The 288358-nt window shown below is 38.6% G+C and overlaps 9 protein-coding genes across 16 annotated transcripts; 7 read left to right on the top strand and 2 right to left on the bottom strand.

Annotated features, from left to right (window-relative positions):
• Nucleotides 1-32279: 32279 nt before the first annotated feature.
• On the top strand, nt 32280-45203 carry LOC137047663 (CMP-N-acetylneuraminate-beta-galactosamide-alpha-2,3-sialyltransferase 1-like). Its single transcript, XM_067425477.1, has 7 exons — nt 32280-32546; nt 40121-40415; nt 41531-41724; nt 42002-42181; nt 42269-42314; nt 42583-42702; nt 44724-45203. Exons 2-7 carry the CDS (start codon nt 40149-40151, stop codon nt 44886-44888), a joined length of 972 nt encoding a protein of 323 aa, XP_067281578.1. The 5' UTR covers nt 32280-32546; nt 40121-40148; the 3' UTR covers nt 44889-45203.
• A 17931-nt stretch (nt 45204-63134) lies between these two features.
• Nucleotides 63135-71337, top strand: LOC137047949 (CMP-N-acetylneuraminate-beta-galactosamide-alpha-2,3-sialyltransferase 1-like). Its single transcript, XM_067425886.1, has 6 exons — nt 63135-63380; nt 63815-64008; nt 64287-64466; nt 66466-66511; nt 70541-70660; nt 70735-71337. Exons 1-6 carry the CDS (start codon nt 63135-63137, stop codon nt 70897-70899), a joined length of 951 nt encoding a protein of 316 aa, XP_067281987.1. The 3' UTR covers nt 70900-71337.
• Nucleotides 71338-77273: 5936 nt separating this feature from the next.
• On the bottom strand, nt 77274-94628 carry LOC137047787 (CMP-N-acetylneuraminate-beta-galactosamide-alpha-2,3-sialyltransferase 1-like). Of its 3 annotated transcripts, XM_067425665.1 has the most exons (8): nt 94601-94628; nt 93458-93618; nt 86898-87203; nt 83765-83958; nt 83493-83672; nt 83336-83381; nt 80399-80518; nt 77274-78423 (listed from the first exon to the last, which is right to left on the bottom strand). In XM_067425665.1, the coding sequence occupies exons 3-8, from the start codon at nt 87168-87170 to the stop codon at nt 78259-78261; spliced, it is 978 nt and encodes a 325-aa protein (XP_067281766.1). In that variant the 5' UTR covers nt 87171-87203; nt 93458-93618; nt 94601-94628; the 3' UTR covers nt 77274-78258. The 3 variants fall into 3 exon arrangements, with proteins under 3 accessions (XP_067281766.1, XP_067281765.1, XP_067281764.1); XM_067425664.1 differs by lacking the exons at nt 93458-93618; nt 94601-94628 and adding an exon at nt 92497-92599; XM_067425663.1 differs by lacking the exons at nt 93458-93618; nt 94601-94628 and having other exon boundaries at nt 86898-87324.
• Nucleotides 94629-115062: 20434 nt separating this feature from the next.
• On the top strand, nt 115063-131065 carry st3gal1l (ST3 beta-galactoside alpha-2,3-sialyltransferase 1, like). Of its 2 annotated transcripts, none has more exons than XM_067426397.1 (7): nt 115063-115164; nt 117328-117604; nt 119299-119492; nt 127150-127329; nt 129471-129516; nt 129628-129747; nt 130202-131065. In XM_067426397.1, exons 2-7 carry the CDS (start codon nt 117374-117376, stop codon nt 130367-130369), a joined length of 939 nt encoding a protein of 312 aa, XP_067282498.1. In that variant the 5' UTR covers nt 115063-115164; nt 117328-117373; the 3' UTR covers nt 130370-131065. The 2 variants fall into 2 exon arrangements, with proteins under 2 accessions (XP_067282498.1, XP_067282499.1); XM_067426398.1 differs by having other exon boundaries at nt 115105-115160.
• A 6565-nt stretch (nt 131066-137630) lies between these two features.
• On the bottom strand, nt 137631-169359 carry fbxl20 (F-box and leucine-rich repeat protein 20). 2 transcript variants are annotated; one of them, XM_067425783.1, is made up of 16 exons: nt 169217-169359; nt 169004-169130; nt 157694-157755; nt 157482-157536; nt 153379-153453; nt 153146-153240; nt 150526-150594; nt 150053-150148; nt 149838-149964; nt 147817-147891; nt 147577-147707; nt 147413-147473; nt 147269-147313; nt 142878-142934; nt 142381-142593; nt 137631-141418 (listed from the first exon to the last, which is right to left on the bottom strand). In XM_067425783.1, exons 3-16 carry the CDS (start codon nt 157753-157755, stop codon nt 141311-141313), a joined length of 1269 nt encoding a protein of 422 aa, XP_067281884.1. In that variant the 5' UTR covers nt 169004-169130; nt 169217-169359; the 3' UTR covers nt 137631-141310. The 2 variants fall into 2 exon arrangements, with proteins under 2 accessions (XP_067281884.1, XP_067281883.1); XM_067425782.1 differs by lacking the exons at nt 169004-169130; nt 169217-169359 and adding an exon at nt 166566-166805.
• A 581-nt stretch (nt 169360-169940) lies between these two features.
• Nucleotides 169941-219113, top strand: cdk12 (cyclin dependent kinase 12). Of its 2 annotated transcripts, XM_067426510.1 has the most exons (15): nt 169941-170084; nt 171687-172757; nt 179890-180555; nt 195597-195797; nt 196469-196608; nt 196796-196966; nt 200914-201103; nt 202778-202834; nt 202993-203094; nt 203183-203260; nt 203362-203478; nt 203968-204099; nt 204613-204833; nt 206703-207125; nt 218172-219113. In XM_067426510.1, exons 2-15 carry the CDS (start codon nt 171712-171714, stop codon nt 218426-218428), a joined length of 3801 nt encoding a protein of 1266 aa, XP_067282611.1. In that variant the 5' UTR covers nt 169941-170084; nt 171687-171711; the 3' UTR covers nt 218429-219113. The 2 variants fall into 2 exon arrangements, with proteins under 2 accessions (XP_067282611.1, XP_067282610.1); XM_067426509.1 differs by lacking the exon at nt 169941-170084 and having other exon boundaries at nt 170811-172757.
• A 5797-nt stretch (nt 219114-224910) lies between these two features.
• ppp1r1b (protein phosphatase 1, regulatory (inhibitor) subunit 1B) lies at nt 224911-256153 on the top strand. The gene is made up of 5 exons (XM_067426140.1): nt 224911-225347; nt 247280-247363; nt 250548-250623; nt 253313-253432; nt 254569-256153. The coding sequence occupies exons 1-5, from the start codon at nt 225234-225236 to the stop codon at nt 254739-254741; spliced, it is 567 nt and encodes a 188-aa protein (XP_067282241.1). The 5' UTR covers nt 224911-225233; the 3' UTR covers nt 254742-256153.
• A 2169-nt stretch (nt 256154-258322) lies between these two features.
• On the top strand, nt 258323-273162 carry stard3 (StAR related lipid transfer domain containing 3). 3 transcript variants are annotated; one of them, XM_067425921.1, is made up of 15 exons: nt 258323-258459; nt 259802-260049; nt 260834-260911; nt 261460-261537; nt 262649-262702; nt 262890-263007; nt 263673-263768; nt 263853-263908; nt 266009-266101; nt 266182-266244; nt 267571-267666; nt 269882-269961; nt 270957-271061; nt 271135-271228; nt 271612-273162. In XM_067425921.1, exons 2-15 carry the CDS (start codon nt 259828-259830, stop codon nt 271717-271719), a joined length of 1341 nt encoding a protein of 446 aa, XP_067282022.1. In that variant the 5' UTR covers nt 258323-258459; nt 259802-259827; the 3' UTR covers nt 271720-273162. The 3 variants fall into 3 exon arrangements, with proteins under 3 accessions (XP_067282022.1, XP_067282023.1, XP_067282024.1); XM_067425922.1 differs by lacking the exon at nt 258323-258459 and adding an exon at nt 258471-258582; XM_067425923.1 differs by lacking the exon at nt 258323-258459 and adding an exon at nt 258647-258665.
• A 5887-nt stretch (nt 273163-279049) lies between these two features.
• On the top strand, nt 279050-287925 carry mreg (melanoregulin). The gene is made up of 5 exons (XM_067425737.1): nt 279050-279422; nt 279886-280048; nt 281962-282052; nt 282136-282299; nt 285095-287925. Exons 1-5 carry the CDS (start codon nt 279331-279333, stop codon nt 285296-285298), a joined length of 714 nt encoding a protein of 237 aa, XP_067281838.1. The 5' UTR covers nt 279050-279330; the 3' UTR covers nt 285299-287925.
• Nucleotides 287926-288358: the final 433 nt, after the last annotated feature.

Genomic DNA, 288358 nt, shown 5'->3' with positions numbered 1-288358 from the left:
CCCAATGTATAATGTTCTGGTGTTGAAATATGGCTTATTCATGAAGTTAAACGGTTGCTAGTGTGCTCTAAATGGTTGCTAGGGTGTGGCTAGACAGTTAGCAGGGTTAAACTAATAGACTGGAAATCAAAAAAGCCAAACTCATGTGTCTCTATGATGCTCAGAGTCATTTATATCCCTCATATATTTTCAATGGAAGTCTATCAATGCGACCCAATTCGCATACCATCCATAAATAGTATGAGAAAATAGAATTAGTAGGCTATGTCCCAAATCATAGTATGCTGAAAAGAGTATTCCAACGATCCCCGGATGGTTTACTATTTCCAGTCAGAATTTGAAGTGTGGCTCGACGCACACTCCTAACGGCTGATATTACCCACAACCCATTGCGAGTCGGACGAGGATTTTATCAGAACTACAAACGGGGATAAAGTTTTTTTTTAAAAACTACAAAAATGATGGATGTGAGTCTGACGTCAAGTAGAGAGGTTTAGATAAAGGGGTTTGAGTTATCAATTATCAGTATTTAACCTGACAAAACTATATTTATTCATTGTTATCCACATTATATTTCACCTGCAGCAGCACTGTTGACTTTTTGTTAACTTTGAAATGCAACATTATATTTAAACAAAGTTCAGCAAGATATAGCACACCTCTCCTCAATGACCCGGTCTATTTGACACCTCATGGGTCTATGACAAACAGTGTGAGGGTGGAGCTACATACCGATGTTTTGTCCAGAAGAATAATAGCCTGACGTGGTCAATTCTAGTCAGAATATGAGTCTGATGCTCCATTGGGCTGTGATTATGGGGCGTGTTTCAACTGAACCAGGAAAGACATCAGTTGGACAGACCGACAACCAATCAGAGCAACGGAGCGACGCTTTGTCAAATGTCAACAGAGTTCAACTGCACTGTGTTGCCAAGTCCACGTTTTTTCCCCACGGGTTCTTTTCTATGTCTGCGGGTTGAAGCGACTATTATGTTATATATAGACCCATGAGTGCGAATTTTAGCAGGTAACCTTGTCAAAATAACACACATTTTACCCCCCAAATGCAATTTTTCCCCCGGAGAACCCCCCGAGAAGCTATTGTTTAGGGCTAGTAGTTGGCGGGTTTTGTTGTAAAAACTTGGCAACCCTGTCTGCACGCGCGCTGAAATCAGGCTGGAATACACGATCTTTGCCGGTGCTGTAAAAAAAAATAATGTAATGATACACAGAGTACTTACCCAACATGATCATCATTTCTGAGAGAAATTGTGAAGGTGAATGCATATACAAACAAGCTCTCCGTTTAGGATTCGAAAAAATATAATCCAAGCCCCTTTGATGACGTGATGATTACGTTACTGTTGATCATCTGTCCGTCATCGTCTAAAGCCCGCCCTGATGATTTCATTGGTCCGAACAGTTTCTGTTCGGGGATAATTACTCCTCTATGGAGCAAGGCCAGACCGAACTGCCCGACCTAAAAAAAATGTGGGCGGGGCTAAGTTCGGCTGGCATCCAGGCTAAAGGAATAAGTATGCAAGAGAACAATGGTGAGGCGTTACTTATGGCTCCACATTCTCAAATATAGACATATAAAAAAATAATGTAAACTTATCAAAGATGAACCAAACAAATCATCATTAAAACAATATTACAAAATTGTTTTGCTAGAATATCTATCTGTTCCAAAACCTATAGGACGCAAAATGGAATTTTCATATGCAACAGAAGAACATTTTTATTTCCCCAAAGTACCCATCTGTGAACAGTTCTTGAAAGAATCTTTTTTTTCTTTTGTTAGTCTTTTGTGCAATGAAAATGTTCCATGGATGATAAAAAAAAGTTCTTCATGGAACCAATAAAGAACCTTAATTTTTAAGAGTGATAGTTTGTAGGAGAAACTGATCATAGACGAACTAAAGAAATGAAATAAAAAAAGCTTGTGAAATATTACAAACAAAACATTTTTATCTAAATAGGTCTTGATATTTTGTCCTTTAGCAGTCAGAACAATTAATTTAAAGTGTTGGTAAATTAAAGAACTGGTGATATGGCATTTAACGCAAAAGCAATTAGCCGTCATTTAGCGTGATGTGTGATTATTTCATCAATGTGTGGTGAAATTCCATCGGGAAAAGGTGATCACATAGTTTGGCTCCAGGCTATAAAAAAACTCATTAAACGTGCGCATCTGAAATGGAATCTGTCAAATCAATGTCATGTTATGACAGCAATAGAAAAATCATTACTGGTGATGGTCTGAACGCGATAGAAAGCGCATGTGTGAGCACACAGCTGAAAGACACGCAAATGCAAACGTCTTTATTCTTAAAGTGTGTTTCTACTTTGTATGGTATAAGTGGACACAAGTGGGAGAGAATTTTTCTGCAGATAACAGTATTCTTGTAACGGCAAATAACCAGAGGATGTGATTAAAATCAGACCGCAGGGGCTCCAACAACCTGTCCATGCACAAGGTTAAAGGGATCTCTACAACGGTTCCTGTCACGCACACACTCGCTGCGAGAGTAGGTTGCTGAGAAGGAGTGCAGTAGATATTGATTGGTGATATGGATCATCTCTCTGCACCCCTGCGTGACTCCTGCTTTCTTTCAACACTCAGTCTATCATAACTCAGCATGTCTCCATCAGGATGTTGCTTTCTGTCTGCTGACGACACACAGAACTCTCGATCTCAGCCCTGAGCGTGCAGAGGTTATCCGAGCAGAAGCCCACCTTCCGCTTGGGACCTCCCTGAATGAAGCACACAGCAAAATATTATTTTAATAATCAATACTTTTGTCCTGTTTTTCCAATACAAAAAAATCTAAACATCCCTTAAAACAAGACAACTTTTACTTTTAATATTATTATTATTATTATTATTTTGTTATGGGTCGGTCTACTGCTTACTAAGTACACTGTAAAATATTATTTAGAAAAAAAGTTACCTGGTTGCCTTAACATTTTGAGTTCATTGAAATTAAAATTTTGAGTTAATACAATTAACATTTTTTTTTGAAATTTGACAACCTTTATTAAAATATTATTAAAAGATTTTGTAAGCATATTGGGTAACTGTGTGTGTTTTATTTCTGATGACGCAGTGAAACATGCCAAATAGTGCTATTTTCATGATTTATCACATTTTTTATGTGGTTCAGATACATTGAGTTTCTATTTATTAAACAAATTTCCTTCATTGTATCAACTCAAATTTTTAATTTCAATAAACTCAAAATTTTAAGGCAACAAGGTTACTTACTTTTTAAAGTTAAACCAATAAAATCCAACAAACATTTTTTACAGAGTTCAACTCAAAAAAAAAGAGGCAAATTTTGAACTTTTGCAGTACATTCGACTTAGATGTTTAAGTTATTTCAACTTAAATGATGTTAAACTGACTTTAAAAAATGAGTTACATCTTGTATAACTAATAAAATAAAGTTTTACATTTCTTAACTTATTTTGATGAGTTAAAACAATGTAAAAACCTATGTTGTCATAACTTATTGCAGACTGGACTCTCTATTGATTCTGATAGATGTTGGGGTTAGCATGTTGCTAAAGGCCCTTTCACACTGAGCGAGACGCAATAAAGCAAAGCTGATTCGCAGCTGCACGACGATAGGTGGCGCTGATCGAGAATGTATTTTTTTATACCTGCAATACGCCATTCAACAGTGGCGACAACCCACTAGGGCTGTCCTTTCTTTTAATCTAATTTTAACGGATATCAAATATCAAGCAATGTATTCGAATATCTAAAACATCATACCCCCCAAATAAAAAAAAATTATAATAATTAAAAAACGACACTGCTGGAGATTCAATCACAAATGCATTAACAGTCTGACAGTCATAAACAGGACTCAGGCCACAGCCTGTATTGAAAAATAAATTGTTAACTTAATGTTTGAAACAGCAGGTTATTAACTTAATCGATATGAAGTGCCACTATATGCAATCATCACAGCTTTCAGTTTGTCTACCGCATCAGATGTCGACACCGTCCTCTCCAGCAGCTGGAGTGTGTTTACGGATGCCATAGCAACTCTCAATGGCCACCAGGACTTATACGGTTTTATCAAAGCTATTTATTTGTTGTAAAGTGTAATAATCATCTCAGAAAAAATAAATTCTAATGTCAGGCGCAGTTGAAGTAGTTGATTGTTTGCTTACATGGGTAGGTTTAGGGACAGTGTCATTATGCCAACATTATCTTCATAATGCCAATGGGTTTACGAAATAAAAAGTTTATCCCTCAGAAAAATCTACTTTCCTCGCTTGTCAACATGCTTGGTGCACGTGAGCGCAGCGCACGCTCCTCAGTGGTGAAGGTGAGCGTTGTTTACGTCGTATAAGGACGCACACTCAAAAGTAATCCGGTCAGGTCGTTTACATGGTGAAATGTTTCATTTGATCGATTGATGAAAAGGTTTATCTCAAAACGATTACAATTTCATTCAGTTTGGGCATTTTCATTATGATTGAGGTTTTTATATGGAGCATTTTCATTCAGATTGGACTTTTAAACCGATTACAGTGCTCCATGTCAAAGCACCCGACTGTAAAAAAATTGCGCTACATGGCACTTTAAAAACCGGATAGTTTATTTATAGTTCTATTATGGATATTTCACGTCATGTTTGAATGCATATTCGAATATCGAATAAAAAGTGACAGCCGTACAACCCACTATTCAGCTGATTGGCCTATCGTTTTTTACCCCTGAGAATCACCGCTGCACAACATATAACCGTAAATTAAGGCCCCGTACACATGGAGCTGTGCACGTTTAGCTGTATGCGTCAAAATGTTGGCATTTCATCCAAATGTTTCTGGTTCTCGTTTTTAATCCCTGAGTGGATGAATCTGAAAACGACACCTTCACGTGTTTGTTTGTACAACCAATGCGTATATTTTGTGAAACAATTATGTCATCCCCCCACGTCTCGGCCCCAGTCACACCGCATGAGCAAGCTTCAAGTCTTCTCCGTTTTTAGCTTATATCTGTGGCAGAATGACAGTGCCACATACTGTTCTGGCATGTATACTACATCGTTTTTTGTCTGTTTCAGTGGTTTCGTGTGTACAGAGATATTTCTTGAGATAAATGAAAAACAAGATTGGATAGGGAAAGCTATGGATTCGTGCTGATTTGGCCTAACGTAATTCATTTGGTTCTACACCAGGGTTTGAACGACTTCCCATTTTTTTGAGTCGACTTTTATGTGATGAAAGTTGAGTCGATGTCGACTAGTCACTGATGACGTCATTAATGAACAAATAACCCTGAACCTCGAGCTGAGACACACACACAGGTTTTCTTGTGCCCAGGACAGCTGTGGCATATGACACAGCGCTGCCCATAAGGTTTTTGCTCCTACATAACAGCTAGCCTGGATGCCAGCCGAATTTAGACCCGCCCACAACATTTTTAGGTCGGGCAGTTCGGTCTGCCTTCACTCCATAGGGGAGTAATTATCCCTGAACAGAAACTGTTCGGACCAATGAAATCATCAGGGCGGGCTTTAGACGATGATGGACAGATGATCAACAGTAAGGTAATCATGCACGTCATCAAAGGGGCTTGGATTATATTTTTCCGAATCCTAAACGGAGAGCTTGTTTGTATATGCATTCACCTTCACAATTTCCCTCAGAAAAGATGATCATGTTGGGTAAGTACTCTGTGTATCGTTTACTTATTTTATTTTTTTACAACACCGGCAAAGATCATGTATTCCAGCGCGTGTGCAGACAGGGTTGCCAAGTTTTTACAAAAAAACCCGCCAACTACGAGCCCTAAACAATAGCTTCTCGGGGGGTTCTCCAGGGGGAAAATGGCGTTTGAGGGGTAAAATGTGCGTTATTTTGGCAAGGTTACCTGCTAATTTTCGCACTCATGGGTCTATATATCACATAATAGTCGCTTCAACCCGCGGACATAGAAAACCACCCACGGAGGGAAAACGCGGACTTGGCAACACAGTGTAGTTGAACTATGTTGACATTTGACAATGCGTCGCTTCGTTGCTCTGATTGGTTGTAGGTCTGTCCAACTGATGTCTTTCCTGGTTGGGTTGAAACACGCCCCATAATCACAGCCCAATGGAGCATCAGACTCATATTCTGACTAGAATTGAGTATGACCGCATCAGGCTACATAACAGCGTTTGTATCAGTTCTTTTGTCTTCGGGCTGTTATATTTCTCACAGCTTTCTGCTCGCTCTGAATCAGATACAGATAAAGTAGCACAATAAAGATTACATTTATATGACTGCATTAGTGAGAGAGCGATAGCGTGTGAATTAATTCTACCTGCCAGCGTCTCTCTACTAATAGTGAAGCTGTGAGTTTGAGTTACTAAGAAATATATGCTATAACTTTTCAGTTTATAAGACATTTTAATGATAGTCTAGACAGTGTTGACAATACATTTCTGCACTACTGAATATGTGAGGTGCACGCGATCTTCACGTATGTGTGTGTGTTACAATGGAGCATGCATTCGTTTAGAATGAATTAATTATTTCATTAATTATATCGTTTATTAATTAATAAACGATGATTAACTTACATGTACAATAAGTGTGCATTCTCCGGATCAATTTTGAGCATCCAGATGGTACAATCAAACATGTCTTGTGGAGAGCTCTCTGAGTATGCATTTATTTGTCATTTGTGACTGTTGGAAGCAGAGCGTGTGTGTCAGGAAATGGCTTATCCTGTTGCGTCCTCTATAAGCTAGCGACTAGTTGACGTCAAACTTAAAGAGTCATGGCAGAGCATTAAAGTCGACTATTCGATTAGTCGACTTGTCAGTGCAACCCCTATTCTACACCAGAAAAAATCTATCTATAATGCTTCTGACTTTAATAAGACATAAAGCTCAGCATCAATTACCATTTTCTCTTTTTTTTTCGTCTATGTTTTTATAGTCACTGTGACTTTTATTAAAAAGTATGCTGTTCTCAGACATGATAAAAACTCAACATCCATTCTATTTTCTCTTACGGAATACATAACACTTTCTATGAAGACTATTTATGCTTATAATGAATTATAGCTCCATTTATACTTGTTTATAATTAAAACTTAATAAAAGTGCAAAATAAAGTGTAAGCTAAATTCCTTTGCAATTGCATTGAATTATTTTAGGACATCATGGAAATTCGAGAAAGATGTCCGAATTTGTGCCTGACATACAAATAATATAGTATTACTATATTATTAGTATATTTATTAAGACTACATTTTAAGAACAGTTATAGTGACATTAATATTAATATTATTATTAATAATGAATAATATAAATATTAATAATAATATGAATATAAATGTAACTATAACTGTTCTTAAAATGCAGCCTTAATGGTGCATTTGCTTTTTTAATGTGCAATTGAAAAAATGAACAATTCCTTGTGCCCGGTGCATCTTGAATCCTTTAAGCATATGTATTTAGTAATGTGACTATTTACGTAAAAAACACATACACATGCACACACACACACCGGTTTAACATATCTGGAGCACGTGTGCTTATCACAAAATCAATAATCATTCTATATTTGAATATATTTTAAACAATTTCGACATTGTGTTGCCATATGTTTCGGAAGCATCAGCTTCATCATTGCAATGATATGCAGCAAACTGTGTGTGTGTGTGTGTGTGTATTCTGCACGATGCTGCTTAAAGTTGCAGGTTATAAATGCCAAGGCTTCCCTCACTGACAGATCCCACGCAATGACCTTTAGCCAGACTTACACAACATCTCGAGAGCCTGTTATTCCTCATGTATACACAACCACACATATAGACAGAGGCGGTTTGGATGTTAGAACAGCACTCCGAGTCGCCGAAGACTTCACTGGGCTTAAGCGTCAACTCTAATAGAGGTCGCGGCTTCACTTTGGTGCTGGCAGAAACCTGCAAACTCCATTATTATTGAGGCCTTTCATTGTGGCCATGGTGCACAATGCTGAGAGTGAAAAGGCAGAGAACACTAACCTGCTTATTTGTCCCTGTGTCTTTTCTATCCTCCTAGTCTTGCGAAGCAGGTCTGGACTCCATAGCAGCTTTTATTGGCCAGGGACCGCCCAAGAGATGGCCAGCGCCCTTCCAGAGTCTCATCTCGTTAAGGCTGCTGCACCTGTGTTTTTGAAAAAGGATAGGCGCCACCCTTCCAGATTCTCGTCCCGTCATGGCCGCTGCACATGTGTCTTCGGACAAGATGGTGACCTCCATGCCAGAGCCTTCTGCCAAGACTCTTACCGAGCCTCGTCCTGTCATGGCCGCCACCCCTTCCCGAGTCTCGTCATGGCCGCCGCCCTTCCAGAGTCATTCCGTTATGGCCGCTGCCCTTCCAGAGTCTCATCCCATCATGGCCGCCATGCCAAAACCACCTGCCAAGATTGCTGCCACCATTTCAGAGCCAGAGCCGCCTGGCAGAGTCTGATCCTGAGCCAGAGTCTGTTCCTTAGCCCGAATCGGAGTCTATTCCTAACCCTGAGTCTGTTTGTGAGTCCAAGCCACAGTCTGTTCCTGAGCCAGAATCAGAGTCTGTTCCTAAGCTCAAGCCACAGTCTGTTCCTGAGTCTGAGCCCGAATCGGAGTCTGTTCCTGAGCCTATACCTGCCTTCAAACCCATCCAAGAAGGGGTCCAGTTGGGGTTGGGGGGGTGGCCATATAGTGGTCAAGACTGGCTCTCATAGCCTCTTGAGCCGCCCTTGGGCCCCTGAACTGTCGCATTCGCCCTGGTCATCTGCTCACTCCACACCACCCAGGTAATCTAATCACCTTGGCCCACCTTCCCTCCCCGGATCCCCATGCCACCGGTTTGTGAGCATCTTGAAGCCGCTCCTTCGAGGGGGGGCTATGCCACGTCCACCAGCTGCGAGTGCTCTTGTCTGTTATCTGTGTAATCATGTGCAGCTTTCCCATCACCTCATTGTGCCTATGTATCACTCCCCATATAACCCTGGTCAGTTGTTTGTCTCATTGCAAAGTCTTGTCTTGTCTGTACAGCATATTACTAGGTGCTTCCCGTTTTCCATGTTCCTTGATTTTGATATCTGCCCATGTCCTGGTTTTCCCGTTCCAGTCTCACCCTCTGGATTTGTTTGTTTGATTGGACTGATTTACTGTTCTCTGATTTTTTTTGCCTCTTTAATGGACTTTGAATTTGGGTTGTGCTACCAATAAACTGCATTTTTATCTTTTTTGTTTTGTTTTGCATTGTACAAGCTTACAGGTGTGTTTTTTTCCTCTATAGAAATTGTGTGGAAATCTTAGATTTGTTTTATGGTCGCAGCTTGCATTGTGTGAGAGGAATTACATGCCTGAGCCAAGTACCTTTCAAGTGCCTCCCGACCTGTCAATTCCACGCTAGTCTTTTTATTTTCTTTCTTTTTTTATATCCGAACCTATAGCAGCAACATTTAAATCTTAAGTCTCTGATTAGCACAAATCTCATGATGTACACCAGCTGCTTTGACATGATTATCAGGTTAACTGACTCATTACGTGTGCAATGGCTCGTGACCTCCCAAGTGTCTGAACTTGCAGTGTACGCCCTCCTTAACTGACACTCATAAGATGATGGGTCAGCGTTTAGAAAAATCTGACTATGCAAGTCAATGGAAAAAGTCTGTGAGCATATACCCTGATTCCTCTCCTACTGTCTCTGTACCTCCCCTCTGTTCGATGGGCATCGATTACCCAGAGCCTGACGCCCGAGCCCGGATCGAGGAGTAAGTGGATACAGCTCTTTACCTCCTACAAGCATGCATGCGCCCCTGCAGGGACAGGTCGAGGTAAATGAATAGTGTTCTCGCACGTAGTAGATTTCACTAATGTATCTGCTATTGATAGAGTGAGACAACATGAGTAGCTTCGCCTTTACTTAATACAAAACATTAATCTGGCAGGAGAGTGCCAAGGAGCTCAGGCAGAGGGTGGGACATCTTGGGCAAAGTCGGTAGATTGTAGCAGCTTTCATTTATAAAGGTGATCCAAAAAATACTTTAACATCTATACTACTGTTGTTAATGGTATAGTGAGCTGAGCACTGTGTGGTTGGACACTTGCTTGTGACTAATTTTCTTGCCAAATGCCCATTACATTTTTCAACGACATTGAGTGTACTTGAATGACAACAGAATATGACAAAGAATTGATTTTGTGTTCCTGTAGCTCAACCGCAGCATGGCATTTATAATGCCAAGGTCATGAGCTTGGTTTCCTGCACAGGGACTGATAAAATGTACACCTTGAATGCACTATTAGTCCTTTAAATAAAATAATCCAAATGCATGAATATATAATTTCAGTAAATTATTTTATTTTTTTAGATCTGAAAACTGATTTGTGCTATGCACCTTTTTTTTTTTCAAACAAGTATATGTGTAGACGATGTAAGTGTAGAAATGCAGAAATGTAAATCTAATTTAGTGGTGCAGGGATGATGTCAAACCCTGGAAGAGTCACCTGTGGTTCCCTTAAGATTTTACTTTGGGTTTTTATAATGGGGTTATATTTATTAGTAAAATACAGTCCGTCATTTTAGTGTATAAAAGTATTATTTTAAGTATACTTTAAACGTAACAGTAGCAAAACTTGAGTACACAACTATTTTTTTTTTTTTTTTTTTAAATTGTACTGCAATTACAACAAGACAACTTTAAGCCAAGAACATTATTAAAGACTACATCCGGATAGGATTCAGAATGCTGATCAAATCACAGATGGAGTAGATCAAGTCCATCAACACCCCCAAAGCTTCACAGTTGTTAACCATTCCTGGGTTGACATTTCATTTGGTAACATTAGGCAGTGTTGATATGCTTTGTACTGTTTAATGTTTGATGATCAAGTTGTTCCGAGTTATTTTCATCTTTTATCACTTGTTTCTGCTTCTTCACCTGTGTTTTGATCTGAGGATTCTGTACTCTTTTTTAGAAGATGTGTAATGCCCCCTACAGTATAACAGTGAAAACACGGATAGACTGAAAATTCAATCAATCGCTGGCAAAGAGTAAAGTAGATTTGCAGTAAATTCACTACCAGTGGAATAGCCTACACAAAAATCCAGATACTCAAAATTATGAACACATCTGGTTTCTTTAAAAATCAATATTTTCAAACAATGTAAGTTTATAAGCCAACATGTAAAACTATGTGAAAATGTATTTAATAGGTTACTCAATCAAAAGGGTTAACACTACAATCCGGTGTAACAGTCAGAGCTACATTTGGGACTGTTGCTTATTGCTGGCAGCCACTGAGAGGACGTTGTTCATCGTTTTGCCGTTTTCCACCGCTTCTCTGATGTATATGTTTGAATTGCTGCGGTTGGTTTTGGTTTGAAGGACTCATATTCGCACCTTCAGGTTTGAAGGTTTTGGTTTCATGTTGCTCGCTGCGGCTGCTCTCTCTTCTGGGTGTCGGCTGTTCACTGGTGGTCTCCCTCGGGCTTGAGCTGCATGGTGGCTGAGGTTTGCACCAGGCCAGCGTCATCAGCGTCCGGCATGATGTGATGTTCCGCTTCTTGCCTGCGCCGCTGTTCCGTCTTGCATTACGGCCGTGGAGCAGCTTGGACTTCTGCATCGACACCGGTGTCCACAGAAGTGCCCGGAAAACTTTATCTTCCTCCTGCATGGTGCTGCGGCAATCTCCATCATCTGAATCGTCATGAAGACCCATCATCTGGTCTTCAACTGTCATGCCTCGACGACGTCATCAGGACACTGCCGCTGGGAGAAATGTAAAACATGGAGTGGACCACAGTGTGCTGCAGAGCTTACAGAGACTTCACCATCAGCTCTGTTTCTGTTCACCATCAGCTCTGTTTTCTGTTCACCATCAGCTCTGTTTCTGTTCACCATCAGCTCTGTTTTCTGTTCACCATCAGCTCTGTTTTCTGTTCACCATCAGCTCTGTTTTCTGTTCACCATCAGCTCTGTTTTCTGTTCACCATCAGCTCTGTTTTCTGTTCACCATCAGCTCTGTTTTCTGTTCACCATCAGCTCTGTTTTCTGTTCACCATCAGCTCTGTTTCTGTTCACCATCAGCTCTGTTTTCTGTTCACCATCAGCTCTGTTTCTGTTCACCATCAGCTCTGTTTTCGGTTCACCATCAGCTCTGTTTTCGGTTCACCATCAGCTCTGTTTTCTGTTCACCATCAGCTCTGTTTCTGTTCACCATCAGCTCTGGTTCTGTTCACCATCAGATGTTTTCTGTTCACCATCAGCTCTGTTTCTGTTCACCATCAGCTCTGTTTCTGTTCACCATCAGCTCTGTTTCTGTTCACCATCAGCTCTGGTTTCTGTTCACCATCAGATGTTTTCGGTTCACCATCAGCTCTGTTTTCTGTTCACCATCAGCTCTGTTTCTGTTCACCATCAGCTCTGTTTCTGTTCACCATCAGCTCTGTTTTCTGTTCACCATCAGCTCTGTTTTCTGTTCACCATCAGCTCTGTTTTCTGTTCACCATCAGCTCTGTTTTCTGTTCACCATCAGCTCTGTTTCTGTTCACCATCAGCTCTGTTTCTGTTCACCATCAGCTCTGTTTTCTGTTCACCATCAGCTCTGTTTTCTGTTCACCATCAGCTCTGTTTCTGTTCACCATCAGCTCTGTTTTCTGTTCACCATCAGCTCTGTTTTCTATTCACCATCAGCTCTGTTTTCTGTTCACCATCAGCTCTGTTTTCTGTTCACCATCAGCTCTGTTTCTGTTCACCATCAGTTCTCTTTCTGTTCAAACAGCAAAGTTGACTGACATTAAGGGGAGAAAATAATGGCGAATAATAGTGATCCGTTCCTTTTAACACTTTTGCATTAGTTATTCCATTTGAAATCTTCTCATATACACGAGAACAGGGTTTGGATTAACTCTTACAAAAAAAACTATGAAATATAATAATTGCCTTAGTTTAGTGCAACTGTTTCAGGCTTTCGTCCTGCTAAACAAGCAGGAAAATGCTTTTTTTTTGTACTGGTTGTTTACTGAAGCTATGCTGATTGGCTCATATCTCACCTGTAGCGACAAGACCAGCTTTTAACGAGAATAAAGGGAGCGTTACACACGCACACACACACACACACACACACACACACACATACACACAAAATGGTTCTCACTCAACGGCCAGGAAAATTACTGACCACCACAAAATGGCAATAAAATCAATCTCAAGGTTTCACTCCATTACATTTCAAATTGATCTCTTTTCAGATATTTCTCTCTCCTCACTTTACCTTCCCTCCCGCTTTCACGTCATGTGATATAATGGCCTCACACCAGATTGACAAATAACCAGATAAGAAAAAATGACAGACTTTTAACATTTTCATACTATTCATTATTATGTTTAAATACATATTTTACTAATGTCTACAATAGTATTAACATCATTTAATATTCATCTCACCTTGATAAGCTGCCCACAAATACAAAAATAGAAATGACTAACCTGTTCCTTGGTGAGCTGCATGATTGGGCAAGTTTCTGTTTAGAAGCTATTGTTATTTAAAAATTTTACATCAATTTAGGGGTCGGAAAATATGAATGGGCACCGCTAGATAAGAAAGCATGCTATTACCGTCAATTTATGTGGCAGTTTCAGACTTCTCAAAAATTTCTATAGCATTTTGATCAAAGGAGACTTATTCGGTTACACATGTATAGACAGATGGATTGTATTATCGGAAACTCTCAACAAGATAGAAACTCAAATCTATGCTGAACGGTTTCCTTTTCAATAATGCACGCGTTACCCCTCAGAGATGTCATCAGATTGTGTGCTGGTAGATATCAGGGTCATTTTTTTTTTTTTTTTTTTTTTGCTGTCATGGTATTCTTCCTCCAATATTGTCTGTCTGCAGTAATCAAAGAAGAGAAACATTATGTGAGCGGTTTTGACAAGCGCTGGAGTCGTGTCTTGTTTTGGCGCCACATTCCCTGTGCTTCACTAAGAAGAGACAGTCTTCTTCGTTAGTTTGTTACCTTATTTAGCTGTAATTTGCATTACAGCTGCATTTGTAATTAACAATTTTGCCTCAAAATATTTAAGATCAAAGATGTTTATTTACATACAAATTAACTACCAAACAATCCAGTTTAAATTCAATTCAAGTGACCACCCCCTTTGTCCGTTTGGTTCCAGAAGTATTTCTTTTTCATTGGCTCCTTAGAGATCTTAAAAAATTCAATATACAGGTCTAAGCTACGAAGCAAAGCAACCAAAGATATATCATAAAATTATAAACACTGATCTGAAACAAAAATATATGAATGTCGAGGGGAAAATTAGTGCAGGATATTTAATGAGTTTAAAGGGAGAATTAAATTAAAATACAATACTTTTACAATTATTTTGTAATTTTTTATGTAAGTATAGCAAGTATATAAGTAAGTATATAAAAAAATATTAAAAAATCAGGTCTCCAAACTAAAAAAAATTTTAGGGGCTGATCACCATTTTTTAGTTGGCCAATTTGAATTTCTGTTAATTTAATTTGGCCAACTGAAAAATTTAGATGTGATCAGCCTCTAGAAAATGTTCAGGAGACCTGAATTGTTTTATTTTTTACAGTGTATGAATTGTCACATTTATGACATGATTTCTATTTCAAGGTGACATAATAGTGTTCAACACATGTTTAACAAATAAAAATAAACCATGCTGTTCCTTACTGGCTTCTGGGTTCTTTTTGAGTGGCAAGGCAACCACAAATTCCATTACAGAAATAAGCAGAATATGTGAGGAATCAAAATGGCATATTTCATTGATTCATAGAAAGAAACCTGGAAAGGGCTTGAAAAAGGTTTTTGCATTTAAACACAAACTCCAAAAAGTATTATGGTATTGAGATAGCACTCTTTAAAATGCTATTGTATTGTTTTTAGCTTGATCCATCCAAATATGATGTTCTTTTCGGTGCTGTTTCTGTCAACGACAACCATTGGACGTTTATAGTAAGTAACTTTCTAAACTGATACATGAATACAGCATGGTAATAAGACTTAAGAGTAATTATCTAATTGACAGTTAATGTTTTTTTAGGCAATGTTCTCAAAATTGTCAAAATCAATAAATATAGACCCTTTTGGTGCTAACGAATCCGCAATTTCCAAATACAAGGAAGTTACAAGGCAAGTACTGTATGCAAAGCTTCTTAACACGGTGAAGTATGTGTTGTATATTATAATGTATTATTGTGGCTTAATGATGAATGCACTTACACAAACAAACTTACATTTAATAGATCTTTCCTTAGGATGAAAGGTCTGAAAATTTCAAGATGGGCATGCCACTTAGTTGTGCATCCTACTCAACAGGATTCCACATCCTGTGGTCCATCATTTTTTTGTAAAGTAAAAAAAATGATATGAATTTTACAGTGTTTATTGATAAAACCATTCATGTATGGCAAAACTGCTCACATCATGCAGAGCTTCTTATGGAGGAATAACGAGGAAGGTGTTGTTTTAATCTGCATGGAAATTGCACAAAGGCATTTAAAAGAATCCTTTACATTTTGGAGTGTAATTTATGCTTTAACTCTTTAAAAAATAATAATGCTTGACAAGTCCTTCAACCACAGCAATATTTCTGCTCAAATAAAGCCACAAACTAGGCTTCATAAAAATACACAGCAACGACACAATGTAATTTATTGAATGTAATTGTCATTGGATTCGACTTTCATCAAAACGAATGTAACAAAATGTGGGCGTGGTCTGTGTTGTGAAATGAAACCACATCAAAAACACAACCGACTGTGTTTCTGTGAATACTCACTAAAAACGGACATGTTTACATAATTCTGTGTATTTGACTGTTTAAGGAAACTTAATTTGTAATGTGCGAGCTCTGTGTGTGTGTGTGTGTCGTCGTTGTTATGAGCTCATATCTCTTGTAACTGTTTTTACGAAATGCTATAAAATCGCTTACATGTTCAAATGATTTCCGTTATCCATCCCGAGACGAACGTGAAATGTTGAAGCGGATTATGCAGATTGCTTTAGGGTAGGTGCGATGTCTTTTGAAACAAGAAGCAATTTGCTAATTTTGAGAGATTTTTGCTGCAATTATTTCTCACAAGAAAGTTTTCAAATGACTGATTTGATGTGATAAGCTTTGCTGATTAATTTACTAATAAACATTTGTGGTAATTTCCCACTTTATAAAGTTGCATAATCGTACTCATTCGCGTGCAATATACCCGCACTAATATCAGACCGCGTGGTATCGATTTAATATCGGTACTTCGTTATTAGATTGTGGTACCGTACCGAAGCCAAAATTGTGGTATCAAGCCATCCCTACATCATTGTAACATCAAATTAAAGTCACCATGAAATCTAAATTGACCATTCTTATTTATTTATTTTATGGAATTGCAGTATTTATTATGATTTATCCATGTACATTTTTTTTTTTTTTAAATCCACATGCCACATGTAATCTTTAATCAAAAGAACTACCCCTCCTATTTTTTCTCCTCTCTGATGACGTTTACTGGCGCGAGGGTGGAACAGCCCGTCACTCACATGAGATCCACCAATAGCAAAACACAACTATCCAACTGTCCAATTCATTTTAATTTAACGCAAACTTTAAAGTTTCTGTGAGATACTGCCGGCTAAGTGGCATGAGTAACCCCAGCTCAGGTAAAGACAGAAATCTCCATAATGTATGTTCCCATCAACTCATCTCAAGGAAAGTGTGAACACCTGCATTCAAACAAGACAGCAAACAGATTTACATAGCAATTAAATACAGCTGTTGGAAGTTATGGATAAGAGTCTAGGTCTATATAAGCATTAATTATAAAAACATGTATTTTCACTTTGCATTTAAATGAGAGGCAAAGACAACAGCTGTTGTTTTATGTCATCTTTGTTAAGTGATGTTAAAATTTTCTCATGTCTAATATCACAATAAAAAAGGTCTGAGTCTAATTTATTCTCCTATGTCTATTCCACTATAGCCAACACAAATTTTAGTTGGGAATGTCGAGCCTATACTAACTGTTTTTGCAAAAACTCTTGCCCACTATCGAGGTCTGTCAGTCAGAATGACAGAAAACTGACATTTTATAATAATCGTCTGCCTCTGACATTTTTCGCACATTGTCATATGAGCTCATAAAAATAAGAACAGCAGCAGGACTACATACGCATAAACTGTTGTAACAGGCTGAGTTAAAATGGTGTATCTTTACCCTGTAAATGATGTGTATTCGTCCCTGTTGCTAGAGTCTAGAAAGTACATCTGTGTTTCAAACCCTACACCGGCAGCATCCTATTCAGAACTCTATTGCGTGTCTGCAAAATCTAGTAATTCACCTAAAACATTTAACTCATCATTTTGTTTTGTTTTGACTGCTTTCTATAATCAAATGTAAGTTCTGTCTGTAACTGAATGCTCTTCCGTTTCTAACAGTTTTTTTTTTTTTTTTTTTTTAATACAGATTTCAACAATAGGAAAAAAAATGTATACAGTACTGCTGTAGATGCTGCTGTTTATAATGTTCCTCCATGTTCAAAAGGGTAGTGATTGTGCTACAGGGCAAACTCCATATTTAGGCTTCCAAACTCGATTGGATGATTCCTATTCAATTACAATTTGCAGAAATTATAAACATTCCACGTCATAGGGCATAGGTATTTATGAAATGTACTGAACATTTCTGTATATAACTGAACGGATCATTTTGCATTTGATGGCTCACCAGACGAAAGAATGTTTAGAAGTTTCAGATTCAGTTCCACTGGGAATCAACTCATACATTTTGATCACCAAGCCATGTCCATTTAGGTATTGTGCAAATTGTAGACAGTTGAACAATCTTTTGCACACCCAAAAGTTAAACACGCAATTTACTTAAGGGTGCTTTCACACCTGCCTCATTTAGTTCGGTTGAATCGTTCTAGAGTTCGTTTCCCTCTTTGGTGCGTTTCGTTTGGTCAGGTCTGAAAGCAGCAATCGCACTCGGGTGCGCACCAAAAGCGGACCAAAAAAGCGTACCGAGACCTCCTTGAAGAGGTGGTCTCGGTACGCTTTCAAACGAACTCTGGAGCGGTTTGTTTGTGGTGAGAACGTGATCCGACCTCGAACAGAACCAACTGCAAAAGTACTGATCATTTTTGGACTGAACCAGCTGCCGTAGTTAGCTGTGCTGACATTGTGTGCATGATATTATTACCTGATAGATCGTTGGCAATATTTTCGGAAGATGAGCATGTCAAGAGTTAATAATTAATGCACGCCTCCTCTTGAAGTGACGAGCGATGCGCGCTCGCCGTCTGCAGTGCATTAGAATGTTGTTTTCATGTCGCATCCGCGTTTCATTATAGAAATGTTTTGTTTGCATACTGTGGTAAATACACACAGTGTAGTAGATTATGGCCAGGGACATCGTCTCTCCATAGTGTTATTATAGTTTGCTGGCTTTGCCTCTTCTGTTGGAATTTTCCCACACGTAAATTCTGACCAATCGAAAAGCAGTTTAGGAAATACGCCATGGCCAATGAGTGATGTGGATGTTGTCACGTGCTTGCGTTTTGGTTTCGTTTCAACCATAGACAGTAAAAGAAATGGACCGAGCGATCCCATTGACGTCAACGGCGAAATAATGAAGTCAACCTAGGGGCACTCACTTCCTGATGGCTGAGCGAACTGCGCAGGCTCAGACTGAGCTTGAGGACGTAGATGTGACGTGAGCCTCCTGTCTGACAGCTGTAGGTCTTCTAGTAGTTGTGGAAAGGGAAAGCTGAATCACGTTGTTTAAATATTTTCTCCCGTTGCTTTTGGCTCACTATGGGCTTCTCCCCATTCTTCTCCCTTGACTTTATCAGACTAGTCTCCAGGACATGTCTCCACGTCCCACCGACTGTCTCATAGACAGTAAAAGATTGCCTGCGAGCGTCTCCTCAGGTCTATACGGTAATTTCTCAACTGTGCGACAGGGTCGCGTTGGTTATGACGCAATCGTTAGCCTATTTTTACAAAAACTGCTTCTGCGGGGCGATAGTGTAAGATACAAGGTAACGGAGCATTTTATGCATTGTTGTGTTTCTTTAGAAATAAACAATGGACAAATGGAGTCTTTAAACGCCTCAGATGTAAAGTTATTCACTGTCAAAGTGACTCAAAAATGAATGGGAGTCAATGGGATGCTAACAGGGATGGAAATTAGCACCCGCCACCAGCCAAATGCGGGTGATTTTGAGTTGTGGCGGGTAAACTCGCTTCACCTACCGGCCACCGTGGCGGGTAAATAAAAATAGCATACTGTTTCCCCTCTTTATAAACTGTGTTCAGTGCATGCGAGTGCGGCCGTATGTCCGAATATGACCAGTCGTTTTCGCCGTCATTACCCGGATGTAGTGCCAGAAGACGCGAATAAGAACTCGCGCGCGCTGAGAGAAGATCCGTCACTGTCAACCGGAAGCGCGCACCCGTCTCACAGCGCGCAAATATTGAGTTCTCTTTCAAGTCTTGTGCTTAAACAGACAAACTCACACAAAAAGTATGCCAACATGTTCATCTTGATGAGTAATCTAGCAGACATAGTCTGAATATGCCTTAAGTGAACTTTATACAGTCGTGAAAGATGACGCATATCCCTCTGTTAGGTCTTAAAGGGGAAGTCGCCTTTACTCTGTTTAATGTCAAACAAAAGGACATCACTCACTGCTCTTGATTGAATAGCTTTTGTAAGTTTATTAAGGATTAATCTTTCATTTAAACAGTTAAATATGCAGTTATTTTACATTTGATTACTTTATTCAATTTCTGTACCTTTCTGCAGGCCAGTAGACCTGTACATTATTATTTAATACACACATGAGTGAGGTCAAGTTAAACATTTTACTTTGAATTTTATTTTATACTGTGGGTTGTTGCAATGTGCTAAATAAATATTTGCATAATTTGTAATTGTAACTTTACTAAAAATCAAGGCATTGCAATTGCATTAATTAATATTAAAGTTTCAAATAATAAATCACAGTCATAGCATTAGCCATAAATGCAATGGATTATTGGCTAAATTTCTTTTAGTGCTTCGGTTTCAGCCAATAATTTTTATTTTGGTGCATCCCTACTGACAATGTTCTGCTATCTATGTCGTCAACACGCTTCAGGAGATGCCAAAACTAGTAGTTTCATTGTTGGTACTAAAAACCTAAAACTGGAAGCCATAAAAGACCACAAATCATCCAAATGCCACATCCAGGTAAAAAAAAAAAAAAAAAAAGAGCACAGAGAGCCCTACTCATTTAATGAAATGTATATCAGTTCATGGTTTGTGTGTGTATTAGAGTGAAAGAAAAAAAAATCAGTATTTCATTGAGATTTGAGATTAAATAAACAGCTTAAGTAGTGTAGAGCTTGTAGTATTAATTTTCACGTGCAGTTACACATTGTCGGTTATAAACGAGAAAGTGGCTGGTTAAAACATTGAGTGGCTGGTAGATTTTGAAATCCACCAGCCACTGTGGCCGGTGGACAAAAAAGTTAATTTCCATCCCTGGATGCTAACAGCAGGTGATGGCTTGGTTAGCAATGGCAGCCTCTAGGGGTGGAACGCTTTCCGAGCGCTAGATTACCCCCTTGGTTTCCACTGGTTCGGACCAAAGCAAAAGGAACCAAAATAGCTGAAAAATGCAACAATGTATAATTGTTTGCCCTTGGTTCAGACCAAATGAACCGAACTAGAGATGTGAAAGCACCCTAAATCAACAAGAAATTCAGATCTGAGGTGGAAAAGTTCTGGTGAGAAAAAAGTGCCTCTCACCGCAGTGAAGGTGAAATGCTCCGCAGACTGATGCTGCTCTCTATAGGCACTGAATGGCATAGGCAGAGTTTCACTTCTGTGCTGATTGGAAAAGAACAGCTGCGGGGTGGGATTTATTATTTAATAAATAATATTAATAATAATGAAAGGAATTAAATAATTAAACTATTAAACTGAATTTAAGAAAATAAATTAGAATGGTAACATTTTAATTGTATTTATGAAGTTATCAATTTAAACTATTTTATCTTAAAAAGTGCACACATACACTCTTATTCGCATTTCCAATATGTCGAAAATACAGGCGTGTATTATGGATTCATCTGCTTTTCTATACATAGTATGCATTATTAGTATGGTGTTTATTGATTTTGGTCTTTTAATATCAATTTTTACTACATTAAACTACGTTAACTGTTTTATAGAATGTACCCAATGGGGCAGAACTCTTTCAGGTTTCATAAAAATATCTTCATTTGTGTTCAGAGGAATGACAATCTTGTAGGTTTGAAACGACATGAAGGTGTGTAGCCTACATGACGACAGTATGTACCTTTTGGGGGGAATTATACTTTATAAATTCAATTAGGCTAAGCAGTCTTGCTATCTCTTTAGTGAATAATTTTTATATCGGTATATCTCAATATTACGATGTATCGTTACACCCTAGTAGGCTAGTTTCCCACCTCTACACAATCTCATGGGAAAACCTTCTCTGATGATAAATTGTTAATCATCTGCAGCCCTGAACCTTTTTACACTCGCTCTAACTACATGCTGCATACACTTAGGATAAGCAGAGCTCAGAGAACTACATATGCAAATATACATTTTTAAGCAATGCCTTACCCAAAGAAGTTCCTTATATTCAAGAATAGAACTTGAACTCTGACTGATGTGAACGTTATGAGACACCAAACACTGTGCTTTAGTGTCGTGCTGCTCTCATGAAGGAGAAAGCGGGGGCTGCCATCTAGTGGATTTACAACGACGTTGTTCTCTGTTAGGACCATGATCAGACAGAGGAAGAAAAAACATTTAAAAAGAGAAAAAGATCAGGACCTAATTGATCAGAAATACAGAAATAGCTTTCATATATACAAATATTACAACAAATATAAATAAATAAGTTAAGAAGAATAAATATTTAGTCAAGAAGACCATGTTTTCTTGAACTAATCAGCATAGAATGATTTAGGAAAGATTATTGGACATTGAAAAGTATATTTTAAAACAAAAAAATTGAATATTTCACAATATTATCACACTTCCCATTTCAGATTTAGATTTAGAAGGGTGCTCGTGAGTGCCTCCTTGCGGCAGATACAGTACCCGTATGCACCCTCGATCAGACAGTCAAAGCAGCATTACGTGACGAAAGTGCACAGAGGACACGGGAGACGATTTATGAAAGGAGGTGAAAGGACGTAACTAGGTCACATGATAACAACAATATGATGGATGTAGTATGTCCGGATTACATTCATACTACACACACTCATACTAGAACATACTTTTTTTAACGGTTGTAAAGTTCATTCAAAGTACATCACATAGTGAGAAGGGTATTCCTGCACAACCGGAGGCTGCAGTTTCGGGACCCTAGTTCTAAGACCGCAGTTCTAGGACCCTAGTTTTTTGTGACAGCATCACCTACCGAATTGGATCACCAAAAATTCATACACATTTTCAAAATGTATGAAATTTATCATATTTTCATACATTGATAATTTCCAATGCTACATCTTGAGTTAATGGGAAATGTGTAAATGTTACTGATATATAATTTTAGCTCGCTTATAGGGAAACAAAAGTCTCACTTTACCCCACTATCCCCTACCTGTAGGTTTAGGGGTAAGCGACTAACCTCAACTTTCAGTCCCAAAAATGGAGGTAACAGGGTATCTAAGTAACCATAGCAACTAACTCTCTGGGTTAGTTTGCTTAAGAGGTGATTTATTCATAATTTATTCACACAGCATCAATGCCCTGAGACCTCTGTAGCCCCTTTCCCCACCTTGTGCAGGACAAAGGTTGTTGGACAGGGACACTTTCAGCATTCGGATTCAGAGTTTGCCTAATGGAACCATTAGCCCTAGCATCAATCTGTGTCCATCAAATGTGTTTTTTAGGAGCATCATGTCAAGTTTGACACCAAAAATAATTGTTCACGTCTTGATGGTCTGATGCAACAAGCTTAAAAGTGTCATATTTAAATGGTCACAAATATGTAAGAGCTTTGAGCGGAGGGCAACCTCGTCATTGAAAAATGACACTAATTTCAGTCTGTTGCTCACACAAAGCTTTTGCATAACTTCAGAACACTTGAGGTGCATTCCAAATCATGTACTTGGATGAAGTCAGAGAATTTGCTTGCGTGTATATTTTATATGCAACTTACATTCATTGTTTTGTGTATTGTGTATTTCTTTATGCATGTGTCTTGTGACTTAATGTTCTCTCAAACAAGTAATGACGTTAAAAAAAGTTAGATGAACGTCCAACCAAACCGTTCCAAAAAACAATATAAATAAAAACATTGTGCTAGCATTTTGAGAACTTTTTTTAAAGACCAGATAACTTTGAACAAACTATTAACATTACTGGAAGAAAATGTGCATAACTTTGAGAGAACTTTGTCAGAACATTGTGTTGGACTAATATTCTGCGTTCATCTGTTTTCCTGTACAAAATATGCATCTTAAAGGGGGGGGGGGGTGAAACACTCAGTTTCAGTCAATCTCACGTCAATCTTGAGTGCCTTTAGAGTAGTATTGCATCCATCATATCTCCAAAAAAGTCTTTAGTGTTATTATATTTATAAAAGAAATATGGGCTGTACCGAGTCTTTCCGGAAAAAACCGAGCGCCTGGAGGCGTATCGAGTGGGCGGAGCTAAAGAATGAGACTGAAATAAATTGAACAGGAGAAACAGCAGCAGCAGGACGTCCGTCTCTGTGGTATGTAAGTTATAGTATTTAGTGGCCTGTCAACATTTGTGTGTCTTTACTCGCAGTTTATGAGGACATGATTCGGTTTATGGACTATTGTATGCGACTAAACCTTAGCAGTAGCAAGCAAAAGGGTTTTGCATGTCAGACTAGTGTAACATTATACAGAGAACAACAATAGAGTCCTTTAGCGCATTTGAATGACGAAGCACGCGATCGTGTCGTTTACTGATGTTTACTCACGCGACGATAGCCAACAGCAGAGACATTTGAAGCAGTTTTACTCACCAACTGCTTACAAAGCAGGACCGAACCTTTATCGCTGGGACCGCTCTGTCAAAAACACACTTCTTTGGTATGATTTGCTGAAGTCCTGTAACAGCAGTGACCGTGGAAATCCGCGATGTTGTGAAGCTTCCCGTCATTTCTGCGTTCAAATCGGTTCAAATGCAGCGCCGCCTTCCCGGAATGCTGTGCTGAAGCGTTGAAGTCACTTGATGTCACCCATAGGAATAAAGTGGAGTGCGGCGTGACAGAAGTGTTCACGGACGACTGGATCTGCAGATGAGCGAGTGTTTACGGGCGTGCATTTCCTCTCGCTCTAGTCACGCGCACGTGCACCCTACCGGGAGAAGAGCCCGTACGGCTCATACAAGGACCTTCCGGTCTATTAACGTCAAGTGGACCCATACTCGAAAAAAACTCTCCGAAACTTGTGAGAAACCGGAAGGAGTATTTTTGACACAGAAATACTCCATCAAACGTCCAACATTAGTTTTTGAAACTTTGTCTATGTTTAGGATGGGAATCCAAGTCTTTAACAGTGTAAAAAGCTCAGTATGCATGAAACAGCATTTCACCCCCCCTTTAAATAAAGTGTGTATTGAGTTTGGTCTTTAATTATCTCCATCTTACTGCATTAATAATAGGCTTGTTTGAGATGGGCCTCTCCTCACCTGAAATAAAGGCGAGACTAGGCGGCTGCAATGAGGGGAGGAGTGGAAAAAGTGCAGGCAAGCCGGACAGTTCTCTCTTCTCGTAGTAGATCAGACACCTGCGAGATCAGTTGCGGATATCGCGGGATTCACACTCGTGCGCTCTGTTGCTGATAACCTGGATGTCATTTAAGTTCTGTTGTTTTTATATGAAAATAAATATTATGAACAAGACATCCAAAGTTTATTTCCATTGGAAAGACCTGTTTATCAAGCATTTTTACTTTAATTACACACGTTTTTATATGTTTTTATTAATATGACAACAATCACATAACCCACAGAAAGATCGCACTGTCCGAGAGTTTGAGAATAGGCCTATTCACACATAATTTATACACATAAAAACATGATATCAGAGTTTTAAAATCAAATATTTTAAAAAAGAACCTTACATCACGGTTGTTTAAACCAATGAGAATTAAGCTGTGTCGTCAGCAAGTCGTTTCCCATCATGCTTTTGCTCAGCGCAGTCGGTGGAGAGCAACTGTGCTCGACTGCAGAATCCGACACATCCGCCTCGCCATCGTGAGAGATTTTTGACATACGTCAGCATGACATCAGAGCAAGGCAGACCGCCCTCGGACACATTTCTAACCAGCATGCATCTCGCGCTGATCACCGGTGATCGGTTCTGCGCAGATTTTGCTCATCTCAAACTATCTCAAGCCTATTTTTGGGTGAACTAACCCTTTGACGGTATCACCCCAATGACGGCAACTTGTACCTTAAAAGGTACTTTTCCTTTTTTTTTTCTTTTTTTTTTTGACTGTGTATCGCACATTTCAAAGTAAAATAACTGTCTGTAGCATTGTTTTTCTGAGAAACGGGTATATGAATGAGTATTTTTCCTAAATATCTGCAAACATTATGGTATTTTTATGCTTTAGTTCGGTCAAAAACTTACATACAGCACTTTTAAGGATACCACCCCAGTGATGGCCACTTACACCTTAAAAGTTACATTTTTGTACTCCTTTTGTACTGTCAAATGACACCTGTTTAACTTGCACATTCATGTGGACATCAGTAGCTTTTATCAGTTAAGTGGTTGCATATCAGAAATTAAACCAACTGCCATGGTTGCATTCCTGTATTGATACACTAAAGATCTATTCAAGGGCTCACACCTCATTCCATTATGTGCAATCATCAGGAAGTTTGAAATCAGATACAACCACCAGGTTTTCTTGACACAAAACTATGTGACACTTGCCGCATTACTCTTCCTCCAAAAACTAAAACAATGTGGAAAGATCTGAATAGTCATTGACACTGTGTTTTAATCTTTTTTCTTTTGAAATCAAATTTTATTATTTCCAATGAGGTAATGAAATGCTGTTTCATGCATACTGAGCTTTTTACACTGTTAAAGACTTGGATTCCCATCCTAAACATAGACAAATTTCAAACACTAAGTTGGACGTTTGATGGAGTATTTCTTTGTCAAAAATACTCCTTCTGGTTTCTCACAAGTTTCTGAGAGTTTTTTTATGAGTATGGGTCGGCTTGACGTTAATAAAAGCGGAAGGTCCTTGTATGGGCCGTACGGGCTCTTCACCCGGTAGGGTCCGCACGCGCGTGACTGAGGCAAAAGAGTAAATGCACGCCCATAAACACTGCTCTCAAGGTGCAGATTCACTTGTCCGTGCAACACTTCTGTCACGCCGCGCTCCACTTTATTCCTATGGGTGACGTCGAGCGACTTCAACGCTTCAGAACAGCATTCCGGGAAGGCAGCGCTGCATTTGAACCGATTTGAACGCAGAAATGATGGGAAGCGTCACATCACGCTTCAGTCATGTCGCAATAGTGGATCTCCACAGTCTCTGCTGTCACAGGACTTCACCAAATCAACAAGAAGTGTGTTTTTGACGGAACGGTCCCAGCGATAAAAGTTCACGGTCGTGCTTTGGAAGCAGGCGTTGAGTAAAACTGCTTCAAATGTCTATGTTGGCTATCGTCGGGTAAGTAAACATCAGTAAACAACACGATCGTGTATAACGTTAGTTAATTTATCAATGGAGCATGCGATGTATGGTGTGTGTTTAAATACATTTGTTTAGCTGACCAATATAGGTGTCAGTTTGTTTATTGTAAAACCACCCAAACTTAAACCTAGCATTCTCACAAAGCGTGCTTCGTCATTCAAATGCGCTAACGGTTACTCCATTGTTGTTCTATGTATAACGTTACACAAGTCTGATGTGCAAAACCGTTTTGCTTGCGATTCCAAATTTTTAGTCGCATACAGTAGTCCATAAACCGAATCATGTCCTCATAAACTGCGAGTAAAGACACACAAATGTTGACAGGCCACTAAATACAGTCCATACCACAGAGACGGACGTCCTGCTGTTGCTGTTTCTCCTGTTCAATTTATTTCAGCCTCCGGATCTGATTCTGGATCATATCTGTATTAGTTGAATCTGATTGATAGCCATGGTTTATTAGAGTAACGTTTTCTTTTCCACTCTTGAGGATGTCAGCTTTCAGCAATCTCTCGTGCAGTAGCTGCGCGCTCGTCATTGTTTAGCTCCGCTCGTTTTTTTCCGGAAAGACTCGGTACAGCCCATCTTTCTTTTATAAATATAATAAAACTAAAGACTTTTCGGAGATATGAAGGATGCAATACTACTCTATAGGTACTCAAGATTGACGTGAGACTGACTGAAACTGAGTCCTGTCATACTGTGAATTGAAACAAAAATATATCCCTTGTATTTTATTCCATTGTTACTGAGAAACAGCTGATTGAAGGTTTGCAAATATATGAATCGCAGCTGATTTTCGCCAAGGAATTGTTCAGGCTTTCATTCACATGGCGTGAACAATATAGAGCAACACCAAGAAAGTAAGGCTGGAGAATGAGTACAGCCAAATCTCAGCCGGGACACAGTGGCATCCATTATCCAGAATCTTGGAAACCAAACGGTAGGATATTGTTTAAGGGCTTCTCCAACTGCAAAGTGTAACTACTTTTATTACAGTGACTGTATGCCTCTGGTCTCTAATATGTAACTGTGTTTTGTCTATCTAAAGATTCAATATCTACCTCATCAGGAGGCAGAGGAAAGCTCCTAAATGAAGAACAGAAACTTGCTATAGTCAACATGGTGATTGCTGATAAGGAAATAAAACTGAAGGGCATTCTATAAAGCTACTCTGAGATGGGTCATTTACAGTTTTTTACAATTGATATGACAATTTTGTCAATACAATACAAATTTCCTAAACTCTTAACGCACTAACACACCTGCAACACACAATTGGCAAAACGTTTAATTTCATGCTCAAAATCACACATTGTAAACTAAACTCCATCATTAATTTACAAAATACAATCATACACAAAACAATCCAAACATGTCTCAAAATCAAATATCTTTTCAAAACACTAACATGTTCTCTTCCAACAGCGACATTTAGTCAATCATAACACAATGTCATAAAAAACACTAACATAGAATTACAGAAACTGCATTATTTTATGTTTCAGGTCTGTCCTTATACAATAGACATTATATTTGATTGATCATAGATTATGTGTCTTTTGAATCCTCTCCACATTTTGGTTTTGTTGGGTTTAGTAAACTGCATGAATTTTGTTTCTTTTGCTGCAGAAATTCAATACAAAAAATAAATGATCTCAGCTTTATAGAATGCCCTTCAGTTTTAATTCCTTATCAGCAATCACCATGTTGACTATAGCAAGTTCCTTAATCTCCTGCCGGATGGCAGCATTACAGACTCACAGGTCAAGATGTGTGTTGTGTCGTGCAGAATCCAACTCTCCTGCCATATCTAGATTTAAAATAAATCATGAGGATTCGCCACCATGGGCCACATGATCATAAACTATTAAATTACTTGAGGTGACCATTGCATGTTCCTTTCGCAAATGGAAGGGCCCTTGGTGAAGAGATTCAGTTGTTCACTTTGATCAAATTCACCTTACAAGCTGTAATTACAAGCTCTAAGAGGACATGAAAGCAGGGGAGTTTTTGAGCCAAAATTCCAAACCCGGAGCCCTCCCTGGGACAGCATGCAAAATATGGATAATCTTTACTCAATTTAATTTGACATAAGTGTAAACTCGTGAATACAGTGTGTGTGTGTGTGTGTGTGTGTGTGTGTGTGTGTGTGTGTGTGTGTGTGTGTGTGTGTGTGTGTGTGTGTGTGTGTGTGTGTGTGTGTGTGTGTGTGTGTGTGTGTGTGTGTGTGTGTGTGTGTGTTAAACTGTAATGAAAATAATGTCAATGCAAAAAAACAAAACAAGGATCAGCTTATGGATCTACAAAAGAGTTGTATATTAAAGTCATGTTCCAAGTTCTTCTGTCTTCGTGAGTTGTTATCACCACTGGTGCGTGACAGATCATCGGACCAAACAAAGAAGTAAAGCTACGTTTAGCGTTTGTAGGAGTTCATTTTTTCCGTTTTTGTGTTCAGTGTTTTGTTTTCCAATTTCACCCCTGCGTGCACCATGGACCATCCAGCGGTCAGGCTCATGTGCCTTGAGCAGGGAGAAAGCTCCCTCGAGAGACGTTTAGAACTATATTTGGATCTCGCCCATCAGACCACCTTGCCAGACTACTGCCTGTGCTCGTTCCTGTTTGTGGGTCTCAACGCCGCCACACGGGCACATTTGTCTGGGGAGGGTCCTCGAGGAAGCTTTTCATCATATGTGGAGTGGGTGCTGGCATCCTGCAACTCACCGTTCACCGTCGTGGATGCTGCCAGCCCCACTCCTGATCCAGGACCCAGCCCAGTACCACCTCTCTGTGAGGAATGGCAGGATGTGCCCACCGCAGATGGAGAGAAGACATCAGCAGCGACGTCAGAGCCCGCACCGGAAGAAGCGAGGGAGCCGGACATCTCACCCAAGCCGGAGGGGAACCCGTCTGACCAGGTGTGTGAGCTGACTGACCCTTCCATCGCCGAGGGAGTCCTCGTGGAGTTCGAGGGAATGGAGAAGAGTCCCGCCCACCCTCCCGCCACTGAAAGTGATGCCGAATTCACGTGCTATTGGAAATCTGATAATTCCCACCTCTGAAGTCGTGATTACGAGCTCATCCCATTCAAATTTTGAAATGGGAGGCCATTCATGTGCAATGTTTACCTAGGAAAGTCTGTTTACGATAATTCCTAAAGCATGTGAATGCAGCATGAGTACTGCCAGAACATTATGGACAGTTTGTGTTTGTGGTGGAGAGACCAATTTCTTGTGCCCCCTCATCTCATCAAAATCTGAATCTTCTTCATCAGTCTTGTTAACCCCACCAATCCTCCCTCTCCCACACCTCTCCAAACTGCCATAAACAACCAAAGTCCTGTCACCAGTCTCTGTGTTCTTCAGTCTCCACTTCAGCCCTCAGCCACTTCTACAGTCCAGTCATCGCTTCCTCCCATCAGTCCCTCAGCTTCACCTCAGCCTCCTCTCAGTGGCGCGGCTACCCCTTGGACCCGCTGGGAGTCATAGATCCCTGGATATCAGAAGCCCGTGGCTCAGCTTCCAGCCTCTGAGTGCTCCACCTCGACCTGTCACCCTGGCTCCTGTGCCTTCACTCCTTCCTCTCTCGGCTCCAGCAAGGACCATCAGCCGTTAGGCATTGCAGGGCTCCCTCGGTAAATCGGCTCCACCTGGGTCAGACATCGCCATGCCTCCACTGCGGACTTGCGAACGGTTCGCTGCTCTCCGGCCCTCCACCCCCTTAAGCCTCGGCAAACTCTGCCTTCCCTCAGGCTTCGCCTCTGCCCTCAATCGCTCCCGCTCCACCTCTGTCCTCCGGATCCCTGCTTCTACCTCACGGGGTAGTCGTTGAGACTCCGTCGCGGCTGCCGAGGTCTTCGGTCATGCTCCACCCCATCGGTCCTCAGTGAATCGGTCAATGATTCGGGTCGCCAATGTCAGGTGATTTCAGCAGTTCTGAAGCACCAAACTGCTGAAATCACGTGACATTGTCGACCCGAACCATTGATCGATTCACTGATTCATTAACCGTTTGATTCTTTTTGGAGGCACATGGAGGAGAAGACAATGCTGAATAAAATCGTAGTTTTTGATATTTTTGGACCAAAATGTATTTTCGATGCTTCAAGAGATTCTAATCAACCAACTGATGTCACATATGGACTACTCTGATGATGTTTTTATTAGCTTTCTGGACATGGACAGTGAAGTGGGCATTGACTGTGGAATGACATGTGGAACGACATTAGGGTGAGTCATTAATGACATTTTGGGGTAAACTAATCCTTTAATGTTTTATTCGTTGAAATGATGATCGCGCTCCACACACACACTCGTTATGATACAGACGACTCTTGAGCATGACACGATCGGTCACGAGACACACGAGAGCCAATGGCATTTTACAATCAAAGCTGACGTAATGACACAATTGGTCACGTGACATACAACAGCCAAACCTGACCTGACGTTTCTTCCGGCGGCAATAATTGAAATGTATTAATATTCGCCGGATGGACTCTGTGTTTCTGATCGTTTTTGGGGATTTTCTTCACACAAATCATTCGTTTAGCCTCGAAACACTTGGAATATTTGTAGTTCCTGAATAAATTGTGCCTGCCGTACCTTAGTATCTGCCTGTTATATTCTGTTTTTTATAATACACAAATGTGTAGGTTTAGGGAAGGGATTGAGTTATGTGTTCAAAACGTGTCAGAATAAAAAGAAAAATAAATGTTATGCTGACTGAATCAGACTGAGGAATATAAGGTGTTGGAACAGGGAATTGGTGTGTGGACCACGGATGCTGACTGTCATTGACTTACATCACTTCTGTGAACCCATCACGGAATTTTCGGCGACTCCGTGAAACTACCACGGATTTTTGAGTTAAGGGTCCGTGTTCATTTCAGGGAAATCTGTGAGATCAGGTTGGTTGATATGCGACCGCTTAAGGAGAGAGGCAGTTTGTGCCATCTATCAAGGTTGTTTTATATTTGTTTCAAGCGAAGGGGATGGATTATGGAATCCACTGTCGCTGTAATATCCTAATGAGTGATTTATAATCAAGTTATTAATCAGTTCTTTTCCTTGTAAAATGTTTAATGATTTGAATGACTTCTTATGAGCTTATAAGATGTAATTGGTTATAGAATTATATGTAATGTGATCTCTCCATGTTAAAACTCTTCTAGCTGACTGAGACAGTCTAGCGCCATGACCACTTAGTTAATGTATTTACTTTACTTTTCTATATTAAAGCACTAGAGAATAATGATGAATATTGTCTGAACCTCTCACTTAGAGAAAGAACATGCTATCGGTTTGTTTTGGGAATGTTTTCTGTTTAGAGCAAGAGCTCGACCAACTCCAACCTTGAAGAAGCTGTGTATCTGTGTTTGCTAATATTCTGTGTTCCAGATCGGTGGGGTGAACAAACGGCACCTTGGGGAGATGGAATGACTTGTTTTTCTGGACAAGCTGTCGCTTAGACCTGGAAGGTCACGACATGCCCAAAACCTAAAAATAGTGTCTGGCTGTCAGCCTTATAATAACTGGAGATATGCTCCTGCATATCAGTCCTTGTGTAGAAAATGTCTGTGTTTATCTATTTCTTAGCCAATCAGAGTAATTAAATCTAAAGTAATGACGTAGATGGTAACATTGTTTTGGAAAACGGTGTGTGCAGTGTGTTGAAGCTGAATTCTCCTGATGAAACTGCAAACTTCTATTAATTTAACGTCGGACTACAGGTCTTCATGCATCATATCTGGTCCATAGGTCTTTAACTGTAAGATCCTCTACGCAAGAGAGGTACGTGATTGAGATTAAACAGGCTGTTTATATCAGATAAAAAGGTATTTGAGTGTTTATGTTATGCGCTTAAATGGATACCATAGTTTCTGACCTCAACATCCCAGTCTAAATTAGTAATCTCAGACTTTGAACAATTTAATAAGACTGTACTGATGGGATGCAAAATGATGGGTTTGTAATACAGTTGCAAGAAAAAGTATGTGAACCAGTCAGAATCTGTGCAAATATGAATAATTGTAATAAAATAAGAGAGATCATATAAAATACATGTTATTTTTTATTTGGTACGGTTCTTAAGATATTGTACATAAATATTTAGTTCACAAGACCAAAAAATTGCAGATTTTTTTTTTAAATGGCCCTGTTCAAAAGTGTATGAACCATTGATTCTTAATACCAAATTTTGTCCTGAGCAGATAAACTGCTCAATGTTCTTCAGAAAAATCCTTCAGGTTCTGCAAATTCTTCCATTTTCAACATCTGAAAATAGCATCTTTTATATTTGAACCCTCTCCAGAAGTGACTGTATGATTTTGAGATCCATCTTTTCATACTGAGGACAATTGAGGGACTCAAACATAGCTATTAAAAAACGTTCAAACAGTCACAGACACTCCAGAAGGAAAACCAACACATTATGAGGTCCGGGCGAAGACTTTTGAATTTGATTAAGATATCCATATATTTTTTATTTTGTTTGTATATATATATATATATATATATATATATATATATATATATATATATATATATATATATATATATATATATATATATATATATATATACATACATACATACATACATACATACATACATACATACATACATGTATAAATATATAATATATAATATATATTCATATATTCATTTAGGACTGCCCTTCAACAGAAGATATATTTCCCAAAAGATAAATTTGATCTTCGAAATTCAAAAAGTTTTCACCCCCAGCCTCTTAATGCACCGTTTCCTTCTGGAGCTTCAGTGAAGGTTAGAACCTTTTTTAATAGTTGTGTCTGAGTCCCACAATTGCCCTCGGTGTGAAAAGATTGATCTCAAAATCATACAGTCACTGCTGGAACAAGTTTTTTTTTTTTGCACAAAAAAAAACCTAAATAAAAAAAAAATCTAAAGAATGCGCAGGCCCTGGAGGATTCTTACTAAAGAACATTGAGCAGTTTAACTTGTCAGTACAAACACGAGACTTGAAAACAACCATTATAAAACAAGAAAAACTAGCCATGGATCATCCAGGTAACAACACATGAGAATCTATGGTTCATAAACTTTTGAACACAGTCATTTTAATAAATTAAGCTGTTTTTTGTTGTTGTTGTTGTTGTTTTGTCTTGGTGAACTAAATATAAACATATATGCCTGTTAAATATATTATTCAGGACAGTACTAAATTAAACATAACATGCATTTTGTATGATCTCTCTTATTTTATTAAAATTATTCACATTTTCACAGATTCTGCAAGCGGTTCACTTTTTTTTTTTTTTTTTGCAGCAATATATAAAATAATGTTATCTGCATATTATTTTATGATGTGTGAATCTATTCCAGAAATATTATGAGACTGCCTGTGGCTCAAAAGAAATATAAAGAGACAGGCATTCTTGATGAGTACCTCTCTGCAAGCAAAATAGCCTTGGTTAAAATGTTTATATTGGTTACATCTGAGGCTACACACTGTAAAAATGTATATGCTCAATAAGTTATGACATGTGTTTTACATGGTTGTAACTAATCTAAGCATATAAGCAGCCTCCTACCTCCTTCACACTGTAAAAAATTTTTTTTTTTTTTTTTTTTGGTTTAACTTAAAAAAGTAAGTAACCTGGTTGCCTTAAATTTTTGAGTTTATTGAAATTAAAAATTGAGTTGATACAATAAAAGGAAATTTGTTTAATAAATGGAAACTCAAAATATTATTTTATCTGAACCACATAAAAAATTGATAAATCATAAAAATAGCACTATTTGGCATGTTTCACTGTGTCATCAGAAATAAAACACACACAGTTACCCAATATGCTTACAAAATCTTTTAATAATATTTTAATAAAGGTTGTCGAATCTTAAAAAATGTTCATTGTATTAACTCATAATTTTAATTTCAATGAACTCAAAATTTTAAGGCAACCATGTAACTTTTTTTCGAAATATCTTTTTACAGTGTAGACATCAGTCGTTTTGCCTCCCTCCACCTCCCTAACTCCTCCTACTTACATTCATGGTTACCTTTTGCTTCTTCCTAGCACTAGTAGTCTCTGGGGGGTAAATCTAAGCTGGAGTAGAAGCAGCTTCCTCGAGCCCCTCCACCACGGACAGCAAGCCAAATACGCTTAAACCTTATCAGCTAAAGATTGTATGGGTAAACAAACTCGTGAAAGTCAGTTTAGCATAATTTAAGTTGAAATAACTAAAACATCCAAGTTGATTGTACTTAAAAATTTCAGGCTGTGACTTTTTTTTACAGTGCAGAGGATTTATACATTATTTTAAACCAGTTGGTAAAATGTGTTTTAAAACCAAAAAGAGGAGAAGAGAAATTCCATCACCTTGTCGAATGCTTTTTCTGCATCTAGCGATGCAGAGGTTTCTTTTCTGCCATGAAGTTATTAAAAAAAAGAAATTCAATTTTCTAACCTTCTTGTATTTTCTGAAGGATGCCTCCCTTTAATAAATTCAGTCTGGTCACTGTGTATTAAACACATGATTACGGTGGTTTCTAGTCTGGCATACAGTGCAATTGATTATAATCTAAGATACTTGCTAGTTTTATTTCCGTATAATTTTGTTTTTTGTTTTTGTTTTTTATTTAAATAAGGTGTGTTCAGTTTTCCAAAATATCATTAATTTATTTTTTTTGTTCTCAGAAGGTGCTTTATAATTGATAGAAGTTGCCCCTCGAGAGGCTAAAAGGTCTAATCTCTTCACCTCACCCTATAGGTTCTTTTGATAACTACTCATTCGTTTTGTATGCGCAGTAAGATTTTTTTTCTCCCATTTTCTTTTCTTTTCAGTCTGCCATTATGTACATGCTGAGATCCTCTGTTGTATTAGTTTCAATAAAGGATGTGCAATCTCCTTTAAAGAGATTAATAAACTCATTGTCTTATAAAATCACTCATTCCTCTATGGGTTCAAACAATAAAACTAACCTTGTTGAGTCTATAACAAGGATTAGTTTTGTGTCAATAAATGAATAGAGTAGACACCATCACTTCTGCTAGAGCCCCCTCTGCGATGCACCTCTATCTCTAAAGTGGAACCTGTTCGTTGAGTATTACTCTTCTCGCCGGGAAGACCACCAAAGTTTTTCGATTAATATCGTGCTTTCATTTCTGCAAGATGGGCTGGAGCGAATGCTGTCTCCCTCCACCCTCAAAGTGTACGTCGCAGCAATAGTGATGCAGTAGAAGGTAAATCCTTAGGGAAGCACAACTTAATCGCCAGGTTCCTTAAAGGTGCGAGGAGACTAAATTATCCTAGGTTAACCTCATTACCCTCTTGAGACTTAGCCCTGGTGCTCAGAGCACTTCAGGGTCCTTCCTTTGAGCCTTTGAAGTCTGTAGAGTTAAACATCCTGTCCAAGAAGACATTGCTCCTGACTGCATTGGCCCCAATCAAAAGGATAGGGGACCTGCATGCACTTTCAGTCAACGAATCATGCCTAGAATTCAGGCTGGCCAACTCTCACGTTGTCCTGAGACCTGGATATGTGCCCAAGGTTCCCACCACTCCCTTCTGGGACCAGGTACTGAACCTGCAAGCGCTGCCTTCAGAGGCTCTTCGTGCCTACGTTGAGCGAACGCAAAGCTTTCGGACCTCAGAGCAACTCTTAGTCTGTTACGGAGGCCAGCAGAAGGGAAAGGATGTCTCCAAGCAGAGGTTAGCCCACTGGATAGTGGATGCTAACGTCTTTGCTTACCAGTCCCAAGACGTACCTTGCCCATTTGGGTTACAAGGAGTGTAGCTTGCTCCTGGGTGCTGGCTTAAGGTGCTTTGCTGATATACATATGAAGGGCTGCGGGCTGGGTTACACCTAATATGTTTGCTAGATTACATAGCCTCTGTGTAGAGCCGGTATCTTCCCGCATCCTCGCCTCCAGTGGCAAGCGCTAAGTGTCCATTCTAGTGTCAGCTCACAACCCTGTGAGCTTCTCCTTTCCCTCTTCAGTGTCAAGCGTTGCGGCCGTCTGACACCAGGCCTGCACCCGTATGCTCGTGGAATGTGTGTGTAGGCTTGGTTCCATATGTAGCGGTTCCCTAACGGCAACCCCATATGTGTATTCTCCACGGGACCAGCTACCATACTCGGCTAGCCCCTTGTCTTTCCCTTGACAGAGCTCACTCTATCATCTCTGGCGGTGTTCTTCCCCCCCCTGGAACCAGGTTGGATCCATCCCAGAGACTGCCATTATTCGTTAGGTTAGTCATAATGTGTATTCACCACCTCTCCTTCCACTGAAGGATGTTGCTTCACAGCGTACCATCTTCCTGAGACAGGCTCGCGTTCCCAGCATAATCCAGTAGACATACTGACTGGGTCTGGCAGGAGCAGCAGTGACTAACCTTCCCTGCTGGGAGCCCTGACTCCCACTCCAACATAGGAGTGGTCCAGTGAGCTCAAGCAGAGCGCTGGAAGGGCCAGCATCCCTGGTGTATTGGTAGGGTTCCCAATTCATCGGTCAGTTCTAACGTATGTTGAACACCCTCATTCCCTGAAGGAGGAAACGGAGATGTACGTCCTGTTGCCAGCTGCTGTGCTTCAGCTGAAGGCCAAAACACTAGTCTCGGCTCCTTAGTTGAAAAAGCGATATGCGGAACTTCCGCTTCCGTATTAATACCCATGCTGCGGGCGGAGCAGGGACCGCATGCCAATGTTTATTGGCTCATTTGGAAACACTCAAAGTAGATTGGTCTCCAAAAATAGATCCCATTTCGACGGTAAGTTCCGATGTGTCTCCGTTCCCTCCTTCAGGGAATGAGGGTTACATATACATTAACAAGGCGTTGTTTCTCACGTGTGTTTGGATGTGAAACTTATTTTGCGCACCAGACAGATTTGTTTGCGATTCTTCCTATTGTAAAATCATCCAGTATGAGTGAACTCTGCATAAGGTGTTTTGATTAGGGACACATTTTTAATACTAAGGACAGAACTGAATACCTGCCAGCAGGCACAGACGTTGTCAGGGAGCATGCTGTTATTGAGAGAGAGCAGTGGTGGGACATTCGGTCTGAAGCGTTCGATAAACCACTCGTCGTCACTTGCAGCCAAACACCGCCCCATACAGGCACAGGGTTTCACATGAAACAACCGCTCCACCATACTATTGTTCATCAAATGTTTGAATTGATCATAAGGAACCAAGCGGCAACCTCCCGCAGTCTCTCTTGAAGCCAATACGGAAGTAATGTAAACCAAGTAATGCTACCAAAGCATTGTGTAACCAATTCACAAGGTGGCATTTATTGAATTAACTAGTTTCCACAACTAAAAATGTGAGATTACATGCCATTAAATACCAATGTCAGTTAATTAAGAAATCAGACATTCAAAAAATAGAACTGGATTTCATGTTTGATATCCTGATAAACCAGCTGAGTTAAGCAACTGAACAAAAAAAAGCCTAACTATCTTTTCGTTTCATGAACCTATAATGTTCTGCAGTGTTCTGGATGGTGGTTTCAACTCACGTTTGGGTCAGATATGAACAAACCATTTAAGGTTTATTTAAACCATTTTAAAAATATATATTGTTTTTTATTATTTTTATTTCTTACAGTATAACAGTATAACGGGGCAGAATGTAATACAGATGACTCCGTTTTTAGTCGAGGATGAATAAAGGTTTGGCTGTTTAACAGATTATCTCATTACAACCGCGAATCGTATGCAACAGACAGCAAAAAGAGGGACTAAAGGTTTTTTTAATTGTTGCGTTTAAGAAAAGAATAACCTTGAAAAGTTTTACATTTACTCACTTTCTTGCCTTTAAAAAAAATTGTCAGGATTGTGTAGTCTAAGTGGGTTTACAAATGTGAACTTGAAGAGCGACAGGTTAGGCTACTCTTGTGACACAAACAGGTCAAAAAATAAAAAAATAAAATAAATAAATATATATATATATATATATATATATATATATATATATATATATATATATATATATATATATATATATATATATATATATATATATATATATATATATATATATATATATTCACTTTATATGAAAAACTAAGTATTTTGATTCCCATCATTATCATCTTAAAATAATTCACGTGTCCACAAATTACCTGGCTGTTATCCTATTTTAAAATAGAGGAGGCTGCCAGATAAATAAAGTACTTTAATTTGGATTTTATAATAACGTCACTTTCTGCAGTTTCACAAAAACAAAAACAATATATATATATAATAATTCGCAAATCTTGTTCTAAATGCCCATTTTTGAGCTTGACAGCTTGGCGTCACACATTTTCACCCCCTCCCTTCCCCCTATTGTGTAACTATAGATTATGCATACCTAATGCAAACGTTTGAAAACAGAAACATTTTACCTCAAAATAGTTTTAAAGCCCTTATCAATTCTCTTCAGCACAGTTTCTCTATCTTCTGTTTGGGCTACATTTGTAAAATTATTTATACCATGCAAGAAGCATGCATGTCTTTTTTATTTCTGATACCTAATATTTCTAATATCCTTGGTAACGGTGCAATTTTGCATGTATGATCAGGTAAAACCAGTCCCACTAGTTGGACAAACATGAAATGCTTTGGTTTGGGGAGACGTGATTCTTTGAGCACTAGATGCTTTGAGGATTCGGGTGACAAGAAATGATTTATCGCTGAGTATTGCAGTTGCTCTAAATGTATCTATACAGGCCTTAATAAATGAGTTACTTACTATAAGATAAACGAGATCCCTGTCAGCCTGACCATATCAGTTTGGTAAGTTGTGCCTTTTATATACCCTACTGCGTTAACTGAATTGCCTTATACTAGTCAGTTTGTCACTTAAAATCGATCAGTGTGATTAACTTATTGTTTTTGACTCTGAAATGTAACGTTTATATATGTAACGGACTGAATTAAACAATAATTCTGATATAGACAATAACCCCCCATTTCTAAACGCTGTTTTAAATCCTATCTGTTTTTATGTTTTCAATATCTAACCTAAATTAAATGTGATATCTCTGAAACAATTTAATTTAATTTAATTAACCATCCGTTTCATAACTGAGGCTATAAAATAATGAAGTAAAATCTTATTTACATCAAAACAATTTAGTCCGTTTAATTATTTTTTGAGAAAAATATGTATTTTTAAATTGGTGATTTTTCTTTTTCTTTCTTATTATATACCACGAAAGAAGTGTCGAAGTTACATTGCAATTTTTCTATTACGAACTATTGAGTGAGAATTCATGAAGAAAGGACCTTGAGAAGTTATAGCCTACATGATTATGATAATGACATTTTAACACTGCCATTTAAAACTATGCCACTATAATGTTAATCATGTATACTTTTTCTGTCTTTTTAGTAACAATACTTTATTCGTCCAGCAAAAGATGAGACCCTTCAACAGACTGATGCATCGCTACATCTTGCCTTTAAGCTTTATGACCATCTTTCTACTGTACACTCAAAACGCCCCAATGGACGACACCACAGACTCATTTGATGATTTGATCTTCGAACCTTCATGCTCCTGCAAAACTTGTATCATGGGATTTATGGACGACGACTGGTTCATTTATCATTACAACCCCACCATTCCAGCTCTGCTCAACAGAAAAAACAGTGTGCTACGTGGAGACGCGTACAGATGGTGGAGGGTAAGGTATTTCAACATAAAGGCGAGGTCCTATCCTGTGTGTGTGTGTGTGTGTGTGTGTGTGTGTGTGTGTGTGTGTGTGTGTGTGTGTGTGTGCATGTTTTTGTGATGACACAAATGTGTATAATGACATGGGTATGACACATGTATTACGAGGAAATATGAGGACTTTGGCCATGTCCCCACTTTTCAAAATGCTTATAAATCATACAGCATGAGGTTTTTTTAGACAGTACAAATGCAGAATGTTTCCTGTGATATGGGGATAGAAAATACGGATTGTACAGTATATGTGTGCGTGTGTGTGTGTGCGTGTGCGTGCGCGCGCAACCGGTTCCTTCATGTATTTAAAATTGTAAAACATGATAGCCCCCTTAAGTGATACATTTCTTATATTATTATTAAGACAAGTTTTGGATTTTGAACTCAGGTTAAGTTTTCTCAACTTAAAGTAATTCATGACTATTGTTGAAAATGTTATCTTCAAGTTTAGTTTACTCTTACGTTCAAACAACTGGAAATATTTTATGCCAGCAGTTTTCGATTTAGTAACTTAATTATTTGATTCATTTTATTAAATAATTTCTGCATATAGAATACAACGGGACTAAAGGAACACCTTAAGAAAAATGTGCTTTTCAATTGCCTACTCCTAATGTATGATAAACAGAATAATATATAGGCTATGTTTGTATTAAACATTTATGGAGCAAAAGATTTTGTGTGAAAATAAATCATAAAACTGGTTTATTTTATTTAAAAATCTTAAAAATGTATGGGGTGTCATTTTACTCACCAGGTAAAAGGCTCACAAGCTTGGTGTAAAAGGCACACAGTACTGATACAAATACTTTCACTAAAATAATATGTTCACTAAAGTAGGGATTGTTTTTTCAAAGTTTGAACTATTTTCTGCTGATTTCGATGAAGAAAGGAATTCATTTTTGATGTGAAAGTGAAAGTGCCCTTTTCACCTCAGTGCCCCTGCGAACACGATTTATTTTAATGTTAAAATTAAATCATAATAGCCTACTTGTCTTTATGATCTTTGCATGACAGGTTGAACACGATTGTTGTCTTGATGTTAATTTTTAATCTTTTTAAATATTTGTGCAGGGTCTACAACCATCAAAGTTCAGAGTCAACTACACAGAGGTGGTGGACCAGCTGTTTTCTCTCTTCCCCGATGAAGAACACTACGCAGACGCTGGTCCAGATCGCTGCAGAACCTGTGCGGTGGTGGGAAACTCTGGGAACCTCCTGAAATCCAACTACGGTCAACTAATAGACAGCCATGACTTTGTCATAAGGTATTAGATTATTATGCGCTTTCCTATAGCTCAAACAGTAGAGCATGGCGCTAGCAACGCCAAGGTCATGGGTTTGATTCCCAGGGAAAGCAAGAATTGACAAAATGTGTACCTTGAATTGAATGTAAGTCGCTTTGGATAAAAGCGTCTGCCAAACGCATAAATGTAGATGTATATTACACAGAATACACCTGATAAATGTTCTCTACAGCAGTGGTTCTCTATCCTAATTCGTGGTATATCTTTAGGTAGCACCTGTTATCTGTTTTTCTCTCAGGATAAATAAAGGCCCAACAAAAGGTTATGAGAAGGATGTGGGATCTAAGACAACTCACCGGATTCTGTATCCTGAGAGCGCTGTGGACTTGGAGGAAAACACCCATCTGGTGCTTTTTCCCTTTAAGATTCGTGACATGCAGTGGCTCATAAGCACCTTCACCACTAAACACATCACACGGTGGGCACTGTTTAATGAAAACGTTAAATAATTATGAAAGCAAGTAAATGAAGAGTTAATGTATATCTTTATCGTATTGTTCCTCAGCACCTACACACGAGTCAAATCTTCAATCAATGCAAACATGAACAAGGTGAGTGTCTATGTCACTAAATCAATTGAAATGAAACTCATTATTTAAAGCCCTATAAAAGCATATATATATATATATATATATATATATATATATATATATATATATATATATATATATATATATATATATATATATATATATATATATATATATATATATATATATATACTGTATACAGTGAGGAAAATAAGTATTTGAACTCCCTGCTATTTTGCAAGTTCATCATAAAATCATAAATGTTTCATAAATGTTTTGTTTTCTGTAGGTGATGATCCTCCACCCTGCTTTCATAAAATACACTTATGAGAAATGGCTGCAGAAAAATGGCAAATATCCTTCTACTGGCTTCATTACAGTAGTATTTGCTTTGCACGTCTGTGATCAGGTAAAACTCTTTGGATTTTTCACATGATATCAAAAAAAAAATGTATTTATATTTTTTAAATCGATTTTGCAGCACTAAATAAAACAGTATGCATAACTTATTCAATCAAAGAAATAACTCATTGAACAAACTCAATTTAGCTGAGGACAGGATTTCAGTCCAATAAATATGTGTATAGCCTCAACTCAAAAAAACATAATCCGTGTAACGAAATGTAATTAAGTTGGTCCAACTCAATTAGTTTAAAGGTGCACTATGCAGCTTTTGTCCACTGGAGGGCGCCTATGCAAAACAAATGCGTAGTTTGATGCCGCAAAGTGGGAGCGCAGTATCTTGGGAGATGTGGTCTTCACATCACAGCCGGTGAAAAATAGGACTCGGGCAGAAATCACGTTCATGTATGCGGTTATTAACGTTACTGTAGTCTAAAGCAGAGCAGGACCGAGTGTTATGGACCTGAGCACGGCTGCTGGAGCGATTGTTAAACAAATACCCGCCTTGCGAATACCGGGACTTTTATTATGACGGGACGGGACTCATTTGCCGGGCGCCTGCACAGATCCGCTCTTCCGGTTATGATTTTGAGGTAATGCTGCTCTGTTTATCATATTAGATACATTTAAGTGGGTTCAAAACGATGTTATGACGTTACTCCGTGCGTTCACTTGTTCACACTGCTAAGAGTAAAGCGCTCCTGCCAAATAAAAGCCGAAACCGAGGGTAGCGCAGATATGACGCAATTGACAGGCGACTCCCTCAAATGCAATGCTGCAACGTCCCTGTCCTTAGTTAAAATAGCAATTTTCTCACAATTTACAAATAGTTGGATACATCTGGGATATTGTAGGTACTCAACTGAACAAAATATATAACACTGGCCTAGTGGTTTTTGGATATTTTACTGCAAAAATACTACATAGTTCACCTTTAAATGGAATTTATACATTTATAACAATTACTCTGTCAAAATTAAATTAAAACATTTAATTGGAAAATCAAATAAAAGCAGTGTAATTCATCATTATACACAATGTATATGATGAACCAATAAGAAAAGGCTGGTATCAGTCCTGACACCAGTTTTGAGCATTAAGTGCCCAAATACAGGCGTCACTAATGGTCACCACAAAACTGTGCATAATTCTGCATAATGTTCAAAAACATTACAAAAACTCCTCTAAATGCCCAACATAACTGAGCATAAAGCACTAACATAAACTATAACAACATCAAAAACACATAAAATAAAATTGTATCCCTAAATTTACTCTCCTAATGCAGTCCTTTGCCAAGCATGCTGAGAACTACAGATCCACTGCACAGTTAGTAATGTCAAAACAAAAATTATTAACGCAGTTTTAACACAAATGAATTAAGTACACTTCACTTTTAAATATATATATGGTTGATTGAACACAATTAAATTAAGCTGTAACAAAATGTAAAAAAATCATGGTACTTTAGCTCATTTTTATTCATTAAACTGAACAAGGGGCATCAAGAGTGTTGATTATATTTATTTAAGTCATAAATGTATGCTGCTTTAATTGTGACATCACTTACTTGACATTACCTCCCCACTTTATTTCCACAATTAAATAGACTTTAGGCAATTTATTTTCACTTTTCAAATATTTTCTTAATTTTTATTTAAAATAAAGTCTATACTCCTAGGCTGGATCAACACCTTAATCGATCATGAAATAACATTTTCAGAGTATGTCAAGTTTAGACCTACACAAGGGTTAAGGGCTATAATAACTGCTTTTTATCCCAACCTTCATATTCAGAAGACTAAAGGTCCTTTTTTTTTTTTGCATTAAGCTTTTTATCTTATGTATACATTATGTTTTTTGTTGTTGTTTTTTTAAGAAAAAAGAAAGTACTGAATGCCCTACCAAGAAATGTATGTGGAAATTTAGCGTTTATGATATTTGAATAGCTTTTAACACAGCTTAAATATTGCTGCCATCTAGAACATCCTGAAATTGCAAAACTCCTGACAGCTCTGTCTTTTACAGGTGAATGTCTTTGGCTTTGGAGCTTCAAGTAATGGAACCTGGCATCATTACTTTGATAAAACCCACACTAACTATAAAGTCGGCCCACATAAAGGAGACATCGAAAACAAAACTATGCATCTACTTCAGCACAGAAACAAGATTTCAATATACAAAGGGAACTGATGAAGAAAGCAGTTCCCACATTTAATGAAGGAACTTGAATCGCTACACAAATTCTTTTAAAAATGAATAGCAGATACATTACAGTGCCTCTGATGTTTTGGGAGCTGTGCAAATGCTGTAGAATGTCCTATCTTTTCTCTATTTATGTCCTACTCTTTTCTCTATTTATAATGCCTTACTGTACACATGTTGTATATGTACTAAAGTACCAATATATATGACATCTGGGGTGTTAAAGTTTAAATGGATTTCAATCTTGTGTTTTAAATAAATAAATAAATGTATTGTAAAATTAAATAAAAAATGTGCACTTTATTTTTGTTCTGTTCCGTTGTTTAAAGCCCCACTTGGCTACTTTTGCTCTCGGGGTCCCCCTACAGTTTGGAAAAAATAATGTCCTCAACTACTGTCGTAAGATCTGTAATCCTACAACAGGGGATGCCATCGCGCGTGCATTTGTTGACATGACAACCCTGATAGCCCTGAACTAGTGATGCGTGGGTCGTCTCATAACCCGCAGACCCCGTATGTCTATTTAATGGTCGCGGGTGCGCGGCGTGTTGTAAAAATATATACAGTGGTGCGGTGCGGGCCAAATAACTTCATAAAAGCGTCCCGCGGGTCGGTGCAGCACTTCTGGCGGCACGTGTGAAATGTCTTCATCCCAGGTAACGTTACAGTCAGTGGCTTATGTTTCAGCATGTCATATGAATATAATTTCATGGGTTTAGTTTTTTTCAAACGCCAAATAATCACGATGCTCACGTTTACAAGCCAGCGTCATTATAGTAGTCTATTGGTTACCGTTTTACAGAATCTATATGATACTTCAGTTCAATGTTTGAGTGGTAGGTAATCACCGTAACAAGCAGGACAGCATCGGTTGGGCACGCCTCCTTCAGCTTACGCCGACGAGCAAACCCTGGTCACATTTTGATCCTCGTCCTGCCTTTAATCCCATCATTTTTTCATTTCCTCTTATTGCTTTCCTCCAACAAAACCTTTTCTTTCTTATTTGTCTGTGCTGCTTCGGACATGACTATATTATCCGGGCTCGCACGTCCGAATGTAAGGAAGTGTGTGTGTTGGTGGAAGTGACGTATATGCCGTAAAGCAGTCGAATTTTGTAGTTCTTTTCTTTTTCTCGGGTTACTACCCGAAACCCGAAGTTTAAAAGTACGATTAAAAACGATACAGACCCCGTCAGGCTATGGCAGACGTGTCATTCAACCTATTGTAAGTCGATTTATCATCACAAGAGTCTTAAAAAATATATTATGAAGGTTGAAAAGTTACCTAGTGCTGCTTTAATATTAACGGTAATTTTCTACTTCATATTATTACATTGGGAAGATTCACATTAAATGACTGAACTGCTCTCAGATCAGTGACCCTTAAATATTTCTCATTAACATTCATAAAATGCAATCTAGCGTTTAAGGTGAACTGTCTTGCTGTTAAAAGACAAAACTGCATGCATTTTGTGGAAGAACACTGGTTCGGTTGCAATGTGCAAGAATATGTTTATCCTATACATAAAACACCTTATGAAAATTAACCATGGTTTTACTACAAATAAAACCAAAAAACATGTTTATTATTAAACCATGCAAATGAACAATGGTTTTAATAGCTACTCTAACCATAGTTTAACCATGGTATAACCTATAAACTTAGGTTACTACAATAAAATCATGGTTAACTTTCGTAAGTCATTCACTACTAGGTTTAAGGATCTCAAGCTGACAAGCTGAAGACGTGTCAGTGGTCATAATGTTATGCCTGATCTGTGTATATATATATATGTGTATGATATTCATCTTCAGAACACAAATGAAGATATTTTTGTTGAAAGCTGATGGCTGAGAAAGGCTTCAGAAAGGCCTCCATTGGCATTCAGTATATTTCCACTGACCAACTCACAAGACCCATAAAGGCACTAAAGACATCGATACAAAGTCCATCTCACTACAGTGGCTGTACAAAAAAAATCAAAATAACGACTTTATCCGCTAAGTTATTGTCTTTCGTGTAGGTCTCGGACGTGAACTCACGTGATAGCGGCGCTCCTCCTCTTTCGGGTCATGTATTGAACGTCAGATCTGCGTCATATTCTCGCGCATTCGTCGAGTTCACGTCAATAACTTGGTGGATAAAGACGTTATTTAGATTTTTGTGCGCACAATTACTATTTTCAGTGCATTGTAACATTATTGTACAGCCACTGTAGTGAGATGGACTTTGTATCGATGTCTTTAGTGCCTTTATGGGTCTTGTGAGTGGGTCAGTGGAAATATACTGAATGCCAATGGAGGCCTTTCTGAAGCCTTTCTCAGCCATCAGCTTTCAACAAAAATATCTTCATTTGTGTTCTGAAGATGAACAAAGGTCTTACAGGTGTCCAACGACATGAGGGTGAGTAATTAATGAAATAATTTTCATTTTTGGGTGAACTAACCCTTTAAAGTCCGCTGGCGCTCTGTCTGCGCAGCGTTGCATGAAGCCGAACAAGCCTTTTAATTCAGGCGAGGCAAAGCGCATCTCAAACATAACGCACATGACAGTATAACATGACGGGATAAGGGAATCACATGGCTAATATTTTGGAATTTGAAACTTTAAAATTTTTGGGATGTCCAGTGAGGTCAATCATTAAGTACAATTCTTTTTATGGGGGAAAAAACAAAAACAGAATTTTTTTTACACGCTCACAGCTGTCACTTTACTTAAAGGAAGTGTATATAAGATTGTGGCACTTTCAAATGACTGTAGAGCGAGAGTGTATCCCCTCTCCCCCTCCCCCTGACTCGTGGTTGGATCCAGCAGGAACATTTGTAGATCTGCTGCCGTGGTAACTGAGTAGTTAAGGCAACCGGGATGCCCAAACACTACTGACTGTCAACATCAACATCAGTTGAGGGCTGAACAATAACTTTTAAATGACAATATCCTGGCCGGTCTACTGTTATCAGTGTTAGAAGTATTTGAAAATAATATGATTTCTTAATGTCTAGTGAAATATCAGGGCCATTTTATGATTAATTGAAATACATTTATTACATACAGTTCCTTTAAAGGGATAGGTCACCCAAAAATAAAAATTAGCCCACAATTTACTCACCCTCAAGCCATCCTAAGTGTATAAGACATTCTTCTTTTAGATGATTACGAATTATATTAATGTCCTGGCTAATCCAAGCTTAATAATGGCAGTAAATGGCAGCCGTGTATCCATCCATTATAAAAGTGCTCCACACAGCTCCAGGGGTTAATAAAGGCCTTCTGAAGCAAATCAATGGGTTTAAGTAAGAAAAATATCAATATTTAAAGAGTCATAAAATGCAATTTTTTTGTACAAATTAATATGATTCTTTAGTGTCTAAATGAAAACTTTCTAAATTCTCATTAGTACTGTAAGAAAACATTCATGGTTGATTATTGTAATGTCACTTTGATCTATCTTTATGTGCTTACTGATGCGTACGTTAGTGTAACAAGTTCTAGGTAAGGAAGGAAGAGGACAAGGGGTCGGCGTGACTGCTGACGCTTTCTCTTTATTATTCAATAAACTCAAAATAAATGTACACATCAACGTGTATCTTTCTCAGTCTCAGATCACTTCCGGGTTCTGGTCTCACTTCCGTTTCCGGGTTACTCAAGGTCACGTGGGTGTCGCGTCAGCAGTCCCTCTCTCTCTCCCATGCTTCCGATTCCACAGGCGTTTTATCCTCTCCCCACGCCCATTACTGGAACAAGATACAGGTGTTATCAATCTGCGTCCAACCCACTCACTTACCGCTCGTCCCGCGGCTCTCTCTCCCGCGGCAGACCTCGCTAAACCACGCCCCCCTTGCCACAGTTAGTTCATTGACAGATGAACTATCTAACAGATGAACTGTTATAGCAAATGCCAATGAAAAAAAAAAATTCTGTTAATGTCAGTTTGTCATGATGCGTAATGTTATCTAAGCATTGTAACCAGAGGTGGACAAAGTACACAACTCTATTACTTGAGTAAAAGTAAAAGTACTGGACAAATATTGCTCCGTTACAAGTGAAAGTTGTAAAAAGTAAAAGTAAAAAAAGTAAAAAGAACAGAAGTATTTGTTTTCAAAAGTACTTAAGTATCAAAGTAAATTTCTTTTTTTATGCCAATGCATTATTTTATTATTGTTGTATAAATGCACAGTGTCATCATGGTTTAAGCCAGTCAGTGATGCTCCATCTGACGTACTAGCATACGACTAACTTAAAATCATTTAAAAACTTTTATATAAGTTACAAAGCTCTTTATAAAGCTGCTGTCACTTTAAGGCCGAATGCACGGATCCTGTCACGTACACACAAAGGAAATGGTGCGAGGACTCAAGTGCAGAAAAGGATATATTTATTTATAACAAATAAAACATAAACACAAAACAAACACCCACGAGGGGGCAAAACACATAATAGAACATAAACTAAAACTCAAAACATACCAACAGAAGTCACTGGGGGAACGGGAGACGCAGACATTACACAAGGATCCAACACAGACTGACAAACACAAGGAGCTTATAAAGGGAAGAAATCAAGAGGGAACAGGTGGGAGAAATCAACACTAATCAGATAACAAGGGGGAGGGATCAGACAATGACAGGAGCACATGCAAGACATGACAAAACCCACATGTGCACACAAGACAGGACAGGCATGTGACATTACCCCCTCCTTAAGGAGCGGCTACCAGACGCTCCACTAGGGACGGGCGGGACAGACCAGGGCGGGACGGGAGGGACAGACCAGGGCGGGACGGGAGGGACAGACCAGGGCGGGACGGGAGGGACAGACCAGGGCGGGACGGGAGGGACAGACCAGGGGGGCACGGGAGGGACAGACCAGGGGGGCACGGGAGGGACAGACCAGGGGGGCACGGGAGGGACAGACCAGGGGGGCACGGGAGGGAAAGACCAGGGGGGCACGGGAGGGAAAGACCAGGGGGGCACGGGAGGGACAGACCAGGGCGGCACGGGAGGGACAGACCAGGGGGGCACGGGAGGGACAGACCAGGGCGGCACGGGAGGGACAGACCAGGGAAACATGGGGAAAACAAAAAGTTCAGGAGGCCATGGTGGCACACAAAGTTCGAATGACCAGGGCGGCCCGCCGAAGTCGGGAGGCCCACCCAGTTCAGGTGGCCGGGGCGGCCCGCAGAGTTCAGGCGGCCAGGGCGGCATGGGTAGAGCAGGGCGCCAGGGAGGCGCGGTGAGAGCAGGACTCCTGGGTGGTGCGGTCAGTGCAGGGAGCGCCAGGGAGGTGCGGTGAGAGCAGGACGCCTCAGCGGCGCACGGAGAGCAGGACGCCTCAGCGGCGCACGGAGAGCAGGACGCCTCAGCGGCGCACGGAGAGCAGGACGCCTCAGCGGCGCACGGAGAGCAGGACGCCTCAGCGGCGCACGGAGAGCAGGACGCCTCAGCGGCGCACGGAGAGCAGGACGCCTCAGCGGCGCACGGAGAGCAGGACGCCTCAGCGGCGCAGGGAGAGCAGGACTGCTCAGGGGCGCAGGGAGAGCTGGGCGCCTTAGGGGCGCAGGGAGAGCAGGGCGCCTCAGGGGCGCAGGGAGAGCAGGGCGCCTCAGCGGCGCAGGGAGAGAAGGGCGCCTCAGCGGCGCAGGGAGAGCAGGGCGCCTCAGCGGCGCAGGCAGGGCGTTGGGGAAACTTCTCCAGTCCAGCAGTATCCACCGGCACTGGGACCACCGGAATACGATCTGCTGGCATTGGGACCACCGGAACACGATCTGCCGGAACTGGGACCACCGGAACACGATCCACCGGCACAGGGACCACCGGAACACGATCCACCGGAACTGAGACCACCGGCACACGATCCACCGGAACTGGGACCACCGGAACTGCCTCCGGGGCTTCGGATAAAGCCCTGTGCTCCTTCCACGCATGCAGGACTGCCACCACAAAGCATCCCATCACAGCCCTCCAGGCCGTTTCCGGACTCGGGACCACCGGAACGGAGTCCACCGGCACAGGGACCACCGGAACACGATCCACCAGCACAGGGACCACCGGAACACGATCCACCGGCACACGATCCACCGGCACAGGGACCACCGGAACACGATCCACCGGCACAGGGACCACCGGAACACGATCCACCGGCACAGGGACCACCGGAACACGATCCACCGGCACAGGGACCACCGGAGCACGATCCACCGGCACAGGGACCACCGGAGCACGATCCACCGGCACAGGGACCACCGGAACATGATCCACCGGCACAGGGACCACCGGCGCACGATCCACCGGAACTGGGACCACCGGAGTGGTGGATGACACCCTGTGCTTTTCCCAAGCATGCAGGACTGCCACCACAAACCCTCCCATTACGGCCCTCCAGGCCATGTCTGGACTCGGGATTCCCGGACTCGGGACCCCCGGAACTGGCACCGAGGGAGAACTTCTCTGCTGAGTCCTCATAGTATGGTTGGATCCTTCTGTCACGAGGCAGCCAGGGCAGTGCGGGTATATTTATTTATAACAAATAAAACATAAACACAAAACAAACACCCACGAGGGGGCAAAACACATAATAGAACATAAACTAAAACTCAAAACATACCAACAGAAGTCACTGGGGGAACGGGAGACGCAGACATTACACAAGGATCCAACACAGACTGACAAACACAAGGAGCTTATAAAGGGAAGAAATCAAGAGGGAACAGGTGGGAGAAATCAACACTAATCAGATAACAAGGGGGAGGGATCAGACAATGACAGGAGCACATGCAAGACATGACAAAACCCACATGTGCACACAAGACAGGACAGGCATGTGACAGGATCCAATACACTGATACACTTCTGATATTCTCCCAACTTTACTCTTCTCTTTCTCCCAGACGTTTATATTTTTAATATTTGATAAGACATGCACGAAGTGTATGCCAACTAAACTAATCTTGATTTTTTTTTTTTTTTTTTACTGAAACATACTTTCAAAGTATGGCTATGGGTGCACACACTTGTGCCTAAGAACAGTCTTCTTCCATTTTGCTATGAACTGATCAGTGTTCAAAAAAAGTTGGGGAAATGTATATGACTATAAGAGTGATTTCTGATTGCTGTCTACAACAACAACAAAAAAAACCTTTTAAAGAAGGAAAAAATCATCCTCTGACTTTCAGAGCTGCAACAGAAATGACTTTCGACTTAGATAGAAATGTAGTGGAGTAAAAACTCTGATATTTGTCTTTCAAATGTAGTGAAGTAAAAGTCATAAGTTTCCAGAAAAAAAATAATACTCCAGTAAAGTACAGATACTCAAAAAGTGTACTTAAGTACAATACTCAAGTAAATGTACTTGGTTACTGTCCACCTCTGATTGTAATAACTTACAACATGATTTTTTTGACAGTACCAGACACTGTTAAAAACCATCTACATAATTAAGCTTAGTGTAGTGTTACCAGGTCCATGCGGGATTATGAACGTCTCGATTTGAGACAGGAAAACATATAAGGAGATTAAAAAAAAACACTGGATGGATTTTTATCATTATGGGATGGTGGTGTACAGGCAATGCCAACACACATTTCCATACAATCCGCTTGTAAAAGTGCATGTACGATTATATGACCCCTTTAACATATTATAAAGTAAAATATCGAACTTCTGATGGAAAGCCTTTCATATTCAGCTTATGAAAAAAGTGTAACTGGCACAAAGATGATGTTGGACATAGCGTAAGCATTTGAAGTGTGAGAAGCATTACACTTTCTTCGAACGTTCAATATGGCAGAAGTGTCAGGGTTCTCCTCTAACAGTTCTGTCAGTCTTGTCTTTGTTTAATGTGTCTTTGCTGTGCTTGAACACATGGCTTTGAATTGGTTTGCGTTGGCCATGTGCTCCTCTGTTCTTGCCTTCTTGTTTCCAATTAATCCACACCCTCTTGTTAAGTCCATTAGTCTTCATGTATCTGTGTGTGCTCTCCTGTTCTTTGTCTGATTGTGCTCACCCTTTCCACATGTTCTCTGCTCCTTGTTTGTCTGAGTGTGTTCACCTGTTCCTCAAGTTTTCTGCTCCCTTTATAATGTGCTCTTTGCCTCATGTGTTGCTGGTTATACGTTGTGGCTACTTGTGCTGTTATTCTAGTATTTCTAACTGTGCGTCCATACCGGCGAGAGCGTCAAAATCCGCTCTGGCCACCCTGCCAACGACACTGTAGAAAGCTTTGTGGACGCGCTGACGCTTTGACATAGATCGAATGCTTGGTCTTTTTTTTAACTGTATTTAAAGGGGCCACAAAGCAAACAAGTATGTTGATCGGCAAGACTGACCACAAGTAGGGTATAAGTTAACCTCATGAAATCGTTTAAATGTGAAAGTAAGAATGAATTGCATTCCCACTGAAAAACGAGCGGAATGCAATAGGGAGAACCCGCACAGAAACGATTAACTTCTCTTACATTTTGCTTAGTGTTAGGGGTTAACAGCTTATGACCCAGGACCAGTAGTGAAGAAATGAAGACAGAGTCAGGATTGCAATTAATTAAAAGAAAAATTTACTTAAGAATAGTTTGCAGTTTCAAAAGCAGAAGCCAGCTTCAAGTCTCACAAGGAGTTCGTAGGCCGCGCTCCCTCTCTCACCGTCTCGTTGCCTCGCCCTATCGTACATACAATTGTCCCAACAGTTATACCATTTTCAAGGTCTTATCCACGTCATTACTGCGATGTGGATGGTTCTGATTGGCTCAGAGACAATGCACAGTCATGGTAAATTTCCACTCATGTCAGTTAATCTGATGCACGTTTCCACTGACGTGTCACTTGTTGACGCTTTCACCCTAGAATTAGGCCCGTAGTGACCTTCCAGATCTGGAGCAGGCGCCCATTGTACACCATTCTGATCTGTAACATAGAATATTGCGCACATACACAGATACACAGTCTCTCCAAGGTTGGAGCTGATTAAGCTCCAGTTCTAACTAGTTCTTACCAAAACATACTGATAACATGTGCTTTCATTTAGTGAGAGGAACACACAATAGTACAGGCAATATTCATCTTGACTTTTTAGTGTTTCAGTAAAAGGAAATATAAAAGGAATAAAACATATATTAAATTAAATGAAAGACAAATCCATATTTCATATCTGGAAGCCGGGCTAAGTGAGCAAACGCTGTTACTGCACTCCTGACATGTTAGGGGTGTGTGATACCTCAAATCCAAACACATGACCTTGTTGCCAGTGTTTAGTGACACATCACACAACTCTAGGTCAGACCCTCAGTCACTCCTCAGAGACCAAATACACACTTTAGAAAACAAGAAACTAAAACAAAATCATAACTGGATAGAATCATTATAATAATATAGGATAAATATTGATTAAAGTTTTGATTATGAAGTTAATTAGGATATAAATATATACAGGTATATTGAAGCGACAGTGGATTTCAGAATCCCCCCTTCATTAGGAACTAATGTGGTCAGAACCAAAGTTTACAGGCCTGCGTTCTCTGTATTTATCTAAAGCAGAGAACTTCTACATTCCAAATGGTTATTACACAATATTACACAAACCCATCGATTCACTTCAGAAGGCTTTTATTAACCCTCTGGAGCCATGTGGATTACTTTTATAATGGATGGATGCACTTTTTTTCAGGTTCAAATTTTGGGCTGCCATATACTGCGATTATAATGGTTGGATTAGGCAGGACATTTTTCAATAAAACTGATTGTATTCACCCGAAAGAAGAATGTCATATACACCTTGGCTTGAGGGCAAGTGAATTATTGTATATTTTTTATTTTTGGGTGAACTATCCCTTTAAGAAAAGTAACTCTTACAAGTGAGCCAGCTACATAGAATGAAGTGTGGTGAATGGTGAGTTAGGGTGATTGGGACAATGTTTGCCATTGAGATGACTTTGAAAAAGTGTCCCAATTAACCTGATTTCACAGAAAATGCATAAAATGAGTGAAAAACGTAAAGAGAAGGCAATGAGTGAGTGGATAGTGCAGAATAAGCCTACATTAAAAGTTCAAAAAGAACATTTACTTGATTGTCTCAAAACAACTTTTGCACATTAGCACCCCATCCCTACCCATGGGGTTAATTTTCACTCAAAGCTGACTTCAAAAGTTGTACCGCCCTGTATTAAATAAACAAAGGTTTCACGATCCACTTATCTCAATAACACAAGGCTTGGGCTCTAATAAACAGATTTACACAGGCCTTATAAAACATGTAAACAGCTATGACCTATGAAACAGCAATGCAAATGAAATAACTCAGGAGCAAAGGTCAGTTAAGAGGAACTTTAGGTGGGGTTCTCTCCAGCCATCCTGGGCTCAGACACAGGAGACGGGACAGCAGAACAGGTCTCTCCGTTCAGCAGGTATGTTCAAATTCAACAACAAATGTTTATGATAAAGTGAATCTCTATAGCACAAAGAGCTCAGATATCATGTAAAGGTGTGACAACTGCATTCCACAAGTGGAATTCATTCATCTTGGATTTACACTCCATGTATTTTGTAGGCTACAAACACAAAAATGTTAATTTACAGGTTCAGCTGATTTTTATTTAGCAAAAACAAGGAAAGAAAAAAAGAGATAGCTTCAGGGCACATATGTTTTGTGTCTTGTTGGGCTCGATTCCTCTTATTGATTCCTTTGTTTGCATTTTAATATGAATGTTAACCATTCAAGAAGATCCGGCGGTATTGAAGTACTTTTACTTTGCAAGTAATTTTGTTTTTGAAGTATATGTACTTCATCAGTGTTCTTCTTTGGAAAACTTTTGCTTCACAACATTCCAAAAAATAATATTGTACTTTTTACTGGAATACATTTCATATTGAATACCATTTAATACTTAATTACATTAAAAATGTGGTACTGTCACGGTTCATGGATTCCCTGTCTCACTCTTGGGTGCGTGTTGAATGTAGGTGAGGGCGGAGCCTGGGATTGGCTCATCACGCACCTGTGGCTGATCACCTGCACCAGCTGCAACTCATCACCTTCACCCTATTTAGTCTCTCTGTTTCTCTCTTGTCTTTGTCAGAGCGTTGTTGGATGTTTCCCCTTGTGTCTTTGGTTGGTTGTCGTTTCCCCCTTCCGTGAAACGCTGGATCCCTTCCCGGATTACCTGTACCGACCTCCCGAGTCACAGCTGCTCACAGCCTGCCCGTGTCGCCAACAGAGCCTCTCTCACTGCTCTGTCTTATCCGGACTTCTTCACTGTTCTGAGTTTTGACTTCTGTGACACTATCCGTCAAATAAACTGAATTACTTGCTTTTGAATCCTGCCTCTGTGAATCCGTTACAGAACGCTCTGACCAACCATGGATTCAGCGAGTATCAACGCCCTACTGACCAGCAGCAACGAGAGACTGGACCACCAGGAGGCTAACTTAACTGCCACAGGACAGGCAGTACACACCTTGGTGGCACGGGTGGCCGAGCTGACCCAACAGATGCAACAACTCGTCGGTCCCACTGTGCCCGACCCACCGCCGATTCCCCACACACCATCTGCATCGCGGCAACCGGAACCACGTCTGCCTACCCCTGAGAATTATGCCGGTGAGAGCAATTATTGCAGAGCCTTCCTTACCAAGTGTTCCTTGTTTTTCGCTCTTCAACCGCAGACTTTCAACACAGAGAGATCCAAGGTGGCATTCGTCCTCACCCTGCTCTCCGGACGAGCCGCACTTTGGGGAACGGCGGTGTGGGAGAACCAACATCCTTGCTGCTCCTCGTTCCAGACGCTGGCGGCAGAGATGAGAAGGGTGTTTGACCGAGCGGTGACCGGAAGAGAAGCGGCACGTCAACTCGCAGAGCTCCGCCAAGGTAACCGCTCGGTCTCGGACTATTCCATCGAGTTCCGCACCCTGGCCGCCGAGTGCAAGTGGAACGAGGAGGCACAGTGGGACATGTTCCTGCATGGGCTGGCTGACCGCATCCAGAAGGAGATATTCGCCATCGACCTTCCGGAGAAGATTGACGGTCTCATTGATCTTGCTTTGAGGGTGGACGCTCGTCTGAGTCGGCTGAGGTCCAGGATGGAGCCTCAGCATGGGAGTGTCGAATGCCCTCAGGCCAGCGCTACGGATGCGGTCAGCTACACCTTCGACCCGGAGCCCATGCAGGTGGGTCGAGCTCGGCTCTCCCGGGAGGAGAAGGCGAGACGGAGATCCTGTGGTCTTTGCCTGTACTGCGGCGGGAACGGACACCTGCTAGACTCCTGCCCGGTAAAAGACCACGCCCGGCGGTAAAAGGAAGGCTACTGTCGGGCGGGATCTCCGTGGAAAAGACCTCATCCTCCACTCTCCTCCCGGTGAGATTGCTGTGGGCAGCTCAGGATTATTCCAGCCTCGCCCTCCTCGACTCGGGAGCGGAAGGTAACTTCATTGACTCTGCCCTTGCTCACAAACTTAACATACCCACCATTGCACTCAAGAACACCATCTCTGTCAACGCACTCAACGGACAAGTTCTCCCTGACATTTCATTCACCACTGAACCACTTACACTGATCACTTCCGGCAACCACACCGAACGCATTTCATTTTTCATCCTGGACTCCCCTTTGGCTCCCGTTGTCCTCGGTCACCCTTGGCTGGAGTTACACAATCCAAGGGTTGACTGGGGACAAAACTCTGTGTCTGCGTGGAGTGATAAATGTTATGAGTCTTGTTTGGTGTCTGCTTGTTCGTCTGTTTCTCGTTCTGTTTTTCAGAGTGAGACGGTGAATCTGTCTAACGTGCCTCCGGAGTACCTCGACCTGAAGGAAGTGTTCAGTAAGTCCCGAGCTGCTTCTCTCCCTCCGCATCGTCCCTATGACTGTGCTATAGATTTACTCCCAGGTAAGTCTCCGCCTAAGGGCAAACTATACTCTCTTTCTATTCCAGAGAGGGAGGCCATGGAGAAATATATTTCTGATTCTCTAGCCTCCAAATTCATCCGCCCTTCCTCTTCTCCAGCGGGGGCGGGGTTCTTCTTCGTGGGGAAGAAGGATGGTTCTCTGCGACCTTGCATTGATTACCGAGGGCTGAATAACATCACGGTAAAGAATACCTATCCTTTGCCGTTGATGTCTTCAGCTTTCGAGAGGTTACAGGGAGCATCCGTCTTCACGAAGTTGGACTTACGTAACGCTTATCATTTGGTTCGCATCAGGGAGGGGGATGAATGGAAAACCGCATTTAACACCCCCAGGGGGCATTTTGAATACTTGGTCATGCCTTTCGGCCTTTCCAACTCCCCAGCGGTTTTCCAGGCACTCGTCAATGATGTGTTGAGAGACATGGTCGACCAATTCATATATGTCTACCTGGATGACATTTTGATTTTTTCTTCGTCTCTCCAGGAACATGTTCGACACGTCAGACGAGTGCTTCAGAGGTTGCTAGAGAATGGGCTTTTTGTCAAGGCGGAGAAATGCGCTTTTCATGCACAGTCTGTTCCTTTTTTAGGGTACATCGTGTCATCGGAGGGAATGCGCATGGATCCCGACAAGGTTAAGGCTGTGATGGATTGGCCAAGTCCAGATTCCCGTAAGGCCCTACAGAGGTTTCTGGGGTTCGCCAATTTCTATCGGCGTTTTATTCGCAATTTCAGCCAACTAGCCGCACCTCTGACTGCCTTGACCTCTCCCCGAACGACGTTCAGGTGGTCCGATACAGCCGAGGCTGTATTCGCCAAACTGAAAAGCCGCTTTGTTTCGGCTCCCATCTTAGTCGCCCCTGATTCCACACGTCAGTTCGTGGTAGAGGTCGACGCGTCAGAGGTGGGGGTAGGAGCGGTTCTTTCACAGCGCTCTCCCTCAGATGACAAGATGCACCCGTGCGCGTTTTTCTCCCATCGTCTTTCTCCTGCCGAACGCAATTATGACATTGGTAACAGAGAGTTGTTGGCCGTCAAGTTAGCGTTGGAGGAGTGGCGTCATTGGCTTGAAGGGTCGGGGGTACCTTTTATTGTATGGACGGATCATAAGAACCTTGAATATATTAGATCTGCTAAAAGACTCAACTCCAGGCAGGCTCGGTGGGCACTTTTTTTCGGACGTTTTGACTTTGTTCTCTCGTACCGCCCCGGGTCTAAAAACATCAAACCCGACTCTTTATCTCGTATTTTTGATGCTTCCGAACGCCCGGTTACTCCCGAGTGTATTTTGCCAGAGAAGATAGTTATCTCTACACTCACATGGGAGATCGAATCGAAGGTCAAAGTGGCCTTAGAAGGGGTAACGCCCCCGCCCGGCGGCCCACCGAGTTGTTTATTCGTTCCGGAGGGGTTAAGATCCGAGGTCCTCAAATGGGGTCACTGCTCCAACATTGCCTGTCATCCAGGGGTAAACCGCACTTGCAGTTTAATAAAGCAACGATTTTGGTGGCCACTTATGGCTCGCGACATTCGCAGTTTCGTTTTGGCTTGCTCGGTCTGTGCGGTTGGTAAGACATCTAACCAACCTCCCCAGGGGTTACTTCAGCCGCTGTCTGTTCCTTCGAGACCCTGGTCCCACATCGCTCTAGATTTTGTTACCGCCCTCCCGCCCTCCCAGGGCAAGACGGTCGTTTTGACCGTCGTGGACCGATTCTCGAAGGCAGCACATTTCATTCCCTTGCCCAAATTACCCTCAGCCAAGGAGACAGCGGTATCTGTAGTAGATCACGTCTTTCGGTTACATGGCCTCCCGATGGACGTGGTCTCCGACAGAGGTTCCCAATTTGTGTCCAAATTTTGGCAGGAGTTTTGTAAATTACTAGGAGCCACGGTTAGTCTGTCTTCGGGTTATCACCCCCAAAGCAACGGTCAGACCGAGAGAGCCAATCAGGATCTGGAGAGAGTGTTGCGATGTTTGGTATCCAAGAATCCTTCATCCTGGAGCCAGCAACTCTCTATGGTTGAGTACGCTCATAACTCGTTACCAGTGTCATCTACGGGCCTTTCGCCATTTGAGTGTAGTGTAGGTTACCAGCCACCTATTTTTCCTAGTCTGGATTCCGAGGTCGCGGTCCCCTCTGTTCACGCCTTTATCCAGAGGTGTCATCGCACATGGACCAGAGCCCGTGAGACTCTGCTCCAGGTGGGAGCGCGCACCAAGGCTAAAGCCGATCGCCACCGGTCTAAGCCTCCCGTTTACGTCGTCGGTCAAAAAGTGTGGCTTTCTACCAAGAACATTCCTCTCCGCTCCGTATCTAATAAACTTGCTCCCAAATTTATCGGCCCGTTCACTGTCACCAAGATCATTAGTCCGGTGACAGTCCGCCTCAAACTCCCTCCGGCGTACAGGAGGATTCATCCCGCCTTCCATGTATCCAAAATCAAACCTGTTTTTCACTCCCACCTTAATCCGCCAGTCCCGGTTCCCCCACCGCCGCGACTCGTAGATGGGGAACCAACTTATTCGGTTAATCGCATTCTGGATTCTAGACGGAGGGGACGCGGTTTCCAGTACTTGGTGGACTGGGAAGGTTACGGTCCGGAGGAGAGAAGTTGGGTTCCTGCTAGGGACATTCTGGATCACTCCCTTATTGATGATTACAATCAACAGGTAAGGTCGGCTGGGAGCGTCAGGGGACGCTCCTAGGGGGAGGGGTACTGTCACGGTTCATGGATTCCCTGTCTCACTCTTGGGTGCGTGTTGAATGTAGGTGAGGGCGGAGCCTGGGATTGGCTCATCACGCACCTGTGGCTGATCACCTGCACCAGCTGCAACTCATCACCTTCACCCTATTTAGTCTCTCTGTTTCTCTCTTGTCTTTGTCAGAGCGTTGTTGGATGTTTCCCCTTGTGTCTTTGGTTGGTTGTCGTTTCCCCCTTCCGTGAAACGCTGGATCCCTTCCCGGATTACCTGTACCGACCTCCCGAGTCACAGCTGCTCACAGCCTGCCCGTGTCGCCAACAGAGCCTCTCTCACTGCTCTGTCTTATCCGGACTTCTTCACTGTTCTGAGTTTTGACTTCTGTGACACTATCCGTCAAATAAACTGAATTACTTGCTTTTGAATCCTGCCTCTGTGAATCCGTTACAGGTACTTTATACTTTTACTCAAGTAAAAGTAATTCGAAATTTTACTTGAGTAAGTTTTACAAGTAAAAAAGTACTAAATGTTTTATGTAATTAGGTATAAAGGTAAGAAAACAACAGCTTTTATTTATAAAATGTAGTACAGTAAAATTATGAGATTATATATTATGCTTATGCTTATATATTATGCTTATCCACTGCTGTCTGCCTCTGGTGATTTTAAAGCTCCAGTCTGTAACTTTTTTTTTTGGTAAAACATTTTTGAACATACATTTTTGAGAAAGTACACATCAAGCCAGTTTTCAAAACTATCCCCATAACTTAGCCCCATTAACAACGGTAAAATTGAAATAATCTGTTATAATTTGAGTGGTATGGTGGATTGCCGTGGGAAATTCAAGCATATCTTTGCCTCATTACATCACGTCTGTATATGTAAAGAAAGGGTCCGGCTAGTAGAAGTAACTAGGGGTGTCAAAATTAATCATTTCTTTGATGCATCACGATGCAGACTAGGACAATTCAGTATCAGTTTAGTAGTAGAACATAAGGGATTATAATGTTACTGACATCCCGTATAATGGTATTTGTCATGTATGTGCTTTGTCGCGTTAGCATGCAATGGCAGAGGGAGGCGAGATGCGACATCCAGGCACATCTCAGTTTTAGAGTTCATAGTCGACAAAACGTTGCAATTAAATGGTATTCAATATTAAATGTATTGCAGTAAAAAGTACAAAATTATGTTTTGGAATGTTTTGGAACACTGATAAGGTACATATACATTCTTCAACTCTCGGCGACCAGTAAAAAGTGCAGAGCGTTCAGCGCTTGAGCGCGAAATACTCGCTCAGCTCCTCGGTGCGCTCCAGGCATTTCTAAAAACGTGGCACTCCCATTGAAAACAATTGAAAACGTCAGCCAGCTGCTTGAAAAACGCTTTGGTGGACACACGGCCTTAGGATACAGTTTGGATTGGCGGTATGGTTCTGTTCTGAGCAAGAACTCCCTGCGCATTTATGCAGCCTAGAATGGATAAGATGAGGGAGAGCAGCGATAAACGCCCTTAGGAACAGAACCAATATAATGTATTGCAGATATCATTAATGTCGATATTTAAATGTACAAAATACCTTAGGAATTTAGTCTGATTCACGCAGAATCAGAATACCAAATCCTGAATAAAAGAGAGGAGGAGCTGGGGATGGAGGAGGGTAAATCTTGGAACATACTCTGCAAGAACAAAGAAATGTGTTCGTTTTCTTGAGGTGGCAAGAACAAACCAAAAAATGTTTCTGTCCAGTGCATTCCATACCTCACGAGAAAAGCAGGTACCGATCATCTGTCTCTCCGCATTAACCACTCCCACTTTAAATGTCTGACCAATCACACAATAGTTCTCGGACACCTGCAAGGAAAAAAGTTTCCAGAGAACTCCCAAACCAGGGCTGCGAGAACAACATGACGCCATTTTGTTCTCCCAGCCCTGGGAGTGAGAACTTTTTTCTCTGTTCTTGCGGTGTATGTTGCAGCCTTAAATGAGCTCTGGTGAAACACGACAGCTGCTTATAGTACTGAAGGAGCTTATATATGTATGCTGTGATAGACATTGTATTCCTATAGGTAGACGTGGTCAGCTGACAGTCAGCTGATGCGAGTTTGACTAATGTGACTGAACCGACGCTACGCTTGATTTCTTTGGTGACATTGTTGATTTTGTGTTTAAAGAAACAAATTGACATCGCTGCCGGCGGCTCCCGTATCCCGAACGAAGCTCATCATTGACTCTTTTGCTCTTGGTTTTGTGTGCACACGCTCATCCAGGAGAAGTGCCTATACAAAGAATTCTGCCCTTTACGACATACAAGGCCACACGCTGAAAAAAACGTTCCCACACTTGTTCACGCTACGTTCATTTTTGTTTACAGTGTATGGTTGGAACCAAATGCATATTTGTATTGATGATTGTAATTTGATTATTTTATATACAATTGTTAATATTTGTGTTTTGAAAATGTTTTTACTGATGTTGTTGACTCAAAAATGTATTTCCTTTTTTTTTTCGGGCAAGTTAAATTAATTTTGGGCTACCAAAATCTGAAGAGAGTCGAAGGGCTACCATGGATTTTGCGAGCCCTTCTATGTCATGCAACCCACAAAAATACTTTTTTTTTTCTCCAGCAGGGGAGTAGTGGAGCAAATATGAGGGTGTTAAGGCATTATAGGGGTTTAAATATGACAGCTGTCATATGTGTGATCATAATCTGCATGCTCCTGGTGTTCCAAACCCCCGTGGATGAGGTCTCAGAAGGCATATGTGCGTGTCAAGACTGTGTCAGAGAGCAGACTCACAGTGTTTGGTTCAATGAACTTTATGATCTCTCTATTCAACCACTGCTCACTCGGGAAAATTACAAGCTCACTGGAGATATTTACAAATATTGGAAGGTATGGATCTTGTTTTTCCTTAAGCCTTGAGCAGTGATGAAACTGTAACATGGCATTGACCCTTTTCCAAAAACTAGTGAGATGCTATGTAGGCAGCATTTAAGTGAATTTATGAATTTATTTCCATAAATTGGGCAGTATGATTATGTTGCCTTTTTATTGCTCTTATTATTGCATAGGATGTCCCACAATGCATTATAATGAGTTCAAAGATAGAAAACCATGGAAAATGTTGGACTAATCGTTAGTCAGTAAGTTTTACCCAATATTTGTATGTGATATGCATTTTTAGTCTCATGAGGATCATGTCAAGTTTCTCATGCACTTCAGCTCACTGAGTTTTGGATCAGAAGTTCAAAGTATGTCTACATTTGTTGATTTACAAGTTTTTCAACCTCAAAATGCTAAAGCCTCTCTTTTTCATGACATTCCAGGGTCTTCAGAAATTTAAGAATGAAAGCAACTACACAGTAGTGGCGGAGAAGATGTTTTCTCTCTTCCCAGATAAAACACGATACTTAGATGCTAGTCCGAAACGCTGCAGGACTTGTGCTGTGGTTGGAAACTCCGGAAACCTTAAAGGATCCCATTATGGGCATCGCATAGATCTTCATGACTTTGTCATTAGGTAAAGAATGAGCTATAACATAACATGTCCAACCGGTTTTGTGAGACTCCTCACCACTTGGTTTCCAAAACATGAAGAAAAAAACATGTGTTTTGGTTCAGAGATACTATTAGCCATATACGTTTGGCTTGGCAGTCTACTGTCATTTCCCCCCAAATCTTCTCTTCATAAGTTAACACAAAAAAACACACACACCATTAAATTTGGTTTACAATATAGGCATTTTTCACATGATGATCTTTCACGTTTCTTGACCCAGTCATGCTTTGTTAAGCCAGGATAAATATGGGCCCGACAAAAGGTTATGAGAAGGATGTAGGTTCTAAGACCACTCACCGGTTTATCTATCCCGAGAGCGCTGTAGATGTGGGCAACTCCACTTACCTGGTGCTTTCCCCATTCAAGATTCTGGACATGGAGTGGCTCATCAGTGTCTTCACCACTAAAAACATCACACGGTGAGAAACAGATAATTGAGCAATCTTTCTCAATCTCAAATGGTTGATCTACTCTCTTACAAATAAAGGTTCCTTGTTGGCATCTACGGTTCCATGAAGAACATTCATGGAATCTTTCTATTTCACAGTAGTTTATTAGAAAAGGGTTTATCAGATCATTAAAATGTTCATCACCCTAACAAATTTAAGAACTGTTTACTGAAAGGTTCTTTTAGGTACTCTAAATTGTTCTTTATTATTGCTACAAAAGCCTTTAAAACCTTTATTTTTAGGAGAGTAATTGAGTTCTTCTTGTGTTGATACCCTAAAAGTATAAAAGGGTTAGTTCACGCTCACCCTCAAGCCATCCTAGGTGTATATGACTTTCTTCTTTCAGCCAAACAAAATCTGAGTTATTAAAAAATATATATATATATATATATCCTTGCTCTTCCAAATGGACTGCATTTATAAATGGACTGCATTTATATAGCGCTTTTATCCAAAGCGCTTTACATTTTTGCCTCACATTCACCCATTCATACACCGACGGCGATGTCAGCCATGTAAGGCGCCATCCAGCTCGTCATGAGCAGTTGGGGTTAGGTGTCTTGCTCACGGACACTTCGACACTTGGTCAGGTGGAACCGGGGATTGAACCACCAACCTTCTGGTTTGTAGACAACCTACATCAGGGCTATTCAAATCTTACCCTGGAGGGCCAATGCACTGCAGAGTTTAGCTCCAACCCTGATCAAACACACCCACCTGTGATTTTCTAATGATCCTGGAGACATTGATTAGCATGTTCAGGTGTGCTTGATTAAGGTTGGAGCTAAACTCTGCACTGCATTGGCCCTCCAGGGTAAGATTTGAATAGCCCTGACCTACATGAACCACTGAGCCACTGCCGCCCCAAGTTCTTCCAAGTTACAAGTTTCTTCCAGAGAGATTTTGAAGCCCAAAGCCTCGCTTTCGGCTAACAGCTGTTTGTGCATTCACAAAAGAGTTGCGTTCCGCCATTTGGCATAGCGTAAGTTTAGGCGCGAGTAGATGCCTCGCGCAAGTACAAACAAACTAAAGCTCCTACTATATTTCTCTTTAAAAATTCTCGTTCTAGACTGGTGTTTTGGTCACTCTTTCGCTCTGGAACTACAGCTGTCACTGGAAACCAGTGATTATAGTTTAAAAGTTATTAATATGGATGTTTTTCTTACAAAAATGCATTGCTTCTCTTCAGAAGGCCTTTATTAACCCCCTGGAGGTGTATAGATCATTTTTTATGACGGATGTATGCGATTTTGTGCTTCAAAATCTCCCAAAATTAAACCAGAATATTTTTTTGAATATAACTATTTTGTTTGGCTGAAAAAGAAAGCACCTAGGATGGCTTGAGGTTGAGTTAAATTATGGGATTATTTTCATTTTGGGTGAACTAACCCTTGAAGTATGACATGTTCTTGGATCTACAAACTTGCTGGTCCTGGAACAACATTTCTGCCAACTAATCATATTTTAGTGTTTGGCTTCGGGTTGTGTTTGGGACTTGACTGACATTTAATCAATCTTTGTTTCCCACTGATGCTAGTTAAAATTGGCATATATATATATGTATGCACCACCAATGAAGTGTGTTTGGGGCGGGATTACATGCTAACTGGGATAACTGAGGTCTACAATTCATCTTTAGCATTCCCATTCATCTCTATGGCAGTGGCTTGACCGGTGTGGGAACCCCCCGGAATGCTAACAGATAGCTTTCTTCAGGTATTATAAACCTCTTTGATTTGAACAACGGACGTTTTTGGACCTTGTTTGAAAAATTGCTAAATTGCGTATTGTAAGGCTGCTATTGCTGCAGAAATGACAAATTTAGAGTTATGAGTTGGAGATAAGGTTAGAACTACGTTTATTAGATATGTTGTACCAGGACAGCAAAAGACAAATCCATATTTTTTTTCATATGGTACCTTATTATTTTGTATATGTCGTCAATTTGCCCTTTTCTTCTCTTTAATAGCACTTACAAAAAAGTAAGGCCGAGCATAAATGCCAACAGACATAAGGTAAGTGTTGGTTTAACATTTGTTGCATGCTTAGAGGCTCAGATTATTGGTGTCGTTTATGTCAAACATTTGCAAATACAAGCCAAACCTATTTTTGTTGTCAGTGATATAAGTCGCTGTAGAATCTGAAGGGTGTCTATTTGTCATCTAAATAAAGGAGACAGTACATGGGAGACTAATTAGTTGCGTTAAATAACTTTTGGATTATGGGGAGCAAAGCATGTTCCACATTTTTACCAAACTGGTTTAGATGAAACAATATGTGTAAATGGTGAAACTCGAATGACTAGTGCTGTATAAATAACGTTGTGTTGTGACAGTTATGAAAAATTTATGAAAAATAAGTATACTTGAAGTTAATTGTATTAAGTATACTTAAGTTCAATTATATGTTTAAGTATATTTTATGTAGTAAGTAATATCAATGTACTTAAATATACATGTATGTGTATTTCAGTGCTACTTGGTACTAAATTGGGCCACTTTTTAGAGTATAAAAGTATACTTTTATAGTATACAAACTGAAATCAGATCCAAATTCGTCAGTCAGTTCCGACGTACGTCTCCGTTCCCTCCTTCAGGGAACGAGGGTTCCATACGTAACTGAGACGTTTTCTATTTATATATTATTTTTGCTCTTTAGGTATACTACTACTACTATACTTTTTTATGCTTGACCTTTAACCTCTTCCCATTTCCCATTTTAAAAAACATTTTAGTTTACCTTTGTATAACCCTTTTTATCAACACTTGAATGTGCGTACGCTTATTTTATTTTTTAAACCAACATTTTATGCGAAAGGCTGAGATATCGAATGTTTGTCAAAAACTACGTCCGGATGGGATTCAGAATGATGATCAAAACACAGATGCAGTAGATCGAGTCCATCGACACCCCCAAACCATCACAGTCATTAACCCTTCCTGGGTCGACATTTCTTTGGTAACATTTGGCTGTTTTGAAGATGTGCTGTTTAATGTTTGATTGCGTTTTTTAAAATTTGCCTATGCAATGCTTCTATCACTTGTTTCTGCTTTGTCTTCACCTGTGTTTTGATCCAGAGATTCTGTCATTTTTTTGGGAAAATGCTTAATAGCGCCCCAAAACTGAATAATAGTAAAAACATGGAAATTCCATCAATGGTGGGGGTAAAGTAAAGTAGATTTTAAGTAAATTCCTATGCACGATACCAGTGGACAATAGCCTGACCTACAACCAATCAGAGCAACGGAGCAATTGTGACTTGGATGATTATGTTACTGTTGATCATCTGTTCATCATAGTATGAACTCAAATGTTGTGGGCGGGGCTAAATTCAGCTGGCATCCAGGTTAAGTGGACAAGGCTTGTAACGTCAAATACAATGTAAAACAGTAAACCATGTTACCTTTCTGAATGAATAATTAAATCCCAAAATATATTACATTTGTTATTTTACCTCACTTGAGAAGGCACTATGAACCAATGATTATTTTTAAACTAATCAAAAGGCACTCACTTTGCAAAGAATGACACTACATGATTTAAATGTTCACACTTAATACAAGTATGAAGCATGCAATCAAGTACTGATCATTTTTTGGGATATTCAATCATTGTTTTAAATGGAGCATGAAAAGGAACATTGAATTGAACAATGTCTGGCTATTGTTGATGATCAAAAATGCAGAAAAACATTTAACATAAACACATCTTCAGGCTTTAACAATGGAATGTATTCATGTGGCAGACTGGGGGGGGGTTGTGGGAGTGATGTATCTTCTTCACCTTTGTGCTGAGTCATAATAATCATCTGTGTTTTATGATGGTTTTAGGGCAGAGAAGCTGTGAAGTAACATTCTATAGGCCTATAACATTTAGTTCTGGGGCTGGTTTCACAAAACATTCTTAACAATCTTTACTATCATTTTCTTATTTATGATGTTTTGTTAACAAATTTCGGGAGGAGCACATTCAGATAATTAAATCTAATTAAACAAGTGGAGCACGTCAGATAACATTACTTAAAGGGTTAGTTCACCCTAAAATGAAATTGATGTCATTAATGACTCACCCTAATGTCGTTCCTCACCCGTAAGACCTCCGCTCATCTTCAGAACACAGTTTAAGATATTTTATATTTTAGTCCCAGAGCATATGCAGTCAATGCCCACTTTACTGTCAATGTCCAGAAAGGGAATAAAAACATCATCAGAGTAGTCCATATGTGACATCAGTTAGTTCATTAGAATCTCTTGAAGCATCAAAAATACATTTTGGTCCAAAAATAACAAAAACTACGACTTTATTCAGCATTGTCTTCTCTTCCGCGTTCCTCCAAAAAGATTCAAACGGTTCATGAATCAGTGAATCGATCAATGATTCGGGTCGCCAATGTCACGTGATTTCAGCAGTTCGGGTCGCTTCAAACTGCCAAACTACTAAAATCACGTGACATTGGCGACCCGAATCATTGATCGATTCACTGATTCTACAGCCTATACATTTTCCATTGTCTTTAAAAAATGGCAACTGAAATAATAAACTCAGTGCAATGTAGTATTGTCAAAAATATAGATTTTTTTGATACATATCAATACTGAAAATATCTGAAACAAATTTTCCGCCAAATAGATACGACACTAGCTGCACTTTTTTGCTCTTTCAGTAATGTTGACAGTGAGCTTGCAAACACACCTACCTCCCCTCACGCACTGCTTTCATTTGCTCCGGATGAATATTGTTGGTGTTACAGATTATTATTTGGTCAAACTCAAAGTGTGTGCACATAAAGTCATTTAGCACAGGGGTTTTCAAAACCATTCCTGGAGCCTCCCCAGCACTGCACATTTTGGATATCTCCCTTATTGGACACACCCAGCTCAGCTCATGGAGTACTAAACTAATCAGCTGATGAGTTAATACACCTGTGTTAAATAAGACACTAATAAGGGAGACATCCAAAATGTGCAGTGCTGGGGAGGCTCCAGGAATGATTTGAAAACCCCTGATTTAGTACAAAATATAATTCTTAATAGCTGCTTATTGCACTTAAACAGTCAAACACAGACAAATGAATGTTGTCAAGTATTCACGTAAAAACAGTCAGTTATGTTTAAGTCACCATAAAGCACAAGGACAAATGAATGAATGAAACTATTTAGTTTTGGTTATTATTTTATTTTATGAGATGTCAACTTGTCACTTGTCTGTTCACTCCATTTCAGAACAAAGTGTGCAAGCGGTGTGGAGATTTGCATCTTTATTTTTATCATCTGATTTGATCTGAACAGAATTCTTGAGTGACATTCCACAAAGTTTAACATAAAAGCAGTATGGTATTTACAGACAGTAGCTTGTTGAGTATAATGGTAGTGAATGAAGTACAAGGTGTTTTTTCTTAAACCGTCTATTCTAGTTCATCATTAAAATATATTTTTACATTCATCTTGACTGATGAGGCAGGATAGCTCCAACACACACACACACGTTGTGTTTCCATGTTTTATGGGGACTTTCCATAGGCGTAATGGTTTTTAAACTGTACAAACTGTATTTTATATCCCCCTAAACTGTCCCTACCCCATCACAGGAAACATTTAGCATTTTTACATTTTCAAATAAACATAATTTAGTATAATTTATAAGATGTTTTCCCCTTATCGGGACCAAAAAATGTCCCCACAAGGACAAGGATTTTGGATATTGCCTTTGCCTATATTTGTGGGGACATTTTGTCCCCATAACGTAGGGTTTACCAGACCACACACACACCACCCTGTGTGTGCATCATATTTGTTTTATCTGAGGAAGGAAAATGGCTACAAACCAAGCACAAATGAACAGCGCCTATTATTTCATTTTATGAGATGCCAACTTTATATAGGTCCACTTGTCTGTTCTGTCCATTTCAGATCAAAGTATGTGAGCGGTGTGAATTTCCAAAATCGCTGTATTGTATTAAATTGAACCAAAAAGTGATTGAAACGACAGTATACACTTCCTATAGTCAGTGTACATGTGGTGATTAATGTGTGTTGTTCTGGTAGGTGATGATTCTACATCCTGCTTTTATTAAATATGTCCATGAGATATGGTTGCTGAAAAGAGGCAAATATCCATCCACTGGCTTCCTCGCAATTATATTTGCCCTCCACATCTGTGACAAGGTAAATCCCCCTCGCTTTCATTTATCTTGACATTTCATTATTGTATGGATGTTTTAGCCACCTGTTTTGTCCAGGTTTCTACATTTGGGTTTGGTGCCGACCAGTATGGAAACTGGTACCACTACTTTGAGAAAACCTCACAAAAACTCCGTACCGGCGCTCATAGTGGCAGCTTTGAGTTCGACACGATGATGCAACTGTACTTGGAAAACAAAATTCAAGTGTTCAGAGGGAAATGACGGGTATTCAAATGTGTTGCTCAAAGCTTTTGCAAATGTGTGAAGCTATGACGTAACACACAACATGTTATCCAGCGATATCATAGTATTTAGTAATAAAGGCTATGCCAATTAGCATTGAAGTATAAATATACTTTATTATCATTAGATTTTATTTTACAGTTTTTCTCGGTTGTTTACACAAATTTGTTATTTGTGTGTAAACATTTGAGAAAACTTGTTTTCAATTTTGCTATAAATTCCGGTTTAGCTGTAGTTAGTTAGCTGTTTTTTTTTAATGGCACTGTAAAAGCAGCTTGCTCAAGTTAAAAGTGGCTCAACTTACGTCTCATTATTATGTGTCATAGTGTAAATTTCCATGTTCTACGTTTCGGTTCTTCACTGAGCGAGTCATATGACAGCGGTTAATCGCCTCAGATAACTTCATGAGTGTGACGATCCATATATTTTATTGCAGTTTAAGAAAATGTTTTTTGACCAATAGTTTTAGTATTAGTTTCATTTTTCGTTTACAAAAAACCTTGAGATAAACCATATATTTTCATAGTCATGTGTTTATTGGTCATGTTTAATCAATCAAAGTGTTTCAATCTACAGCGATAGTGGTCTCGCGTAGCCAGACCTTCAGACTGACGGATGTTTGACTGACATGTATCACAACCAGTCACAGTTCGTTTTGTTCTGTGTCAGGTTTAGGGGCGTGAAAATGTAAAGTTGATATCCCTGCAATAACAGACCGGTGTGCCTCTTTAAATTATTCATTCATGAACATTGTGCAAGTTTACTGTATGGAGCCGCGAACCTCACATACTTTTGAAAATCCAGCATTTATTTGATTCTGGTAAGCGCTCAATGTCACAGTTGTAAACACAACGGCGTTCTTCTTCCAGGAGTGAGTTTAGAGTCTCTGCATTTATTTTCAATGCGGGCCGTTGAAGAACGCAACACACTCGGACATCCTGTAGAATTCAACCAAATAAATGACGACTTTGAAAATCAAAGAAAATAAAAAAGGAAGTGTTTCTAGATGATAAGTGTGCCATATGTATCAGACGTTCAGCGAACTGAACTGCACTGACATGCTGTACATAAAATAATCACGGCCTTTGCCAAATCGCTTGCAGTTTAATTACAAATAACCGTGCAGCCCGATTACAAAGTGACGTCATACCTGCACGCTGCACCACTCATATTAGTCATTATGAAAGCACATACACTGTAAAAAATGATTTAAAAAATGAGTTACCTGGTTGCCTTAAAATTTTGAGTTCATTGAAATTAAAAATTTGAGTTAATACAATGAACATTTTTGAGAATCGACAAACTTTATTCAAATATTATTAAAAGATTTTGTAAGCATATTGGGTAAATGTGTGTGTTTTATTTGTGATGAAGCAGTGAAACATGCAAATTACAAACTCATTTCCTTCATTGCATCAACTCTATTTTTTTTATTTCAATAAACTCAAAATTTTAAAGGTCCTGTTCCTGGCGATTCCATCTTTCAAACTTTAGTTAGTGTGTAATGTTGCTGTTAGAGCATAAATAATACCTGTAAAATTATAAAGCTCAAAGTTCAATGCCAAGCGAGATATTTTATTTAACAGAAGTTCCCTTTCAAAGCCTACAGCGAACGGCCGGTTTGGACTACACTCCTGCACTTCCTTAAGAAATGACGTCACTAGAACCGTTTGTTGACTAACCCTCCGCCCACAAGAACACGCAAAATAGGGGGCGTGGTCTTGTTGCTCTCCCACGTGGAGAAGAGCGCGCATTCAGCGCTTGCATCTCCCCGTTATGGTAAGAGGCGGGACCTTTCCGGCCAAAGTGCGCTAAGCTGCTGTCCAATCACAACACGGGGAGCGCTGGCCCAATCAGAACTCGTTACGTGTTTCTGAAGGAGGGACTTCATAGAACAAGGAAATCATCAGGCCGTTTTTAGGACAGAGAAAACAGCGCTGTACAGATAAGTAAATTGTGTGAAAAATACTGTGTTTTTTTACACGCGAAACATGAACTCATGTTATATTGCACACTGTAAACATAACCAAAGCTTCGAAAACACGCGAAGAACGGGACCTTTAAGGCAACCAGGTTACTTACTTTTTTAAGTTAAAACAACAATATTTTTTACAGTATACCTCACTGTCATACCATCACAACCTCTGAATGTTTAATTAAAATGTTTAGTCCTTTTGTGTAGTTTTAGGGTTAAAACATTTGGTTTGCTTAATATTTTTTTTAAGAAAAACGTACTGTTGCTGTGGCGATTAGATAAATCTGTAACACTATACAATACGGCTCCACTAATATGCATTAAATGCCTAACTAATGCACAGATAATCATGAATTAATGTATGCCTCGTGAAGAACTAAACCATTTATGAATGATTACTGCATCAGCAATTAATTAACATTATCTGTGCATATAGCACACCCGTAGTGTAAAGTGTTTCTGACCATTCTTGTTCACAAAGCATGCAAGCCTAAGGACATTTTAATAAAACATCTTGAAACTGCTTTTGGTTGCTTCTACCGAAATAGCAATGAACTGATTTAGAAGATTTGAGCATTGTCTATTGTCTATATTGAAGACCTGTTAAGATGTATTCATCGCTGTAAATCATGCATGTCTTGATGGATCTTTATGAATGTACAGCTCAACAATGTCCCGAGATGTGATTAATATGTTCATGAAAACTGTGCCAAATTATGGTTTATGGTTATAGCTTGTGTTCTACAGATTGTATGTAAAGTCAAGATGTTAAGAACAATCTGCATTTTATTTTTTTAGAAACTGGAATGATGGGAATTATTTATATAATTATAAATTATTTTTTTTTACATTTGTCACTTTTAATAAACATTTTTGTTTTAGCAATGTTTGTTCAGTGTTTATATGAGTCTCTGAAAATTACAGTTTTTAAAAAATGCAAATGCCTGATGTATCATATTTGATATCACAAAAAAAGTATAATCAAGTAAATTGAATACAATGAACAACAATTAAAAATACATTCTTACATTCCTCATAAAAAATTTGAAATGTGTATCAAATATGATACAGTAGGCTATTGTTCTGTTTTTTTTATTATTTGTATAGAAGCAATTATATGTATTATATACACAAGCTTAGCCCATGAGAGCCAAAGTCTGTTTACTACATGGCTTCGTGGGGAGGTAGGTCTCTTTAATGATGCACACCCAGGCGAGAGATAGCACGTGTCTCCTCCAACTGAGGCATCTCAACATACCCATGCGATTTCGCGCCCGCGATAGTCAAAAATGTCGACTTTGAGGGCACAAAAACACGTGATGTAATATGGTTTCCTTCATTACTATGCCACTGGACAGAAACCTAACCTCAAGCTCACTGTGTTTGGGCAACCTGATCTCACAGAATTCCGTGAAATGAACACGGACCTTTAACTCAAAAATCTGTGGTAGTTTCACGGAATCGCCGAAAATTCGAGAATTCCGTGATGTGTCCATGGAAGTGATGTAAGTCAATGACAGTCAGCATCCGTGGTCCACACACGGATTCCCAACACACATTTAATTATTTGTATTTGTAAAAGTAGACATGATTTTATGAATATTTATAGCCTACTTTTATATTATGGAGCAACTAACTCCACTCCTACCCTAAACCTACCCACTGTCAACAACATAAAACGCATAACGGGCAAATAAATGTACAGTCACAGTTATTTATTGACAAAAACGGACTAGAAACAGTACGTTTCAACTACATACGATATCTTCATGATGATCGCGCTCCACACACACACTCATTATGATACAGACGACTCTTGAGCATGACGCGATCGGTCACGAGACACACGAGAGCCAATGGCATTTTACAATCAGCTGACGTAATGACGCAATTGGTCACGAGACATACAACAGCCAATCCTGTCAAACCTGACCTGACGTTTCTTCCGGCGGCAATATTTGAAATGTATTAATATTTGGCGGATGGACTCGACGACGTTACTGAACGTTTTTGTGGATTTTCTTCACACAAATCAATTGTTTGGCCTCGGAACACTTGGAATATTTGTCGTTTCTGAATAAATTGTGCCTGTCGTACCTTAGTATCTGCCGGTTATATCCTGTTTTTTATAATACACAAATGTGTAGGTTGAGGGAAGGGATGGAGTTAAGTGTTCAAAACATGTCTGAATAAAAAGAAAAGAAAAGTAAATAAAATGATGCTGACTGAATCAGACTGACGAATGTAAGGTGTTGGAACAGGGAATCCGTGTGTGGACCACGGATGCTGACTGTCATTGACTTACATCACTTCTGTGAACCCATCACAGAATATTCGGCGATTCCGTGAAACTACCACAGCTTTTTGAGTTAAGGGCCCGTGTTCATTTCACGGAAATCTGTGAGATCAGGTTGGTTTGGGGATCTCTCATTCACAGTGCCAGTCAAACTGTACCCTGGCCACCGGGCGAACACCCACCTCGATAAATTCTGCGTCATTGGAAAATAAAACAACAGCACGTCATATCACACGTGTCATTAAATAGCCAAAAGGGAAAATTCATAAGTGAAAAAGTTAGGACACCCTCACTGTAGGAATAGGAATTAAGGAATTTAAAGGAATTACCCCCTTCCATACGAATTAATAGAGTAAGTAATGGTCAGGCACAATGCCAAGGAGGAATTAAACATCAGCAAATGATCTTAGAGAAGCGATTGTTGCTGCCATCAATCCGTGAAGGGTTACAATTACTATATCTGCATTCTGTGGCTTGAGAAAGGGGAGATGAGAGAAGGGCAGGGCAGTCACACTCTTTCTGTGAGATCTTCTCTCCAGGTTAGTGAGTTTTATTGCTTTATTGCAGGGCGTTGGATCTCAGCTTTTACCTTAGCAGTTAAACCCCATTCTTACACTTGTAACCCTTCACGGATTGATGGTAGCAACAATCGCTTCTAAACTCAAAGTTCGAATCAGTGTTCTAAACTGCAGATCATGGTAACACACACTTCAGATTGTTTTTGTTTTTTTGTGTGTGTGTTTTTTTTTTTTTTACTTATTAGAGGTGAAGAACGCCACACAGCGACTTTTCAGCATTGCACCAAGCAAACATTATAATCATCACAATCATAATCATTACAATGAGTAAAGTTTTAGACCCCATAGACTGGGCTTCTCGTCTTAACCGCATTATCACCTCGGGTGTGCAATATTCATTTAATAATTCAATGGCCCATCGTCAATTATTCCTTAGGTGATATTGAAGAACAGTTGTCATTAAACCAGCTATCAGCTTACATCTCTCACATGAACACATGGTTAGTGCCAAAGTTTGAAGAATAGGTTATAATTCAGCCTCAATTGTAAATCACTCTGATCCTCAGAGGAAACATATTGCACATGGTATTTCTGTTTAAACAGAATTTCGTTCATCTCGTGATACTTAAACAAGGTAGCCTAGAAATCTAGACGCACCCTAGCGGCAGCAAATCTAATCTGCCCGCGAGTGTCGTCTAGCAACTCTCAATACTCTTCTGAGCTGTAAACGCCAAACTCTGGTCAGGCCAATCACATCGTGTATAGAGTTGGTGGGGGGGACCATAATGACGACGGCCGAGTTGCGTTTGCGTGCTTCTAGTAAACACAGAAACTGGCGAACGGCGGTCTTTCGAATCAGCTTTGACCGCGACTCTGGAAGACTTGGAGTTAAGCTTTTCTCTGAGAAAAGAACAAAGAACGGCACTGAAGTCATTCTTAAGAAGGGAAGATGTGTTCGAGTTTTGCCGACCGGATACGGTGAATGTTTAATCTATCAACGAGCTCCGCTTCACCTCCGTTGCTCTGGTTGGTTGTAGCGCTATCCTATCGCGTGCAGAGGGAGTTAAAGACAACCGTTTATCCGCCCCTCAGATTGAGCTGTCAATGGTGAGTTTCCAGCCCATCTTGATGTGGCTCTGGATTGTCAGGCTATAAAGAAGGCCCACTGAGAGTAAATTGTGCTGTCAGGTGGTAAGCAGGTAACACATTGCACATTTAAGTGGTGACTCAAGATAAATATTTTAAATCAGATAAAAATGTATGGTTAACATTTACAGAAGAACATTCGACATATGCCAGGGCGAGAATGTTCCGCATAGCCAACGAGATATAGGCCTAGTATCTTTGCCTAAGCTTTGTTTTAGGGCTTTATTGACCATCATATCAGCAATGAATGGGCCATTACACCTTTATTTTTTATAAGCAAGGGAAAAAAAACCATAGGGCAGTTATAGAGACAATTAAAATAGTTTGCTTGAGGAGTTTCCCCAGATGTCAAAAATCTGGAATATTTGTGTGTTTATAACAGTTGGAATACTGAACAATGGCACATAGGCGAAAAACACACAGATAAGGGTCGTTTAATTCTGTTACCGTGGCAGTTTTACCCAAGAGAGTGCACATTTGTCATAATTTCACTCTAATAAAACACTTCTACATGTAAGATTCAACAAAGCAATCACACCAATGATATTATAAAAAGTCAATCCTAGTCTTGAACGTTTTGTATTCACCTATATCTACATTTAAACAATGCAATCAAAGCATATCGGCGTAGACACGCAACTGATGGAGGCATTCCAAATCCCTCCTAATGCTGTGTAATGAAGGTTCAGAATACACGTGTGGAAGACAGAAAAGAATGTGTCACGGATCCTTTATGTTTAAAAGGCAGTATGACACAAATGGGCTTCAGGGGCAGCCTGACAAAAAAGATTATAGAGTACGAATAGAAGCTAGACGTAAGCACATACGTGGCAGTCATGGTAGCTATAGGCACATACAATGTCATTTAATACTTAGAAAGACAATGCAAAAGGTTGTGTCCATGGATATAGTTACATATAGTATCATAATATACCATTTTTCCAGGTTTAGCATCTACAGATGCGTGACTACCATAACTGTTTCTTGTATAGTTAATACATATTACTCCAGTGTGAATAAATAAACTATTTACTTACTTAAGATTACAATAATGTTTCGTGTGAAATCTAAAAAATGATGCAACAACAATACCCTATGTTACAGAAACGCATAGCTTCACAGAATCATATTAAAGGACATATACATAAAACCCATTCAATACCCATTTTTAATACATGTTTTTACCTTCGGGTGTAATATGTTGTATTTATATTTATTTGTCTCTAATTGAGGACAATATGTTCTTGCCAGGCCATTGATAAGACACTTTTTCTTAATTGATATGTCTGGTTAAATACATACAGGTCATTTAAAAATAAATACATTTTCACATAAATAATTCTCCAGGCTTTTTTGAATCGGTTCTTTTACCAAAGATGTCATACTGAGGGAAAAGGTCATCATTACCAGCCTTTATGCAGAGAAATCTTGTTCATCAGCAGAAGCTCATTTATGGTTTTATTTTCATAATCTCCACCGTGACTGCCTCTGCTGAAGTGAATCAAGCTTCGGTCAAAATAGTGATGCCAGTGCCCGTCACTTTTAGCTCCAAACCCGAAAACACTGACCTGTGTGAGAGATTGGAAAATTGGGACATCAGGGTTTGCAAAGCACTTTATCTAAACAAAAGTTAAAAATGAAACGAGTTTGTGCAAGTGCAGTAATAAAGGGCTGATAAGAAAACAATCGCTAACCATGACATATCCGGCTCCATAAAACCATTCACATCCTTGCTGCAGTTATCTCACTGATGACAATGAAGAGCGAATAATTATGCTTTGGGACTGTGGTGTGGCAAGCAGCGGGGCGAGGGACCGCGAGAGCGGGCCGGTGATTAATGTCAACGAGTGCCAGCTGCGTGGCACACCGGTCTCGTCTCGCGGCCATGTGACGGGAGCATATAAGGAGGAGCAAGAGCTGCGGAAGACGAGAGAGGACCAGGCCTGGAATTTTATGTTATGTTTTGTTTATGTGTTTGTGGGCAGTCGTCCGTGAGGGGCTGCCCACGTTTTATTTTGTGTGTGTTTGCGGGCAGTCGTCCGTGAGGGGCTGTCCGCGGTTTTACTTTCGTTTTGTTTATTTTATTTTGAGTTAATAAATGTTTGTGAAACGTTCGCCGGTTCCCGCCTCCTTCCTTCCCATGAACGAACTTCTCTACAGGGACCATTTCAGGGTATGTCTACCTGGATTTGGCCTACCCAAATTGAAAAGCTGAATAGGCTGAATACACAATTTCGGTGTCGTTTTACAGGAAACCCTTTAAAGTAAGCCACTGCTAAAAGTGATAATGCAAGATTTATTCAAATAGATCTGAATGGAGGAATATTACCCTTTTTATGCAATTTCCATCAATCTATTAAGGTCAGAGCTCCTTCAGACATTTAAAATGTATTAAATGTCTGTGAAGACATTTTTAAAGTGTGTCAGATTGTGGCCAAAACTGGTACTGCAATCACTTTCTGACTGTTGGGGGTCGCACACCGGACGCGGAGCTCGGCGGCGCGCCACGTATTTAAAATTCGAGCACATTGTTTTCAATGAGTGTGCGCACACCGGTGGCGGCATTCGGCGCCTGTCCGCGGCGACTCAGGAAGTTGTTCTAAATCCTGCCGCGCCACAGAGCGCCATTTAAAGGCTTTATATTAAAAGTATATTATCGTTAAGGTATACTGATTTCAACCTTTGCTACAAGACACATTTGTTTTACATTCTGAGTTCAACAGCTTGAATAAAGTCTAAAAATATTTTGGGGAAATGTATAATAAACGTAGCCTTTTAAAATGTGCGCGTCCTGTGTGCGATACCTGAGACGCTGCGTGGCGCGCCGCCGAGCTCCGCGTCCGGTGTGCGACCCCCTTGTAGCGCGGTGTGTCCCCTCTCCCCCTCCCCCTGACTCGAGGTTGCCAGATAGTCTGCAGGATTCCAGCAGGAACGTTTCAGCTTCAGCTGTAGTAACTAAAGCAGATCTGGCAACCCGGATGCCCAAACACTACTGACTTTGTGATAGGTCGATAGGTGGAGGGCGGAGCTTCAGGCCAAAACACAACATGTCAACATCAACATCAGTTGAGGGCTGAACAACAACTTTTAAATGACAATATCCTGGCCGGTCTACTGTTGTCAGTGATATGAGTATTTGGAATTAACATGATTTCTCAATGTCTAGTGACATATCAGGGCCATTTTATGATTAATGCACTTTATGGCGTATTATTTGCACCATTCCACGACGATTTCACACTTGTACTATTGATACGCATTACCATAAGATTGTGTTGATATCATCATAGGATTATCTAGCAATATTGATTAATCGCAGAATTGCTGTATTGTGACATTATCAGTATCGTGAGCCATGTATCGTGTATCATATCGCATCGTGGGGTACCTTGTGATTCCCACCCCTACAAATAACTGCAGCCTCCCGCCTCTAAATGAAATGTAAAAGCAAAACGACATTGGTCCTTTTATGTGTCAATCAGATGGTGCGCTATTCCAATAGACAAACGTTGGAGGAATACAAATAATAGATAAAACTCTTACCTGATCACAGATGTGCAGGGCGAATATCAATGTAATGAAGCCAGTAGAAGGATATTTGCCATGTTTCTGCAGCCAGCTCTCATAGATGTATTTTATGAATGCAGGATGGATGATCATCACCTTAAAGAACAAGCGAAATAATAATTAGTGAAGGTTACTTTGGAAATGCTGTAATAAGTAATGTGACCATTTCAATTACTTTATTCAAGTAATGTAACGGATTACATTGGATTACTTTTTTCAATTTCTAACAAATGTTTCTATTGCTCAAAAGGTTCTTTCTAGTGAAATGTGGTTCTTTAGATTTTAAAAAGGTTTTTCACACTACAAGCCCATTGGGACCAAGGACGATAACTATAAACCAACCTGATCTCACAGATTTCCCTGAAATGAACACGGACCCTTAACTCAAAAATCCGTGGTAGTTTCACGGAATCGGTGAAAATTCCGTGATGGGTTCACAGAAGTGATGTAAGTCAATGACAGTCAGCATCCGTGGTCCACACACGGATTCCCTGTTCCAACACCTTATATTCCTCAGTCTGATTCAGTCAGCATAATTTTATTTACTTTTCTTTTCTTTTTATTCTGACACGTTTTGAACAGGTAACTCCATCCCTTCCCTCAACCTACACATTTGTGTATTATAAAAAACAGGATATAACCGGCAGATACTAAGGTACGACAGGTACAATTTATTCAGAAACGACAAATATTCCAATTTTTCCGAGGCCAAACGAATGATTTGTGTGAAGAAAATCCACAAAAACGTTCAGTAACGTTGTCGAGTCCATCCGCCAAATATTAATACATTTCAAATATTGCCGCCAGAAGAAACGTCAGGTCAGGTTTGACAGGATTGGCTGTCGTGTGTCACGTGACCAATTGCGTCATTACGTCAGCTGATTGTAAAATGCCATTGGCTCTCGTGTGTCTCGTGACCGATCGCGTCATGCTCAAGAGTCGTCTGTATCATAACGAGTGTGTGTGTGGAGCGCGATCATCATTTCAACGATTAAAACATTAAGATCAACTACATGAAGATATCGTATGACTTCAGAAGACTTGGAATGCAACATGAGTTAATACTTCTATACTGTTTCTGGTCCGTTTTTGTCAATAAATAACTGTGACTGTACATTTATTTGCCTGTTATGTGTTTTATGTTGTTGACAGTGGGTAGGTTTAGGGTAGGAGTGGAGTTAGTTGCTCCGAAATATAAAAGTAGGCTATAAATATTCATAAAATCATGTCTACTTTTACAAATACAAATAATTAAATGTGTGTTGGGAATCCGTGTGTGGACCACGGATGCTGACTGTCATTGACTTACATAGGCATCACTTCTGTGGACACATCACAGAATTTTCGGCGATTCCATGAAACTACCACAGATTTTTGTTGAGTTAAGTGTTGTTCTGTGAAACCAGGTTGGTATAAACGATAAAGATCTTATTGTTCTAAATAGAAAAGAATAGCAGAGCACACCACAGCTAGCAATAACTGCACAAAGAAACAATATCGCTGGAATCACATTCAGAACACTTTTTTCTAGCTGATGAACCATAAAACCATTTGACAGCCTGCTTTAAAGAGTCAAGCATTTAAAGCTGCAGAAGACAGAACGGCAGTGCAAAATTGTCCATTGGTGTGGATGCTAATATAGTTATCTTAATAGGTGTTAACGGGCCTTAAAGGAACTGTAAGAAATGTATTTCAATTAATCATAAAATGGCCCTGATATGTCACTGGACATTAAGAAATCATGTTATTTTCAAATACTTCTAACACTGATAACAGTAGACTGGCCAGGATATTGTCATTTAAAAGTTATTGTTCAACCCTCAACTGATGTTGACATGTTGTGTTTTGGCCTGAAGCTCTGCCCTCCACCTATCAACCAATCACAAAGTCAGTAGTGTTTGGGCATCTGGGTTGCCAGATCTGCTCTAGTTTCCACAGCTGCAGCTACAAACGCTCCTGCTGATCCTGCAGACTATCTGGCAACCTCGAGTCAGGGGAGGGGAAGAGAGATACACCTGCAGTACCAGTTTTGGCCACAATCTTACATACACTTCTTTTAAAGGTGCACTATGGAAATTTCCGTCCACTGGAGGGCGCCTATTCAAAACAAATGCGTAGTTTAATGACGCAAAGTGGGAGCGCAGTATCTTGGGAGATGTGGTCTTCTCATCACAGCTGGTGGAAAATAGGACTCGGGCAGAAATCACGTTCATGCATAACGTTACTGTAGTGTGAAGCAGAGCAGGACCGAGTGTTGTGGAGCTGAGCACAGCTGCTGGAGCGATTGTTAAACAAATACCCGCCTCGCGAATACCGGGACTTTTTTTATGACGGGACGGGACACAATCGCCGGGCGCCTGCACAGATCCGCTCTTCCGGTTATGATTTTGAGGTAATGCTGCTCTGTTTATCATATTAGATACATTTAAGTGTGTTTAAAACGATGTTATGACTTTACTCCGTGCGTTCACTTGTTCACACTGCTAAGAGTAAAGCGCTCCTGCCAAATAAAAGCCGAAACCGAGGGTAACGCAGATCTGACGCAATTGACAGGCGACTCCCTCAAACGCAATGCTGAAACGTCCCAGTCCTTAGTTAAAATAGCAATTTTCTCACAATTTACAAATAGTTGGAAACATCTGGGATATTGTAGGTACTCAACTGAACAAAATATATAACACCGGCCTAGTGGTTTTTGGATATTTTACTGCAAAAATACTACATAGTGCACCCTAAAGAAAAAAAAAACTAAAATGGTTCTTCTGTAGCATCGCTGCAAAACCCCTTTTTTGGAACATTTATTCTTAAAGTGTGAGGTGATTCTGACTTAATCATATTTTAATGACATTTGTTCAGAAAAAAGAAACCGTCTAAGTCAAAAGTTCTCTACTGATTGATAGATATGATTCTCACCTTTTCTCTGTCTGCATTTACTGTAGATCTCACGTTAATATAAGTGCTGAGGAACACAATGATTCATTACATTAAAGATAACTGCCAGAAAATGTGAAAGATGCTTGTCTGAAGCTTTTTAATAATTCTGTGAGCGTGTATTGAGGAAATAATGTACTGTGAGATGTGTCTAGTGGTGAAGACACTGATGAGCCAGCGCAGGTCTTTAATCTTAAAGGGCAGAAGCACCAGATGGGTGGAGTTCTCCAAATCTACAGCGCTCTCGGGATACAGAATCCGGTGAGTGGTCTTAGATCCCACATCCTTTTCAAAACCTTTTATCGGAGCCTTATTTATCCTGAAGTGGGAGAATGAAGATGCGTTTTCAACAGTCATTTTTAGTAGTATGCATTGTCAAGACTCAAGACTTTAAACTAGAAAATAACACACCTTATGACAAAGTCATGGCTGTCTATTAGTTGACCATAGTTGGATCTCAGGAGGTTCCCAGAGTTTCCCACCACCGCACAGGTTCTGCAGCGATCTGGACCAGCGTCTGAGTAGTGTTCTTCATCGGGGAAGAGAGAAAACAATGTGTCCACCACCTCTGTGTAGTTGGCTTCAGATGATTCATACTGTAGACCCTATACAAATGTTAAGACATTTTCACACATGTTCCTTGAGGTTCAATTAAAGTGTTTTGCACAACAACAACAAAAAAATATGCAGTGAGCTATGAAGCTTGCAGGATGTTTTAATGATACAAAGACCTCTTATATTTTAACAGATCCAAGTCATTGTTAAGAAAAGTTTATTTCTCATGTCAAAACCCCTTTAAAATAAAACAAAGACAATGATAACATAAGTCGCATTAAATTTGCACATTTTTTATTTCCTTTTACCTTTAAAGACAAATAGACATATCTTTGAGTTATATTTTATAAAGAATAATAAATGCACTTTTTTTAGAAAGGTGACAAATGAAGTGTTCATTTTATCTACTTTAATATTTTATTGATTAAAAGATCTATTGTGTCATAGTGTTGAACAACACACATTCACACACACACACACACACACACACACACACACACACACACACACACACAGGGATATTAGATAGGCATAATGGTTTTTATTCCGTACAAACCATATTTTCTATCCGCCTAAACTGCCCCTGCCCCTAAACCTACCCATCACAGGAAACATTCTGCATTTTTACTTTCTCCAAAAAAACTCATCCTTTATGATTTATAAGCATTTTAAAAAATGGGGACATGGCCAATGTCCTCATATTTCACCCTCTCCTTGTAACCATGTCACATTTGTGTCCTCATATTTCATGAAAACATGCCCACACGCACAATAACAGACAATTGTTGGTCTGTGCTGCCACCCTGTGTTAAACACTCAGAACTTCCGCTTCTGGGAAATCCTTGCACTGGTATCCATGAACTGATGAAAGAGTTGAGATATTTTATTAAGAACATCTCTTCCAATAGGTTAAAGTATAGGTTGCCGTTTGGGTTTCCTCAGGCCACTACGCAGCGCTGGGTAGTTTAGTCACACATTTGTAGTCTGTTACTGATTCCAGATTTCATGGCAAAAATTGAACTTGGTAATGTAATCTTATCACATTGATTTGAATAGGATAATATTGTAGCATATTGATATGAAAATACAAAAAGATTTATATATTCCATTAATCATCATCAACTGCATTAAATATTACATTATGCAGGTTTTTGTGATTTTAATGAACAGCTATTAAGTAATTAAATCATAAATAATAATAATAATAATTATTATTATTATTATTATTATTATTATTATTATTATTATTATAAATACAACCAATACATTTTAAGTTAAAAGCAACTAAATAAAGCATTTACTAAAAATATATATAAAAATTAAAATAACTAAAAAATCCATTAAAATAAAATTATGTGACCATGAACCGATTACAGAGAACATTGAACTTTTTTATTATAATTGGCTTAGTTTTATTATTGTAAGTAAATACATTAGGGCAAAGTGGTTCAGTTGACAATGTTTGCACGTAAATATGAATATGAAATGTAATGTTTTTTCAAGACAAAAGCCTTGCAGAGACTCGCTTAGTGATAATTTAAATAATAACGAATGTGTCTTTAAATCAGTGATGAAATGCTGTGCGGTCTCAGATTTCAGTGATTTTAGGCTCGTGAGAATAAATGATTTATGAATAATGAATTTTTTTGTGTATAGGGCACTTTTTATTATTTGTTGAAAATTGATGATGGAACAAATGTAAGATGCAAGAGTTTATTATTAATACAAATATGATACAGAGATGGATCTGAACCTCTTGCACAAGCTTTTAAAATTCATTTAACGCTATTTAAATGATTCAAATGCCAGTCCCGAGACTTTACTGTTGACTGGTGTCATGACTCTGTCTCAAGTTTTGGGACACCTGCTTTTACGTGCACATGAACTTTAATGCCATCCCATTCTTAATCTGTTGAATATGGAGTTCTGGGCGGCTTTCCACAAGGTTTAGGAGTGTGTTTATGGGATTTTGTGATCATAGAAGCGCATTTGTGAGGTCAGGCACTGATGTTGGACGAGAAGGTCTGGCTCCAAGTCTCTACTCTAATTCATCCCAAAGGCATTGTAATCGGGTTGAGGTCAGGACTCTGTGGAGGCCAGTCAAGGTCCAAACTCCTCATCCATGTCTTTATGGACCTTGGTTTGTGCACTGTTGCAGTCATGTTGGAACAGGAAGGGGCAATCCCCAAACTGTCCCCACAAAGTTGGGAGCAAAAAAATGTCAAAAATGTCTTGGTATACTGAAGCATTAAGAGTTCCTTTCACTGGAACTAAGGAACCAAGCCCAATCCCTGAAAAACAACCCCACACCATAACCCCTTCTCCACCTAACTTTACACTTGGCACAATGCAGTCAGGCAAGTACGGTTCTCCTGGCAACCGCCAAACCCAGACTCTTCCATCAGATTTCTTAGACAGAGAAGCGTGATTCGTCACTCCAGAAACTTTACGGAAACTTATTCCATGAAGCTTTCTACGCACTGTTCTTGCGCTAATCTGAAAGCCACACGAATATATATCATCACTAACAGTTGCGTGTGGAATATTTAGTAGTGAGGAAATTTCACTAATGGACTAAACGCACAGAAGGCAACAGTACAATGCTTGAATTCTCAAGCTCTTGAGAGCGACCCATTCTTTCACAAATGTTTGTAGAAGTGTCTGCATGGCTAGGTGTTCGATTTTATACACCTGTGGTCATAGAACACCTGAATATTTTTTCTCATTATAAATTACTTTTTAAACATTTCCTTATCAATAGTCTAAAACTACATTTACATTTAATCATTTAGACTAGACTGCATTGTATTATGGATTGTGTTGATGTATATATACACCTCTTATCTTTGATTAAATTGATTATCTGAACGTAGTTCTCCAGAAATGTGTTAATAAAACAAACATTTTAAACATTTCATATTAACCATGATCAAACCAACCCCAGCCCCTTTATTTTGGGACCTCCAGAAAGAAGTCACGTGTCACGTACCGTCCACCATCTGTAGACGTCTGTCTGTAACTCACTGTTTCTCCTGTTCAGCAGAGGTGGGACTGTGGGGTTGAACCGCATGAAGAACCAGCCAGCATCTTTCAGATCCGTGACACATTTATCACAAGCGCAGAGACCTCCTTTGGTGGAGTCATCAGATGTCTTGAGAAAAGTATACATCACCACGTTTTGGAAATACATTAAAAGAACGAAGACGCTAAAAGTGAAGAGCGCTGTGATGTACGAATATCTCCGTGTAGTGAAGAGAAGCATATTTTCAGCTGGTAGAAGAGGGTTTAAAATCAGCTGAGAAGAGAAAAATACATAAGTGTGCAATTTATTATTAGGCATACATTCTTAAAGATTACATAAACTAGGAAACAATATAGGCTACTCATTCAAACTGTCAGTCCACATCCAATTTTTATGCTATTTTATCAGATTGGAATTTCATGTGATGTTTGTCTGTCCACACTGTGTATTGTACTGTAACTGTTCAGATCCAATGTGTGTCCATGCTAGCCTAGAAATCTAAATGCTCCCTAACAGAACCAATTTAATTTGCAGCCAGGGTCGTCTAGCAACTCTCCGTTGCCTTACAAGCTTGATAAACCAAACTCTGATCAGGCCAATCACATCGGGTATAGAGTCGGTGGGTGGGGCATAACATAAAGACGGCAGTTTGTGACTTGAAAACAAATAAGCTGGCGCGCGGCGGTCTTTCGAATCAGCTTTGACTCTGGCAACTCTGGAAGACTTGGAGTTAAGCTTTTCTCTGAGAAAAGAAAAAAGAACGGCACTGAAGTCATTCTTAAAAAGGGAAGATGTGTTCAGAGTTTTGCCGACCGGATACGGCGAAAGTTTAATCTGTCAGCTAGCTCCGCTTGACATTGCTCTGGTTGGTTGTAGCGCTATCCTATCGCGTGCAGAGGGAGTTTGAAAGACAACCGTTTATCCGCCCCTCGGATTGAGCTGTCTATGGTGAGTTTCCAGACCAAACATCTTGATGTGGGTCTGGCTTGTCAGGCAAAGTTTTTACTCCACTACATTCCTATCAAGGTCCTTAAACCAAAAGTCGTTTTTTGTAGCTTTGCAAGTCAGTGGATGATTTTTCTCTTCTTTAAAAGGTGTTTGGGTTTTGGCAGAAAGCATATCAGGAATCACTCTTGTAGGGTCACGTGACGTTCAATGATTTCCCAGCATTTTTTGAATACTGATTTATAGTTTATATTAAAATGGAAGACAACAGGTGTCAAAATGTTCATTTTGTCGAGTATTCAAAGAAACAAAGTTGATTATGTCTTAAGTGAATGTAAACAGTTGGGAGAATATCAGATGTGTATCAGTGTATAGAATCTGTGCATTCGGCCTTAAATTGACAGCAGCTTTGTAAAGAGCATTGTAACTATACAAGTATTAAAATTAGTCGTATGCTAGTTTGTCAGATGGAGCATCACTGACTGGCTTAAAGGGTTACTTCAGCGATTAGCAAATGGCCTTGTATCAGTAGAAACCCTGGAGTATATTCAAATGATTGTGCTTTCCCCCCTCATATCCCCCTGAGATAAGTGATTATTGCATTTTATTTCTGGAAAAAATCCTCCTATGATGCAAATTGACGATATTTGCATCATAGGAGGAATGTTTGGCCAAAGGCTAAAGACTACAGCCAGCAGAGGGAGCCATTTCCGCATGTTTTGAACACGCACATGGGGGATGGAGATCACACTCGCAGCTCAGCTCAGCTACAGGCACTCATTTAAACAGAGCTATGGTGAGCAATGTAAGTCTTTTAACTTCTCAAATTAATTTCTATGAAAGTTAAGCTTGCAAAGGCATGAACTGAAATTCGCCAGACTGAACTCGCGTTGTGAATGTATGCCGCGAGTGTAGTCGCGATTACTTCAGCGCATCAGCTCAGCGAGAGCTCATCAGCTCATTTATCTGACTCCTGCAGTCAGTGCTCAGTGCTGTGATACTCACACAGTGACTCACTCATTATATTGAACAGACACGTTCAGTTTTTAATTGTAGTGTCTTCTCCAACTCAGTCACAGTAATCTAGTAGTGGTGGCTTTGGGAATGACCTCACAGGGCAGCAAAGCATTCTGGGAATTGTAGTCTTTCATCCCCATGAGACAAAAATACATTTTCTGTCTTTTCTCAGTCTAGAAGGCACCAAATTCAAAAATAATTTCACATTTCTACTGCATTGATGACCCAGTTTAAATACAGATTCATCTTCCCAGCGCTGAAGTACCCCTTTAAACTATGATGGCATAGTTTGCATTTATACAAAAATAATAAAATAATGCGTTGACATAAAAAAGGAAATTTACATTTGATACATAAGTACTTTTGAAAACAAATAGGCCTACTTCTGTACTTTTACTTAAGTAAAAATTTGTTTTTACAACTTTCACTTGTAACAGAGTAATAGGTAACGCTTTAGATTACGGCCCGGAAAGTACTGCATAATTAAAGTGAATTTACAGCATAACTTTCTGTAATTATAGTGTAACTATAAAGTAAGTATATGGGAACAATATGTAATATTGGGGGAATAAAGGGGTAACTATCAGGAAAATTTATAAATTATTTATACTGTAAGTATTTTTTAATTAAGGGGTAATTATACTGTAAGTATTTTTTAATTAAGGGGTAATTATACTGTAAGTATTCTTTAATTAAGGGGTAATTATACTGTAAGTATTTTTTAATTAAGGGGTAATAATACTGTAAGTATTCTTTAATTAAGGGGTAATTATACTGTAAGTATTCTTTAATTAAGGGGTAATAATACTGTAAGTATTCTTTAATTAAGGGGTAATTATACTGTAAGTATTCTTTAATTAAGGGGTAATAATACTGTAAGTATTTTTTTATTAAGGGGTAATTATACTGTAAGTATTTTTTAATTAAGGGGTAATTATACTGTAAGTATTTTTTAATTAATGGGTAATTATACTGTAAGTATTCTTTAATTAAGGGGTAATAATACTGTAAGTATTTTTTAATTAAGGGGTAATAATACTGTAAGTATTTTTTAATTAAGGGGTAATTATACTGTAAGTATTTTTTAATTAAGGGGTAATTATACTGTAAGTATTTTTTAATTAAGGGGTAATAATACTGTAAGTATTCTTTAATTAAGGGGTAATTATACTGTAAGTATTTTTTAATTAAGGGGTAATTATACTGTAAGTATTTTTTAATTAAGGGGTAATAATACTGTAAGTATTCTTTAATTAAGGGGTAATTATACTGTAAGTATTTTTTAATTAAGGGGTAATTATCCGTGTAATTACGGGGTACGTATGAATGTGCGGGCTGTAAATTAAAGTGGCTCTTGTTCTCTTGCTTGGCTTCATCCTCCTCTTGTTCCTCTTCTTTTTCTTCCTTGCCACAGATTAATTTTAAGAAGGATCCCACATGTCTAGCTAGTATTCTGTAACTGTTACACTGAAAATACAGTGCTCGCAGAAATATCCTCACCGTTTACTCGTCTTTTACCCTCATGCAATCCGAGATGTAACAGCCAACGACTTTATTTCCTCAGATGAACATAGATAAATAAATAATCTCTGCAAATTAAAAGTCATTTGGGTTTCTAAGAGTTAAGGCATCAAACAGCACATACAGCAATAACTACAGTAATCCATACGATCCCAATGGATAAGTGTTTGTAAGAAAAATAACAATATATCGCATCCGACCAGCAGTTATCTGCGTGTGCATGCGAGGGTTGATTTCACGCTTGACGTAACTTGAAGGGTCAAGCGTGACGTGCGCGTGCCGAAAAACTCTGGTCATGTGGATGTCTGATGCTGTCGTTTTTTTATGCTCACAACAGTATACAAACAATAACATAATATATAACATAATAATAAAATAGCAATTAGAAACAAACAAGAATAAAATACAAGATATGTTCATTCTCGCATGTGTTTCAGATGAAACGTGCATGAGAACGTCATGAAAGCTTGAAGCGTCTCATGCACGCGCTGGTAACAGGCAAGCTTTCATGACGTTCTCATGCACGTTTCATCTGAAACACACGTGAGAACCATAGACTGTATTATAGACTATACACATACGTTTGTATGACTGTCCCTAAAACTAAGTCTAAACCCTCAAACAGCCCATTAAGGGGTCACAGAAAGTGAAAACCAGCCAAATAGTCCTCATATTACTCACTTTGACATTACTCAACTCAGACTGGTCCTCACAAAGATAACTATACAAGTACACACACACACACTAGCCTGACAAGCCAGACCCACATCAAGATGTTTGGTCTGGAAACTCACCATAGACAGCTCAATCTGAGGGGCGGATAAACGGTTGTCTTTCAAACTCCCTCTGCATGCGATAGGATAGCGCTACAACCAACCAGAGCAACGAAGGTGAAACAGAGCTAGTTGATAAATTAAACATTCGCCGTATCCGGTCGGCAAAACTCCGAACACATCTTCCCTTTATAAGAATGACTTCAGTGCCGATCTTTGTTCTTTTCTCAGAGAAAAGCTTAACTCCAAGTCTTCCAGAGTCGTGGTCAAAGCTGATTCGAATGACCGCCGTTCACCAGTTTCTGTGTTTACTAGAAGCACACAAACGCAACTCCGTCACTATGTTAAGCCCTGCCCACCGACTCTATACACGATGTGATTGGCCCGACCAGAGTTTGGTGTTTACAGCTCAGAAGTGAATTGAGAGTTGCTAGACGACAATCGGCAGATTAGACACACACACACACATAATACACACATAATATATAATTGTAGTATTCTTACGTTTTGCCACAAACCAATCACATGCCAGCGGCTATGCATGCTGTGTTCTTATTGGTTCTAATTGCATTTTATGTAAAGTAGCCACAGAGAGTAGTTGTGTGTTTGCTGCCAGAGAGTTAACGCATGTCATGGACGTGAAACAAGTTTAATAAAACCTCATTATAAACGTACATTCTGCGTGCATCCAGAGACTCCTTGTACACTTCATCAGTCATAAACACAACAATAATATATTTTATATTGTAAACTATACTGTACTTTTAAACTATATTCTATACCCATCACACAAAAATGTGATTTTTTATTTTAACATAAAAATATTTTAATATTTTCAAAAAAACGAATTCTGTGTGATTTATAAGTTTGTTTCCTCACAGGGACCTCAATTTAGTTCCCCACGGTGACACAAGTCCCAATGAGTCAGTGTGCATTCAGGTTGAACACACACACACACAGACAGAGAGAGAGAGAGAGAGAGAGAGAGAGAGAGAGAGAGAGAGAGAGAGAGAGAGAGAGAGAGAGAGAGAGAGAGAGAGAGAGAGAGAGAGAGAGAGAGAGAGAGAGAGAGAGAGAGAGAGAGAGAGAGAGAGAGAGAGAGAGAGAGAGAGAGAGAGAGAGAGAGAGAGAGAGAGAGAGAGAGAGAGAGAGAGAGAGAGAGAGAGAGAGAGATAATTGTATTACATGGGAAAACTGCATTATAACTGAAGAGTCATTTTGCCGTGTGTATCAAAGGGAAGCAGCTAATACTATCTAATTCTAATACTAACTAATACTAGCTAATTAAAAAATAAATAATGTTAACCTACCTGATATCTGAAGAAAAAAATGTATCTGGAACAATAGCAGCAAACCTGAAGAATGGGTGTCAGATCTGTGAAACTAGTGTTAGGTGATCAGGTTAAATATTAGAGATGACTAAGGAGGAGGGTTTTCTTTTCTACACACCTCCTGATCATTACAGCACTGTTTGCATTCCCATAGCTCTGATATTTCACATCCAGAGTCAAATGCAGTCACTGTTCCCACCGAAGAATTTGAGTGGAAGCATTCTGGGAATTGTAGTCTTTCATCTCCATGAGACAAAAATACATTTTCTGTCTTTTCTCAGTCTAGAAGGAACCAAATTCAAAAATTATTTCACATTTCTACTACATTAATGACCCAGTTTAAATACAGATTCATCTTCCCAGCGTTGAAGTACCCCTTTAAAGAATGTTTTTAGCCTATTAAGAGTTTACTGCCGAGTGCTTGAAATTTATAAGAGAAAAAAAAAACTATCCAGTTTGTCCATTATCCTATAAACAGAGGCAAAACAGCCCAATGAAACATGTATGCCATCTGAAGTGTGAATGTAAAAGAACATTTGGATGTTTCATGTGAAATCAAAATCAGTTTCAACAATGGAAAAAAGTAAAAAATCTAATTTAACGATACTTTACAGAAATGCATAACTTCACAGAATCGTAAAAAGGACATACACATAAGTGTTTGGTGAATCTACATTACTCGATATTAATACATGTTTTCAACTTCTGGTGCTTCAGGTTATATTTTTATCTCTTTTGAACATTTTAATTAATTTTCTGTGTAAAGTGCGTGGAATTACTGTGTATGAAATGTGCTGTATTAATAAGCATGCCTTGCCTGGTTATGTACAGGTAATAATAAATAAATATTCACATAAATAATTCTGTTTTGAAAATGCAGGCTTTTTTGAATCGGTTCTTTTACCAAAGATGTCATACTGAAGAAAAAGGTCATCATTACCAGCCTTTATGCAGAGAAATCTTGTTCATCAGCAGAAGCTCATTTATGGTTTTATTTTCATAATCTCCACCGTGACTGCCTCTGCTGAAGTGAATCAAGCTTCGGTCAAAATAGTGATGCCAGTGCCCGTCACTTTTAGCTCCAAACCCGAAAACACTGATCTGTGTGAGAGATTGGAAAATTGGGACATCAGGGTTTGCAAAGCACATTGTTTGCAAAGTTCAGTGTTTGCAAAGTACAAGTATACTTTATCAAAAACCAATATGTGTGCTTGTGCAGTGGCTAAAACAGGGCTGATAAGTAAACAGTATCACCAACCAGAACATGTCTGGCTCCACAGAAATACAGTTCCCACTGATAACAATCAGGACAAGTTCGATGGAACTTAGTTTTTATCTGCATATTTACTTACAAATTAAACATTCCTTTTAACCACAAACGATAACAGAATCATCTCAGATAACACGTCTACTGTACAACAAGCACACGATTTTCATTGACCATCTGTTGGATTTTCTGAATATTTATTTGCACTATTATTCAAAAGTCTGGATTGAGTAAGATATGAATACTTTTATTTAGCGAGGATGCATTAAATTGATCAAGTGAAAGTTAAGACATTTATAATATCTTTTCAAATAAATCTTTTCTTATTTTTATTTATATGTAACGTGCCATGATGGGTTTTATATTAGCCCGCATCTGTAAAACCTAAACCTAAAACTCTTACCTGATCACAGATGTGCAGGGCGAATATCAATGTAATGAAAAATTACATTTTAAAGTGAACTATCCCTTTAAAGGTAAAATAGTTCACTCTGCAATCCTCTGTCTATAATAACAGAATTGACTAATTTGCGTCCGTGAGGTAATATAATTAATGAATTACTTTCGCGAGCATTATCCTCTGAGCGACTCCGTGTCCCATGGAGGAACGAATATTGAAGATAAGAGTTTCTAAGAGAAATCAATTATCTAAATTGAATCACAACTAAAATTATGATCAGCTGTTAAGTTACAAACGTAACAGATTGAACGAAGTCACATAGAATTGGAGTCAGATCAAAATTATTAATGGAGTCAGATTTAAAATTAGATATGAATAAATTAAGTGCTTTCAACAGAAATGCTGAAAAGTCTTACAGACAGAAGTCCTTCGACCAGGCCGTTAGATTCCGTCCTCGGGCTAAAGGATGGACCTCATAAAGTGCTGACCCGGACCTCCGTGATCTCCAGGATGCGATGCGAGTGTCTTTTCAGCAAATATTGGGATTGCAACAAGTAGCCTAAGAGGCTTGATTTTCTTCAGCTGTTATGGTAATTTCACTCTTATTTGCCTTTTAGAAATATTTGGAGTAGGCCTATACTGAATATTGTATAAATTTGATCAGGGCTTGAGAATTAGACAACCAAGTTACTTATCAGGGACCTTAAAGCACCAGCGTAGAGTAGAAATGATATCCCTTGCTTTAAATTTCTCCTTGCGTGGCTACACATGAAGAGAGAACTTTTAAACTGGAATAACATCATCCAAATTTTATTGTTGATACTCAAAAGTGGCCTGTAAATGAAAATCTAATTTCTGAGGAAATATGTCCAGTTACATTTGTTTATTTTCTTTGATGCAACCAAGTTGCAACACAATAAAAGAACAAACGGTCATGTTAACTACGACGAGCTGAAACGTATCAACGGAAGTATCTCACTAGAATCCTTTGTGTGTATGGGAAGGTGGACAAAATTGGTTCAGGTCTGATATCACAATTCTACATTATAAAATATGATTCTATGTACCATATATAATATGAATATGCTGATGAGCTCTCGTGATGAGAGCTGAGGTAATCGCCACTACACTCGCGGCATACATTCACAACGCGAGTTCAGTCTGTCACGTTTCAGTTCATGCCTTTTCAAGCTTAACTTTCATAGAAATTAATTTGAGAAGTTAAAAGACTTACATTGCTCACCATAGCTCTGTTTAAATGAGTGCCTGTAGCTGAGCTGTGAGTGTGATCTCCATCCCCCATGCTCAGGTTCAAAACATGCGGAAATGGCTCTCTCTGCTGGCTGTAGTCTTTAGCCTTTGGCGAAACAATTTTTCCAGAAATAAAATGCAATAATCACTTATCTCAGGGGGATATGAGGGGGGAAAGCACAATCATTTGAATATACTCCAGGGTTTCTACTGATACAAGGCCATTTGCTGAAGTACCCCTTTAATAGCACAGTTGCTAGAATCAAATGACATAAGTCAATTTTAAGACGATTACAAAACTGTCAACAGGTAACCATCATCATCTGATGTCAGTTTGTTTAAGGTTCTTTTGCTACTGCAAATGTGTTTTACAAACACACTTTCACTGCAGCCAAAAACAGGCAAATGTACAATAAGAGTAAAGAGCTCAACTAATAAATTGTCACATGCCTGTCCTGTCTTGTGTGCACATGTGGGTTTTGTCAGTATGGCCTTTGTGCTTCTGTCATTGTCTGATCCCTCCCCCTTGTTATCTAATTAGTGTTGATTTCTCCCACCTGTTCCCTCTTGATTTCTTCCCCTTATAAGCTCCTTGTGTTTGTCAGTCTGTGTTGGATCCTTGTGTAATGTCTGCGTCTCCCGTCCTCCCCGTGATTCTGTTGGTTTGTTTAAGTTTATATTTTATTATTCTATTATGTGTTTTTCCCCCTCGTGGGTTTTGTTTTGAGTTTATGTTTTATTTGTTATAAATAAATATATACATTTTCTGCACTTAAGTCCTCGCACCATTTTCCCTTGTCTGTCACGTCACAGACAAGGGAAAATGGTGCGAGGACTTAAGTGCAGAAAATGTATATATTTATTTATAACAAATAAAACATAAACTCAAAACAAAACCCACGAGGGGGAAAAACACATAATAGAATAATAAAATATAAACTTAAACAAACCAACAGAATCACGGGGAGGACGGGAGACGCAGACATTACACAAGGATCCAACACAGACTGACAAACACAAGGAGCTTATAAGGGGAAGAAATCAAGAGGGAACAGGTGGGAGAAATCAACACTAATTAGATAACAAGGGGGAGGGATCAGACAATGACAGAAGCACAAAGGCCATACTGACAAAACCCACATGTGCACACAAGACAGGACAGGCATGTGACATAAATACTGATCACCGTGTTGGTGACTTTTCAAATGAAACACATAAGAGTTCAACCTCTTTTAATTCTCAATAAGAGCTTTTGTAGACATCTGACAATAATAAAGTCAGTCTGGTTAGTAATGTGTGAAGCTGGTAATGCTGTTTGTGGAGTTGTTTAATTCTCTGATGAGATCTTCAGAGATTGAATGTCTTCTTTTATCTTCAGTTGATTTCATCTGTGGCTGTGTCCCCCAATGTCCCTTGTCAGACTGTACGAACATGATCCCCGATGTAAGCCATGTCATACTGTAAGATCTCAGTTGTCATTAATGTCAGACTGCATGATAGTGAAGGCGCGCTAAAAACGGACGCGCACAAGAAAACTTGTCTGGAGTTTTATATCATCAATGAATGACGTGTTCGGTAACAGTGAGCTGCATTACACGCGGGACTGAAATGCTGGCTATAAAGAAATCTCTAGCTCTCGTTTTGGTCATAGTTTGTCTTGAAAAACGGAGATATTTGACTGTCGTCGTAGGAGAAGTCACACTGCAGGATTGTGTGCCAAATCTTCTGACACTGCCAGAATTTCGTCTGGGGTAAAATTTGATCGCAGCGCTCATTAATCGGCTGTCGGTGAACATGTCAAACTTACGACCAAAGACGTCAGATTTTAGCCTAGGATCAGAGGAATCTTTTAGGATTTGCTAAATTTGTCTCAGACGGCCAAATCGTGGCCAGAATCGCACAGTGTGCACCCGGCTTAAGGCTGAGATGACTCCATATTTATTATACACAGATTTTTTGACTCAGATAAGGTCCAGTTCTGGTTTATTTCTTCGCTCTTGGCTGACATGTGGCATTGCTATGGCCTGCTTGTGGCCCAGATCTGGCAAACAGGCCATCATTTATCGCAGCATGTGGGCCAGCTCCATATGCCACATGTGCCAGATGTGGGCTGGATCTGGGCCGACACAATGTTGCTATGTGGGTTGCTGCCTACGCCACAGCGGATGACACGTTTCAGCCGTTTTTTGTACTTTTGTCTGGCCCAACCAGACATTAATGGGTGGAGTTAGTGTAAGCAGCTTCTTCCAACAAGGCAGTCTATTTGCACTAAGTGTAAAAACACACTCCATTAAAGGCAACCATCCACATGTTTCCGATGCTGGGTTCTTTCTGAAGTCTGTATAGAGAGGCAAACCTGTTTAAACTGGATGCGTCAAAGCAAACGTTCTTTCACTTTTCCATTTGTCCTGTTGTCAGGTAGACTTAATGCACTCATTCATAGTGCACAGAGTGCGTCAGAAACGAAATGTGCATCTGTATACTGTATCCAGTATAGACTGCGTCTGTAGACCTTTCAAATGTACAAAACATTTTATGTGTTATTTAAATTAAGCACAAGTAAGGTTATTTTAACGCTCTATTTAATTTAATTTAATTTAATTGTCACTTATATCTGATGTGGGCAAATGTCAGCCATTACAGTAAGTGACCAAACTCCAGTGGGTGGGGCCCATGGTGTGGCGTTGATGTCTTGCTCTGGAGGCAGCCATATGCAAATGTATTTGCCCATGTGGCATCCCATATCCCACATCAAAACGTGCTTGATTAGATAAGTACTTTGTTTATAATGTGTTTGAAACTTATATTTGATCACCAGAATGACATATTTAAATGTTTGAACTTGTGAAATTTTGCAGTAGCCTAATTCTAGGTCACAAAGCAACTAATGAAGGATCAAGTGACTAGCTGTTGTTCAGGCAAATCTGTGAGTCTTTCTTGCATTGAAGCTCGATGCTCTTTGGATTATTCTGAAACTATTCCAGACAGAGCATGATCGTCATGTTTTTTTTTTAGCTCTAGCACAGAGGTCATAAAGATGCTGGAGAAGATAAGACTGGAGTGTGTCTGTGACCACAAGAGGGCAGTGTAAGCTTAGTGATAGCCTACATTAAAAAAGTCGTTTGTTGTCAAAGGTTTTTTTTTTTTTTTTACATATGGGGATTTTGGGTAGGATATCTCTTTTTATCACTCATACATAACAATAAATTAAAGTAACAATTATTGTATAAAATTGGCCAAATTATGTACAGTACAAACATACCCCTCTGTAAAACCTTCAGAATATAGATAGGAATAACATTGTAAAGTTTGGTGTAATTGCTGCCGAAGTGGACATTTTTTTTACTCATTTTGAGAAAAATATATTGCGTGTTTATTGCGTACCTAAATGTGTGTTTGTCAAATGGTAGACATTTTAACTTGGAAATAAATGTCAAAGACTTTATAACAGTGTTAAATTTGATTTTCCGTGTATATTAGCAGCATGTATATTTCCTTGTCCGCTGTAGAGTAATGCAGGGAGTCTTGTCGAGTCTTGTGAGAGGTTGTTAAACCAGCCTATCAGAATTTAGCCTCTCATCTCTGATTGGCTTGAGCAATATAGTAACCCCATACCATGCAGAACATCCCTTCTCTCCTCATTGAAGAAAAAACACGTTCAACATGCAGGCATGTGACGCTATAAATGCATGTAATGATAGTTAGTAGACGTATACATTTACAAACAATGTACTGAGATAGAGAGGGAACAGGTTGATAAGGCAGGTGCCTAATTTAATTGTAAAAAAAATTATAACGTATTTATCATTACAGGCTATTATAAAAACACAAGTATACTAATAATAGGTAGGTATGGTTCGAATTTATTTTATTATAAATATGTGGCTTAAAGTCTCTGGAGCGATTCTGGTCAGGAAAGGGAGAGCAAACACTTTATTACAGTTTATTGGAGTTGATTTTCTGGAGTGAAAACAGATGCTTCATATTTAGTGATGAATAATTAACTCCATAAAATTCATCAGTAAAGTTTTGGCCATCATTCAGACAAGGTCTGCTAGAACAGGCTTGCACTAATAGTGAATAAAAGCAAGATGACAACATAATTTCTAACCGTAATTAAACTAAAATATAATATCTCCTATGTTCTATGTACCATATATATATATATATATATATATATATATATATATATATATATATATATATATATATATATATATATATATATATATATATATATATATATATATATATATATATATATATATATAGCCATCTTTGCAGTTCCCACAAACACCTGTATAGCGATAAATGAATCAAAATTACCATTCAGAAATGTCCTGTTGCATGTAACCTTTTCTTGAGTCTCTCCATCTGTGTCCAACTCCAGTTCGAATATATAAGGCTGAACACCGTTACTGAGAGTTTCTGACATTCAGAAAATACAGGACCAGGAAATTCAATCCAGTCATTTTATGGAAATTTCAATGTGTAATTCAAAGATAAAACATCTGTAAAAAATAATTACATCTTGTAATAAGAGGCATGATACTGTAAAAAAAAAAAAAATAATAATAATAATTACTGGTAATTTTCTGCCAGGACATTATCCAGTAATTATATGGAAATTTATTTTAACCTTAAAACACAACCTAATGCGATGCGTAAATCAAAATACAGGTAAAAAATCTGTTTATTGTTTGTTTTTATTATATATATAAAAATCTTCACATTTTTATATAAAAAACACTTACTGAAAAGCCCAAATTGACAAATGGAAGAAAAAAGATTTTTGCTGAGATTTAGTTTCATATCAAAAGTAACCTGCTCTGTCTAGCCTGATGGTGTCAGGACGTATGCAGATGCGAGACACACGTTGGCAGACACACCTTTGACTGAACAGAAGTCCTTTTTGTGACTCATTCTGTTCTCTAGTCAGCGTCAGCTGGCACAATGTTCCGATGTTTGAGCAATCTTGAGATCAGATTGAAATCATCACCATCATCATCATCATTACAGAGTATATCTGTCAGCATCTATTTATAGAAACATACTGGAGTGACACACAAAGAGACTGAATGATCCAGGATTGAGCAATCTTACATGTCAATACACCTGTCCACTTTTATATATTTAATTCATTATAACAGACTTTTATTTTGTATTTCTACTTTCCTATTCCCCCTTGTAGCATTCCAATTCCCATACTATCTGTACTAAAATAGTACTCGAAAATAAAATGAGTTTGCCCCAAATCGTAGTATGTATGAGTATTCCAAAGATACCCGTATGTCTACTATTTCTGGTTCAAATTAGTGCAGATTCGTGCATGCTGCGTCCCAATTCGCCTACTTATACCACAACCTAAAAGTATGTACTCTTTATGTGAGTGTGCAGCAGAAGAGTAGGCTAGGTTAGCTTTGAGACATACTACTTAGTTATCTTTAACAGACTCTGTTGCTTATGCCACATTCCTGGCAACCCGTATTTTTCCAAACTTACCCATGAAAGTGCACTGGAACGTCAGTCAAACCCGTGACTTCACACCCGTGATCTTGTACTAGATCACTGTAGGCTGCTCCCAGTTATGCGCTCTGACGTCACAGCCCGCGAAACAACAATGGCAGCCCCTATGGATGCTCTGTTTATGAAAGTTGTACATTCAAAACCAAATGGTTTATTAAGGTATTGCTCTAATGTTATTAATCAGCAAATGTAATGCATTATTCACAGCTTCAGTCCATTGAGTGCAAGAATAAATAAATACCAAATACATTTCCAAATATACAAATAACGTAAAATAAAAGGTATAACAGCTTCTCTTGCCTTATGCGCCAGTGTTTTCTCCGTTTCCCTCATAGCAAAGATTAAGAACCTTACGATATAAATTATTGTAAATAAGCATAAGCCTGGTACAGTCCGCCATGCTTAATTCCTGGTGCTCAGGCAGTTTGGCGTGACTTTGACTGGAAAACTACAAAGTCAGGAGTCGTGGTTTGAAGTTGTAACTTACGGGCTCAAAAACCTGCCTGGAACGCAGCATTGGTTATCCCGTCGCTGTTTAAACTGCCCTGTCAATCTTGTCACAGTTAAAATCTCCACATTCAATTCAATTTATTTTCCTACCATAATAGAGATAAAAGTAGTATCACGTTAATCTGCCAGTTGTGGGTCTTTAACGTAGAGACTCTGCTCATGTGTTTTCAATTTAGATATAAGGATGCATTTAGAAGTTAAAGGCCCACTGAAATGCTTTGGAACGCGCCACATTATTCAATGTGTTGACGTGATTTCCCCTGAAATGGCTCCAGCTGTTTAGCAGCACCTCCCCTTTTTTGAAACAGCCAATAGCATTTTGTTAATACACAGTTTGACTAGAGCCTTTCTGTTTGGTAAAGCCAGTTTCCTCTTCCACTGTTTACCATCATAATCTCCTCCATATCACTTTGAAATGCAGCATTCTGTGCAGAATTCAAATAGATTCAAATGTTTGTTGTCTGCGCCGACTCGCGCATAAGATCCGCGCTGTACTCTCGTGTCTGTAGTCTAACTTTAGACCAGAGCCGTTGGTGTGTGCACGGTGTGTGAAACTAATGTGAAAACAGACTTAATTTACCTCAACTGAAAGCATATTTACACTGAATCGTTTCCTATCACATATACACACTCACCTAAAGGATTATTAGGAACACCATACTAATACTGTGTTTGACCCCCTTTCGCCTTCAGAACTGCCTTAATTCTGCCTGGCATTGATTTAATAAGGTGCTGAAAGCATTCTTTAGAAATGTCGGCCCATATTGATAGGATAGCATCTTGCAGTTGATGGAGATTTGTGGGATGCACATCCAGGGGCACGAAGCTCCAGTTCCACCACATCCCAAAGATGCTCTATTGGGTTGAGATCTGGTGACTGTGGGGGTCATTTTAGTACAGTGACTCATTGTCATGTTCAAGAAACCAAATTATTTGAGCTTTGTGACATGGTGCATTATCCTGCTGGAAGCAGTCATCAGAGGATGGGTACATGGTGGTCATAAAGGGATGGACATGGTCAGAAACAATGCTCAGGTAAGCTGGCATTTAAACGATGCCCAATTGGCACTAAGGGGCCTAAAGTGTGCCAAGAAAACATCCCCCACACCATTACACCACCACCACCAGCCTGCACAGTGGCAGTGGTAACAAGGCATGATGTAACAAGCACTTAATCTTACCATAAAAAAAATACTCTTCCTCCTCTATTTTTCTTTTCTTCTTCCCTTTTTCTGTTTTTTGCTACTCTGAGTAGTATACAAATCTTGGGCACTTTTTGCGTTTCTTTGCCTCTTCTTGACAGATCGCTTCCTGTACTCCTGAGTTGTAAGTCACTTTGGATAAAAGCATCTGCTAAATGCATAAATGTTAATGTAAAATGTAAATGATGGATCCATGTTCTCAATTTGTTTACGCCAAATTCTGACTCTACCATCTGAAACAGAAATCGAGACTCATCAGGCCAGGCAACATTTTCCCAGTCTTCAACTGTCCAATTTTGGTGAGCTCGTGCAAATTGTAGCCTCTTTTTCCTATTTGTAGTGGAGATGAGTGGTACCCGGTGGGGTCTTCTGCTGTAGCCCATCCGCCTCAAGGTTGTGCGTGTTGTGGCTTCACAAATGGTTTGCTGCATACCTCGGTATAACGAGTGGTTATTTCAGTCAAAGTTGCTCTTCTATCAGCTCGAATCATAATTGCATTAATGAGAAACTGAACAGGTGTTCCTAATAATCGTTTAAGTGGGTGTATAGTGTGCTGTGTGCCTTTCACTATGTAGAAATTAGTAAATGTGTGTAAAACTGACCAATTTCAGCCATAATTCAGCAGTGTAGGGGGGCGGGCTTTAGATTCTAGAAAGCATTTTGATTGGACAGAAGATTTGATGATAAGGTAAAGGCTGTGATGATGTTATCAAAACCTGTAATTCGTTTAAACGGAAGTGAGAGACTGTAAGTTTGGAATGCTTATATCTCCTAAATGCAATTTTTTTTCATTGTTTTGGAACAGCTTATTCATAACTTTAAGGCTAACATAGTCAAACTAAAAGCTAACAAACTTCAATTTTGATTTCAGTGGGCCTTTAATGGACAAAAGTATTACTACAAATGTTTACAGTGGTGTAACAGATGAAATAATGTAGATAATATTAAATCAATATATTTTCATTACATTAGATACTGATAATTATTCACTAAATCTCCTTTATCTAAACCTCTCTACTTATCTGCTGGACTCGCACATCCATCATTACAGCCATCAGACTGTGCATGGATCTGCACTTTAGATTTGAAAATAGTAGACCATCCTGTAATACTGATGTATTTTATGGCATAGAATAAAACGTAAAACTATGTAACTAAGTGACAGAGCTGTCAGTTAAAGATGACGAAATACAATATCCCAAAGCTTGCCTTTTCTGCTACATAATAAAACGTGTGTAATTTTTCTTCACAAAAAGTGTACATAATTTTACAATGTAGTATAAGAAGGTGAATTGGGAAGCGGCACCTGTTTCCTTTGTTTCCATTGCTGCTTTATTTTATTACCCCTGTTTATTTTGTATAGTTACCATGACAATTCATTACTCACACCTGTTCCTTGTAAGACTCGTAAACCTGTGTATAAATACCCGTGTTTCACGGGTGTAAAATTCTAGATTCTAGTCAGAATATGAGTCTGATAATGCTCCATTGGGCTGTGATTGTGGGGTGTTTTAACCGAACCAGGAAAGAAAATGCCTTTGTACTCTGGATAGGTTTACAACCAATCATAGCAATAGAGTAAGTGACTTTGTTGAGCGACGCATAGTAGTAGCTCGGATCATTTTACAGACTCGGATCTTTTAATCTCGTTCAGTAAAAGGAACAAATCTTTTATTTAAGTCATTTTGTTAATTTCAGAAGAATATAATTTAAATGTTACATGTTAAATTGCCCAATAGATCTAATAATTATGCAAAGGTTGATCACATTAAAGATTAGTTTAAAAAGAATGAAGCATTCATGAATGACACATCACTAACGCATAGTTGTCAACAGAACTCAACTGAACACACGCTGGAAGAGGTCATCACTTTTGAGAGAAATAGTAAAGGTGAATGCATATACGAACAAGTTCTCCATTTATGATTAGAACGAATTCAACCAAAGCGCTCTTTGGTGACGTGTGACGTGGATGATTACGCTACTTTTGATCATTTGTCCATCATCGTATAAAAACGAAAATGAGCTTTTAAATGCAAGTTTTTGAAAATAATGCCATTAACTTCTCTGTGTAAACAGTGACATTGCCAACTACTGGCCTGGCAGCATAATACAGCGATTTTAGTCATTTTAATTTTGACAACGTTGGCATCTGTGCACAAAAACAAAAGAAAAACAAAAGAAAAACAGTTTTTAGTACATCATTGTCATGTAAACGTACCCTAAGTATTTGTTTGTCTGTCGTTGTCTTTAAACCCCACCCCATTATAAAGTTGTTGCATGTCTTTTTTTCCATGTGAATTATTTCTCGTCTTCCTTATTGGGTTAATGGATTTGTGATTGTCATTGTCATTCGCTGGAGCAGAACGGCGTCTACGCGTTCGTGGTGTTCTGTTCAACCTGTCCTGCAAAAAAAATATGACTATAGGTCGTTTTCAAGCACCTTATTACGACCTATATTTACATTTTAAAGTAATGTGCCCTCTAGCTGGCGTAAAAATAATGACAGTGCCGTGTTACGTCTGACGTATGGACTGACGTATGACTGACGTTAGTTGCCAACCAAAATGCATGTTCATTTTAATGCAATGTCTGGACTTATTACCACCATTTGTCATATTTGTTCCATCTGTTCCATTTACGTGTTCTCCGAATGTTAAAGAGGAGCCTAGCCTAGCCTAGCCTCTGAAGGAAGTGACTTGGAAGGATCAGTCCTTCCAAGGAAGCATCCTTGACAATGAGAAACACCTAGTGTGTCCTCAGAGACTCTTGTCGCCATTCTTTCCCCTTAACTGTTGTCAAGGCAACACTCCACAGAGGGGCGGGGCGAGCAAAGCTCCTTATCATTTAAAGCGGTATGCACTGAAATGGCTTGGTGAAAACAGAGCTGTTTTTGACCAGGTAAAATTAGTGTTTTCTTACAATACTACTAATGAGAATTTTTTTTATTAAAGTATATTACAAAGTTTTCATTTAGACACTAAAGAATCATATTAACTTGTACAACAATGGCATTATATGACCCCTTTTAAGCTGCAGTAAGTAACCTTTGTAAAAATATATTTTCTACATATTAGTTAAACCTGTCATGTCCTGACAGTTGGATATGAGACAGATAATTTGTGAAAAAATCAAGCTCCTCTGGCTCCTCCCAGTGGTCCTGCTGCCATTTGCAGAAATACACCGCTCCCGGTAAGAAACAACCAATCAGAGCCAGGAGGAGGGTCTTAGCAGTCAAGCTCGTGTGGGCTGATCACAACCCCTCTAACGCCTGTGCTTAGAGCCACGCTTTTCCTCTTCTCTGCATCCCTTGTGACATCTGTGAGAAATAACGTTATTTATAACGAGAAATTATGTTATTTATACATTAAATGGGACATAAGACATAAATATCGATGTATTTCACATTACCAATATTCAAATCAAATACATGAGTTGCAAAATGTTTTTGCAAGTTAGGCCAGATTGCATTGAGTATTTTATTTACTTGATTGAACATTATATTTGAGGACATTTGAGGTTTGAGAGAAAGGGATAAATCAGTGGAGGAAATGATGCTTCCGAAATTTACATCAAATGTTCTGCTGTCTCCCTACAAATGACTCTTTGTAAGGGGTTACAAAACCTGTTTAGTCACACTACAGTTCTTTTGATTTTATCTGACTGATATTAATGTGCATCCCGGTGCTGTGTGTGCAGTGTACACATACCGTTGATGATGGTTACTGCACATGTGACTCACATTTGACAATGAAACACGTCATAAAGTTTAAATAGAGAAAATATATGAGGACACTTTAATCCTCCAAACGTCATTCTAAGTAAATGTGGAATGTCTATCAAACAATAAAATACGTCTATTGCTTATGTGTAACAATGAACTCCACCAAAGAAACAACATACAGTGTTTCATGATAAGGCAACAGATAAAAATACCTTTTATTACTATTTATTTTCCATGTACACACCAATAACATCTAAGGAAAGTGATTATCTTCAGAAATATAGAAACTTTTATAGATACTTTAAAGATATAGGGCCCTACTTTAACAATCTGAGCATATGGTCCGAAACAAATCTAATTTTGCTAGTTTAATGACGGTAAAAACAGCCAAGTGCATGGTCTAAAAGTGTTGTGCCCAGTCTCTTAATGAGTCATGGATGTGTTTTGGGCATAACATGCAATAAATCAGAGTCTCATATCCCATTCCATTCAATTAGGCGGATTCGTTATTTATTGTGTGCTGCTGCACGTTCCTGTGTGTGTAATAAGCAGTGTACGCACCTTGAGCACCCACTTCTAGGCACATAAATAACACACACACAAAAAATACGCCATTGACTTTAGGCTAGGTTTTAAGTTGGTTAATGGCGCAGTAGTTTTCCATTGCCTTAAAATAGCAACCCGCCAAAAATGCACCTGAACACACCTTATTTTCAGACCAGCCCATTGGTGAACTGATGTGAGCAAATGCTTTTAAACAACGTAGCACTGGACGTGAAAATGATAACTGCGTTGGACTAAAACTAGCAAAAAACAGTTGTCGTTTCTGGCATCGCATTGCACCGTGTGTATGATAGAGCCATACTCGCTCTCTCTGTCCTGTCATGTGTAAACTATAGGCAAAAGCCTTTAGATTATTAAATCAACTTCAAAACCACCCTGGTAAAGATGTTTTGATGAATAGCATATAACAAACCAGAATAATTAAAAACTTGATCAATATGGAAATTCAAGCTGCTGAGGACCAACTGTGTTCATAAAACAAACTAAAGCAAAGCGTTGTGTAATTTATATGTGGATGATTGATTTTAATCTATTATAAAAATAAACTGAACCTGTGACTGAGTTTAATCTTTCCAATCAAATGAACTTAAACGGCCTCTTAATCTGTGAAAAAACATGTGCTCCACCAAACATTTAAACATGAGAAACATCTGATATAATATGAATATTCTTCATTAGAGGAACAGGAACTTTCTGGGAACAAATGATTTGCAACTGAATGCAACAAAAAAAAATCTGAAAGTTGTTTGTTCTCTTCCGTTTGGCAACATAAAGAAAACCAATACTTATACAAAATTCACATGAAAGATATGAAACCTGTGATTGTGGATTCTCTTCCTTGTTTTATGATGGCTAAATTCACATGAGTAATCTGAAACTTCTCAGCACCTTTTATGGGGGAGAGAAAAATAGTTGTTTGTTTCAGTTAATCAGCACATTTTTAAGGAGTAACAGATACAGTTGCACTAATATAAAACTAAAATAAACGTATGAGTTTTCCAGTGTTGCTCCATTGACCTTGTACATGACGTTGCTGCATTTTTGTGCTCTGACAAAAGTGAAGTGAACGCACATGCATGACGTCATAAACACAATTTCCCAACTCTTATGCTGCCTTCACGTGCTTTCGGAATTATCGTAAATACGAGTTTTTTCGAGGTAAAAATTGCACATGAACGCTATCTGATGTCGTGTTTTACCACTGGGAAGTTCGGAAATAATTTTGATATCCAAGTTCCCGAGATGGGCGTGGCATAACTGTTAAAAATTATGGATGAGATAAATTTTATTTTTCTAATTTTAATAGTTTTTTTCCTGCAAAAATGTCATTGTCTTGTCTTGCCGTTAAAGTACATTACATAAATGAATAATCATTTGAAGCATATTGTGTATTTTATACACATCGAAAATCACATGTAGCTAGTTGACCATCATTCCAGAAGGAGCAAGCTGACTATCTAGATAGTGTGATAAAAGTAGCTAAACAATAGGGTTTATGTTAGCATGACAAGCCAGACCCACATCAAGATGTTTGGTCTGGAAACTCACCATAGACAGCTCAATCTGAGGGGCGGATAAACGGTTGTCTTTCAAACTCCCTCTGCACGCGATAGGATAGCGCTACACCAACCAGAGCAACGAAGGTGAAACAGAGCTTGTTGATAGATTAAACATTCGCCGTATCTGATCAGCAAAACTCTGAACACATCTTCCCTTTATAAGAATGACTTCAGTGCCGTTCTTTGTTCTTTTCTCAGAGAAAAGCTTAACTCCAAGTCTTCCAGAGTCGCGGTCAAGGCTGATTCGAAAGACCGCCGTTCGCCAGTTTCTGTGTTTACTAGAAGCACACAAACGCAACTCGGCCGTCATCATTATGGCCCCGCCCACCAACTCTATACACGATGTGATTGGTCCGGCAAGAGTTTGGGGAATACAGCTCAGAAGGGTATTGAGAGTTGCTAGACGACACTTGCGGGCAGATTAAATTTGCTGCCGCTAGGGTGCGTCTAGATTTCTAGGCTAGGTTTATGTAGCTTATGGCTGAAAACTATTGCCATTTTAGTCTTTAAGCAGCCTTACCTTGTCTACATTATGCCTTTATTGTGAATGAATGATTATAAGCAATATGCTTTCGTGTTGTGCTGCTATGTTTGCCAGTAATTCTATGATTTTCTGGGACCGGGAAATGACTGAAATGGTTATAGTGTTAAAATAAAATTTTCCCAAGACACACCAAAGTATGAACCTGACGTCCTCCATTCTTTCCGACAACAAAGCACCTGAACACAACAAGCTCGTAATCACGACTTCTGAAGTGGAATGTAGGAAGCTTCCGATAGCACATGAAGGCAGCATTAAATATAAACTTTCCAGGAAGACTGGAACGCACCATAACATATGAGCTCATGAAACTTGTTTGTACAGTCAGTGATTTTGCCAAGTAAGACATGTCAGTGGGTCAGCAATCCTGGAACGACATTCCTACCCCTATCCATAAGTAAGCCTAAACTTGACATCAACTTATCTCTCAAATCTGATTGTTTGACTGGAATGTTGTTCCATGATCAACAAAGGTGTTAATCCAGGAACATCTTGTATTTGGTGAAAATACCTCCACCCAACATCTGTTGGTGTCAACAGATGTTCTAGATGGTGTTCTGGGACTATATTATTACTAACTACAAAATTACAGCTCTTGATTCTACTTGGTATTTTGCTCTCATGATAAATAACAATTAATAACATCCATACTTTAACCATGCATGGCTCCTCACTACCTTGGAGGCATCCTGGTCTGTAGCAACACACATTGTTATATGTATTAAGACTATAGCTTATACACATTTATAAACTATAAATAAAATGCAGAAATGGGTGCTCTTCTCTCAAGTAATATGATAGTCTTAAAGCTGGTACTTGACTCACTCTGGCCCTGGTCAGGAAGCAGACAGACTGGCTAAACCAACCGCCTGCTAGCTGTCTCACGTCCTTTTCACCTATATCGTCATGTCTGTTCCCTGAACACGGAAATCAAACTCCTAAAACCATATAAGGGTAAACAACGTAATTGATGTTCGACAAATAAAGAACAGATATAATACAGATGAACATGATAAAGCTTGGTTTGTTGAATATTAGATCCTTGTATCTACAAAAGCACTTTTTGTAAAATATATCATCGTCATAGCCTAAATGTGCTGTTATATATATAAAAATATCACAGGAGGAGAATAATGACAAGCGAGAAAAAGAGAAAGACTGAGAAAAGAGTGAAAACTTAAACATCACACAGAAAGAAAAAAATATCAAAGAAGCCGCTGAAATTTGTATATACAGTATAAAAGATTATCCTGTAAGTTTCAGAGCTGAAAACGTCCTTGTTAGTCAAAGAAATGCTTTAATAGATATCAGGCCTAGAAAACGATTGTGTGCTTCATCCTTACTGTTACATATCTGTGTCTCTATTGTGTTGTGCTCTACTTCCTGTGTTCATTTGTCACATGTTTCTTTGTCTAGTTTCCCGCCACATGTCTGTTACCATAGTTACCTTCCTTAGTCTAGTTCTGTTCAGCTGGTTTTGTTTAGTTATCGTCATCGTTAGTCAGTCATCTGTGTGTGTATTTAAGTTTCTCTTGTACATGCTTTCTTTGTCTGATCACTGTTATACTACCTGTTAGACTAGAGGTGAGTTTATCTGTTATTTCCAGAAGTTCTTCTTGTAATTCTGAAAGTTTTATCAGTAAACTTCCTGTCTCTGTCTTCCTGCCAGAGCCAACTGTAACAGATGATCGGACCAAAACCAAACAAGATGGCAGAGGAATTCCTCCTCTCCCTCCGGCAGGGTGGTCGCCCGCTGGAGTGGTATGTGGTAGTGATGCAAAGTCTGATTCATTTCCCGCGAAACCGGTTCTTCTCAGACAGTTCGGCTCAATGACCCGGTTCAAAAAACTGATTCATAGGTTCCTGACATCATCATGCAATGATGTCACATGCGTTTCTTTTATGCTTTTTAATACATTTCTCTGTGTGATGGTATATAAAGGGAACATTCAAATAAAGTAATAATCTGTATAAATGCATATTGAAACAATCAAGTAGTTATTTGCGTGAGTGCATTTTCTGATTTTTGCCTTTCATTCACTTAAAGGGATAGTTCACTTTGAAATTAAAGTTTGATATGTTTTAGCTTACCTCATAGGCATCCGAGATGTAGGAGTATTTGTTTCCCCAGTAGTTTCAATTTTGATCATTTTAGGTCAAACCGTAAATACTTACGATGGGGGATTGTTTCATTTGGACTTCTCTGTGTATGCTCTTTGAGGTGGTGACCATAGACCTCCATTATGTGAGAAACAGACAAGAACGGTTTGACCTAAAATGATCAAAATTTTAACTACTGGGGAAACAAATACTCCCGTGTGGGGAGTATAAATGCCCATGAGGTAAGCTAAAACATATCAAAATTTTATTTCAAAGTGAACTATCGCTTTAATGGTGTTTGTGTTGTGTTCAGATAATTAATTCATCCTTAACGTCGGATTCAACTGAAAACTGCGCAACTACAGTACACATTACAGGCACTGATCAACAACCGTGGATATGTTACATGTCTTAAGTAGCTATATAGAAAGATATAGTCTTATAAACTTATACATTTTGCTTTACAATAATCTGCATGCATAATAAATTACAGTAAAATGTATGGTTTGTGCATGTTTTATTACAATTTTAATTAATAAGTCATCATAAGCATATTTCCAGTAGTCTACGTGCCTCAGACTTGCATTGTCAACTCAATCCGCCTCGCCTTTGAAATCCTCTGCAAACTTCGACAGATTTTTGAACCGCCTCAATTGGTTCTTTTTCAGTCGGACGTGCTACTTCGGCTTTTGTGTCTTGCGTCATCAACACGGAACTAAAGTTTGATTGTGAACCGGCTTGACTTGTAACTTGCTGAGAACCGGCTCAAAAGAACGATTCGTTCAAGAACCTAACATCACTAGTATGTGGAGGAATTTCTGGAGTATTCCGACCTGGTGAGCTGGAAAGATCCAATGGTCAATGCTTGTTTCCGGGATAGACGTACCACATTCAAGGCTCATTCTGTCTGCAAATCCAGTCTCTTGTTTACAAACGAAGCCGTGATCAGAAATGAAGGAACAAACGTGCAACGTCTTCCCCACGTGAGCTGGATATAAAATAAAGTGAAACTCCTTGCATTCATAATATTGGAAACCAAATGAAGCTTATGCTGGATGTTTATTGCTTAGAAGTTCGATTCGTTTAGCTCTACGAAGGCCTCTATCATTTCAGACCTAAGTCGGTGGGCGGGGCTACAGAATCAGACATTGTTCATTTTATGTTGAGGCGACGTTTTACCACACACTGCCATCAAGGGTTGGCACATTCTGCGATCTCTCGTTTGCCTGGCGTCAATAAAAGCTTTGTCTAACTTGACTAACAAGGAAGTTTTCAGCTCTGAAATGTACAGGATATTCTTATATTACCATGACCTTTTATATATATATATACAGTCCCTGACAAAAGTCTTGTCGCTTGTGTACAAATTGACCTAGAGTGCCGCTGAAATATATTTCTAATCAAGATTTTTTTACAAGAAATGGCTCATTTTAATCCCAACAGCTTTTGTGATAATGTTTCAGTGAAAAACTAAACTTTTAAAAAGTATTCTAATATTCACAGCTTGGTAAAGCCCATTGAGTAAATTTTTGCAAAGACATAAGTGTTGTCACCTTGTCATATGAGCTTCCCCTGTGGTTAATATTGGATCAGTTAGGTCTCAAATGTGTATAAAAAGAACCCCAGTACACTAGACCTTCACATCAACTGCAACTAGACCTCTGCAAACATGCCTAAGATTCACACTGAGACTAAAGTTTTGATTATCAAGAGGCTGAAGACCAGATCCACTGCTGATGTGGCAGACACCTTCAATGTGTCTCAGCTTCAAATACAGAGGATAAAAAAAAAGATTTGAAGAGACTGGAGACATTTTTGACAAGCCCAGGTCAGGCAGACCCGCAAGACAACTGCTCGAGAAGACCGTTTGTTGGCTCGAAAATCCAAGGCCAGCCCATTTTCCCCTGCAGCAGAGCTCCACGAGACCTGGTCACCTGAAGTCCCTGTGTCAACCAGAACAGTTTGTCGGATTCTGTCTCGAAATGGCCTCCATGGTCAAATCAGTGCCCAGAAGCCAGCACTAAACAAAAGACAATTGAAAAACCATGTGGCATTTGCCAAGGCCCACAGCCTGCTAAAAGGATGGACGCAGGAAAAGTGGCAGAAGGTGGATTTTTCAGATGAATCTTCTGTTGAATTACACCACAGTCGCCGCAAATATTGCAGGAGACCTACTGGTGCCCGAATGGATCCGAGATTCACCCAGAAAACAGTGAAGTTTGGTGGCGGAAAAATCATGGTCTGGGGTTACATCCAGTATGGGGGTGTGCGAGAGATCTGCAGGGTGGAAGGCAACATCAATAGTCTAAAATACCAAGAAATCTTAGCTACCTCTTATTCCCAACCATAAAAGAGGCCAAATTCTGCAGCAGGACGGTGCTCCATCGCATACTTCCATCTCCACATCAAAGTTCCTCAAGGCGAAGAAGATCAAGATGCTCCAGGATTGGCCAGCCCAGTCACCAGACATGAACATCATTGAGCATATGTGGGGTAGGATGAAAGAGGACGCATGGAAGACGAAACCAAAGAATATTGATGAACTCTGGGAGGCATGCAAGACTGCTTTCTTAACTATTCCTGATGACTTCATCAATAAATTGTATGAATCCTTGCCAAACCGCATGGATGCAGTCCATCAAGCTCATGGAAGTCATACAAGATATTAAATTTGGATCTCACAGCACCACAACTTAATTTGCTGACATATTTTTGTATTTGCAGTAAATTTGTTCAATTTCTGTATAGGCGACAAAACTTTTGTCTTGCCAAAATTTGACCTTTCTGTCTTAATTAAATGATAAATATTTTTTCTGTGAAAATTATTTATTTCAGTGCATTAAACATCATTTGGGAGGGTTTTAGCTTTTTATATGAGCTATTTCTAACACCAATGAATTAATTAAAAGTCAGGTTAATATCAGGTATTTCTAGAAAATAGATAAGCGACAAGACTTTTGTCAGGGACTGTATATCAGAAGCTCAAGGGAAAGTTGATTACTTGTTGTTAAAGTACAAATCCAAAACAAAACAAAAATTCCTGGTAGATGTACCTATAAGCTTGTCGAAACACACAGGTCGCTGGGATAGTTCTTGACAGCTGAAGCTCAGATCATCTGCATCATTGATCATGCTCAAATGACCAAGCGTGCCACACACATCCTGAACAATGATGCCAAAGCGTCTCGATTTCCACCAGGTGGTTGGTCCCAGTAGCTCATAAACCTGCCCCCTCCATGTATTCTAATGGGATCAAATCAAATTACACTTTAAAAATGTTTTTTCTCTGAGCGAAGTTGTCACTTGAGGCACCAACAGTATGGAGTTAATATGGTCAATATGGAGTTAATATTTAGTAGATGTCCTTGAACATTCTTTCTAGCATTCGTGTATGAATAATTTATTACAGTTGATCCTTCAAATAGCATTATAAAATCATTTTTGTTTGTTAATCCATTGTTTGAGTCATAATTTGTTAAATATCCTTGAACATTCTTTATAGCATTTTTGTATGTGGAATTTGTCATTTAAGTCATAATTACAACACTCAATCTTGCCTAGGGTAACCAAAAAGCAAAAGCCAACCCTGCATTTTTATGTATGAATTGTAAGCACACATTCTGTTTGTGCTGCAAAGATAACAGCTATGACCATTGCAAAGAGTTTTAATCACATTTTAAACACACTGGCTTGAAAGAACTCCAAGATATAGACAGACATGTCAAAATTGTTTCCTCTGTCTGATCAATAAGGAAAGTGATAAGGAAGATTTCAACTGATGAGAGATTCCTCAGAAGAAGAAAAAAAGAAAAAGAAAAACCTAGGCTATGTCATGTGCCATTAGAGTAGCAGGCACGTAACCAGGGGGTGGAGTCACACAAGCCTCACCCATACAGCTAAACCGAAATGACCTACTCCACACACAACTTCAGCACTTACCATCTAACAAACCAACATTTCACAAAGCACCTGGTTGAGAAGTCTGTGGAATACACCAAAGTAGGTAGGCTACGTCACTTTTGATATTCTAAGGAGATGTTTTATGAATGAATTGTGCATGAGTGAATTTCAAAAGTCACAGGACACTAACGGTTAAGTTACCTATGTATTCACTTGCTACAAACCTGCTTCCTTACAAAAAAGTAGCCTATCTTTAGCCTACCATTTTACAGTAAGCAAGTTATAGTTTTAGGCTATGTGGATGCTTTGAAAAATGACCATACTTGCACGGTACAGCCTTTTGTGTGTGTGTGTGTGTGTGTGTGTAGCCTATATTTATGTTTACACTGTAAAATCTGGCGAAATACAATATTTATTTTTTGTACAGCCATATTTTAATAGGATGAACAGTTGAAGGAATCCAACCTCGTTATATTTAATAAATCGGCTTCTTCTTAAGCCCTATAACGGTAATTTCTCATGTGGAAGTCCGTAAAAAAAAGTGTATGCCACCTCAGGGATAAAACACTTGCATTCGGATGGGGATTTATTTACGGTGGAGGAGCGAGTTTTAATTGTGATCGGGAACATGATGCTCACATGATCAATAACATTATTGTTTGCTGTAAATATAATGTAATATGCTTGGTAGGCTATAATAAGAATAAATACATATTTAATTTAATAGGAAAATAATTTACTAGGCTAATTGTAATTTATTCAAATCTGTTTAAAATAGGAAGATAGGCCTACGCACATTATAGTTAAAATGGTTTTCTGTCTTGTATTTTATCTCAAAATAAAGGATGTAATTTTATTCCGCATGGAAATTCAGCCTGTTAATTTACATGAGGTAAACTGTTATATATAGACTAAATGTAATAACGGCCCATTTCCAATGTGCTTTTCTGCTTTTTATTTTTTGAGTGGTGATGAAATGTATTGCTCTTGTAAATACTTAGCATTTCAATAATACAAGTCTAGATGTTTAAAATAAAATAATGAATGATCTTCAAAACTCGGAGATTCGAGGGGGGTGGCAGTTTCAGTTAAAACTGAAACTTTTTTGGGGGGGGGTGAAAAGGATTTCTATAAAAAGTATTTTCTATAATAAAAATTGCATGATATAAAGTCATAATTGAGTTATAATGTCAGATTTATAACATTGCATGTTTTGAGACGTCCCACTGATTTTCCCGAGACAGTCTCGTTTTTCAGCTCCATTAGTGTCCTGACTGTCCTGACTATTATGGAAGAAAAAAAATCATATTTTGTCCCGTATTTCATGTATACTAAAACTTCTTGGGATCAAAGGAAATAGTATGGTCTTCTGTTAAAATGACCAACTTTACAACAGAAAAAAAAAAATACATATTTACAGCCTGTTACAAATTATACTGCTAATTTTGCCCTTCATAGCAACTGTGAGGGGGGTGAATTTTGTAAATGAATGTAATTTAAATGCATTCATTTACATTATATAAAGCCTTAAAGTTATGCATAATTAAGGGCATGGCCACTTGATTGATTGCTGTTTGTCTGCTGTCTGTTAGTAGTCACCTCACCTCAGCTCCGCCCACGTCCCGCATCTTTGCCCATTTTTTGTTATCTGGGAGTGACGATGATGATGTGCTACCAAGATGGCAACAGCAAGGGTTTCAATGTCTGGATAATGCGTTTGCGTGTGGATGAACGGTCAAACAGCATAGAAAAACCTGCATTTTAGAAAATACTTGTGTTCGTGTGGACAGGGTCTAAAAAACAAAACACAGCATACATGTTATAATATGATTGCAGAAAAAAAACCATAAAAAATATTTTTTATTGAACATTGATGGAGCAACAGATTTTCATAAATCATAAAAGTGGTTTGTTTTGTTTAAAAATCGTATGAATGTTTTGAGGTGGCAAGGGGGGCCTTTTGCCCCACACCAGGGTAGAAGGCTCACCAGCATGGGGCAAAAGGCAAATACTTTAGCAAAGTAATATTTTTTAAATAATATACAAGTTCATACTTGTTCAGAACAATACCTTTAGCAAAGTTTGTACATTTTTCTGTTTACAGCGGCAAACCGTACAAATATTTACTTTTTACTTTTGTGGACAGCTGCCAGGTGTTTGGTTAATGCCGAAATATGACTTGTTTGGCTATCCATATGGTACTCCTTTGGCCTCGTTGTATGCGTCTCTTTTATAATTAAATCTAAATCTCTCTTTCCTTCTGCAGGTCTATTATACTTCTGTAAGAAGTGGCGAATCCTCAAACATCACTGATGCGTCATCAGCGCTACATCACTGCGCTCCTGACCTCCACGGCCATCACGTTCCTGTACTTTCAAAGCTCATTAATGATTTTGAAGAACAGTTCTTACACTTTTTCCTCGGAGCGAGCTCTATGCGGTTCGGTGTCTAATTGGTCCAGTGAACATTACAAACACACCGCTCCTCTTCTCCTCAACAGCACCAACAGCGTTCTACATGCTAATGTCTCCAGGTGGTGGATGGTAAGTTTGCTTCAAAATAAATAAGCATTTACTTAGTATATGCATTCATGCTAAATTAAGATTTTGGTATTGTTTTATGTTTTTGAAAGAAGTCTCTTATGCTTAAAATTATGAAAATACAGTAAAACAGTAATATTTTGGAATATTTGAAATAACTGTTTTCTATGTGAATATATTTTAATATGTAATTTATTCCTGTACAAACTTTGCTTAATATTTTTGTAATGATAATTATTCAGTTTAATGCTTTGTTGCTTAATAAAAGTATTTAGGCCTTCTTTTAAATCTTACTGACCCCCAACGTTTTTAGAATATGTGTATGCAATTCCTCCATTATTATATGTGTATTAATTGTAAATATTGATTAGGAATGGATTGATATGCATAAAAAACAACCCAATGTTTGACATTAAAATACAAATTCACTTCCTATTTTGGTCGATTAGATAACAAGTAGATGAGGGAGACACTTTCCCATTTACACTCGGTGTTTCTTTTGTCCACTTTCGACCACTTCTGTCCTCATTTGTTCGAGGAGCATTGACGGGCTATCTTAAATAGTGAAATAACATTCCTTTCTTGATGTGCATTGTTCACTCTCTTGACTTGATATTTGAAGAAAAAAATACAATCGCGGAAGTTTTGATCATGCTTTCTGCCATGTACTTGGCGTGTGTGTGTTAGTGATGCACGGTTTGTGCTTATATCCACCGATCGGGTGGGCCAAGTAATAAAAAAATAACATTCCAATTAATCGCGGGCGGATGAGCGATAAATCATTGTGTTTGTTTGATAAAGACGTTTTGCGAGCCCTGTGGGCAATTCGTTCCGTTTGCCGCTTTTCCCACGCGCTTTCAAAACAATTCATACATGTACTGACTGAAGCTCATCAAATATGCAAATCTTATCCAATCCTAGTCGAGGGCGTTTAATTCCAAGTCTCCAGTGCGGCATGCCCAAAACGGAGCGTTCAGGAGAGAGCCTCAAAACCAGTGGAGAAAATAGCCTATTATTCATTATAATGTTTTCTTAAATGTTAAAACCACACGAACATCATATGTTGACCTCAGGCAACAGAATAAATAAATAAAAAAGGCAGTTCATGACACCTTTAATGATATTCTACAGCCCTCCCACACGTTGACGTGATTGGACACAAGGTAGTTAGAGACGTCAGACACATCAGTGATTTTAAACCGTGTTTTTGAGACTTTGTTTCACTTGAGTCTTTGTTTCACTTGACTTTTTAGGAGAAAATACTCATCAGTGCTTTTGACACTGCACATGGTTTGTCTAAAAGCCCATTACATTTACATTTAATCATTTAGCAGACGCTTTTATCCAAAGCGACTTACAAAAAAGGGGAGAGCAATAGAAGCAACGAAACAAACAAGGCCAACAACCTGTAAGAGCTGTAAGAAGTCTCAATTAATTAGCACAGTACACGCGTGTTTTTTATTTATTTTTTAGTTTTTTTATAGCCATCTACAATAGCCACCTACAACAAAAACTCACGTACGCAAAATACAGAACACTGGATTTTGATAGCCATAGCACTAAAACACCACATAGACATTACAATCTTGATTTTCACCACAGGGGCTCTTTAAAATAGTATACTCCTATAAACACTTTTACAAGAGTAAATAATAGTTAATTCTTGTCCTAACTGGTTGTTAAATAATGTCACACAGGGGCTTCAAGAGGAATCAAATGTCCGCATCTACACAGATGTGGTGGACACATTGTTTTCTCTCTTCCCCGATGAAGAACACTACGCAGACGCTGGTCCAGATCGCTGCAGAACCTGTGCGGTGGTGGGAAACTCTGGGAACCTCCTGAAATCCAACTATGGGCCTCTCATAGATTTCCATGACTTTGTCTTAAGGTATTAGATTAGATAATGTCAGGCTGAAGATTCTTTATCAGCATTGATGATTCCATGAAGAGCCTTTTACATCCAGGAACCTTTCCATTGCACTAAAGGTTCCCTTTCGGGGAACTCGAGCTGCGTCGAAACGCTGTGAGAACGCCTCTGCGTTAATGCGTCGTGAAGCGCCTGTAGAACCATTCCATCGGAAAAAAGATCGATCGTCGGCGTGATGACGTCATCGACCGGAAGCTATAAAACGTCCGTGAAAACAAACAGGAACTAGCTTCTGTGCCTTCAGTAAGCGATCTGTGTGAACCTGTCTGTCTATTTGGTGTTTTTGTCTGTCTATTTATCAGAGATTTTCCACCCTTTGTTAAATATTTCATATATTAACAGAAAAGAGAAAATAAAATAGATAGAAATGGCGAGTGAAAGCAGCAATTTCAGAAAGTGTGTTCCTCCCTGCCCACGCTACATCACGGGCGGGGATACACATCTTCTCTGTGTTGCATGCTTGGGAGCGCAGCATGCCCAGGCAGCCCTCGAGGGGGCTGCTTGCGAGCACTGTGAGCGTATGCCACTGAGAACGCTGCGCTCCCGCCGGGCACTCTTCGAGGAGGGTGCCTCGGCTCGTGTTCCCCGCGGCTCTGGTCCCGCTGCTGCCGAGGCAGAGCGGAGGCTGCAGTCGTGGGGTTCACAATTGGATGTTGCGGAGGGGTTTGAGACGGGCGCTGCCTTATCTCTGCCCTCACCCGCTCCATCCAGCGGTTCTTCTCGGGGCTTGGAAGCACGCATTGCGGTTTCTTCCCCCCCGAGAGAGCCGCCGGTGCTCCAACTATCCAGCTCCGAGGAGGTGGACGTTGAGAGCATCGCGACTGAAGATTCGCCACTTCAGTCCCCTGCGAGTGATGAGCTCGTTGAGGTTCTAACGCGAGCCGTGGCCAGGTTAAATATTGACTGGCCCGTAGAAAGATCTGAGGCAGGAAAGAGACGATCTAGTAAATTAGATGAAAGATTCCTGCCCGCTCGCGCTTCAGAACCTCAGCGGCGGGGCCTGCCATTCTTCCATGATTTGCACACCGAGGTGGCAACATCATGGAGGAGACCGGCATCATACCGTGTGTTCAGCCCTCAGACTTCGGTCTATAGCAACATCATGGGGCTGAAGCACTACGGTTATGGGGCGATGCCAAAGGTAGAAGAGACGCTCGCGAGCCATCTCTCGCCTTCCTCGGCATCGTCCCTAAAGGCCCCGACTTTGCCCACCAGACCATTGAAAACAACGTCGGCACTGGTGGGCAAAGCGTACTCGGCGGCAGGTCAGGCTGCTGCATGCCTACACACAATGGCGATAATGCAGGCGTATCAGGCTGACCTGCTCAGGGATCTAGATGGGCGCGATGAAGTGGGGGGTGACGTCATAAATGAGCTCAGAACAGCAGCCGATCTAACTCTCCGGGCCACCAAAGAGACGGCCAGATGTGTTGGCCGCTCGATGGCAGCATTGGTGGCTACGGAGAGACATTTATGGCTCAACCCCACCGAAATCAAAGAGAGGGAGAAGAGCTTTCTGCTCGACGCGCCGCTGTCTCCTGGTGGCCTCTTCGGTGACGCAGTACACACTGTCACCGAGAGGTTCCAGGAGTCAAAGAAACAAGCTGCGGCGCTAAAGCAGTTTCTCCCTCTCCGCGTCCAGGTCCCTGGGGCTGCCGCTGACATCAGGCAGCCCAAGCCGAGTACGAGCTCAGCTCACAGGTCACAGCAAAAGCAGAGCGTCGCCACTCGAGCTCCCCCTCAGCGCGGGGACGAGGGGCGGCGCTCTCAGACGAGGCCTTCGAGGGGCAGGGCTGATCTGCGGACAGTCCTGATCGCCAAGAAGGCCTCGTCGAAGCGTTCCTGACGCCAGAAGCGTCAGGACGCTGAGGGTGGTTCCCCCCGTAGGGAAACGGTGCTTACCCCTGCCTACGGTACCCGTTTCCCTACGGCACCCTCGGGGGGCCGCGCTGCCAACCCCGCCGCAATGCCGGGGCGCAGTCGGTCTCCGCGGGCCACCCGAGGGTGGTCCGCACCCCCTTCGGGGGGTCCCCGAGCAGTCAAGTCAGTTGTTCCCTGCCGGTTCGCCGCTTCAGGGCACTGCGCTTGTTGCTCAAAATACACCAGAGGCCAGCCTCGAGAGGCTGGTTCCCTTAGTAGATTTTCTAGACGAGTGGAAACGTCTATCAAATATATCTCGTTGGGTCCTGCAGATAATAGAAAGGGGGTACGCCATTCAATTCAGAAGTCGGCCACCTCCTTTCTGCGGTGTCCTACCTACAGAGGTGGGCCCGGAGCAGGCTCTGGTAATGGCACAGGAAGTAGAGACACTCCTGCAAAAAGGGGCTATAGAGAGGGTTCCCCCTCCCAGCAGGGAGTCTGGCTTTTACAGCCGTTACTTCAACCTGCCGAAGAAGGATGGGGGCTTACGCCCGATATTAGATCTGCGACTATTGAATCGCTCGGTGGCCAAGCTCAAATTCAAGATGCTTACACTCAGACAGATTGTAGCGCAGGTCAGATCGGAGGATTGGTTTGTCACCATAGACCTCAAAGATGCGTATTTTCATGTCTCCATCCTTCCACATCACAGGAAGTTCCTGAGGTTTGCCTTCGGGGGAGAGGCATACCAATATCGTGTACTTCCCTTCGGTCTAGCACTGTCACCCCGCACGTTCACCAAGTGTGTGGATGCAGCTCTGGCGCCGCTGCGTCTTCAGGGCATCCGCATACTGAACTATATCGACGACTGGCTGATTCTAGCGAATACAGAGCAGATGGCGGTTCAGCATCGAGATGCTGTTCTCGCCCATATGTCGAAGCTGGGGTTGAGGCTGAACGCCAAGAAGAGTGTGCTTTCTCCGGCTCAGAGAACCACTTTTCTAGGTGTGAACTGGGACTCGATAATTATGCGGGCGCAATTATCGCCAACACGCATAGCGTCGATCCTGGCAGCCGCCAAAGAACAGAAGCTAGGCCGAGCCGTCACTGTGAAACAGTTCCAGAAACTGTTAGGTCTCATGGCAGCAGCGTCCAACGTGATACCTTTTGGCCTACTGTACATGAGGCCACTGCAGTGGTGGCTCAAAACACAAGGGTTCTCCCCGAGGGGAAATCCGCTCCGCACGATCAAAGTCACGCGGCGATGCCTACGTGCTCTGGTCATGTGGAAAAACCCGGGGTTTTTATCTCAGGGTCCCGTGTTGGGGGCTCATGTTCGTCGCGTAACGCTAACGACAGACGCCTCTCTCATGGGCTGGGGGGCGACCATGAGTGGTCGCTCATCCCAGGGTCTATGGCAGGAACATCAGCGGCACTGGCACATAAATCGGCTAGAGATGCTCGCAGTGTTTCTTGCATTGAAACAGTTCCTGCCCGACCTCAGGGGCCACCACGTACTAGTCAGAACAGACAACACGTCCGTGGTGGCCTATATAAATCACCAGGGGGGTCTGAGGTCTCGTCCGTTGGACAAATTGGCACATCGGATCCTCCTGTGGGCCCAAGGGAAATTGCTGTCAATCAGGGCAGTATATATCCCGGGGGCCCTAAACCAGGAAGCAGACAGCCTGTCGAGACAGGGGCCGAGGCCCGGGGAATGGAGACTCCACCCAGAGGTGGTGGAGCTCCTATGGAAGGTTTATGGGAAAGCAGAGATAGACCTGTTCGCTTCGGCGGAGAACTCTCACTGCCCGCGGTGGTTTTCTCTGACCCATCCGGCCCCGCTGGGGCTGGATGCCATGGTACAGGAGTGGCCGAGGCTGCCTCTGTACGCCTTCCCCCCGATTGTCCTGCTTCCAGGAGTTCTGGAGAGGGTACGCCGGGACGGGGCCCAGGTACTTCTAGTGGCCCCGAACTGGCCGACCCGAGTATGGTTTTCGGACCTGATATCTCTCCTGGAAGGCTCTCCGATGGAGATTCCGACCAGGAGGGATCTACTCTCTCAGGCGGGCGGGAGATTCCTGCACCCACGCCCAGAGATGTGGAAACTGTGGGCCTGGCCTCTGAGGGGGCTAGGCTCATAGAGGAGGGTCTCTCGGCCGAGGTCGTAGAGACCATCCTTCACTCCAGAGCTCCGTCCACGAGGAAGCTGTACGCTTTGAAATGGAGACTTTTCTCAGCTTGGTGCAGAGAACGCCAGTGGGATCCAGTTAACTGCCCGGTTGGTACAGTGCTGGAGTTCCTGCAGGAGAGGTTCTCTGCAGGGTTGACCCCCTCCACACTTAAGGTGTACGTGGCGGCCTTGGGTGCTGTCCACGTCCCTTGCAGTGGAGTGTCTTTGGGAAGACACCCTCTAATTACACGCTTCCTTCGTGGCACATTAAGGTTGAGGCCAGTTATGCACTCGAGGGTCCCGGCATGGGGCTTGGCCATTGTTTTGAGGGGCTTGTCCGGACCTCCGTTCGAACCTCTGGAGGAGGTTTCGGATAAGTTCCTCACCCTGAAAACTATCTTCCTTTTGGCCATTTCATCTCTTAGAAGGATAGGAGATATTCAGTCCCTGTCAGTAGGGCCCTCATGTCTAGAGTTCGCGCCTGGGATGGTGAAAGCATTTCTGCATCCCAGGCCGGGTTATGTCCCCAAGGTTCCTACGAGCCCACGGGGCCCCATCACTCTACAAGCCTTCTGTCCTCCTCCATTCTTGACGTCAGACCAGGAAAGATTAAATCTGCTGTGTCCGGTGAGGGCACTGGATACTTATGTCCACAGAGCTGCCCTGTGGAGAAAAACTGAACAATTGTTTGTTTGCTTCGGACCCCCTAAGAAGGGGGCTCCTGTATCCAAGCAGAGGATGAGCAAGTGGGTGGTCGAGGCCATTTCACTTGCTTATGAAGCTACCGGGCAGCCATCTCCTTTGGCTGTCCGGGCACATTCAACCAGGGGTATGGCTGCTTCTAAAGCACTTTTGTCGGGGGCTTCCCTCCATGATATATGTAACGCGGCCGGATGGTCGTCTCCTTCTACCTTCGTCAGGTTCTACGAACTAGACCTGGCATCTACAGTAGGGGCACAGGTTCTCTCGTAACCGTGTGCGCTTCGGCTTCACACATACGAGACACTTGGTCCTATGGCGATGTGGGTATAAGCGTTCTCACAGCGTTTCGACGCAGCTCGAGTTCCCCGAAAGGGAACGTCTCAGGTTACGTATGTAACCCTAGTTCCCTGAGGGAACGAGACGCTGCGTCGCTCTGCCATACTCCCGGCGTGTCCGTGATCACTTACTTCAGGCTTTATCAGAAGTTAGTTCCTGTTTGTTTTCACGGACGTTTTATAGCTTCCGGTCGATGACGTCATCACGCCGACGATCGATCTTTTTTCCGATGGAATGGTTCTACAGGCGCTTCACGACGCATTAACGCAGAGGCGTTCTCACAGCGTTTCGACGCAGCGTCTCGTTCCCTCAGGGAACTAGGGTTACATACGTAACCTGAGACGTTCTTTATAGTGGAAAATGTTAGATTATTTAAATGTTCTTCTTCAGAAAGTTTTTTGAATTTTAATAATCTAAAAAGCCTGTTTCAACTACAAAGAATCTTTTATCCAATGAAAAGGTTCTATGGATGTTTCCTCATGGAACAATAGATGGATATTAAAGGGTTAGTTCACCCAAAAATGAAAATTATTTCATGAATTGTTCACCCTCACGTCATTGGACACCTGTAAGACCTTCGTTCATCTTCGGAACACAAATGAAGGTATTCTGGAGAAAGGCTCCAGAAAGGCCTCCATTGGCATTCAGTATATTCCCACTCACGTCCATCTCACTACAGTGGCTGTACAATAATTTGATGAAGCGACAAGAAAAGTTTTTTTGCGAAAAAAAATCTAAATAATGACTTTATCCGCCAAGATATTGTCTTTCGTGTAGGTCTCAGACGTGAACTCACGTGATAGCGGCGCTCCTCCTCTTCCGGGTCATGTATTGAACGGTGGAGCTGCGTCATATTCTCGCGCATGCGTTGAGTTCACATCAATAACTTGGTGGATAAAGTCATTATTTAGATTTTTGTGCGCACAATAACTATTTTTGTCGCATTGTAGAATTATTGTACAGCCACTGTAGTGAGATGGACTTTGTATCAGGGCCGTACCCAGGATTTTCTAAATACCGAGGTCCAAATATGAATTTTGGAGGGTTTGAAAAAAAAAAAACATTTCTCTCCTTTACATATGCATTTTAAGACATAAGAAAATCAAAGAATCAGCTAACTGTAGCTTTAAAACCATCTCAGTGTGCAGTATAAATTATTTTAATAAGACAACATATTTTTATAAATGAGAATCTGGTTAAATGTTGCAAAAAAATTAGACTCCAAATTAGAAAATCAGAAAATCTGTTTTGTTGTAAAATTGAGCCAAAGACGACACATGTGTGACTCCGTCTTTGAAAACCTAGCTAAAGTTAATTTTTGTGATTTACATTATGTAAAGAACATTATTTGAACTTATAACCTTGATATATTTAATGTTGAATGAGTAAGATCATGTCAAAGATAGAAATCAATGTGAAAATATAACCAATGAGTGAAATCAAAATGTGATGCTCCTATTCAATATTAGATGATGAGACTTTAGCCTGGATTTCACAGACAAGAATCACATTATGTGTAGCAATTAGAAATATATTGTAGGCTAATGCTTTTTCTATTCTGAGCACAGTGGGCTACCTGCTCTTTCTGTCTCATCGCCATCATCTTCTCTCTTACTTTTTTCCCCAGTCTCCTTCTCTTGCCCTGTATCTTTTCTCTTTTCAAAGCTGAACTTTGTTTGAAGGAGTCTTTTCATTTTTGTCTGTATAGGTAAAAGTTGTAAATGTAAATTTACTGAAGGCTTCCAAGAAAACGTTATTAGTTTGCATCCCTGATTATTAAGCGCTCTTGCGGTGTTGTGATGTCAATCATCAGTCGTTGTTCGAAGCGCCGGTTGGAGGTTGTGGCATTTGTCCCGCCTCTCCTCCACTGTGATTGGACATTGATGTTCACCCACAGTTGAACTGTTGGGTGCTCAACGCGTAAAAATGGACAAAACCTGCCAGCTGTTGGCGCTATTGAAAAGTGTGGCGCATCCATTGGAAACAATTGAAAACATACGCCGGGCGAGGCGAGAACACCTGTTTGTACATGCCGCCTTAATAGGCTATTATTTTGCAACCTCTATTATGTACACCTCGGAGAATCACCGAGGTCCGGACCTCGGGGACCTCAATGGTGGGTACAGCCCTGCTTTGTATCGATGTTTTTAGTGCCTTTATGGGTCTTGTGAGTGGGTCAGTGGAAATATACTGAATGCCAATGGAGGCCTTTCTGAAGCCTTTCTCAGCCATCAGCTTTCAACAAAAATATCTTCATTTGTGTTCTGAAGATGAACGAAGGTCTTACGGGTGTCCAACGACATGAGGGTGAGTAATTAATGAATTCACTTTTGGGTGAACTAACCCTTTAAGAGTGCACAAAAACAAAAAAAATGGAATCTTTACAATTAAGAGTGAATAATGAAGCTTTCGACCATCAGAATCGATGGAACGGATGGTGGTTGTTGTATGATTCCAGAGATGAAAAAAAGACTTTCAAAAGATGCCTTAAAGGCTTTTCATTACAATATTATGAACACCTCAATCTCTTCTGTGTTTTTCTCTCAGGATAAATAAAGGCCCAACAAAAGGTTACGAGAAGGATGTGGGATCTAAGACAACTCACCGGATTCTGTATCCTGAGAGCGCTGTGGACTTGGAGGAACACACCCATCTGGTGCTTCTGCCCTTTAAGGTTCTGGACATGCAGTGGCTCATAAGCACCTTCACCACTAAACACATCACATGGTAAGAACTAAACCAGAGATGGTCTTATGATTAAGAGAGACCAGAGTCAGAGGTACTTGATACTTGAGTCACATGAGCCTTGATAACAATCACATAACAGCCTTGACGTCATTGAATTTCTTTCCGAGATGTGCGACAGTCAATGGGCAAATTTCAATCGCATTTTTGCGGCATTCAGGGGCACTTTGAGAAGGGGACACTATTTGACTATTTGTCGTGGCAGAGCAAGTTGACTAGTCTGTGCAACCCTTAGCTAGTATGCTGTTCTGAATTCAGCAATTAAAAGTTAAAAAGAACTGAATAAGCCGTTTCTAACTGTTCTAAATTAGAACCGACTCATTCTCTAAGTTTTCTGCGCTTATCCTCAGCTCATTCGATTCTTTTTTTTCTTTTTTTTGTTAGTCCCAAACCAGTTCTTTGGTTTAATAACACATCTGGATGCTTATTGCCTCGTTCTGGCCTATATTAGTGCTTATTGAAGGGTGAAGAAATACCAATATCAATATAGTAGCATATGTCAATATAGTAGCATTAATATCTTAAATGTTTTTGTTCTGCTCTTTTTAATATCATGAGACATCACCTTTGCTAAGGACACTGTAAAATACAGGTTTTGTCAGAAAACCTTTTTTAAGTAAAACTAAACTATCTTTTACAGAGTTATCATGTTGTATAGAACAATCTGACCTTTTTATAAGTTGACATAACGATCAAATTCAAACCTTTCAGCAGTAGTTTCAGCCATACACTGATCAGGCATAACATTATGACCTAATATTGTGTTGGTCCTCCTTTTGCTGCCAAAACAGACCTGACCTTTGAGACATGGACTCCTCTAGAGCCCTGAAGGTGTGCTGTGGTATCTGGCATCAAGATGTTAGCTGAAGATCTTTTAGGTCTTTTAAGTTGTGAGGTGTGGCCTCCGTGGATCGGACTTGTTTGTTCAGCACATCCCACAGATGCTCGATTGGATTGAGATCTGGGGAATCTGGAGGCCAAGTCAACACCTCAAACTTTGTTGTGCTCCTCAAACCATTCCTGAACCATTTTTGCTTTGTGTCAGGAGCATTATCCTGCTGAAAGAGGCCACAGACACCAGGGAATACCGTTTCCATTAAAGGGTGAACATGGTCTGAAACAATGTTTAGATAGGTGGTGCGTGTCAAAGTAACATCCACATGGATGGCAGGACCCAAGGTTTCCCAGAAGAACATTGCCCAAAGCATCACACTGCCTCCTCCAGCTTGCCTTCTTCCCATAGTGCATCCTGATGCCATGTGTTCCCTAGCTAAGCGGCGCACACACACCTGGCCATCCACGTGATGTAAAAGAAAACATGATTCATCAGACCAGACCACCTTCTTCCATTGCTCAGTGGTCCCGTTTTGATGCGCACGTGCCCACTGTTGGTGCTTTTAGTGGTGGACAGTGGTCAGCATGGGCATCCTGACTGGTCTGTGGCTCTACTGCCCCATACACAACAAACTGTGATGCACTGTGTATTCTGACACCTTTCTATCAGAACCAGCATTAACTTATCGAGCAATTTGAGCTACAGTTGCTCATCTTTTTGATCCAGCCTTCGTTCTCCATGTGCATCAATGAGCCTTGGCCGGCCATGACCCTGTCGTCGGTTCTCCACTGTTCCTTCCTTGGAGCACTTTTGATAGATACTGACCACTGCAGACCGGGAACACGCCACAAGAGCTGCAGTTTTGAAGATGCTCTGACCCAGTCATCTAGCCATCACAATTTGGCCCTTGTTAAACTCAAATCCTTACACTTGCCCATTTTTCCTGAGGACAAAATGTTCACTTGCTGCCTAATATATCCCATCTACTAACAGGTGCGGCCATGAAGAGATAATCAGTTATTCACACCACCTGTCATAATGTTATGCCACATCAGTAAATGTTAAACTGGTTGTGTTCATACTTTGAAAAATACAAAAGTTACATAAACATAAAATCGATACTGTGAAAGTAAATGTTACTTTACTAAGAACTTAGACTTAGACTAGAAAGCAAATACTTAAATGCATTTTGTCCATCTGTATTTAATAAAGCTAAGGACACTGACATTTAATTTTTTTTTTTTAAAGTTTTACCTGAATTTTGACCAAAATGTATTTGTTTTCTCAGGACATACGCACAAGTTCCATCTACAATCAAAGCAAATAAGGACAAGGTGAATAACACACTTTTTATTAGCATTACTTGAATGAAACCTGTTGCAGAATCAAGACTTCATAAATGCACGTTTCATAAGTGTCCTGTTTTATTTCTGTCATTGTTTTAGGTGATGATCCTCCACCCTGAATTCATAAAATACGTGCATGATATCTGGGCGGAAGGTCATGGCAGATATCCATCCACTGGTTTCATAACGCTGATATTCGCTCTTCACATCTGTGACAAGGTAGAACACCCGTTCTGTCTCAAGTGGTGTGTGGCGCAGCTCCAGCGTGGCATTGTTAATCATAAATGAGCCCAGTGCGATATTTAAACATAAGCAAAGGGCCTTTCAGAAAAGTGTTGAAGTACTGAACCACGACATTAGTGGTTAGCATTGTGTGTGCGCTCAATGGGTCTGAAAGTACAACTGTGATATAAAGTTTTAAATGAAATTCACAATTTTATTGTTGTGAGATTTAAAGTTGCATTGTGCAAATTAAAAAGAAAAATATGAGTTGTTATTATGTGAAATAAATTTTCATTGTAAGATATTTAAAATTACAAATGATGCAACTGGCTTCCATATTTTTGCACAATAAAAATAGAAAAAAAGTATTTTATTTGGTTTATTTTAACATATTGTTACAGCTTTACAATGACAGAGAAGCTATTGACGCTCGTAACTCTTTCTCTTACAGGTGAATGTATTTGGGTTCGGAGCTACGAGTGACAGAAAATGGCATCATTATTTTGATGAAACAAAGTTAGCACTTGAAAGCATCGGTCATGGTGCAGACTTTGAACATAAAACAATCAATTGGCTCCAACAGGAAAGCAAGATTAGGATGTACAGGGGATGGACATGAAGCAGGTTCTTGGAGAAACACTACCTTTGTACTGCACAATATCGCATTGCAACAGCAAATATTGAATTTTGCAGATTTGTGCAGCAAAGACTTTCTGTTCAGATTCATCTCAAGAGGTGCAAGAGATGAACTTTTCTAAAGTGTTTAAGCAGCACCAACTGAAACTGTGGCATTAGCCGATTAAACTATGCCTTTAGTGCCACATTTTTATTTTATTTAATTGTGTGCATACGTTTTTACATCGTAGATATTATATTTAAAAAAACATGCATTAATTTAATTCAAGTATTATTATTTCGTGTAAGTACGTAGTACTTAAAGACAATAAATATAAAGTGTGACCCATTTTCTGGGAAATTGACCCACAAATGTCTTAAATTGACTTGAAGTAGCAGGTCTCCACACTAACATTTGAGACCAGTAGCACCAGTGCCGGTTCTACAGGTGGCACCAGCACCTGATTTAGCGCTTCTATGGTGTTATACTGAACTGACCAACAGCTTCAGTGATTATAAAAGGAGCGCTGTTTACTTGCTTTAATTCAGTTGCAATTTAAAGTCTTTCATGAGATGATGTGACTACATAAAGTGTAATATTTTGAAACAAACTTATTTCTTGATGAATTGATATTTTATAATACTGATCTCATAATGTCTTAATGTATATTAAATAAGCAAAATGTGTAAAGAATAAATAAATTAAACCAATGCTTTTGACTGTCTTGGTTTGCATAAATCCACTTGGGGTTCAGAGTATTTCATTTTTCCGACATTAATTTCACACGTCTAGTACAATTATGTTGTACTAGACGTGTGTTGATTTATATAGGTGGTCCCCCCCACCCCCACCCCACACACACACACACACACCTCCTTGAGCTAGGCATAGGATGGGAGGTCGAAGGGCCAGCCTGCTGGACCTGGCGAGGAATAAACTGCCGGAACGCCTCAGAGTGATACTTCACCACCTGAAACCTGTCGACGACTCTACTAACAGCATCACCAAACAGGCCAGGCAGCGAAACTAGGGTGGAAATGCTTTCTCCTTTCGTTAATCCCCGAACGATTGAGCCACAGACGCCTCTGTAGCCACCAAAGAACGGCCAATGGCACGGGAGAGATAAAACTGTGACCCTTTGTTTTTTCCCCAGTCCAGGGCTTACTCCCGCGCTGACATCAAGTTCTTCAAGATCAGGTAGGCCTGTAACACCATGAGAAAGATAGCCCACAATCGTCTCATCTACTCGAGGCATCGACTTATGCCTATGCTATTCGACTACTCACAGTAGTCGAATAATCCAACGTTGCCGGATTATGAACACAGGCAGAGCCTCATGATCGAAGTCAACCGCCTCGGCAGATGTGGGACCCAAACCACAGGGTGCAGACAAAATTCAGTTTTTCATATCAAAGAGGGCGAAGTGGGAGCAGAGCATCCTCACAGCAAAACGTTCACAGTTGATCGAGTGTGCTCCGCAACGAGACAAAGAACACAACTACATTCGACACCACGACGCGCTGTGTGAGCAAACAGTAAATGCGTTTCCTTCAGTTATTCAAGTTATCTCGGATGAGACTATGGTTAGATCGGAAACATTTTTAAAGTGGTATGATTAAGTGAGAGAATCAATATTAGTTTTGTTTAGTAGGCTAACTGAAAAATAGATTTTGTGTGTGTGTGGGGGGGGGGGGGGGGAGATAGATTTTGTATAGAATAATAGATTTTGTTCCCCGCACAAAATCTATTCTTGTCGCTTCATAAAATGATTGTAGAGCCGCTGTAGTGAGATGGGCTTTGTAACGGCGTCTTTAGTGCCTTTATGGGTCTTGAGAGAGGAAATGACATTGGTGTCAATGAAGGCCTTTCTGAGCCATCGGATTTCAACAAACATATCTTCATTTGTGTTCTGAAGATGAACGGAGGTCTTTTGGGGGTGTCGAACGACATTAGGGTAGTTAATGATAGTTTTCATTTTTGGGTGAACTAACCCTTTAATATTGCTAATTCAACTCTGTAGCCTACTAATAATGTTCAATATGGAGTATTTTCTTTAATGATTTCATTTCACACAAAATGTGATGCTCCAACTGTATTGTGGAAAAATATTCTCGGGAACATCGTCACATACTGATGGCAAGTGTCCGTGCAAACAGACAAACAGTTCTTGTCATAAAGACTCATCGTAGCTGCTACTCTCATTTACATAAAAAAAAAAATGACATGCTTGTGAATGTTGTGATAAAATCTGTATATTTCCATCTAGGTGAAGGTCATCTAAAAATAAAGATTACAAATGAATGTGTAACCCCTCCTGTTTGAACCGCCCACTCCAAATGGGACTCGAACCCGGGGCCACTGGCATGAGTGTGAGACGCTCTAACAAGGAGGCCAAAGGCTGCAACCCATAACGTCAGTCACAAGACCCCGTCTCTTGAGGTCAGAGGAGTGAGGTTTACTTGTACAGTGACTACTAGCAGGCCTCCGTTACAAATGTCAATATTTACATATTTTTCTTTCTTTTTTTTGAGTGTTTTGGCTAAGCCAAATGGTAGCATTTCAAGTAAAGTCACAAAAGTAATGTAAGTCATTCTTTTCACTAGAGCAAATGTTAAATGCCAATAAAAGAATATTTCTTTTCATGCTTACTAAATTGCAATGCATTGTTCTTCTGTTGTTCTAATGCAGAGCAGGATCAGATAAGCATTTGACCCTTGTATATATTATGCTGTAATATGAGACGTGTGCTTTTGGTATTGGGCTTAAAATTACTGAAAGAATAGGTAAATGCCTGTTTTATTATGTGAACAATGTGCCTTTTGAGATTACCGAGTAGATATCACCCATGTGTGTAAACTACATTTGTAGAACAGACAAGGAACTGCAGTGCCATGCAAAACATGTGTCTTTGATGAATATAAAAGAACAGCACTTATCTGAAATGGAAATAATGTTAATACAGTCACTTTTAATCAATTTAAAGGGATAGTTCACCCAAAAATGAATGTGATGTTTATCTGCCTACCCCCAAGGCATCCAACATGAAGGTGTGTTTGTTTCTTCAGTAGAAATGAAGATTTTTAACTCCAACCGTTAACAGCTGGTGTGATCATATATATATATATATATATATATATATATATATATATATATATATATATATATATATATAGAACCCTTATTAGAAAACTTGATGAGACTCGTCGGGATATGAGGTAAAAAAAATAACATAAATACTGTTCCGAGCAGTTCGTGTCTTAAGAAATCAATGTGTCGTCAGGAGCAGCAGGGTTTTTGTGCACGTTGCCCAAGCATGTTTTTTTGTTTGAATGTTTTGCTCTCATAGAGTTGTTACCCATTCACATACATTATGACTGGCACACAGCAACGGTTAGATAAAAATCTCCATTTGTGTTTTTAATGAAGAAACAAACACGCCTACATGCTGGATGCACTGAGGGTAAGCAGATAAATATCTAATTTTCCTTTTTGGGTGAACTATCGCTTCAATGCTTCCTTGTTGAATAAAAGTATTCACTTCCTTAAATCCCACTGACCCCTTTTTGAACACATACTTACTAATATTGTGTTGGTCCTCCTTTTGCTGCCAAAACAGCCCTGCTCTGTCGAGGCATGGACTCCTCTAAAGCCCTGAAGGTTTGCTGTGGTATCTGGCACCAAGATGTTAGCAGCAGATCCTGTAAGTCCTGTAAGTTGTGAGGTGGGGCCTCCATGGATCGGACTTTGTTCAACACATTCCACAGATGCTCGATTGGATTGAGATCTGGGGAATCTGGAGGCCACGTCAACACCTCAAACTTATTGTTGTGCTCCTCAAACCATTCCTGAAGCATTTTTGCTTTGTGTCAGGAGAATTATCCTGCTGAAAGAAGCCACAGACACCAGGGAATACCGTTTCCATGAAAGGGTGAACATGGTCTGAAACAATGTTTAGATAGGTGGTGTGTGTCAAAGTAACATCCACATGGATGGCAGGACCCAAGGTTTCCCAGCAGAACATTGCCCAAAGCATCACACTGCCTCCACCGGCTCGCCTTCTTCCCATAGTGTATCCTGGTGCCATGTGTTCCCCAGCTAAGCGACGCATACACACCTGGCCATCCACGTGATGTAAAAGAAAACGTTGAAAAATGAAAAGAAAAATGAGAAAAATAATCTTAGTATCAGGGCCCCTAAAAGTGAATAAGAGAAAAACCACATGCATGGTCCCTAAATTGAGCTGATGGCAAGAACAATAATTAAAGAATAGGCATACTGTAATTATATTGTATGTGCAATGTATATGCTTATGTTTACAGTCAATCTTCGCTAATATATTATTCTTTTATTCCAAAAATGGACACAAAAGCAACACAATCCCTTAAAAAACGTGAAAAAGAGAAAAACCGCACGGTCCCTAAAATGAGCGTGAATAAGAAACCAAAGACGCGGAAGCGTCGCGTCTTTTAAGGTGGACCGGATAGCGTCAATGAATAAGAAGCTGGATTCAGCCTCGTTGGGAACTGTATGTCCACATGTTCAGTAATGTTCACGTTCAAAAGCAATACAGTAAAAACCAAATTATTTTTTTCCTTTACTATTTACTACAGGAGGTACAGTAGAAACACTATGATAGAACAGAAACAGATTTACATGGTGTGCGTTTCTGTTTCCAAAAACATCACTCCTCAAACTTCTTCTTTCACTTTAAGTGTCAATGTTATAGAAAAAAAAACCCGGTCACTGAGTCTAATTCCTAGACTGGAATCAGCTGCGTGTCAATTATTCAATTATTTCTTTATTATCAGCTGATATATTGTTTTTTTTTAACTGGTATCGTTGCAGAAGCAGAGGTTTTTATACCTATACTTATCTAAGGTTTGGAATATTGTTTTTGCTATTGTGGGATGTTGTGTGCTGCTAACATTCGTAAATGCTACAAAAATGCTATAGCTTGTCTGTTAGGAAAATGTAAGCATTGTGGAAATGTGTTCACTCACTACATATTGTGTGAAAACGACATGAAATAATGTGTGAATGGTATGGCCACAAAAAGACCGATGCTGTGCTAATTGTGTTTAGAGTTTTGAAAATGTGACAACTGATTGGACAAACGCTTGTTAGCGACTGAAAAAAACTGTAAAAGTACAAATGCAGACACGTCAGTTCTCACACACACTGCTTATGAGTCGGGTCAAAATAGTTCATTGTCTTAACTGTATCATATAAATTGCCATGACATAACATTGCTAGTCTGCATGAGCATTTTTATGAGATTCGGGAACTGGTCTCTTTCAAGAACAGTTTTTACTGCCCTCTGCTGGAGCAGACAGTCATTACTAGAGTAACAATTCAAATTTACATCCATATGCAACCGTCCTGTTGTTTGTTTGGTGGATGTGTTTATTTTAGTCATTATTTTTCATAGTGGAATAATACATTAATTAGTGAGTATTGTTAGATATATTTGCACTATTTATCGTCTCTGAACCTCCACGTCAATAACAGCAACCCGCTGTTGAAAAGTTGATGGACAAACAGAAGTACAACCAACCAATAACAGAAAAGAACACAGCTCTTAATAATATATAGTTATATATTTATTCATACTGCCATATCCATTTATATTGGTTAATTGTAAAAAAGAAACAAAAGTACAGTCTTTGTGAAGGTTTCAATCCCCAAGGACCAAAATCTAACATCCACGTCGCCTTCATTTGACCCCCAGATTGTAAATGTGTCAGTGTATCCCAAGATCAGAGCCCAAAAACTCCACAAGATATACACACTCATTGATAGCAAGGTAACGGTTGATTGAGAGGGTTTCTGTGTGTGTGTGTGTGTGTGTGTGTGTGTGTGTGTGTGTGTGTGTGTGTGTGTGGAAAGAGAAACAGACAGAGGTTGTTAGCCATCCACAATGAGGTAAAATCCAACAAAACAGGAACAAGGGGCAGAATATTTTTCGAACATAATGTGAAAACTGCATTTATGACTTAAAAATAAAGAAATGAATAAAGTCGGATAAAGTTTGTGGCCTTTCCAGTATAGTAAACTAGTTTCTAGTAAGTCAACTCGATGTTTGCAATACTACTTAAAAATGACAATACTTGTATTATGGAGTTAGATACAAGCACATCCGTTATAATGTGTCATAGTGCAACTGTTTATTTTCTCAATGAACTGTTGATCTTATAAAGGACAAATGTAGAGAAGAGACACAGACATTAAACACACCACTGTATTGTCCAAATACACTGGCATTTTGGCGAGAGGTTTCAGAAAAGGAGAATAAAACTTGCCTGTTTTAGTAACATACTGAACGATTTTTACAAGCTTCCCCAACGGCGTTCCTGAAAGCAGAACTTGACGACGTCTCATGTGAAAGAAACGTCACACTTCACAGCCAAATCAAGAAAGCAATTCTAGTACCATTTAGATATTTTGTATTGTGACATTTTCATATTAATGAACCAGTTAATTTTATATATAAATAATGTTCAACAGTGGGTATACATGCATTTTATAATATATAGTATGTTCTATGTATATTTATATTAGTGCTGTCAAACTATTAATCGTGATTAATCGTATCCACAATTAAAGTTTGTTTACATATGTGTGTACTGTGTATAATTATTATGTATATAAATACACACACATATATTTAAGAAATATGTGCAGGTATACATTTATATAATTTATTTTATTTTTATTTTTTTTCTTAAATATATATACATGCATGTGTATACTGTATGTATGTTTGTATGTTTATATATATATATATATATATATATATATATATATATATATATATATATATATATATATATATATATATATATATATATATATTATATATATATATATATATATATATATATAATTTTTATTTTTTATTTATATGTATATATTATTATGTATATATAAATGCACATTCATTCATGTATATACTTTGTAAAACTGTTAATATATATGTGTGTGTGTGTGCGCATGCGTGCGTGCGTGTGTGTATGTATGTATATATATATATATATATTTAAGAAAATTGTGCTATATATATATATATATATATATATAACAATTTTCTTAAATATATACATGAATGAATGTGCATTTATATATACGTAACAATTATACTGTACACACATTTTTTACACACTTTTGGATGCAACAAATAATAATGATTAATTGTTTGACAGCACCTAGTATATATGTGTGTGTGTGTGTATATATATATATATATATATATATATATATACACACACACACACACACACACACACACACAAACCCACGTGTAAATGTACACACACACATATATGTATGCTTAAATGGAAATAATGTAACAATGTCACACTTGAAATATCGTAAAAGTCTTACAACAAGCTTCATTTCTCTATGAAAGTTATATTATTTTTTGATGTTCAAACATGACTTAGTCGTGTTTTGGACAGATTCCATCAATTATATAGTCAATGTAGCATTGACATAATACTTTTCACTTACACTCTAAAAAATGTTGGGTTGTTTTAACCCAATATTGGGTCAAATATGGACTAACCCAGTGATTGGGTTATTTTAATCCTGCGGTTGGGTTAAATATTTGATTAAGACAACCCAATCACTGAGTTAAAACAACCCAATTGCTGGGTTAGTCCATATTTGACCCAACATTGGGTTGTGTTTTACCCTGAATTCTTTAGAGTGTAGAATGGCAGGGGGAAGCCGCTTCATTTCTCTAGGATGGCTCAGATAACGTTTCATGTACATACGTTCAGCTCTAGCGTGCCTAAAAAAAGCAGAGGAGCATGTCCGACGGCAGTGTAACAAACTACAGATGCAGTCCATTAGTATTTGTCTCTAGAAAGAGTGTTGTTGAGTCTTGCTGATTGTCTCAAACCGGCTCAAATTGCACTCCTATCATCAGACATACTGTGAACTACACTGAAAAACAGTTATGATAACTCACATATGCATAAAATGTAAAGAATCTACAAATGCTACAAAAGAGATCTCAGAATGGTTAGTGTTTCCCTAATACACACAACTCACAATGCTCTCATTCACGGCTGAGAATGATCGTCTCCGGGTCCAAATACACACATATCTCTGATTGCAAACGGAGGACGAGTTTTAAACTCAAAATTAAACTAAGACACACACACACAAAAAAACACATCACCAAAAAAAGACAAAGCACCTGAAACATCTATAAGTCTCATACTATCACAACATTAAGAAAACCTACTTCAAAATACAGCTTTTTATTGCATATATGATTCTGATCAGCTGAAATACTTTTCTCTAAAGAGTGACAGAAATCAAATGTGTTCAGTGTGTTAATCCCAGCCGTGGCCCTTTCTGTCTAAAGTGTAGAAGTGTGAGCACTTGAGTACGTTTTGGAACAACTCAATGGAAATTCCATTAAAAGTGGTTTATTGTGATCGTTTTCATCAAGTATCATTATCTGGAACATAATGAAGATGTTATGCCACAAAAAAGGCATAAGAAAAACACCACAGCCATATTCTTTCCCTATCAAAATATTCTACATATATAGCAACTCAATTTCAATAAGGTCATAATCTAACGCTTACCTATAGAAATTCACAAAAAGAAAAACAGACGCTAACATTTTCACAAGTGGCCTCACGTGACTCAAAACAGAGCCTAAACTGAAAAGACCACAATCCTGACGGAAACAAGTACAAACAAACCAAACATTCTAAAACAAACGCTTCTGATTGTGTTCATAACCGGAGTACATGAGCTCAGGAAGCTCTGTCTGTGTGCGTGTGCGTGCGTGTGTGTGTGTGTATGTGTGTGTGTGCTTGTTTTTCTATCAGGACAAAAATGTGTATAATGACATGGGTATGACATAGGTATTACAAGGAGAGGGTGAAATATGAGGACATTGGCCATGTCCCCATTTTTCAAAATGCTTATAACGTACAGCATTCAGAATGAGGTTTTTTGGAGAAAGTAAAAATGCTGAATGGTTCCTGTGATGGGTAGGTTTAGGGGCAGGGGCAGTGTAGGGGGATAGAAAATATGGTTTGTACAGTATAAAAAACATTACGCCTATGGGATGTCCCCACAATTCACAAAAGCAAATGTGTGTGCGTGTGTGTGTGTGTGTGTGTGTGTTTGCTTTATAAGCCAGCGGATGACTGCTTGTGAAGAACATGGTGACGTTGATTTATTCCCTGAACAGTGGCGATGTCAGGCCTCATTCATGAAACTCAAGAACACGTTCATTACTGTGGAAATTGTTGGTAAAAATGAAATGTGCAATTTCTTCAGCTGTGAGGAGTTTTCAAAAATATGATCTAAACATAAACCACTTAAATATTGGTCAATCATGTGAGTGTCAGTGACGATGCTGGAGACAACATATAATAATATATAATAATAAAATGCTAGCAAATATGTATCTTTTTATATAAAATATATATACACAGTATATATATATATATATATATATACGCACAGTGCATGTTATCAGTTTATTGTGTGTGTGTGTGTTTGAGAAAGTTTGTGTATTTGTGAGAGGTTTGTATGAGTTTGTGCGCGTTCATGCGTGTGTGCGTATGTGTGTTTGAGAGTTTGTGTGTGTTCGTGTGTGTGTGCGCATGTTTGAGAGAGTTCGTGTATGTGTTCATGTGTGTGTGCGTATGCGTGTTTTTGTGTTTGCATGCGTGTCTGTGTGTGTGTCTATCTATGTTTGTGTGCATGTGTGAGTGAGAGAGTGTGTGCTTATGCGTGTTTGAGTGAATTTGCGTGTGTGTGTATTGTGAGTGTGTTTGTGTAATACAGCGCATGTGTATGTAAGTGCGTGTGTAAGTGCATAAGTGCGTGTTCATGTTTGTAGTCCAGGTATAAATCAAACTAAATTATATCTTTTGAAACTATAAAAATGCATTAAAACATGTCTATGGAACACAACATAGGAGAGTGTGTGTGTGTGTGTGTGTGTGTGTGTGTGTGTGTGTGTGTGTGTGTGTGTGTGTGTGTGTGTGTGTGTGTATTTTTTCTGTATCAAGATAATTTCCACCACATATCAAAGTATGTCTTTGTTATGTATTATTTGGTTTATTTAAATAAATAAATGAATGAGAATGTGAAAAGTGTGTTTATTTTCTTAAGGACCACAGCCCAAAGTGAAGTAATGGATTCATGAGAGAAATTCGTTCTGCTCGTTTCATGAATGAAGCCCACCGCCGTTCTCTCCATCATCACTTCAGTGCTGCATGCGAGACCCTCGCCCATCCGCCGAATACAGTGCGCATTTTCCCACTTGCCTCATTTACGTACAGCCTAAATCTGCCCCTGGATCTCGATTGTAACTCCGACACCTTTTGAACAGGACTCCAGGTAAAGACATATAAAAAAGCAAGACTTGGAGAAGATAGAAGAAGATAATCATGCTTAAAAAATATTCAGTCTCTGCTCAAGTTTAACAAAGCCACTGAGAGCAACACAAACAGATAGAAAGAGAGTGTGTATGTAAATGTGAGAGATGTGTTTGAATGTGTGTCCTTTGGGGCTCACAGGTTAAAGACCACCATTCCTGTGTGTTTGGGGGCAAGAAAGATGAGCTGGTTACCTTGTGATCGTCTCCTGCTTCTACCATGATCTCGAATCAAATCGAGGTGGTCCATCCAGTAACAAATGGTCATATATTTTTCCTAAAGGCCCCATTGTTCTCTTCTCCAAATAGTTTGCAATGAACAAAGTAGCACATTTCCCCAATTCGTCCACTTTAATTACCCTATAAGAGTCTTGTGTAAAGCCATTGAATGGACTGTAGTGTTGATTAAAGCTCATGACTGGGTATGGAGTACTGTATGTCTCTCGGTCACTGCCGTCCGCTCTGACCGGCGACCCACCAGCGCGCTCTTGGTGAATCAGGGGGTGAGAGGTCGATGCTCAGTCCGCTTTACATCATAGAAGGATACAGCAGCGGCAGAATCTCTGGCGGCTCCCACCCACCGATGGAGGCGGAGTCACGGGTGCAAAGTAGGCGTGAACTTTAATGTTGGGCAAGTGAGTCTAAAGAGGAAGATGAAGAAAAAAGGACATAAAAAAGGAAACTCGCCAACATATGATAATGCTTCTGCCCTATCATACTGATTACTCACAAAAACACAATATTATAAATAAACATGTACACGAGCAGTGTAAACCGATGCATATCGCCATCCATACATGCATTTTGAGATGACCAGCACAGGTTGATGTGTTGTGCTCCCTCTTATGTTCAATCCAAACTCTACAGACGCCCTTTTCAATGCTGTTCTGTTGTCTAATATGTAAGAAACTAATATATACCTAATGTATATATAATAAACTAATACTTTTATACAGCTAGAATGGATTAAAAAAGTGCGAGTAAAAGACATTTGTAATCATATAAATTAATCACAAATCATAAATTGTCTGCCAAATGTATACATTTAATGGTAAAAATAAATACATACATACATACATAAAATGTATTTATATGATTTTTTTACCATTAAATGTATGCATTTGGCAGACAATTTATCCAAAGCAACTTTTTTTTTACTTTTATTCAGTAAGGATGCCTTAAATTGATTGAAACTGACAGTAAAGAAATTTAACTAAAGATTTTTTCTAGTGAAAATAAATGCTGTTCTAGTCAATTCCATTCAAAGAATCTTGGAAAAAAATAATGGTTTACACAAAAAAACATTAAGCAGCATTGGAATAATATTTCCACAATATTACAGTTTTTCTTGTATTTTTCATCTAATAAATGCAGCATAAGAGACTTGAAAATGAAAAAAATAAATAAATAAAAAATAAAAAACAGTAAATGGAAACTAATTTCAGATTTTGTGATGCATCAAATAGTCTATGTAAGAGCAAATCAGAGCAACTATTTACGAAGAAAAAAAAGAAAAGAAAAAAAAAAAATATATATATATATATATATATATATATATATATATATATATATATATATATATATATATATATATAGGGCTTACCCTCAAGCGTTTGATGCCAGCGCGGGTGATCTGTTGACAATCATACAGCTCGATGCGGTCCAGGCTGTGACAGGTTTTCAGATGCTCTAATGAAGCGTCTGTAATGAGCGGGCAGTTGTCGAGCTCGATCACCTCCAGTCGGTCATGAGCACAGGGTCCGCTGCCCAGCTGCCTGATGCCATCATCAGTAATCAGCTCACAATGAGACAAACTCTAAAATATGAATGAGAACATGAGGGTTTTCTGATCGAAATACATAAACAACGCCATAACACCAAAGATATGTTGCAGAAATGATTAGTATTAATGACATATTCTGATTTATTGCAAAAATCATATATATAGAAATGCCCTAAAAAGTGCATTGTGCAGATTGCAGATTTTTTTTTTTGATATTTTTTTTTTTTTTGATAAATCCCACCAAAGTAACACATTAAATTGACACCACTCAAATGTATGTTTTTTTTTTATTGTACATTTTGGTTCATAACCCTTACCAGAACCTGGAGTCGAGGGCAGTGTATAGAAAGCTGGATGAGTGTTCCATCTGTAATCTATAGAGAAAGTGTTAACATTATAACGAGGCTTTTTATATACATTTCATAGAGTGGTTATAGAGCACTTTACATGCATTAATAAATAAATACAATTATAAATATTCATGCTAACGACATTCATTGATAATCAACAAAACAGGAAATTACATTAGGAACAATATTGTATTTTGTTTCAGAGAAGACAAATAATTGAAATCACAGTCAATGGGTTCTAGGGGGTCCTCTAGTGATAATAAATACTCGTTACAACAAAACAAAAAACTCAAGTTACAAACAATGTTTATAAAGACTAAAATGTATAATTAGAGGATACATTCAGGCTTACAAGTTAACATTTAAAAAAAAAGCCTACTCTGTTCTGATTGGTCAAATGGGCCAGTCTCTTGTGATTAGTTCACCGCTTGCACCAGGTTAAATATATCTGAATTTCAGCTCTGGATCTTCCTCAGCACTTGATACAGAGTGGCTGCATCAGAAATCGAATACTTTCCTCTACTATAAAGTATGTGAAACACAGTATGTGACAAAACAAGTAAGTCCAAATTCACAGTACTCATAAAAGAGTAAGAAGTAAAAAGTACCCGGATGACCTACTTCTTCAAGCGAGATTCTGAACTTGCATATGATGCACACTTTACTATCCCATACTAACAATGTAGTATGTAGTTCACAGGAGAAGAATTATGACGGGCAGTGAAGCAATATTGTTTTGAATAGACTCGAAAATTACATTGGGATTAGTTCATTGGCATGGCTCAAATCATACTTTTCTGACCGTTACCTATTTGTATTTGTATTTGTATATATATATAACTGATGTCTGCTCTGACAAGTCTTAATTGTCAGTTAGAAACCTGAGTGAGCTCTTTGATATCAATTTGTACATCTGTAAAACCACATTTTTCCATCTTAAAATTATATCTAAATGAGGGCATATGCTCTCAATGACAAATGCAAAAAATGTTAATTCATGAGCTCAAGGCTAGATTATTGTAATGCTCTACTGGGTGGTTGCCCTGCTCGCTTAATAAACAAACTCCAGCTGGTCCAAAACGCAGCAGCTCAGGTTCTTACTAGAACCAGGAAGTAAGACTATATTAGTCCAGTTCTGTCAACACAACATTGGCTCCCTATGAAACATCACATACATTTTAAAATATTGCTAATTACTTAAAAGCATTAAATGTTTTAGCTCCTCAGTACTTGAGTAAGCTCATAACGTATTATAGTCCACGTCTATTTCAATCTCAAAACTCTGGCCAGTTGATAATATCTAGAATATCAAAATCAACTGCAGGTGATAAATCCTTTTTGTATTTAGCACCAAAACTCTGGAACAGTCCTCCTAGCCTTGTTTAGGAAGCAGACACCGTCAGTTTAAATCTAGACTAACACATTATCAATTTATATTATTCAAATTAGTAAATTGATTGTCAGGCTGCATAAATTGGGTCAACCGGAACCAGGAACCTAACAATACCCTATAACACCCGATGTACTTGTTACATCGTAAGAAGAATGGCATCTACACTAATATCAGTCCGTCTCGTCCTTATCCCGAGGTTACCGTAGTCAGCAGGATCCGGTCCGTATCCAGATCAGATAATGGACCTGCACCGAGACACGACCAAAACGCAGCCCTGAATGTCAGCAGAGACCGCGTCTACTAGAGGCTTCATCGACATGACAGCCATCGGCACAGATCCTCAGCAAAGACCACAAGAACCAGACAGGTCCTATGGCCAGCTTCGGCTTCATACCGGCATGATGAATCCGATCTTAAAGCAAAAGGAACTGGATGAATATTTGAATGCTACCTATCCCGATCTGAATTCTGACTTGATGCAGCCTGAATCATAATCACACCATGTTCATTCGCTGAGAAGAGGAGAACCGGCCCCCCTGACTGTGCCTGGTTTCTCCCAAGGTTTTTTTTTTCTCCATTCTGTCAGCTGACGGAGTTTGGGTTCCTTGCCACTGTTGCCTCTGGCTTGCTTAGTTGGGGACACTTAATATTCATTAATATTATTGATCTGACTGCACTGATGCTGTAGTATGAGAACTGAAATGAGCGGGATGACAACTTTTTGCAGAACTGCTATATAGATGAAAAAGTCATTTAATAATTAATGACCTTTACAAATGCAACTGAATCAACATTAAACTGACTTCAGCTGAACAACAGCCGAAATGCATCATTTTCCTATCATCACTGTTAAGCTGCTTTGAAACGATCTGTACTGTATAAAGCACTATATAAACATGTATATTTATATAGTACCTATAAATACATGACTTGACACAAACAATAATGATGGCTTGAGTCCTCATGATTTGGAAGTGCACGCAAAATTAATTCTCTCTCACATATGAAAACTCTTCCAAATTTTTCCAGGCCTCAGCTACAACTACTACAGTGTTTGGGGGTGGGTCAAAGCAGACGTCATCAGGCAGCCAATGAAAACCATAGGCTGGCATTATGCAAATGACATTAACTCATGCACTTTGATATTTGAAACTTTTCAGTATTTTTACATTCACATACAGCTATACTGCACACTACATTAAAGGCAATATCCAAAAAAGCATAATAGGGCAACTTTTAACAGTCTCCATATCAATTTCACAGATTTGTTTCAGAATTATCATCAGAAAAAAGGGATTGATTACTTCAGTGGACAATAAAAGAAGAACAGATTTTGATTTGAGGGTTTTATCAAATGTCATTTTCTTAATGTAGAATTAAAGGGTTAGTTCAGCCAAAAAGGAAATTGATGTCATTAATGACTCACCCTAATGTCGTTCCACAACCGTGAGACCTCCGTTCATCTTCAGACACAGTTTAAGATGTTTTATATTTAGTTCGAGAGTGTACCTAAGTGTATGCACACTATACTGTCCATGTCCAGAAAGGGAATAAAAACATCATCAGAGTAGTCCATATGTGACATCAGTGGGTTAATTCGAATCTCTTGAAGCAATCGAAAATATATTTTGGTCCAAAAATAACAAAAACTTTATAACTTAAACTGTAACTTTAAAAACTGAAAGTAACTTTAAACTGAATGCTTTATTCAGCATTGTCTTCTCTTCCTTGTTTGTGTTCAATCCTCAAATAAAGATTCAAACAGTTGTGAATCAGCATATTGATTCATGATTCGCGTGTCAAACTGCTGAAATCACGAGACATTGGCGATCCGAATCATTGATCGATTCACTGATTCTTAACCGCTTGAATCTTTATTTGAGGATTGAACACAAACAGGGAAGAGAAGACAATGCTGAATAAAGTCGTAGTTTTTGTTATTTTTGGACCATAATGTATTTTCGATGCTTCAAGAGATTCTAATTAACTGACTGATGTCACATATGGACTACTCTGATGATGTCCCTTTCTGGACATTGACAGTAAAGTGGGCATTGACTGCATATGCTCTGGGACTAAAATATAGAATATCTTAAACTGTTCTGAAGATGAACGGAGGTCTTACGGGTGTGGAACGACATTAGGGTGAGTCATTAATGACATAAATTTCATTTTTGGGTGAACTAACCCTTTAATAACATGTAAAGGGGACCTATTATGCCCCTTTTACAAGATCTAATGAGTCTCAAGTGTCCCCAGAATGTGTTTGTGAAATTTCAGCTTAAAATACCCTCCAGATCATTAATTATAGCATGTTGTAAATGTCCATGTTTGAGTAGTAGGAAAAACATGCATGTATCTTTAAATGCAAATGAGTTGCTGCTCTCCGCCCAGCTTTTATGAATAGGGCAGAGCCTGTAGAGCTTGTGCCTCATATAATCTGCCAAAAACTAAAACATCTATTCGATTTTGATAATCATCTCTATCGCGATTACACTTCCGTGACATTGTAATTCTTCATAATCATGATTTATTATCTGCATGCGTATTAAAGCCATATCAGTAAACTTCTGGTTTAGATCAGAATTTCTGAGCGCACACACCTGAAGCACACGCACAGAAAGCAAAATCTGGATGTCTGGCAGCACGTCCAGTGAGTATAAAGACAAGTTCTCTTTCACATCTTATTACGCTTAAACTGTCGAATACACACAATGAAATTTCAAACAAAGTTCACATAAACAGAGTCGGTTATGTCTGTGAACGTAAAAAGAATAGAAAGGAATCACATTTGTAAATTACATCTGTGTATTAAAGAAAAATCAACGTGATATAAAGGACCTACTGTACATTTATGTTCAAACCACGTAAAAGGGAATTTTGCATAATAGGTCCCCTTTAATTGCGGTATAACAATATTTTAACATTTTGTTAATATGTTCATGCCAAACCCATTCTGACTCACCTGTACACACTCTTCTAAATCCATCTTTTCTAGTTCATGACAATTCTGTAACATAAGAGGAAATGATGCATTTGATTTGTGTTGTTAGGAGATCTGGAGGTTCAGCACGGATGGAGGTTTGTGTTTGTCGGACTGTTTACTCACCCGTGCCAGCGAGGTGAAGCCTACATCTGTAAGCTGAGAGCAGCGAGCCACTTCTAATATTCTGCAGAGACAAAAAGATCAATGGTTCGAAGTTTAAAAGAGGAAAAAAATTGGGTAATGGCTTATTGCATGCACATGCATCAGTGGGTATGTGTGTTATGTACCTGAGACGAGGGCAGTTTTGGCCCAAGGCATTGAGAATAGCATCTGTGATGTTTGCACAGCCAGACACACACAAAGACTGCAGCCGATGGCACCCGCGACAGATGGTTATAAGACCTTCATCTGTGATCTGCTGCTCGATTCACACACAGAGACATACCTAGATGAGGAGCCCATCCGCTGGACATATTCACACACATCCAGTGTATGAGAGAATGAGAATAAGAATGTGTGCGTCTTACTGAACACGTCTGCAAATTGAGTGTGACCAGCTCTGGACAATGTGCTCCAATATGCTTAAGTGCTTCATCTTCCAACTATAAAAAGAGAAAACATAAAAGTGAGATAGATAATATGCTACTAAATGATTGGTTGGATTTATAGAGACAGTACACCAAAACAGTTTTTTACTTTCATCATCATTTACTCATCCTCATATTTTAAGTCAAACCCATATATTTTTAAAAGGAATATAATAGAATATAATAGTTTAAGTTTTTTTAATTTATTTTATTTTAATATTTTCAGTTAATGGTAATTTTAGTTTAAATCATTTAGCTTTTAATAATTTTGATACATCCTTTTGTTCTTTTTATTCGTTTTTTAAATATTTGTTTGCATACAGCATCCAGTTTTAGTTTAAGCAATTTTTGTACTTCACCTTTAGTTATTTTAGTTAGTTGCCAAGACAAAAGGTTTAATTTGTTAATATTAGTTAAAGGTGCACTATGTAGTATTTTTGCAGTAAAATATCCAAAAACCACTAGGCCGGTGTTATATATTTTGTTCAGTTGAGTACCTACAATATCCCAGATGTTTCCAACTATTTGTAAATTGTGAGAAAATTGCTATTTTAACTAAGGACCGGGACGTTTCAGCATTGCGTTTGAGTGAGTCGTCTGTCAATCGTGTCATATCTGCGTTACCCTCAGTTTTATTCTGCAGAAGCGCTTTTCTCTTAGCAGTGTGAACATGTCACAACAGCGCCAAGCGAACGCACAGAGTAACGTCATAACATCATTTTAAACACACTTAAATGTATCTTATATGATAAACAGAGCTGCTTCACCTTATAATCATGACCGGAAAAGGCGGAAGTGCGTGCGCCCGGCGACTGTGTCCCGTCCTGTCATAATAAAAGTCCCGGTGCTCGCGAGCCGTGTGTTTGTGTAACAGTCGCTCCAGCGGCCTTGCTCAGCTCCACAACACTCGGTCCTGCTCTGCTTTACACTACAGTAACGGTAATAACCGCATCCATGAACATGATTTCTGCCCGTGTCTTATTTTCGACCGGCTGTGAGGTGAAGACCACATCTCCCAAGATGCTACGCTCACACTTGGCGTCATCAAACTACACCTTTGTTTTGAATAGGCGTCCTCCAGTGGACGGAAAGTTGCATAGTGCACCTTTAACATGACAGGCTTGACAGGGTTTATCAATTTTAGTTAATGATAATTTCAATATTTACTAATGTGTTGTTAAAATCAAAAGATGATTATTTTTAATATGAGTTAATGCACTATGAATAGAAGGAGTGGTTCCGTGGTTTTTTTCAAGACTTGGTTGTGTTTATGGGGAGCAGTATAACATGTCTTAATATATATTTTTTGTTAAAATGCTGTATGTTTATTCCACACCGCTGTCTCCACTATCCCTTGAATGGCTCGTTTGCTTCCTGCTTCTATGAAGCCCATCCCTCTGAAAAACGCAATGGTCATAGATTGGTTAGATGGCCAAATGTAGTTTCCTGTATTTTTATTGGCTGAAAAGCCAAGCACAGGTTGCTGGAAACGCCACGCCCCTTACCATTACGGGCAGAAGTCACATCTGCGGTGACTAACAACGTTTTATGATGTCACCAACCCGAGAAGCTCGTTGTAGTACAAAGGCAATAAACTGCTATAACTTTAAAAGACAATATCTCCGTTTGCATTGAACTTTCAGCGCCGTAACTTTGCAGATACTGTTTATGCTCAAGCAGCAACATTACACACTAACTAAAGTTAAAAAAGTCAAATCGCATGCAACCACCCGAATGAAAAATTAATTTTTACTAACATAATCAAATAAATAGCTCATTATTAATTAATGAAAGCTAATGCGTTAACTAAAGTTAACAAAAGACTTTATTGTAAAGTGCTACTGTTATACTTTATATTAGCTTTATTTCAATTCAAAATGCTTCAAGTGGGTTTTAATAACACAGCAAAAGGGGAAGAACAGTAAAGAGGGCGGGAAGAGGATGTGAAAGTCCAGAATCACCTGTGTGCAGCCCTTGAGGAACAGGCCTTTGAGTCCTGGACAACATCTCACAAGCGCTTGTATGCCATCTTTGGTCACCTGATCACACCACGAGATGTTCAACTGCTCTAGCAAAGGACAGCCCTCGCTAAAATGTCACGGAGAGAAAGTTATTTAGCCCTAGAGAAGCATTCTGCATAGCCAGCAAGTACAGTTAATAACCTGCGACCTCTGACCTCAGAGCTTTGAGGGACAGGTTCGTGATTGAGGTGCAGGAGGCAAGATCCAAGTGCTTCAGTTTGGGACAAAATTTACTCAAGCTGTTACAGGTGCTGCGGAAATAAAGACAGAAGTTTTCACTTTTCAGACAGACAGACAGACAGACAGAAAGACAGAAAGACAGAAAGACAGAAAGACAGACAGACAGACAGACAGACAGACAGACAGACAGACAGACAGACAGACAGACAGACAGACAGACAGACAGAAAGAAAGAAAGAAAGAAAGAAAGAAAGAAAGAAAGAAAGAAAGAAAGAAAGAAAGACAGAAAGAAAGAAAGAAAGAAAGAAAGAAAGAAAGAAAGAAAGAAAGAAAGAAAGAAAGAAAGAAAGAAAGAAAGAAAGAAAGAAAGAAAGAAAGAAAGAAAGAAAGAAAGAAAGAAAGAAAGAAAGAAACACAGACACACACACACACAGACCTCTTCACTCACCTGTCAGTGATCTTGGTGCAGCCATTGAGGCTGAGCAGCTCAATATTTCTGCAGTTCTGGGCAAACGTTCTACGAGACAAATTACACATTATTAAACTTTAAACAATGCTTGAATTTCCCTCCAAGTCGCAACAATGTCTTTAGTCCAAATTGAATGTCCGTTAGAATGGAAAGCATAACTAAATTCCTGTATGAATATTAAAGCGGCTATCTTTCTTGACAGGTCTTAAAGTCAACATGAATTGGCATGAATGTTGCGATAGTCTTTTCTTCCTTATTGTGACGTATTTCTGAGGGAAACGGCTTCTCATACTAGAAAACATAAAGGTAAAAACACCAGTAAACACGTCATCAGAGAACAGACACCGCTGAAAGAAGTTCTTTTGATTAAAGATTACATGGTTACATGATAAATTTATGCAGAAACCTCTGCAGAAACAGAGAATCATGTTTTTTGTTTTAAAATAGAGATTGCAATTCTTCCACCATTCTGAATAGACAACTAAACAAAATAACATGTAATGTATTAGAGGTTTTGACAAAATTTTAATTGCTGCAGTCCATTTAAACATTTTTATTTTTATTAATTTGAATTAAAGCTGCAGTCCAGAAGTTTTGCCTCTTTGTCGCCATCTCTGTTTGAAACCTGCCATTGCAGTTATTTGTGGAATTATCATCTTTACATTGGTTGCATGCAATGTTTTGATGAGTATGCGAGGCTGTCATTCATTCACGCACGTGGATACTGTACTTCAGAATCACAGATTACACATCTCGTAGGGTGACTTCAGGTTGAATGGGACACTTTTCCCCAGTCATCTCAATGGCAAAAAGTGTTAGCCTAGAAATCTAGACGCACCCTAGCGGCAGCAAATCTAATCAGCCCGCGAGTGTCGTCTAGCAACTCTCAATACCCTTCTGAGCTGTAAACGCCAAGCTCTTGACGGGCCAATCACATCGTGTATAGAGTCGATGGGCGGGGCTTAACATAATGACGGCAGAGTTGCGCTTGCGTGCTTTGGCGAACGGCGGTCATTCGAATCAGCTTTGACCGCGACTCTGGAAGACTTGGAGTTTTTCTCTTAGAAAAGAACAAAAAACGGCACTGAAGTCATTCTTAAGAAGGGAAGATGTGTTCGGAGTTTTGCCGACCGGATATGAGGAATGTTTAATCTATCAACGAGCTCTGTTTCACCTTCGTTGCTCTGGTTGGTTGTAGCGCTATCCTATCGCGTGCAGAGGGAGTTTGAAAGACAACCGTTTATCCGCCCCTCAGATTGAGCTGTCAATGGTGAGTTTCCAGACCAAACATCTTGATGTGGGTCTGGCTTGTCAGGCTAAAAAAGTGTCCCAGTCAACCTGAATTCACCCTATATCCAGTATGACCAAAACAAGAAATTTCACACAAAACAAGTAATCTGAACAAGTAAAATGTCTGCCACTTTTGTTCTGACCAACTGAGAAAAAAAGCATTACAATAAACTGCACTACCAATGGGGATTATATCTAATGATCCCATAGCTCACATCACTTCATACCATGTTCTCTTAATGTTAACAACATCAGCATTGTGTGACTATGTGTATTTAGTGTGTATTAGAGATTTAGATTTCTGTACAGTCAAAACTTTTGCTTTTGACTACAGGGTGAATCTCGTCTGGACTTTTTTGGATTACAATCCACCATCAAAATGAGAAGTTTAATTATTCCAGTGGCTGTCATAAAAGGCTGATAAATGATCCGCCACCTGCAGCATCCTCACATGTGACACTAATACTAGACGGACTCCTTTATGTATACAGACATGCTTGAATTCTTGCGGAAATCCACCATACCACTCGAATTATAACATTATTACCAGCTTACCGTTGCGAATCAGGCTAAGGTAAGGATAGTTTTAAACACTGGCTGGTTATGTAAAGAACTTGCTCAAATTTATTTTGAATCATTTTTAACCAAAAACAAAAAAAAGTTACGTCTGCAGCTTAAAATCAGTTTGAATTAATCATTCAATGACTAATTCAAGTCAATGTCTTGTTTCACTACTGGATGAATAAGCACTTTTGAATATATATATATATATATAATATATATATATATATATATATATATATATATATATATATATATATATATATATATATATATATATATATATATATATATATATATATATATATATATATATATATATATATTTATATATATATATATATATATATGAATATATATATATATATAATAAAATTATCAAACACAGTCTTCACTGCATAAATTATATAGTAAGTTGAATATAGATGAACCCTTTTAAAACTACAGTGTATTTTCTCTTTGTCTTTTGTTCCTTGATTATACTTAATGACAGATAGCAGCTGGTTTATTAGGCTGCTGTCACTTTAAGACCTGCTGTACATGACATGGATTTGATCTCATTTTCTCACAACTTCACGTTTATTTAAGACTTAATTTAACTTATTTAAGACCGTGTTTGCAAGAATACTCAACAAAATTGGCATTTTGGAATAATTTTTGTTTGTTTTGGCACTGTCTGAAATGGCTTTCTGTGCGCACAAGTTGTGTGTCTCACAGAGACACGACATTCACACACCCTCTTTCTTACCTGAGTGCACTATCTCCGACTCCGAGACATCCTCTTAGACTCAACTTCCTTAGGAAGCCTCCACACCGCTTTGAGATGTTCTCCACCACACGACCCTGTACATGAAGAGATTTTTATGATTTGTTATACACATCATATATATCATAACATCTGAAATTCATTGCATTTTAATAGGTAAAAGAAAATGTTGACTTGTCCAGTCTTGTTTGAAAAAACAACAACTGTCTACTGACCTCAATGTCTCTCTGGAAGTCAAAGAGGTCAATGCGCTGCCAGTTACTGCCATCCAGGGCTAACAGGTTCCATGACTGAGACAAAGAGAACAAGTGAGAAAAAGAAAGTATTCCACTATCAATAGATATTCTCTAAAAGTGATTTATTCTAGAAGAGCTCCTTCCTATGGAGCCCCGCACATGACATATGAACAAAAATATGCAGCAGTGGTCAAAGGGATGTCTGGAAGAGATATCTGTTTTTAATGACTCGACAAGTTCAATGAAATCATCAAAATATAATATTTTATATTTTTTGCCAAAAAAAGGCAAACTACAGATACAGATTTTATTTTAATATGCAAAAAAAAAAGTTGTTCATTGTGTTATCACAAATAAAACAATTAGCTTTGAGCTAAACTACAAAATATGCTTACAAAATCTTTAACACATTTTTTATGTCAAATTTCCGAGGCCGGAAATCACTTTTAGCCACTGCTGTATATATAGTGGCCAAGAATGAAGAATCCATTCCCTCATTTTAGTAAATCATGATCACATTGAAACAAATGAACTAATTATTGCAATGTGGCTGTTATTTAGTAAAACAAGGAAATTAATTCGTAAAAACCAAGCGGCAACCTCCCGTGATCTCTTGAAGCCAATACGTAAGTAATGTAAGCTGCAATTCATTGACTGACCACTAGGGACAGGCTCCAGAAGGGAGCAGAATCTCATTGAGCCCCATGTTAAAGGTGCCCTAGAATGAGTTGAAACAATATGTTAAATTGTTCTCCGATATCTACATAGAGGGTATGTGGCTTATTTATGGGCAAAAATTGTCCAGATACAGTTTGACAGGTCCATTTACAACCCTATAAATTGTCCCTAGGATGTAATGCTCTGTTTTTGCCTTATTTGGAAGAGTCACGAATATTAATGTTGAGCTCTGCTCTGATTGGCTTATTTCAGCAGCTCACAGCACACAGCAGTTCAGTTGTTCAGCGAAGCGGCTCGTGAGTCCTGACCGTCCTGACAGAACACAGACCGACTGAATGACACTTAAAGCAGAACATCTCAAATGGAGATTGATAAAATGCAGCTTACTTGTTTATTGGTGTTTTCAGATCATCAGCGTGCGAGAGAGAGCTTGTGTGCATATGATCGCCAGATTATACATGTTTAGGTAAAACACCGGATAGTATACGTGTTCTTTTCACAGAAAAGCTCTGTTTGGGGGATTTAAATTACTGAAATCTGGCAACCGCACAAACGCTCTTCATTCGCTCAGACAAAACCAAAACCACTTTAGACTCGTCTTTTTTCGTCAACGATATTGCATGTTTATATAACGTTAGTCACGATGTAGGCTACGCAGTGACTGTGATGTACTCTGAAATACAAGCATGCAAAAACATCATACTTCAGTTCTCAGAAATATAAATATATATATATTTTTACTAAATGAATAGCCTTGTCAAATGACTATCGTTTTAACTTATATGGTGGAAAAGGTGACGTTTGCTGGAAGGATCGAGTGAATGATCTCTAAGCAACGAATCTGTTGTATTTTATAATACAAAATTATATTGACCTTTGTCATTAGACACACTATTTAGTTTTGTATGGTACTTGTTGTATCCTATTGTTACTGTGCTAGAATCTTGTGTTATCTAGACAATGCTGTCTCTCTAAGAAACTTTCAGTTTAATCAGAAATTGTTTAAACAGTCAATAAGTGGATACACACTTCAGACACACAAACAGTCATGAAGGCTAATTTTGACCTTCATGACAACTTTGAGGGGGGTGAATTTTTTTTTATAACTCATTGTTTTCGTTATATAAAGCCTTAAAGTTCTGAATGATTAAGGGCATGGCCACTTTGAGTGACAGGTGGATAGCCATTTATCTGCTGTCTATAGTCATTACGTCACCTAAGCTCTGCCCACGTCCTGCCTTTTTGCCCATTTTCTGTTATCTGGGAGTGAAACGCGACGACGCGCTCGCAAGATGGCAACACCTAGCTCGCCTCTACTTTAAAGGGTTAGTCCACCCAAAAATGTAATTGATGTCATTAATGACTCTAATGACCCTAATGTCGTTCCACACCTGTAAGACCTCCGTTCATCTTCAGAACACAGTCTAAGATATTTTATATTTTAGTCCCAGAGCATATGCAGTTCTATGCACACTGTACTGTCCATGTCCAGAAAGCTAATAAAAACATCATCAGAGTAGTCCATCTGTGACACCAGTTGGTTGATTAGAATCTCTTGAAGAATCGAAAATACATTTTGGTCCAAAAAAATAAAAAACTATGACTTTATTCAGCATTGTCTTCACTTCAGTGTTCCTCAAAAAAGATTTAAACGGTTCATGAATCAGTGAATCGATCAAATATTCGGATCGCCAATGTCACATGATTTCAGCAGTTCGGATCGCATATCAAACTGCCATGGCAATCTGAATATTGATAGGATAGCATCCTGCAGTTGATGGAGATTTGTGGGATGCACATCCAGGGCACGAAGCTCCCGTTCCACCACATCCCAAAGCTGCTCTATTGGGCTGTGCAAAATATCTCCACTTTGGTCTCACCTGTCTAAAGGATTTTGTTCCTGAAGTCTTAAGGTTTGTTCAGATGCAACTTTGCAAACCTAAGCCGTAAGAAGAAGCAGCTTTCTCCTGGCAAACCTTCCAAAACACGCCATACATTTTCTAATTGTATTGCTATGAACTGAGGCCTATAGAATCCGAGGAATAGTTCTTTGGTGTGTTTTTTTAATTTCTCTGAGCATTGCGTGGTCTGACCTTGGGGGTGAATTTGCTGGGATGTCTACTCCTGGGAGGATTGCCAGCTGTTTTGAATGTTTTCCACTTGTGAATTATCATCCTTACTGTAGAATGATAGATTCAAATGGTTTGAAAATGGCTTTATAACCCTTCTTAGATTGATGACAGCTACAATTGCTTCTCTAAGATAATTTGCTGATATCTTTCCTCCTTGGCATTGTGTCAACACGCAACTGAATGCTCCAGAACAGCAAACTGCCAAAACCTCTGCTTTTAAATTTAATAAATAAATTGTTACATTTATATAGTGCTTTTCTAGGCACTCAAAGCGCTTTACATATAGAAGGGGGGAATCTCCTCAACCACCACCAATGTGCAGCATCCACTTGGATGATGTGACGGCAGCCATATTGCGCCAGAACGCTCACCACAAACCAGCTGATTGGTGGAGAGGAGACCGAGTGATGAAGCCAATCATTATATGGGGATTATTAGGAGGCCATGATGGACAGGGGCCAATGGGCAAATTTGGCCAGGTTGCCAGGGTTACACCCCTACTCTTTTAATGAAGGACATCCTTGGATTTTTAATGACCACAGAGAGTCAGGACCTCGGTTTAACGTCTCATCCGAAAGACGGTGCTCTTTGACAGTACAGTGTCCCCATCACTATACTGGGGTGTTAGGACCCACACAGACCACAGGGTGAGCACCCCCTGCTGGCCTCACAAACACCTCTACCAGCAGCATTATGGTTTTCCCAGTTGGTCTCCCATCCAGGTACTGACCAGGCTCAGCCCTGCTTAGCTTCAGTGGGAAACCAGTCTTGGGCTACAGGGTGATATGGCTGCTGCTGCATTTTAGTCAAAGATCAATTAATTAAAGACATTTCAATAGCGTCTGACTGCTACTTGCCCTCTCAAATCCTGTGGAATTACCCAGTAAGGGTGTGCTTAGTTTCTCAAACATGGCTTTTCTATTTTGGCCTAGTTTTTGTTAAATAAATAATGACACAGTGTAATATGTCATTTGTTGTTGTTCATCTGAGGTTGTATTTACCTCATTTTAAGGCCTGCCAAAGACCAAATGATTTTTTTTATTATGTACTGATACATAAAACCATTTAATTCAAAAGGGTGTCCTTTGTTTATACACTTGACTGTATGCACTGTATATATTTATCTTTTCCCAAAAGTCACCACACCATCTCTGTAACTATAGCGATTGCAAGAAACATATAATCCACACAAATAAAATGTTTGTAGGGCTCATGAAATGAAGAAATGTCAAAATAGACACTTAATGTGCCACAAGACAAGATCACACTTACTCGTGAGACTTGTGCGCAGCGGCAAAGTGTGACTACATCCAGAAACGAGAAGATTCTGTGGGGGGGAAAAAAAGAACATCACAACCATTAGCAAACATCATTCACAAATAGAGCATCAAAGATAAGGAAAGATGAAGAAGATAATATCAATACAACTTCCAATACAAATGAAGCAGGAAGAAAAAGAAGTACTGAATGGGTTTCACACCAACCGTAACAGCAGTTCCTTCGGCAGCTTCTTGTTGATAACGGCTTCATCGTTATTGGAGAACATCTGAGAAGAAAAAGACATTCATTTATAAAACTGAGCATCTTGTGAGTTCAAAGGTCAACAGTGTTTACAGTGTCTTGCAGCAAATCACACACTTTAACAATAAAACAAGGAGACAATAATTATGTATCTAAGTATAAGCGAAGCTAACATTAGATTTGGATGTTGCTGGATGCCTTCCTGCCTTCAAATGTGTCGACCGAAGGCAGCATTTTCCAGGTTTCGGACGCAGCCAGAGTGTCATTTGTTGTGTGAATAACATTAATGACAGGCATCACAGCAGCTGGTTTATTAGGCTGCTGTCACTTTAAGATATATTTTGCTGCCAAACATGATGAGGATCTAATTTTCTCACAAATTGAACTCATTTAAGAATACTGGACAAAACGAAAATTTTAGCATAATTGTGTTTTATTGTTTGGTCAAACGCAAAAGAGAACTCGATTCTGTCGCGTGGTCTGTGCAAATGATACTGGCGTGCATCTTTCTGTGTGTGTCACATAGACAGGACATTCACACACTGTGTTCTCTTTTGTTTTGCTGCACTTGAATAGTTTAAAAGCATCTGCATGAATAAGAGCTTGATCATATAATGTTAGCCAAAGGATGACATAAAAATGGATGCTGTGTTAATTGAGTTAAATATTTTTAATGCGTTTAACTGAAGCAAAAAAACAGCATTCTTTAACATGCTAATTTTGACAGTGCTACCGCGTACACTTTGTATAATGTCAAATTTGTCTGTGCACACAGAAAGCTGCCTGCGGAACAAACAGAAGCACATCTTCAGGTTTAACAGGCAACAGTAGACTGCATTTTACGACACTCTCTTATTTGGCTGATTTGGTCTTTGAAAAAGGTCAGGCTTTTAGGGAGGAATGAAAGCGGAACGCTATGAAGGAAAGGAATTTCCTTCAATGACTGAAAATCCCTTTTAATAGTTTTAGTTATGAGATGACAAAAATCTATGACCATACATTTCCCCTTTGAATATACCTTATACGGTTAGTTAAGGTTTCTTGCTCGCTCTCTCGCTCTCTCTCTCGCTCTCTCTCTCTCTCTCTCTCTCTCTCTCTCTCTCTCTCTCTCTCTCTCTCTCTCTCTCTCTCTCTCTCTCTCTCTCTCTCTCTCTCTCTCTCTCTCTCCCCTTTAGAGTTGTAACAATCTCTTGCAAAGTTTGTTTGGCTTCCTCAATCCCACACAATGTCTTCACACATTCTCCTTTCTAGCTCATGGTAACTAACAGCAGGAGGAATCTCTGCAGTCCCTGTTTATCTAGACATAATATTGTCACTGCACTCACAAGTCTGTAAAAATAGGACCATGTTAACATAAAGGAATTTTCTGTATTGATTTTTCACAGGGGTTTCACACATATTTTACGCATCACATTGCTTTGTGTTGTAGGGAGGGAAATGTCCGTAAACTTATGTCCTGGCACAAAATGATCAGTACCATTTTTAAGGACCTTTTTAGGAATTACACTTACAAATCCTGATTTGAGCTTTTAATGTAATTTTTAGGGTTATTTTTTCAGTTTTGGGGTGGTTTTTGCTTTACCAGCTCCTTGGTGAGATGTAAAAACCCCAGTGTTTGTTTGGGTTTGTTTGTTGAGTGTAGGCAATTCACTGCACCGGGTTTCCTTCATTCTGTCACTCGCAGAATATATTTTAACATTGATGAAACAAACTAAATTATTCTGAAAAACAGAAATTGCATCCCAAATTCTACTTTTTTGCAGTTAAAATATTGCACTATGCACTTTGTGCCAGACATACTACATGACATGAACACCAGAGGAGTCTAATCTTGGTTTCATCAAACCACAAAACCTTTTTTCCATGTGGTAACAAGAGAAACAGATTGTCTTGCTGAATAATTCAGACCAGACCGGATGTTCCTCTTTTTTGGAGAAGTGACGTCCTCACATCCAAGAATAGTGGACTGCACATAAATACTTCTGTGTGCATTGGACAGTCGGACAATCCTTCGCAAAAACATGAAAACACTGATTTTTTTTTGGTAACCCTGTCTTGATCTGAACAAGAATTTGATCCTGGCAGTCTTGATGCACTAATAAACAAAGAAAACCAAAAGGAAAACCAGTGTCCAATCCCATAAAAATCACCTTGGGTAATCACAGCTGATGGCAAAAAAATGATTCATACCACTGTTGGTAGGAAGCCATATTAAAATCATTTTGAGACTACTCAATTGGGCAACTTTAAAATTACTTCATTCCTTGATGTTGAAGTTATGTGAACAAATTATGTTTGTTTCACTTAATTGAATCATGTGGAACTGATTTACATGATTAAATCATGTAAATCCAACACAATCCTTTTTTTCAGTGTAGGGTCTTTATAAAAAATAAGTCTAAAATTGGAGCAGAAAGTCTTGTATTCAATATTGTGGCATTAAATTAGGGCCCTAAGAAATTGCAGAATGCATTCATAAAAATGGTATTTACTGTATCATGCAGAATGTCACGGAATTTGTCAAACTTAGAATGTATAAATCAAAAGTAGGTCAGTACACTTAAAGGGATAGTTCACACAAAAATTAAAATTCTGTCATCATTTACTCACCCTAATGTTGTTCCCGACCCGTAAGGCTTTCATTCATCATATAAAGTAATTGGGTCTCTTCAGAAAACTTGGAATGAACCCCTTGGTTCATATGAAATAGTTTTATGATCTCTTTATTAACTTTTTGAGGTGTCAAAATGGTAGTTGCATAGACTGTCAATGGAGGGACAGAAATCTCTCAATTTCATTAAAAAATATTGTAATTTGTGTTCCGAAGATGACTGAAAGTCATTTAAATTAATCCAACCATTAAAGCACAGTCCAAAATTTTTTTAATAAAAAATGTAATGAAACATTTCATAGGGCCCTAGATTTAATTGCAAAATGAACTTGTATGCACTGCAAAAAAAATGAGGTTCTTCCTCAGGATTTTTGTTTTCCAGTACAAAATCTAAACTTCCTTAAATCAAGATACATTTACTTGACAGGCAAAATGAAGAAATTAAGTCTTGCTTTCTGAGAAATGTAACAAAATTAAGTCAGTTATGCTTAAAACAAGAACAAATATCTGTCATTGTGACATACTTCTGAATTAAGCTGATTTTTATGAACTCACTGGCAGATATTTGTTCTTGTTTTAATCATAAAATCACTTTCATAAGATAACAAGATTCCTTATCTCTAACTTTAAACTATTTTTTGTAAAATGAATTAAAAAGTTATGGATCTGTTGGATTAGACATTTATATTGCTTAGACATTTATGATTTAGAGAACATATTGGTGTGTTATGTTCCCTTCAATTTATTCCTTAAATGTTCTTTAATTGGTCCTAAAAATGTCTTAAATTTATCTTCATAACACCTGCAGAGACCCCGCATTCAAATAAAAAGTTATTATTTACTTAGTTAATTATTTGCTCTTTTTCTTCTTAAAGAAAGTTAAAATGTTTTTTCAATACAATAAAAAAGAATGAGTACTATTGTAAACATGACCAATAAACACCATAAAAGTACACAGTGTGACTAAAATCTCATTTGCGCTTGCACATTCAATCCTGGCACCTCAAGAAACATTGTGTCAGTGTTTCAGAATATAGTGCAAAGGTCCATTCACATCAAGGGTGATCATAACTATAACGATAACTGAAGTTACGAGAATATGAAAATCCTCAGAACCTGGAGGAAAGGAATCACTCTCAGAACAAACCAAAACATTCACAGCCAATCAGAGTCCATCTGGCATTAAAGAGATCAAGCATTTAAAGCAGCACTTGGCAACTTTTGCTCTCGGGGTCCCCCTACAGTTTGGAAAAAATAATGTCCTCAACTACTGTCGTAAGATCTGTCATCCTACAACAAGGGATGCCATCGCGCGTGCATTTGTTGACATGACAACCCTGATAGCCCTGAACTAGTAATGCGTGGGTCGTCTCATAACCCGCGGACCCCGTATGTCTATTTAATGGTCGCGGTTTGCGGGGCGGGTTGTAAAAATATATACAGTGGTGCGGGGCGGGCCAAATAACTTCATAAAAGCGGCCCGCGGGTTGGTTCAGCACTAACAGTTGCCCTGAACACTGCAGGAGGAGCTCGCATGCAGGTGTTCTTCTGGTGTCGCGTGTGAAATGTCTTCATCCCAGGTACAGTCAGTGGCATATGTTTCAGCATGTCATATGAATATAATTTCATGGGTTTTATTTTTTTCAAACGCCAAATAATCACGATGCTCACGTTTACAAGCCAGCGTCATTATAGTAGTCTATTGGTTACCGTTTTACAGAATCTATATGATACTTCAGTTCAATGTTTGAGTGGTAGGTAATCACCGTAACAAGCAGGACAGCATCGTTCGGGCACGCCTCCTTCAGCTCATGCCAACGAGCAAACGCTGGTCACATGTTGATCCTCATCCTGCCTTTAATCCCATCACTTTTTCGTTTCCTCTTATTGCTTTCCTCCAACAAAACCTTTTCTTTCTTATTTGTCTGTGATGCTTCGGACATGACTATATTATCCGACGAACAAAGTTGGGCTCGCACGTCCGAATTTAAGGAAGTGTGGGTGCAAGTGACATATATGCCGTAAAGCTGTCGAATTTTGTAGTTCTTTTTGTTCTCGGGTTACTACCCGAAACCCGAAGTTTAAAAGTACGATTAAAAACGATACACACCTCATCAAGCTATGGCAGACGTGTCGTTCAACCTATTGTAAGAGTCTTGAAAATATATTATGAAGGTTGAAAAGTTACCTAGTGCTGCTTTAATGTGACACAACAACTGCGCCTGCTTGTAATAAACAGAATGTTATTGTCCATTGGTGTGGACACCAATATAATGAGAATATAACACTCTAACCAGTTCATTATAAAGGAATCGATTGACACATTCTGCTAAACATCTCCAATTGTGTCGCACAGAAAGAAAGTCATATGACGCCTTTCCTTTTTGGGTGAACTGTCTTTAAAGCATCGACTCAGCAGAGACAAACAAACAATATGTGAGATAGCTTACAGCTATTCTTCATGAACTCTCAGTGGTGTTGTTCCTCATTGTTTTCACCCATCCATTCTCTACAGGGCGACTTTCCATTTGTTTGTTTGTTTGTTTAAGGATGTGTCATGTGATGCTGAGAGCAGACTGTTACAAACCAGGAATGATTGATCACCTGTTTCCATCTCATCAGGAAACACTCTATATCGTCGAATGACTTTTCTCATGACCAGATCCCTTTTTCTAAATGTCTCCTGTAATTGTTTTTATATGGGTGAATCTCACAAAGACGTGTGTGGGTCTTAAGCAAAGAAAGAGAGAAGAAAATAGTGTTGTTAAATCGATTAATCGCATCCAAAATAAACTTTTTTGTTTTGTTTTGTTTTTTACACAGTGTGTGTGTGTGTACCGTGTATAATTATGTATATTTGAATACACACACACATGCATGTATATATTTTGGAAAAAATGTAGATGGATAGATTAGATGGATGGATGGAACGAACGACAGACAGACAGACAGATAGAGCTCTTATGATCATCAAGCCTGCATTTATTTAATCAAAAATACAGGGGAAAAAACAGTAATATTGTGAAATATTATTACAATTTAAAATAATTGTTTTCTATTTTAATATACTTTAAAATCTAATGTATTCATGTTACGGAAAGCTGAATATTATAACAAAACATTTCTATTTTAAATAAATGCTGTTCTTTTGTAACTTTTTTTATTCATCAAAAATCCTGAAAATTATCATAGGTTACAAAAAATGTTACGCAGGACAACAGTTTCCAAAATTGATAATACGATTATACATCATCATATCAGAATGATTTCTGAAGGATCATGTGACACTGGAGTATAGGCTGTTAAAAACTCAGCTTTGCAACAAAATAAAAAAATATGTGTGTGTGTGTGTGTGTGTGTGTGTGTGTGTGTGTGTGTGTGTGTGTGTGTGTGTGTGTGTGTGTGTGTGTGTGTGTGTGTGTGTGTGTGTGTGAGCCTGTTTATGTGCTTTATGAGGACACAAATTTGTATAACTACATGGGTATTACACTGGTATTACACTATAAATGTGGTTTATAAGGACATATAAAATGTCTTCATAATTCAAAAAGCTTAAAAACATACTAAATTATGTTTTTTTGAGAAAGTAAAAATGCAGAATGTTTCCTGTGATGGGTAGGTTTAGGGGCAGGGGCAGTGTAGGGGGATAGAAAATATGGTTTGTACAGTATAAAAACCATTACGCCTATGGAGAGTCCCTGTAAACCACATAGACCAACGTGTGTGTGTGTGTGTGTGTGTGTGTGTGTGTGTGTAGGTGTATTAAAATAGAAAACCATTAATTTAAATTGTAATAATATTTCACAATATTAAAATGTTTTCTGTATTTCTGATTACATAAACTAACTACAACATAAATTATTAATATTTCATTGATTCTCTATTGTTTTTGCATGTCTTCCTAATTTCTATGCATGACAGCTTCGACAATGCGTCGCACAATTTGACTTTTCATTGCGCTATCACAAAAAAGCACAATCTGCACAAAGCTTTCAAAATCTTCCATCGATATGACTGCACTCATTTCAATATACAGTAAACCGCTACTGACTTCAACACCTGCACGACAATCCTTGTTATATCACATGTAATACATGTAATGCAACAGTTTCTTGCTCTCTGAATCGCCGGCTATATATTCTGTTGACACATAAACAACCCCATTTCCACAGTAACATTTAGGTCAGCACTGACGGAGTAGCCAGGTTACTACTGGAACAATAGTGAAATTGTAATATGGCTGTGCTCTTTTTTTTTTTTACTGTTTTGCCAAATGCAACTAAACATGGACGTATGTAAAGGCACAATGGCAAAAACACACACAAACAAAATCAGTCCATCGGCTGATGCCACATTCCTGTTTTCTGACTATATTCTTACAATCAAGCAGTCAAGCATAATATGAGCTGTCAGTTATTTGTAAAGATAACTCATGCTGCTGCCTCCAAAACAATGTCCATAATCACTCTGATTCTAAAAAAAGAAACAGGCTTAAGCTGGCAACAATGCATTGCTTCTTAAATACTGATTACATTCAAGCCTTTGCGATAGAAATACTAGATTATGCCTTTACAAACATGCACCACGGTTGTCTGGTCACAGTTTACACTTAAATGGTGTGGTGCTGTAAAGCCATACACATAATGAAGTATTGGAGGTCTTTCAAAACATTATTATGCATGACTTTTTGGGCATTTTTAGTTAGAATAATAAGTAATGCATGAATTATTGCATTACAAAGGAATACTTAACTAATGTTTATTTTATCATTTACATTACTTTCGCTATAGAAGAGATAGTTGGTGTATTGCCACTTTCACATCAGCCATTTATGTTAGCATAAAATACATGAAAATGGCATACAAAAGGTGATTTGGGTGTAATGTAACACCCTGGATGGTTAATTGGATGGTTAAATGATGCTGGGTTGTTTCAACCCAAATTTGGGTCATAACGTTAACAAAGTTTAACAAATGTACTGCTCATGATTTAGTTAATGCATTAAACAATTGTGGAATAAATTAACCTTAATTAAAAAATGAACAAACCCAACTGTTGAGATAAAATGTTAAAATATGAAAAAATAACCCTATATATATATATATATATATATATATATATATATATATATATATATATATATATATATATATAAAACCATATTTAACCTAGTTAAAAAATAATTTAAAAAAAATGTGTAGATAGGGAAGTAATTGTGGTAATGTGGTAGTCAATTTTGGTTTGGAATGTCTTATTAGGGTAGATCAACATTGTTTGTGGTATTATATAACAAAATAATCTTTAATAACCTACAATGTTTCACTTTGACATTGCCCAGAGCGTATGTGTGTGATCTTTAAGAGCAACTTTAGACATAGACATAACTTTAGATCTCCGACAAAAAGCACATCAATGCCATGTGTCTCAACGTTACGACTATGTTTCAAATCCTAGTGAGCTCCCTATCTAGACAGCATCACAGGCGCCCAAAACTACAACACGCGCCTATGAAGACCCAAAAATGAAGTCTAGGTAGTCAACTTACTAAGTTTTGAAATACACCCGATGTAAACACAGTTATAACTTGTTTAAACACGGCTGATCTTGCATCTTCATTGGGAACAACTAACTAAATGTTTGCGTAACCCGGCCCAACTGTTTTCTGTGGTGATGAGTAGGGATGCGATGTGTTTTTACGCGTAAAGGCCCGTGTATATATCCAGCTTTTGTTTTGGAAGGCTGTTTTTCCCCCACTTCAGCCTGTGGGCCTACCAACCATTATCCGTCTCCTATAATCTCAGCTAACCAGTTTAATTCATAAAAACCATCGAAGCGTAGATCACAACCTACTGTTGCTTCGCGTAAATAAGCGAGAAATATTAAAGCACCTTTTGTGACACATTAAGCTTTGAACAATGGATGTGTTTATACTATTCGACACAAAGTACAGTTTACAAGACTGATATAAAAGATATATAGCGACTTTAAAGGTGCATAATGATGGATTTGATGCTGTCCTCGGTCACCATACATTAATGAATTTGTTTTATAGACTGACAAGTGATTAGAAGAGCTAAACTCATATGATTGCGGAAGCTCGGCCTCTTCTACTGCAACAACACTTATAATCCTCCATTATAAAAGGCGTTTAGGAATAAAAACACAAGACTATTTAGTATTTACATCGACATGTCAATATGGAAATAAACATTGTGGCTACTCGCCTCAAAGCGACTCCGAGAGACGCCGTTCACCTCCTTCCCCATCCCGAACACTGTAAAGTCGGTAAACCAGGGAGGAAAAGCGCGTCCGGTTATTAAAAGGACGCAGATGTGTCGGTACCGCTGGTTTCCGTCGAGCTCATGCCGTGTTTTCACTTCATTTCGTCGCGTTTGTATATGGCGAAGATGCAGAAGAGCCCCAGTGGTTGAAGTATGAACAAATCAAGCTTATCTCCTGTTGTGTTGCGGATCACCCCCTCCCCTTTACCGTGACTAGATCTCAGTCGGTTTCCCCATCTGTAAACTATACTATTTATTTATTGTTCATAAATATTGCATTTGTGTCTGTCCATGAGAATCTGTCAGACTGCATTAATATTTAATACTTTAAAGCTAATTATGTGGTAGTAATAGCCTAAGTAATTGCCTGTGGTCATTGCTCTTGGTCTTAAAGGTCGAATATAACTACTTTAATATATAATATTACTAGTTTGTTGGTTGTCACACTGCCAAACTGGCAATATTATCAATTTTGTAAAATATATGTGAGCTACATTTCAGATTAATGTATTATTTATAGTCCATAGAAAGTTAGTTTGTTTGACGTTTTGAGGAAATGAACCAAATTATGCGGATAGTGTGTGAAAACTACTTGGGAAAAGTGCAATAGTTTGTCGTAATTTTGTATGGAAAGTGTTGGCTACAGACTTTAAATCATTTGTTTTCATGTTATTGTTATGCTCGTTTCCGGGTTTGGTGCGTCAGCGTCTCTTTCAGTGGTTTTAGCCAATGAAAACTCACAGATGGTCTTCGTCATTTGACGTAATCGTGGTGGTAACACGAGGCAGCGTTTTCTCAAAACAAATAAAACACCACAGGTTGAGCACTACGGTTTAAGGGAAATAAATACATTTAAAATAGCTCTAGATTTATTATTATATTAAGAATTATCTTTCCCCACTCCTACCATTTAGTTATTTCTCAGAACTGTAAATAACTATATATAGTCAAATAGAATGCTCTATTACAGAGGTTTTCAAACTTTATGATGCCAAGACCCCCACTTTTCTCTCTCTCTCTCTCTCTCTCTCTCTCTCTCTCTCTCTCTCTCTCTCTCTCTCTCTCTCTCTCTCTCTCTCTCTCTCTCTCTCTCTCTCTCTCTCTCTCTCTCATGAAAAAAACATTAAAATTGTTAGATACAATAACTAAAATTGTTTAGTTAAATTGACTAAACACATTTTTGTATGTATAAACCTGAAGAAGAACATTTTCAATAAAATAAAATAAAATAAAAAATAAAAATATATATAAGCAACTTTCATAAAAAGCATATGTCAGCAGCTTCAGCAGTCAGTCCTGCGTTAAGACTGTCTTTCAACCCTAGTGACCCCAGGAGACTAATGTGAGAAAAACAAAGCAAACATATAACATTATGGAAAGTATGTATTATGTTCACAGTTTAAGATTTAAACATCTTCAAATAGCCTAACAAACAAGCATTAGGCTATCATTGTTAAACACAATTAATCAAAGTGTATACACAAAAAGATACAGTCACACACACACACACACACACACAACCACACACACACACACACACACACACACACACACACACACACACACACACACACACACACACACACACACACACACACACACACACACACACACACACACACACACACACACACACACAGACACACACACACGTCTGGTTTAATACTCTCCATATACATAAGGGTTTTTATACTGTACAGACTGTATATTCTATACCCTTACACTAGCCATACCTCTAAACCTACCCATCACACAAAATTTTCTGCATCCTGTATGATTTATGATTCTGCTTCCTGCTTCTATGAAGCCCATCCCTCTGAAAAACACAAGGGTCTTAGATTGGTTAGATGGCCAAATGTAGTTTCCTGTATTTTTATTGGCTGAAGTGCCAAGCACATGTTGCTGGAAACGCCACGCCCCTTACCATTACGGGCAGAAGTCACATCTGCGGTGACTAACAACGTTTTATGATGTCACCAACCCGAGAAGCTCGTTGTAGTACAAAGGCAATAAACTGCCATAACTTTAAAAGACAATATCTCCGTTTGCATTGAACTTTCAGCGCCGTAACTTTGCAGATACTGATTATGCTCAAGCAGCAACATTACACACTAACTAAAGTTAAAAAAGTGAAATCGCATGCAACCACCCCAATGAAAAATGTACTTTTAACTAACATTATCACATAAATAGCTCATTATTAATTAATGAAAGCTAATGCTTTAAATAAAGTTAACAAAAGACTTTATTGTAAAGTGCTACTGTTATACTTTATATTAGCTTTATTTCAATTCAAAATGCTTCAAGTGGGTTTTAATAACACAGCAAAAGGGGAAGAACAGTAAAGAGGGCGGGAAGAGGATGTGAAAGTCCAGAATCACCTGTGTGCAGCCCTTGAGGAACAGGCCTTTGAGTCCTGGACAACATCTCACAAGCGCTTGTATGCCATCTTTGGTCACCTGATCACACCACGAGATGTTCAACTGCTCTAGCAAAGGACAGCCCTCGCTAAAATGTCACGGAGAGAGTTATTTAGCCCTAGAGAAGCATTCTGCATATCCAGCAAGTACAGTTAATAACCTGCGACCTCTGACCTCAGAGCTTTGAGGGACAGGTTCGTGATTGAGGTGCAGGAGGCAAGATCCAAGTGCTTCAGTTTGGGACAAAATTTACTCAAGCTGTTACAGGTGCTGCGGAAATAAAGACAGAAGTTTTCACTTTTCACACACACACACACACACACACACACACACACACACACACACACACACACACACACACACACACACACAGGGTTTCCGTGTTTTAGGGGGTAATCAGAGACATAATAATTTGCATACCATATATTCCATCCCCTTACATTATTAATAATAATAATAATATTAATAATAATAATACATTTTATTTATAAAGCACTTCCAATTTTAAAGAAAATCTCAAAGTGCCAAAAAACCTACATTAAACCTACCCATCACAGAAACATATCAGCATTTTTACATTTTCAAAAAACATTCTCTTTTCCTTTCGGGGACTAAATAAATCCCACAAGGCCAAAGATGTCTGGAATATCGCGCCATCCTTATACACTCACAGACAGACAGACACACTCTAACATTATAGCCTAATTACTTACAAATAATATAAGCCTATGTAATATGTATAATAGACAATGTAATATGCATTCCAATATATGAAGTGATCTTTATCACATCATATTTGCTTTATAATTCCATCAGCCTTTAAAACATTCTAAAAATCACTAAAGACATTTCTCAACCCAGAATGAGCTCTGTTGGAGACGTGGACGCGCACTTGACGTCATCTATGCGCGACGTTAACAAATGAAAATACCGAGCTTTTTGGAAAATATACGGATATCTACAGCTAATTATTCAACAATTATTCAACTACAAAACCGCAACTTCAAACTCGGCATATATGCGCCGTTGGTGAATGCTTAAGGTGAACTTATACTGCACTTAATGTATTTGTTACACAAGGCAAATATAATCATAATATAGTTGTTGCAAAAATACATGTATTACGCAACATATATTGTAAATAATTTAGTTATTTATATGATCAGTTGACTGTTTTATATGAACATTTTATATACTGTTATTGCCATTTAAATTACTTCATACGTTATATATATATATATATATATATATATATATATATATATATATATATATATATATATATATATATATATATATATATATATATATAATTTGCACAAACATTAAAAGGGGCCTTGCTTATACGTTGGTTTGGAAATTATTTAACAGGTTTGTTTGGAAATTAGGTTTAACGTGCTTGTTTACGAAGGGATAGTCGGTAACTTTACACGTTACTATAAAATAATAGTGTCGTTAATGTATTGCTGTTTTGTTTTATATATTATTATTCAAATGATTAAATTAATGTATAGAAATATAATACACATTTAAAATTAAGGAATCAAAAAGTGAGCAAAGTCCAGCTCAAGCGACGCGCGATTGAAGGCGGGATAGTTCCCTCTTTTCATTGGATGTCGCCCAGTTACCATGAAGATTGACAGCGATCTTGTTCTACAGAAGCAGGTTTTTTATTTATTTTACCTTTATTTATCCAGGTAAACTGTTTGAGGACCACATTTACAAACATGACCTGGCCAAGAGTCATGACGTGTTTACCTACCAAATAAAGTATTTCTGTGAAAGTGCGTTATTAAGGCCAAAATTCACAATACATTGTTCTGAAAATGGTGTAGCCTATGGTATTTCCTTTTCCGTGGGGATGGGCTTAAACCGCGCATGCGCAGATGAGGCTTTGCATAATTTTGGCTTTAATGGATGAAGTGAATTCTCTCTGAATTAAGGGCCGTGGAGGGTTTTATATCCACGAACATCGCCCAATTTCTAGGTCTGGTCTCTTCCCAGAGCCGCTTAAGTGAACTGGAATCAATTTTAACACATAAATATGTGATCATTTGCGATGAATATGAAACTACAGAGAGTTTACACTGAACATTAAAGCGAATATGTGAACAAGAAGCAAGCGGGTCAAGTTTTATTTTCAGTTATGTGGGACAATATCCCTACACAGCGAGCTTTACTGCTTCAAAGCTCAGAAACCGTGTGCAAGGAGAGCTAAACATCTGTTTAGGCTTTGATATCGAACAAGGATAAACAATCTAAAACAAGGACATCCTGTATTTTTCTTCTTTCTTTTTTGTCTTTTCGAGGGACGCTAGCTTAGCTAAAGCTAGCCCAGAGGCGCGAGCGCAATGCGCTGCTTGAGGCACCCTGGAAACCACCAGTGATGCCATCGTGAAAGACATATCGTTTAAAAAAAACGGTTTTTGTTGTTGTTGTTGGATTTATACTCTTGGATTGGATATATTTTGACGAGATTCAAAGACGCCACGGGACCGGGGATGAGTTGTGGATAACCTATGCGCACTAAATCGCGTGCGCATCTTTGTTTTGCTTGGCTCCGACACTTTCGTCTGGCAAGATTTCACACTTTTACCCAATACTGAGCGATTTCTTCTGTTCATGTGCTGTCTTGACCACATAGGTCCGCGTCTCCGGAGGACAGAGGTATGCCTGGATCAGACCGCCTGCATGGGACCAAGAGGAAGGCTGAATCGCTGTATCATCAACAGCTGCAGGCGGCCGCCAAGGACGGTCAGCCTTTGCACGCGGGGCCCGGTCGGCTTCCCACCAAGTCGACGAGCTCGTCCACTTCTTCCAAGCACAAGCGAAACAAGTCCAAACACGAGGCCGAAACCGGCTCCGTGTGCGCTGCCGCCGCGCCTCCAGCAGTGGGCGCCATCAAGCCTCTGGTGGAGTACGACGACATCAGCTCCGACTCGGACACGTTCCTGGACTCCCCTGCCACCGGGAAACCGGCGCAGAGCGGAGACGCCGAACGCCTAGAGCTGTCGGACTACGGCGAGGCGGGGGGTGCCAAAGAGAACCGGACTCATAAACACAAGCGCTCCCGGAAGAAGTCCAAAGACCCCAATCGGGTCAGGGAGTCTGTGGAGGGGCCAGAAAGCGGAAAGAAAAGCAGTAAGGACCGGGACAGAGTGAGCAAAGAGGTCCGTAAGAAGGCCAAGGAGAAGTCTAGCTCAGCCGCGTGCCTTGCTTCCACGTCCAGTCGCTCAGGTGAGCCCGTTAGTAAGCGGTCCGGCGACTCTCTCTCATCCGGTGCGGTGCAGTCGGCTGTCAGTCTTGGGAGCAGCGCCTCCTCCGCCTCCTCCTCCATCAGCAAGGAAAGCGGCCGCTCGTCAAAGTCTCGTAAAGACAAGCGGAGGAGCGAGGAGTATGAGGAGGACCGCAGACATCGCAAAGCCGCAAAGAGCCACAAGTCGAGCCCTAAAGGAAAGGGCCAGTCCAGGAGAAGTGGAGCGGACAGTCCTTCCACTGCGGAACACGATAACAGCTATTCCTCCAGGCGCAGGGCTGCGAGTCCGAGTCCGTACAGGGAGCCGCCCAGGCGGAGTAGACAGAGGTCTGAGAGCCCCTATGGAAGGAGGAGGTCTTCAAGTACCGAGAAGGATGGGAGTCCGTATGTAAGCAGAAAACACTCACCTGGAAGTCCCTACGGCAACCGACGCTCATCCAGCAACAGCCCAGTGTCCAGGTGAGTGACCACACTAAAAAACGCTTTTCAATTCATAGATCTGACATGTGCATCGGTGACTACAGACACGTATGTTATTGCCTTGGAAACATCTAACTCACTGAGGTTAATTTTATTTAAAAAAGGATGTTCCTGTTTAGATTTAATGCATGTGCTAAAATCACTTGTTTGCAAAAGCAAAGGTGACCTGGTGTCCAAGTAATAATAATAATATTCATATTATATTAATAGGTTGACAGGTAAGTTAGTTCTGTATACATTGTGCTAAAAGATTACCACAATTATTTTTATAAAACATTTTTCTGTTTTGTTTTTATCTTTAAAGACAAAACTATTTTGCATGTGTAACTGTTCCAATGTTTTCGCCTGACTATTAGCATACTAAGTATGCATGGATAATACCTTAAACAGTAATATTTATAAGGTATCAGCACATTTCACTTAGTAATTGTGATTTTATAGCAGCAGGACATTTTATTTTTGGGATATCAGGGATGTGTGTGTGTGTATATATATATATATATATATATATATATATATATATATATATAACATTTTATTTTTTCAGTCCTAATTTTTTTTATTTGGAAACACATCTTTATATGAAAACTCCTGTGCATTTTTGTGAACTTTACGGTGTTTAAAGTTGCATAGTTGAGTGAGTGAAGATGATAAATGCTGTTGCTCATTACTCTGAGATCTCACTCTAATGTCTAAATGCCGTAATTCCTGTGTTACAGGTCTATGTTTAGCTGGGCTTCCCCTTGCAGGCTTTAATTTACTGATTTCCACTATCAATGAAGCACAGAACTGCACCTACTCTTTGTCAGGTCTGGGTTCTGTGCATTGTGCATGATGGAACATATGTTTTTTTTAAAGTGTAAATATGGCCACATGTGAACAGCTCAAGCTCATTTCGATACTCATACATTTGGTTCTTATCGTCTTTTTTTTCTGTTACATAATTAAAATGTTTACAGTTAGGATTGGGTTACTGTAACTGTGTGTTGTTGTTTTTTAATGGTATCATTGTCTGCTTCTCATTCAGGTGAGCAGCTTATTAAAATTATGCGCTTAAAGCATATTTTTCCAAGGGCAACATTTGTAGCGCCACATCATAGCACAACAAGAAATGCAAAAAGTGACAGCATAATATTAACTAAAAGCTGTTGTTGTGCGTGAGCTGTTTCTTTGTTCAAAAAAGCGAATTGTTTACTAGGGATGTGTATCTCTAAATCTGGTAAAATGTTACACGTTGGAAAATACATTCATGAAAAACAAGTAAATATGCAGGCCCTTCTCAAAAAATTAGCATATGTGATAAAAGTTCATTATTTTCCATAATGTAATGATAAAAATTAAACTTTCATATATTTTAGATTCATTGCACACCAACTGAAATATTTCAGGTCTTTTATTGTTTTCTCAAAAAAGTTGCATATTTCATCCAACCAATAAAAGAAAAGTGTTTTTAATACAAAAAAAGTCAACCTTCAAATAATTATGTTCAGTTATGCACTCAATACTTGGTCGGGAATCCTTTTGCAGAAATGACTGCTTCAGTGCGGCGTGGCATGGAGGCGATCAGGCTGTGGCACTGCTGAGGTGTTATGGAGGCCCAGGATGCTTCAATAGCGGCCTTAAGCTCATCCAGAGTGTTGGGTCTTGCGTCTCTTTTCTCTTCACAATATCCCACAGATTCTCTATGGGGTTCAGGTCAGGAGAGTTGGCAGGTCAATTGAGCACAGTAATACCATAGTCAGGAAACCATTTACCAGTGGTTTTGGCACTGTGAGCAGGTGTCAGGTCGTGCTGAAAAACGAAATCTTCATCTCCATAAAGCTTTTCAGCAGATGGAAGCATGATGTGCTCCAAAATCTCCTGATAGCTGCATTGACCCTGCCCTTGATAAAACACAGTGGACCAACACCAGCAGCTGACATGGCACCCCAGACCATCACTGACTGTGGGTACTTGACACTGGACTTCAGGCATTTTGGCATTTCCTTCTCCCCAGTCTTCCTCCAGACTCGGGTACCTTGATTTCCGAATGACATGCAAAATTTGCTTTCATCCGAAAAAAGTACTTTGGACCACTGAGCAACAGTCCAGTGCTGCTTCTCTGTAGCCCAAAAGTGTTTTGAGCTGGGGAATGCGGCACCTGTAGGGCCCTATAATTTCCGCGATCACGGAATCGCGGAATTGGCATATTAACGCGGAATCTGCATATTTCCCCGGAATTTTACATATTTGTAATGAAATTCTGTTTTGTGTGGGAGGAGAACGTATGTCTGAGGAAAGTGCAGACCGGGGGAAGCATATCTTCGCGACACAACCCCTCCCGTCATTTCAGCTCGCCCTTCAAAACAATGACAGTATGGCGAAGTTGGTCTCCTCGGCTCTGCTTTCGGCAGCGAAAAAGTTAAACTCGACGCTAACGGCGGTTTCACACTGCACGCGCAGGCAGCGCAGAAGCTTTGCGTATGGAGAGCGGGAGCCGCGCGCTCGTTGTGCTCAGGCAGCATTGGTCGCGCACGCAGCTGAACCGCGGCTCGTGTATTGCACAGACAGACAAATATTGTCCATTCTGTCAGATTTTCCGGTGTTCTGCTCGACCCCTGTCATCTCGTGCTTTGATTTATAACAGGCACATTAGGCAGCAATGCATATCTGCTGCAAATGCGACCGTTTTCCCCTCTGTTCCAAACATATGCATTTAACATGCTGTATATGGGTAGTTTACATTATAAAAGTAACCTTAAAGTTAAGATAAGCATCTAGTTTATATAATCTTTCGTGTATTTTTATTTTTCACAGCTCTGGATATCATAATGGTGATTGTTAAACAGAAACACACAGAACATTTCACTACATGATTTCATGGTGAAATGTTATTTTTTCATGTTAATTTTCAGCTTTAAATGTTTTACTTAATAGTACTGTATGTAAAAGATGATTCTGATGATTTTTTTTTTAGTTCTTTATTTTTTTTACTTGAAAGAAAAAGCTAATGGAGCACTTTCATTTTAACTCATATAAACTAATATAATGTATTTTACCAGAAAGTTCAAAGCTAATAACCATTGATACTTGAAGTGCAGTGTTATGTTGCATCATATTTGTCCTAAAAAGTAAATGTGATATTTGTTACCTCAAAAATGTAAGGTCATTCCTGTTTTTTGTTTTATGTTCTATTATATTAACATTAAAAGCACACTCTTTTTTCACCAAAATAACAGTAAAGGGTAAAAAAAACTGAATTGCCAAATATTTTAACAGAAAAATGGAATTTGCAAAAATTAAAACGGAATTTGGGAAAAAATAAAACGGAATTTGGGAAAAAATAAAACGGGTTTTATAATGCCCTACACCTGTAGCCCATTTCCTGCACACGCCTGTGCACGGTGGCTCTGGATGTTTCTACTCCAGACTATGCTAATTTTTTGAGATAGGAATTTTGGGTTTTCATGAGCTGTATGCCAAAATCATCAGTATTAAAACAATAAAAGACCTGAAATATTTCAGTTGGTGTGCAAAGAAGCTAAAATATATGAAAGTTTAATTTTTATCATTACATTATGGAAAATAATGAACTTTTATCACATATGCTAATTTTTTGAGAAGGACCTGTATATACAGAAATAGGGCTTATATACTAAGAAATTAAGACATTTATTTTAAATGTAAAGCACAGCTTTTTAATGCAGCAACATATTATAGATAAGACAGAACAAGAACGGCTATTAATAATCTTTAATTGCACAAAATTATTATAATAAAAAAAAGGCTCCAACACAGAGCGGAACAAAGCGTGTATGCGTGTGCAGTATGATGCGCTTGAAGCAACATGGAGTCGCAGCGCTCCGTCCGTATTGAAAAGTTCAAAACACAAAAGGAAGATATATTGACACGTAGTAGTTAATCTATCCATGCAATATTTTATTGAAACTTTTCTTTTAACAGTTTAACATTTCAGTTACTGTGTGTGAAGAAAAATACAATCTTTAGTCCAGTGTTGTGATCTAAGACACCCGATAGGAAGTAAAAAATTAAGTAATTTTATGCAAAACCATAGACCATTATCTTCAGATCAAGCATAATAACAGGAACATTAAATCATCTTGGAGAAAGTTTCATGGTGTTAACTGTCGTAACTGAATGTGACCCGCAGTGTGAAAGCTGAATGGAGAATGACTGACAGCCACGGAGAGAAGAGTTCACGTGAACTGGAATTCAATTGAAATGTTCACCCGTTCCTCACATTAAACTATGGAATGGCTTCAGAACACTTAATATAGTGCACAAGGCATTGATTATCCTTTCTAATGTTTTTTGCCTTTTGTGGCACTGGGGCTTAACAACACCAAATGTTATATGCACAGTATGGAATTTGAATCAGTCCTGTCTGACCGATACCCGATCTGGCAAATAATGTTGGATCGGAGCCGATCCTGTTTAAAGATTGAACGTTTTCTTGAGGTAAATGTAAGTTAAGTGAAATTGTGTATAGCCTAACAGCAGTTTTATTGACAGCTTTCCTCGGTTGAAACTAGGGCTGCAACAAACAATTATTTTGATAATCGATTAACCTAACTATTCTTAGAATGATTAATCGACTAATCATCGATTATTTCTATCGCCATTGCAGACTAATCGGTAAGTTGAGCGATTATTAAATTAGTTAAAACATTAACTAATTTAATAGCTTTTTGAAATGGTTGTTTTAATGAACTTTGAGCCAACTAAACAGATCATTCTCTTTAAGTTCTCAGATTTCTGTCTAACTCAAATCACACACAAATGCTTTCTACACATTGTTTAAATATTTAGTTCTCTTCCAGTTTAAAAAAAAAAAAATCAGCTGCAATTCCTCTGATGAAAAGGGATCAATAATAGGTGCTGCTTAAACAGGAAATTTACTTCAGGACACAAAGAATGGTAAAATTATTACAAGTATAAAAATTACAATCTTTTTTACATGACAATTGAGCTGACAGATTCTCATTCACCTTTTTAATTAACAGTATGAAACAGTAACTGACATGAATGATCCTATCTCCTTTTGTTAGTCGTCATGCATATAGAACAAAATACAGGCAAGTGATAAGACTATAATAAGTTAACGTAACTAATAGTGTTACAATAAGGACACCTAAGCTCTATCAAGCTTCATTCTATCCAAAATAAATCGCGTTACTGTAATTATTATTTATACTTTAATCATTATTAATGTTATTACTATTAGTAAAATTGCCTTCTCTAGAGATTTTCCGCTAATCAGTTAGCTTCAGCTGGAGAACTCTCCTCCTACCGGCTCCTTTTGTGCTGGGATGTTTCATCTTTAAGTGCTTCAACATGAATGTCTTGCTCCTGTTAAAAGCAAGTTGCCCCTTGCATGTATTTAACACGATAACATTCTTGGTTCTATGTTTTGTGAAACTTTGTGTCAGAGTTCATTCATGAAGTTGTGTGAACACACAACATCAGTGTACATCCTTTTTTTAAGGCTTCTCCTTCGTTTTATATTTATTTGATTTATTAAAAAAACACAATAAGATGTGCTGCACTGGTGGAAACAACACGAGACCAGGGTTATAGAGTCCGCGCCAGGAGCAGAGCGCCTTTCTTCAGCAGCTGCTAGAGTTATGCCTTTTTACAACTGGTTCCTTCGTTCGTTTTCTCTGACCAGGTATCTATCTGATTGCGAAATGACCAGGAGTAGGCCTACATGCCTTCCGAGATTCTTTCGAGATGTATTTAATTCCGATCACTTAAACAAACCAATTCAGAAGGTGGTCTGATAGCATTTCAGACAAAACCGTACAAGTGTAAATTTATCTGGTTGTTTAAACCACGTGTAAATTTTACTCCTGGCAAATGGTTAAAAAATAAATGTGTGAGAGCGTGTAATGGGCTATTTGTTGTAGTCCAAAAGATATGATGTTTTTTAAATTATTTTTTTTAGCTTGTTTCGTTTTGTGAGCACCGTTGAGAGCTGTATCAGCCTGCCTCAGCTCGTCAAAAATGTCTTTTTACTGTGGAGGCAATATTATAGTCGGCTAAATTAACTAACATTGTGATGCTTGAAGTGTTATATCTATGAATTTTATTATAGGCAAGACAAGTCCAGAGGTGATTTGAGAGGCTAAATTGTTGGCAGCTGGTCACTTGGTCGTCACTTAAAAAAAGTAAAACTTCAATTTAACAAAAAAAAAAATTGCTCACAACATTTTTCTAAATTAACTTAACAAAGAAACTAAATCGTCTCTAACTACTTTGACATTAAAAACAAAACTGAACTATTTTAATGGCTGCAACAATGTAAGCCCAAAAAAAAAAAAACACGGGTTCCAGTCGGATTCGAGCCGAGATTATTGATAAGCTGTTAGACAAACCGCACTACGAAAAACATTAAACAAGGCTTCAGATAGCACTGATGCCTGGTGAATATAGAGACGCATCGCTAATGCGGCCAGCCTGGGGAAGCGACTTTCATTTGCTTACCTCCACCAGAGCGTGTACTACTGCTGTATTGTAATGTCGCGTAGCTTATTTTGCACGTAACTTCGTCACCCTTTCTGTCGAAATAGTCCCACACAGTTTGCTTCTTTCCCATTGCTTCATTTTACGAAATGTCCGTGTCGGCACGTGTGGTTCGTTGCATGTGTCTATGGGCCCGGGAGTAAAAAAACAAAACGCCTTTAAACCGTTTAACTGATAGTGTTAATCGGTCACAATTCTTAATATCAGTTAACGGTTAAACGGTCAATATGAGCATCCCTATTCTTGTCACATATCACTAGGGTTGGGCACTGTTCACATTTTAACCGGTAACAATACCTAAAATTCGGTACCTTTTTTCGGCACTTTAGGGATGTTTACCTTAAAAAAAAAAAAAAAAACTGGAAGTCATTTATAGAAGTGTTATTGCCTTGGTGCTGTCTGCCATTGAAAAGGATCTGTTGCTACTTCCGTTTTAACCCTCTGTCATACTGGTTAAGGGTCATGTTTTCAACGTGCATTTTTCCTTTTTGGACAAAGTTTGCATTTACTGCCTGTCGTCATGAAGTTGATTTTTAACAAGCTTGCATGTCTGATTTTTAAAAACATTTCTCTTGTTTCTCCTCCCCAGACCTTCTCTGCGTTCCCGGAGCCGTTCTCCTCACTACTCCTCCTCTCGCCGATCCTCTTCCCGTTCTCGCACTAAGAAACATTCTTTATATTCGGGAGGGGCGGGCGGAGGTTCCTCCCACAGCGGTCACCCAGGCAGCCGCTCCCCTTCGTCTTCACGTTTGCCGATCACGTCCAGCCTTGGAGCCGAGCTGACGCGACGAAAGAAAGAGCGCCAGGCGGCCGCCGCCAAGAACTCGCCCTCCCTCCGCCTGAACACGTCTAATGTGGCAAATGCACCGGTGAAAAACACTGAGCCGCCACTAGAGACGGCCCCGCCCCCTGAGCCTCAAAGACCACCCTCCCCACCTCCGAACACTGTTACGGTGGAGGAGCCCGCTGCGGTTCCTCCACCACCTCTCCCGTTAACCAGTCCTCCTCCGCTGCCCCTCTCATCTCCTCCGCCTCTCCCGGCGAACTCTCCTCCTCCTCTTCCTCTCTCATCCCCTCCGCCTCTTCCTCTCAACAGCCCTCCGCCAGCTCCTCCACCCTCAGCGCCTGTGACGCCCATTTCTCGCACGAAAAGCCCCTCACAGAAATCTACACAAAGTCCCGCACACGTGATGAAGACATCCACGCTTCCACCTCTTCCCCTGCCGCCGGTTCTTCTAGGAGACTGCAGGGATAGGTGAGTCCTGCAAATGCAGACACATTGCGAGTGCTCTTGCATTGCTCTATTGCAGAGATGCCCAAACTAGGGCCCGCGGGCCAAAGTTGGCCCGTAGTAACCTTTGATTTGGCCCACCGTACCGTCCGAGGAGGGAGAGAGAGAGAGCCTACATTTTGAAATGATAAACGCTCAAACATCATAATAAGCATGCATGTTTATTTTCCGTCAGTGAAACAACTCACTGCAGCCTGTAAAACAATTAAACAATTATCAGTAAATAATGGTAACCCAAAGAATATAACAAAATCAAATATTAGTTAAAAAAAAAAAGATTTGTAGATAGATTCCTAGCCTTTTCCCCCGTAAATTTGCGTCCTATGCCGGCCTGTGATTTGAGATGAATGTGGGACACGAGCTGGATAGACACCTTTTCTAATATCTTTGTCTTCATGTTTTCTCCTGATGTTGCAAAGCAACACTTGTTGTAAAAGGGCTGAAGAGTGAATTTTATCTTCCACAAGGCCAAGACATTTAGGCTATGTTTGATTATGCACCGCTAGAGAAAGCGAAAGTAAAACCGCTGGGTGCACGTGAACTGCGCTATTCAAATAAACTTGACGCGCCTCAAGTCTAATAACAAGCACAAACATAAAATGTAATAAAATAAAATTTGTCAAAAGGTATTCGTCCTACAGTCTTTACCATAGATGTGAATGGGTATAATATACTTAATTATACGCAAACGAAAGGAAGAAGCGTTAATAATTTCCTGTGAAAATGAGTGCGACGCGAATGAAGATTTGAGAAAAGAAACCAGATGTCCATCAAATCGGGTGACCAGATCGCAAAACAGAATTAAAAAGCTGGCAGATCTTAAATTGGGCTCAGCCCACCTCTCTCATCCAGGGCTGCAATGTTACATCTGCGAATTTATTTCCTTTTTAAACAAAGTTTTGTGCTTTACTCCTGTGGTAATATTCACGTAAAACAGCATTCACATACCAAACACTGGGTTAATGACGAAAATAGAGCTTTAAGTAGTAAATAGTTTTTATGTAAAGAGATAAATTAAAATAAAAAGTGCACAACTCTTCTTAAGTGGAAGGAAGCTACCTTTTTTCCCCCATCACGTGGAACCTAGTGCGGGTGAGTCCTTATTTGGGTTACTAAAATAATGAAATTATAGTTTTTAAGTAGAAAATAGTATTTATGTAAAGAGATATAATTTACTATAGCTACTCTGTATTTTATCTTTTTATAAAAATAAAAACAAACGACGATATCATCGTTCATCCCGATGTTTTACTGTAAACATCGTCAACTGCCAGTTTAGGGGATATCGCCCAACCCTATTTGCTAACAGTCTGTTCCTTTTTTAAAAGAGTACAATATCCGTCAACATTATGAATCTGGATCATTGTGTATTTGACATAGAACCATATTTTACATTGAACACTTGGGGATTGTTGCCCATTTAATTGGTCATTAAAATGCAACACTTTACAAATAAAACTGCATTAGTTAATCAGATTAAATTTGTTTTATATTTATTGTAAACATTATGAAATGAATAAACCCATAGCAACTTTAATGTAGGCCTAATACAGTTTGATTTATGATTTTTTTTTTTTATTACTTTCGGCCCACGTCTCTCAATCAAGTTTGATTTTTGGCCCTTCATAGGAAAAAGTTTGGGCACCCCTGCTCTATTGTTAACAAACCTCAGCACTCAAGAGGGTGGTAGACGAGCTGGTCTTTGTTAATTGGGTAAATGAAACATGAAAACTTTTAAAATTGCCAGGAAATAAAAATTCACCCCATTTAAGTCCACTTTATTGAGAATATATTCGTTTTGTCCTTGATATTTAATCAAACTATCATAACTCAATGTTGAGTTGAAATGACAGAATTCTTTCTGGTGATGTACGCCGGATTTCTCCAATCATTTAGTCTAGAGGTTGGGCAATATAAATATATATATATATATTTTTTTTTTAAATATGTATATTATATAGCTATTTAAGTTATTAAAAAGAATATTTAAATTAATATTTCGTTATATGAAAACAGTTTCACCAACATTTTTAAATACTTAGTCGTCATAGGATGATTGGGGGGATTTTTATGGGAGACATCTGCATAGAAAATAACAACAACAGATTGCAAGCATAGACAAATAAAATATAACAAAGATACGAATGAAATAAGCTTTGTTTTTCGGGTTAATCTAACAGTATTCAGGTACATAAATTGAATAATTAAATGTAAAATAACACTGTTTTTACTGTATTAATGAAATATAATTGATACAGTAAAATAACACTGTTTTTACTGTATTAATGAAATATAATTGATACAGTAAAATAACACTGTTTTTACTGTATTAATGAAATATAATTGATACAATTTATCTTTAAAGCTACAAAAGTGATTTTCTCTCTTGTTGTTTGATTAACATGGGGACACAAACAGCTGTGGGATATGTTAGGCTGTTCACTTCACTTTACGATGAATGCACAGATCCAATATAGTGATACGCATCTGTTTTACCAGGATACTTGCCGTGATGGGCATTTTGACTTAATTTTACGTGCAAGTTTCTGTTGAAGCTCAAACGAAAACAGCGCTCAAGTTCCAGATTCCTTGCGCTTGATGCTTAAACTGACTGAACTTCAAAGCACATGCAAATTAAAAGCTTTCTCTCTATGATGGTTAAACTTTTCAGTTAATACGTAAATCAAGTGTTCTGATCCGGGAAGCAGCTGGCCGTAGGGATCAACTATGTTACTGATACTTGACATATACGTGATATCGTTGCTAAAAGGATATACCGTGCAGGCCTAGTTTATTTAACATCTAAGACATACTATGGAAATTGAATCAAATGTGAAGCCCATATGAAGACCATCCCTCCGAAAAATGCAATGGTCTTAGATTAGTTAGATAGCCAAATGTAGTTTCCTGTATTTTTATTGGCTGAAGTGCCAAGCACAGGTTGTCCGTAAAACCCCACGCCCCTTACCATTACAAGCAGAAGTCACATCTGCGGTGACTAGCGAGGGTAATTAATATGATTATCCTTTTGCTTGACTATATTATCAAACAGCTTATAATGTTTTGCTAATGTTACACAAACCATGTTCCCGTTTGCCATCTTACACCTGCCGTCTAAAAATCATCATCCTTAGAAATGCTTTGAACATTGTTACATTTTTGTGATGGTGAGAAAGTGAGCGTTTTGACCAAAGTCTTATTTCACAATGAGATTTTATTTCTTGCTAGCTATATATTAGGCCTGTCACTTTTTATTCGATATTCGAATATGCATTCGAACATGACGTGAAATATCCGTAATCGAACTATAAATAAACTCCATGCCATGTAGCAAATTCCTTTACAGTCGGGTATGTTTTAGGGCTGGGCGATAAATCGATTTTATGGATTAATTTGAGCATATCGAAAATATAGCAATTTTCTCACAATTTACAAATAGTTGGAAACATCTGGGATATTGTAGGTACTCAACTGAACAAAATATATAACACCGGCTTAGTGGTTTTCGGATATTTTACTGCAAAAATACTACATAGTGCACCTTTTATAGGGCTGCACTTTTTCCAGTTTTTTTATTAACCGTTAACCGAGGCCCTTAGTGGTTAAAACTCTGTTAACCATAGTGTGCGTCAGAGTTATTATTTTTAGTTTATTAATACGCCATCTCCGTAGTGAACGCGCCTATAGAGAGAAATGCACATCATGGATTACCTAATCAGAGAGTAGCCTATTTCTTTTCGTTTTAAATTGTTAAAAGACATTTCAAGCTTTCTTAAGATATATTTCATGTCTGTGAGGCGTACGCTGAGTTTCGTTAAATTAGGATGAGATGCGCTCCAGTTCACGAAGCAATGCAAGTGGCCGCGAGGGCGCCTGCATGACTAGGGCATGTAGTAAAATATGCAGCCGAGAATGATTCACACAGCGTTTGACTCGCGCGGCTGAGCCTCTCCCGGCAGAGAGTTCAAGCATCTGTGGACTCGTTCCTTCAGCTCTGGCCATCTTGCTTTCAGTCCGCTATTAGCTTTTTTTGTTTTCTTCATTACAGTTAAAGTAACCTCTGCTTTTCGCTAGTCCCTCACAAGTTTCTGACTTCAAACTTTTTTTTTTTCTGCTCCGTTATGCACAGCACGCGCGGCTCCCGCTCTGCTTCTGCCCTAATGCGACTTATAGTCCAGTGCGACTTTTATGTTATTTTCCTTTTTATAACGCATATTTTGACTGATGTGACTTATACTCCGGAGCGACTTATAGCCTGAAAAATGCGGTAAGCACTGCATTGCAATACTTGCATTTTGCCCCGTCACTCTCAATTTTAAAGTGCTCCCACGCTGTGCTTTTCTTTGCCCGCTTCATGTTAGAAACTAATCTGGTCATGACTTCTGCTTGTGGATATTACAAATGTCTGGGAGCGCTCTGGCGGTCTCTAGTGGTGCAAAAATATATTACAACTAAATTCAAAGCACGTCATTGACGCCACTTAACCGAGCAAAATGTTTCACTCGGTTTACGCAATTTTTAACGGCTAATCGGTTAACCATGGACACCCCTAGTTGTTAATAAAAGTTAATTTTATCTGCATATCAATTCATAAACCTTTGATATGTATACTGTATATTGCAAAAGATATGGTGCCCATTTATACTGTGGAATAGTCGGGGGTTATTCAGATTCACAAGTTTTGCACCCCAGGTAGGCACTCTACCAAGCCGCAAATATTTAATTTTACCTAAACAAAATAAAGTTAAAACTTGTTTTGAACAATTTCTGTGTCATCTGCAGATTGATTTTAAGTAGTAGGGGTAAAAAAATTGTTTTAAATCGTAAATCGAAAATGCTCCATATAAACACCTCAATCGTAATAAAAATGCACAAACTGAATGAAATTGTAATCGTTTTGAGATGGGTGGGATAAACCTTTTCATGAATCGATCAAACGAAAAATGTCACCATGTAAATGACCGGATTACTTTTGTGTGCATCCTTATATGATTCCTTATATATATATATATATATATATATATATATATATATATATATATATATGTGTGCATCCTTATATATGCCGCGCTCGCAACAAGCTATAATGTTGACAAGAGGGGAAAGTACATTTTTCGGAGGGATAAACTTTTTATTTCGTAAGAAGCTATGAAGATAATGTTGCATAATGACACTGTCCTAAACCTACCTATGTAAGCAAACAATCAACTACTTCAACTGCGCCTGACATTCGAATACATTTTTTCTGAGATGATTATTACACTTTACAACAAATAAATAGCTTGGTGGCCGTTGAGAGTTTTTTAAAAAAATATGCATTTATACTATGTATACAAATATAATTATATATTTATAATGACAATAATAATTGTGTATGTGCAGTTCTATATTTTAAACAATTCCGATAAATCTAATATATGTAGCAAGGCATTCGGTTACTTTTAAAGGTCAAACAGACGGCTGTCAGTGTATTTTATTGGACTTTAATTTTGCCAGCTTTTTTCTGCATTTCGTAACGTTTAACACCAGATTTTGTTGAGATTTGGCATGGGGCACTAGCCTGACAAGCCAGACCCACATCAAGATGTTTGGTCTGGAAACTCACCATAGACAGGGCTCAATCCGAGGGGCGGGATAAACGGTTGTCTTTCAAACTCCCTCTGCTCGCGATAGGATAGCGCTACAACCAACCGGAGCAACGACGGTGAAGGGGAGCTCGCTGACTGATTAAACATTCGCCGTATCCGGTCGGCAAAACTCCGAACACAACTTCCCTTTTTAAGAATGACTTCAGTGCCGTTCTTTGTTTTTTTCTCAGAGGAAAGCTTAACTCCAAGTCTTCCGGATGCGCGGGCAGAGCTGATTCGAAAGACCGCCGCCGTTCGCCAGTTTCTGTGTTACTAGAAGCACGCAAACGCAACTTGGCCGTCGTCATTATGGCCCCGCCCGCCGACTCTATACACGATGTGATTGGGCCGTCCAGATTCTGAGGAATACAGCTCAGATAGGAATTGAGAGTTGCTAGACCACACTTGCGGGCAAATTAAATTTGCTGCCGCTAGGGTGCGTCTAGATTTCTAGGCTAATGGGGCACTGCACTGACAGATGACAGTTGCTCGCCCCCCTCTTTCTCCCCCTGCCTCGCTCTGACACACCCACCCCCTCCCCTTTTCTCACCGGCATCCGCGCCCATTTAAGTAGCATTTTTCAAAAAGATTACGAGATGGATTTGAGCTGAAAGAGGGGGTTTCATGACCCTTTAACTGCATGTTAAATAAATTCAAGTGTAATTAGAAACAAAACAAAATGGAATGATCAAATCAATCAAAAATTGGTTTTCTCTATGGGGCTAGTGGCGGGTTCAGAGAAATCTCCCATCGGAAGATGAGCAAGGTGAGGGAGGATTTTGACTGCTGCCTTCTGTCATTTCAAAGTATTATTTATTTTTATATATATATATATATATATATATATATATATATATATATATATATATATATATATATATATATATATATATATATATATATATATATATAATATAATTTTACCTATAGGCTTGTTATACTTCTGGTTATGAGGAACAAACCGGAATGAAATTTTATATTGGATTAAAGGAGAAACATTTTGAATGAAACTTACCAGGCATTTGAACAGTTGCTATATCGGCATCCTAACACGTCATCTTCATGTATTGTTGTCAGTATTTTGTTGTCAAGACTTTCTTGAAGTTTTGCTGCCTGTCATGTGTACTGGTACTTTTCATATACAAGAAGTGAGTTCAAACCTGGACAAAGTTGTTGCCATGGTTATGAACTATACCTTAACATGCTGACTTTTGTGGACTTATTATTATTAAAAAAATTTAATTAAAAGTAGGCTATTAGGTTTGAACTAGGGCTGTCAATCGATTAAAATATTTAATCGGGATTAGTCGCATGATTGTCATGAGTTAACTTGTGATTAATCACAATTTAATCGCACATTTTTATATGTTGTAAATGTATCTTAAATTAAGTTTGAATTAAGTTTTTAATACTCTAACATGGGTATGGACAAATATGCATTCTTTAGGCAAATGTATGTTTATTATTAGTGAAATCATACTTATTCAATAATAATCAATAATACAGCATGAAGACTAGACATGCAACAAAGGTCATACAACTTGTTCAGACTTGTTAAGCCTAAGCTTAAAAATTCAGAATAAGCAGTGATTCATCTCAGTTTAAGAATATAAATAAAGTGAGTTTTTACACTGGCTGTTTAGTTCAGAACAGGGCACAGTTCGTATGAAAAATTGGTAATGGTAAAGCTGTCATGCTGACCTGTGAGCGCACCAGAAACCACACCATAACTGGAAGAGGTTGTAACAAGTAGGAATATAGTGTGGCCCCTTTAAGAGATGTTCCTTCCCTATTGAAATGCCGGTATTTTGTGTGTGTGTGTGCGCGCCGAACTGTGCCCATTTCACACGAACGGTGTGAGAAACACTGGCTTGGGAGCGCACTTGTTCAGAACAGTAATCGCACTCGGACTGCAGAGAATGTGCTCAGTGTAAACACGCACTTTTCTTTCGACCTAGAGTCTAATAAAAGTTAAACAGAAAATATAGTAGCTTGTATGTAATAACTGCTCTTGGTTTAGAATAGTGATATTAATGTTAACCATTTGCTTTCCCTATTAATATTTTCTGCTGCATCCTTTACGTCTATGGCTGATATCAGTTTCTCTAACTACGCGCTGCCACGGCTCAAACAAAAAATGTGCTGTTGTGATAATCGCGCGTTAATTAATTTAGTGGCGTTAAAATTAATTTGAGTTAATGCGTTATTACCACGTTAACTTTGGCAGCCCTAGTTTGAACATATTGGCTCTTGATTCAGTTTACCTTAGTCCTTGCTTTGATCACGTGAGGTGCTGTTTTGGCCTGTTCCTCAGGTTTTGCATCACGTAGAATATATATATATATATATATATATATATATATATATATATATATATATATATATATATATATATATATATATATATATATATATATATATATATATATATATATATATATAGTTTTTACTTAAAGTGTGTCTGTGTTATCTTTAAAATGAATGACAGTTGCTTTGGACACTTAGCTATAGTAAACTTTAGAGCTGTTACTGCTGATTATTTGGGTAATCGAGTATTCAGGCGATTAATCGAGTTGTTATATATATACAGTATAAAAAAATGAGGCAATAAAGTATCAAAAGCAAGTAATTAAATGGTTTAAAAGTGCCCTAGAATGATTTGAAACTATGTTAAATTGTTCTCCTATATCTACATAGAGGGCATGTGGCTTATTTAAGGCCCTAAATTGTCCAGATACAGTTTGACAGGTCCATTTACAACCCTATAAATTGTCCCTAGAATGTAATGATCTGTTTTTGCCTTATTTGGAAGAGTCATGAATATTAATGTTGAGCTCTGCTCTGATTGGCTTATTTCAGCAGCTCACAGCACACAGCAGTTCAGTTGTTCAGCGAAGCGGCTTGTTGAGTCCTGACCGTCCTGACAGAACACTGACCGACTAAATGACACTTTAAGCAGAACATCTCAAATGGAGATTGATAAAATGCAGCTAACTTGTTTATTGGTGTTTTCAGATCACCCGCGCGCAAGAGAGAGCTTGTGTGCATATGATCGCCAGATTATGCATGTTTAGGTAAAACACCGGATAGTATACGTGTTCTTTTCACAGAGAAGCTCTGATTGGGGGATTTAAATTGAAATTACTGCAATCTGGCAAACTCTTCATTCCCTCAGACAATTTCAGTGATGACTCGTCTTTTTTCGTCAACGATACTGCATGTTTATATAACGTTAGTCACGATGTAGGCTACGCAGTGACTGTGATGTACTCTGAAATACAAGCATGCAAAAACATCATACGCAAGTTCTCAAAAAAAAAAAAAAAAAAAAAAATATATATATATATATATATATATATATTACAAAATGAATAGCCTTGTCAAATGACTATCATTTTAACTTATATGGTGGAAAAGGTGACGTTTGCTGGAAGGATCGAGTGAATGATCTGTAAGCAACATATCTACAGTTGTATTTTGTAATATAAAATAATATTAACCTTTGTCATTAGACACACTATTTAGTTTCGTATGGTACTTGTTGTATCCTATTGTTACTGTGCTAGAATCTTGCGTTATCTAGACGAGGCTGTCTCTCTAAGAAACTTTCAATTTAATAAGAAATTGCTTAAACAGCAAATAAGTGGATAAATAACTACTTACTGCTTGCAGAAATACAGTTGTAATTGCCACTTTCTTCAGTTTAAGACGCTGAGCGAAGCTTGCTTGAAATGGGCCGAACAAACGAGCGATCTTGAATTAAATTGTTTTGATATCCGATTATAAACACCAGCCATGACTGTTGACATTTATCTGTGGGAAGGGTATGAAAAGTCCTCACGTCCCCTGCACAGCCTGGAACATGACATTTGTGTCCATGAGAGCTGCCATTTTTGCTATCCTCGAGTGTCACTTGTTTACTTGCAGTCCCGATGATTCAGCTCGGTCAGTTCCACCTGACAATGAATATGTTTGGACAGATGCAAATATTGGGGGTGTACATATTAATGATCCCCAACGATTGTGTCACAGTTGGCGTTATGTTGACAATCATTTATTTTTCTGTGGTGTTTTTCATGCACGAGGTTTACATATGAAGTAGGAGGCAATGGTGTTTGAGACTCACAGTATGTGATGTCGAGGTACTGAACTCTTATTATTTCACTATGGCAAGGTTAATTCAATTTTTCATTCTAGGGCACCTTTAATAGAACATTACTGTTAAAATACATAATAATCTGCAGAAGGCACCAATGGCCTGGTGTTTACAGCAGATCAAATCATTTTATTCACAGGTTCACTTGATCTTTAATATTTGGCCACTTCTTTACGATACAAATGCTACAGCCACTGTCATTTCTAAAGCAAGAATATGTGGACATAAAAACATGCAAAGTCAGAGCGAGGGTTTAAACTTTTACTTTGAAATTTAGAAACATTACTGTATTCTCCTGTGTTGGCGTAGGTTTATAAATGATTTACCTTACACATCTGATGAAATGGCACACATTATGTTCCCAGATGAGCCCATACCCTCAGCATATGCAGAGACGGAGTTTGAGACACTACACACACATTTAAATGATAACAGTTTATGTAGAGCAGCATTTACTGAGAGCGGTTCCGCTCTGAGGTGCGTGTAACCTACACGCGTGTAAATATATATTAAACCCACAGGGATGATTTGCAGCCATAGTTTGTGAATTAGCAATTCCTCTATGCCATATAATGGTTTTTAAAGGGTTAGTTCACCCAAAAATTAAAATTATTTAATGAATTACTCACCCTCATGTCGTTCGACACCCGTAAGACATTCGTTCACCTTCGGAATACAAATGAAGATATTTTTGTTGAAAGCTGATGGCTGAGAAAGGCTTCAGAAAGGCCTCCATTGGCATTCAGTATATTTCCACTGACCCACTCACAAGACCCATAAAGGCACTAAAGACATCGATACAAAGTCCATCTCACTACAGTGGCTGTACAATAATTTTTCAATGCGACAAACTTATTGTGCACACAAAAATCAAAATAACGACTTTATCCACCAAGTTAATGTGAAGTCGACGCATGCGCGAGAATATGCGCAGCTCCACCGTTCAAATACATGACCCGGAAGAGCGCCGCTATCACGTGAGAGACTGCACGGAAGACAATAACTTGGCAGATAAAGTCATTATTTTGTTTTGTTTTTGCGCACAAAAACTATTCTCGTCGCTTCGTAAAATTATTATACAGCCACTGTAGTGAGATGGACTTTGTATCGATGTCTTTAGTGCCTTTATGGGTCTTGTGAGTGGGTCAGTAGGAATGTACTGAATGCCAATGGAGGCCTTTCTGAAGCCTTTCTCAGCCATCAGCTTTCAACAAAAATATCTTCATTTGTGTTCCGAAGATGAACGAAGGTCTTACGGGTGTCCAACGACGTGAGGGTGAGTAATTAATGAAATCATTTTCATTTTTGTGTGAACTAACCCTTTAAATGATCTTAATACATTTTGCAGTCTTAGAAAACGGTCTAATAATATGGTTCATAGATTCTCGTCCATGGAATGCACCATATCCTGTATTTTTCTGTTTTTTGGATATTTTAAAGTTGAGTACTCGTATTTAATCGCAGAATAATGACAGCCCTATGGCCTGTTGCACAAAGCTGGTTTCAGTTGCTACCCAAGTAAGTTTCAAACTCAGTTTTTTCGGGCTCTAGAAGGAGGATTGGTTTTTATCAGTGTTCACCACCATGGTAACTTACACTACACGGCTAACCGGCTCTGGAGTAGGTTTTATTCTGGGTTAGAGATCACAAACTCAGACTGGACCAATCAGCTGCAAGTAAAACCCACACCCCTGTATCTCCCGTTCCAAATTAAAGCGGTCTTCTGGCAACTTTTGGTGCTAATTATTTATTATATTTATATTTTATGAATTATAATTACTTTTAATTCATATGATATTCTCAATTAATTATATTATTTGACAAGTAGCCATATATACCTATAATTATTAGGCATATTTCTTTGATTCACATCATGCATTGATATAGTCAGATATTCCTTAAAGGGGGGGTGAAATGCTGTTTCATGCATACTGAGCTTTTTACACTGTTAAAGACTTGGATTCCCATCCTAAACATAGTCAAAGTTTCAAAAACTAATGTTGGACGTTTGATGGAGTATTTCTGTGTCAAAAATACTCCTTCCGGTTTCTCACAAGTTTCGGAGAGTTTTTGTAGAGTTTGGGTCTACTTGACGTTAATAGATCGGAAGGTCCTTGTATGGGCCGTACGGGCTCTTCTCCCGGTAGGGTGCGCGCGCGCGTCACTAGCGCGAGAGAGGAAATGCACGCTGTAAACAGTAAACTGCTCTCAGCTGCAGATACAGTCGTCCGTGAACACTAATGTCGGTTGTAGTCCGCGCCGCGCTCCACTTCGTTCCTCCACTTTGACATTAAGGCGACTTCAACGCTTCAGCACAGCATTCCGGGAAGGCAGCGCTGCATTTGAACCGATTTGAACGCAGAAATGCTTCAGTCGCATCGCAAAGTGGATCTCCACACTCTAAGAAGTGTGTTTTTGACGGAGCCGTCCCAGCGATAAAGGTTCGGTCCACCTTTGGAAGCAGCCGGTAAGTAAAAGTGCTTCAAATGTCTCTGCTGTTGCTTATCGTCGCGTATGTAAACATCAGTAAACGACACGATCGCGTGCTTCGTCATTCAAATGCACTAACGGACTTCATTGCTGTTCTATGTAACTTTTAACGTTACACTACTCTGACGTGCAAAACCGTTTTGCTTGCTACTAAGGTTTGGTCGCATACAATAGTCCATAAACCGAATCATGTCATGTTGACTGGCCTCTAAATACAGTACATACCACAGAGACGGACGTCCTGCTGTTGCTGTTTCTATTTCAGCCTCCGAATTAGATTCTGGATCATATCAATTAGCTGAGATAGCGATGGGTTTCTCCACGCTTGAGGACGTCACCGCTTTGCGCATATGTCATTCTTTAGCTCCGCCCACCCGATACGCCTCCAGGCGCTCGTTTTTTTCCGGAAAGACTCGGTACAGCCCATATTTCTTTTACAAATATAATAAAACGAAAGACTTTTCGGAGATATGAAGGATGCAATACTATTCTTTAGGTACTCAAGATTGACATGAGATTGACTGAAACTGAGTGTTTCACCCCCCCTTTAAGCTGCTTTCTCAAACTGTCACTGCAGCAGCAGTGCAGTGTATATTCCTGCCTTGTAAACGCGTTTAATTGCATGATCATTTTCTTTATTCATCTTGCGAGAAGGGACTCAAACGGACACTGTGATTGGCTGTTTGCCGCACGTGTCACACTTTCAGGTGCATGCACTTCAGAGTTAATGGCAAACTCTGCATTAATCCTGAATTGACAGAGAACGTTTATGCCAAGCTTTGAGAGAATGTTGAACTTGATCAGGTTGGATATATCTGGATTTGTCAACTCTAAACCTACTCTGAAGCTTAGAGTTGGTTCAGCTAGCTTCATGCAACAGGCATCTAGTAAACTTTTTTGTTGTCTCCATGTGTGCTCTCATTCACATGATCCAAGTATGCTTGGCCATTTATGTCTTTTTCCCAGATGCACGTGGGCATGTTTGTGCTGTAGAGAGTGTAAGCTGAGAACAAACTGTTATTTTCTGCCGGTGTCTGTTTACACTGAATGCCAATAGCTTTGTTGACAGGTTGTTGTCGCCAAACACACCCACCATTGCACATCCCAGCAAGCATAGCTTATTACTTCTATTTAAATGGGGTGAATATAATTTAGCAGAATATGCCTATTGTAAAAAAAAAAAAAGCTGTAGTTATTGCTTTTTATTTTTGTTCTACTGTAGTATTATCTGCCTACTATTATTATAAGTATTATTATTATACATAGCTATAGGCAATATGGCCAAAAATATCACTTTTTTTCCACATCATTCAATATCAATATTAATTTACCATTAGTGGGGAAGGAAATGCTTTCCCCATATTTGTTAGACCTTTTTGAATGAAGGTAAACTTGTTTGTTCACAATTAAACTGCACAGAGAAGCTACCTAATAATTTAGGCCCCCATGAAATCCATTTTATTTTCCCCTAAATTTTGTATTCTCCATTTAAATTTGGCAATTTTAGCAACTTCAACTTTTAAAATGTAATAAAATGAAATTGTTACAATTAATTTACAACAAAACATGGATTTTTTTCATGTAGCATTTTAGAATGCAAAAATCATTAGTTATACATTTTAGGGATGCACAATATTGGATTTTTGCTAATTTTGAGCCTATTGGAGTCAAAAAATTAAAACTCCTAACGCTTGTATATGTTGTACGCCTTATAAATGTGGTTATATAGATCATATGCAAGATCCAAATTTTGGTCAAAAGTTGTGGAAAAATATGTAGTTACTGTGTTTTACAGAAATATTTAACAAAATATCAATTTTAGTAGTTTGAATGTATTTTCTGACATTTACTACTATAGTGTTATTCCACATTTATCTCTTACTTACAGTTACTGGGTACAGCCCTTACATTTTAAACATTTTGAGGTCTTTTCTTATAAAAATGATCTAAATAATCTATAGTTTTCCCCCTTAGAAATGAATGGTAACTATTAGGGGTGGGCAACATGACCAAAATCTTGTCACAAAATTATTTTTGTCATCAGTTATACATTTTGATATTATTTAAATTTCATAATTCTTGTCTACAATGTCAATGTCACAAAAAACTAATAAGAATAAAAATGTCAGTGAAGTGATAAAATAATAATAAAGAAATAGATCTACCTGAAATAAGAAATACTAGCCTACATAAATTGTATAAAGTAAAATGTATAAGAAAAACACTGCATATCTTCACAGTGTAAATAAAGTGCATTTATTCTTATTAAAATGAGACCATGGTGATTCATGTGATGTTTTGTTTGATTTACATTAATGACACACATGATTGCAGGTTTATTAGGCTGCTGTCACTAAGTCCGAATGCACGGTTCCAATATAGTCTATTACACGTGTGTTTTCTTTTTTTTTAACTGTTTACATTCACTTAAGACTGCGTTTACAAAGGATACTTGCAAAGATGGGCATTTTGGCACTAACTGTATTTAACCGTTCAAGTCTAATAAGGTGGCAAAAAGAGCTCTGTCCTTATGAAAGCAAATGTTTGAGCGCTGTGTGAACAGCACTCTGAGAAAATCTCTTAGACCGCACACACATATAGAGAAATCCCTCCTCTTTCGCTGCTTATCGCTTTTCATCAGTTTAATGACGCTTGTTTTAAACAACAGACAAATGTGATTTGTTTTGGCTGGTGTTTTATTTCTTCTTATTTTTTTGTTCCTCTTTTTTCAGTCCAAAGAAGAGCAGTCTTTCGCATAGGTCATCACGAAAGTACAGGGAGAAGGAGAAAGAAATGGAAAAAGAAGTCAGGACACGCCTTCTCAGTGAGTTGCCCCTCCCTCCGGTTCTTTCTGGAGGAGACCCCTCCCCTCCACAGTCCCCTGCTCGAGTTTCCCCACCGCTTCTGCCGTCAAGCTTCAAGAAGAGACCAAAGTAAGTGTCGCTGTTCATCATTCATTCAGGCCATTTCTCAGGACTATCGGGTGAAATTATTGTTCAGATACTCTACATTACACAATTTTGGGGCCTGTATGATTTTGATGTTGTCTTATGCTCATGAAGGCAGCAACAAAATATTAGTAACAAAATATTTATATAGTGAAATACAATTTAATGTATTTTAAAATTAAATTATTCTGAATTATTCTGAAACAAATCTGAATTTTTAGCATCATTCCTCCAGTCTTCAGTGTCACATGATCCTTCATAAATCAGTCTAACATGATGATTTGCTGCTCAAGAAGCATATATATATATATATATATATATATATATATATATATATATATATATATATATATATATATATATATATATATATATATATATATATATATATATATATATATATATATATATATATATATATAGGTAATTTTTGTACCAGGAACACAAAAGGTGTTACTGAGTTTATAACAAAGCACAAAGGATTAATGCAATCTTGCTGAATAAAGTATTAATGTCTTTTAAAAAAAGAAAAGAAATTGTGGTTAACAACTCCATAAGGTATGACTGCAATCATGGATGCTTGAATTCTTCATTAGGTTTTGGTAAATAGCGGGATGAGGGAAGGTTTTTCTCAAGTGTCTGTGAAATGCGTGCAGGATTTGCTGTCCGAGATATGGAGAGAGGAAGCAGACTCAAACTGACTGGGGAAAGCGCTGTGTGGATAAGTTTGATATCATCGGCATCATTGGAGAAGGAACCTACGGTCAGGTGTACAAAGCAAAAGACAAAGACACAGGTGTGTTGTTTATCTGTAGCTCTGCTTATCTCGGCCCTCCCAGTAATTACACCAATACTTTTTTCCATGACACAAATGCTTGTCTTTATTTTCAACGGGAATGCCTAAATCAACTCTCACTTTCTGTCACGGTGTTTGAAAAGAGAAGATGTGCTGACAGCCTGCTGTTATGTTTTGTTTTCTAAAGGAGAGCTGGTGGCATTGAAGAAGGTGCGATTAGATAATGAAAAGGAGGGTTTCCCCATCACTGCCATCAGAGAGATCAAGATCCTGAGACAACTCAACCATCGCAGCGTGGTCAACATGAAAGAGATCGTCACTGATAAACAAGACGCACTTGACTTCAAAAAGGACAAAGGTTTGTTTATATGCATTTAGATGTTTGCACATTTTGCACGTTCAGGCCTTCAGTTTTGCGACATGGGACATGTTTCATAATAAGCCATTCTCTTCCTCTTACAATTTGTGGCACAAAGGACCTGTTTACTCCTGATTTAAGATGCGCTTTGGTCGATTGGATCACAAGTAGATGATGGCACCTGGTTTACACCTGGTGTTTTAATCCGTCTCTGTCGACTTTCAGCCACTTACCTCCTGATAGCTTTTCAATCTAATGGACAAAATAAACTTGCACAATTTACATATGAACATGCCCGGAGATGATAAATAAACATACGGAGAGCAACAGCTTTCGTTTCTGCTCTGACAGCCGCAATACCACGCCGAACGCTGTGAGTGTGTTAGAATCAGGAATGGCGAGAGAACATTGTGCTTGGTACCTTTCTTGTCTTTAAACCAAAATTGCAGCTTCAGCCGACAAAGTTTAAATCCCGTTTGGCTAGCGTGCTTCCCATAATTTTTAGGCGGTCTTTTGTGGCTGTTTGAGCACTTTCGGCCTCATGAGTGTTTACACTACAAAAGCAATTCAATCTAATGTGTTTCCGACTACGTCTAGAACCGGGTGGCCGCAGAGCCTTAAAAAGTGTCCGAAGGTCTTAAATACAGATTCGGTAGGTCTTAAATATTTTTGGTCACATTATTGCTACAATTTCTCAAGTCTGATGGACTCAATGTCTGTTTACGATCATTGGACACACCGAAGATTTTTTCCCACGATAGTTACTGCATTATCAGAATACAGGTCAAACTACAGCTAGCCTTCCTGGCTAGTTTAAAATAGGTAAATGCAAGTTTACTGAAAAATGGCTCTCAAATAAAGAGTTCACATGCAGTGCACAATGGGCATAAAGGTGGTGTAATCGCACATCAACGGCTTTTTTGAAGGGGCAAGTGAAAGAGAATTTGACTTGCCTGACTATAGTACTTGCCTGAATAGCCTGATTAAAACTTGCCAGAAAATAACCAGTGAAGCATCGAAACTCGAGAATGATTCCGATTGTGATTTTGTTACATTCAGTGTAAACAACAATTGATAATGGATAGTGTTCTGCTAACGCTGTTGAGGCTCACGCTGCCTGCCTTTTTGTGAGACTTTTAGTGGAGAAATCAAAAGGAATGAGCGTAACAACACACATAAAGGCCCTCATTTATCAATCTTGTGTAGAAACAGGTGTATATGTAAGATTATGCTTACACTCCTCTCATTGCCTGATTTATGAAGCTGTGCGCACCTCTGCAATCCAGGTGTACGCAATACATGCTCTTGATAAATGCCGCGGCTGAAAACGATCGTCATTAGAATAACACGCTCTTATATATTCAAGTCTCCGACGCGCTCATTTTACGCCATGGACACACGTAAGACGGCAAAGAAGTGAAACTTCTCCTACGTGGAGATCGAGACATCACCAGGGAAGTGGAAAAAAACTAAATTGTTTTGTTTGGGAGTTTAAAGAGTGGGATTAAAGGCACCCACAAAAACTAAATATCGACCCAAATTACGAGAGCTGTTAATAGTGTGGGGGTTGAGAAGCACAATCCAGCAGTTTAAAGCTGTTTGGATGAGAAATGACCTATCACAATGCATTATTTTACAGCACGTGTTTTGAAACTATTAGTATTTAATTTCGTATCACGGCACATGTATTGGGGTGTACAAGATGATGATGTGATGTGGAGTACCATTCATTCACATTAATAATTGCATAACAATTTGTAAGATTCTTCTTATTATTATGATTTTTATTATTAATGACGCTTATTGTTATTTAGAAGAAGAATGTTGTTATTATTTATTTTATTATTATTTAAAAGAAGAAGAATGTCATTTTTATTATTTTGTCAGTCTGAATTATTTTCAGTCCCAGTCTGTGTGCAGCTGCCGGGCGCACAGGCTCGCAACTGGAGGAATACACATGCCCAAAAAATATAATGCTGTGGTATAGTCACACAAATTAAACATTGAAGTCCATGTTGCACAAAAATAAGCACTGAAGTTTATAATTACTTTGCTTCTTTTTTTTACAGTGGGTCATAAAATAGCATATCTTTGTCAAGTGTGTTTTGTGGTGTTAGGAATTGTTTTTCTGCGCATTTTCGCACTAACTCAAAACGTGCGTACACCACCTCCTGAGCTGCCGTAGGATTTGGACCAACGTCCATATTGATAAATCTCAAAGTCACCGTGGTTTTGGGTGTACGCAAGGTGAACGCTGGAAATTTGGTGTATGCACTTCTGATAAATGAATGCCAAAGAAACTCGCAGAGAAAACATAATGAGGTAAACATTCGAAATTATAGTTAAAAGGTTAGTTCACCCAAAAATTAAAATTCTGTCATTAATTACTCACCCTCATATCGTTCAACACCCGTAAGACCTCCTTTCATCTTCGGAATACAAATTAAGGTGTTTTTGTTGAAATCCGATGGCTCAGAAAGGCCTTCATTGACACCAATGTCATTTCCTCTCTCAAGACCCATAAAGGCACTAAAGACGTCGTTACAAAGCCCATCTCACTACAGCGGCTCTACAATCAAAAGTCACGCCAAAGTCACGTGATTTCAGCGGTTTGGCAGTTTGACAAGTGATCCGAATCATGAATCGATTCACTGATTCATAACGGTTTGAAGCTTTATTTTGAAATCGGCCCACGTAACTCGTTATATAGTTGTTTTTTTTGCGCACAAAAGCTATTCTCGTCGCTTCATAAAATTATTGTAGAATCACTGTAGTGAGATGGGCTTTGTAACGACATCTTTAGTGCCTTTATGGGTCTTGAGACATGAAATGACATTGGTGTCATAGAGGCTTTTCTGAGCCATCGGATTTATCAGAAATATCTTTATTATAAATATCTGAAGATGAATGGAGGTCCTTATGGGTGTCACACGACATGAGGGTGAGTAATTAATAACAGAATTTTTTATTTTTGGGTGAACTAACCCTTTAAGTAACATAACGAGGGAGGAGGCATTTTGCTGAATTGCTCACAATTGCAAATGTTATATTTGATTTTAGTTCAGTAAACAAGTAGCTACTACCATTTTAGACACAATATTGACTCTTTGGTTCGATTTCACCAACGAAAATAGTTCCAAAAAAAGATCACAGCAGAACTAATGTGTAGCTCAAAACACACAGGTTTTTTACTGAATGATTCCACGTTTTTAAATTCAACCGATGACACACTCATTAAGTGAATTACTGCCACCTACCTAGTCCTGTCTTACTGGCAAAGTTCTGGTGAGATCACTGCAGGTTAGGTATTGTTGGTTTATAATCTTATACAGGGTTTTTCCTGCATATAGATTTACGAGACGGCCGCCTTCGTCTGTCGACAAAACTCAGACAGGCAGAAAATAGCTCAGATTAAGCCTGTCGTGATAATCAGAAATGTATCATCACATGATCCTTCAGGAATCACTCTTATATTTTGATTTGCTGGTACAAAGTCATCGAAAGCCATTCCATAGCTGAATTACCGCTCTCTCTTTTTGATCGTACATGTGTTTGCATCCCTGTATGTAAAAGTCGAAGGGTAAAAGAACACTGATCTTGGTGATGCAGTGCTTTTGTGGGGATTTTTGAGTATGCGATATTGTCTACTGATATGAAGAGTATTTAATAGACATTTAATTTAATGCTAAATCACTGAAGTAACCCTTTTAACCCTAAAATCTTAAATTTTACTTTGTTAATAACTGTAGACACCCTGATAGAAGTGGTTGAAAGTCGACAAGCTCAACTTTATAGACCCCGTTTGCACCTTTAATTATTGTAGAACAAAACCAGGTGTAAAAGGGCCAATTAATTTTTATATAGGTGATAGGAAACATCTGTTCAGACTTCCCAGAAACCTCCTTATCATTTTCTAAGCCTTTAACCTGTGTATTGTTGTGCATTAGGTGCGTTTTACCTGGTGTTTGAGTACATGGACCATGACCTGATGGGGCTGCTGGAATCAGGACTGGTGTCTTTCTCCCATGAGCATGTGCAGAGTTTCATGCGTCAGCTGATGGAGGGATTAGATTATTGCCACAAGAAGAACTTTCTACACAGAGACATCAAGTGTTCCAATATCCTGCTAAACAACAGGTACTAGCCTATGTTTTTAAGCATGGCATGAAGACGGTCTGCCAACATTGTCGGAGTGATTTACATGTTCTTTATTCAGTTACGCTGCTGTTCAAAAGTTTGGTGTTGGTACGATAAAAAAAAAAAAAAAAAAAAAATATTTATTTAGTCAGGATGCATTAAATTGGTCAAAAGTGACAGTTACAACATAATATCTCAAAAGATTATTATTTATTTATAATAAAAGTTTGAACAGTAATATGCATGATATGAGTTTTGCATCAATTTTGCTTTCTTACCTAACCTTGCACTTTGAAATAAATTCACAAGTAGTGAATCTCCTTCAATTAAATGGACTCCACAAGAGCCCTGGAGGTGTGCTGTGGTGTCTGGCACCAAGATGTTAGCAGCAGATTCTTTAAGTCCTGTAAGTTCTGAATCGTGGTTCGTCAGTTCACCACTGTTCCTTCCTTGGAGCACTTTTGATAGATACTGACCACTGCAGACCGGGAACACCCCACAAGAGCTGCAGTTTTGGAGATGCTCTGACCCAATCGTCTAGCCTTCGCAATTTGGCCCTTTTCAAACTAGCTCAAATCCTTACACTTGCCCATTTTTCCTGCTTCTAACTAGGGGTTGAGCATCTTCAGATTTTTTTAAAGTCAACATTTACGTGATAAAAGTCGAGTCAAATAGTCGCTGATGACGTCATTAATGAACAAATAACCCTGAACCTCGAGCTGAGACACACACACACACACAGGTTTTCTTGTGCACAGGACAGCTGTGGCATATGACACAGCGCTGCCCATAAGGTTATTGCTCCTACATAACAGCGTTTGTTTATCAGTCCTTTTGTTATTGAGTGTTTATATTTCTAACAGATTTCTCCAGTAAAGATTAGGCTACATTTTTATGAATGCAGTAGTAAGAGTGTGTGTGTGTGTGTGTGTGTGTGTGTGTGTGTGTGTGTGTGTGTGTGTGTGTGTGTGTGTGTGTGTGTGTGTGTGTGTGTGTGTGTGTGTGTGTGTGAATTAATTCTACCAGTCAGCATCACTCTATTAATAGTGAAGCTGTGTGTTTGTTTAACAAGAAATATATAATAGAATTTTTCATTTTAATAAGCTATTTTATTGATAAATCACAGTATTCTGCGCTACCGAGTGATTCTCTGTGGGGCGCGCACGTGATGTGTGAGCTATGTGTGCGCGTTACAATGTATGCAGTATGCATTAGTTTAGATTAACTTCTGTGTATAATAAGCTGTTTAAAACTTGCACCTGATCAATTTGAGCATCCAGATGGCATAATCAAACTTGTTTTGTGGGGAGCTCTCTGAGTATGCATTTATTTGTTATTTTAATTGTTGAAAACAGAGCGTGCGTGTCAGGAAATGGCATATCCTGTTGTGTCCTCTATAAGCCAGCGACTGTCGACGTCAAGCTTAAAGCGTCCTGGCAGAGCATTAAAGTCGATTAGTCTGTGCAACCCATACTTCTAACACATCAACTTTGAGGACAAAATGTTCACGTGCTGCCTAATACATCCCACCCACTAACAGGTGCTGTGATGAAGAGATAATCAGTTATTCACTTCACCTGTAATAATGTTATATTTCATAATGTTATGCCTGATCAGTGTATATTGTACAAGTTTTAGGGGTTTTAGAAATTGCATCCATTTTTTTCCCCACAGTGGTCAGATCAAGCTTGCAGATTTTGGTTTGGCTCGTCTCTATAACTCTGAGGAAAGGTAAGTGTGTGTTAGGGGTTTCTTCCATCTCTTACTGCAGGCTGTGCTAAACAGCTTTAAGTTCAGCTCTAAAGTTTCATGTGATTTCAAAATCAGTAAATATATGATTGATACTGAATAGCTCTGGTGAATAATTCTAACTTCATGGTCATTCCCAGTCGGCCATACACTAATAAGGTGATCACTCTGTGGTACCGCCCACCTGAGTTGCTACTGGGGGAGGAGAGATACTCGCCTGCTATTGATGTCTGGAGTTGCGGGTAAGACGTCTCGTCTGTTTTCCATCTCACCACATTTACACACCATCTGCTGTTAATGTTATAATGTTGTTTTTGTTGTTGTGTATAGGTGTATTTTGGGAGAACTCTTCACTAAGAAGCCAATTTTCCAGGCCAACCAAGAGCTTCTACAGCTTGAGCTGATCAGGTATGATGCTTGCAATCTCTGAATGTGTGTGTGTGTGTAGCTCTAATGCTGAAGGAGGGGAAATGCGGTTACACACCAGTGTTGTCTTTTGTCTTGGTCAGTCGTTTGTGTGGTAGTCCGTGTCCTGCTGCTTGGCCAGATGTAATTAAGCTGCCGTACTTCAATACCATGAGACCCAAGAAACAGTACAGACGACGCTTACGAGAGGAATTCTCCTTGTAAGTTCAACCTGCACTTCCATTTATTCTCTGACGGTTATTAATGTTTCTAAAAGAAGTCTCCCTTTCTCACCAAGACTGCATTTATTTGATCAAAAATATGGTAAAAATGTGATCAAAGCTGAATTTTCAGCATCATTACTCCAATTTTGAAAAAAAAAATTGTTTTTGTTTTTTAATGAATTAAAAGTTCAAATGAAAATAAAATAAATTAAATCAAGAATTTATTTGAAATGGTAAACGCATTCATGTTACAAAAAATACTTTATGAATCAATTTTATGAATTTTTGCTAAATAAAAGTATAATTTCTTTAATTTCTAAAAGTATAAAATCTCAATGAAAATGACTAAACGCTGTATTCTTGCCAAGTTGGCGATATCACTTCGTAAAGAAAGACTATGCACCGATAGACTTAAACGTGTCATCGTTTTTGCTGTTGTAATTTTTACACGGTACTTAAATTTATAAACCAAATGTCTTTTTATAGTTTGCCCTCCTCTGCTCTTGAACTGCTGGACCACATGTTGACGTTGGACCCTTCGAGACGCTGCACGGCCGAACAGGCCCTAGCCAGCCAGTTTCTGTATGATGTGGAGCCCAACAAGATGCCGCCACCTGAGTCAGTGCACACACAAACGCCCATCTTCTGTGATTTAAATGTTACTTTGTGAAAGGGATAGTTCACCCAAAAATGAAAATTGTCATAAATTCAAACAGGTTTTTGAACAACTTGAGGGTGAGTAAATACATTTTTCTGCTGAACATAACGATATTTTAAAGAATGAACAGAACAGTTGATGGCCACCATTGACTTCCATAGTATTTTTTTTCCTTACTATGGAAGTCGGTGCTACCCCACAACATCCAAAAAAAGTAAATGATGACAGAATTGTAATTTTTTGTGTGAACTATCCCTTTAATGACACTTTGTTTATGGAACAAAATGCAGTGTCCATAATGTAAGTAAGGTCACAGACGCCACCAAAAGAGCTGAGCTTTGTTTTAATACTGTTGCAATTAAATGTTGGCTATTTAATATATAATGTGTCTTATCTGTGTAAAAATGATTGTATGAAAGTTTGTACTTAAACATTCGTAACAGTGTTTGGTAATTTTCTGGCCTTTCTTTTAGTTTGCCTCATTGGCAAGACTGTCATGAGCTCTGGAGCAAGAAGCGGCGGAGACAGAGGCAAAGCGGAGTGTCTGAGGATATCCCTGTTGCCAAAGTTCCCAGAAAGGAACCAGCTGGAGCTTCAGGAGGGGAGAACAGCCGCCCGCCACCGAGCCCACCCCCACCTCCGCCCCCTTCTGCACATCCTGCACCGGCAAACATCACAGCCAATGAGCTGGAAGGTGGGCCATGAGTTGACAGGAATTTTTTGAGTTCTCTTCAGCTGAAAATTACAGGCAGGTAGTTAGAGGAGCTAAACTACTCAGGTAGGTAGATCTCTAGGAGTGGGACAGTGACCGGGTTTAAACTTCGATCAGACACATGGTCATACAAGTTAGGCATTTTCTAAGGTGAATACGGCTTAACAGAGGAATTTGCCCTCATTGCATATTTCAGGGGTTTTCAGTCCTGTACTTGGGGATCAATCAGTTGTAGAGGTGTAACAGATCACAGTTGATCCGTATGGACCACGACCCATGGTTCGCCACGGTTTTTATTGCAATTTTTTTTTTTACTTGCGAATTAATCTTAATTGTTTAGCGATCGCAAAGTAAAAGACAGTTTTTCTGCCAGCAGTCATGTGTTCTCGTGAACAGGGCTTGGTAATCAGTCTACAATGGCTATCGGAGGAGCAGAAGAAGCGGTCCAGTGATCGTTCCCGCACTATTTTTTGCTGCGCTGGACACGCTGAATTAAAGTGACAGCGCATTGTCCGCATTAAAACAAACGTGTATCGGTGCGAAAATCTAGTAATTCAGGGGTGGAAAAAACTTTATTTAACTTTAAATAACTTTATAAAAAGTTATTTATGACCTGCAGGATTTCTTATGAAAAGATTTTTTAAAAACGATAGAAAAGACGAGAGTTGGCTGTTTTTGTCTATTGTAAATTCGAATTTAAAATTTGTTTGTTATTTTAACATAGTCTTGCCATTGTTTAAATGTAGGCTAGTGCGTTTAAACATGATATCTGTAAAAGAGTGTATAGGCCTACAAAGAGAATCGCAATGCTGACAAGCCATGTTTAGTAACAACTTTTGGATTATAAAAAGAAAACATGTTGTGTGAAACGGGCATGAGAGGTCTTCACTCTCTCTCTCTGCTGAGAATGTGGACATCCTAATCTTTAAAAAAAAAAAAATAAGTTCAGTTGTTTTTCACGTTACACTTTAACAACTGAGTACAAATAGATCTCTTCAGTTGGTTATTTATTCAATTTTTTGTTAAAACCAAAACCATATAAGTTATTTTATCAACACCAATAGTTCCTTGTTAACCTATTAACTATAGGTTATGTTAACACCAAAAGTTTTCATGTAATAAATGGAAAGCAAATAAAAATGGTCCCCCTGTTTTTCTAGGTCTGAAAAATGATCCAATCCATGACTTGTGATCCGTAATGTGATCCGAACCGTGAGTTTTGTGATCCGTTACACCACTAATCATTTGGGTACATGGAGCTCTCACCCCATGAGCTTATTATCTGAATAATAAAGACGACATACAAAATGTGTCCCAGGACTAGGACTAAAAACCTGGTCAACAAATTGTCAATAAATGCTTTTCAGTTTAAGGTTTCTTGAACAAGAATAGTCAATGAAATCTCACTAACATACTTGGTTACTTTACCCATTTTTTAATAAAAGCCTCTTTGCAAAGTTGGCAGTAGATGGACCCTTTTCACAGACTAAAGACTCGCCTTAAGTTATTAACATGGTAAATTTGACTACATATGTTTATAAATCATCAGCTTTTCCTTTGCTATTTGGGCAAATGGGAAAGCAAAAAATATATATTTTTTGTGGTTTCCCTTCACAACTATAGAAGTTTGACGACTTCTGTTTCTGAGAACCTGGAAGTGTGAAAAGTGTCCATTTGTGATTGGTTTAATATCCTTTTCTGGTGTTTTTGGCATAATGCTCTCTCTCCAGCTTCCTCGTTGCTTCAAACCTGGGCAGGCCAAGTTGCTGAATACCGCGATATGTAAATGGAAGGCGAAGAACATTCTGTTTTCAATAAATGGCAATCAAATGTAACTGTTTCTATGCACAGGTTTGGGAGCCGCAACGGAGCAGTTGAACCAGACTGAGCTGGCGGTGCTGCTGAACCTGCTCCAGGGCCAAACAGACAATCTAACCATCCCGCAGATGGCGGAGTATCTCCGCAACAGCTCCTCTGAAGCCTCCACGTCAGTGCTCTCCAGCACGCCTGCCGCCCCCTCCACCCCTGAACCGGACGCCGCGCAGCAGCTCGAGCTGCTTAGCCAGCTCTCCACCCTAATCCAGTCCTCTAGTGTCCCGCAGCCGTCAGAAGTCCCGCAGGAAGACCAGACCGGCCTGCTCGCGCTCCTCTTAGAGCAGCTGATAAAGGCCCCGGCAACAGGGGCGGAGCGGGCGGACGAAAGCAACGGGGTCCGGTCAGACGAGGGCGCGTCGCGAGGCGGCTCCGCTTCTGTCATGGGCGGCGATCGCGAGGGCAAGTGTTAGTTAAGTTTATGGGGATGGGGCCTGAGTAGTCGAATGCTGTGATTGGCCACAGCTAAAAAGACGTGGTATGGAATGTCTCAATAGCGTGCTGGTTATGTGGGACCCACCCGCATCAAAGAAACGCTACGCTTTTCTTGCAGAGATGTCTTTTTTTGTTGTTGTTGTTGTTGTTGTTTTCTTTCTCAAATCTTACATTTAATTAGTTGGAAGACTGCAAGCTAACGAATAGAGAAATAAATTGTCATGCATTTTTGAAAATCCAGATGTTTATTTTCTGTTTTCGTGAACTTCCTCTCAGTTTTACAGTCTTGCAGTATTTAGCTTTATTTTCATAGCAACAAAACCCCCAGAGCGCTGTCTGCGTGTCGTTCATTCACACCGAGCCGGCGCCCAGCAGACTTTTTGTGTGCGAAAACATGCTCACAGACAGAATGTAGGAGTTCTTCATCTATTGACACACACACCGCAAGTCCTTGAGAGATGGTTACAGTGTTTGCGTTAAAGTCTGTCACTTTTAAATCCAGATAAAACAGTCCTGAAATAAAGAGCCGTTTTGGACACATCTCTACTTATGTGTCTCTGTTCTAGTACCCTCAGAAAACAACACTTAACTGGAGTAAGCGAAGTAACATTTCCGACCGCTGGCTTGCACACACCATTGTGCCTCTCATACTGAATTGGTTTAACACAGTCGATCTTAAAATCCTGTCAAGAACTTGCCTGTCATATTTCACCCTAAAATTGAACATTTATATTTTGCATAAAGAAAATATGTACTTTGGGTTGTGATGTTATTCTCATGACAATTCCGAGCATATCCCATTCATTTTTAATTACTGTAATAAAAAAAAAAATGCATAACGTTAATGCAAATATATAATACAAATTATAATAAAATAAAAATATTTAATTAGTAATAACAAGTATAATAAAACAAAATATACAATACAAATGTATACAATAAAATTACGTCTTACAATTTATAAAAATGACATGTTTTTTTAATTAATGATTTATTCTATATATATATATATATATAGTATGTTTGTGCTAACAAATCGATTGATTGCATCTAACATGAAAGTTTTACACTGTGTGTGTATATTTATATAACGTGTGTGTGTGTATTTATAAACACACACACCCACACTTACATTGGATGTGATTAATCGCGATTAATTGATTTGACAGCATTAAAATATAAACCCAGCTCATGTATGTATATTGAGAAAAATGTACATGACAAAAAACTGAAACATCTTGATGTGTTATGGTAATGAGAGACAGGAAATGTGGTTAATTGATTTTTTTTAATATGAATTGAATTCAGTTTTATTTGAATTTATGATGATCTCGTCACAGGCAATACATCTTGCCGGTCTTTTTTTTCATGCAAAATATAACGAAATCCTTTGTTGATTGTTTGGGTGAAATTACGAAACATATTCTTGGCACATTTTCTAAGATGCATCCCTTTATCTGTGACCGACACTGGTTCTCATCTAAGAGAGAGGTTTCCTTTGCCGATGTAATCCGGCTTAATGAAGTCTAGTAAAGATCGGCTGACCTTGTCCTGCCACATGAAACCCTCCACAGCTCACTCGCTTTTTGTCTTCACTCAGTTCCTCATTGGTCGATTTCTTTTCTCTCTGCCCTTCTTCCTCTATCACATGGTCTTTGGGTTTTAATCTGTGAATACACAGGAGTACACACTGTAATAAAAGCCTTATTGTGAGATGAGTGTCAAATAAATTATAGCTATACTGCATATTTTGTCCTCACCCTATCAATCCTGTTTTCTTTAATGGAGAAAGAGCATTGTTTTGGGAGTTTTTATTTTTTGTATCAGATCAGATCTCCAGAAAATTGGTGCATTGATGAAAGTCTCCAAACCATTATAGTTAGTGTGTGTGTATGTGAATGTAATGCTCACTGGTGCAGAGGGAACGTGTAGTTATGACAGTTTGTAGAAGAATAATAGTAGGCTCAATTTTACTACATGTAAAATGCACAGCCATTTTTATTAAACGCTTTTTTTTCTGATAGAGTAAAAGGGCATTTTGCATTAACTAATCCACATCCACAAGCCCATATGCTACTAGAGAATCTAACGTCATGCATCTATAGTTTTAAACTCTCTTATCATGATTTCATAGAACGTTTCACCTCTCGCCTTGGCCGAACATATCGATTTCAGGTGGCTGGGATTTGGGTAATTCTCAAGGACTGGGTAGAAACAATTGCTGCTTTTAAGTTAATAAAAAAAGTTTGATGAGATTAACAGCACAGTCAGATTTACAGTGAACCATACTGCAGGTGTGGTTGTTGAATTTTGATGACACTGACATTGCTCAAGTTTAATAGTTTTTTAATATTATATTTTTGTCATAGACAGTGAATAGCCTTATTAAAAAACATCACGCATATATAGTGATGGCCCCTTTATCTTTTAGATTAACAACTAAAAAAGTGTCAGCACCATCTACAGTCCATCAATTCTGACTTAAAATGTACTTTTGCATTTTCTTTTACCCTGGATCTTTAAAGTCGTCATCATTTACTCACCCTCACATTGTTCCAAACCTGTACGAGTTTCATTCTTCTGTTGAACACAAAAGAAGATATCTTGAAGAATGTTGATAAGAATGGCGGCACCCATTGACTTTCATAGTATTTTTTCCCTATTGAAGTTAGTGGCTAACATCAATTGTCTGGTTACCAATATTCCTCTGCACATCATCTTTTGTGTTCAACAGAAGAATGAAACTCATACAGGTTTGGAACAATGTGAGGGTGAGTAAATGACAGAATTTTTGGGTGAACCGTCCCATTAAGTCAAAGAAACCTAAATTAGCAAACTCGAAAATTCAAATAGAATTATACAATTTGAATTTCCCACTTTGCTTAAAACTGTACGAGACGTTTGTTAGATCAGAATCTTATTTAACATTTTAAATATATGGATTATAATAAGACACTTAATACAATAGCGGTTTCAGAACCAGAATATGAAAGAACTTTGAAAATTTAAGAATGAGACGTGTAGATGTCCCATAAACAAATCCACAAAGAAAAACAAAAGAAATATGCAATCTGACCATACGTTTCAGACAGTGCTGCAAATGAAGTCCCCCCATTTCTGTGAATGTACTATCATCGTCATCATTATTAGAGATATTTGAATTAAAAGATAATTATTTGTATTTCATTTTTTTGGCAGATTATCTGAAATTTGCAGTGTATTTTGTAAAATTCGTTTAATCAACAAAAACTTCTCGAGTGACTGCACCCAGTTCCTGTAGGTCGATGCGTTCATTTAAAATCAGTGTGGAGGAGGTTTATCCCACACCTCCTGAAGAACTGCCTCAATTTCAAGCATGGATTGGTTTTAGCATGACTTCTCTATTAGCCCCGAGACAGTCCAAGCGTTTAGCCGTACAGACGTGGGTGTTTGCTCATCGTCCAAACTGGTTCAGCTGGAGGTCACTAAAGAGGACTATTTTCTGAAGCAGATCAGAGCTCGACTTTACTCCAGGAATGATAAATCATGAATGCCTTACTGACTAAAAGAAGCAAATGACATCTATTTATTAACGGACACACACACACCACACTCCCTGTATTAGGTTTGGCTTTGCAACTGAAGCATTAGAATTATTGTCCAGTGAAGTTACATTATATAAATCTAGCAATGCTGTATTCATCTTTGAATAGCAAAATAGTAGTAATTATGAGATCTGTCGTGAATTCATTCATTCATCATAATATTGTTTTGTGTATTTCTTTTGTCTTTTGTCATCTTGCTGTATTAGCAGTTTAAACTAGCCATCTACGCAACTATTTGAGACCATCAAATCTATGCTAATTTTAGTATTAATATTACTAATTATATACTTTTTGAGATAAAAATATTTTATGTATATATATATTGTATATTTTTAAATTTGACCACTTTAAAAAAAAAAAATCACGTTTTTAACAGATTTCATCAAATAAAAGAGGAAATAAAGCTGATATTTGCTTGTGAGTGAAGAATGATTCCTCCATGCAGAATCATATTTTAATATGTGCGTTGAATAATGCACCAGAATTAGATTTTTATAAGTACAGCCATGGCCCAAAGGATTGGCAGTAACACATTTAGTTTTTCAATGTTTGCTGCTTCAGTATCTGTATATAGTTTTTCACGTTTCTGTTATATACACCCTTAAAAAATAAAGGTGCCAGGAAGAACCAAAAATTGGTTTTCACAGTGATGCCAGGCATAGAAAAAACATTTTTGGTTCTCCAAAGAACTGTTTTGTGAAAGTTTCTTTAAAGAACCATTTTTTTCTAAGCATTTTATAGTCTAAAGAACCTTTTTGCACTACAAAGAACTTTTTTGTGAATGGAACGGTTCTTTGGATATTAAAGGTTCTGCATTGAACCATACACCCTGCCAAAGCATTTAAGAACCTTTATTTTTAAGAATAAAGAATAAGCATATTTTAAATTGGCCAAAACAATCAAAATATGCAAAGAATGAATATTTACAGTGTTGGCCCTTCTTCGTAACCTCTGCAGTTGGCTCTGACATGCTGGATGTCGGCTTCTGGGCCAAATCCTGACCGATTGTGATCTATTCTTGCAAAGTGTCCGCTCGCCTTCTGAGGACTGGCCACAGGTTCTCTATGGGATTAAGATCCGGAGAGTTACCTGCCACAGATCCTAAATTTCAATGAAATGATCTCAGAGCCACTTCATTATAACTCTTGTCTTGTGGTTCTCCATAATGCTGGAAAATGCACAGATCATCACCAAATTGCTCCGGGATTGTTAATCTTGAGAGTTGATCTTGCGGGACGTTTTGATGCCATTCTCTACCCTGACCATGTTTTTGGGGCAGAAATGTGAGAGCCCACTCCTTTGGATGGAAATCAACCCCACACATGAATGGGCTCAGGATGCTTCACTGTTGTCATGACATGGGACTAATGGTAGCGTTCACCTTTTGTTCTACCAACAATTGATTTTCTCGATGTCCCAAACAGTCAAAAGCTGGGCTTCTTCAGAGAAAATACCTATGCAGTCTTCTTCTGTCCAATCCTTGTACTTACTGCAGAATTTCAGTCTGTCCTTGCTATCTTTCTTGTGGAGAAGTGGCTTATTTACTTCCCTTCTTGACATTCCCATTAGTTGTCCAAAAGATTCACTTACACCTGCTGCCAGTATTGGCAGGAGGAGACGGTCCTGGCACTTGCTAGACACTCTGGAACGTTCTGAAGCTTCCTTCACTGCAGCTGAACTTCTCTACTTGAAGTTCTTGACCCAGAAAAGTTTTACTTTAGGTGCAATATTCTTTGCAGATATTTCCTTGCATGCAAGGCTATTTTGATGCAAATCGTTGATTGCTGCACATCTTTCTTTGGAGGCAACCATTGCTAACACAAGAACCTGATAGCACTTCTTCCCTCCTTTTTAGCAATTAGTCTGCTCTTATGATTGAGGAGTGAATTTACCTGACTACTTGTTCATACTTTCCCATGGGCTGATGATGTGATTAGTGAAATGCTGTTAGCTGAGCAAAAAACTGTGAAATGTGGGTTTTTATGATTTAAAAAAAAAAATTGGGGGGTGGGAGCCAGAGAAGCTATTTGCAATTATTAAAAATAGGGCTGTGTTATTAACATGTTAACACATTTGTTTAACGTGTTAAATCTATTTAGAGCAATTAACGCAGCATCCCTTTTTTCCTGTTATCCTTTAGCTAGCGTTACATATGATCACGCTCTTATTGATGCAAATGCTTTTAAAGCATTCAAGCGTGACAAGACACAAACTCTGTGACTCTCCCACACGACTCATGCACGCACAAGCCGCTTCAGACAGCACGTCAGCGCCACATTGAGTTCTCTTCTGTGCCTTGAATGCACAAAATTCTCAAAATGCCCCTTTTTGAGTATCTTCGTAAGCAAAGTTTTCAATTAATTAAATTAAGAATTAAAGGGATAGTTCACCCAAAAAGGACAATTAGCCCATGATGTACTCACCCTCAATATATCCTAGGTGTATATGACATTCTTCTTCTGGCTAATCCAAGCTTTATAATGGCAGCCCAAAATTTGAAGCCCAGAAACGTGCATCCATCCATTATAAAAGTGCTCCACACAGCTTCATCGTAATTATTTTAACTATACAAAGTAAAATATCTAGCTTTCACCAGAACACCTTCCATGTTCAAATTAAGAAAAAAGTGTGACTGGTGCAATGTATAATGTTGGAAGTAGCCTGAGCGCTTTGAACTGCAGGAGGTGTTACACTTTCTTTGTAAGTTAAATACAGGAAGCTAGATAGTCAAATACACCTAGGGTGGCTTGAAGGTGATTAAATCATGGGGTAATTTTAGTTTTTGGGTAAACTATAATTTAAATGATTGTAAAGCGTTATGAAAACGGGATGTGTGTCAGATCTGCGAAGTCTTAAAGCGAAAGCAGCCTAATAAACCCGCTGCTCTCTGTCACTAATGTTAATTAAAGAACAAAAGAGAAAATCACTCACTGCTCGTGACTGAATAACTGTTGTTTTAATACAAATAAATCTGTATTTAATTTATAATTTATGCAATGTTTTAACTACAGTGGGCAAAAAAGTATTTAGTCAGCCACCAGTTGTGCAAGTTCTCCCACTTAAAAAGAGGAGAGGCCTGTAATTTTCATCATAGTTATGGAATGAGAAAAGATAATCCAGAAAATCACAGTCTGATTTAAAAAAAAAAAAAAAAATTATTATTTGCAAATTATAGTGGAAAATAAGTATTTGGTCAATAACAAAAGTTAATCTCAATACTTCGTTATATACCCTTTGTTGGCATTGACAGAGGTCAAACGTTTTCTGTAAGTCTCCACAAGGTTTTTACACACTGTTGCTTGTAGTTTGGCCCATTCCTCCATATAGATCTCTAGAGCAGTGATGTTTTGGGGCTGTTGCTGGGCAACACAGATTTTCAGCTCCCTCCAAAGGTTTTCTATGGGGTTGAGATCTTAGACTGGCTAGGCCACTCCAGGACCTTGAAATGCTTCTTACGAAGCCACTCCTTTGTTGCCCGGGCTGTGTGTTTGGGATCATTGTCATGCTGAAAGACCAAGCCATGTTTCATCTTCAATGCCCTTGCTGAAGAAAGGGGGTTTTTACTAAAAAATATCTCACGATACATGGCCCCATTCATTCTTTCTCTTACACGGATCAGTCGTCCTGGTCTCTTTGATGAAAAACAGCCCCAAAATATGATGTTTCCACCCCAAACTTCACAGTAGATATGGTGCAACCCAGCATTCTTTCTCCTCCTAACACGAAAAGTTGGGTTTTTACAAAAGATTATATTTTGGTTTAATCTGACCATATGACATTCTCCCAGTCCTCTTCTGGATCATCCAAATGCTCTCTAGCAAACTTCAGACGGGTCACGGACATGTACTGGCTTAAGAGGGGGACACATCTGGCACTGCAGGATTTGAGTCTATGGTGTGGTACTGATGGGAGCCTTTGTTACTTTGGTCCCAGCTCTCTGCAGGTCATTCACATCGTGTGGTTCTGGTATTTTTGCTCACCGTTCTTTTGATCATTTTGACCCCACGGAGTGAGATCTTGCGTGGAGCCCCAGATCGAGGGAGATTATCAGTGCTCTTGTGTGTCTTCCATTTTCTAATAATTGCTCCCACAGTTGGTTTCTTCACACCAAGCTGCTTACCTATTTCAGATTCAGTCTTCCCAACCTGGTGCAGGTCTACAGGTCTTTTGTTTCTGGTGTCCTTTGACAGCTCTTTGGTCTTGGCCATAGTGGAGTTTGGAGTCTGACTGTTTGAGGTTGTGGACAGGTGTCTGTTATACTGATAACAAGTTCAAACAGCTGCCATTAATACAGGAATGAGGGGAGGACAGAGGAGCCTCTTAAAGAAGAAGTTACAGGTCTGTGAGAGCCAGAAATGTAGCTTTTTTTTTAGGTGACCAAATTCTTATTTTTCATTATATTTTGCAAATAAATTCTTTAAAATTCAGACAATGTGCTTTTCATAGTTAAAGTGTACCTATGATGAAAATTGCAGGCCTCTCTCCTTTTTAAGTGAGAGAACTTGCACAATTGGAGGCTGACTTAATACTTTTTTGCCCCACTGTATTCATTTTGTTTCGTTCCTGTTTGATCAAATATTTTCCACATTCATTTGGAGATTGAATGTGAAATTACAATATTAAAAAATATATGATTATATATTAATTACAGAGATATTTTTTTGCATCGATTGACAGACTTTTTTTTGTTTTGTTTTTTGCATCTGATCGCCATGCAACAATCTAGAAACCATGTGAATCAAAACCACAACTGAAGCAGCAAACTTTGTTAAATGAAATGTCACTGCCAATACTTTGTCACATCAGTATATTTTATTCCTTTTAAAAATTAATAGTAAATCACATAGTTGGCACATGGGCATCGGAAGCAAAAACATGGGTGGGTCCCCCCAAAATTGTTACTAGAGTAGATGAAATTAACATTGTGCAAATAGCACTAAACCTCTGGTTTGGCCAGACAACATTGCAAAAGTGACCAAATCATTTACAGCAAACATAGTGTAGGGGTAAGACGCATGGTAGGAAGTTTTGACGGAAATTGACCCGAGGTTCGAATCTTCCTTTTGCCGAACTCGCTTTACTCCCTTTTCCCAACACATATCACAGTGGAAAGGTATTTGTTTTCAATAAAAAATAAGAAAACATTCGAAAAGTAGAAATAAAGCATCTAACAGGTTTAATAATAAAATGTTTATTGGTTAGGGGTCAGTGAACAGAATTATAGACGTTAAAAGTGAGTGGGTCCAATTTCAATGATCTTAAAAAGTGGGAAGGTCTTGTCCCACCCATATACAATGATTCCGACGCCCATGGCTTATCAATCAAATGGTGTGATTAGGCTTAAGCAATCTTCAATTTCAAGTTAAGTTTAATTAACACTCTTGAATAGTTCAAAGTCTAAAGTTCTACTCAATATTAGACCAGTGGTTTTCAACCTGTAGGCTACAACTGATTTAAACATAGATGCATGGATAGCAACAGGTCTGCTGAAAAGGACAAATACAAATGTTTCTTTATCTAAAAGTAAGGATAAATCTTCAAAAATGCCAGGTATTAAAAGACTAAAAATAAAGCTAAATGAAGAAAATACAGTAGCGACTACCTAGCTATAGTCTTCACGTGTGGGAGAACAAGCAGCTACCGCTCTTTGTTTCTCAAATTAAGCTCTACATTTAGTTTATTTTATCATTACTTTACATGTTTGGTTGTGTGGGCCGCGCTTTGAAAAAGGTTGGGAATCACTGTATTAGAGGTTAATTTTGAAATGTAAAAAAATGTATGTAATCACCTTAAATTTGAGTCATACTAACTTTGGACCCTATCATACAACCGGCGCAACACAATGGAAAGTGTTTTTTTGCTAGTTTAGCCCCACGCAGTTATTTTCACACCCAGTGTCGCGTTGTTTGAATAGCACAGGCACTCGCGTCCATCCGTTCACTAAAAACGACTGTGCCATTTGTGCCAACAAAAACCTGGTCTAAAGTCAATAGCGCAGTATTTTTTGTTTCGCTGTATTTTTTTGTGGTTTAAAAAAAAAAAAACTTCCTCCTTTAGTTTTCTCTTTTCCCTCCCTATTCTAAATCTTTGTATTTAGGGCTTTGTATTGTATTTTTGCGTTTCTTCGCCTCTTCATGACAGATCGCTTCCTGTACTCCTCAGTTGTAAGTCGCTTGGGGTAAAAGCGTCTGCTAAATGCGTAAATGTAAATGTGTTATTTAAGTAGGGGGTTAGTAATATGCTCCTATAGGCGGGTACACAACACGCATACACTCCACTTATTACACACACAGTGACGCGCAGCAGCACACAAAATATGTTAAGTATAAAAAATAAAAGGATTCCTCTCTGGAGATGTGTTAAGTCTTTCTGCTCACAAATTTCGGCATGTAAATTGCGAATCCACTATGGCGCGCTCACAACTGGCTTTTAAAGGGAATGGGAGATGACACTCTGATTGGTTTATTGCACGTTATGCCTAAAACATACCCATGACTCATATAGAGGCCGGGTACAACCCTTTTGGACAATACGCCTGGTGCAATTTTTTCGTTATAAAACTAGCAACAGTGGATTCAGACACGCCCTGCGCCATCTGCTGAGATCATTAAAATAGAGCCCTTAAACGGGTAGTTCACCCAAAAATATAAAATACTCACCCTAATGTTGTTCCACACCCGTAAGCCCTCTGTTCATCTTCGGAACACAATTTTCTGTGAGAGCTTTTCTGTTCCTTCAATGAAAGTATATGCACAATATACTGTCCATGTCCAGAAAGCTAATAAAAACATCATTAAAGTAGTCCATATGTGACATCAGTTGGTTCATTAGAATCTCTTGAAGCATCGAAAATACATTTTGGTCCAAAAATAATAATAACTATGACTTTATTCAGCATTGTCTTCTCTTCCCTGTTTGATCGTGTGTCAAACTGCTGAAATCACGTGACATTGGCGATCCGAATCGTGAATCAATTCACTGATTCATAACCGCTTGAATCTTTATTTGAGGATTGAATACAAACATGGAAGAGAAGACAATGCTGAATAAAGTCGTAGTTTTTGTTATTTTTGGACCAAAATGTATTTTTGATGCTTCAAGAGATTCTAATGAACTAACTGATGTCACATATGGACTACTCTGATGATGTTTTTATTCCCTTTCTGGACATGCACAGTATAGTGTGCATACACTTGGATACACTCTCGGACTAAATATAAAATATCTTAAACTGTGTTCAGAAGATGAACGGAGGTCTTACGGGTGAGGAACGACATTAGGGTGACAAATTAAACATTTTGGTGAACTAACCCTTTGCTTAATAGTATTATTAATATTGATGTACTTAAAGCTGTAGCTTACGTGTCTGTGCTTGAAATACTGAATTCTGAGACTGACCATAAAACTGACTTTTCTAACTTTTTTTCAGATGCTGCAAAACACACTCACGGTGTTACTTCAGACGTAGCGGCGACCCTTCTCCAGCTGATCTCCCAGCAGACCTCGGACAGCAGACGTCCTCCTGCAGACCTGCGTCCCTCCTCTCCCCTGAGCGCGACCCCACCGCCCGCTTCCTCCTACGCCTCCTCGCCCGCCGCGGGCCTGGCAACCGCTGCTACGGAAACTCAGTTCACCCAGGACCAAGACCTGCGGTACACCCTGGGAGGAGCCGCCGGCCCTTCCTGAACCCTTGCTCTGAACTTTATCTTTTGGTTGTTGTCCTTTTTTTTCTTCTTAATGTGCTTTACCCGTTAAACTTCCGTTTATTACTCATTAATGTATTTTTTCTTCCGTTAAAGGAACAAGTGAATGTTAAAGGAACTAATCTTGAATGCGAATGGATGATGTTCATCCCTCCCAGCGATGCACAGCATAATTTCACAGGGCCGTCTTTTCTGCGTCTCTGACTGCAACAGTCTGTGAGTTTTAGCCATGTGTGATTTCCTTTAGGGCTGCGTAAGTGTCTAAATCAAGCTACTTTCTCTGAAAGACATTTCTTCCTTTAGTGCTGATATGACGCAAGGGCCTGATCCGGCTTGTGCTACTTTGTCCTTTCTGATTCAGTACAAAGGCAGAAGGAGAACTTGAAGTAATTTGCGGTACTTGAGTGAGGCCTTTGTTTTCAACTCTTCATATAAGCGCATATAAGCTGTGCAAAAGACGTGTTTTTATTTAGATTCTCAGTGGGGGTCCTTATCCAAATATTGTTGTCAGGACCACATGGTTGAGCAAAGTTAATTTAATTCAAAGGCATCTTCAGGAAAACACTGAACTGAATTAAATTTTAGAAACAGAATTGCCATTTTGATTTGACACCACCAAATGTACATGTTGTAAAATTATAATAAATGAAAAATGTGGCTGAGTAAAATGTGCCTGCTAAATTTTATGTAAATGTGTTACAAATATATGCATGCCGCTTTTGTCGTTCACATTCATATGCATACTCTGAGCACTTGTACTAGTACATTAGGCACATTTCTGAAGAGCATGTGAGTGGCGCAAACATATTGCCATAATACTTCCTATAAGAAATGCTTTGAAGCACAGCCAAATGAAACATTTAAGGTAAGTTTCAAGATGTTTTTTCCTTTTGCAAGTTTTTGTAGTTTCTAAGTAAACCTACAAGCTAAAGGTAAATAAAAAATACACTATATTGACAACATTTTGGGGATGCCTGCCTTTACATGCACATCCTATTCTTAATCCGTAGGGTTTAATATAGAGTCGGCCCACCCTTTGCAGCTATAACAGCTTCAACTCCTCTGGGAAGGCTTTCCACAAGGTTTAGGAGTGTGTTTATGGAAATATTTGACCATTCTTCTAGAAGCACATTTGTGAGGTCAGGCACTGATGTTGGAAGAGAAGGTCTGGCTCGCAGTCTCTGCTCTAATTCATCCCAAAGGCATCCCTATCGGGTTGAGTTCAGGACTCTGTGCAGGCCAGTCAAGTTCCTCCACACCAAACTCCTCCTCCATGTCTTTATGGACCGACACTTTGTGCACTGGTGCGCAGTCATGTTGGAACAGGAAGGGACCATCCCCAAACTTTTCCCACAAAGTTGGGAGCATAATATTGTCCAAAATGTATTGGTATGCTGAAGCATTAAGAGTTCCTTTCACTGGAACTGAGGGGCCAAGTCAACCTCTATAAAACAACATAACCCCTCCTCCACCAAACATTACACATGGCACAATGCAGTCAGGCAAGTACTGTTCTCCTGGCAACCACCAAACCCAGTATCATCCAGCAGATGGCCAAACAGAGAAGTGTGATTCATCACTCCAGAGAATACCTCTACACTGCTGTAAAGTCCAGTGGTGGCGTGCTTCACACCACTGAATCCGACGCTACGCACTGTTTTTGAGATAATCTGAAGGCCACACAAAGTTCAGAGGTCTGTAGCTATTGACTCTGCAGAAAGTTGGCGCACTGTGCACCTCAGCATGCGCTGACCCCACTCTGTGACCCATTCTTTTACAAATGTTTGTAGAAGCGTCTGCATGCCTAAGTTCTTGATTTAATACACCTGTGGCCATGGAAGTGATTGGAACACCTCAATTCAATGATTTTGAGAATTTTTTTAATACATTTGGCAATATAGGGTATTTTAATTAATCAAAAGTTTGAAGTAAATCTAACCTGTTGAGTATTTTATAGTAATATAACAGTATTTTTACCCTAATGCATTTTACTTAAAACCATTTATATTATTTATACAAAGTTAAACCTGAGTTTTTTTTAAATCAAAAATATATTTTCCTTTCTTTTTTTCAGCCTGTTTCCCGTGGATACCAAATGGAGATTTAGGGCAGTGGCATTGAGTGCATGGCTCAAATTTGGCCGAGGGGATTTGGGAAGGTCGAGACTTGCACTTGTCTGATTTCAGCTGTGAGCTAATGCTGCATAAATATGTGAGTGAGAACATTTGAGTGTTAAACCATCTGCAGGATGTGGCATTAAAAAAATAAAAATAAAATAGCTGGGTGATCCACAGCTGCTGACATGGTCATTAGATACTACATTTTTGGCTTCGTTCCAACTGAAATTTAGGATTCGGGGGGATGTAGGTGGTAGAGCAAGGGACATATAAAGCATATATAGTTTTTGTTTTGTTTATTTAGTCTGAATGTTGATTGAAAAACCTTTGAAATATATTCTGTTAATTACATGTTTTATGGCCAGTAAGATTCTTTTTTCAAGGGTCACCAAGGCTGCTTTTTATTAATTTAATTTATTTCTGTCAATAATTAAATTAAATTAATTCTGCCACTTGCTTTGTAGGAAAGAAAAAAAAGATTCAACATGATTTTAAACGGTTAAATGGCCCTGGCAAAAAAAATAGCCACACTTGGTCAAAAATGACAACTTTGGAAATGAATGGGAAATGAATTTAATAGTGGAAACATTTGTGTCGTCTTTGAAAAAAGACTCAACTTAGTCTGTGCTCCAAAGCATTCAAGATTTTTGAACGTTTAAGAAAGAAATTTCATTTTCAGGTCTATGCTCAGAAAAGTGAAAATACATTAAAAATCAAACATACATTGAATAAAAAACATTATCAAACAAAAAAAGTACATTCACTTTAAAACTTACTTTTGTCCAATTCACTGCATCCTTTCTGAATATATAATATAATTTTCATACTGTGCCTAGACTTTTGAACAGTAGTGTATTATTTATTATAAAGTAATATGGATTTTAAAGTATTTACTTGGTTATTTTTTTTTTTTTTTTTTTTTTTTTTTTTACCATTTTTGGGATTTTTACCTTATTTTTACCATTAGACACCAGACCTGCACTATAGTCCCATTATTTTATAGAAACAATATTTAAAAGTTTTGCAAAGTGCTTCCAAGAATACTATGACAGTAACACGGTTTGATGGTGATTGGTGACGACTAAACTGAGAGCATCGTGCGTGTTTTTATTGAGTTACAGTTCTCCTGCTGATCTATGTATGAATATTTTAGATGTTCCAGAAGGAGGTTCTTTGCAGAAGATGAACATTATGGATTGTGATCATATTAAACAGCTTCAACAGGTAAATAGAAGCACCTTAATACATCTGATGTATATAAATTGTCTATTATTTCATTCAGAAATTTGTGTGTTAAAAATGCTTATTTTAGCAGAAATCTCACACTGATTACATTTGAAGCTTGTTCATGTTTAAGTGTTTGACTAATGTATAGACACACTGATAACCCTGAATGAGATGTTGTTTCACTCATATCTTTGGTCTCAGAAAGAGATTTAAAGCAGGTCTAAAATTGTGATGACGGTTTGATTAAAGCCATTTTTAGTGCTCCAGGTAAATTTCAGCTCTTTAAAGAACAGCCATGCTGAGATAAACCAGACGAGCAAGATCATAAAAATGTACTAAAAGCTTGATTGGAGAGTGGAACGTTTTTGAAATGTATTTGATCACTGTCTGAGCACAGGTCCAATGTTATTTGCTTTCTACATGTTTTATTTAGGCTAGTAGTCCATCTGTGGTTGTACTCTGACGTGAACGTGGATTTATCCACTAGGTGTCGCTAGTGAGTCTTCTGTCCGCTGTTTGTCATTGCCGTGCCGGGAGAAGATCTTTTGCAGGAGGAGGGTTTGTATAACTTTTGGACATATGACTTGCAAAGGGTTGTTTTTCAAATTTTATTTAGAGAAGAAATACTTCAGGAACAGGCTACATAAACTGCTAAGGCTAGTCAGACATCTATTTTAAGACAGTTCATGACTTTAGGTCAGTTACATAAAATGTAGATTTGATTCTCTAAATACTTTTTTTGGTATCAAATTAAATGTTTTATTAAAGCTAGCTAACTGCTAGCTGGTTGTATTAGAGACAGTCTTAAATGTGATTTTTGAAATCAACCCAAATACACACACACACACACACCTGCTCTGCTCTTCATTGCTCTGCCACTAAAGCGTCTCTCATAGCTGAAGCGAAAAATAAACCAAAGATGGCGATGAACGACAAGATCAAGAAATGAGCTACAGTACACGAGTATACATAAACAAGGGTTGGCTGTTTGTCACCAACAACTCCAGACAATGACACTCAAATCTGTCCTGTTACTACAGCGAACAGAAGTCAGTTTTCTATACATACACATACATGGTACGGGGGCCCAGCAAGATGGTTTGTACCCAGGGCCCAAAATTTGGTGCTACGCCCCTGGCTAGTAACGTGCCATTGTATGTTTTAGAGTTTTACATACTGTGGCCCCCAAAAATGTATAGACGCATAATATCAAACCAAGTTATCTTCATGAAGAAAGAAAGCCACAGGTTTGAAAGGACATTCGGGTGAGTAAATAATGACGTTTTTAGAAATAGGGCTTATTCAACTTCTTTCCTACGTTTAGATATGTGTGCAATTCTTTTTTGTCTCAGTGCATGCATTGTTTTAGTTTGGCAGAGTCGCCGCTAGCTTAGCTTAGCATAATGAATGGAATCCTATGTTGCCGGCTAGCATGTCCTGAGTAAAAGTGATCCAAAAAAACAACAACACCTAATACTTCTTAAATACTAATTACTAAGCACTGCTACTTGGGCGCAGAGATATTACGGCTCTCATCCTCACGTCCTCCGGCTGTTGAGCGATCAATGTGTTGCGTTATATCTCTGCGCCCAAGTAGCAGTGCGTCGCCTGTGCTTCCCCATAATATAGTCCCAAGTCAATATCTGCCTAGGAAATCGCCTAGTCTTAATCTGCATCGCTATTAGTACTCGTTGTGAATACGCAGGCCAGAAGACGTTATTTGCTGGGTGTTTTTTTTTTTTTTTGGATCACTTTTACTCGGGACATGCTAGCTGGCAACATAGGATTCCATTCATTATGCTAAGCTAAGCTAGCGGCAACCCTGCCAAACTAAAACAATGCATGCACTGACACAAAAATGCATTTGTCCACATATCAAAATGCAGGAAAAAACTTGAATAAGCCCTCTTTCTAAAAACGGCGGTGTGTTCCTTTAAGTTGGGGCCACTCTAGTTGTTGTGTTTTGCCCTGTTTACACCATAGACCGTAAAAAAATATGGACGACTCGACATCATCCGTTTACGCCTGCCAGATTTGAAGCTTTCAGGTGGCCTGCACGGCGCTGACATCTTGGGACCGAGTCTGGGCAGTAGCGATTTCGGGACCGGAGTTGCGCAGTAGAGAGCAGGAAGTACAGTCACGATATCAAAAGCCCGTCCACACACTCGCAGAAGCGAAAGCTCCAATCTGCTCCCAAAAATCCCGAAAAAAGTCTGTTAGTGCCTCAGTTACAGTTTCACTCAGAGAAGCCGTCAGTCTCAGCTGTCAATCATGATACCCCCCCCCCCCCCCCCCTGTTTTTATAGCATCAAATAACTAACTAAATCTATACTTATTTTAAAAACGAACACTTGAAATGAAATCATCGTGATGTGATGATACGTCATGATATTTGAAGGGTAATTTTGTTTGGTTTGCCTCGCGTCCATTAGATAACACAGAGGGGCAGCTATAGTGGGACCGGTCACCGGGGGGCGATCAAGGCGGGAAAGCTTCAGTATCTGAGAGGGATACTGCAGGCTTGGTTTACACCCGGTATTAAAATGTGCTTTGGTCGATCGAATCACAAGTGGACCACTCTAAATACAGGTGTAAACTGAGTCTTCAACCATTTGAGCTTGTCCAGCTTCCAGAGTTAGTCAAAAACGCATTTGACTGGATTGCTTCCTAGTGCTTTCATGTGGTCGAAAGTGTTCGAAGAGTCACAAAACACCGCCTACTCTCCGACTACTGACCTAATGAGTAAACATAATGGGAAGCGCGCTAGCCAGACAGCATTTAAACTTTCCTGATTTCTAACACACACTCACCGCGCTGTGGCTTTCTAAGCTTCTAGTGCTTTACTAAGCTTCAAATGAGTGTCACTCCTGATTATGTTTGACGATATCACAGCTATTTAGATGAGTAAAACTGAAGTATGCATTGAAATTGGTTGCTGACATAAATTATAGCCCTTTCTCTATATTTCTCTCGCTCTCTATTAATCTCCTATTCACAAATAGAGGCCAAAAGAGGCTCAGCCAGCTGGATGAGATTATCTTTTTTTTCTGATTAGAAATCAACGTCAGCACACCCCCCTAAAACACGCAAGTGTACCATCCTCTCTCTGAGCTCCGCCCCTCTCTCTCCCTCCCCACGGCTGATATAAGGACGCCCACACCGACTCCAAACACTCTGAGAGGGAGAAACCAGAGGTCACACTGATAAGAGAAAGCAAAAAGGAGGCCGCCGGCATATCTGAGAGGCTCAACGGAGACAAATCAGAGAAGACGACTTTCAGAGTCAAGGAGAGAGGAGACAACACCACGGGCATTGAGGAAAGCTGCCTGGAGGACGCCACGTGTGTGTGTGTTTGTGTGTGTGTGCGCGTGCATATGTATGTTGAGACAGGCATAGGTAGATTCCAGGGATATTTGTGAGACTGACAGAGGACGAAAGCAGATCATGGATCCCTCGAGTCCCTCAGAGGGCCCCGTGGAACCCAAAGAAAGAAGAAAAATTCAGTTTGCTGTCCCAACAACAGAACCGACCCAGCTGGACCCTCGGCAGGTTGAGATGGTAGGACTTTCTCGCTCTCTCACACACACACACACACACACACAGATGCTGACTGGTAGCAAAGACCCTTCTGAGCTACTTTATCCTGTTGACGCGGTTTAGTGACTTTGAAGTGTTTTTTTTGATGGAGACTTGCAAATTATTACTGAATCTCAGCAACATGTCTGGGTCATATTTCAAGCCAAAATCAGATGATTTTTTTAATGATTTTTTACTAAAAATAAAAAATGCTTATTCTATTTAAGTTTTTGTATGCATTGTGGCATTAGTTTCCTTACTCTCATGGCAGTAATGCAAAAAACTTTATATATCGGTTATCATTTTTAATAGATTATTTTGAGTTCTGTGCTTGTTGTAACTGCTTTTTGTGTGTGCAAAAAAGAGTATGCATTATATAACAAAAATTCATTTTTAAAACTAAATAAAAATGTATAAAAAAGATTTTGAGAATAATGGAAATCATTATGACTTTAGATGTTTTCCGCTGAGCTGTGAAATAAGTTATTATAAATTATAATAAATATTATTTATTATCATTTTAAATAGATCATTTAGTTTTTAGTGTTTGTTGTACTGCTTTTTATTTATGTCAAATAAATTAAAAAAAGTACAAAAAATCAAATGTTTTTTTTTTTTTAACAGTATATAATAAAGTTATTTTAACAAACAATACATTAAAATGTATAAATGTAATGAGAATCATATGAAAATAATTACAAAAAAAAAACATACAGAAGAATCACTTTATACTAAAATAAAAAAATGTTACAGGAATCTAAGGAAAAGTAACACATTAGGAATTCTGGAGGACGTGTGTCTATCATTTAACTGTCCAAAAACAATCTTAATGGTCCATAAAATGGGCTTTGCTTTCTTTATGTAAAATATAGTTTCTCATTTTCTTTTAATTTTGCGGTCAAATGTGACCTGGAGACATGTTTGCCCTATACACTCACTGAGCGCGCTAATAAAATGTGAAGTTTTAAGGCTATAAATCTGTCCTGGAAATGGTAAACGGTGTGTGACCTAGACTGTGGGTTGATGTTCTGGATACCAGGACGTGGTTTTATCGCCTCTGCACGCCGTGGGTAACTTGCACTGTGTTCATGTGCATGTTTCTAAGTCCGCTATTGATTTTAGCCTTCAGCTGCGTTGCACATACTTTTTTTTGAGATAAAGAGGTGAACCGACGGCTGTGAATTTGTCTCTCTTCTGGATCTCTGAGAGTGCAGATGCAAGACTGTGTGTGTGTGTGTGTGTGTGTGTGTGTGTGTGTGTGTGTGTGTGTGTGTGTGTGTGTGTGTGTGTGTGTGTAGTCCTGGACCAGTTCCCCGTCCTGTTGGTGTTGTAATTTTAGTCTTAACAAAGTGGGTCGGGGAGCTGTTCTGTACTGCGCTGCTGCAGAGATAGGCCAGTGACTCTTCGTCAGGAGACGCGAGTTAAAAAAGGTGAGAGGAAGAGAAAGGCTGACGCTTCTGTGCTTCATAGCTATTCACAAACATATGAACATGTTTAGATGGCAAAGGTATAAAATAATTTGACTTTCTGCTTTCTGTTGAATGCATAAGAAGGAAAATGTCCTGGCCACTTCAATCTCTGATCTACTCCAAAATGTCAAAAAAGCATTATAAAAATAGTAAAAAACAACTATTGTGCTATATTCAAAGTACCCTTCAGCAAAACAGACAAGAAGTTGCAGTTTAAAGGGATAGTTCACCCAAAATGTGAATATCCCAATGATTTATTCACTCTAAAGCCATCCTAGTTGTATATGATATTCTTCTTTCACATGAACAGTTATATTTAAAGGGGTAGCACTTTTGTGAGTACTTCGACTCTGCGCAGTATGAGCATGCATGTCAATGGGGTGTATTTCTATGAGAGTGAACACACAGACATACGAATCCATATTAAACCCTGTGGCCGTGGCGACACTTTGATGTCTTAAAGGGTTAGTTCACCCCAAAATGAAATTGATGTAATTAATGACTCACCCTAATGTCGTTCCACACCTGTAAGACCTCCGTTCATCTTCAGAACACAGTTTAAGATATTTTAGATTTAGTCTGAGAGCATATTGAAGTGTATGCACACTATACTGTCCATGTCCAGAAAGGGAATAAAAACATCATAAGAGTAGTCCATATGTGACATCAGTGGGTTGATTAGAATCTCTTGAAGCATTGAAAATACATTTTGGTCCAAAAATAACAAAAACTACGACTTTATTCAGCATTGTCGTCTCTTCCAATTTGGTTTTCAACCCTCAAATAAAGATTCAAACGGTTATGAATCAGCAGATTGATTCATGATTCGCGTGTCAAACTGCCAAACTGCTGAAATCACATGACATTGGCGATCCGAATCATGAATCAATACGCTGATTCATTGCTCTTCGCGCAAGAGATCACTTCTGCCACTTGTATCCTATTGAGAGACGGCGTATCTTGTACATTTGACCGCACTTGCCGAAAATTATGGCGCGGTCGCGGCTTTTGTACAGTGTTGTATTTTAGGTTAAAAAAAATTATATAAATGTTGTTCGGTTTCTCACACAAACCGATCGCTTCGTGTCTTTAGACATCAATGTGTCGGCACGAGCCACAGGGTTTGATATGGATTCTTATGTCTGTTTTTTTTTTTTACTCTCATGGAAATCACCCCATTGACATTAACATTTTCATTTTTGGGTGAACTATCCCTTTAAAGTGCCCTGTTATACCATTTAAATGTATTTAAAAAACTTAAATTGTCTCATAATATGCAGCATTGGTCAGATGGCCCAGTCTGTTGTGATTGGTCCACGGCTTACAGCGCGTCTCAGAAACAAAACGCCCATAAACCATATCTGAATTTCACCTCTGGGTCTTCCTCAGCTCTTGACACACAGTGATGATAACAGTAACGATGGCGTCAGTTTTACTGGATCAATTGGAGCTCAAGTCCTCATCTTTGGAAGTGCATCAAAGTGTTTTTTCTTTCGCAGTGCAGAAAACCGCGTCTTCTTGACATGTCGACAACATGAACCCAACTCTTGCAGTCCTCAGCTTACTGCAGTGTTTGAGGGTCAAAGTAGACGTTGTTCGCGATGAAGACCACAGGCTGGCATTATCATGCAAGTGAGACTGAAATTACTGACTCGTTTCAGCAGTTCAGAATCGATTCTTTCTTTTAATAGACAATAACTCCATTTATTGTCCTCTTTGACACTTTGTAGATCTTTTAGATTCACAAACAGCTATTTTACACACTACATGAAAAGCAATATTGCAAAAAAGCATAACTGGGGCACTTTAACTGGGCAAGCATGTGTTGCTGTCAGATTAAATGGATGGATTGCATTTGGTTCTAGTCCTGGCAGGATACAGATCCATCTGATGATTTTGTCTTCTGATTTTTTAATCATATTTTGTAGCGAATGGAAACAGCCTAGCAGCGTCTGTGGAACAGCTTGAGCTGAATGAGGGTTTGTTTTCTGGCTCTCTTCTAACTGAATCTTCTGGCAATGTTTCAAAATTTGGCATGCAGATAAATAATTAATCAGATGTTCGCTATATTTTCTTTTTTCTTTTCTTTTTTGATCAGAAGTGATTCCAAGACATGTCAGTCAAAAGTGTCAGTAAAGGACATCGTTATTAAAGTTTTCTCTTTCAAATAAATGCTGTTCTTTTGAAGAATCTTGAAAAAGTGATGATCACTGTTTCCACAAATATATGAAGCAGCACAACTGTTTTCAACATGATTAATAATCATACATTTTCTTGAGCAAACAATCATCATATTAGAATGATTTGTGAAGGATCACGTGACACTGAAGACTGGAGGAATGATGCTGAAAATTCAGCTTTGATCACAGGAATAAATTACATTTAATATTTAATTAGAAAACAATCTGTTTAAATTGTATTACTGTTTTTACTTTTGATCAGTACATGTAGACTTTTTTTTTTCAAAAACATGCACACAAATATATTGTGTGTGTGTGTGTACATTTATTTGATCAAAAATACAGTAAATGCACTAATATTGTGAAATATTATAATTTAAATGAATTGGTTTTTGTTGTAATATATTTTAAAATGTAATTTATTCCTGTGTTGCAAAGCTAAATTTTCAGCATCATTACTAAGATATTTTATTATTAGCAATGTTGAAAACAGTTAGTGGCTTTATTCCCCCCACCCCCACCCCATTTATACTTTATAACTCCCCCCCCCATTAGTAATATAGCAAATAGGTTAATTATGTGTATGATGTATATTATGATGAACTATATGCCATTTCCATTCACGTTCTATGATGTTTAAAGCTACACTGTGTAACTTTTTTAGTTTATTCTTAGCTAAAAACACTAAGTTCTTTCAAAAATATATGTGCTCATTAATGTATATTTACTTCTAACAAGTAATAAAGGATTCTCGTAAGTATATAATATGACATTAAAAATACATACGGGTGAGGGGTTCGAATGCCGGTCGCCATATTGCCCCTCCATCTTGAAAGTACATTAGCCAAAGAGGGACATACCCATAAATTCAAGCTCCGCCTTTCGCGTTTTAACACTCGATGGCACCGTGTCGAATGTGAAGAGGGGGATTGCCGTGTTAATCTTGGACTAAATCGGCCACCGTAGGAGTTAAAACGAAATCAGGAATGAGAGGAACAGAAACTATTATTCACTGGATGGTCATATACCTTTACACCGCTAGATGGGGGAAAATATCACAGTGTAGCTTTAAACGTGTTTCTACAGATTACTGAGATGGCAGGTCTTGTGCATCACATTATTAGCAACACATTATTAGCTGTTTAATAATGTAGATAATGATTAGCAAAAGGCTAATCATATTAATTAGCGTTATGTGTCCGACGTTGTAAAGAGTTATGCCTTTGTCCAGCGTTTACCTCAGTAACTTGAGTAAAGTTGAGCGAGTGGATCTCTGAGATGGTGTGAGTGAGTGGAGGCGGGGCTTATTTGCATACTCAGGTGTCTGTGTATAATAAAGGGTGTAGAGTTACATTCAAGCGATTTTTTTTTTTAAATATATCTGTATATGTTGTGATCAAAGATGAATTTTAAATTATAAAATTATTGACTACAGCAGTCAGGAAACGGTTGGCGTTTGAGTTGACGACATTCACCAACGCCGCTTTTTCAATGACGTGTTACTCGCACTGACAGGAATATCTGATCTGTCTGCTTACATGGCAGATGCAAATGCACATATCTGATTCATATCAGATTTATTTCCATGAATGAATGAGCCTGAAACTGATCTGAGGATATCACAATCCATGTGCTTTTTTTCCTGCTTGCACGTTTGTGGGTCACATGGGAGGAAAAAAAACAGAACTGGGTCACTTGAACCGTGTAATATAAATGCAGCCTATGTGGACACCACAAAGCAGGGTAGGGGCAGGGTTGCGTGCCACTTCTTAACTTCGTATATTAACAGAAATCAGGGTTGCTACTTTGCGTCCTAGTTTTTATAATTGCCTTTGAACATTCAGCTACTTTGTAATAAGGACCTCTAAAGAACAGAGATCATTGAAGACATCAGGATGAACTTTTGGCCCGCTTCAGTACTTTATACACACCTGCAGTTACATTTACCTTTCTTTCCCGATATACACATTAGATGAAGTAGACCTGATGCTGATCCAAACTATGGCCTCTATACACGGCAGCAAAGTTTAACTTTAGACGTCCCAAAGGGGATAAATCACCCGGGGATCTTCATCAGCCTAGATCTGAATTTCATTATGAGGCTGAAATGAACCTGTTACACAAGATGAAAAACATTTGGATAAATGGAAAAATGAACACCTAGTTTAGTCACATTAGTTTAAAAATTGATATTGTGTCCTATTTGAATGGTGCCTTGAGGACCCCTACTGTTTTTTCTTTGTTGTGTTTTTGTGCGATTATCACATGGGGAATTGTCATATAACAGCTTACCATATATAATGTGACAACATGCCCCGCTATGGGTTAAACATGTTTAATGAACTGTGCTTTCCCTGGTCAATAATAGTGGAAATGTTCAATTGTAGTAAAGTCTTTGTCTCTATTTAGAAACTGACTATCAGAAATAAGATCATTGAAGTAAAAAGCGTCACAACTAGACTCGGTTCCCCCTATAAGAAACAATGTGAAATATTAACATTCATAAATGAGTTTAATCTTGTCTCAGGTTAGTCATCTGGGCCAAAATATGCATAATAGCTCTACATCACACAATATAAATAGGCTAGATTAAGTAAACCGGACAAAACATGAAGAGTGAATCCCTAAGTGACTTATATAAGAGAGATTTAGCTCTAAAAAATGGTAAGACCATAAAGAGACATCCGAAAATTAATTTTTGTGCTATTTTCCTTTTTTTGAGGACACAAATAAAACAATTTAATGATTTAAAAAAAAAAAATGTTTGCATCCCCCAAGATACCTTGCCGATTTGGGGGTATAAATTCATTGAAAAAAGGCAATGCTTTACAAAATTTTAGCCATAATTTATTCTCTCATAACTTAAACATTATTTATCAAATTAGTATAATGCTTAATTATGAATTATACTTCTGTATAATATATATAATAATAATACACAAATGTCTAGGGCCTACACTGTAAAAACAATTGTTGTTTTTTGTTGGTTTAACTTAAAAAAGTAAGTAACCTGGTTGCCTTAAAATTTTGAGTTTATTGAAATTAAAAATTTGAGTTAATACAATGAAGGACATTTGTTTAATAAATAGAAACTCAAAACATTATTGTGTCTGAACCACATAAAAATGTGATAAATCATGAAAATAGCACTATTTGGCATGTTTCACTGCGTCATCATAAATAAAACACACACAATTACCCAATATGCTTACAAAATCTTTTAATAATATTTTAATAAAGGTTGTCGAATCTAGTTGTCGAAAATTTCCATTGTATTAACTCAATTTTAATTTCAATGAACTCAAAAAAAAAAATCAATTTTTTTTACAGTGTATAAATTATCAACCAAAACTTTGCTGAAAAAAATCTCAAAATAGCGTTTCGCTCTCTCCGTGCATCAATGAGCCTTGGCCACCCATGACCCTGTCGTCGGTTCTCCACTGTTCCTTTCTTGAACCACTTTTGATAGATACTGACCACTGCAGACCGGGAACAGCCCACAAGAGCTGCAGTTTTGGAGATTCTCTGACCCAGTCGTCTAGCCTTCGCAATTTAGCTCTTGTCAAACTCACTCAAATCCTTACACTTGCCTATTTCTCCTGCTTCTAACACATCAACTTTGAGGACAAAATGTTCACTTGCTGCCTAATATATCCCACCCACTAGCAGGTGCTGTGATGAAGAGATAATCAGTGTGTGTATATATTTACAAACATCACTGCCTGACACACTCCCTTTCATTTGCCATTGATAGTTTTGATAGAAATTGCCATGTATAGAAAAAAAGCCATGTATTGTTGACCTAAAACTGAATTTATCGCTAATTTCATCACTGAATATCGCTAACTAAACTATTAATGACTAAATGATTGGATATATTATTTTAAATAGTCTATTTTTTTGTTCTTTTTTTAGTGTAGACAGTCTGTGTGACAAATACTGCTATAGGTGACATCTAATACAGACAGAAAAACTATAAATGTATACAAATATTTAACTTTGGTCATTTTAAACTACAGAAAATACTTTTAATGTTTTAATGTTTTTGAAGGCCTCTTATGCTCACCAAGGCTGATCAAAAATCCAGTAAAAGCAGTGATATTGTTAAATATTATTATAATTTAAAAATTCTATTTTAATATATCTGCGCTTGGCTCCAGAGACGATGCTTAAGCTAGTCCCAGACTAAAACTGATGTTTGAGCTGTTTTAACTCAAAGCAACTGACAGATCTTAAAATATGCCAATGTCATTGTTTTGTCTCAAGATGCGCACCAGTAATGTTTTTTAGTTTTTTTTCTAGGGCAGGTTTACAAAAGCTACTTAAATGCTCTAATTGAACTAATGCCTAATCCTGGCTTAGTCTAAGCCCTGTCTGTGAAACCGGGCCCTGAAGATGTAATTTATTTCTGTGATGGGCGGCAAAGCTAAATTTCATTCCTCCAGTCTTCAGTGTCACATGATCCTTCAGAAATCATTTTAATATGCTGATTTGGTGCTTGAGAAACATTTATTATTATGAAAGTTGAAAACCGTTTGTGCTTCTTAATATTTTCTGGAGTACCGTGAGATCCTTGGCCCATGTATACAAGGATTCTAGAAAGAATGACCATGAGATTATCATTTCTCTTGTGATTAATCTCTCCAGAGTTAAATGTTACTATATCTTTGTGTGATAAAGACAGGCTGCCCTCTAATCCTGTGCTTCAAAAGATGTAGTGTACAGCAGACACTTGCATCATGGGATACATCTGTGATGGATTTAGCGTGTGATATACTATTGTCATTTCATTATAGATTGCTGTCAGACATTCATCTGATTGGGAATTGTTTTGTTCACTGGAGAAGAGTATTTATAAAGACCTAATTACGTGAACATAAGTGACGCTTTGGGATGTATTGATCGCTCCCTCTTTACCTATGACCTGACATCACCAGAGCCTCTAGAAGCTTATATATTCGAGGGACGCAGAGGCTGCGTTAATCCGGATAGATTTGAAAACGGAGTGTTAGTTTCAAAACGCTCTCCGTCCGCACTAATGTTTTTTAAAAGTTTCTCATCCACACTGAAACCTCAGTTAATGCCAAATTCAACTTACTGCGCATGCGCAAAAGCTCACTGAGATGATGCAGACGTCATAACAATTATCACATAATTCTTCTTGCAGAATCATTTTATTGAGCAAAATATCTCCGCATTCACTGATGCGTCCAGGTCGCACTCGGTCAACCATTATTAGCCTGTGTTTGGTCTAAAACACAACTGCTCTCATGTTTTCCCACAGGACAGCAAATGCAAGTAAATTTTCTGTCATCCTTGCAGGACTGTGATATGAGTGTGCAAGGTAATGTATTTTAGCAACTGTGTGAAAGTGAATAGCACAAAACTGGCACTAGCGGTATAAAGATACATATCTATTGGTACAATATGCGTCACGTGACTAATGTTGAATTTTATTTTTATAGATTGTATAATAGCTTATAATTTATTACTCTCTTAATTTATAGTAGAATGTATGCATTCAATTTTGTTTTATAATAGACTAGATGTACAAACCTGATTCCAAAAATGTTGGGACACATGAATAAAAAAAAGGAATGCAATTTACAAATCTCATAAACTTATATTTTATTCACTATTGAATATAGATAACACGTCAAATTTTGAAAGTGAGACATTTTGAAATGTTATGCCAAATATTGGCTCATTTGGATTTCATTAGAGCTACACATTTCAAAAAAGTTGGGTCAGGTAGCAATAAGAGGCCAGAAAAGTTAAATGTACATATAAGGAACAGCTGGAGGACTAATTTGCAAATTATTAGGTCAATTGGCAACATGATTGGGTATAAATCGAGCCGCTCAGAGTGGCAGTGTCTCTCAGAAGTCAAGATGGGCAGAGGATCGCCAATTCCCCCAATGCTGCGGCGAAAAACAGTGGAGCAATATCAGAAAGGATTTTCTCAGAGAAAAATTGCAAAGAGTTTGAAGTTATCATCATCTTCAGTGCATAATATCATCCAAAGATTCAGAGAATCTGGAACAATCTCTGTGCGTAAGGGTAAAGGCCGGAAAACCATACTGGAAGCCCCTGATCTTCAGGCCCTTAGACGGCACTGCATCACATACAGGAATGATACTGTAATGGAAATCACAACATGGGCTCAGGAATACTTCCAGAAAACATTGTCAGTGAACACAATCCACCTTGCCTTTCGCTGTTGCCGGGTAAACCTCTATAGGTCAAAAAAGAAGCCGATCCAGAAGCACAGGTGTTTTCTCTGGGCCAAGGCTCATTTAAAATGGACTGTGGCAAATTGGGAAAACTGTTCTGTGGTCAGACGAATCAAAATTTGAAGTTCCTTTTGGAAAACTGGGACAACATGTCATCCGGACTAAAGAGGACAAGGACAACCCTAGTTGTTTTCAGCTCTCCGTTCAGAAGCCTGCATCTCCTGATGGTATGGGGTTGCATGAGTGTGTGTGGCATGGGCAGCTTACACATCTGGAAAAGCACCATCAATGCTGAAAGGTATATCCAAGTTCTAGAACAACATATGCTCCCATCCAGATGTCGTCTCTTTCAGGGAAGACCTTGCATTTAACATCATGACAATGCCAGACCACATACTGCATCAATTACAACATCATGGCTGTGTAGAAGAAGGATCCAGGAACTGAAATGGCCAGCCTGAAGTCCAGATCTTTCACCCATAGAAAACATTTGTGGCATCATAAAGAGGAAGATGTGACAAAGAAGACCTTTTGTTTAAGACAAGCGTGGGACAATATTCCTGTTCCTAAACTTGAGCAACTTGTCACCTCAGTCCCCAGACGTTTGCAGACGGTTATAAAAAGAAAGGATAAAAACATGGCCTTGTCCCAATTTTTTCGAGATGTGTTTATGGCATGAAATTTTAAATCAACTTATTTTCCCCTTAAAATTATACATTTTCTCAGTTTAAATGTTTGATATGTCATCTATGTTGTATTCTGAATATAATATAGTGAAATTTTAAACTGCCACATAATTGCATTCTGTTTTTATTCACAATTTGTACAGTGTCCCAACTCTTTTGGAATCGGGTTTGTATATTTTATTTTCAAATAGATCATAAAAGATTATTCTTTTAATTTATTATAGAATGGATGTAGATTTTAGTGTAGTTTTGACAATGTAGATTTTATATATCTTAATTTATTGTAGAATGGATTTATTTTGTTTTTGTTTTATAATGGAGTGGATATAGATTTGATTATTTTCTAATTTATTTTTATATTTTTTTCATAATAGATTGTATTTATGTTTAATTTTATAATATAATGAGTTCAGATTTTACTGGACATACATTTTTTTTGTGTTATTTTATATAAGTTTTAACTCAATATCTTAACCAAAAAAATCATAATTTATTTTCAGCATAACAAAACGAGTGAAAAGTTGACATGAAAATACAACTAAATGTGTTTAGTATTTGGTGCTTCTCTTTTTGCATGACAGCAGCACTGGAGTTGAGATTTGAGAATGATACGAAGATCATATTAGTGACCTAGACATAGTTGAGACATATTATTTATTCATTTTATAAATTACTTTTTTCTTCCTCAAGTAACCTTCAGTTGCTGTACTTCCGGATTTAAAGGTTAGTTTAAATCTCAGATTTCCAGCATGGTCTCAGACCCTAAACACAGTTTGAAACTAAAAGCAGAAAAAGGGCACATAATATATTACATAAGCCGCTCGTATTATAAAGAGGTGATGACAGTGTCAGAGATTGAGATTATGTAATATGAGCAGCCAGGATCTGTCATTGAACTCTCACAATGGTCAAGCTATACGCTTCAGAGCCACTGGCTGGAGACCTGCTGAAGTATTCCAGAAAAATATGGCCTTCTGGGACACGTGTAAAGCGAGGCGTAAAAAGTTGCAAGACACTGGATTTTACAGTTAATCCTCTATCTACACACACACACAGACTCAATGATGTCACAAGGTGACCTTTGGTGCGCTGCATGTTTGTGGGTAAACAGAAATGAGCAAGGATTGTGATTTTTATACTTGCAGCTACACACACACCATCAGATTCACTGCTGAATTCATGCTGAAGTGCATCTTTGTAGATACAAGAGTATGTGCACGCCCAGGTTCAAGTAGACCCCTGCAAAAACTACTATGGTGCTATTTTGGTATGTATGCTTCATTCAATGGCACTAAATTATTTATTAAAGAAATCCCTTAAAGGGTTAGTTCACCCAAAAATGAAATTGATGTCATTAATGACTCCCCCTAATGTCGTTCCACACCCATAAATCCTCCGTTGATCTTCAGAACACAGTTTAAGATATTTTATATTTAGTCCGAGACTGTATGGAAGTGTATGCACACTATACTGTCCATGTCCAGAAAGGGAATAAAAACATCATCAAAGTAGTCCATATGTGACATCAGTGGGTTAATTCGAATCTCTTGAAGCATCGACTTTATTTAGCATTGTCTTCTCTTCCGGTTTGGTCTTCAAACCTAAAATAAAGATTCGGATCGTGTGTCAAACTGCTGAAATCACGTGACATTGGCGATCCAAATCATGAATCAATCCGCTGATTCATAACCGTTTGAATCTTTGAAACTGCACACAAACTTGTCCCTGCTCTTAATATATAATCATTGATGAACATGTTTGATTTTAATGAGGGGGGAAATAACTTTTCCCTTTGACACTGTTTAAAAAAACTGTACTACCAGACCATTAGGAATTCCAAATATGAACAGCCGATCTATGCATTTATTCACTAACGTGAAGAATTTTGGGCCTAACAATATATGTAGGCTATAACAATCTATTTTGCAGTGCCCTCTTCAACCACTATAGTTAGCATTGCTATAGTGTTAGAACCGTTGAATGAGGTTTACAGGTTTCATACAGAATGATGTTGCATGCGAGCGGCAGCGAGTTTAATTCTTTGTAAATGTCCACAGTTCTATTTGTTTTGCGTTTTGAGAGTTTCGAAATAAATCTTCATGTCAGCCTTAAAATGGGTGATATTGGGAATCCTTTTAGACCATTTTCATTTGTGTATGCAGAACCTACCAAGGAATATTATAAGATTTAATATAAAAACACGACTCTTTTCTATATCCTTTATGTCATTATAAAAACTAGCACCTCTTTCATCGTTTACCTCTTGTTAATTTTGGTTCCACTTAACATGTTAAATAAATATTCTTCCTCTGCCCAAAATAATTTAACATACATCCATTAAAAAAAAGAAGCAAAATAGTGTCTGTGTTCATTTTATAAAATACAAAACATTCAGAAAGATCGTTTTTATACCTTTTAAAAAGTTGGTTTGTTCGATAAACTGTACGAGAGGCAACATGAAACGCAAAGACGTGAAATAAAACGTCATCATGATTTAAAGAAGAGTGGCTTGATTCAGTGGTGGAAAAACGGTGACAAAACTGACATTTACAGTTACACACACCGCAAGTGTAGCATGCAAACTCAAAACACCTCAGTAACACGTCAGTTTAAATAGATATGTGTGTGGTTTGGGTTTCAGAGATCTTTAGATAACTATAAAATAGTTCACTTAACTATTTTATATATATATATATATATATATATATATATATATATATATATATATATATATATATATATATATATATATATATATATATAAACTTAATTGTTTTTATTTTTTTTGGGGGGGGGGGGGGGTTACAAATCGAAGCATTTAAACTGATATAATACCCTATATCAGTTTAAATACTTCAATTATTTTTTTATTATATTGTATATTTTTTTATTATATTGGCTGTCTAATTATATTATATTGTACGCCTAATAAAGAATTGATCTCACAAGGAGATTGTTTATGGATCCTTGCCATTAAAAAAAGGGTTTTTAAAAACCTTGATATAAAAAATATTGGGAAATAAACAAGAATTTAAGTCGCCAATAAATCTGTGTAACTGTTTAATTTTTTTTTCTTCCATATATTATATTATTATAAAGAATTTAACTGTTTTGAGGGAGATTTTTAATAGTTTTTTCTTGGTAAAGATTTGTACAGTTAACATTGTACAAAAAAAAAAAAAAATCTCAGATAATGTTAGAATTACCTGCTTTAAAAAAATCACATGAAGAGTTAAATAAAATAGAAATGGCACATTAGAGTTAAATAACTTTATAACTGCATGATGAATGCTGTACAGGTCTGGCATAAAGAATGTTTTCGCTCGGGTGACCAAAATATCTGCCCAATAGACTTGGCCCCCCTGCCAGTATTTTGTTGTAAGAATATCTGAACATGCAACATATCAAAAGAAAGAACAGAGCCTTTTAAACAAACCATTTTTTATTTATTGTAATCAGTATGTACACCACGAGCAGCTAGGTGTTTGCTTGCTTTTCAATTCTTAAAATCTGCCTTTAAAACATAAGCGTTTCTAGCCTGCCATACAAAAAATGTTGGAACTGTTTATGTAAAACATAAAACTGGAAGAAGGGAAAGAGAGACTCGTAATATCATAAAAGCAAGGACATCTGGGAAACAGGACTTTCTGCTTGCGTAGATAATGCTGCTAACCTGTCAGTTTCATAACTGTTTGATACAAATGTAATGCGTCTTACCAAAAACTGGAAGATTTTGTAGCGCTTCAGTTCTTTTATGCGTACAAAGATGCAGTCGATATTGTCCTTTTGGGTATTCCCCCTAAAACAGCTGTTGAGTTTACAGACAAAACATCAGGAGTTCAAATAATGATATGAACAAGATGTTTGTTGTGAATGGTTGCCACTGTGTTACTATACACGCAGTCACTTTATTCTGTGTGAATGTTGCAGTGTGGTTGCTAAGCCATTGCTTACTGACCTTATTCTGCTAGTGGTTGTATTTTTCTAGGGACACATGAAAACAGCTGATGCATATTAGGTTGTTACAAAAAAAAAAAAAAAAAACTAAATCATGAATATCTACTCAAACAAAACTTGACAAATCCAGTGATTATTTCCTCCTCCAAAGTGCTTGTTTATCAATCCCAGATCTTATGACCTAAATATGACCTTGTCTCCAGGCAAAATGATACTCTTGGAATTTGTGTAAAGTCACCCGGCCTAATTAGAATGTAGTCTGTAATAGGCGATAGACAGTCAATGAACAGACAGACGAGACGGTGGGCTGTGTCATCTGAGGCTGAGACTACAGGAACTATTGAATATTGCAGCAGGGACGCATGCCAGCCAGTTTTGTTATGTGAGCATAATACAGTCACAGCCAATTAGGTCAAATGCTAATGCAAAAACACAAATGAAAAAAGTCTGGAGATGGAAAAGTTTCCAAATTGCACAACTTATTTTTCAGTGTGAGATGGGAGACTATATTTTATGTTGGTAGGCAGCAGTGTTGGGGAAAGTTACTTCCCCTTTTTTGAACTTCCTAAAAAAAACAACATATGGAAAGTAATGCGTTACATTCAAGCGGCAACCTCCCGCGATCTCTCTTGAAGCCAATACGGAAGTAATGTAAACTGCAATTCCTCGACTGGCCACTAGGGGCAGGCTCCAGAAAGGAGCAGAATCTCATTGAGCCCCATGTTAAAATTCCCAACTTTACAGCAGAAAAAAAACATGTTTACAGCCTGGTACAAATTGTGATTTTGGCCTGTACGGCTAATTTTGACCTTGATGATAACTGTGACGGGGGTGAATTTTTTTATAACTCATTGTTTACGTTATATTAAGCCTTAAAGTTCTGCATAATTAAGGGTGTGGCCACTTTGAGTGACAGGTGGATAGCCATTTATCCGCCGTCTATAGTCATTGCGTCACCTAAGCTCCGCCCACATCCCGCCTTTTTGCCCATTTTCTGTTATCCTTGCGTGACGCGATCTATCCAAGATGGCAACAGCCAGCTCGTCCCTACTTTACGCTTCAAAACTGCACTTCAGAATCTTGTGGGTGATGTCACGGTCACTACGTAACCTTTTTTTTTTTTTTTTTTTTTAAGTCTATGCAGAAAACTCAACTTAAGCAATTAAAAAAATTTAAACACAAATGTGATGTTTATCTTAAGTCATTTTTGCTTATTAATATGGTTGAAGTGGATCATCGAAGATCAGCAACAAAGAAATTGGTTAATAAAGTGAGATTAAATACATACAGGTAAATGTAATTTTATATAATTATTGGAGGTTTCATAATAATAACACCGCATTCACACGGGGCGTAGGCGTTAACGCTTCCCATTTACTTTGAATGGGTGACATCATCCGTTGCCAAACTGAATTGTGGGTTCCGTCGCGGCGCTTCACTCGCGTTGCAAGCGGCAGAAGTTGAAGAATTCTCAACTTTTCAAGCACCAGCGCAGGCGTCATCCAATCAGATCGCCGTATGCAAATATCCTACAGCAGACGCTAGCCAATTGCGTTCATTACTGCTCCGTGAACCATCCAGACGATAGACCGTTAAAAATCCAGACGCAGCTCCTGGACCACTACGTGATATTCTTCCCGCTGTCTGCGCTTTTTCAGGATTTAATGTACTTAACAGCTTAGTGCACCTGTGCAGTGCGCTGACAACAACTACACGGGCAATCGCACTCGCACATACAACCAAAAAAGGCATTTTTTTGTGTTGTGTTTTGGTCCAAGCGGCAAGTTAATGTGATTGGCTGTTATCACTATGACGATCGCGTCAGCACCCAGCTTCAGCCACGCCCTCCGTCAAGCGTTAACGCCTACGCCCCGTGTGAATGCGGCGTAAGAGTTTGCATTTAACTGTTCTCATTCATTTTAGTTTTTAGTTTTAGTTTTAGTTTTATTTGTTTATTTTCGAACATGAGAGAAATAAAAATACAACAATGTTCAGACATTATCAAAAGAAACAAATAAAGGTGAAAGACAAAAAAAAATTAATTAATTCTATCCCATGAACGAAAAAGGAGTAGGATGAAGTAAAACTTATATACTCCTACCCCTTTAATTATTATTTTTCCTTAAATAACATGCATATGCCTACGCCTACTCATACACATATATACATCAACACATATACATACTCATGTACACATTTGTATTTATACATACATACACCCATATATATACCTATACCCCTATATCCACCGACACATACACATTCCTCCACATGCCATATACATACATGCATAAATTCAAAATAACCACTAACAAATGTTATAACTCTTAACAAAGGAGCGCTCCCATTTTTCTACAGTACTTCTTGATACTTCTTAAGAATTTTTTCTCTATACATTTTTTCTCTATACATTTTTTTAAATTTTGATGAATACTGCAAGTGAGATGAGTAAATGCATGCTCACATTTAATCTAGAACTACAATAACCATCATGTTTACACACAGCGCACACAAAACCTCGGTCTCTTACTCCAGATTTCTCTCAACATGAGGACTAGGAAAGCTGTCAGTCAATACATCGGGGAAAATTCACTAGCGTTATTCGAAAATACCTCAGATGTTTTATTGTAAATTTAAAAGTAATGCATTACTTTACTAGTTACTTGAAAGTAATCTGATTACATAACTCTTGTTACTTGTAATGTGTTACCCTCAACACTGGTTGGCAATTATATACTGATGGGATATACAGGGCTGGACTGGGGCTAAAATTCGGCTCTGGCATACCCAGCACAAAAAAACGCGTAATATGGAGGGGAGGTCTCTCTTGCTTTGGCTTGTCAATTCAGAAGACAAACCAATGGGCCGCATGTTGTCAGTGGTACAAAAAAAAAAAAAAAGATTTAAACAACACTACTGGCCCCAAAGTGCGTCGGCCCACCGGGCAAATGGCCGGTATGCCAGATTACCAGTCAAGCCCTGTGGATATATAATGGAAAAGCAGGGTAACAGAAGTGTTATGATGTAAAATATGCATGTAACTTTATTTAGACTGCATACAGTTTTGAGAAAAACTGTAATAAGATATTATCTGGATTTCTGCATGGTTGGCTTCAAAAAGTAGCTTTTCATTAAAGTTAGTTGTAGCAAACAACACAAAAGTCATTTGATAGTGTTTCTGTTTCGCTCCTACAGTGCCACGCCTCACTGAACAAATGTTCATTTTGTGAAGGCCGTCAAGCTTCACGTTGGAATACTTTGTTTTCTCTAGAGCACTGTGTAAACTCCGCTCCAGTGTTACTGAAGAACATCCAGGTGGTCTTTTGAAAAGCTCAAATGTATGGCAATTCTTTCTTGTCCTTTATTTGGAGAGCTTGCTGGTAACATTAAAAACTACTGTTATTCTGAGTTTTTCATTATGTAGCCTCATCAACATACATGTAGTGTAAAATTAGCCAGAAGAACTGTAGATGTTTCTACACAAGGTTCCAATCAGAATTAAGAAAAATACCAAATACTGGATAAACTTTTTAATGTCTACAAAGAACTTTTTATTATTTAGTTCTTCAGAAACCATTCATTTGTTCTTAAATCATTCTTTAGATTGTTAATTTTCTTTACAATGAAAAAAAAATGGTTCTTTAGTGAAAGGTTTTGGGGAATCTCTCTTCTATGGCATTGCTGCGTAAACCTAGCCTGACGTGGTCATACTCAACTCTAGTCAGAATATGAGTCTGATGCTCCATTGGGCTGTGATTATGGGGCGTGTTTCAACCGAATCAGGAAAGACATCAATTTGATAAACCTACAACCAATCAGAGCAACGGAGCGACGCATTACATTAGGTGTCAAATATCAACAGAGTTTACCTGCACTGGGTTGCCAAGTCCGCGTTTTTTTCTCCGCGGGTTGTTTTCTATGTCCGCGGGTTGAAGCGACTATTATGTGATATATAGACCCATGAATGCAAATTTTAGCAGGCAACCATGCCAAAATAACACACATTTTACCCCCCAAACACCATTTTTTTCCCGGAGAGCCCTCCGAGAAGCTATTGTTTAGGGCTTGTAGTTGGTGGGTTTCGTTGTAAAAACTTGGCAACCCTGTCTGCACGTGCACTGGAATACACAATCTTTGCCGGTGCTGTAAAAAAAAATAATGTAATGATACACAGAGTACTTACCCCACATGATCATCATTTTTGAGAGAAATTGTGAAGGTGAATGCATATACAAACAAGCTCTCCGTTTAGGATTTGAACAACTATAATCCAAGCTCCTTTGATGACGTGATGATTACGTTACTGTTGATCATCTGTCCGTCATCGTCTAAAGCCCGCCCTGATGATTTCATTGGTCCGAACAGTTTCTGTTCGGGGATAATTACTCCTCTATGGAGCGAGGCCAGACCGAACTGCCCGACCTAAAAATGTTGTGGGCGGGGCTGAGTTCGGCTGGCATCCAGGCTAGCGTAAACCTCCAAACCCAGAAATTAAGTTATTGAAAATCTCTTGACCTTTATTTAGGGTCAAAGTTTGCACTAATCTCAAGCCAAGTTATACTTAATTTTTCGCATTCTGGAAAGAACGGCGAGTCGGGTCATCTGTAACTCCCCAACTAGACATCACTGGACCATGGAAACTTTTTAGACTATGGAACCCCCTTCTACCCTGTGAGTCCCAGGACACCCCCATTACTTAGAACACAGCGGTAGGGTAAAACGCTGCAGTGGGACGGCTCGTGGGGTATTCCCGCTTATATTGTTGAGCACACTCAAAAAACAAAACAAAAAAAAAAACACTTTCACTGTTGTTAGTTGCACTCAAATCGTACTTGTTCACATTACTTAAAAATCTCATGTAACTAAATTAACTTAAGTGTACTGAGTTGTTTCTACTAAAAATGAGTCTTGTCAGATTTACTTAAATAGTGTTAGTAGTTAATTTAATGAGGTAAATTAAATTGATAAATGTTCACCTAACATAATACACTTTTATTAATGTAATATAACATTATGTAAACTACACATATACATATTATGTAACAGTGACAAATTCAAATGGTTTGCATTACTTAAAGAAATGTTTTCATCTTTACTTGACATTCTTTTGTTCATATAACTAAATTGTTATTTGTAAAACTTACTCAATATAGTTGTGTGGAACCACTTGACCATGCTTTTTTAAGTAAATTCAACAAATAATTTTTTTGAGTGCAGAGGCTCAAACTTGCTCGCTCATGGAGCATATTTATTTATGTAGGATTTTATTATTTATATTAAATATTTTATAACTTCTTTATATTGGATCGACTAGAAACAATGTTTACTCCACTCCACTTTCGGAGTTCACGCCCTAATTTTGAAGATCACCGATCTGCAGCTATACCTACTTGCTTATCCGAGTTAGTGTGTGGACGTCATCTGACCCGCTTGCCGATGAAAATTGTGTGGACCGTCACGGATCACGATTGGTGGAAGTATACTCTGGGCTCCAGAGATTAGCTCACCTTGTAACTTTCTAGTAATCCTGAAGGCTTTGATTTGATTCTTCAGGTGTGATTGAATAAGGTTGGAGCGAAACTTTAGCTGTCTCATTTCAAAGGCTGCGCCCTCCGGAGGGATACCTTATCAAGGATGTGTCATTTCAGAAAAGTAACCATTTTAAAATTGACAACTATTCCTTGTCGGGTTTAAATAGTCAAACTTTCTTTGACTTTGGAATGTAATTGAGACGGATTGCTTCTGCCGGAAAGTGAACATTAAGGGGCAGAGTTGAGAACCTCTGGGTTAAAGGAAGCCCTTGTGTAATTCTTTAAAGCTTCTGTTCTCCTTTAGCCTGGATGCCAGCCGAACTTAGCCCCGCCCACAACATTTTTAGGTCGGGCAGTTCGGTCTGGCCTCACTCCATAGAGGAGTAATTATCCCCGAACAGAAACTGTTCGGACCAATGAAATCATCAGGGCGGGCTTTAGACGATGACGGACAGATGATCAACAGTAACGTAATCATGCACGTCATCAAAGGGGCTTGGATTATATTTGTTCAAATCCTAAACGGAGAGCATGTTTGTATATGCATTCACCTTCACAATTTCTCTCAGAAATGATGATCATGTTGGATAAGTACTCTGTGTATCATTAAATTATGTTATTTTTTTACAACACCGGCAAAGATCGTGTATTCCAGCCTGATTTCAGCGCGCGTTCAGACAGGGTTGCCAAGTTTTTACAACAAAACCTGCCAACTACTAGCCCTAAACAATAGCTTCTCGGGGGGTTCTCCGGGGGAAAAATGGTGTTTGGGGGGTAAAATGTGCGTTATTTTGGCAAGGTTGCCTGCTAAAATTCGCACTCATGGGTCTATATATCACATAATAGTCGCTTCAACCCGCGGACAGAAAACAACCCACGGGGGAAAAAACGCGGACTTGGCAACACAGTGCAGTTGAACTATGTTGACATTTGACAATGCGTCGCTCCGTTGCTCTGATTGGTTGTAGGTCTTTCCAATTGATGTCTTTCCTGGTTCGGTTGAAACACGCCCCATAATCACAGCCCAATGGAGCATCAGACTCATATTCTGACTAGAATTGAGTATGACCACGTCAGGCTAGTTCTCCTTGGAAGGTTGCTCGGAAATCTAATCAGGTGTTCTTTTTTGATAAGTGTTTTCCACATGGGGTTTGTTTGGGGTCAAACGCTCTGAATCCATTTATCTTATTTTCGTCAGACTGACTTTGACTGTTTAAATGACACCATTGGTTTGTGAAATTTAATTTACCTATAGTTCAACTGAAAATGAAACACTTTATTGTCCATAAAGGACATTTTTATTGGACTTCATAAACTACTCTCTTGTTCTCTTTTGGTGAACTATTGCTTATAATTTAAGTTGGGAATTGGAGGGTTTCAGTCAAGAGTTTGCCATGATGTGGATCGTTTACCTGGCAGAGCTCCTAGAAGACTATAGGAGATCAGTCGAGGAAGAGTTCTGTTCTTGAGACCATTAGTCAGTCAGTTCTCTGCGTACTTTTGAGTTTTGTTCTACTGTAGAGTCACTTTTTCCATTTGTGTCCTGCAGTATTTGGCAGATTTGTGTGAATGTTCTTCGTTCAGGGAGTGTTGGGTAGAGGGAATCGAAGGGGTGTGAGTGGAGGGAGGCAGCAGATGCAGTTCTCTGATTCTCATTTTTGGCCAAGATTTCTCACATGCTGCAGTGACATATATTAAAAATGCCCTCATTAAAATCGTCATTTAGAACAGGGTTTCCCAAGCGGGGATATTGCAGGGGGTTTGTGATAGATTGTGATGAAAATGAATTACAAATAAAAGCAAAATAAACTACACTCACTCATACTTATGTTTCGTTGCAATTCTCTGCTGCTTTCAGATTCGCAGACGAAGACCCACACCTGCCACCTTGTTCAAAGTAGCAGACCAAACATCTCCTGAGGATGACATCTCCTCCCATCAGGTACCACAGCGCCACCTCAGTTCTGGAGGTTAAACTGCATTCATAACATTTGCATGGAAAAGGCAATACATTGGATTAAAAAAATGCTGAATATATAGCATAACTTCCCTTACAAATACGGTGATTATTTTAGTAATATGGTAGTCTCTCCATTGTAATAATACCACTGTAAAAATATGGAGCCACTAAAAGCATACAGTCATGACAAAAAAAAGAAAATTCAATGCCTTTGCGCTTGTTCACAAGTTAACAAGTTTTGCAAGCGAATTAAAAAAACACAAAACATTTGCGAGAGAACACGTAAGCATTAACATTAAAATGTTGTCCTCCCCTTTCAGATTTTCCCCATTATTATATCACTTTGGGGTTCTGTATAAAAACATTGTATTATTAAGACACAAAATAATTGTTTAGAAGGAAATGAATGTTTCTGCATTCACAGTATTCACAATAAAAATGTTCATCTTCAGCTTAATAAGAATTAACAATTATTTAATTAAAATTTTAATAATTATAGCAAATATTAATTATAATAATTGTTTATTATTTAATAGAAGTATTATATATAATAATTTTGTTATATAGCATAAAAAAATATATATAATAGAAATTTATTTATGATTTTACATATTGTTTGACCTACACTCCAAAAAAGGTAACCTTTTTTAAATATTTATGCATTAAAATTAATAGTAAAAATCCATCTAATTGAATTTAATAATCTTGCATATTTTAAATATAATTAAACAATCCTTAACCATTTATTCTATTGAAATATTTAAGGATTATTCAATTCAATAAGTATATGCACTTTATTAACTTTAATATTAATAACTTTTAGTATTTGATTTTATATATTTTTATTTTAAAGGTTTATTATGAATAATTTTGTAGGGTTGCCACCCAAAGTGTCCAATTTAAAATAACTTAAGAACCACTATTTCACTATGTGTGTATGTATATGTGTATATATATATATGTATATGTATATATATATATATATATATATGTGTGTATATGTGTATATATATATATATATATATATATATATATATATATATATATATATATATATATATATATATATATATATATATATATATATATATATATATATATATATATATGTATGTATATGTATGTATATGTATGTGTGTGTATATATACATATATAGAGGTGTGACAATATATCATCATACAAGAATGCAACAATATGCATCATGAATTGTGACAATATGTAAGCATATTCGTCTACAATATTCTGTATTTCCTGCTTCAGAATCAGGAATATTTTTATTATGGTGTCACCATTGTTTCTGTGCATTGGGTTACCAGCACCAATTCCAAGCCTATTCATTCTCACCCCCAATGTAATACCAAATGTTGCGTTTTTAATCAACAGTACATTTTTTGTTAACCTTTTACCATATGTCTTGGTGTATCGCAATAATATCATATTGTGAGTTGAGTTGAGTATCGTGATATGTTGAATCGTGAGGTTATTGTTGCACCCCTAATATATACATACTTTTATAATAACACAACATGCATACATACAGTATATAATAACATATAGGGAGTGCAGAATTATTAGGCAAGTTGTATTTTTGAGGATTAATTTTATTATTGAACAACAACCATGTTCTCAATGAACACAAAAAACTCATTAATATCAAAGCTGAATTTTTTTAAAAAAGTTTTAGTTTTTAGTTTTTAGTTTTAGCTATTTTAGGGGTATATCTGTGTGTGCAGGTGACTATTACTGTGCATAATTATTAGGCAACTTAACAAAAAACAAATTTATACCCATTTCAATTATTTATTTTTACCAGTGAAACCAATATAACATCTCAACATTCACAAATATACATTTCTGACATTCAAAAACCAAATCAGTGACCAATATAGCCACCTTTCTTTGCAAGGACACTCAAAAGCCTGCCATCCATGGATTCTGTCAGTGTTTTGATCTGTTCACCATCAACATTGCGTGCAGCAGCAACCACAGCCTCCCAGACACTGTTCAGAGAGGTGTACTGTTTTCCCTCATTGTACATCGCACATTTGATGATGGACCACAGGTTCTCAATGGGGTTCAGATCAGGTGAACAAGGAGGCCATATCATTAGATTTTCTTCTTTTATACCCTTTCTTGCCAGCCACGCTGTGGAGTACTTGGACGCGTGTGATGGAGCATTGTCCTGCATGAAAATCATGTTTTTCTTGAAGGATGCAGACTTCTTCCTGTCCCACTGCTTGAAGAAGGTGTCTTCCAGAAACTGGCAGTAGGACTGGGAGTTGAGCTTGACTCCATCCTCAACCCGAAAAGGCCCCACAAGCTCATCTTTGATGATACCAGCCCAAACCAGTACTCCACCTCCACCTTGCTGGCGTCTGAGTCGGACTGGAGCTCTCTGCCCTTTACCAATCCAGCCACGGGCCCATCCATCTGGCCCATCAAGACTCACTCTCATTTCATCAGTCCATAAAACCTTCAGTCTTGAGATATTTCTTGGCCCAGTCTTGACGTTTCAGCTCGTGTGTCTTGATCAGTGGTGGTCGACTTTCTGCCTTTCTTACCCTGGCCATGTCTCTGAGTATTGCACACCTTGTGCTTTTGGGCATACCGGTGATGTTGCAGCTCTGAAATATGGCCAAACTGGTGGCAAGTGGCATCTTGGCAGCTGCACGCTTGACTTTTCTCAGTTCACAGGCAGTTATTTTGCGCCTTGGTTTTTCCACATCCTCTTGCGACCCTGTTGACTATTTTGAATGAAACGCTTGATTGTTCGATGATCACGCTTCAGAAGCTTGGCTATTTTAAGACTGCTGCATCCCTCTGCAATATATCTCACTATTTTTGACTTTTCTGAGCCTGTCAAGTCCTTCTTTTGACCCATTTTGCCAAAGGAAAGGAAGTTGCCTAATAATTATGCACACCTGATATAGGGTGTTGATGTCATTAGACCACACCCCTTCTCATTACAGAGATGCACATCACCTAATATGCTTAATTGGTAGTAGGCTTTCCAGCCTATACAGCTTGGAGTAAGACAACATGCATAACGAGGATGATGTGGTCAAAATACTCATTTGCTTAATAATTCTGCACTCCCTGTACAATTAACGTGTGTTTTTATATGTGTTGGTTATGTAATTTACTCTCTTTACTTACAATCTTCAGTGGGTTGTAGGAGAAAATGGTGTCCTCAAGCCAAAACGAATCAACCCAAATATCTACCAGCCACCATCATTAAAAGGTAAAAGCCTTGTGTTTTTCCTGGGATGTGTGAATTGTGCCTACTGTATTGTGTATACTCCGCTGGTAAATATATTGTTTTTGAAGACTTTTCTGCACTGTGCCGACCCTGGGTTTAAAAACTCTCCCAAGCAGCAAGTCTGTTTTTCCCATTTCACCGTGTGTGTGTAAGATTAGAGATGGTGACAGCTGTGATGGGTGTGAGTCTGTGCTGCTCTGGATCATCCTGGATTACAGCAGATAGCATACAGCTGCAAACACACACACAGTTTTAGAGGACAGACGTCCATCAGAAACATTCGCCATCAGATCAGTGCACTACAGAGATTGTGACCCACTGAGGACAATCTCGATTACTAGATTGTGTCAACATAACGGTGCTGCTGTTTTCGACTTTGGCTTAGTTCAGAACCATTGACGTAGCAACAATAAAACAACTGCGTATTTTAGCTAAATAGTCAGTGAGCACAGCAGTATGAACTAGCAAAATATTGTCTAATATTGCTTAAAGGTACAATATGTACGATTTTTTTGGATTAAAATACCTGTGGTGTTATATACAGGGTTGCCAACTTTTAAGTTCAGGTTGGAGTGAGACTTTTTTTTCTTTTTTCTTTTTTGGGTTGTGTGTGTATATACATATACATATACATATACACACATACACACACACAGGTCCTTCTCAAAAAATGTGCATATGTGATAAAAGTTCATTATTTTCCATAATGTAATGATAAAAAATTAAACTTTCATATATTTTAGATTCATTGCACACCAACTGAAATATTTCAGGTCTTTTATTGTTTTAATACTGATGGTTTTGGCATACAGCTCATGAAAACCCCAAATTCCTATCTCAAAAAATGTGCATATTTCATCCGACCAATAAAAGAAAAGTGTTTTTAATACAAAAAAAGTCAACCTTATGTTCAGTTATGCACTCAATACTTGGTCGGGAGTCCTTTTGCAGAAATGACTGCTTCAGTGCGGCGTGGCATGGAGGCGATCAGCCTGTGGCACTGCTGAGGTGTTATGGAGGCCCAGGATGCTTCAATAGTGGCCTTAAGCTCATCCAGAGTGTTGGGTCTTGTGTCTCTCAAATTTCTCTTCACAATATCCCACAGATTCTCTATGGGGTTCAGGCCAGGAGAGTTGGCAGGCCCATTGAGCACAGTAATACCATGGTCAGTAAACCATTTACCAGTGGTTTTGGCACTGTGAGCAGGTGCCAGGTCGTGCTGAAAAACCAAATCTTCATCTCCATAAAGCTTTTCAGCAGATGGAAGCATGAAGTGCTCCAAAATCCCCTTGATAGCTAGCTGCATTGACCCTGCCCTTGATAAAACACAGTGGACCAACACCAGCAGCTGACATGGCACCCCAGACCATCACTGACTGTGGGTACTTGACACTGGACTTCAGGCATTTTGGCATTTCCTTCTCCCCAGTCTTCCTCCAGACTCGGGTACCTTGATTTCCGAATGACATGCAAAATTTGCTTTCATCCGAAAAAATTACTTTGGACCACTGAGCAACAGTCCAGTGCTGCTTCTCTTTAGCCCAAAAGTGGCTTGACCTGGGGAATGCGGCACCTGTAGCCCATTTCCTGCACACGCCTGTGCTCGGTGGCTCTGGATGTTTCTACTCCAGACTCAGTCCACTGCTTCCGCAGGTCCCCCAAGGTCTGGAATCAGTCCTTCTCCATAATCTTCCTCAGGGTCCGGTCATCTCTTCTCGTTGTGCAGCGTTTTTTGCCACACTTTTTCCTTCCCACAGACTTCCCACTGAGGTGCCTTGATACAGCACTCTGGGAACAGCCTATTCGTTCAGAAATTTCTTTCTGTGTCTTACCCTCTCACTTGAGGGTGTCAATGATGGCCTTCTGGACAGCAGTCAGAATATAAATCATACAAAGAATATAAAAGGAAAGCTGAAGCATATCCTATATTTAAGAATAATCCTCATAAATATGAAGATTTAAATACATCAAAGCTGATGAAAATGTTACTTCTGAATATTGATATTTAACTCTGCAGATCGCCCTGATATTGTGAGTCAGAATGTAAACTGGGCAGCAGATGATACGCACAATTAGCCTACATTAACCCAAAACTAACTTAATTAAAGCACCACGGCCCAACCTTTTTTCTTCTTTTTAATTATTAGAATACAGATATTAAGAGAATAAATTGTTATACAAGTACTTTTACTTTTAATACTAAAAGTACATTTAAAATTAAGTACTTTTTTACTTTTACTTAAGTAGGATTGTCGTTGTAGTACTTCTACTTTTACTTAAGTAAATATGGCTCTGGTTATTTGTACTTTTACTTAAGTACTGAGATTCAGTACTTCCTCCACCACTGTTAATAATGTTTTGAAATAAAGAGAAGTGAAGATAGCTATGCATTACTGTAATATTGTCTCTGAATGTGCGTTTTGTCTTTTTTTGTGAATCGTCTATTTGCAGAAACACAGGCAGACGGTTTATCCCTGTCCATACATGTCCTGTCAGTGCAGCATAAATAAAGTCTGTTCCAGTTGGCATGGTGCAGAAGTCTTGATAAAATAACAAACATACCCTTCCCTCTTTACCTGTGTGTGTTTGTGTATGTTTTCCCATTGTGATTTGGTGATCCCTGATTTGTGTGTATCCCCCTGTATGTGTGTTTGTGGTCGTGTGTTTATAGCCGTGCAGCAGATGGCTGAAGCTCAAATGCAGAAATTAGGTGTGTATCCTCATGTAGAGGAGGAAGGGGAGGAGCCTATTCAGAGAGGGGGGGAGGAGCTATCCTCATCCTGCACACCTGGTAATCTTAATATCAGATCACTCTTCATGTGCATGTGGTCTAAGGTCATTATCATCAGGAAATATAGGCCATCCTCATGGAACAGGGACATTTGTGATCACACTTTTTTTTTTCTCAAAACAAGGTAGAAGCCAAAGGTTGTCACTTTCTTTACAGTTTCTTTTTTTCTATTAGTTACTATTACTATTCTGTGTCAACTGATCCAGAGCTAAATATTTTAATAATTTAAAGAGATAGAAATACATAATGTATAAATACATAAAAAATACATAAATGAAGAAAGCCAAATTTTTTGTGTATATATATATATATATATATATATATATATATATATATACACACATACATTTTTTTTTACTTAAAATAAAGTATCAGCTGGATGCAGAGTGACCCACATTTGGGTTTTGACCTCTGAAAATGTGTACAATTGACCAATTTACTCATTGATATATCTTTATCTCTGAGATTTAACCATATGGGGCCTTTAAAATGAATATACCAAAATAAAATTGTGTTAAAAACCAAGATATTAAGATATCTTTAATAACTCTTGAGTTACAGGCATGCAAACTTGGGGCAAATAACGCAAGAAGTTCTTTGTGTCCATTTTTGAACTGTCGCTGTTGGCATATAATGCAAAAAAGATTTTACTAAAAGATCTACCAATCTCTGTAAAACAAATAATGATGCTGCCATCTTTCTAAAGTCATTTTGACCTACCCCTACAAAACGGTGGATAACTCAGCAAATATACAACTATACCATTTAATATTTTGGCTTTGATTACTATTTATCTTTGTCTCTCTTCAGAATGTTTTTTAAAATTTGAGCCAGGGAAGTTTCAGAAATGTGGTTGAGTTGACACGGAATGACCCTATTATTAATACTATAGCTATTATTTTTAAAGGGGGAAATGTAAGTGTGTGTATGTATATGTGTTTGCTTATGTTGAACTACTCTCTCATATCAGTTCTAAAATCCAGATTTAAAAAGACATCAAACATGGTCACATTTGCATGTCTCTTCTCTAGCGTTCAACCAAACGAATAACTAATCAGAGATTTGATTATCTGTTGATTTATATGTTGTTGGTTTTCATTTAATTTAATTTTTTTAATTAAATACTCCTTTTTAAGATTCACAGGAGCAAAGGGGTATGGCAGAACACCAGCCTGGCATAAGAAAGGCAGGAGCCACAGCACCTACTGATGAAGAAGAGGAGGAGGAGGAGGAGGAGGATGAGGAGGATGAGGAGGATGTAGAAGCAGCAAACAATATGGCAGTGGAAGAGAGCAGAAATGTGGACTGATAGAGCAAAACTTTTAGAGATTTTTTTTCTTTCTTTTCATAATGCAGAATTTTATTTTGAAATCAGAATTGTTGTTTATTGATAGTCAATGATTCCATAATTTGATAACAGCTATATGTTTGTATTTTGAGAGAGAAAGAGACTTAAACTCTGAAAGACTGACATTTTGGAGTAAAACAACCTCAAAAGATTCACTTCGCCACATTCACCATATTATATATAAAAGGTCAAATCAATATATATAAAGGTCAAATCAATCAGCAGTCATTATTATATCATATCCATTTCATACATTCAAACAAACAAACAAACAGGTGAAGTACAAATGTTTAGTTCTGTGACCAGCGTGGTATGAATGTAAAGTGTTCAGATGTGTCAGTGTTAATTTCCTGTTCATGTCATGTTTTATGATCTGCTCATTGTGTGTGTGTGTGTGTGTGTGTGTGTGTGTGTGTGTGTGTGTGTGTGTGTGTGTGTGTGTGTGTGTGTGTGTGTGTGTGTGTGTGTGTGAGTGAGTGAGTGAGTTGCAGTGTGTTTTGCGATTGGTGCATTTCTGTGGACATACACTGCCATCTAGTGTACAGACAATTGTTATACTGAATCCCATTCAAATCATTTGCCAAGAACAATAATCCTGGAGCACATGGGAAGGTTCACTAAGTATTTAGCAGCATTATTGTTTAGTGTTATTTGTTAAACCACTACCAACATCCTGGCAGTTGGGCTGCATATGCTGTGAATTTAGCAGTAATAAAACAGCCGAATACGATAGTTGGCTTTATCTTGGTAACTCCACTGCTGTGGGGGAAATGAATCATGGCTGACTGTGAATAATGCTTTCCTACAGTGTTGTCTTTGTGATTCATTTGTGGTTTGTTAACGACATTGTGATCAAAGCTGCTATAAACATCATATTTGTGTACTGAATATTTGCATCTCTTGATATGACTGTATTTGGTTACAGATAACAAAACTCCAAATCCAGTGCCTCGGGGTGCCAGCTCAGTGCTCATAATATCAGAAACATATGCAAATCATTTCATTAGTTTACTGTAGTTAACAACTTGCATTGATATTAGCTGGGTAACTTATAACTTCATTTTTCTTACGTTTATTCCATAGCGAACTCTTTTAAGGGAAAACTGTTGAACTATTTTTAACAATGATTATTAGTAATGATTTCAAATGATAAACCAAGAGCCACGTATAGCTTTTTTAAAAGAAATGATACTGCTTTATATTGAATATAATCATATTTATATGCATATATAATCCTCCAAAGCTCATGCAGGTACATGTTGATTTTGATTATCGCAGTGAAAAATGTACCAAGTAAGTAAATAAATCCATATTAGGAACTATGAAATGTGTTAGGTTAAAGTCTCTTTATCAATAAATATATTTGCACTGAATTAGTGTTAAGGAATCGTTTCTTTGTGATATTTTGGGATCATAACTGGCTAATTCTACACTGTAAAACACCTGCACCTGTTAGTGGGTGGGATATATTAGGCAGCAAGTGAAGATTTTGTCCTCAAAGTTGATGTGTTAGAAGCTGGAAAAATAGGCAAGTGTAGGGAATTGAGCGAGTTTGACAAGGGCCAAATTGTGATGGAAAGCTGCAGCTCTAGTGGGGTGTTCCCGGTCTGCAGTGGTCAGTATCTGTCAAAGTGCTCCAAGCAAGGAAGAGTGGAGAACTGACGACAGGGTCAAGGCTCATTGATGCAAGTGTGGAGCAAAGACTGGATCAAACAGACAAGCTACTGTAGCTCAAATTGCTCGATAAGTCAATGCTGGTTTTGATAGAAAGGTGTAAGAATACACAGTGCATCACAGTCTGTTGTGTATGGGGCTGCATAGGCGTAGACCAGTCAGGGTGCCCACCCCTGTCCACCACTGAAAGTACCATCACGTAGATGGCCGGGTGTGTGATGCTTTGGGCAATGTTCTGCTAGGAAACCTTGGGCCCTTCCATCCATGTGAATTTGGATGACTTTTTTTCACATGTACCACCTACGCATTATTGCAGACCATGTACACCCTAATGGTATTCCATGGTGGCTGTGCAGCCGGATACTGCGCCCTGCCACAAAGCAAAAATGGTTCAGGAATGGTTTAAGGAGCCCAAAAATGAGTTTGTAGTGTTGACGTGGCCTCCAGATTCCCCAGATCTCAATCCAATCGAGCATCTGTGGGATGTGCTGAACAAACAAGTCTGATCCATGGAGGCCCCACCTCGCAACTCACAGGACTTAAAGGATCTTTTGCTTACATCTTAGTGCCAGATACCACAGCACACCTTCAGGGGTCTAGTGGAGTCCATGCCTCGACCGGTCAGGGCTGTTTTGGCAGCAAAAGGGGGACCAACACAATATTAAGAAATATTATCATATTCATCGTTCTAAATTGTCTTGACTTTAATATTGATAATACAAGGTTTCATTTTTATGCAGATGATAGTTTTATTTATTTCTCCCTCTAAGCAGCAATCTGTGGCTTTTTTACAGTCTGCTTTTGATATCATCCAAAATAGGTTTTGTGATTTAGAGCTGGGGTCTATTGCACAAAACTAGGATAAGGGATTAAGCCGGGATATCTTGGTGATCTTGTCATTTTTATGCAAAATTTAGTACACAGCTGTCATGTAAACGTACCCTGAAGGCAAACTCATACCAAGAACGATAACGATAATGCAAGATAACTGTATATTAGCAGATAAATTGAGCCAGGATCACCGGCAAGATATCCCGGCTTAATCCCTTATCCTAGTTTTGTGGAATAGGCCCCTGATCTTAAATGTTGAAAAAACAAAATGCATGTTATTCTCCAAGTCTAAAATGTCTCACTCTTTGGACTTCTCAAGGATTCAGATTTCATCAGTGTCAGATACAAATGCCTTATTATTACCTATGAAAAATTAGATTTTGGTACATCAGCCAGGCATATTTTCAGTTTGATGCCACCAAGGCGAGCAAGCACTGGCAGTTTTGGCACAGATGGTGAACAGATGGTGGCACAGTGGTTCTCTATCCCATATCTTAAATGTTTCAGCCTCTGATGCTTTCAAAATCTGGGCTGAAAAACTGATCTGGCTTGGATTCCCATAAGTTCCATATTTTAGAGGAACATTTCTGTGATTTCTCAGCTTCTGCCTTAACTATCACAGCGCTAGGAAACTTCCCTATGTTTGCCATTGCACAGAAGACCTACTTCATATGATATCATAATTAGGGATCTGCGTTTTATGAGTTACGGGAGCATGCGGCAAACAGAGGAAGTGAAACCCAGTGGTGTTGTGCTCTCACACTGCAACTAAACAGTGGGAAATTCTAAAACTAGATCACACCAATAACATAGTCTATTTGAGAAGAAACAACAACAAAAACCCACAAAGCTTACAGACACCGCCTCGTGTTAATCCTGAAGTACAAATGTCCTTCACTTTTTGAACTATCAATAAAATGTCTAATACATTATCATTTGTCTAATGTGTATTATATGTCCTATATTATATAATAAAGAAAATATATACATATTTAAAAAGCAATGTGTATATCATATAATAATCAATATACAAAATACTGCATCCGTACTGTTTCACATTTCACCCACGAGCGCGTCAGAGGGCCGATCAGCTGGCGGATGTGACGTCCTTTCATATCCGGTTGTTATCGCGGAAGAGCATTGGGCTGATAATGAGAGTGATGCGCTGATTTCGGTGAGTTTCGGCTTCACTTCGCCTCTTTCGGCTAATTTTTTTTTAAAAACGGCTGTTGGTGCTTATTAATCACTTATAAACAACTTTTTTCTACTGTTAACTAAACGCCGGGCTGCTTTAGAGGTCTGTAAGTGTTTAAGTTTAGAGCTACAAGCTTGTTTATGCTGCGATATGCGTGCTATATACCGTATACTCATGAATATTAAGTACGTCTTTCTGAATATTGGGTATTTGTTAACGAATGGTTGCTTATTGGCGACATATTTTACAGTAAAATTAGTTTTAAAGCTTCCCATTGGCACACGGAGGAACTGCTTTCATGTTGACAGTGCAGAATAAACAACTGCATTATTATATGATGTTTTTGCTTTCCAAATATATGTTCTCTGGCCTGTTTATGGCATATGATGTAATTCTTTAGGCAAAGATAGTGCTTTACTTGCTGACATTATGTACATTTCATAAAAAGTATGGCAGAGTGATCAAGTTAGATTTTAATGATCTATAATTATCTTTTGAGTTTCAGAGCCAACATTTTCAATTAACTTTACTTTACCAAAAATATTTTTTAGTAAGTCTATACAATGAATAAATATTACTCAACATAATTTGATTGATTGCGAATAGCTAAATGTAAGCATATATAGTACATTAGAGTTTAAAGGAATAGTTCACCCAAAAATGAAAATGAACCCATGATTTACTCACCCACAAGCCATTCTAGGTGTATATGACTTACAACTTTCAGACAGATACGCTACGCCTACGTCATACGTTGGAACGACAGTTAGCAGAAGTTAAAGATTAGAGTTTGTGAAGTTTGTTTTAAATATGGATATTTTTCTTACACAAACGCATGGTTTCGCTTCAGAAGGCCTTTATTAACAACCCTTTTATAATGGATAGATGCACTTTTATGGACTTCAAAACAGAAACATCCATTCACTGACATTATAAAGCTTGGCTAGGACAATACAACTCTGATTGTATTCGTCTAAAAGGTGACAGTCATATACACCTAGGATGACACCAGGGTGATTTTTTTATTTTTTATTTTGGGGTGAACTGTCCCTTTAAATATAGAGTCAGATACACTACAACTTGTCCCTTGTCTTGGTTTGTGACTTTAGACCAGCTCTAAAGGTTGTCAAAGGCTGATTGATTAGATCATGTTTTTCTGCATGTCGCATTGATCCCTGTTCTTTCAGTTTGTGTATAATGGTAGTATGTTTTTCCATGAAAGCCAGATAAATCAAGTATCTTTGGCTACGTTGAGACTGAAGGTAAACTGACTCAGATCTGTTTTTTCTTTTGTTGATTCATCTTTTCTTCTCTGGTTCAGGTGATGCGCTCCACTTGCATGTAGGTATGCAGAGCGGCGTGAACTACAGCGAGTTGGAGAGAAGTCTTCCAGCCATTGCTTCTCTGAACGCGTCGTATTCTCAGAATTCCCTCTCCCTCCCCCCCCCTTACTACTCGCCGCTGCCCCCGGGAGAGAGGAGAGCCTTCTCAGACGTCCGCCGAACCTTCTGCCTCTTCGTTACATTTGACCTCCTCTTCATCACTCTGCTCTGGATCATTGAATTAAATGTAAGTTTTAATTTTGTGTTTCCAAATTGCCTTCTTGCCCAGTGCTAATCTTTAATCGTGCAGTTTGTACTTCCTTTTTTTACTTGGTCTATTGTGATATGAGTTCATATTTACAATTGATTGCACATGCCTTTTTCACTTCCTCTAATAAAGAAAATTTGCATATTATTTTTAACCAATATTTAATTTATATGTATATATATATATATATATATATATATATATATATATATATATATATATATATATATTAGGTGGCCTTAAGTACTATGTACTAACATTTTAGTTAATCATTTGATAAAACGCACTTATTGTGTACATACATGTTTTTACATTGTACTTACATTTAAAAAAAATACCTGCATGTAATTACATCTGTAATTAATTTCTGTAGTTACATTTGTAATTACAAAGTTGGCACTTCCCTTACACCTAACCCTACCCTAAACTTACCCATAAGGTACCCATAAGGGTAACGTTACACCTGTCCCTAATATCAGCAAAGGTGTTTTGCAATACAATTTGAACACAGTAAGTACATTGTACTTAAGGCCACCTAATATTGTGTGTGTGTGTGTGTGTGTGTGTGTGTGTGTGTGTGTGTGTGTGTGTGTGTGTGTGTGTGTGTGTGTGTGTGTGTGTTTGAGTTGCAGTGTGTGAGAAACTATTTATTTACATATTTATTTCAATATTTTATGTAATACTGATTTTAAATGTATCTTTGGCGTGTGTGTTTTATTTGAACATGGTAAGTTAGATCTGTCTTTCTTTCTGCGTCTCTCAGATCAGTAAAAGTATATGGACCAGTCTTGAGAATGAGGTCATTCACTACAACTTCAAGTCATCTTTCTTTGATATATTTGTAAGTATCAAAAAAGCAAATGCTTTGTTACTTAGTGAACCATAATAAAAGATTATATATTTTTGTAATGCTTTAAACTGAGTTTTCGTCACTGATGATCTGATATGATATCTCGATCTTTCAAGTCTAACATTAACACACAAACACACACTTGACTGTATAAAATGTGTTAATCTTTAAACTTTTTTTTAGTAAAGCATTTGTTTATTTAAAGCTTATGGAGCATGAGGTGTGACAAATTGAGATTCACACAGTTGGTTTCTTGCTACTGTCACTTCCTGTAGCATGTGACATCAATAGAAAAAAAGTAAAAAATGTGCTGGTACCCTAAGCATGTACACATTTTGGGTGAATTTGGGGTGCATAGAATTCCTGTTTATGTATTGAAGCTGCTGTCACATCTGCTTTGATGGCTTTCTAGAAACATGTCAAAAATCTGATATTTACTACCCTTCTTAAGGAGCACGGAACAGTCACTGTTAAATCCTTAATTATTACTTTAGAAACAATAATCTCTCTCTTTTTCTCCCTTGCTTGTTCCCGCTCAGCTTTTAGCTGTGTTCAGATTTCTGTGTTTGCAGCTTGGTTATGCTGCATTTCGATTGAGACACTGGTGGGTCATTGCGGTAAGAAAGCATTTGCATTTTTTTAATATAGTATATTTCTTATATATTTGATATGTATATAATTATTCTCTGGCTATCACTTGATAAAGCTCAATTTAGGATTGAACATTGGTCTGGGGAGTCTGCTGTGTATTTTCTACTAAACAAGAGGCGTGATCAACGGGCATAGTTCAAATGATTCTGTATGCAATTGGATAGTCCTTCAACCAATCAGACCACAAGAGGTGTGATCAATGGGCACCGACCCATCGTTTCTCTATCCGTCATCGTGTTAAACCCCCCAATAGCACGCCAGATGTATAAGCCAGTCTCTGACTGGTTCCCGCAGAAGTGTAACACAAGCAGTTGAAATTAATGTTCAGGTTTCCAGACTTGAGTTGCTCCGGCAGATCAGGCTGGGTGTACCCAGTCTAATATAATTAGCCATTTATATTTATTATTATTTTATAATGTATAAAACATTTATATATATATTTTTTGACTTTTAGTTTTAGTCTGAGATAATGTTAGCGTAAGATAATGTGATTTATCATGTAATGTTGGCATATAAGTCCAAAACTATAGTGTGTGTGTGTACAGTCAAACCAAAAATCACTCAGACACCAGATATCATTTTTTACTAGTGTGTGCAGGACTTTATAGTTCATTTATGTAAGTGAGGATGTAAAAATAATCATATTATACCCAAAAATTACTCCTACAGCTCTGACCACGTTTTGCTTCAGCGTTAACCTTTTACACCACACACTGAATAAAATTGGTTGATCTAAATTCCTATTATCTAATAGTGTACTTTTTATTTAACAGCTGACAGCTGGTTATGGGATACGGGTAGAGTTAGGGACAGGTGTAGTGCTATTTGAAAGTTATCAGACATTATCAATCAAGATTAATATATTCTGACACTTTAACTCTGAGTTAGTCATATTTTATTACCATTTCCTAAACTATAGCAAATAAACTGTGATAATGTGAGAAAATGTTGGTTTCTGAATAAATTTTGGTGTGTGTGTGTGTGTGTGTGTATACATACACACACAGACATTTTAAACTTTAAAAGTTTAGATATGATCATTGTCTTTTTGTTCTTTCATTCTTTCACCAATCTCAGATCACTACTCTGGTGACCAGCGCCTTCCTCATCGCCAAAGTCATCATATCAGATGTAAGATAGTTAATGTTTTATCTTCCTAACCCATCTGTTTCAATGCTTAAATTCTAATAAGTGGTCACATTGTATTCTTGTTCCACAAATGAACCACTAACAGCTCTCTGAGTTCTTTGTGTTTTTATTACATTGCTGTGATAATAAAAAGGGTGCATGAGGTCATAGTTGTCTCTTGTTTTCTCAGTTGTTTAGTCAGAATGCTTTTGGCTATGTTCTTCCCATCACCTCGTTTGTGGTGGCATGGTTGGAAACCTGGTTCCTGGATTTCAAAGTGCTCACACAGGAAGCAGAGGATGAGAGAGGTGAGGGAACTTTTAATTTAAAAAAAAATCAGGGCTATATTGAATTAACACAAAATAAAAATAAAAGCCTTTGTTTATTCATGTTTTATAGAAGTTTATAGAAAAAGAGTAAAGTGAATGATTCAATGACTCACTCATTAATACTTCAATTGATCCATTGCTGGATAAATCTGTGTTTTTGAACAATAAATACAGGTTTTAAGTCACTTGTCGCCATCTACTGGTTTAACAATGTAATAATACAATCGTTATTTGAAGCGCCAAGTTACTTTCAAAATTAGCTCTATTTTGGCCACTACCGTATACATCAGTGTTTATTTTTGAACTGTAAACTTGTATCCTTTTTCAGGTCAGCCTTTTTTTTTCTTAATTAGTAAAAACATCCAAAATGTGTTATAATACTGAACTTTATTGTTATGTAAAGCAGATTTGGGCTATTAGTTGTGGGAGGACTGGGGAGCGTTGCATTGTGAGAGACTTTTGGAAGAAGAAAAAACATCCTCTTTGGAAGAGGAAGAAGAAAAAACGTTTTCTATGATGTGTCATTTTAATAGTCATGTGGTCAGATTAACTGTCACATTACTTCAAGATTTGGGAAGGGAAACATGCTTCTTCTTTGTTCTAGAGATGCACACTAAGACTGTTACTATGATCTGTCATTTCAGTATATCTGGCAGCATTAAATGCGGCGTGTGAGCCGGCCCTGTGTCCTAGAGCTGTGTCTGACGGACAGTTTTACTCCCCGCCGGAATCCTTGGAAGGTAACATGATTCGCTTTCTTTCTAATGCAGCACAGTGCCTGTTTTTGCTTTATTCCCTGACTAATGTTTGTGTTTGTCCTGTAGGTTCTGAGGATGAACTTGATGAAGAGGGTCTAGGCAGGAAAGCAGTAACAGAACAAGTATACACATGATTGTTTTCTTTTTTTTTCATTATGTTTGCATGGAAGAATTGTAATAACAACCACTTATTTTATTTAAAAAAAGGAAAGAAAAGATGCATTTCCTGAAAGCTTCACTAGCCACCTATATTTGCAAGTTCCGTCACTACCAACATAATTCAAGGATTTGGCATTTCCCGAAAACCATAGTTCCACTGAACCTTCACGAACAGTGTTGCAACTACCTGCGTGGTTGTAACTACAGCTCTCGAGCTGTGGTTAGAAACTTAATTTTTTGTGAAATAACAAAAGTAGTGAAGTAGTCAATCAGTCATTCAATCAACTTTATTTATATAGTGCTTTTACAATGATGATTGTTTCAAAGCAGCTTCACAGTGTTAAACAGGACAATATTGCAACAAAATTTGATTTGGCTGTATAGTCGTACTGGAGAAAACAGTGATGTTATCAGCTTTTTTTAATTTATCATATAGCGACAATGTTGGCAGATCATCATTATAGTTTATAGATTTAATAATTTTATTCTCTTTATAATTTTATTTTTTTATATTTAGTTGAATAACATGGATCATAATTTTAGTGTCCCCAACTGAGCAAGCCAAGCCAAAGGTGACAGTGGCAAGGAACCAAAACTCCACCAGGGCATGATGGAGAAAAATAAACCTTGGGAGAAACCAAACTCAGTCGGGGTGCCAGTTCTCCTCTGGCCTATTATCAAACAGTGTATGATTATTATTCTGGCAACCTTACAGGTCAGAAATCATATTAGATCGGAATATTTGAAATTTCTGGGTATCATGCAAGAGACGGGTTCATTTAGGATGGTGCGTCGATCACTCTAGAGTATGAATACATGAAAGATCGGTGTTATTGCGCCGGAGCTCGCTTAAGTACTGGGGAGCTAAACAATTTAGTACTTTGTAAGTAATAAGCAAGATTTTAAAATGTATGCAGTGTTTAATAGGGAGCCAATGTTTTGTTGACAAAACTGGACTAATATAGTCTTACTTCCTGGTTCTAGTAAGAACCCGAGCTGCTGCGTTTTGGACCAGCTGGAGTTTGTTTATTAAGCGAGCAGGGCAACCACCCAGTAGAGCATTATAGTAATCTAGCCTTGAGGTCATGAACGCATGTACTAACTCTTCAGCATTTTGCATTGAAAGCATGTGCCGTACTTTAGATATATTTTTAAGATGGTAGAATGCAGTTTTACAGATGCTAGAAACGTGGCTTTCAAATGAAAGATTGGTATCAAAGAGCACACCCAGGTTCCTCACTGACGACGAGGGCTTGACAGAGCAGTCATCAAGTGTTAGACAGTATTCTCGGTTACTACTTGTGGAGCTTTTCTGTCCAATAATTAAAAATTCAGTTTTATCTGAATTTAGTTGCAGGAAATTACTATTCATCCAATTTTTTTATATCAGCTATGCATTCTGTTAATCTTGTGAATTGGTAAGTTTCGTCAGGGCGTGAAGAAATATAGAGCTGAGTATCGTCAGCATAACAATGAAAACGCCATGCTTTCTCGGGATATCTTCCAGTGGTAGTATATACAGGGTGAAGAGCAACGGTCCTAACACTGAGCCTAGTCATTACCTAGTCATTAGGTGCCATATTTGTTACAGCAGTTATTATTCCTCCACCTGCGTGTGACAAAATTAAAGGGTTAGTTTGCCAAAAAATGACTATTCTGTCATCAATTACTCACCCTTATGTTGTTCCCAACCTGTAAGACCCTCGTTCATCTTCAGAACACAAATGAAGATATTTTTTGATGAAATGCGAGAGCTCTGACTCCCCCATAGACATCAAAAGTATCTTCATTTGTGTTCCAAAGATGAACGAGGGTCTTACGGGTTGGGAACGACATGAGGATGAATTAATGAGAGAACTTTAATTTTTTGGTGAACCCTTTAACGACAGTCCTGTATTGTTGAACCAATGTGGCTTCAACCATGTTACTATAGTTTCGGAAACCAGTTGCAGCTAGTTGGTTAGTTTCTCCAATGATGCATCACATTATGGTAGTTAACCAGTTAATTTACATCATTGTATGGGAAACACACCCCAGATTATTCTGTATTCACTTGTTTTTAGGACAAGGAATTTGTACGACAGGGACGGGAGGCCATGGCAGTGGTGGAACAGATTCTGACACAAGAGGAAAACTGGAAGTTTGAGAAGACTAATGTATGTACACATCTATGCTTACAGTATTTATTTGTTTATGGTTTTGTTATTGGTTTAATATGAAACTTTTTCATTCTTAGGAGGTGGGAGATGCAGTATATACACTTGAAATCCCATTCCATGGGAAGACGTTTATTTTAAAGGTATGATCCCTATGTATTATAAGCCTTCTTACGCTATACACTATATTACCAAATGTATTGGGGAAACCCCTCCAAATCAATGAATTCAGGTGTTCCGATCACTTCTATGGCCACAGGTGAATAAAATCAAGAACCTAGGCATTCAGACGCTTTTACAAGCATTTGTGAAAGAATGGGTCGCTCTCAGGAGCTCAGCGAATTTAAGTGTGGTACTGTAATTGGTTGCCTCCTATGCGTTTAGTCCATTTGTGAAATTTCCTCACTACTAAATATTCCACACGCAACTGTTAGTGGCATTATAACAAAGTTGAAGTAATTAGGAACAACAGCAATTCAGCAACAAAGTGGTAGGTACGTAACATCACAGAGCGGGGTCAGCGCATGCTAAGGCGCACAGTGCGTAGAAGTCACCAACTTTCTGCAGGGTCAATTGCTATAGACCTCCATACTTTGTGTGGCCTTCAGATTAGCTCAAGAACAGTGAGTAGAGAGCTTCATGAAATTTGTTTCCATGGCCGAGCAGCTGCATCCAAACCTTACGTCACCAAGTGCAATGAAAAGCATCAAATGCAGTGGTGTAAAGAGCACCGCCACTGGACTCTAGAGAAGTGGAGACGTGTTCTCTGGAGTGACCAATCACACTTCTCTGTCTGGCCATCCATTGGATGAGTCTGGGTTTGGTGGTTGTCAGTAGAACAGTACTTGCCTGACTGCATTTCACTAAGTCTAAAGTTTGGTGAAGGTGGGGTAATGGTGTGGTGTTGTTTTTCAGGGGTCTGGCTTGGTCCCTTAGTTCCAATGAAAGGAACTCTTAATGCTTCAGCATATCAAAACTTTTTAGACAATTTTATGCTTCCAACTTTGTAAGAACAGTTTGGGGATGGCCCCTTCCTGTTCCAACATGACTGCGCACCAGTGCACAAAGCGTCTGTCCATAAAGACATGGATGAGGAGTTTATTGTGGAGGAACTTGACTGGCCTGCACAGAGTCCTGACCTCAACCAGATAGAACACCTTTGGGATGAATTAGAGCAGAGACTGCGAGCCAGACCTTCTCGTCCAACATCAGTGCCTGACCTCACAAATGCGCTTCTAGAAGAATAAAAAATTCCCATAAACACACTCCTAAACCTTGTGGAAAGCCTTCCCAGAAGAGTTGAAGCTGTTATAGCTGCAAAGGTTGGGCAGTGAGCCATATTAAACCCTACAGATTAAGAATGGGATGGCATTAAAGTTCATGTGCATGTAAAGGCAGGCATCCCAAAACTTTTGGCAATATAGTGTATATACAAAATCAGTAACTTACCTGTGTTTTGTGTGTTTTAGGCGCTCTTGCAATGTTCTGCAGAGTTGGTGTATCAGGAGGTTATTTTGCAGCCGGAGAAGATGGTGCAGTGGAACAGAACAGTGTCTGTTTGTCAGGTACACATACACTCACAGACACCTCTGTAAGGACAGCTGAAGCACACGTGGGTGTGAGGCATGTGTTAATAGTACAAAGGCACTTTTACACTGTACACTACCGTTCAAATGTGTGGGATCTGTAAGAGTTCTATTGTTTCTGAAAACAGTCTCACCAAAGCTGCATTTATTTGATCACAAATACAGTGTAATGTAACAGGTCTATTGTGAAATATTACAAATCAAATAACTGTTGTTTGTTTTATTAAATTATAATAAAAAAAATTTTTCCTGTGATCAAAGCTGTATTTTCAGCATCATTACTCCAGTCTTCAGTGTCACATGATCCTTTAGAAATCATTCTAATATGCTGTAGAAAGCCAGATGTATTTTTTCCCTAGGATTTTCTGATAAATATAAAAAAACAGCTTTTATTTAAAGGGGTTGTTCCGTGGTTTTTTTCTAGGCTTGGTTGTGTTTATTGGGTACAGTATAACATGTCTTAATAATTTTTAGGTTTTTTTAAATGGCGTATTTTTCTTATATTTTACCTTTATTCCACACCGCTGTCTCCACTGTCCTTTGAACAGCTCGTTTGCTTCCTGCTTCTATGAAGCCCATCTGCGGTAACTAAAAAGGGTTTATGATGTCACCAACCCGGGAAGAAGCGCATTGTAGTCCAAACAAGCCGTTTTTGTAGGCAAAGACAATATCTCCGTTTGCATTGTGTCTTAGATTTAGAGAAAGCATATGACAGAGTGCCAAGAAAGGAGCTGTGGTATTGTATAAGGAGGTCTGGAGTGGCAGAGAAGTATGTTAGAGTGGTGCAGGATATGTATGAGAGCAGTAGGACAGTGGTAAGGTGTGCCTTGGTGAGACAGAGGACTTCACGGTGAAGGTGGGACTGCATCAAGGATCGGCTCTGAGCCCCTTCTTGTTTGCGGTGGTGATGGACAGGCTGACAGATGAGGTCAGACAGGAATCTCCATGGACTATGATGTTTGCGGATGACATTGTGATCTGTAGTGAGAGCAGGGAGCAGGTGGAGGAAAGTCTAGAGAGGTGGAGGTTTGCTCTGGAGAGGAGAGGAATGAAAGTTAGTCGCAGCAAGACAGAATACATGTGTGTGAATGAGAGGGAACCAAGTGGAACAGTGAGGTTACAGGGAGAAGAGGTAAAGAAGATGCAGGACTTTAAGTACTTAGGGCCAACAGTCCAGAATGGGGAGTGTGGAAAAGAGGTGAAGAAGCGTGTGCAGGCAGGTGGGAATGGGTGGAGAAAAGTGCCAGGTCTGTTGTGTGATAAAAGAATACCAGCAAGAATGAAAGGAAAGGTGTACATGACAGTAGTGAGACCAGCGATGTTGTATGGTTTGGAGACCGTTGCACTGAGGAAAAGACAGGAGGAAGAGCTTGAGGGAGCAGAGCTGAAGATGTTGAGGTTCTCTTTGGGAGTGACGAGGATGGACAGGATCAGGAATGAGTACATCAGAGGGACAGCTCATGTGAGATGTTTTGGAGACAAAATTAGAGAGGCCAGGTTGAGATGGTTTGGACATGTTCAGAGGAGGGAGAGTGAATATATCAGTAAAAGGATGCTGAGGTTAGAGCTGCCAGACAGGAGGTCAAGAGGAAGACCAAAGAGGAGGTTTATGGATGTAGTGAAGGAGGACATGAAGGTAGTCGGTCTGAGAGAAGAGGATACAGAGGATAGGACTAGATGGAGGCAGATGATTCGCTGTGGCGACCCCTGAAGGGAACAGCCGGAAGAAGATGATCTCCGTTTGCATTGAACTTTCAGCGCTGTAACTTTGCATATACTGTTTATGCTCAAGCAGCAACATTACACACTAACTAAAGTTAAAAAAGTGAAATCGCATGCAACCGCCCCTTTAAAAAAAACTAGCTATTTTGCAACATTATAAATGTCTTAACTGTCACTTCTGATCAATTTAATGCATCATTGCTGAATATTAGAGTTAATAAAAGGATGATTTTTTCGTCCCTCGACGTCATAGCATAATGGAGAGCTAAATAGATATGTAAAATAGGTGTTCATGTCAATGATGTGACCTGGCACGTAATGCTTATGCTTCGACAGGGTGATATTTATATGGAAGGCAGGCGATTTTAGTATCCTCTGACTATCGCAGCTAATTACAAAGACAAAACCAGCTGCAAAAAAATGTTGAATGGATTTGAGATGGACAAAATTCTCTCCTTTGATCTGCCCATAGATTTTACAGAGAGTGGATGACAACACAATGGTGTCATATGATGTATCTGCAGGAGCTGCTGGAGGTGTCGTGTCTCCCAGGTGAGAGAACGTTAATGGCTTCTCAATGTGTGTCAAATTAAAGCTTAGACCTGTTTTATATGTATTATCCTCCACATTAAAGGCACAATATGTGAGATTTTTGGATTAAAATATCCAGAAACCACTATAACATACTGTTACATATTTTGTTGACTTGTATATTTGCATTATCCCAAATGTTTCTAAGAATATTTAAATCGAGAGAAATAACCATATAAACACTAAAGATGCTTTATATGATGTGTTTTATTAGACAGGTGAGCAACAGTTTGGTTACATTCATCGACAGAAAACGAATCATTGTTATATAGCAAAAACAGCTATATGAAGGTTATATTGTGTAGAAAACAATATAACCAACAATATAAAGGTCTTATTGTTTAAATCTGGTTTTCTTGATTTAAGAAATCAAGCTACCTTTTCTTGATTGTGAGTACGATGTTTTACCATGACTAATATTGATCTAGCTCACTGCAGTGTGAACAAGTGTCTTATAGTCGTCGCCGAGCAAACGGACAGAGAAGCATTAGCCTATAACATAACTGTCAACACACTCAGATGTATCTCATATGATAAAACAGTGCTGTGTTACCCCACATATGCATGACCGGAAGAAGCGGAAGTGGACGTCTGCGGCAAAACAAAACCTTCACTGCCCTCGAGCCGTGGGTCGAACTCGTCTCTCATTGGCCTCATTTCAGCTTTGAGCCACACCCTGTGTCATGCTACAGTAATGTTATTAAATCTATAATACATTAGCTCATCCATGAACATGATGTCCAAGTCCTGTCATATTCTTTTGAGGTGAAGACAAGATTCTGTGAAATCAAGGTGTCATCAAGCTATGCCTTTGTTTTAAATAAGTGATGTCGGACAGTGAAAATTACATATTGTGCCTTTAACAGGCTGCAGTATTCACACCGCAATAGTTTCCTTTTAGAACGTATATATTTTTCATACGTAGTCATGTGTCTCTCTCATTCTTGTCATTTCAGGGACTTTGTGAACGTGCGTCGGGTAGAGCGCAGGCACGACTGCTACATTTCTGCAGGAATGGCGACCAATTACGTCAGCAAAGCCCCTCAGAGTCGCTACGTCAGGTCTGTCGTGTCCTCAGCCAATTAAAATACAGAACATATTTTAGCTGTAAACTAAACTCTCTCTCATTTTCAGAGGGGAAAATGGTCCTGGTGGATTTGTGGTGTTGAAATCCAACAGTAATCCTTCAGTTTGCACCTTCATCTGGGTTCTCAATACAGACCTTAAGGTAACAGCTTCATATACCACCATTTTGTACATTTTAAGCCATTTAAACATATTCAAATATTGAGCGTTTTTTAATTAGGTGTTTGCAAAGGAAAGCATCACTATTAGTTTTGTCCATATTTGATGTTATGGGGTTGTTCAAATCTCGTTAAGTCCAAGTATCTAACCTGCAACTCATCCTGCCCCATTTGTGTTGTTTTATGGACATGAATTATGCCTCATTATGCAACTTAATGGGGACTATAATATTTTCAAGCATTCAGATTTATGACATTTTTTATGTGGCCCAGTTAGAAACCCCATAGCAACCCCTATATATTTATAATACAAATATAAATACATTTGATATAATACATTTGTCAGCAATGTATATTCTTCTTACAGGGTCGCCTCCCACGTTACCTCATCCACCAGTCACTGGCCGCCACCATGTTTGAGTTCATGTCTCATCTCAGGCAGCGAATAAAAGAAGTCCACGTCTCCTACCGGTGATCTCCGGCTTTATCCAGCCACAGTTTACGTTGTGGTAACTTCAAATTACACTGCGCCTTATTCATTCACCCGTAAACTACAGTTGTCACGAGAAGATGCAGTGTTGCATTTGACTGACGGAAGGTTGTTACAGCTGTCTGAATGTTTGGCTGCACATTATACTGAAGTTGATATAGATGTACTACTGCAGCACATCAGGTCAAATACTCATACTGTCAAATCATACAAGAGCTGGAAACGTGCACAGGAAGTTATCAGAGAGCAGCTTGTGGTGTGTGAGGGGAAATGGACGTGTTATTCAGCTGTGCCTAAAACTACTGTTGTCCCCTTAGTGAACACGACTGAAGGCTAGGATGGTTTCTATACAATATTCTGAGCCAAATCCACTGCTGTCTCTCATTCTGCTTTTACTTGTGCCTTAATTGTTCATGCACACACATTCATACTAATATTAATTATTGTTTGAGATCTTATTATGGTTTGTAATTGGCCCTTTTGGCCAAACATTGCTGCGTTAGATTGTTTTAAAGTAAATGTATTCATCTGTAGCGTAGATCAGTGTTCTGCCATCTATATGATCATTTTGTCTAATTATGCATATGGTAAAGAGTTTGATTATGCAATTATGTCTTAAATCAACTTAACCGGTTAACTTGTACCAAAACACTTGTTGTAGCATGCATAAAACATACTGCAACAACATAAATATTGCAGCAAACATTCTATAAAATCAGTCTGAAATGAATATAATGGTTGTTTTATTGTTATGTGCATTTATTTCTCTTCTTTTTGTACTGCATGTCAGTTTGTTTTCAGACAGAGCATTACTGTCAGCTTTTTATTGCTTATAAACTCATGTTTACCACATTTATACAAGGCATAGCATTTTATAAACGTATCACGCTAAGACAGTCACCGGTCGTTTGGTTAGTATTGCCACTAATGAAAAATGCCACTAATAAAATGTGAATGTGACCTTCATGAATAGTTGCCTTGAAGCAAGCAAAATACTTTTTGCTTTTAATGGAGAGAAACGACAGTCTTACAGGCTACAGGGCTTCCGTTTAAGGGACAGCACGTTTAGGCCAGTTGATGTTGTGAATGATGTTGATTATTTTTTTATTTTTTATCTGGTTCTTGTTTTGCAGCCATGTTGGTTTGTACTTGTGTGCCTTTGTTACAGTTTCCCTCATTGAAATCACATGTCCTAGATCGCTTGCGTTATTTCTATTTATTTATATACACATTTTTTGGCCTCTGGACCACATTTCTTTGCAGAGCCTTTTGCGGTTCACTTGAATTCACTTGTGATTCAGGTTCTCTGTGAATGTAATTTTTATTCTGATTTACAGTAATATGAAGCTATACAGAATTTTGTCATCTAATTCAAAAATCTATTGAAAATTCAAGAATCATCATTTAATAAAACTAACAAACAGTTTAGACATGTCTGTTATTTGTTTCAGATTTATAGGCAATAAAACCCCAAAACACTGATTTCATGACAGTTCAATAAACAATTAATATTGTCACTTACATTTTAGATGTAATATTGACTGTTTTTGTTCTGTTTCAGCAGTGAAAATAGTTCCAAACAAAGTATTTGCAACACACAAAAATCTCTCTCTCTACCTCCAATTTTTTTTTAACAGCTCTTAAAGGGGTACTTCAGTGACGGGAAGATGAATCTGTATACTGGGTCATTAATGTAGTAGAAATATTGAATCATTTTTTTTTTATTTGGTGCTTTCTAGACTGAGAAAAGACAGAAAATGTATTTTTGTCTCATGGGGATGAAAGACTACAATTCCCAGAATGCTTTGCTGCCCTGTGAGGCCATTCCCAAAGCCACCGAATCACTGATCACTTTCTCACCACCGTGTGCGTTCATCTTGATAAAATCAGTTCAGTTAGAGAACAGACACTACAATTGAAAACTGAAAGTGTCTGTTCAATATATTGTGATTTCAGCCGCTGAGGAAGTGTAAGCACTAACGCAGCAGGAGTCAGATTACACGCATCGTGATTAGCTGAGGTAAGAGCTCATGATGAGAGCTGAAGTAAACACGGCCGGCCTCGCGGCAGTAGTTCTCAGTGCGTGTTCAGTCTGGCGCATTTTAAGTTCATGCCTTTGGAAGATTAACTTTTATAGGGATTAACTTGAGAAGATAAAATACTCACTTTGCTACACCGCGAATGCCTGAGAGCTGTGTGTGCGACCCCATCCCCCATGTGCGAGTTGAAAACGGAGTTGGAAATGGCTCCCTCTGCTGGCTGTAGTCTTTAGCGTCTTGCCAAGCATTTTACCGATGACGCAAATCGGAGCACGATCATTGAAATATACTCCAGGGTTTCTACTGATACGCAGAGGTGGGCACAAATACATCAAAAACTATTTTGTTACAAACTACAAATACTGGCTCATGAAATGTAACAAAATAAAATACAAAATACTGATGTGAAAAATGTATTTAAATAAAATACAAGTAATTAGTATTTTGAATATACAAAATTACTTTTTTTTTCTTTTTTTATATGATTATTCATTTACATGTATGCATTTGGCAGACGCTTTTATCCAAAGTGACTTACATTGTATTCAAGGTACACATTTTACATGAGTGATAAAACGTAAAAACATTTTACAAGGTACACATTAATCACAATATGTGTGGGTTTGTTTTACACACAAGACTCTACTGCCTTGACCACGTATCTTTTCCATAGTAGAATCACGCTGCGTGCGCAATTATTGAAAAACAGCATTGATGATTATTTTATACAAATTCCGACAGAATATCAATATTTCTCATATATGTAATATGTTTAAAAACGTGTAAAAACTGCAGATGAATTTTATATTGTGAACACTTGCTTAGCATGGAGATTTCAGTGGCGTTACGAGTACGACCTTACAGCGATTTCAGTGGAGTTACAAGCTTATGGCGATTTCAGTGGAGTTATGAGCTTACGACAATCTCATAAGGCACAATTTTCTCTATAATGCCGTTCAGTGTGCAATATGTGTGTAGACTGTATATTTTTCACAAAACACTTAACCTTAATGCTGTTTTTAAGAGGAGCAGCGCCACTTCTACCCTAGAAATCTAGATGCACCCTAGCGGCCGCAAATCTAATCTGCCGCGAGTATCGTCTAGCAACTCTCAATACACTTCTGAGCTGTAAAAAAACTAACTCTGGTCAGGCCAATCAAATTGTGTATAGAGTCGGTGGGCGGGGCTTAACATAATGACGGCCGAGTTGCGTGCTACTTGAAAATAAAGAATCTGGCAAACAGCGGTTTTTCGAATCGGCTAGGGCTGCGACTCTGGGAGACTTGGAGTCAAGCTTTTATTTGAGAAAAGAACGGCACTGAAATCATTCAAGAAGGGAAGATGTGTACACAGTTTTCTCTACGCTTCGCCTTATTTGTTGCTTTGGTTGGTTGTAGCGCTATCCAATAGAGAGTGAGAGACATGCGTCATAATCTGAAAGCCACGTCCACGCAATCTGAAAGGGGGGGAAACAAACCAGCCGTCTCCATTTACTTTCTATTCCGTAAGGCTGCCTCCTTGTTATTTCTGACTTATAACAAAAAACGAACAATGTCTAAAAGCTGATTTGTGACAAGGGGTACAGAAAACAAACTAAAAAGAACCCAAACCCCAAAAGTTTTTATAAGCTGTTGACCCCCAAAAAACGGCGTTTAAAGTAGGGGTGTCCTCGACCAAGGATTTACACATTCGAATCAGAATTGTGTGTGTGAAACGGTTGGGAGGGGCACGATACTAGTCTACAAATAAACTAAACCTAATAAACTTTAAAAAAAATTACCTTCCTAGAGAGGAAAAGAGAACTTTGAGTGCGTTTACATGCACATTCCTAAGCCAACTGTGCCTAAAGGCACACCGCACACGAAGATCAGCGCCGTGTCTCAGGATCTCAGGACGCACACATTATATACGCGCAAGCTCAAGTTTGAATCGACTTCTGATAGAAGAGCTCCACGATCTTGTAGCACAGGGTGAAATCAGTATACATTGACGATTTGAGGGAAATATAAATTTAATATAAAACCTTGAAATGGCGCTGTGGTTAAACAACTTCCTAAGTCGCCACGGACAGGAACCAATTGCCACCACCGGTGTGTGTGTGTACACTCATTGAATGTCTTCGAATTTTAAAGGCGCAGCACTAAGTTTCGCTTTGCAGTGTGAAGCTCAGCGCCCTTAAAGGGGTCGCACACTGGACATGAAGCACCGCGCCTGCTTAACACCTGCGAAGATTCGTCTGTGATATCGGTGGTCGAATTCGGCACCGCATATCAATGCATCGAATCTTCGACTATTCGGGGTCACCCCTAGTTTAAAAACATAAAAGTGCATACATGCAATAGAGACAGAGCTTGACAAGTTGTATTACACTGAGAGCTACGCCCACTGGAGGGGAAAGCCTGTATCCACTTTTGTCTCCATAAACGCTAATTTTTTTGGGTCGACAACTTATAAAAATGTAGTTACCGGTATATGTTTTTTAGCTCTTTTGCTGTATACACCTTGTCACATATCAGCATTTAGACATTGTTCTGTTTTTTTGTAATGACTCCAAAATGACAAGGAGGCAGCTTCATGTAATACAAAGTCAATGGAGAGCATTTACAATGGTTATTTAAAAAAAAAAAAAAATTTTAAACTATTTAAGTATTTGAAATACTCAAATACACTCCCTCAAAATATTTTGTTACAAACTACATTTCATTTTTTCCACACCTGCAAAATACAAATTACAATATACACTAAAGTAATTAAATACGTATTTAAAATACATTTAATTGAAATACTGCCCATGTCTGCTGATACGAAGCCATATGCTAATCGCTGAAGTAACCCTTTAATTTAACAAAGAGTTATGTTTCTTTTACACTTTCTTTTTTATGTAAAGATATTGTGAAACATTTGCTTGAACATTCTTCTTATGGCATCTTTATTTGAAATAAATGTAATTTCTTTGTATATTTTATCTTTTGTAATGACCTTTGATATTCAGATAGTTTTTTAGGCAGGTGTAGAATCACTTTGATTCATGTAAGTGACACTTTTATCCAAAGCGACAAAATAAGGAAGCGCAGTTAATCACTATAAATAATCTAGAAATTACAGCTATAACTGTAGTAAATATATTTTCTCTTTCTTTAAAAACACCATGACATAATCACAAGGATGATTATTTGTGTTGTCTCTTCAGTCAACAGCCTCTGGCAGAGTAAGTTGTGTTCCGTCCACCATGTGATGGAGCCTCTCACATGAGTATCACTCATCAAACACTTCTCTATTTCCTTCTCATAAATTCAGAGGTTTGGGATTTTGTTCATTCATGTGATCCCTGTACACATTTGTCTCTTGGAATTTGACAAAGATCCACATTTGAAAAGAAAAGTGATCAAACCAAAAAGATGCATAGGGAAAGTGAAGTGTGATAGTCCTCAAGGGCTGAAGAATTAAAGCTGCACTTGCATGATGGCCGCCGAGTGAAATTACTTGTCTTCGAGGGACTTTAGTTTAATAAGAAAATTCAGTCTTGTCTTCTGTCCAACTTGAAAGAATGATCAAGTTTTACGTATGCCAGGTGACCTGTAAATGTGAAGAAAAACTATTTCCATTGCAGCAAAATATTCTTTTTTTTAATTGCTGGTAAAACGACTTCATGCAAGCTTAAAGCTACACTGTGTAACTTTTAGTTTATTCTTAGCTAAAAACACTTAGTTCTTTCAAAAAATATATGTGCTCAATTATGTATATTTACTTCTTTTAAGTAATAAAGTATTCTCGTAAGTTTATAATATGCCATTGAAAATACATACGGGTGAGGGGTTCGAATGCCGGTCGCCATGTTGCTCCTCCATCTTGAAAGTACATTAGCCAAAGAGGGACATACCCGTAAATTCAAGCTTCGCCTTTCGCGTTTTAACACTCGATGGCACCGTGTCAAATGTGAAGAGGGGGATTGCCGTGTTAATCTTGGACTAAATCGGCCACCGTAGGAGTTAAAACGAAATCAGGAATGAGAGGAACAGAAACTATTATTCACTGGATGGTCATATACTTTAAAGCTACACTGTGTGATATTTTCCCCCATCTAGCGGTGTAAAGGTATATGACCATCCATTTATGGGTATGTCCCTCTTTGGCTAATGTACTTTCAAGATGGAGGGGCAACATGGCGACCGGCAATCGAACCCCTCACCCGTATGTATTTTCAATGGCATATTATAAACTTACGAGAATCCTTTATTACTTAAAAGAAGTAAATATACATTAATGAGCACACATTTTTTAAAAGAACTAAGTGTTTTTAGCTAAGAATAAACTAAAAAAGTTACACAGTGTAGCTTTAAAAAAAACTTTTTTTGTGATAATATGGTAGTTTTATTATTTATTAGTATATTCAATTCACAGTTTGTGCAATTTGAAGGGTAATGGAAACACAGCTAGTGATAAGAGCCTTCATTCATAGTGCTGTAAAAAGGTGCCATTAAACAGGTTTCCACATTATTTTGGAGATTTAATGTGAAAATATTACATTATAAAAATATATTTAAGCACTAATATAAAAAATAATAATAAATATTAGATTTAAAAAAAATCTAATGTAAAGCACTAAAATTACTTACTGAAAATAATTAAACTAAAACTGAAAAATAAATAAAACCAATATATTATTTAAAATATATTTTAAAATACATTTAAAAATAATCAATGCAAATGACAAAACCACCTCAAATTACACTAAATGAAATAAAATCTTCTTTCAAAATAGTAATGAATACTGTAATTAGTTTATAAAATAACACCAACCTGTTGTTATGTGCTTCTTAAGTCTGGTGTTTACAGGTTTGATTATTTTGCCAGTGAGCACATGAGTTTTTCCATTAAATCTGAGCAGGAGTTTTAGGATTATTGCTTTTCATAATAAATTGGAGCGACCCTGTTATGTAGGCTAATCACTATTTTTCCTTCAAACCTGCTTCATTTTTACTAAAGCAGTTTTAAAATCTTCTGAAGTGCTGGATATGCCATCTAAAACTGTTGAAAACGTTCCCAGAGGTAAAAGTACATTTGTGTTTTGGGGCTGTAGGACGAGTGGCTTTATTTAGAGGTCTGTGATGGCCTCAGGTTACACGGCTCAGACTCATGACTAAACTGTGATGCTATTCATTCTAGAGAGACGCTGAAAAGTTTTAGTTGCTCTCTGCGTGGGCCCCAAAAGATGCTTCGCTTCTGAATAAGAGAGAATTGCGTTTAGGCTTGAATTGATGGATTCAGCATTTTGCCAGCAGTTTCTTGGGTAAGTTACATCAAGACAATACATTAGACACTTTTCATCTGAAATGACTCGACAAATGATGCTCTGAGGGACGAGGTTCAGCCTGAAGAACCCGGAGAACTACGAATGACTCCGGCAGATTGAACAAAGGCAAACCGCTTCTGTTTTTATGTTCATCTTCTTCAGAAATTTCACTTTTATTCTCTTGGAGGGGCAGATGCTGTTTTACACTCATCTCTTGAACTTGGAACATTTTCTTTCCCGATCTTCTAGTTTTGTATTTTGAGGATGGGTGCCGCCTTCAAGAAGTTCTGTGTGCGATTCTGCTGCTGCTGCTGCTGTGAGGATGATGATGATGAAGAAAAGACACCTTTACTTAGGTACTCAGGGGGATGTGGGATGTGATTTAATAATAATAATTATACTTCTACTATAGTTATGTTTTTAATAGAAATGTCTAATAGCAAATTACTTTGGTTCAAACTGTGCTATACATATAAACATTTTCTTAAAAGTTGTCTCATTAAAATTAGAATAGCTAATGCTACTCTTCAACTTTATAACATGTGGATTTTTATTTTTTACAACTCACGGGCCAAAGTTCTTCTGGACAAAATAAAGAATCAAACAACCTATAATACAAATATTCACACTAAAATGTCTTCATATGGTGAAAGCATTTGTACGTGTGTGTGTGTGTGTGTGTGTGTGTGTGTGTGTGTGTGTGTGTGTGTGTGTGTGTGTGTGTGTGTGTGTGTGTGTGTGTGTGTGTGTGTGTGTGTGTGTGTGTGTGTGTGTGTGTGTGTGTGTGTGTGTGTGTGTGTGTGTGTGTGTGTGTGTTAGTCACGACACATTAGAATATTTCGACCGCGAGGCAAAAAGAAGGCGGGACCAGGAGACAAACCTATGGAGTGAACCAGGAGACCCCTCCCACTCTGAGAGAGATGACGACCGCACGCTCTACAACCTGCTGCAGACCAGAGCCCAAACACAACGAGGCTCTCATGTATGATGTGCACAACTCATTTGCATTTATATACGAGACGTGACCAATGCTGGGTTCACAAAGCTCAGGTACTCACGGTAGGCCTACTTTGATGTTGATATACACGGATCGGTCAGCACAGTGCCGCTTCAAGACGAACACCCCAGCAAAGGATAATTCACCCAAAAATGTAAATTCTGTCATCTTTGGGTGCTTTCACATCTCTAGTTCGGTTCATTTGGTCCGAACCAAGTGCAAACAATTATACATTGTTGCATTTTTCAGCTTTTTTGGTTCCTTTTCACACCACACTAATTGCTTTGGTCCGAACCAGTTGAAACGAACCAAAACGCAGGCACGTGACAACATCCACATCACTCATTGGCCATGGCGTATTTCCTAAACTGCTTTTCGATTGGTCAGAATTTACGTGTGGGAAAATTCCAACAGAAGAGGCAAAGCCAGCAAACTATAATAACACTATGGAGAGATGACTGCGCGGGCCATAATCTACTACACTGTGTGTATTTACCACAGTATGCAAACAAAACATTTCTATAATGAAGCGCGGATGCGACATGAAAACAACGTTCTAATGCACTGCAGACGGCGAGCGCGCATCGCTCGTCACTTCAAGAGGAGGCGTGCATTAATTATTAACTCTTGACATGCTTATCTTCCGAAAATATTGCCAACGATCTATCAGGTAATAATATCATGCACACAATGTCAGCGCAGCTAACTACGGCAGCTGGTTCAGTCCAAAAATGATCAGTACTTTTGCAGTTGGTTCTGTTCGAGGTCGGATCACGTTCTCACCACAAACAAACCGCTCCAGAGTTCGTTTGAAATCGTACCGAGACCACCTCTTCAAGGAGGTCTCGGTACGCTTGTTTGGTCCGCTTTTGGTGCGCACCCGAGTGCGATTGCTGCTTTCAGACCTGACCAAACGAAACGCAACAAAGAGGGAAACGAACTCTAGAACGATTCAACCGAACTAAATGAGGCAGGTGTGAAAGCACCCTTTCACTCACCATTATGTTGTTCAAAACCGGTTTGACTTTCGTTCATCTTTGGAACACAAATGGAGATCTTTTTGATGAAATCTGAAATACCTTCATAGACAGCTACACAATTAGCACTTCGAAATTTCTAAAAGTCAAGAGATTGTAAAACTAATCCATATGAATTTAGCGGTTTAATTCACATTTTCTGAAGAGACTCGATAGCTTAATATGACGAACAGATTGAATTTAGGCTTTTATTCACATATAAACATTTATCAGCGAACAAACAGAAGCTCAACCGAAGATGAGTACAAGAATGAACCTCATTGGTTCTTGCTGAAGCTCAAACGTGCTGCGTAACACTAGAATGAACCTCATTGGTTCTTGCGGAGGCTCGAACGTGCTGCGTAACACGAGAATTATTAATAATAATAATAATAATAAATAATTCATTACATTTATATAGTGCTTTTCTAGGCACTCAAAGCGCTTTACATAGAAGGGGGGAATCTCCTCAACCACCACCAATGTGCAGCATCCACTTGGATGATGCGACGGCAGCCATATTGCGCTAGAACGCTCACCACACACCAGCTGATTGGTGGAGAGGAGACCAAATGAATTAACCTCAATTGTTCTTGCGGAGGCTGAAACGTACTGCGTAACTCAAGGAGTTCCATTAATAGAAAGGTTAAATTAAAAACAATTTTTCACATTATTTGTCACAGTCAGCCAATTAGAGAAACGTCAAGGTGTTCTCCCAACGTGTATTTAGAGACAACTAAAGTTAAATATTTGTTGGTGTCATTCTTGAGTCTTGACTGTTAAGTTGAGTCCTGTCCTGTCCTGTCCTGTCCTGTCCTGTCCTGTCCTGTCCTGTCCTGTCCTGTCCTGTCCTGTCCTGTCCTGTCCTGTCCTGTCCTGCAGGGCTACCGGCGTTTGAGCATCGACATCGAGGCCATGAGAGACATGCGAAGAGAGGTGCGAGATAAATGGAAGATGATCTTAGAGAATCTGGGTAAGAGATCGTGTGAGACATTCTGTTCAATGATTTGCTGTCAGGGACAGTCCGTCACTGAGATGTTTGGTTTATTCTCTCAGGGTTCATGGCCGAAGCGGAGTCTCTGTTGACCGTGTCTGCCAGCGCCTCAATGGACCGCATGAGAAACGCAGCGACCGCCCGCTCGCTTCTGCAGACCCTCCACAACGAAACATCCCTGTTCAATAGCAGAGAGCCTCCACCCGAGAGATACCTCTTCATCCTGGTGAGCATGGCACTGCAACTCACTTCACATGTCAACAACCAATGACAATCTCAAGCAGGAGTAAATACTGCTGCATTTCAATGCCATTTATGTCTGTTTAAAGGGAGGTGTGCTTCAGGAATAAGTGAAGGTGAATATAAAAAATATACACTCACCTAAAGGATCATTAGGAACACCTGTTCAATTTCTCATTAATGCAATTATCTAATCAACCAATCACATGACAGTTGCTTCAATGCATTTAGGGCTGTGGTCCTGGTCAAGACAATCTCCTGAACTCCAAACTGAATGTGAGAATGGGAAAGAAAGGTGATTTAAGAAATTTTGAGCATGGCATGGTTGTTGGTGCCAGACGGGCCAATCTGCTCAGTTACTGGGATTTTCACACACAACCATTTCTAGATTTTACAAAGAATGGTGTGAAAAGGGAAAAACATCCCGTATGCAGCAGTCCTGTGGGCGAAACTTTGACTGAAATAACCACTCGTTACAACCGAGGTATGCAGCAAAGCATTTGTGAAGCCACAACACACACAACCTTGAGACTGATGGACTACAACAGCAGAAGACCCCACCGGGTACCACTCATCTCCGATACAAATAGGAAAAAGAGGCTACAATTTGCACAAGCTCACCAAAATTGGACAGTTGAAGACTGGAAAAATGTTGCCTGGTCTGATGAGTCTCGATTTCTGTTGAGACATTCAGATGGTAGAGTCAGAATTTGCCGTAAACAGAATGAGAACATGGATCCATCATGCCTTGTTTCCACTGCGCAGGCTGGTGGTGGTGGTGTAATGGTGTGGGGGGTGTTTTCTTGGCACACTTAAGGCCCCTTAGTGCCAATTGGGCATTGTTTAAATGCCACGGCCTACATGAGCATTGTTTCTGACCATGTCCATCCCTTTACGACCACCATGTACCCGTCCTCTGATGGCTACTTCCAGCAGGATAATGCACCATGTCACAAAGCTCAAATTTCAAATTGGTTTCTTGAACATGACAATAAGTTCACTGTACTAAAATGGCCCCCACAGTCACCAGATCTCAACCCAATAGAGCATCTTTGGGATGTGGTGGAACGGGAGCTTCGTGCCCTGGATTTGCATCCCACAAATCTCCATCAACTGCAAGATGCTATCCTATCAATATGGGCCGACATTTCTAAAGAATGCTTTCAGCACCTTGTTGAATCAATGCCATTTAGAATTAAGGCAGTTCTGAAGGCGAAAGGGGGTCAAACACAGTATTAGTATGGTGTTCCTAATAATCCTTTAGGTGAGTGTGTATAATTCTAAAATGTTTAATATAATTTCATTTAATATAAAATAATTTATAAAAATGTTATATTTTAAGAACATTTTAAATGTATGTAATATAGAATTAGAATAGCCAAATCTCGACCAATATCAACTGCACAACTTTCAGAAAGCATAATAAATCAAAAAGATGAACAAATCATTTCTATTTCACCTTTGCACAGTAGTTAAGCTTAGGTTAGAATCTTTCAATGGCCCCTGGATTTTTTTATTATAAATCACGGGTAATTGTTAGAGGGTCTTTTGAAGCATTTTATCTTAAAAGGGGGCTTGAATTGTAGGCTACAAACAAAATATTTTAATAATTTAAAATGAAATAAACAAATGACCCTTCGATTTTAGGATGGATTAATTTAACATTAGGATTAATACATGCTTTAGAAGTATTTAACTACTGTTAATAAATGGAAGCTTATTGTATAACAAATTTTAACTAAAAAGGATTTAAAAAAAAAATTGAAATGTGATCAGCCTATTGATGTGATATTGATAAGAATTTTTTTATTGATAAGAATATATTTTTAACCTTCTGGTACTATTATAGGCTACAAACATGGTAAACCAAAAGTAACATTTTCTTAAAGTAGCACTTTATTTCAATGGTCCACTTTAGACTTATGTAACTACATGTCAAATAGCTCTCATTGGAGTATTAGACTGTGGTTTTTGCAAATAAATGTCAAAAAAGTGTACATTTATTTTTTTTAATGATTTTTACTTCATTGGAATGGTACGAAACTCATAAAGGTTTTGGCACTTGCTGTGAGCGCACACACGCACACAAAAACAAACAAAAACACACACACATAGAAAAAACACACACGATGATTCGGATAGGTTAAAGGGTCCTGAAAACACACTTGTACTCCTCCAAATGACTCCACTGGAAATTAATGTGAAATGTTTGGTATTGCGCCAAAACAAAATCCTACTGAAAGATCATTTTTTGATATTTCAACCTCAGATTTGGAACACAGTTGGTTTAGAATTATGCTTTTGATTTTCGTGCAGTTTTTATTTGATCTGCAAACAATAATCTGCTGTCTTCTTTAAAAAGAGGCAGAACTTAAGTCTGTGATCCAAAGCATTCAAGATTTATGACAGTTTAAGTCAGAAGTTTCATTTTTCTATGGTTAACAGATTATAACTACTGCATAAATATAATTTAATACCATAAAATATAAATAAGAAATATAAATATAATTATATTAAAATATAAATATAATTGAATGCCAATAATAAAACGTTTTGAGGAAGAACATTGTTTTGGTTGGTTGATAGGTTATTGGTAAGAATAATATACATTTCTTTTGTTTGTTAAATGTAAATCTTTAGTACCTTTCCCAAAATATTCCCATATTGTGAAATTACAAACATGTCACAAAGTTTCGAGACAGTCATGAACATCTATCAAATGAACATGCTTGAGACAGACGACCCTCTTCTTCCTCACTTACATATTTCCGTTTCGCTCAGGACCGGCTCATCTATCTGGATGCCGCTGAGGATTTTGTGGCCAAGGCTCGTCGTTTCTACCCTCCTAAAGACGATGATGATGATGAAGATGAGAACCCCCTTGGAATAAATCTGCCTCTGTTGCTGTCCCGTATGAATCAGAACATCTCTGGAGGAGAGGATGAGGATGAGGATGAGGGCGAGACCACTGGACCAGAGGACTGACACTGAGATGATTTTATAATCAGTTAGAAAGGTTTCAGGAGCTACAACCACATTTACAGAAAAGTTGGGGCATTTTTTAAAATGCAATACAAATCAAGAATGTGATTCAATTCGCTTTAACTTTATTTAAAAGTGCAGTGTGTAATATTTAGAAGAATCGATTGACAGAAATACAATAGAATATACATAACTATGTTTTCAGGGGAGTATAAAGACCTTACCATATGTTTTTATTATCTTAGAATGAGCCATTTCTGATGCATAGATGGGTCATGTTTCACCACTGGCAAATTTCATGGGAGAATTTTCAAAAATCACATTTCTCAATCAAAGATTCAGGGAATCCAGCGAAATCTCAGTCAGTGTAAGGCAAGGCAGGAAACATCTGTTGACTCGGTGACCTTCGAGCCATCATGCTACTGTTAAATATAGCCATATGGGCTTGGGAATACTGTGGAAAACTGTTGTCACTTAAAGGGATAGTGCACCAAAAAATTTAAATTTAAATTAGCCCATGATCTACTCACCCTCAAGCCATCCTAGGTGTATATGACATTCTTCTTTCAAACAAATGCGATTGGAGTTATATTTAAAAATGTCATGTTCTTCCATGCATGAATAGAGGACATGATTTTGAAGCCCAAAAAGTGCAACTTACGACTCCGGAGGTTTAATAAAGAGCTTTTGAAATGAAATGATGTGGTTGTGCAAGAAAAATATCCATATTTAAAGCGTTATAACGAATACAGCTAGCTTCCGACAGTGAAAGAGTGACCCCTGACCTGACGTATTGATGAATGCAGAAGCTTGGAGAATAGAGCAAAACAGGTCATGAATGAGAGGACTAAAATGAGAATTTTTAAAGAGAAATATTGGAAGCTTTCGATAAAAGTGAAGAAGAGCTTGAGTTTGCTGCCCAACCCTATTTTTTGTTTGTACCGTAAAGCTTCCGCTACTCCTACATCGCGTCAGGGGTTACTCTTTTTGCACAAGTCGACTTGCGTAGGACGTCTCCCGGAAGCTAGTTATTTTAGTTTATAGTTATAAATATGAATATTTTTCTAACAAAAACACAGTTTTGCTTCAGAAGACCTTTATTACCTTTATACCTGCAAAGCTCTAAGGATATCTTTTATGTTGGATGGATGCACTTTTTGGACTCCTCCTGAAGAAGTCATGTATACCTAGAATGGCTTAAAGGTAGCTTGACAAGCCAGACCCACATCAAGATGTTTGGTCTGGAAACTCACCATTGACAGCTCAATCCGAGGGGCGGATAAACGGTTGTCTTTCAAACTCCCTCTGCAGACGATAGGATAGTGCTACAACCAATCAGAGCAACGAAGGTGAAGGGGAGCTCGCTGACTGATTAAACATTCACTGTATCCGGTCGGCTAAACTCCGAACACATCTTCCCTTCTTAAGAATGACTTCAGTGCCGTTCTTTTCTTAGAGAAAAGCTTAACTCCAAGTCTTCCAGAGTCGCGGTCAAAGCTGATTCGAAAGACCGCCGCCGTTCGCCAGTTTCTGTGTTTACTAGAAGCACGCAAACGCAACTCGGCCGTCGTCATTATGGCCCCGCCCAACGACTCTATACACGATGTGATTGGCCCGTCCAGATTGTGAGGAATACAGCTCAGATGGGTATTGAGAGTTCCTAGACGACACTTGCGGGCAGATTAATTTGCTGCCGCTAGGGTGCGTCTAGATTTCTAGGGTAGCTTAAAGGGTTAGATCACCCAAAAATGAAATTGACATCATAAATGACTAATGTCGTTCCACACCCGTAAGACCTCCGTTCATCTTCAGAACACAGTTGAAGATATTTTATATTTAGTCTGAGAGCATATCCAAGTGTATGCACACTATACTGTGCATGTCCAGAAAGGGAATAAAAACATCATCAAAGTAGTCCATATGTGACATCAGTGGGTTAATTAGAGTCTCTTGAAGCATCGAAAATACATTTTGGTCCAAAAATAACAAAAACTATGACTTTATTCAGCATTGACTTCTCTTCGTGTTTGTTGTCTAAGTATATCTTAAACTGTGTTCCGAAGATGAACGGAGGTCTTACAGGTGTCAAATGACATTATGGTAAGTAATTATTGAAAGAATTTTAATTTCTGGGTGAACTTACCCTTTAACACAGTCTGCCACAGCATCAAGAAATGCAACTTGAATCTCTGTTACACAAGGAGAAAGCTATACATCAGTTCTGTGCAGAGATGCCGGCAAATTCTCTGGGCCAGAGCTCATCTCAGATAATCCAAAACACTGGAGATGTGTGCTGTGGTCAGATGAGTCCACGTTTCAGCTTGTTTTTGAAACAACAGACATCAAGTTCTCAGTCCTAAAGATAAAAAAAAAAGCAACTATCCAGATTTTCAAGTATGGGTCAGTGCATACGGCATGGGTGACTTGCATATGTGTGATGATAGCATTGACGTGGAGACATACATTGTACAGACACATATACTGCCATCAAGATGACCTTTTTCTTGGGAAGTCCATGGTTATTAGGGCAAGACAATGCCAGGGCTCTTTCTACATGCACTACATCAGATTGGTTCCATCTCTACTCCTGCAGTCCAGTCTCCTATTGAAAATGTATGGCCCATCGTGAAAAAGAGTGTCTCCTCAAATCCAATTCAAACTCCAAATTAATTGGAGTGTGTTGCCGCCATCAACATCTACATTTGTTTACATTTACAAAATACAATCAAGTTGGTCAGAAAATTAATGAATCATAGATTCTAGTTTTTATTGAATTTTACAAAATGTTCCAACTTCTCGAGAAATGGCATTGTAAAGGGATTTGGACTGATATTAGCTCGGGTCAAAGTGGATGGGAATGTAGAAAAATTAAATGGCACAGGTTAAATCATTAGACAAATGTTTTTGTGAGAAAGGAGACTTTTTTTCAGACTCAAAGAAGCTGAAGAACTCACATCTTGTCTAAATATGAAGATCAGTGGGAGATTGCAGATTACTGAAGCACGTTTATATTGTAAGTGTACGATGGAAAAGTCAATTTGAATAAAAAGAAAGCAAACTTTT

This window comes from Pseudorasbora parva, chromosome 19 (genome assembly GCF_024679245.1).
Source record: "Pseudorasbora parva isolate DD20220531a chromosome 19, ASM2467924v1, whole genome shotgun sequence".
In the NCBI taxonomy this organism is placed as follows: domain Eukaryota; kingdom Metazoa; phylum Chordata; class Actinopteri; order Cypriniformes; family Gobionidae; genus Pseudorasbora; species Pseudorasbora parva.
The sequence above is the reverse complement of the archived record's forward strand: the minus strand, read 5'-3'. Positions and strand labels throughout refer to the sequence as shown.

Coding starts and splice junctions, on each gene's coding strand:
- LOC137047663 (XM_067425477.1), top strand. CDS start 40,149: ATGAGACCCTTCAACAGACTGATGCATCGCTACATCTTGCCTTTAAGC. Junction 40,416..41,530: donor ACGCGTACAGATGGTGGAGG/GTAAGGTATTTC, acceptor ATATTTGTGCAG/GGTCTACAACCATCAAAGTT. Junction 42,315..42,582: donor TCAATGCAAACATGAACAAG/GTGAGTGTCTAT, acceptor TGTTTTCTGTAG/GTGATGATCCTCCACCCTGC.
- LOC137047949 (XM_067425886.1), top strand. CDS start 63,135: ATGAGGGTGTTAAGGCATTATAGGGGTTTAAATATGACAGCTGTCATA. Junction 64,009..64,286: donor CTTCATGACTTTGTCATTAG/GTAAAGAATGAG, acceptor TTGTTAAGCCAG/GATAAATATGGGCCCGACAA. Junction 66,512..70,540: donor TAAATGCCAACAGACATAAG/GTAAGTGTTGGT, acceptor TTGTTCTGGTAG/GTGATGATTCTACATCCTGC.
- LOC137047787 (XM_067425663.1), bottom strand. CDS start 87,248: ATGCCTAATAATAAATTGCACACTTATGTATTTTTCTCTTCTCAGCTG. Junction 83,673..83,764: donor AGCCATGACTTTGTCATAAG/GTGTGTTATTTT, acceptor CTCCCACTTCAG/GATAAATAAGGCTCCGATAA. Junction 80,519..83,335: donor TAAATGCAGACAGAGAAAAG/GTGAGAATCATA, acceptor TTGTTCTTTAAG/GTGATGATCATCCATCCTGC.
- st3gal1l (XM_067426397.1), top strand. CDS start 117,374: ATGCGTCATCAGCGCTACATCACTGCGCTCCTGACCTCCACGGCCATC. Junction 127,330..129,470: donor ACCACTAAACACATCACATG/GTAAGAACTAAA, acceptor TTGTTTTCTCAG/GACATACGCACAAGTTCCAT. Junction 129,748..130,201: donor CTCTTCACATCTGTGACAAG/GTAGAACACCCG, acceptor TTTCTCTTACAG/GTGAATGTATTTGGGTTCGG.
- fbxl20 (XM_067425782.1), bottom strand. CDS start 166,607: ATGGGGAAGGAGGTGAACGGCGTCTCTCGGAGTCGCTTTGAG. Junction 147,314..147,412: donor GCTTCACCTCGCTGGCACGG/GTGAGTAAACAG, acceptor CTTATGTTACAG/AATTGTCATGAACTAGAAAA. Junction 142,594..142,877: donor GCCCTCGACTCCAGGTTCTG/GTAAGGGTTATG, acceptor TTCATATTTTAG/AGTTTGTCTCATTGTGAGCT.
- cdk12 (XM_067426510.1), top strand. CDS start 171,712: ATGCCTGGATCAGACCGCCTGCATGGGACCAAGAGGAAGGCTGAATCG. Junction 196,967..200,913: donor TGACTTCAAAAAGGACAAAG/GTTTGTTTATAT, acceptor GTTGTGCATTAG/GTGCGTTTTACCTGGTGTTT. Junction 201,104..202,777: donor AATATCCTGCTAAACAACAG/GTACTAGCCTAT, acceptor TTTTCCCCACAG/TGGTCAGATCAAGCTTGCAG.
- ppp1r1b (XM_067426140.1), top strand. CDS start 225,234: ATGGATCCCTCGAGTCCCTCAGAGGGCCCCGTGGAACCCAAAGAAAGA. Junction 225,348..247,279: donor ACCCTCGGCAGGTTGAGATG/GTAGGACTTTCT, acceptor TGCTGCTTTCAG/ATTCGCAGACGAAGACCCAC. Junction 250,624..253,312: donor CCAGCCACCATCATTAAAAG/GTAAAAGCCTTG, acceptor GTGTGTTTATAG/CCGTGCAGCAGATGGCTGAA.
- stard3 (XM_067425921.1), top strand. CDS start 259,828: ATGCAGAGCGGCGTGAACTACAGCGAGTTGGAGAGAAGTCTTCCAGCC. Junction 262,703..262,889: donor CCAAAGTCATCATATCAGAT/GTAAGATAGTTA, acceptor TTGTTTTCTCAG/TTGTTTAGTCAGAATGCTTT. Junction 271,229..271,611: donor TTCTCAATACAGACCTTAAG/GTAACAGCTTCA, acceptor TTCTTCTTACAG/GGTCGCCTCCCACGTTACCT.
- mreg (XM_067425737.1), top strand. CDS start 279,331: ATGGGTGCCGCCTTCAAGAAGTTCTGTGTGCGATTCTGCTGCTGCTGC. Junction 280,049..281,961: donor AAACACAACGAGGCTCTCAT/GTATGATGTGCA, acceptor CCTGTCCTGCAG/GGCTACCGGCGTTTGAGCAT. Junction 282,053..282,135: donor GATGATCTTAGAGAATCTGG/GTAAGAGATCGT, acceptor TTATTCTCTCAG/GGTTCATGGCCGAAGCGGAG.